At 39.2% G+C, this 288,358-nt stretch overlaps 2 pseudogenes; one reads left to right on the top strand and one right to left on the bottom strand.

Annotated features, from left to right (window-relative positions):
• Positions 1 to 90,503: 90,503 nt before the first annotated feature.
• Positions 90,504 to 223,666, bottom strand: LOC139735347 (uncharacterized; annotated as a pseudogene).
• Positions 223,667 to 243,496: 19,830 nt separating this feature from the next.
• Positions 243,497 to 272,825, top strand: LOC139734790 (quinone oxidoreductase-like; annotated as a pseudogene).
• Positions 272,826 to 288,358: the final 15,533 nt, after the last annotated feature.

Here is a 288,358-nt window from a genome sequence, read left to right as displayed (position 1 = left end):
GTTCGTTTATCAGCAGAGTATAGTTGGGCTTAGATTTTGCCACTGACGAAAATCTGAAATAGGGTAAAACCATCAATTGTCATCAATTTCTCATGGCGAGCATTTTGGCGGCTATCTTGAATATCTCCAAACTCTCAATGATGCAAGGTTTGCATCGTCCAGATTCGCATTCAGCACAGTGATTGAAATAGGGTAGAATCATCAATAAAATTGTTCTCAATTTCGAACTATTAAAATTGAAATACGTGGAAATTTCCAGTTTTGGCGGCCATTTCAAAATCGGAATAGGATAGAACACTGGCGTAGCCAGGCTTAGTACACTTTTTAGATTAACAAAAAGAAATATGAATAATTCTGAGTGCACAAGACTTATCACTTATATTCCGAAAAACTCAAGGTTCCCTCATGTATAAGGGGAATTTCCCCTTTAATCGACCCTTTCCTCCCTCAGTCCCCCCGCCCCATCAGTTTTTTTTTTTTTTGATTTCCCAAATGTTGGTTCCATCAAATATGCGTATACGAGATATCTCAATTTCAACCTAAGAAGGCAAAAGCTCCATCGGAAGAGAAGGGTGGAGATAACACTCGCCCATGCCTTCTCCCTGCTCGCCCGCCCCTCCCCCCCTTTCCGCCAATGCATAGAAAAAGACTGTGGCTATACCCAGATCGCTTTATTTCAATTCTAAAAACGCAAAAACTCCGCGAGCGGGAGGGGGAATCCCCCTTCCCCTAAGCTCTACCTCACTAGACTTTATACATACAGATGGTGTACATTCGGAATAAGAGCTAAATTCCGTGATTTCACTTCGATGAAAAAGTATTGCACCAAAAAATTTACACATGATCGCTGAATTTCAGGTCTGAAAACGCAAAATCACCTTCGTGTGGGAGGGGATATGCCCCTATCTACACCCTGTGCTTTTTCTGTTTGATTGCTGAACAGACAGCGTTCATGATATTCAGTGTAAGAATTGTTTAATACAAGAAGATTATTTAAATGATACCATTTTATAGGCAATTGTTCAATAATAATCTACACTAAAATATACTGCAACCTTAAACAAGTGGGACTGTTTCACGTCGATAAAACGCGCAAAAACATGCATCAAATTGCACCATTTGCAACATCAAAATGCAAAAAGTTCTCACTATGGGAGGGGGGAACCCCCCTCCCACACCCTCCCCTCCCCCTTCGCTCGCTCCGCTCGCTCGGGTTCAGTCGCGTTCCATGATATTCAGTGAAAAGAAGTTAATACAAGAAAGGGCTTTTTACACTTGTAAAATTTTGCTTAGCCCCGGACCAACGGTGGGGCTAAGGGGGGGGGGGGGGGGGGGGCTTAGCCCCACCGTTGGTACGGGACTATCCTTAGCCCACTTTCTGTTTACACTCGTTTTTGCCAAAGTGGGCTAGCCCCACCGATAGTACGGTACTATCTGGCCCTGCAAAATAGCAGGGGTTAGCACCGCAATTGCGGTGCCAAGCAAGTGAGTGTAAACAGAACGAAAAAATAATCCTGGGCTAAGCGACGGAGACGAAGTCCGACCCTCACTGACCAATCAGAAACGAGGCAATCAAGTGCTGCCGGTGCGTGCGTGTACGTGTACAGTACACAGCGTAATTATGAATATTCATGTGGTTTGGAAAGTCCGGGGCTAAGAAATACGAGTTTAAAAAGGTCAGTTTTCTCCTTAGCCCCGGACAAGAGATAGTACGGGACTAATTGGCGAGTGTAAAAAGCTGAAAAATTGGTACGGGACTAACGATAGTCCTGGGTCAGAGAAAGTCCGGGGTTAAGAAACACAAGTGTAAAAAGCCCTGAAGTGTATTTAAATCATACCATATTATAGGCAAATTGTTCAATGATAACCTACATCAAAATATACTGCAACCTTAAACAAGTGGGACTGTTTCAACTCGTTAAAACACGCAAAAAATGCATCAAATTGCACCATTTGCAACATCAAAATGCAAAAAGTTCTAACCGTGGGAGGGGGGACACCCCCCTCCCACACCCTCCCCTCCCCCCTCTCTCGCTCCGCTCGCTCGGGTTCAGTCGCGTTCATGATATTCAGTGAAGAGAATTAATACAAGAAGTTTATTTAAATTATACCATTTTATAGGCAAATTGTTCAATGATAATCTACATCAAAATAAGCTGCTACCTTAAACGAGTGGGACTTTCACGTCGATAAAACGCGCAAAAAATGCATCAAATTGCACCATTTGCAACATCAAAATGCAAAAAGTTCTTACCGTCGGAGGGGGGACACCCCCCTCCCACACCCTCCCCTCCCCCTAGCTCGCTCCGCTCGCTCGGGTTCAGTCGCGTTCATGATATTCAGTGAAAAGAATTAATACAAGAAGTGTATTTAAATTATACTATTTTATAGGCAAATTGTTCAATGATAATCTACATCAAAATAAACTGCTACCTTAAACAAGTGGAACTGTTTCACGTCGATAAAACGCGCAAAAACATGCATCAAATTGCACCATTTACAACATCAAAATGCAAAAAGTTCTCACCGTGGGAGGGGGGACACCCCCCTCCCACACCCTCCCCCCCCCCCCCTCGCTCGCTCCGCTCGCTCGGGCTCGGTCGCTTCGCTCCCTCGCACACTAACCGCCCCCCCCTAAGATGAAATCCTGGCTACGCCGTTGGGATAGAACCATCAATTGTTCTCAATTTTGAACCATTGAGAATGAAATACGTGGGAATTTCCGATTTGGCGGCCATTTTGGCGGCCATCTTCAATATCTCAAAATCCTCATGGACGCAGGAGTTGCATCATCCAGATTCGGATTCAGCACCCTCCAAACAGGGTAAAACCATCAATTGTTTTCAATTTCTCACTATTTAGCAGAAAAAACATCGGAATTTCTAGTTTTAATTGGCGGCCATCTTGAATATCTCAAACCCCTCAAGGATGCAAGAGTTGCATCATCCAGAATCGGATTCAGCACTCTTGAAATAGGTTAGGAGAATCAATTGCTTTCAATTGCTTTAGAAGGAAATACATGGGAATTTCCGGTCTTGGCGGCCATTTTGGCGGCCATCTTGAATATCTCAAAATCCTCAAGGATGCAAGAGTTGCACCATCCAGATTTGGATTCAGCACCGTCGAGATAGGATAAAACCATCAATTGTTTTCAATTTTTCACCATTTAGAAGGAAATACATGGGAATTTCCGGTTTTGGCGGCCGTTTTGGCGGCCATCTTGAATATCTCAAAACCCTCAAGGATGCAAGAGTTGCATCATCCAGATTCGGATTCAGCACCCCCGAAATAGGGTAACACCATCAAAAAACATTTGGTGGACGGTAAAACAAGGTTAGGCCCAAAAAGTGGCTTTGGCACCCAGACTAAATGCGCTTTCTTCAAAAATTTCCCATCAGTAACATTATACAGTGTATCGCAAAGCAGGATATAATTTATTTTCGACAAAAGTGGTTAACAAAATGGTGCAATAATTTGGGTGTTACTTAAAAGAGAGGAAATAAGTTTTGAATTTATTTATTTATTTATTTATTCATTTTCAATCTTTTGTCAGGGTAGCCCATTCACCAATAAAGAGTGGTCTTCCATGGAGCCCTGAATGATATTGATGAACATATGTAATAGCAAAACGTATATACATGAAGATGACATACACAGTGTAGATACATACCAGCATACTGTATATTGCAAAGTAACATAAAAAAGTACATGCCACAGCAAGAGTTCACCAGAATGCCGAAATAACAATTAAAACGCTATTATACAGGAATGATAAGCTAGCCCAAAATAAATTTCGTGTGTTACTTACAAATAACAACTTTTCTTAAACAATCTCTTAAATGAATATATGGAAGAAGCTGATCAGATTGAATAATCCAGCCTTTTCCATTCAAGTAGAGAAGATACGATTGGGCTGCACTTGTGACAATCAGAGCGAAATCTTGGCACACGTAGACTTCCACTGTCTATTAGCCTTGTATGATGTTCATGTACATCACTAGGCTTAACTAAGTGCACCTGAAGGTACGAAGGTGCTAAGTTATGGACGCATTTATATCATCATAACGCGACTGAACTCAAAACGTTTGTCTAGTGTCATCCATTTAAGACTTTTGAATAAATCAGCCGACGATGTGTCATATGTTTTGTCCAAAATTATTTGTGCTGCCCTCTTTTGAATTTTATCTAGCTTAGTTGTTTATGGGATTGAAATCTGTTTGACCAAACAACAAAACAGTAATCAAATTGTGGTAACACTAGACTATTATAAGGTAATTTTAGGGATTGTTGGGGCAAAAAGGCCTTCGCTCTCTTTATCATGCAGACACTTTTCTGGGCACGTTTACATACATTTTCGATTTGTTTAGACCATTTCAATTCTTCATCTATTAAAACATCTAAACATTTGTTGAACTGAAGTCTTTTAATCAGATTACCATCTAATGAAATACTGAAATTTTCAATTTTCCCAAGATTAGCAGAAGTTTTGTCAGTGTTAAGGACGAGACGATTCTCCTTAATCCACCCCATTACTTTGTTTAGTGCAACAGTTTTCTTTTCTTCTAAAACTGCTGCGTCATTAGCATTGACAGTGAGGGTCGTACACACTAAGAAAAAATGATTCATTCTTGCACCTTTTAAGGGTGCAAAGTGATGTCACACTGGTGGCTCCCTATGGGTGTTATCTTGCACCCTCAAGAAATTGGTGCAAAAGTAGCACCATGGTGCAATGGCATAATTTTGCACCCTGTGGGTGCACCTTTGCCCCTCCATAGAGGGTGCAACATTGCACACTTTATTGAGGGTGCGAAGTTCTTCCCTTGGGTGCATATTTCCACCCACACTAAGTGGTGCTAAGCTTCACCCTTTTCTTGAGGGTGCATCTTTCCACCCACACTAATTGGTGCCGAGTTGCACCTTTCTCGAGGGTGCGATCTTTCTCCCTTTAATTTTCGGCGCAACTTTGCACCCTCTCTTGCCTCTACTTTTGGTGCAACTTTATACCTTTCGTGAGGGTGCAAAGAAGCACCCTAAGTTCCAAGATTGTAGCCTCTCTTGAGGGTGCGATTTTGTGCCATATTATATAGGTATAATGTTGCACCTATGTGGTGCTTATTTGATCCATGACTGCAGCAAAATTGCTTCTTTAAAGGAGCCAGTCAGTGTCACTGTCTACGCCTTTAGAGGCGCAATGTTGCCCAGTATAACCTCAAGTGCACCTTGAGACTACTGGGCAATATTGCGTCTCTGGAGGAACAGGCAGTGACACTGATTGGCTCCTTTAAAGAAGCAATTTTGCAGCAGTTATGGATGAAATAAGCACCACATATTTGCAACATTATAGCTATAAGGTAAATATACTTAGCATCACATACAAACGTACAATTTGGTTACTTAACTACTTTAAACCTTGAATAGTGCGAACTAATGCAAGCCTGTTTGCTCAGTATATCAAACTTATGCTGTTGTTGCACTCTGCAAAGTAAATAAGATTGGTGTAATTTGGATCCTGTGAATCATGAAATGTGTGTGTGGAATTTGTGAGTTTTGAAATGTTAATGTAGAAGTTAACTTATAGTTGTGTTTGAATGACATACTAAAACCAAATATTTACCCAATTACCTTTCCAATGAGGTGAGCACTATCACTATCTATCAAACAAACCCTCTAGGCAAGAGTATACATCTGCATGAAGGAAGAGGTAAAAATATGATATACATTTGTCTGGATACGTTTTATTCAAAACGTACTTGAATACGTACTTATTTACATAATCTATAAGAATAAGATATGCTTTTCACCAGTACACAAAGCCTCAAAAAACAAGAGCATGCTACGTACATTTCTAAAGTATGCACCACATCTTTTAAAAAAAAATGTAAGAGGATTTAACAAGTTGTTTGTATGCATTTAAACGAATAGGCCTACATATTTCCATGCGTACAATATTCATGTAACAGTGACGTCATCATGAATCATCAAAAAGATATGTTTCCAGCGTAGACATGAATTTATCTAAAATTTAAAACATGCCTTACAATTAGGAGTTTGTTTTATAATGACGATGCCAATTGTCTTAAAGTCCTTATCACGACATGTCTTGGTGTTCACACTTATTCAAATCATGAGATTCTTGGCACTTAGATTACGACTACAATTTATTATGGTTTAGATACTTAAGTGACATACGCATACCATATACAGGTATACGGGCATTTCGATGAAAACATCTAAATACAAGGTATAATTATAATATGAAAATCGAACTTGATACCAGCCCTTATGGGCTACCAATGGAGACTAGGCAGAATCGCAGTTATCATGGTTATGTAGTCAGATTTTGTTTTGGGTGATACACGCATTCCGACTGATTTGGGATCAATTCGAGTCCCTCGAGCTGAGATTCCGGACTGCAATGAGCAAATCATCATAATGACTAAAAAAGTGACTGAGAATAATACATGCACCAGTTTCTGTTTCGTTGTTCTATACATAGAAAGTTGTTACGTTTTCCAATCCTCTGTATGCACACAGGGATTTGCAGATCACCTTTGGCTGTAACGCCATGGTCGCGTGCAAAATGATTGCAGCTTATCTAACTTGTAGTTTCCGAATAGGGGACTACCGTGCATATACATATTAATCGGATGATATGCCCCGTCAAAGAGTAAATTGCGGATATCGTATACCATTGTCAAATCCACTTTTTGTTCTGTACACAGTTTCACTGGACTCTTATGAACCACTTGAGCATTACCAAATCATGGAGTATGAGAATAATCTGATGTTATTTCCTTGAAACGGCTGCATTTGTATGAGCGGGAACAGTTTGGCATCATACATGACTAAATGCATGCATTATACAAGGTTTCAGGACACTTTGAACCGTGTCCCCCCCCCCCCCAAAAAAAAAAACAAACAAAACAACAACAACAACAACAACAAACAAACAAACAAACAAACAAACAAACAAACCACAAAACAAAACAAAACAAAACAAAACAACAAAAACTATTGAAATGTTGTATACCCTAGGCCCATTAATGTATGATCTTTGACCTTTGAATACATTGCCCATATTTTTCAACGAATAGGCATCTGGATGCAACGTAGGTATATATAAAATGATTTTCTTTAAAGGAAAATACATTTAACCACTTCAGAAATAACTATGGAACAAATAGCATAATATTGACACGTTCCCTTATTCCTAAATGACGTGACAGAAAACTTTCCTCACCGAAATCATTCTGTCGTTATTCAAGTACAAGACATTGATGATTATATACCTAGTTCGATTAAAAGTATACATGCATGGAGTCATTGCAAAAGTATCTAATGAATAGCATGCTTCAGAACTACATCATTGTCATTTATTCTATGACGCTAATAATAGAGTAATTGTTCCGCCATACTGCCTGGCAGATTGTAGTCCTCCTACGACGTTTGTTCAGCAAATAAGGCACAAAATAAAATTTTGCGAATTTTACACGTTGTTGCCAAAGTATCTTATCTTCTTTACCACTATTCTCAGACATAAGGTATGCTGGTGCTGTATGAATTAGAAACGGAAGCTTCACAAATATTCACCATCTAACAAGGTAAAAGCGAAGTGATGTCTTGCCCACATATCGAATTTGTGATTACACTGATTTTCAAATGTAAGCTCATTGACTTTTTGACTGTTGACGGAGTCGGACTTCACCAATATCAACACTTGACAGCCATCTTTAGATGATCTGAGGAGTGAATTTGGTGGTCATATAGCTCAAAAGTGTGGAAAGTTATTAAAAGAACACCATAATACTATGTCGACAGTGCTTACAAGGTGAGATGCAAAGAAAGAGCACGAAATGACATTGTAGAATTTGACAATGACCTACAATATTTGACCTTGAACGCTGGCACCCACAAGGTGGTAGAAGTAACTTCGTCCAATCGTACATACATATGCAAAGTTTCATTTGGATACCTCAAACAGTACTTAAAGGGGAATGAAACCCAAATGTACCTGTGGATTGGAGCAATATCATAAGAACACATAAGTGAACATGGAAAATCGTATGATCCAGTGGAAGTTATGCATTTTTTAAAGTTTCAGTGTCACTTTCATGTATGGAAACGTATATGAAGAAAATATGAAGGGAATTCCATAAAATCTGATTCTAAATGAAAAGTACAAATTGCCTCCACTTATTTGTCGTTGCCATAATGTTAAGGGTAATATTACCCCCCCCCCCCTTCTGGATGAAGGAAATCAAGTGCTCCTTTTGTAATGCTAGAAACGTGAAACTATGCCTATTTTCTTTACATTTCTTTATATAATTTTCCATGGTTGACGTCAAAGATGTAGCTTTCTCATCTCGTAATGGCGGCACTGAAACTCTAAATATATGTGTATATATAGCTCTTCAACGGATTTTCCGATATTCCTCAATTTGTGACGATGTGTTCAACTGCTAAAGTAATCTCCCTGCATTAACTTGTCCACTTGTACTTTTCGTTTCATTTCCCTTCGTGATACAACGTTGCCATAATCGATAACAGACTGATGTACGAACGGAGGGACAAGCTGAACAACATCATTTCTCTGGTGACAATTCCTTGTAAAAGTATACACCATGAAAACTTTAGGCTGGTAAACTATATCAAGACAATTATTGAACAATATTGTTAATGAAATGCCGTAGGTTTTTCTTCGTGATAGTTGCCTGTTCAGATCAAGGCTTGCAATGTACTGCTGAAGTATGCATCGGGTGTTTCTGCCTTGTCTGGGATACTGAAAGCCACAAAGCACAGAAGGCCGAAAACATTGTAGCGAAGGAAGACACGATTGTATACAGGAATTCGGGCAGATTTCACAACCATCCAGCCAAATAGTGATGTCACTAGTGCGCAGCATTCACGGTGAAGATTGTGGGATTTAGTCCTGTCAGGTTCTGAAAGAGATTTTGGCATGAATAAATAATGACTGAATAAAATTTCGAAGGAAATAGGTCGTTTACACTACGCAGTTGTGTTGCTTACATAAACTAACAGGTTGCAACTATGACCATTGACCAGAAAATGGAAAACTAAATTGATTGCATAGATCTACTTCAGGTTTCTAACGTCTTTTGCTGAAATAATGAGAAATGGTTTTGAAATAGCTGCGATATCCAAAACAGAGCAATAACAATATAATATAGGACTCACTTTTTATCACGATCGCTGCGTTTTATTTTGTTTTTGGATGGCTCATCCATTTCAAAACCAATTTTCATCAAATAATCTTTAGAATTCCTCTTAGGATGGCATACTCTCTATTATTTCATAAGTAGGTTCTTGGTATATCACAAAAAGTTAAAAGCCCAAATCCTCACCTCCACCAATACTATACCATCCCTTTAAGCTTTGATATTGGTTTCTAAACAAATCCGGTCGGATAGATTTATTTCAGCTCTTTGTCATATAAGTAAAACATGATAATGTTGCAAAGAAATATTCCTCTTTTATTTCTAGTCACAAAGCAGAATGAAATTCCCGTCTCCCATAAAAAATAAAAGTGCAGCATTTACTTTGTCACAGACATACAGCATGTCCTCTCTAGGCAGACGGGGAATTAGGAGACAGCATGCCGACATCACTAAGTTAGAGCTGAAAAAACAAGAAGAATAGATGTGGAATAGCCTGAATAAAGTCATGTTGAAAAGAAAAATGTGGCGATTTTGGACTGAGATGAAAATACACACCTTTTATGTAGGCTTGCATACATTTATGACATAGGGCATATTCAAATATTCTCACAGTTTTCCTGACCAACTCAAAGTCTTCATAACATAAAATAACAAAGTAAGACAACATCAAATTACATGCCAATTTAACATCAGTTTGCTGTATATTTTACACAGTTAGGAAAGGAGTAAGACTTATAGACCTCAGCCATTCAGCCGTTGCTGAGCTTGCCACAGATGATGGTCCGGGTGCTGGCCATGGCAATGGGTGTAATGATGCCCATTATGGTTGACACCTCTAATCCTGCTACCACACACACAAAAAGTGAAAATATAGCCCCCTCTACTTATTCATAACATTGATTTGATTTACTTTGATAATACTGGTTACAGAAAAGAAGATTACCCCCCCCCCCCCAAAAAAAAAAATAAATAAATAAATAATAAATAAATAAATAAATAAATAAAATAAAATAAAAATAAATAAATAAATAAATAAATAAATAAAAAAGAAAAAAAAATGAAGATTCTTGCGGGGTAGAGATGCTGCCTGTATGAGTTACAATCCATCATGGAGTTTTCAGGAAAAAGTCAAAAAAAAAAATGAAAAGACGTAGAACGGAAAAGGCAAGAATGAATGATCGCAATGGTCCACTTGAGTAACATATCTCTCGATTATAGATGGTATCAAAAATTGCACTATAGTCTTATCAAATTTTCTGCAACCCACTAAACGGTGGCTACGTTATAGTAACTGATAAAACTGCGTTCATGTGTAATAATAAGCTTTAATATAATATACTTCACGGATATCACATGCTGAAAATCTAGATGAATCAATAACCTGAAAATATATATACATGTATTACGGATTAATCCATTAATGAAACTTACATATTCTGTTGAGGAATCACTCAACCTTCAGAATTGCATATAAGTTTACGTGATCAGGAGAATGCGCGCAACTTCATCATATTGTATCTTGCTCGAATACCTGAAAAGGAAAATCAAGTGTCATGAGTTCAAGGCCACTGTTCATGCGTGTGTAATAATTTTGCAGAAGAGCTAACTTATGTAAATGTGACTACATAACTCTCTACATGGCAGCTTAATGTATAGTTCAATTCTTATGCACTGCCTTGCTGCATACAGGGTGAACTTAAGTCCACCACCAACACTACCTGACTACAGAGAATTATCCCAGCATAAAGATACGCGTGCAATGTTTGCCATTATAAGTTTAGTTAGTACACTGGTCTATTTATCCATAAGTTTATCAACAATTATTCATCAACTTCCGTTTCTTTTATTCGTCATTAATCAAATGTGGTATGGCACGACGCGATGAATTATCCTTGGGGATGTGTGTGTGTGTGGGGGGGGGGGGGGGAGCTGGCGTAAAGGTTATGTTAAGGATAAACACTTCCTATAGGAATATCCGATTCCACGTTTTCTTAACTATTTTGTTTTGTTGCTGATCGGTAAATATAAAGAATTACTTGAAATTTGTGATTATGTATGTGTTCACTGTATTGTGAGTATAAATTATGCTTGTATAATTGTGTATGTAGTGAAAATTGTATCATTTATAATGTGTACGTGTACATGAATATATGTCAGTTTATGCCTGTATGTAGATATTCCTATGTGCACGCCCATGTACCAACAAAAAGAATTTCCTAAATGAACAATAAATGAATCTGAAATCTGACATCGGAATGCCATGACGTCTTTAGCAAGACATTTTATCGCTAAAGCTGCTCTAATTCCACAGAATGGTTACGAAACAAAACAAAATAGAACAGAAAACAGCACGCATAAAACTAGCCAGTTTTAACAGAACTCTAAAATGAACATTTTAATATTACTGCCTGCAAGCCTACATTATAAGACATGGCTACACAACCAAAAACATAACAGATACAAGAAATTTGATGACGGGTAATATCGAGAGTAAGGCCTTGGTCGAGAACATTGTGGATATTTCAAATCATGCTTTACGATGATGTTTTAACTCACCATTTTCCACGTAGTAGGAATCTGCGGGGTCTTGATATTATGAAGTGGACAAAATAATTTTGAAGTCAGAGTTGCAGTAAGCCGCTACGAAAAGCCTCAGAAGAGCTGATCTGCTGTGGAAATGGAATATGCGCTAGATGCTCAGCTAAAACACGCATGAACGAGCTGTACAATGAGCCATCTGGGAGTCAACTTATGTGCACATAAGTTTGCACGACTCAGCAATTCATTGAATTCATAAATCATGTTCAAGAAAAGAATGAACATGCCCACACCAGGTGACCAAAGTACTGGGTTCGTGAATTGACGCTTTAGGAAACAGCCATGTCATTATTTTGCATCGAAAGTATTCTATGGATTAATAGGCGTTAAAAAAAAACATTTTCCACTTTTGATTCTTAATAATTCAGTAACTATATATCAGATAACACTATCATTGATATGGGAGATAGTTGTATAGCGTACAATTTCGTTGGAGGTGGTTTAAAACACAAATCAGTTTCATGAAATCCATGATCAATTTCACTGTTAGGTTACAGATTTTGCTCTATTTCCAACCCTCTGTACAAAATTTTCACTTTGCACAGGGGTCAATGGGTGTGTATGGGAGTATGTGGTTAACACCCTGACAATGGTGTTGAACAATGGCCAGGGTTTGAATGCTTTATTATTTATTCATGAGAAATTCCACTATCACAGCTAGTCTTTATTCATTCTAAAATGTGGTGTTTGCAAGCACACGGAAACATGTGCTTACATTTTTCATGTGCATGCATTTTACCCTTAGGCTTTACCGTGCATGAATCCATGAAAAAAAGGGGGAAAAATCAACCCTTACAAATAAATCGTGTAGTTTGCACCCTTATATATCCGCGAGTTTGCTCTCTAAATGACTTTAGTTTATCATTTCCTTTACTTTCACTTAATAAAATATGCATACATAAAATGTGACAATGGTATGAATAAAATGACAATGCGACAAACAAACAAACAAAGCAAACAAACAGCAAAAGATATCAAGTGAAGGGGTGAGTGAGAAGGCAATTGGCCTTATTTAAAACTAATCCCGGAAAAGTAAATACATTGTATATACAATACATACACACACATGCATACACAGATAAAAACATGGACCAGCGCATATTAGCAATACACAAGATGTCATTTTCACAAACACACCCTATCTTGCTAGTCTCTTATAAATTCGTAAAATGATATTGGTAACTTCCAGAAAACCTTTCAAGTAAAATACGTCTGAAAGCTTTCTTAAAACTTTGTACCGTTTTCTTACATTTCACATCAGAGTGGATGGAATTCCAGATTTGAGGGCCTTGAAAAAATATTGACTTTTTTTTCTGTCCCGAGATCGAGTCGCAACGAAAATCTTTAGCGTGTAGTAGGGTTTGACTCCATCATCGCACAGTAAGCATGCAGGGAATGCTGTGACATATTCCATTTCGATTGGTCAATACCAGACGAGCAGTCAAGTATTCTTCGTTAGCTTGTTCGCAGACCCTTTCATCAAAGACTCAACTTCATTAAAATGCTCCGATGAATGATTATGAAATTATAAGAGAACATCATGTTTTATGATGTCTTAAAAAAAAAACATGTACATAGTAGCACCACGACGGTATGCAATATTGTATTCAAGTGTCGATCAACACCATATGGGTCTTTCTTTGAGACTTGTTATGGGCTCAATATTGCACCTTAGCAAGAATGAACCACAAACAGGAATATATGTCTTTGTAATGGTAATTACGTTTCGACATCCCAACCAATAAGAGATAGGTTAGGTGAATGTTAAAGACACGGGGATACACGAATAGAAATTGCTCAAAAAAAATGAAATAAAACGAACATTATTCTAATAGGCATGCCTGGGCAGTAATCTGATGTTTCTATTGATAAAGAATTCTATTTGAAGATTCATATCAGTTTGCTTTGTCAGAATCATGAGGAAAAGTGATAAAATAAACCGGCTATCCAGGGTACAGTTTAAATACTTTCACATGAAACAGCTCTGATTAACACTTTTGCACAATAATATTTATGTTCAGAATTGACTTTTGTTTTATATGTTTTTATCTTAAAGTATAGGATTTCATTTGAAGCAAAATATAGCCAAAATTATGTAAACGTCCAAAATGAATCTTCAGATTGCTCAGCGAGACGGCGGCATCGAATCCCGATCAGCGAAGGCACAAATGCACCTGTGGAATTGTTTTGTACAGCAATAGAAATCTGACGACTATTTGAATAATTACATCCAGTTGGAACTTCATCTGTTAAACCTCCTAGGTTATGTGTACAATGTGATTGGTCAATACCAGACAAGCAATCAGGTATTCTACGTTTGTTTTTTTAGTAGACCCCTTTCATCATGGACTCAACTTAATTTGAAAATATACTCTCGATGAATGATTATAGAATATGAAAGAAACTTAAGTTTCCTGATATCAAAAAATATATGTTCATAATATCAGCACAAGGATATGTATTATTGCATTTTAGTGCCGAGCAACACCATAGGATGGCCTTTGTTTTGAGACTAGTTTGGGGCGTAATATTGCACCGTCAATGACCGTGGCAAGATCGAACCCAAAATGAACCATATAAGAAGCAAAGTTCCACCATTTTCTCAAATCGTGTAGTTTGCACCCATTTTCGCGACTTCGAACCATTCTAGCTCCCTTATTGAACCTTTTTTTTTCTTAGTGTGTATCGTCAGCGTACATATCTATAACACCTTCTGAAGTACACTCGGGTAGATTGTTGACATAAATTGAAAATAAAAGGGGACCAAGACTTGATCCTTGAGGTACACCTAATTTAATAGTTGTAGGGTGGGACTTGGCTCCTTTGAATTGCGTCACTTGCTGTCTGTCACTTAAATAGGATTTGAACCAATCTATACAGTCGTCTGGCTACATCCTATACACTTTAATTTATGTAAAAGTAGGTCATGATCTACAGTGTCAAATGCCTTCCGAAGATCTATGAAGGCAACTCCAGAAGTGTGATTATTATCTATATTCGAAGACCACTGATTCACAAGTTTTGCAAGAGCAGTTGATGTGGAATGAAATGGTCTAAAACTAGATTGATTAGGATTGATTGATTGATTGATTGAATCACTTCATTCGAGCATAAAGATTGCATATCGGAACAATCGCATTTCCCCCGACCATTGAAAAACCAGGTTAACAAAACCATTGTCACATAATTATATTGACATTTCCTCCATACAGACAACAATATCGACTCAATAATCTGCAAAACGGCAAGATTCCGTGAAGCAGCTCCCTGCGTTTATTTCGCACGTGGATGTTCGCAGATTCGATCCCGCAGTTATCACTGGCGCGGAGAAATTGCTGTTGGGCAAATCACCATCGGAGTACCTGATGTTCACCGTGCAGCAAGGGTAAAGGAAGAGAGCCCTCGGCATCGACAAATCGAGAAAGAGCGGCAAAAGCAGGGGCGGATCTAGCTCTTTGTCAAGGGGGGGGGGGGGGGTTTCAGGGGCCGAGCTGGGTATTGCGAGGGAGCGTAGCGACCGAGCCCGAGCGAACGAAGCGAGCGAGGGGGGGGGGGGGGGGGGGGGAAGAGAAGAGGGTGTGGGAGGGGGTATCCCCCTCCTACAGTAAGGAGATTTTTCATTTTTAGGGTTGCCAGCTTGCGATTTTAAGCATACTTACATGCTCTATTTTTCCCATATTACATTACACATATAGCCTACTATACACATTATATCGCACGAAAAGGTGAAATACTGTTTCCCCCAAAATATATTCCTTTTGAGCCCTCCAAATACTGCAATTTCTGTTTTAAAGTTGCCATCCCTCCGTACTGTTTATGCCTGACAAAGATTAAAAGCCATTTTTATTATGCTTTTCTTTCCCACTGATCAGTACATTAGCTAGGACACTTTCATTTCCGTTTGGCCCAGATGGAGACCAACTGTAGATGAGGGGGTTTCAGGGGCCGAGCTGGGTATTGCGAGGGAACGTAGCGACCGAGCCCGAGCGAGCGAAGCGAGCGAGAGGGGAGGGTGTGGGAGGGGGATATCCCCCCTCCTCCTCCCATAGTATGGAGATTTTCCATTATTAGGGTTGCAAGCTTGCGAGTTGAAGCATACTTACATGCTATAATGTAGCCCCTCCCCCGGCTCCGCGGTCCCTGGGTTTGACCCAACGACGACCCAATCGTCCACACTGAGAGCACCTCACATCCCTGGCATCGCCACGAATTTTGTTCAACGCAGCACCTCGTATACTCGAGCTGTTTCTACTGAGCGATGAAATACGAGGTGATGCAAAGGTGACGTGCAAATGCGGCGATTCCGGAAGTCAGGTATTTTTAAGTCACAGATTTGGGTCACGCGCGCACTGCCTGTTAATACGATCCGAACCCTGCCTGCTTTGCTACAACTGCGTCGGCTATTTTTTGATTAGCCATTTCTCTTCGTCTTCCCATCCAATATACCCCGAACTAACATACTGGTATCCTGCCACTGACTGATGAGAAATCTTTGGAGATCGAGGGTCCAGTTGAGATTTTCTCAAGGCTGCGACATACTAATGTGGTACTCTCGCGATTCGAGACAATATAAAATGAAATAACGCGGTGTGAAATCATTAGTAAGTGATGAGGGCTTAGTAATGTAATAAGTTAGGCTGTTAATCACGCGAACAATTGACGATGAATGCCACAATTCACATGTAACGTAACGTATAGGGCCTATAACACATATACAAGCGAGTTGGTACAAACAAAGCATGATGCGAACATGGTCGCTGTGTGTACACACGTATTTTGAACACATGTGTCGAAGGAGTGTGTGCGATGAACCAATTGAAAAGCGCGGGGAGAAATTCTAGACGTCCGATACACCACGAATTTCGCTACCCGGTGTGTTTCTACTGAGAATCGTCCTTCGCGTCACCACGCATCGACCACCTCAATAGATGGACGACGGAGCACCTCGCATCAGGCGGCATCGGCCACTACCCGATCTGTTTCTACTGAGGAAAAATTCGAGGTGTCACCACGCATCGGCCGGTATCGGCCGGCATCGGCCGGTATCACCACACATCGGCTGGCATCACCTCGAATTTTCGTCGCTCAGTAGAAACACGCTCATCTGTCAGTGAGCCGCGCAGCGGCGCGCCGATTTTTTTTTTTTTTTTTTTTTTGTGGCTATTCCAGACCATGAAAAGCAGTCCAGGATAACGTCGTTTTAGACAAAGTAACATTTTAATACACAGTTATATCAAGATTTATCATGTGTTTGGTTATTAACTTCATAAGTTTGTGAGTCTGGACATAATCATGATGGCGTTTGCCTATGCACAATATGCACATTACATTTTACTTGGTAGCCCAAGGTGTGTGTGTGTGTGTGTGTGTGTGGGGGGGGGGGGGGGGGTTAAACCCCCGACCCCCCCCCCCCCCCCCCCAGATCCGCCATTGAAAAGTATACATGGATCGGAAGCATTGTAGCAGCAGCGTTGTGACGACGGAGCAACAGCAGGAACTTTTCGCAGATCGGCAAGAAATGTTGAACATGTTCGAAACCAGAACGTGGGGAAAACTTACGACAACGATGATGTCCCGCTGCTGTGCCGAACTACCCTGATCTAAGGACGACTTTCCAGCTGGAACAACGCCCTCAACACTGTGCGTTCTAAAGATAATTACGCTGTTTCCGTTTCAATTACGTTGTTCCTCCGCTTACGCAGATTTAGACCCCGTTTACAGTTAGGGGCTGGGCCGAGCCGCGGCCGAGCCCGGCCTCAAATCCGGGCTTTTAATTCAAACCTTTCAATATTTTGTCGTAGTGGCGCTCTGCTTGTAAACATTGTTGTTGTTGTTGTTGTTTTGTGTTTAGTGGCGTTTTCCATTCTCTTTAGAATATTCACGCCAAAAACTGCTCAACGAATTTCTTTTTCTTTTATCATTTTTTTTCTTTCACAAAAAAAAGAGAAAATATTGTAATGAGAATCCTTGGTCAGCTGTCGGTACGTCTATTTGCCTGCTTAAAGTATTATATCTTCTGGCCAATCCGGCTCATTGTCTCGAGCAGACTTCTCAGTCGTTATTAACGGCCTAGGTCCCTCCGATATGCAGGCAGTAGAGTCCGATGCTTACCAACACAGGAACCTCAATTGGTCCGATTCAAAGCCAAACAGAACAAACAGACAATATTAATAAGATACAAATATTATATATAGTAATCACATATACATTCTTGAGTAAAGTAAGCAATCTCTGGGCTGTGGTGCGCATGAATTGCCTCTTCAGAATATCTCGAGGCAGAGTTAGTACAATCTATGTACACTCATAACATGCATAAAAGTCTATCTAAAATCTTTGTGATCTTTTAACATATAACACAAGAGCTCTTTAGTATACTGAGTTAGTTGAAATTAATAAGCTTTGAATGCTGTTCTCACGAATTTTTGTTTTAGCCAACATCGTAGATCTGGGTAATATATATCTGGGGCAGAACATGTTATAAGAAAATGATCAACTGTTTCTTGCACGTTACAGTATTCACACATACCCGAAACATGCTGGTTTATTTTAAACAAATTGTCATTTAAAGCTAGGTTCCCCATCCTGAGGCAATGTACAATTGCCTCAGCCCATCTGTCATTCAAAATGCATAAATAAGTCTGAGAAACCTTTCGTTGAACATAGTTGAGGGGGGAGTTTGTCTCCTCCCATTTAGTTTGCCATTTTGTAATATAATACATTTTCAACTGTTTATTAAATTCATATTTATTGAACTTGTTATTCACTTTTATAAAAACATTTTGTAGAGCCTTTTTTGCTGCTTTATCTGCCACTTCATTCCCTGTTATTCCAGTGTCCAGGAAGCCATTCCAAACTTACTAATATGCCCTTAAAATGTAGATTAGTGCAGAAACTTATTATTTCTGTCACAAAGCTTTCTTTTTTTAGAGATCGTATGGCTTGAAGGGCACTGAGTGAGTCGCTGAAAATAACTACATGTACTCCTGTTTGAAATGCTGGTAGTTGATCAATCCAATACAAAGCTAACATGATAGCTGCCAATTCAGCTCTATAAACAGATGTTTGGTTGTGCATTCTTTTACTCTGAACATATTTATACATTGGCACATAAAATGAAGGGGCTACCTTACCTTCGAGTGATTTGGAGCCATCTGTATATAATTATGTAAATAGTTTTGCCATTTGGTGTACATCACTTCTAAATAGAACTGTTTTTGGAAGGCTGTGTTGTCGGTCTTTGACACACATCCGGAATGGCATGTTAAGAGGTTTTACACACAATTCAACTTGTGGATCTAAAAATTCGAATAAGTTTTTAGTCCTTCGTCCGAAAGGTTCTTTTGAAGCACTGTTTTTACAAAATTCAAATTGCCAACAATTTCAATACGTGCTTTCAGTCTATCCGAGAGCATCTCTCGACGTAACTCAAGGGGTATTTCTCCGAATTCCACTTGGAGGGTCTTTAGGGATGTCCCTTTTTTGCGTTTGCACAATTAGTTAAAGCCTGATATTGTATGGAGTTTAAAACATTCTTAACACTCGTAGAAGCAGAATCATAAGCCTCGCAAGCATAATCTATTATGGAGCGTATTAAAGATCTGTATACGCCCAACACTTCTTTGTATGTTTTGACAAAAGTTTGTATGACCTAGAACTTTCAATATATTCAACCTTTTCTTACATCGCAGAACTACGTCTTGCAAGTGCGGTCTCCAAGTCATCCTCCTATCAAATATCACTCCTAAATATCTATACTGAGGAGCAAATTTCAGCTCATTTTTCTCCAATAATAGACGAACACGCTCATCTTTGTTTCCACGAGAGAAAAGAACTGGAGTGGTCTTCAACGGTGATATTTTGAGTCCCCGTGAAGTGAACCATTCATTCCAAACGTCTAAGTATATATTTGAGTTTGGACAGTCATTTCTCTAATATCATTTCCTGATGTCCAGATAACGCAATCATCCGCATATAACAAATTATGAACATTATTCGTCCTGCTTACAGGTACATCAGAAATCTTTAGATTAAACAATATTGGGCTCAAAATACTGTCCTGCGGGAGACCATTTTCGATATGAAAAATGTCAGATTTTCCATTTCCTATTTTGACCTGGCAAGTACGACGTAGTAGAAAGTTGTTTATAAGCTGTAAAATATTTCCTCTTAAGCCCAACCGACTGAGTTTTACTATGAGTCCTTTTGTCCAAAGTGTATCATACGCCTTCTCCAGGTCAACGAACACTGCCAGGGACTTCACACCAGTTTCCAGATTCTTCATTATTTCATTTTCCAAATGTACGATGTTATCAAGTGTACAACGGCCTTTTCTAAAGCCATGTTGAAAGTTTGCGAGCAAATCGTGCTTTTCTATAAGATATTGTAATCTGTTTTTCACCAGCGTTTCCATTATTTTCATGAAAGATGATGTCAAAGCTATCGGGCGGTAAGAGCACAAATGGTGGGGTACTTACCCTACTTGAGTAGAGGAATAAAAACCGAGTGTTTGCATGATTCCGGAATATCTCCAGTGTCCCATATTTGATTGTACAATTTCAGTAATATTTCCTTTTTTGACTCTGGTAAATGTTTATACACTTCATATCCTATCTTATCTTCTCCCGGTGTTGAGGCCTTTTTATCTTGCAGAACTCTTTCCAATTCACTCATCACAAACGGCTCGTTTAGTGCCAATTGCAAGCCTTCCTCATCCTGGACCTGGATCACATCAAATTCTTCCTCTATCTCTTTATAGATTTTACTTTCTGTATTCCCTTTCCCTATGAACTTCAAATATTCAACAAATTCATTAGCTTTGTGTTCATCATCAACAACAGTGGCGTAACTACGGGGGGCATGGGGGGGGGAAGTGCCCCCCCCCAATCCGCTGTTTAAAAAAAAAGAAAAAAAAGAAAAAGAAAAAAAAAGAAAAAGAAAAAGAAAAAAGAAAAAACTTTACCGAAATGGTAATTTAAGGGAGAGTAAACCGCTTTTGAAATCGACATGAAAGGGTGATCAAGAAATAAGATACATGTATTTTTCTAAAATTTCTTTTAGCTATAACTAAAGAGGAATATAGTGTGAAATATTATTAAAAAAGCCCGGAGCCGACAAAGGAATGTGATTCAGCGTGATTCCTGGTTGGTATTCTGAATATAAGCAGGATGTGCGCAGTGTACTCAGAACATCCGAACGGCGAAAAGAGTCGCTGCAATGTTGCATGCGCAATGTGATTTAGAATGTACCTTACGCTTCGTTATAACAAAGCTAGATCATTAATTTTACAGTGTTGCTTTGTACATACTAGTCTATATCAAAATGCCTTGCATTGCCAATAATAAGACTCGACCTGGGCTTTTTCTTAACTTTTCCATGTATCAACGGCGTAAATCCGTACTGAGGAGTGGGGGGGATGGTCACCATCACCACGATTACAAGCCCATAACCGGACCGGCGCAGCCTTTTTTTTTGGGGGGGGGGGGGGTGCGGGTGGGGAAGAAGCTTGGTGCCCCCCCCCTACACACACGCGCACACACTTTACAGGGATCGGATGTCCCACTCTTTTGCATGAAATTTAAAGTGGGAGGAAAGTGGCACAAAAATATGAAGACTTTTTGTTCTTGTTGCTTTTTTTGTGCTTGTCAGATGACTTTCGGCGGAAAATCAGACCTTAAAAGAGTATGAAAACATTTTTTTGGGGGAAATATCTGTGAGAGGAAGCGGAACGACCGAACGGGGGGAGGGTATGGGGGGGGGGGGGGGGTATCCCTCTCCCACACGTGGAAGATTTAGCATTTTCAGACCTGAAATTCAGCGATCTGGTGCACACTTTTGGTGAAAATTTTGTTTTCTTTTCTTTAAAAAAACAATAAGAAAATGAAATATTCCCAATATATTATTGAATGACTAAGTCGTGGTATTTCAGCTCTTGCTCCGCCTGTGCGACATCACTGTGAAGGCCTACTAAATAATGGCGCCTATCACCGGCGTAGACAGGATTTGATCTTGGGAGGAGCGGTTATGTGAGGGAGCGAAGCAAGCGAGGGGGGGGGGGGGGGGGGAGGGTATGGTAGGGGGATTTCCCCCTCCCACGGTGAAATCTTTTTGCATTGAAAATTTTGACATTTTACAGTCCCAAAACTGCCGTTTGTAACTATATTCTTCGCTTTGGAAATTAAGGGGGCGGGGGCGCACCGGGCGAAAACTGCTGGCAATTACTGGCAGCAACATCAGGAGAATGGCATAGCGATTAAATGCGAGCGAGCGAAGCGAGCGAGCTTGAAAATTTTGACATTTTACAGTCCCAAAACTGCCGTTTGTAGCTACTGTATATTTTTCGCTTTGGAAATTAAGGGGGGCGCACCGGGCGAAAACTGCTGGCAATTACTGGCAGCAACATCAGGAGAATGGAATAATGATTAAATGCGAGCGAGCGAAGCGAGTGAGCTTGAAAATGTTGACATTTTACAGTCCCAAAACTGCCGATTGAAGCTATATTTTTCGCTTTGGAAACTAAGAGGGGCGCACCGGGCGAAAACTGCTGGCAATTAATGGCAGCAACATCAGGAGAATGGAATAATGTTTAAATGCGAGCGAGCGAAGAGAGCGAGTTTGAAAATTTTGACATTTTACAGTCCCAAAACTGCCGTTTGTAGCTATATTTTTTCGCTTTGGAAATCAAGGGGGCGCATGGGCGAAAACTGCTGGCAATTACTGGCAGCAACATCAGGAGAATGGAATAATGATTAAATGCAAGCAAGCGAAGCGAGCGAGCTAGAAAATTTTGACATTTTACAGTCCAAAACTGCCGCTTGTAGCTTTATTTTTCGCTTTGGAAATTAAGGGGGGCGCACCGGGCTAAAACTGCTGGCAATTACTGGCAGCAACATCAGGAGAATGGAATAATGATTAAATGCGAGCGAGCGAGGCGAGCGACCTTGAAAATTTTGACATTTTACAGTCCCAAAACTGCCGTTTGTAGCTATATTTTTCGCTTTGGAAATTAAGGGGGCGCATCGGGCGAAAACTGCTGGCAATTACTGGCAGCAACATCAGGAGAATGGAATAATGATTAAATGCGAGCGAGCGAAGCGAGCGAGCTTGAAAATTTTGACATTTTACAGTCCAAAAACTGCCGTTTGTAGCTCTATTTTTCGCTTTGGAAATTAAGGGGGGCGCACCGGGCTAAAACTGCTGGCAATTACTGGCAGCAACATCAGGAGAATGGAATAATGATTAAATGCGAGCGAGCGAGGCGAGCGACCTTGAAAATTTTGACATTTTACAGTCCCAAAACTGCCGTTTGTAGCTATATTTTTCGCTTTGGAAATTAAGGGGGGCGCACCGGGCTAAAACTGCTGGCAATTACTGGCAGCAACATCAGGAGAATGGAATAATGATTAAATGCGACAGAGCGAGGAGAGCGAGCTTAAAAATTTTGACATTTTACAGTCCAAAACTGCCGTTTGTAGCTTTATTTTTCGCTTTGGAAATTAAGGGGGCGCACCGGGCTAAAACTGCTGGCAATTACTGGCAGCAACATCAGGAGAATGGAATAATGATTAAATGCGAGCGAGCGAAGAGAGCGAGCTTGAAAATTTTGACATTTTACAGTCCCAAAACTGCCGTTTGTAGCTTTATTTTTCGCTTTGGAAATTAAGGGGGGCGCACCGGGCGAAAACTGCTGGCAATTACTGGCAGCAACATCAGGAGAATGGAATAATGATTAAATGCGAGCGAGCGAAGCGAGCGAGCTTGAAAATTTTGACATTTTACAGTCCCAAAACTGCTGATTGACGCTCTATTTTTCGCTTTGGAAATTAAGGGGGGCGCACCGGGCGAAAACTGCTGGCAATTACTGGCAGCAACATCAGGAGAATGGAATAATGATTAAATGCGAGCGAGCGAAGCGAGCGAGCTTGAAAATGTTGACATTTTACAGTCCAAAAACTGCCGTTTGTAGCTCTATTTTTCGCTTTGGAAATTTAAGGGGGCGCACCGGGCGAAAACTGCTGGCAATTACTGGCAGCAACATCTGGAGAATGGAATAATGATTAAATGCGAGCGAGCGAGGCGAGCGAGCTTGAAAATTTTGACATTTTACAGTCCCAAAACTGCCGTTTGTAGCTATATTTTTCGCTTTGGAAATTAAGGGGGGCGCACCGGGCTAAAACTGCTGGCAATTACTGGCAGCAACATCAGGAGAATGGAATAATAATTAAATGCGACAGAGCGAGGAGAGCGAGCTTAAAAATTTTGACATTTTACAATCCCCAAACTGCCGTTTGTAGCTATATTTTTCGCTTTGGAAATTAAGGGGGCGCATCGGGCGAAAACTGCTGGCAATTACTGGCAGCAACATCAGGAGAATGGCATAGCGATTAAATGCGAGCGAGCGAAGCGAGCGAGCTTGAAAATGTTGACATTTTACAGTCCCAAAACTGCCGTTTGTAGCTCTATTTTTCGCTTTGGAAATTAAGGGGGGCGCACCGGGCGAAAACTGCTGGCAATTACTGGCAGCAACATCAGGAGAATGGAATAATGATTAAATGCGAGCGAGCGAAGAGAGCGAGCTTGAAAATGTTGACATTTTACAGTCCCAAAACTGCTGATTGAAGCTCTATTTTTCGCTTTGGAAATTAAGGGGGGCGCACCGGGCGAAAACTGCTGGCAATTACTGGCAGCAACATCAGGAGAATGGAATAATGATTAAATGCGAGCGAGCGAAGCGAGCGAGCTTGAAAATGTTGACATTTTACAGTCCCAAAACTGCTGATTGAAGCTATATTTTTCGCTTTGGAAATTAAGGGGGGCGCACCGGGCGAAAACTGCTGGCAATTACTGGCAGCAACATCAGGAGAATGGAATAATGTTTAAATGCGAGCGAGCGAAGAGAGCGAGCTTGAAAATTTTGACATTTTACAGTCCCAAAACTGCCGTTTGTAGCTATTTTTGTCGCTTTGGAAATTAAGGGGGGCGCACCGGGCGAAAACTGCTGGCAATTACTGGCAGCAACATCAGGAGAATGGAATAATGATTAAATGCGAGAGAGCGAAGCGAGCGAGCTAGAAAATTTTGACATTTTACAGTCCAAAACTGCCGTTTGTAGCTTTATTTTTCGCTTTGGAAATTAAGGGGGCGCACCGGGCTAAAACTGCTGGCAATTACTGGCAGCAACATCAGGAGAATGGAATAATGATTAAATGCGAGCGAGCGAAGAGAGCGAGCTTGAAAATTTTGACATTTTACAGTCCCAAAACTGCCGTTTGTAGCTCTATTTTTCGCTTTGGAAATTAAGGGGGGCGCACCGGGCGAAAACTGCTGGCAATTACTGGCAGCAACATCAGGAGAATGGAATAATGATTAAATGCGAGAGAGCGAAGCGATCGAGCTTGAAGATTTTGACATTTTACAGTCCAAAACTGCCGTTTGTAGCTATATTTTTCGCTTTGGAAATTAAGGGGGCGCATCGGGCGAAAACTGCTGGCAATTACTGGCAGCAACATCAGGAGAATGGCATACCGATTAAATGCGAGCGAGCAAAGAGAGCGAGCTTGAAAATGTTGACATTTTACAGTCCCAAAACTGCCGTTTGTAGCTCTATTTTTCGCTTTGGAAATTAAGGGGGGCGCACCGGGCGAAAACTGCTGGCAATTACTGGCAGCAACATCAGGAGAATGGAATAATGTTTAAATGCGAGCGAGCGAAGAGAGCGAGCTTGAAAATTTTGACATTTTACAGTCCCAAAACTGCCGTTTGTAGCTATTTTTGTCGCTTTGGAAATTAAGGGGGGCGCACCGGGCGAAAACTGCTGGCAATTACTGGCAGCAACATCAGGAGAATGGAATAATGATTAAATGCGAGAGAGCGAAGCGAGCGAGCTAGAAAATTTTGACATTTTACAGTCCAAAACTGCCGTTTGTAGCTTTATTTTTCGCTTTGGAAATTAAGGGGGCGCACCGGGCTAAAACTGCTGGCAATTACTGGCAGCAACATCAGGAGAATGGAATAATGATTAAATGCGAGCGAGCGAAGAGAGCGAGCTTGAAAATTTTGACACTTTACAGTCCCAAAACTGCCGTTTGTAGCTCTATTTTTCGCTTTGGAAATTAAGGGGGGCGCACCGGGCGAAAACTGCTGGCAATTACTGGCAGCAACATCAGGAGAATGGAATAATGTTTAAATGCGAGCGAGCGAAGAGAGCGAGCTTGAAAATTTTGACATTTTACAGTCCCAAAACTGCCGTTTGTAGCTATTTTTGTCGCTTTGGAAATTAAGGGGGGCGCACCGGGCGAAAACTGCTGGCAATTACTGGCAGCAACATCAGGAGAATGGAATAATGATTAAATGCGAGAGAGCGAAGCGAGCGAGCTAGAAAATTTTGACATTTTACAGTCCAAAACTGCCGTTTGTAGCTTTATTTTTCGCTTTGGAAATTAAGGGGGCGCACCGGGCTAAAACTGCTGGCAATTACTGGCAGCAACATCAGGAGAATGGAATAATGATTAAATGCGAGCGAGCGAAGAGAGCGAGCTTGAAAATTTTGACATTTTACAGTCCCAAAACTGCCGTTTGTAGCTATTTTTTTTCGCTTTGGAAATTAAGGGGGGCGCACCGGGCGAAAACTGCTGGCAATTACTGGCAGCAACCTCAGGAGAATGGAATAATGATTAAATGCGAGCGAGCGAAGCGAGCGAGCTTGAAAATTTTGACATTTTACAGTCCCAAAACTGCCGTTTGTAGCTATATTTTTCGCTTTGGAAATTAAGGGGGGGGGGGCACCGGGCGAAAACTGCTGGCAATTACTGGCAGCAACATCAGGAGAATGGAATAATGATTAAATGCGAGAGAGCGAGGAGAGCGAGCTTAAAAATTTTGACATTTTACAATCCCCAAACTGCCGTTTGTAGCTATATTTTTCGCTTTGGAAATTAAGGGGGCGCATCGGGCGAAAACTGCTGGCAATTACTGGCAGCAACATCAGGAGAATGGCATAGCGATTAAATGCGGGCGAGCGAAGCGAGCGAGCTTGAAAATTTTGACATTTTACAGTCCCAAAACTGCCGTTTGTAGCTTTATTTTTCGCTTTGGAAATTAAGGGGGGCGCACCGGGCGAAAACTGCTGGCAATTACTGGCAGCAACATCAGGAGAATGGAATAATGATTAAATGCGAGCGAGCGAAGCGAGCGAGCTTGAAAATGTTGACATTTTACAGTCCCAAAACTGCTGATTGAAGCTATATTTTTCGCTTTGGAAATTAAGGGGGGCGCACCGGGCTAAAACTGCTGGCAATTACTGGCAGCAACATCAGGAGAATGGAATAATGATTAAATGCGAGCGAGCGAAGCGAGCGAGCTTGAAAATGTTGACATTTGACAGTCCCAAAACTGCCGTTTGTAGCTATATTTTTCGCTTTGGAAATTAAGGGGGGCGCACCGGTCTAAAACTGCTGGCAATTACTGGCAGCAACATCAGGAGAATGGAATAATGTTTAAATGCGAGCGAGCGAAGAGAGCGAGCTTGAAAATGTTGACATTTTACAGTCCCAAAACTGCCGTTTGTAGCTCTATTTTTCGCTTTGGAAATTAAGGGGGGCGCACCGGGCGAAAACTGCTGGCAATTACTGGCAGCAACATCAGGAGAATGGAATAATGTTTAAATGCGAGCGAGCGAAGAGAGCGAGCTTGAAAATTTTGACATTTTACAGTCCCAAAACTGCCGTTTGTAGCTATTTTTGTCGCTTTGGAAATTAAGGGGGGCGCACCGGGCGAAAACTGCTGGCAATTACTGGCAGCAACATCAGGAGAATGGAATAATGATTAAATGCGAGAGAGCGAAGCGAGCGAGCTAGAAAATTTTGACATTTTACAGTCCAAAACTGCCGTTTGTAGCTATATTTTTCGCTTTGGAAATTAAGGGGGCGCATCGGGCGAAAACTGCTGGCAATTACTGGCAGCAACATCACGAGAATGGCATAGCGATTAAATGCGAGCGAGCGAAGAGAGCGAGCTTGAAAATGTTGACATTTTACAGTCCCAAAACTGCCGTTTGTAGCTCTATTTTTCGCTTTGGAAATTAAGGGGGGCGCACCGGGCGAAAACTGCTGGCAATTACTGGCAGCAACATCAGGAGAATGGAATAATGATTAAATGCGAGCGAGCGAAGAGAGCGAGCTTGAAAATTTTGACATTTTACAGTCCCAAAACTGCCGTTTGTAGCTATTTTTGTCGCTTTGGAAATTAAGGGGGGCGCACCGGGCGAAAACTGCTGGCAATTACTGGCAGCAACATCAGGAGAATGGAATAATGATTAAATGCGAGAGAGCGAAGCGAGCGAGCTAGAAAATTTTGACATTTTACAGTCCAAAACTGCCGTTTGTAGCTTTATTTTTCGCTTTGGAAATTAAGGGGGCGCACCGGGCTAAAACTGCTGGCAATTACTGGCAGCAACATCAGGAGAATGGAATAATGATTAAATGCGAGCGAGCGAAGAGAGCGAGCTTGAAAATTTTGACATTTTACAGTCCCAAAACTGCCGTTTGTAGCTATTTTTTTTCGCTTTGGAAATTAAGGGGGGCGCACCGGGCGAAAACTGCTGGCAATTACTGGCAGCAACCTCAGGAGAATGGAATAATGATTAAATGCGAGCGAGCGAAGCGAGCGAGCTTGAAAATTTTGACATTTTACAGTCCCAAAACTGCCGTTTGTAGCTATATTTTTCGCTTTGGAAATTAAGGGGGGGGGGGGCACCGGGCGAAAATTGCTGGCAATTACTGGCAGCAACATCAGGAGAATGGAATAATGATTAAATGCGAGAGAGCGAGGAGAGCGAGCTTAAAAATTTTGACATTTTACAATCCCCAAACTGCCGTTTGTAGCTATATTTTTCGCTTTGGAAATTAAGGGGGCGCATCGGGCGAAAACTGCTGGCAATTACTGGCAGCAACATCAGGAGAATGGCATAGCGATTAAATGCGGGCGAGCGAAGCGAGCGAGCTTGAAAATTTTGACATTTTACAGTCCCAAAACTGCCGTTTGTAGCTTTATTTTTCGCTTTGGAAATTAAGGGGGGCGCACCGGGCGAAAACTGCTGGCAATTACTGGCAGCAACATCAGGAGAATGGAATAATGATTAAATGCGAGCGAGCGAAGCGAGCGAGCTTGAAAATGTTGACATTTTACAGTCCCAAAACTGCTGATTGAAGCTATATTTTTCGCTTTGGAAATTAAGGGGGGCGCACCGGGCTAAAACTGCTGGCAATTACTGGCAGCAACATCAGGAGAATGGAATAATGATTAAATGCGAGCGAGCGAAGCGAGCGAGCTTGAAAATGTTGACATTTGACAGTCCCAAAACTGCCGTTTGTAGCTATATTTTTCGCTTTGGAAATTAAGGGGGGCGCACCGGTCTAAAACTGCTGGCAATTACTGGCAGCAACATCAGGAGAATGGAATAATGTTTAAATGCGAGCGAGCGAAGAGAGCGAGCTTGAAAATTTTGACATTTTACAGTCCCAAAACTGCCGTTTGTAGCTATATTTTTCGCTTTGGAAATTAAGGGGGCGCATCGGGCGAAAACTGCTGGCAATTACTGGCAGCAACATCAGGAGAATGGCATAGCGATTAAATGCGGGCGAGCGAAGCGAGCGAGCTTGAAAATTTTGACATTTTACAGTCCCAAAACTGCCGTTTGTAGCTTTATTTTTCGCTTTGGAAATTAAGGGGGGCGCACCGGGCGAAAACTGCTGGCAATTACTGGCAGCAACATCAGGAGAATGGAATAATGATTAAATGCGAGCGAGCGAAGCGAGCGAGCTTGAAAATGTTGACATTTTACAGTCCCAAAACTGCTGATTGAAGCTATATTTTTCGCTTTGGAAATTAAGGGGGGCGCACCGGGCTAAAACTGCTGGCAATTACTGGCAGCAACATCAGGAGAATGGAATAATGATTAAATGCGAGCGAGCGAAGCGAGCGAGCTTGAAAATGTTGACATTTGACAGTCCCAAAACTGCCGTTTGTAGCTATATTTTTCGCTTTGGAAATTAAGGGGGGCGCACCGGGCTAAAACTGCTGGCAATTACTGGCAGCAACATCAGGAGAATGGAATAATGATTAAATGCGAGCGAGCGAAGAGAGCGAGCTTGAAAATTTTGACATTTTACAGTCCCAAAACTGCCGTTTGTAGCTATTTTTGTCGCTTTGGAAATTAAGGGGGGCGCACCGGGCGAAAACTGCTGGCAATTACTGGCAGCAACCTCAGGAGAATGGAATAATGATTAAATGCGAGAGAGCGAAGCGAGCGAGCTAGAAAATTTTGACATTTTACTGTCCCAAAACTGCCGTTTGTAGATAAATTTTTCGCTTTGGAAATTAAGGGGGTCGCACTTGGCGCAACTGCTTTCAGTCACTATCAGCAACATCAGGAGAATGGCATAGCGGTTAAATGCGAGCGAGCGGAGCGAGCGAGCTTGAAAATTTTGACATTTTATACACTCCAAAAACTGCCGTTTGTAGCTATATTTTTCGCTTTTGTTCGTCCCACTTTATCGGGGAACCATCCCCCCCCCATCGACGCCTCTGCATAGAGGGTGCTTTTGTTAAGTGAAAGATCTGCTGCACACTCCTTGATAAATTAATCTTTGATAAATTTGGGAAATATACGTCAATGTCAAAATTGTACAAAGTTTATCGAAAGGGATCCTGTATAGCGGAGCTTTTGCATGTTTATGATTGCAATACAACGATCTGGTGCAGAGTTCTGGCAATTTTTCGACAATTTTCCATTAAGAAAGTTCGAGATTTGTCCTCATCTCGGGAATTGCTTGGGGGATAAATTATTTGTCTGCCTAAACACTTCCGCATTTGCCCCCCCCCCCCCCAATAGATTCGACGCCCCTGATCTTCCCTGGGTATGCCCATAGATGTATCCTGACTGAGTCATTAGTCACTGTCGTTTCTCAGGAATGATTCTGGAAATGGAGGGGGTTCAATATGGCGATATAGTTTTTGTTATTGTTTGTTTGTTTGTTTTCGTACATATTTTGCAGATGGTTCCCAGTTACTCGCGTCATAGCATGTTTAGGCCTATACATGTAGGCCTATATTGACGTTGTCAACGTCTGAGCCAGCAGTGTATGTCAATGTTACTTTCTTCGCAAGCGAGCGAAGCGAGCGAGCGCTTGAGAAAATTATGTATACATTTTCCTACAAGATAGAATACTGTTCAGCTCTGTTACCTGTCTGAAGGCCGGCGTACAAACGTCATGCAATATGCCAAAATGGATACAATCACATTTCTGCTTCCTCCATTTTTTCCCCTCAAAATTCAGGGGGGGGGATGATTGTACAGGCCATCCCCCCCTCCTCCATTTCAGGGGGGATATATCCCCCCATCCCCCCCCCGGGATTTACGCCCAAGCCATGTATATAAAACACACACACACACACACACACACACACACACACACACACAAATACAAACACAAACAATTAGGGGATGCTCTAAAGTGCAGATTTTGGACATCCTTCCCCCGCTTGGTCACTTCGACGCACCCTCGGTGGTCATACCTCCCCCAATCATGAAAATAAACCGACACCCTTGACTACTAGTGGCGGATCTGGAGGGGGGGGGGGCGCACCGGGCGCACCCCCTCCCCTTAATTTCCAAAGCGAAATAATAATTACAGCTACAAATGGCAGTTTTTTGGACTGTAAAATGTCAAAAATTTCAAGCTCGCTCGCATTTAATCGTTATGCCATTCTTCTGATGTAACTACCAGTAATTACCAGCAGTTGTACCCGGGGCGCCTCCCCCTTAAATTGCTTAAGGGAAAAAATATTGCTACAAACGGTAGTTTTTGGACTACCAAATGTCAAAATTTCAAGCTCGCTCGCTTCGCTCGCTCGCATTTCATTGTTATGCCATTCTCCTGATGTTGCTGCCAGTAATTGCCAGCAGTTGCGCCCGGTGCGCCCCCCCTTTATTTCCAAAGCGAAAAAATATAGCTACAAACGGCAGTTTGGGGACTGCAAAATGTCAAAATTTTCAAGCTCGTTCGCATTGAATCGTTACGCTATTCTCCTGATGTTGCTGCCAGTAATTGCCAGCAGTTGCGCCCGGTGCGCCCCCCCTTTATTTCCAAAGCGAAAAAATATAGCTACAAACGGCAGTTTGGGGACTGCAAAATGTCAAAATTTTCAAGCTCGTTCGCATTGAATCGTTACGCTATTCTCCTGATGTTGCTGCCAATCATTGCCAGCAGTTGCACCCGGTGCGCCCCCCTTTATTTCCAAAGCGAAAAAATATAGCTATAAACGGCAGTTTGGGGACTGTAAAATGTCAAAATTTTCAAGCTCGCTCGCTTCGCTCGCTCGCATTTAATCGTTATGCCATTCTCCTGATGTTGCTGCCAGTCATTGCCAGCAGTTGCGCCCGGTGCGCCCCCCTCCCCTTTATTTTCAAAGCGAAAAAATATAGCTACAAACGGCAGTTTGGGGACTGTAAAAAAAATTTCTGATATCACAAATTCAATTTTTGATATCACAAATACCCATTGGTTTATCACGTAAAACCAATTCTTTATATCACGAAGTGGAATTAGTGATATCACAAATTCAATTCGTGATATAACAAATTCAATTCGAGATATCACGAATTCACATTCTTGATATCAAGAAATACATTTTGTGATATCACTAATTCCAATTTGTGATATCATTAATTTACATGGAATTTCAGCACATATCATCTTTCGCAAAGAAATCATTTGATTTCGAGCATTAGTTTTGCGCTGAAATTCAACAGTAAATTCTAGCGTTAGTTGAGCGCAGAAATACACAGGGAATTCGAGCTTTAGTTCAGTGCAGAAAACCAACGGGAATTTGAGCGTTAGTTGAGCGCAGAAATACACACGGAATTCGAGCATTAGTTTTGCGCTGAAATTCAACTTTGAATTCGAGCGTTAGTTGAGCGCAGAAATACACAGGGAATTCGAGCATTAGTTTTGCGCTGAAATTCAGCTGTGAATTCGAGCGTCATTTGAGCGCAGAAATACACAGGGAATTCGAGCATTAGTTTTGCGCTGAAATTCAACTTTGAATTCGAGCGTTAGTTGAGCGCAGAAATACACAGGGAATTCGAGCATTAGTTTTGCGCTGAAATTCAACTGTGAATTCGAGCGTTAGTTGAGCGCAGAAATACACAGGGAATTCGAGCATTAGTTTTGCGCTGAAATTCAACAGTAAATTCTAGCGTTATTTGAGCGCAGAAATACACAGGGAATTCGAGCTTTAGTTCAGTGCAGAAAACCAACGGGAATTTGAGCGTTAGTTGAGCGCAGAAATACACACGGAATTCGAGCATTAGTTTTGCGCTGAAATTCAGCTGTGAATTCGAGCGTCAGTTGAGCGCAGAAATACACAGGGAATTCGAGCATTAGTTTTGCGCTGAAATTTAACTGTGAATTCGAGCGTTAGTTGAGCGCAGAAATACACAGGGAATTCGAGCATTAGTTTTGCGCTAAAATTAAGCTGTGAATTCGAGCGTCAGTTGAGCGCAGAAGTACACAGGGAATTCGAGCATTAGTTTTGCGCTGAAATTCAGCTGTGAATTCGAGCGTCAGTTGAGCGCAGAAATACACACGGAATTCGAGCATTAGTTTTGCGCTGAAATTCAACTGTGAATTCGAGCGTTAGTTGAGCGCAGAAATACACAGGGAATTCGAGCATTAGTTTTGCGCTGAAATTCAACAGTAAATTCTAGCGTTATTTGAGCGCAGAAATACACAGGGAATTCGAGCTTTAGTTCAGTGCAAGAAAACCAACGGGAATTTGAGCGTTAGTTGAGCGCAGAAATACACACGGAATTCGAGCATTAGTTTTGCGCTGAAATTCAAATCTGAATTCGAGCGTCAGTTGAGCGCAGAAATACACAGGGAATTCGAGCATTAGTTTTGCGCTGAAATTCAACTTTGAATTCGAGCGTTAGTTGAGCGCAGAAATACACAGGGAATTCGAGCATTAATTTTGCGCTGAAATTTGACTGTGAATTCGAGCGTTAGTTGAGCGCAGAAGTACACAGGGAATTCGAGCATTAGTTTTGCGCTGAAATTCAGCTGTGAATTCGAGCGTCAGTTGAGCGCAGAAATACACAGGGAATTCGAGCATTAGTTTTGCGCTGAAATTCAACTGTGAATTCGAGCGTTAGTTGAGCGCAGAAATACACAGGGAATTCGAGCATTAGTTTTGCGCTGAAATTCAACAGTAAATTCTAGCGTTATTTGAGCGCAGAAATACACAGGGAATTCGAGCTTTAGTTCAGTGCAAGAAAACCAACGGGAATTTGAGCGTTAGTTGAGCGCAGAAATACACACGGAATTCGAGCATTAGTTTTGCGCTGAAATTCAAATCTGAATTCGAGCGTCAGTTGAGCGCAGAAGTACACAGGGAATTCGAGCATTAGTTTTGCGCTGAAATTCAACTTTGAATTCGAGCGTTAGTTGAGCGCAGAAATACACAGGGAATTCGAGCATTAATTTTGCGCTGAAATTTGACTGTGAATTCGAGCGTTAGTTGAGCGCAGAAATACACAGGGAATTCGAGCATTAGTTTTGCGCTAAAATTAAGCTGTGAATTCGAGCGTCAGTTGAGCGCAGAAATACACAGGGAATTCGAGCATTAGTTTGGCGCTGAAATTCAACTGTGAATTCGAGAGCGTTTGTTGAGCGCAGAAATACACTGTGAATTCGAGCATTAGTTGAGCGAAGAAATTCCTATGGAATTTCAGGTGTTATCTTTGCATAGTATATAACGATAGTTACAAAAAAAAAACTAAATGAAGAGTTTTGGCAACTCGTCTTCATTTAAAGTGATTAGGAATTGGTTTTAAAAGAATCGATAAAAATAAATCGTTTAGCAACTTATCTAAAATGCCATTATTGTATGTTGTCAATGACGTGTACTGTGTACTTCAAAGTCACATATTATTATATTCTTATTTTTCTCCATATCTCGCCACTGATTTGGCAGAGACTGGTTGACTTACAACTTTTGTTTGCGTTTCTCTTTACTCTGTCACGTGAAAGATACTCTCTCCCGACCTCACCCTGTTACTCCTCCAAGTTAACAAGAGAAATTTCTCATTGCGCAGATTAACAAAATTGAAGTCCATCGTACCACTGCTTTTTTTCTTACTACAAATTCTAACTGTTTGTTTGCCATGCATATACTGCTGCATAAACTCCTCAGAAGATCTGGATATCTTCACTCTTCTTGCTCTGGTCTGAAGACTTTTGGGCTTGTGCATTCCAGCTTTGTTCTCCCCGGTTTTGGTTCTTGAATAAACTTGCCTATGATAGATTACACTTTAAATTATTTTACAAAATCATAAACATATTGGTGCAGGCAAACTGTACACCCAACACTATTGGTCTTAATGGATACACCCCTTTGTTCTGGAGGAGTGATTTTTGAGGAGTGAGAAAATGTCTTTAGGAGAAACACATTGCTTTATGTGACCACTGGCCGACACCATTGGTGGACATTTTGGCAGGTTTACGACTCCCTCTCCACACCCTACATGAGTCACAGTCTCTCTATCTCAATTCTCCGCTGCTGACATACACAAACCAAGAGGGGTGATTGCCCTCGGTCGGTCCTCCGCAATACAAACACGTGGTATGCTTTTATAACACACATACACATACAACCACACATAATTATCATCGATTTGGTGGAAGTGTCTTACTGTAAGGGGGATGGCCACATGAAAAATGTATCATAATTAACAATAACGTAGTAATAGATGACAATTTGAGGACCAAAACGATTAATTAAATGTAGGCCCTAAGTGAACATAGTATCATTGAATTCATGATAATGACATGTTGCAAAACAATATTATTTATTTGTATCAATAATTCATCGAATATACCTTGATGATCATTTAGGGAATGATGGATGTGTAAATCTCTCATGTATAGTTATTTGTATTTTTTTTATTTGTAAAAAAGTTAGCAGTAGTATACATTCCATCTGAATATCAGCTCAAAACTAATGTTCCAATTCCCTGTGTATTTCTGCGCAAAAAAAAAAAGCCGCTCGAATTCACAATTTAATTCCAGCGCAAAACTAACGCTCGAATTCCCTTTGTATTTCTGCGCTAAACTAATGCTCGAATTCACAGCGATTTTCTGCACTGAACTGACCTCGAACTCCCTGTGTATTTCAGCGCTCAACTAACGCTCGAATTCTCAGTTGAATTTCAGCGCAAAACTAACGCTCGAATTCACTTTGTATTTCTGCGCTAAACTAATGCTCGAATTCACAACGATTTTCTGCACTGAACTGACGCTCGAACTCCCTGTGTATTTCAGCGCTCAACTAACGCTCGAATTCACAGTTGAATTTCAGCGCAAAACTAACGCTCGAATTCACTTTGTATTTCTGCGCTAAACTAATGCTCGAATTCACAACGATTTTCTGCACTGAACTGACGCTCGAAATCCCTGTGTATTCCTGCGCTCAACTAAGGGTGGGATTTCACGGAGCACGCGAACGATTTGCGAAGGACGCGAATGGCAAAATCCAGCATTCGTATTTTAGTCTGCAAAAGTTCGCCAAACGAACGTGAGGGTTCGGAAGCGTCGTCAGTTGTTCGCGGATGTCGTTTTTACTACGGCGAGAATTTCAAAAAAGTTTGAAATTTTTTGCGAACCTTTTCCGCGCACTTGGTCGTGATTTGCTCGTGAATTGTTCTCGAAAGTGTCTTTAAAGCCTCGTCATATGCGCAAGACCTTCGCAAGACACGCGCGATGTTCGCAAAATGTTCGTGAAACCCCAAACAGACTCCGAAACTTTGGAGAATGTCTCGCGTATGTTATGCGAAATCTGCGAAGTTTTTGCGATCAGTTTTTGCGATCATTTTACAACGTAATCGCAAACTGTTCGCGTACCTTTTGAGACATTCTCGCCAACGTTTAGCGCACGTTTGGGGGATGTATGACTTATACGTTTTCTACAGATAAAAATCGTAGCATACATCTAAACATCAAAGAATTATTAACAACTATAGTAACAAAAGAAATTAAAGACTAGCAAAGAGAAAGAAATGTTTGATATACAAAAAACAAATCGCAGAATACACTTAGAATTAATCTTAAGTATGTAAAATTTCATTTGAACTATAGAGATTATGTGTCGGAGGAACTGAAAAAAAAAATCAGATGCTCGTTACCAGTGGAGACATTAGTGGAGGTATTAGGAAAAAGAATGTAGGCAAGCACACGATAGAGAAATGAGAGAAAAAGAAAGGAGAAATAGAGGAAAGAAAAAAAGAATCAACTCAAGACAGCTTCCACCTCTCCTTGGGTACATTTTCTCCCATGATTATTGGAAATGTTTCGTTGTTCGCATTTCCGTCGCGTGTTCTTCGTGTAGTGAACATGCTGTACTTTAGCAATGATACACACGACATTCGCACAAACGTCGTGGAAACTTCGCATAAAATGCGCAACAATAGTTTTCGGCTTCATTGTCGGAACACATTCGGAGAAAAACTTTTCCGAATGTTGAATTTTGTCATTCGCGTCCTTCGCAAATCGTTCGCGTGCTCCGTTAAATCCCACCCTAACGCTCGAATTCACAGGGATTTACTGCACTGAACTAACGCTCGAATTCCCTGAGTATTTCTGCGCTAACGCTCGAATTCACAGTTGAATTTCAGCGCAAAACTAACGTTCGAATTCCCTGTGAATTACTGATATCACATATTCGAATTTGTGATATCACAAAATGGAATTTGTGATATTAGAAATTCGCATTTTTGATATCACAAATAAGAATTCTTGATATCACAAATTCAAATTAGTGATATCACAAATTTATTTCGTGATATCACTAATTCGAATTTGTGATATCAAAAATTCATTTTGTGATATCACGAATTATACCATTGGTTTTTCACGTGAAACCTATTTTTGATATCAAGAATTCGAATTTCTGATATCACAAATTCATTCAGTGCATGGGCGTCACCAAGGGGGGTGCGTTGGGTGCGGACGCACCCCCCTTCAGACCAAAAAAACAAAAAAAAAACAAAAATAAAAACAAAAATCACAACTTCAGTCTGCGAGCGACCTCAACGCCGGACGCTTAACATTGTTTTTTTTTTTTCGCCAGGGGCAACAAAATCATGGGCAAAAACAATTCTCATCCTGGGCTCTGTCAGCACTGATATAAAAACATTGGAAGGGCAAGTATATTATAATTTTGCCCCCCCCCCATAATTAATAATTAGTGAGATGAGAATATTTTCTTGCTTTTTGAAGGAAAAAAAAAGTTGTACTGAGTTGTCTCCATAAAATGTTCGAGGGGCAGGCGCACCATGTCTGCCCCACCCCACATAATTATAATTCCCGAGATGAAAAGATTTTCTTGCTTTTTTTTGTGTTAGAAATCTGTCCAATTATTTTACCCAAAGAGTGCACCAGATGGCAGGTTGCTGAATTTCAATTCTGATAAAGCAGAGTCTCTCTCGTTTGGGAGAGGAATACCTCTTCCCACACCTTCCCCCGTTCGGTCTATTTTCCATGGACTTAATACAACTATCAGATTGACACATTTACAAATCTTTCATCGAAAGTGTGCGCCAAATCTGTCACTTTACTTGATAAAAGAAATGCAAAAGTTCCGTCGTGGGGGAGGGGATATCTCCTTTCAATTAACAATCAACCCTTTCCCAATGGCGTAGCCATGGGGGAGGGGGTGCGATGGGGCAGTCGCCCCCCCCCCCCCAAAAAAAAAAAAAAAAATTGACCGGGGATTTGGAAGGCGGAAAAAAATATAATCGAATATGGGAGAAGTATCTTACCACCCTCCCATTGCCTTGTCCCTTCTATATACACTTAGTACACTATATGGGGAATGACAATTTCCGGATTTTCCACAAAAAGTGTGCTTCAAATCGCTTTATTTCAATTCTAAAAACTCAAAACCTCCGTCGAGCGGGAGGATATCTTCCCCATAAGCTCTACCTCACTATACTTTGTACATACACAGAGAGGATGCACACTCGGAATAAGAGCCATTAACATTTCACCGAAAAAAAAACTATTTGTTTAAATTATTATTTTTTTGGAGGGGCTGCAAAAATTCATGTACAGTTGTATTGCACCAAAAGTTTGCACCAGATCGCTGAATTTCAGGTCTGAAAATACAAATTCATCTTCGTTTGGAAAGAGAAATGCCCCTTAGTACACCCTCGCTTGCATGCTTTTTTCTTTTTAATTGCTTAACAGACAGCGTTCAATTCAGTGTAAGAATTAATACGAGACGTTAATTTAAATTACACCATTTTATAGGCAAATTGTTTAATAATGATTTACAACAAAATGTACTGCTACCTTAAGCTACGGTCACAACCCCCAAAATCAGCCTGCTCGGCGACCGGTCGGCGAGTTTTTAGCCAATTTCGATCGGAGAACGACCGGTGATCAACCAGTGACCAAACAGGCACCACTGATTTTTAGGAGTTAAAATTTCAGCGGCGACCGATCAGTTTTCACTCGCTGCCCAAAATACGCTCGGTGTCCGAGCGGCAACCGCCCAGGCACTAACCTAATCGAGCTGTCGCTGCCGAGCGATTTAGGGAACAAAAGTGATAGAGACAAATGACAAACACACAGAAGAAAACCAAAGGAATAGATCGAGAGGTCGCCGTCAAGCGATTTGGGGACTAAAGATGATAAAGATAAAAATGACCGAAGAACTGAAGGAAAACAGGGACTACATGGGAAAGAGAATCCAGGGCAATGTAGAAGAAGCAGGGGGAGGGAAAGAGACTCAGCATCTCAACATCTCTGCAACCAACATGAGGGACATGGAAGATAGGGACAACCACTTTGGGGCAAACGAGATGAAAGCTAAAAGTTAGTGTAATACAGTTAGTAATATATGGTTTGGTTATCTTATTTAAAAACCATATTGAATGAAGAAGTCATGAATGACAAGAGATGTGGAAATGAAAACATGGCATTAAAATAAGAATGAAAAAATACTGTTAAGTATAGAAGCAAACAGAGAAATTTTGGGAAATTCTAATCTATTCTAATCTTTGTTCCATCTTTGGTTTCCTCCCTTTTGTAATTTGTTTGATTTCCTAATTTTTCTAGTTATCTGTGGCTTCACATAACCGAGGTTTGGTAGTTTATAATTTAACTCATAAATCTTTAGCCTCGAGTTTTATCTTAATTTATCAATTAATGGATTTTCTCAACACAAATCACATATATGGCTACATGAATAAAACCAGGTAGCTTGTGAGAAATTTCCGGCAGAGACCGGCGGGCGGCCGCCGGTACGCCTAAAGGGACACCGGTAGATGACCTATCGATCACCCGTCGGTCGCTGAGCGATTTCGTAAGAATCGGCCGGGGGTTGGTGGGAGATCGTTCAGTTGCCAGTTGAGCATCGCTCGGTGACTGCTCAGTCTCTGCGCGGAGAAGATCCCCATATTTCGCACATTTTTTACCTGAAATCGACCGGTGATCGATGGGAAATCGACAGGGCATCGCTCGGACACCGCTAAGGTTCTATGGCCTGCTCGACATCTCCAAAAACTGCTGGGCGGTACCAAGATTTCAGCGGAGATCAAGCAGGCTACACATCGGTCGGTCGCCGCTCTGAGTTGTGACCGTAGCCTTAGTGGGACTGTTTCAAGTCGATAAAACACGCAAAAACCTGTATCAAATTGCACCATTTACAACATCATAATGCCAAAAGTTCTCACCATGGGAGGGGGACAACCATCCCCCACACCTTAAACCCTCGCTCGCTCCGCTTGCTCGGCCTCGGTCGCGTTCATGACACCAGTGAGATACCATTCTATAGGCAAGTTGTGTTCATTAACAGTTTACATCAAAATATACTGCTACCTTAAACAAGTGGGACTGTTTCAAGTCGATAAAACACGCAAAAACCCGCATTAAATTTCACCATTTACAACACCAAAGTGCAGAAAGTTCTCACCGTGGGAGGGGGACACCGGCCCCCTCCAACCACTTCCCCCATCCTCCCCTTCGCTCAATCCAATGGGAGGGGGTGTGGGAGGGGGACACCCCGCCCACACTCTCCCAAATGCTCACTCCGCTTGCTCTTGCTTGGTCGCGTTCATGATATTCAGTGTAAATACTAAAACAGGAAGTTTATATTGATGATACAATTATAGGCAAATTGTTCAACAATAATCTACATCAAAATATACTGCTACCTTACACAAGTGGGACTGTTTCAAGTCGATGAAACAAGCAAAAACATGCATCAAATCGCACCAATTACAACATCAATATGCAAGAACTTCTCACCGTGGAAGGGGGACACCCCTCCCACACCCTCCCACTTGCTCACTCCCCTCGCTCTTGCTTGGTCGCGTTCATGATATTCAGTGTAAATATTAAACAGGAAGTTTATTTTGATGATACTATTTTATAGATAAATTGTTCAATAATAATCTACATCAAAATATACTGCTACCTTAAACAAGTGGGACTGTTTCAAGTCGATAAAACAAGCAAAATATCCATCAAATTGCACCATTTACAACACCAATATGCAAGAACTTCTCACCGTGGGAGGGGGACACACCCTCCCCCTTGCTCACTCCGCCCGCTCTTGCTTGGTCACGTTCATGACATTCAGTGTAAATTGCACCATTTACAACATCAAAATGCAAACATTTCTCACCGTGGGAAGGGGGAAACATCCCCCTCCCCCTCTCCCCCCCCCCTCCCTATTCACTCGCTCCGTTGTCTCGGGCTCGGTCGCTTCGCTCCCTCGCATACTAACACCCCCCCCCCCCCCCCCAAAAAAAAAAAAAAAAAAAAAAGATAAAATCCTAGCTACGCCGGTGTCCTTTCCCCAATTGGTTTACCTTAAAAAAAAAACACGTAAAAGTCTGGGGATTGAGAGCTTCCTGAATTCCAAATGTCTGTCCAAAAAATTTCGTTACATTTAGTGTCAAAACGCACCCCCCTTGGAAAAAAGCTGGTGACGCTCCTGCAGTGATATCACAAATTGAATTTTTGATATCACAAATTCGAATTTCTGATATCACAAGTTGAATTTGTGATATCAAGAATGGATTTTGTGATATCACAAATTCGATTTTTTGATATCTCAAATTAAGTTCATGTGCTACACTTACGGGAATTTGTGATATCATAAATTTAATTCTTGATATCACAAATTGAATTCTTGATATCAAAAATTTGATTTTTTGATATCACAAAATGGAATTCGTGACATCAGAAATTAACTTTAAATGTAAAAAAGGCTTGCCATACGCCCACCTTCAGACAGGTAACAGAGTTGAACAGTATTCTATATGTCTTGTAGGATAATGTATACATAATTTTCTCAAGCGCTCGCTCGCTTCGCTCTCTCGCGAAGAAAGTAATATCGACATAAGGTATGGTCCAGACGTTGACAACGTCAAATATCATAGGCTTACGTGTAAACATGCTATGACGCGAGCAACTCGGGCCCATCTCCAAATTATGTACGAAAACAACAAACAATAACAAAAACTATTCCGCCATAATTGAACCCATCTCCATTTTCTGAATCATTCCTGAAACAATGATGACTCTGATACACCTATGGGCATACCCAGGGATGATCAGGGGCGTCGAATCTATCTCGGGAGGCAAAGGGGCATTTGCCCCGCCCCTAGTACGGAAATGTTGCGCACAGCACGTGCCCCCCACCCTCCCCCATCCACCGGTAAAAAAAACCCGCCTAAATGGTAATTCAAGAGTTAGTAAACTGTTTTTAAAATCGACATGAAAGGGTGATCAAGAAATAAGATATTTTTCTAAGATTTCTTTTAACCTTATATAAGTTAAGAGGTATATAATGTGAAACATTGTTCAAAAAGCCCGGAGCCAACAAAAGATTGTGATTCAGCCTGATTCCTGGTTGGCATTCTGAATATAAGCAGGATGTGCGCAGTGTCAACAGAGTCGCTGCAATGTTGCGCAAAGTGTCGATGTAGAATGTACACCTTTGTACCTTACGCTTCATTTGGCCTATATCAAAGCTAGATCATTGATTTTTCAGTGTTGCTTCACATAGTAGTCTATATCAAAATGCCTTGCATTGCCAATAATAAGACTTGACCTGGGCTATTTCCTAACTTTTTGATGTATATAAAACACACACACAAACAAACACAAACAATTAGGGGATGTTCTAAAGAGCAGATTTTGGACATCCTTCCCCCGCTTCGCCGCTTGGTCACTTTGCGACACCCCCTCGCTGGTCATACCTCCCCCAATCATGAACATAAACCGACACCCTTGACTACCAGTGGCGGATTAGACCGGGGGCCCAGAGCATTTATTCAGCTGAAAAGGGTCACACTTTTTGATGGTCTCATCATATAAGGATGTGGCCAAGGGTCAAAAAAATGAACTGCTGGCAAGTCACATCCTGTACCGTAAGCCTAGGGGCCACAAAAAGGGACCCCGAAAATGGATTTATTCAGCCGAAGGGGGTCACGGACAAAAGTTGGTGGATATTGTTCCTTTAGGTATACTTATCATGAAAACAGCAGTGCCAGCTATTTCACCCTGTACGGGGCCCCAGACAGTAGCCCCAAAGGGCCCTACAAATATGGTGTTATTCAGCTGAAAAGGGTCACGGCTAATTTCTTTTGCAATGGAAGTAGTTCCCATCAGAGATATCCAAAACACCAATGCCAGCTATTTTATCCTGTACGGGGCCCCAGACAGTAGCCCCAAAGGGCCCCACCCCCCATAGGCCCTATGTACAAACACACACAAACATTGATTTTATTCAGTTGAAAAGAGTCACGGCTCATTTCTTTTGCCATGGAGGGAGTACCAATCAGAGATATCCAAAACACCAAAGCCAGCTATTTTATCCCGCACGGGGCCCCAGACAGTAGCCCCAAAGTGCCCCACCCCCTATAAGTCCTACGTACAAACACAGACACACACATTGACTTTATTCAGCTGATAAGAGTAACGGCTAATTTCTTTTGCAATGGAAGTAGTACCCATCGGATATCTAAAATACCAATGTCAGATATTTTATCCTGCACGGGTCCCCAGACAGTAGCTCCAAAGTGTTTTGCTTTATTCTCTTTATTGTTTGCATCTTTTTTTCTTGATATACAAAACACCAAAGCGAGCTATTTCATCCTGTACGGGGCCCCAGACAGTAGCCCCAAGTGTTCCCCCCCCCCCCCTACACGCATACTCACACAATAGTTTCATTCAGCTGAAAAGGGTCACGGCTAATTTCTTTTGCAATTGAAGTAGTACCCATCAGAGAAATCCAAAATACCAAAGCCAGTTATTTTATCCTGCACGGGGCCCAAGACAGTAGCCCCAAATTGCCCCCTTACCCCCCCCCCCCCCCACACACACACATTGATTTTATTCAGCTGAAAGGGTCACGGCTACTTTCTTTTGCAATCGGAAGTAGTACTCATCAGAGATATCCAAAGCAATAAAGCCAGTTATTTTATCCTGTACGGGGCCCAAGACAGTAGCCCCAAAGTGCCCCCTACACACACACGCACAGACACACACACACACACACAAACACACGCACACTCAAACACACACACACACACGTATTGGTTTTATTCAGCCGAAAAGAGTCACGGCTAATTTCTTTTGCAATGGAAGTAGTACCCATCGAATATCTAAAATACCAATGTCAGATATTTTATGCTGCACGGGTCCCCAGACAGTAGCTCCAAAGTGTTTTGCTTTATTCTCTTTATTGTTTGCAGGAGCGTCACCAGCTTTTTTCCAAGGGGGGTGCGTTTTGACACTAAATGTAACGAAATTTTTTGGACAGACATTTGGAATTCAGGAAGCTCTCAATCCCCAGACTTTTACGTGTTTTTTTTTAAGGTAAACCAATTGGGGAAAGGACACCGGCGTAGCTAGGATTTTATCTTTTTTTTTTTTTTTTTTTTTTTTTTTTTTGGGGGGGGGGGGGGGGGGGTGTTAGTATGCGAGGGAGCGAAGCGACCGAGCCCGAGACAACGGAGCGAGTGAATAGGGGGGGGGGGAGAGGGGGAGGGGGATGTTTCCCCCTTCCCACGGTGAGAAATGTTTGCATTTTGATGTTGTAAATGGTGCAATTTACACTGAATGTCATGAACGTGACCAAGCAAGAGCGGGCGGAGTGAGCAAGGGGGAGGGTGTGTCCCCCTCCCACGGTGAGAAGTTCTTGCATATTGGTGTTGTAAATGGTGCAATTTGATGGATATTTTTGCTTGTTTTATCGACTTGAAACAGTCCCACTTGTTTAAGGTAGCAGTATATTTTGATGTAGATTATTATTGAACAATTTATCTATAAAATAGTATCATCAAAATAAACTTCCTGTTTAATATTTACACTGAATATCATGAACGCGACCAAGCAAGAGCGAGGGGAGTGAGCAAGTGGGAGGGTGTGGGAGGGGTGTCCCCCTTCCACGGTGAGAAGTTCTTGCATATTGATGTTGTAATTGGTGCGATTTGATGCATGTTTTTGCTTGTTTCATCGACTTGAAACAGTCCCACTTGTGTAAGGTAGCAGTATATTTTGATGTAGATTATTGTTGAACAATTTGCCTATAATTGTATCATCAATATAAACTTCCTGTTTTAGTATTTACACTGAATATCATGAACGCGACCAAGCAAGAGCAAGCGGAGTGAGCATTTGGGAGAGTGTGGGCGGGGTGTCCCCCTCCCACACCCCCTCCCATTGGATTGAGCGAAGGGGAGGATGGGGGAAGTGGTTGGAGGGGGCCGGTGTCCCCCTCCCACGGTGAGAACTTTCTGCACTTTGGTGTTGTAAATGGTGAAATTTAATGCGGGTTTTTGCGTGTTTTATCGACTTGAAACAGTCCCACTTCTTTAAGGTAGCAGTATATTTTGATGTAAACTGTTAATGAACACAACTTGCCTATAGAATGGTATCTCACTGGTGTCATGAACGCGACCGAGGCCGAGCAAGCGGAGCGAGCGAGGGTTTAAGGTGTGGGGGATGGTTGTCCCCCTCCCATGGTGAGAACTTTTGGCATTATGATGTTGTAAATGGTGCAATTTGATACAGGTTTTTGCGTGTTTTATCGACTTGAAACAGTCCCACTAAGGCTACGGTCACAACTCAGAGCGGCGACCGACCGATGTGTAGCCTGCTTGATCTCCGCTGAAATCTTGGTACCGCCCAGCAGTTTTTGGAGATGTCGAGCAGGCCATAGAACCTTAGCGGTGTCCGAGCGATGCCCTGTCGATTTCCCATCGATCACCGGTCGATTTCAGGTAAAAAATGTGCGAAATATGGGGATCTTCTCCGCGCAGAGACTGAGCAGTCACCGAGCGATGCTCAACTGGCAACTGAACGATCTCCCACCAACCCCCGGCCGATTCTTACGAAATCGCTCAGCGACCGACGGGTGATCGATAGGTCATCTACCGGTGTCCCTTTAGGCGTACCGGCGGCCGCCCGCCGGTCTCTGCCGGAAATTTCTCACAAGCTACCTGGTTTTATTCATGTAGCCATATATGTGATTTGTGTTGAGAAAATCCATTAATTGATAAATTAAGATAAAACTCGAGGCTAAAGATTTATGAGTTAAATTATAAACTACCAAACCTCGGTTATGTGAAGCCACAGATAACTAGAAAAATTAGGAAATCAAACAAATTACAAAAGGGAGGAAACCAAAGATGGAACAAAGATTAGAATAGATTAGAATTTCCCAAAATTTCTCTGTTTGCTTCTATACTTAACAGTATTTTTTCATTCTTATTTTAATGCCATGTTTTCATTTCCACATCTCTTGTCATTCATGACTTCTTCATTCAATATGGTTTTTAAATAAGATAACCAAACCATATATTACTAACTGTATTACACTAACTTTTAGCTTTCATCTCGTTTGCCCCAAAGTGGTTGTCCCTATCTTCCATGTCCCTCATGTTGGTTGCAGAGATGTTGAGATGCTGAGTCTCTTTCCCTCCCCCTGCTTCTTCTACATTGCCCTGGATTCTCTTTCCCATGTAGTCCCTGTTTTCCTTCAGTTCTTCGGTCATTTTTATCTTTATCATCTTTAGTCCCCAAATCGCTTGACGGCGACCTCTCGATCTATTCCTTTGGTTTTCTTCTGTGTGTTTGTCATTTGTCTCTATCACTTTTGTTCCCTAAATCGCTCGGCAGCGACAGCTCGATTAGGTTAGTGCCTGGGCGGTTGCCGCTCGGACACCGAGCGTATTTTGGGCAGCGAGTGAAAACTGATCGGTCGCCGCTGAAATTTTAACTCCTAAAAATCAGTGGTGCCTGTTTGGTCACTGGTTGATCACCGGTCGTTCTCCGATCGAAATTGGCTAAAAACTCGCCGACCGGTCGCCGAGCAGGCTGATTTTGGGGGTTGTGACCGTAGCTTAAGGTAGCAGTACATTTTGTTGTAAATCATTATTAAACAATTTGCCTATAAAATGGTGTAATTTAAATTAACGTCTCGTATTAATTCTTACACTGAATTGAACGCTGTCTGTTAAGCAATTAAAAAGAAAAAAGCATGCAAGCGAGGGTGTACTAAGGGGCATTTCTCTTTCCAAACGAAGATGAATTTGTATTTTCAGACCTGAAATTCAGCGATCTGGTGCAAACTTTTGGTGCAATACAACTGTACATGAATTTTTGCAGCCCCTCCAAAAAAATAATAATTTAAACAAATAGTTTTTTTTTCGGTGAAATGTTAATGGCTCTTATTCCGAGTGTGCATCCTCTCTGTGTATGTACAAAGTATAGTGAGGTAGAGCTTATGGGGAAGATGTCCTCCCGCTCGACGGAGGTTTTGAGTTTTTAGAATTGAAATAAAGCGATTTGAAGCACACTTTTTGTGGAAAATCCGGAAATTGTCATTCCCCATATAGTGTACTAAGTGTATATAGAAGGGACAAGGCAATGGGAGGGTGGTAAGATACTTCTCCCATATTCGATTATATTTTTTTCCGCCTTCCAAATCCCCGGTCAATTTTTTTTTTTTGGGGGGGGGGGGGGCGACTGCCCCATCGCACCCCCTCCCCCATGGCTACGCCATTGGGAAAGGGTTGATTGTTAATTGAAAGGAGATATCCCCTCCCCCACGACGGAACTTTTGCATTTCTTTTATCAAGTAAAGTGACAGATTTGGCGCACACTTTCGATGAAAGATTTGTAAATGTGTCAATCTGATAGTTGTATTAAGTCCATGGAAAATAGACCGAACGGGGGAAGGTGTGGGAAGAGGTATTCCTCTCCCAAACGAGAGAGACTCTGCTTTATCAGAATTGAAATTCAGCAACCTGCCATCTGGTGCACTCTTTGGGTAAAATAATTGGACAGATTTCTAACACAAAAAAAAGCAAGAAAATCTTTTCATCTCGGGAATTATAATTATGTGGGGTGGGGCAGACATGGTGCGCCTGCCCCTCGAACATTTTATGGAGACAACTCAGTACAACTTTTTTTTTCCTTCAAAAAGCAAGAAAATATTCTCATCTCACTAATTATTAATTATGGGGGGGGGGGCAAAATTATAATATACTTGCCCTTCCAATGTTTTTATATCAGTGCTGACAGAGCCCAGGATGAGAATTGTTTTTGCCCATGATTTTGTTGCCCCTGGCGAAAAAAAAAAAACAATGTTAAGCGTCCGGCGTTGAGGTCGCTCGCAGACTGAAGTTGTGATTTTTGTTTTTATTTTTTTTTTTTTTTTGTTTTTTTGGTCTGAAGGGGGGTGCGTCCGCACCCAACGCACCCCCCTTGGTGACGCCCATGGTTTGCATCTTTTTTTCTTCTTAAATATGCGCTCCTTCGTCTTCATTTTCGCGACAACGACAACGTCCTCCTCCTCATCATCAGTTTTGCTGTTCTGGCAAACATTTTCCAGCGTATCGGCTACGTTCGATTTTAGAGCGGCGAGAGCGGAAGACATGCGTAATTGAGTCTGGGGAAAGCGTAGGAACAGCGTAGCTAAAGCGGCCAACAGCGTTATCGAAGCAGGAATGAAGCGTCGTAGGAACAGGCCTTGATTTTATACCAGAGTAGAGAACTTAGTGAGAGCGTCGTTAAAGCGGAAAGGTCGTGCTTTGATCAAGAAAGCGGCGCAGCAGCGGGACCATGTCATCGGTGTCTAGTTTAGACTACTTCCCGTTCTTGTGCCGCTGTTACTACGATCAGAAAAACCTGGAATTGTTACGCTCATCCCGCGGTATTTACACTGTCACTGCTCTCTCCCCGTTTGAGCTACGATTCAAAATAGGTCAATCTTGATGGGGAGATGGGGAAGAAATTTTGAACCAGTTCAAAATTTCTTCCCGATCTGTGGAATTACATGTGGGGACACTTTAGGAACAATCCGTGGGGCCCCGTACAGCTATATAACTGGTTTCGGTGTTTTTGATACCTCGTTGAGTAGACGTGTACTACTTCCATTGCAAAAGAAATTATAGCAGTGATTCTTTTCACTTAGAATAAAATAATACGGCAGCACTTTCCAGCTACTGGCTGGGGGCCCCTTAAAGAATAAAAATGACTGGATGGGTTTGTGTTTTACGTATCTCAGCTGTTAATTCCACTGCCAAGGAAAATAGGCATACATGACTCTTTTCACCTAAAAACACTTAATTCATATGGGGTGGGAATACCTTGGGGTTATACCTGTCAAGGGCCCTGCATCCGGGCCAATTTCGCACCTCTTTTAATCGAATTCTTTAATGTTGAATTAAATTTAGCAAAACTTTCTCCTAGATGACATGGTAGTTCAATGTCATTTCATTTCATTTCATTTCATTTTTATTTCATTTCCGGCCACATCATATGATATGACAATTTCATATAAACAAATTAAGGACAATGTAAATATTACATTTCCAAATGAAATTTAGATACACGTCATTTGTTTACATGAATCAATAAACATACTAGTTGAAGAAATACATGGGCAAAATGTGACTGAATCGTAAGAAAGAAAAGGTCGGAAATGGAGGGGACTGCTAAAGAGCCAAGCGTGTAGAATGCAGTCCCCTCGTGAGTCGTGAAAATTTATAGTAATAATGCAACAAGACAATTTGACATAGTCATAATCTCTTCTCTCAAATTCATTTTCAAACATTCACATTACCTCTAACCTTATTCTAAATCGACACATTTTCAACTGAAATCCATATATAGGACAAGCACCATTCCACTATCCTTTCATTCATAAATTCATAATGATATAGTCACGTGATCACATGCTGCGCTCGTTCATTCAAACTGATTTCTGGCCATCTAATTTAACATGTTCTGCAGTCAACTAAACAGATATTGATTTCTGGCCATCTAATTTAACATGTTCTGCAGTCAATTAAACAGATATGTTCATGCTTGACCTCTTTCCTTATTTTCTTTCATCGTAGTTATTGTTTTGTAAGCATCATAACATTTCATGTTTTCGTATTCGTTTAAGAAACTTTGACACCAGTTTTTGTTTTTTTTTTACGTGCTTTTTGAATCCAAAGAAGTAAGAAGCCACAAATTATCTGACCGCTACGAGCGCTTTATTACGAGCGGTCGGCCAGTTCCAAGAAGTCAAGGTTATGATCCTCAAATGTTTTTTTTTTTTAAATAATTCTTTCTATGTCTTCTAGAGATATAGGTCTGTATCTATTGTGCTGTCATGACTATAAAAAAATGAAGTTAATCTGCATTACTGGTGCACGTATAGGCATATAATGACATGTATATGAAAGAGAAGGAGCGTTACAGAACAACCAAATCCAGTTATACTAGATAAGAAATATGATACTTTTACTGCTTTATAACAGTATTTTATAGATTAAACGAAACACACAAAGACACGTTAAAATGATCTGAAACGAAGAAATAGCATGATTTGAATTTGAATGAACACGTTTGGAATTTGACTGTCTTTCGCGAAATTTAATGACTGAAATACCCTTTTCGGCATGTCAAGGCGAATTTGAATGAACGTAGGGTACCAGCCAATTTGAATACCCATTTTACGAATTCGAACCTTCTATCAAATGAACCGACAAAAGTGCAAAATTGGCTGGGAAAGCCTAACTGGCTTTGATGTTTTGGGTATCTATGATGTAAACTAAGGCCTACTTCGATTGTATAAGAAAAACAACTATGACTCTTTTCAGCTAAATGATGTCATAACTATTATGTGGGGGAGGGGCACTTTATGGCTACTGTGGGCCCAGTACAGGATGAAATGACTGGTTTTCGTAATATGGTCATCTCGGTTGTGCACTATGCAGAAGTATGCTTCCTTTACAAATTTCTTGGGTGTTTTGCTACTGTAACCTGAGGACCCCGTATACAGGATAAGATGACTTGCTTTGGTGTTTGTGATATCTCTGTTCAGTAGGCCCTGATATTTACGTTACAAAAGAATTTGTAAGACTATTTTCAGCTGATTCACAGTACATGTATAATGGATGGGACACTGTGGAGCTACTGTCTGGGGCTCTGTACAGGATAAAATAACTGGCCTTGGTGTGTTGAATATCTCTGATAGGTACTTCTTCCAGTGCAAAAGAAATTACCCATGTTTGGGGCTATGCTGTCTTGGGCCCCGTACAGGATAAAATAACTGGCTTTGGTATTTTGGATATCTCTGATGGGTACTACTTCCATTACAAAAGAAATTAGCCGTGACCCTTTTCAGCTGAATGAAACTAATGTGTGTGTGTGTGTGTGTGTGTGTGTGTGTGTGTGTGTGGAGAGAGAGAGGGGGCACTTTGGGGCTACTGTCTGGGGCCCTGTACAGGATAAAATAACTGGCTTTGGTGCTTTGGATATCTCTGATGGATACTATATACTTCCATTGCAAATGAAATTAGCCGTGACCCTTTTTGGCTGAATGAAACTAATGTGTGTGTGTGTGTGTGTGTGTAGGGGTGCACTTTGGGGCTACTGTCTGGGGCCCCGTAATAACTGGCTTTAGTGTTTTGGATATCTCTGATGAGTATGCCTACCACTTCCGATTGCAAAAGAAAGTAGCCATGACCCTTTTCAGCTGAATAAAATCAATGTGTGTGGTGTGTGTGTGTGTGGGGGGGGGGGGGAGCAATTTGGGGCTACTGACTGGGGCCCCGTGCAGGATAAAATAGCTGGCTTTGGTATTTTTGATGTCTCTGATGGGTACTACTTCCATTTCAAAAGAAATTAGCCGTGACTCTTTTCAGCTGAATGAAACTAATGTGTGTGTGTGGGGGGAGGGGGCACTTTTGGGCTACTGTCTGGGGCCCCGTAAAGGATAAAATAGCTGGCTTTGGTGTTTTGGATCTGATGAGCACTACTTAAATTGCAAAAGAAATTAGCCGTGACCCTTTTCAGCTGAATAAAATCAATGTGGGTGTGTGTGTGTGGGGGGGGGGGGGGGGGGGGGGGAGGGGGGAGGGGGTATTTTGGGCTACTGTCTGGGGCCCCGTCCAGGATGAAATAACTGGCTTTGGTATTTTGGATATCTCTGATGGGTACTACTTCCATTGCAAAAGAAATTAGACGTGACCCTTTTTAGCTGAATGAAACTAATGTGTGTGTGTGTGTGTGTGTGTGTGTGCCGAGGAAGGGAGGGGGGGGGGGGACTCCTTTTGGGCTACTGTCCGGGGCCCCGTACTGGATAGAATAGCTGGCTTTGGTGTTTTTGATATATCTCTGATGGGTACTCCTTCCATTGCAAAAGAAATTAGCCGTGACTCTTCTCAGCTGCACGAATAAAATCAATATTTGTGTGTGTTTGTACGTATGGCCTATGGGGTGGGGCACTTTGGGCTACTGTCTGGGGCCCCGTATAGGACAAAATAGCTGGCATTGGTGTTTTGGATATCTCTGATGGGAACTACTTCCATTGCAAAAGAAATTAGTCGTAACTCTTTTCAACTGAATAAAATCATTGTTTGTGTGTGTTTGTACGTAGGGCCTATGGGGGGTGGGGCCCTTTGGGGCTACTGTCTGGGGCCCCGTACAGGATAAAATAGCTGGCATTGGTGTTTTGGATATCTCTGATGGGAACTACTTCCATTGCAAAAGAAATTAGCCGTGACCCTTTTCAGCTGAATAACACTATATTTGTGGGGCCCTTTGGGGCTACTGTCTGGGGCCCCGTACAGGATAAAATAGCTTGCAGTGCTGTTTTCATGATAAGTATACCCAAAGGAACAATATCCACCAACTTTTGGCCGTGACCCCCTTCGGCTGAATAAATCCATTTTTCGGGGTCCCTTTTTGTGGTCCCTAGGCTTACGGTACAGGATGTGACTTGCCAGCAATTCATTTTATTGACCCTTGGCCACATCCTTATACGATGAGACCATTAAAAAGTGTGACCCTTTTCAGCTGAATAAATCTTCTGGGCCCCCGGCCTAGATCCCGGGCGCCCCCCCCTCTTAATTTCCAAAGCAAAAAAAATATAGCTATACAAACGGCAGTTTTTGGACTGTAAAATGTCAAAATTTTCAAGCTCGCTCTCCTTCGCTCTCTCGCATTTAATCATTATTCCATTCTCCTGATGTTGCTGCCAGTAATTGCCAGCAGTTTTCGCCCGGTGCGCCCCCCTTAATTTCCAAAGCGAAAAATATAGCTACAAACGGCAGTTTTGGGACTGTAAAATGTCAAAATTTTCAAGCTCGCTCGCTTCGCTCGCTCGCATTTAATCGTTATGCCATTCTCCTGATGTTGCTGCCAGTAATGAATTGCCAGCAGTTGCGCCCGGTGCGCCCCCTTAATTTCCAAAGCGAAAAAATATGGCTACAAACGGCAGTTTTTTGACTGTAAAATGTAAACATCTTCAAGCTCGCTCGCTCACATTTAATCGCTATGCCATTCTCCTGATGTTCCCGCCAGTATAATTGCCAGCAGTTACGCCCGGTGCGCCCCCTTAATTTCCAAAGCGAAAAATATATAGCTACAAACGACAGTTTTTACATTTTAGATTGTCAAAATTTTCAAGCTCGCTCGCATCTAATGGTTATGCTATTCTCCTGATGTTGCTGCCAGTAATTGTCAGCAGTTGCGCCCGGTGCGCCCCCCTTAATTTCCAAAGCGAAAAAATATAGCTACAAACGGCAGTTTGGGGACTGTAAAATGTCAAAGTTTTCAAGCTCGCTCGCTTCGCTCGCTCGCATCTAATCGTTATGCAATTCTCCTGATGTTGCTGTCAGTAATTGCCAGCAGTTGCGCCCGGTGCGCCCCCCTTAATTTCCAAAGCGAAAAAATATAGCTACAAACGGCAGTTTGGGGACTGTAAAATATCAAAATTTTCAAGCTCGCTCGCTCCACTCGCATTTAATCGTTATGCCATTCCCCTGATGTCGCTGCCAATAATTGCCAGCAGTTGCACCCGGTGCGCCACCATTTACAACATCAAAATGCAAAAAGTTCTCACCGTATAGGAAGGGGAACATCCCCCTCCCACACCCTCGTCCCCCCTCCCTCGCTTGGGTTAGGTCGCGTTCATGATATTCAGTGTAAGAATCAATACAAGAAGTTTATTTATATAATACCATTTTATAGCCAAATTAATAAATAATAATCGACATCAAAATATATTGCTACCTTAAACAAGTGGGACTGTTTCAAGTCGACAAAACGTGCAAAAACATGCACCGCTCCCTCGCACAGGTGCAAAAAACAAGAAAAGTCTTCGTACCTAAAGGTCTGATTTTCCGCCGAAAGTCGGCAGACACTGTGTGTGTGTGTGTGTGGGGGGGGGGGGGGGGGCACCAAGCTTCACCAAGCCCCCCCCCCCCCCCACCCCCCCCATCCACCCCCACCAAGGCTGCGCCGGTCCGCTTATGGGCTCGTTATCGTGGTGATGGTGACTATCCGATCACCCCCCCCCCCCACTCCTAAGTACGGATTTACGCTGTTGGAATCATGTACATAAAAACAACATCCTCCTCTTCATTTGTGTTGTTCTAATTCTTAACAAACAAATATAATTTGGAATCTGCAAAACATTATCATCATTAAACCATGTCTCCTGTACACATATCAAATGTACAATATCAGTCTTATTTTTGCTTAAAAATTGAATCAATTCTTGTCCGTGTCCACTCACCCCCTGAGCATTCCATTGGAGAACGAGGAAGACCGACATATAAAATCTAGCAAGTTTCCCCAACATCGTAGCTGTCTTGTCCAAGAAGTTTACCGGTTGCTGCATTGATCAGAACACGAATCTAATCCTCTGATTTGTCTTTCATGAGATTCATGATCAAAATAACAATGAAGTTGATCAGCTCATTGTCAGTAGCCTGAGCTGCAAAGTTTGCACCCAACCTGTTTTTGGCAGGTCCCTCTGCTTCTGGGGGTAAATTTTGCGTGTTTTGCAGGGGCTGAGCGGGTTTTTTTGCTTTGGTTGGGAATCAATGAAAAGGACCGTGTAACTTTTGATGGGAGGTTACTAGGTATTCACTTCAGCTGCATGCGGAGTATGACTTACGGGTTGGCTTGCCCGAGAGGTACTAATATGCTTCGTTTCTTCAGGGAGCTCTTTGGTTTCTTTCACTGCAGGCCGAGGTATGGGTTGTGTCTCTCCTGCAATATTCGGCCTTTGCTCATGTTCTCGCCATTTGCGAGTGGCCTGTGCGTAGGTTAAGTTGTTCATTACTTTCAATTTTTCTATCTCTTACTTTTTTAACCTCTCGGCCTCCGCTGTATGCGGCCGAGTGGTTCTCTCCGCAATTAATGCATATTTGGAGCGTCTTTCTGTGGACACTCCTCAAAGGTATGCGGGTCGCCACATCTTACACATATCTGTTTGGCTTTACAGTTTGCAACTGCGTGCCCAAACCTTTGGCAGTGGAAGCACCTGAGAACTGGGGGAATATATTGTTTGACCTGGAATTTCTGGAAGCACAAAACAATGTCTGGGGTAATGTGGTTGCTTCAAAAAATAGTATGACACTGCGTGTCGGGGTGAGCTTCGTTTGTTCGTTTCCCGAGTTGTTTGCTGTTCTTTTGTTCCTTTCTTATTGTTCTTTTCACATGAGATACCTTTTGCTTTTTCAATTCCATCTGAATTTCTGTCTCAGACATTTCCGTGGGGATCCCAGATATTACTCCTTTAACGGTGTACGTTTGATCTTGCACCTTTAATGGCATTGTACCAATGGACTGAGGTTCTATCACTCAGTTTTCTGTACTGTTTCTCATTTCTACATTTCACCATAACGCCATTTCGCGTAGACTTATAACAAACTCTGGTGGGGATCCACAGCAAGTATGGATGGCTTTTGCTACCGTAGCCATGCAGGCTTGTGTTTTTTACAGACCTTTTCTTGTCTATTGGGCATATATACAATCTCAGATCAGGTGGTTTAGATCGGGGGGGGGGGGGGGGTACCAAACTGTTCATTACCACTCATAGATTTATTGTGATGGTCATCCTCCGAAGAGGAGTCTACTCTTGTCGCGAGGTCCTCAACATCAACACTGCTTCCTTCGCGTATTTTCCTCTTTTTCCGACGGACTTGTCTACCAGACACAACAGTTTGAAATTCGTCATCAGGCGTCGCAGTAACCACTTCCGAATCCATAAATGGATCCAGGGAGTTTGCGGCGGCCATATTGGCGCTACACTCAATAGAAAGGGCGGTAGATTCAAAATCTATGTGTAAATCTAAATCGTTAGTTGTGCAAAATGGGGTGCAAATGAAGCCTAGAATGATTGCTTACCTCTGAGTGATTCTATCCAGTCATGAATCCATTTAACCACATAAATGGGAAAAACAACGAGATTCCAACAACCAGCAACCACCCTGTCGTAGGCATGCAGTTCCCTGTGATATTTGCAAAGCGCAATTTGGTATAGTCTGGTTTCCAGACCCTTTACCAACTGGATTCCGTGGCGACGAAGTCGCCGTTCGGCAAAGGCATTTGCCGAAGAAAAAATCCTTTGCAGGAAAAAACCACCTTATTAATCAAACTATACTAGTTTTCGACGTTGAGGGGGTTAATATCCTGAAAAGCGAAATAGTACGAGCAGAGGGTCTGGAAGCAAGACTAAATTTGGTACCGCATTTGGCCCAGTTTGTGTTTACAGTGAGAAAAGGCCGGGCCGATCGAGCCGCGGCCGAGACTACCTCCAGAGCTTGGCCAAATGCGCGGCCGATTTTGGCCCCGCATTTGGCCTTTTGCGCGTTTACAGTGAAATGAAGGCCGGGCTCGGCCGCGGCCGAGCCCGGCCTTTTCCCTCACTGTAAACAGGGTCTTATTTGCGCTTGAATCGTGCTCTCGCCACTATAAAACCAAGGAGGTTTGAGAAATGGAGTAACAACAGTCTCATTCCCTTTGATGCCATGTTTCATGCCGCCACTCAGAAATATTTGAAGTATGTGCTAAACTGGAGCTGCCTTTTCAGATAGGAAGACAATTGATTCACGTGGCATTGCATCATGACTCGTCACTTCAAAGGAAAATATGCCTTTATGATGGTAATTGCTTTTCGCCGTCCCTTCTTAAGGAAACAAGCGACACATTAATAGTACAGGCAAGGGGATGTGCGAATAAAAATTGTACAAAAATTGATGAAATGAAAATCAAAATTACTCGTTTTTACATGACTTTACACTAATCTAACATATAAATGAATAAAGAACTATACTCGAAAATTATACCATATCAGTTTCATTTGTCGGAAGCGATCGGAAAGATGATAAAATCGGCTTTGTAGTGAGAGTACAATTTCAAATATTTTCACGACATACAAGTCAAGTTTACATTTTTGCACATAATCTTGGACGGGATTTACTTTTGTTTCGTATGCTTTATCATTATAGTCAAGGCGCAGGGACCCTGAAAAAATGACTTCGTTCAACCCACCCCGCAGAAAAGGTTTGACTGCATGGGGTGGTCGGTTGGACCCTCTAAAACACCCCTATAGGTAGTATGTGATTCCAAATTGTGGTATCAATAAAATTTTACAGGCCACTTTAGTTGCGACAAGATCTTATTCTTCGAGAAGAAGTCTGTGCACGCTAAGACTACTACACGTACCACTAGCGCTGCTACACGCGCCAATACCAGTGGGGCGTGTACTAATTGGTATTGGCGCGTGTAGTAGTCTTAGCCCATACAGACTTTTTCTGCGACAAACAAGGGTTTTTGCCTGCAAACTAACTTTTCATACCAACCTGGGGTCGGTGTAGTGTAGTTTCTAGACGTTTTCATTTCGTCTTCATTTTTCCGACTTGAAGCAAGCCAAGTGAGCGCTCATACCCAGTGATTGCGACGCCCGAACTGTTTTTGTCGCAATCACTTTGTATACACCCTCACTCGGATTAGCGCAATACAGGGGCTTTTGCAGAATTCACAAGCTGCAACTCAGAGAAATAAAGACGAAATAAAAACGACTAGAAATGAAGACTAGGGTCGGTGACGCTTGTCGCTACTGGGGCACTGAAAATGACAAAATTATCACAGTTTTTGCATGTATTTCACCAAGAATTCATCAAAACGCCTTAACCCTAAAAAGACTGGGCTATTTTGGTAGCTCGAAAGACTGGGGGGGGGGGGCCTCAAGGGCCCCCCCTAAGATCTCGGCCGTGGATCGCGCGATCGCCGCGGAACTTTGCACAATGGTAGTGTGCGATGTGATCTACAAGATCGTGTTTTTAAATTTTCCAAAATAGACTTCTTTTATTTTATTTTGATTAATTATGATAATTTATGCAAGAAATCAGAATCTTTCATCTAAATCAGTAAATAAAGCTCCAAAAGTGCTCATTTTTGGTATAATTAATCTTTGTGGCATTCTTAGCAAATGTACTTGAAAAAAATTCAGTATCAAAATTAATTTCTTATTTATTTCATTGTTTCATGAATTTCTTATGTATTTCTTTGTTTTTTCGACCTTTTGTTTTTGTTGTTTTTTGTAACAAAATTTGTCACAGACACTTTTTGAAGCATAATACTCCTAAAACAAACTAATTTTAGCCATTGAGAGTAAAAATAAGCATATTTATGTGAACCATGTGAAAAAACTCAATTTGCATTGACTTTGTACACAAAATCACATTTTTTAGCCATTTTTGGCCTCATGTGCATGTACAAAAAGTCATGTAACTTCAGAACCGTACCCCCAGGCGTCACAAATTTGGTGTCAAAATGTGCGGGAAACTCAAAAGAAAAAAGTCATGGAGCATCGCGGCGAGAGCATTGCGTGTTGCAGAGTAATCGTGCGAAATGTCGAGGGGGGGGGGGGGCCTCGGAGGCCCCCCCCCCCCAGTGCAGTTAGGGTTAAAACTACATATGTGCATGTTGCGAGAGATGTCAGCAATACAATGGGATACATTGTAAGGTATGATATTGTGCATGGTTACCATGGTAACCGGATGCCTACAGGTGATTGGTAACCCCCCCTCCAAAAAAAATAGATTAAAATATCTGAAATTTAGACAGGTTGTTTGTTTGTTTGTTTGTTTGGGGTTTTTTGTCTTTCGTGCACATCACCCATTGTAGATCGGATCCTAGTACCTACCTTAACACTGTAAAATTAGCCTGGATAAAAGGGAAAAAACGTTCAAGATTTTTTTCCCCTTAATTCTCTCCTTAACATTAATTCATTACTGCACGTTTTGATACAAATTTACATATCATGATTTTTCATTTCATTCTTCTTTTTTTTTTTGCAATAGCTAACGAACACATAAAGTATGCTTAATTCTTTGATGGATAATCCAGTGCACGTGTATATTCCTTCTTTAGAAAGGAATTTTTCTGCATTCTTGGATAAACTTCCTTTAAGAACGTGAACAATCAAATGCTTTCCTCTGCTCTTTTCCAGAATTGTTTTGAATAACCATCACTCTGTAAATACTCAAAAGAGCTAACCTTAGAATATTGTCACGTGAGTGACTTTTTTTCTCTCTCTCTCTGCTACTCTGACACCAAAATAATGGAAATTCAAACTGTTCGTATACAGTTATGTTCGAGTTTAATCTTTCAAATCTTTGCAGCTTTCTCGTTCATAACAATACATTGAGCATGAAATATAATATGAAACAAATCACAAATACATAACTTAGGTTGTCTTGGATGACCTGAACTGGTGATCCCCTCAGCTTGGCTCAGTCGTCATCGATGTCCGATACCCTCGTCGTCGACCTCGGCACAGTCGCTTGGCTTGTCTCTTGGAAGCACCCCTTGACTTGGCCACTCAGCTAGACGCTACCCTATCGGCGGTCCTTTCAGCTCCTCGGCCTTCACTAGTCCCTGCTACCACGCAGACTCATGCCTTGATCTGCGATGCCCGAGCTCAAACGACGGCGAGCAGGCAAATGGAGATTGAGCTCCGTTCCAAAGTTCGGATCATAACTGTCCGAGTTCAGTTTTATCGGCAGCTGGAGCTCGCATCTCACCGACGTAGAAAACCCCCAGAAGAACGACTGCTGCCTAAGCGGAGATCTATGCTGGATGTCTGATCAAAGTATTTCTCCTCGATCCTCTACATTACTGAGCTTTTTATTAGCTTCCCTAACCACAGAGATTAACACTAAAGTCCCTTACACTCCCATACACTTACTTTTTCATGCCTTTTCTACACAAAAAGGATCATCCAATCATCATGCTTAAATATAGCCCTATTGAAACTCTACACAATATGTCTAGCCATCGTCTAGACTGCTGTTACATAACATCTTTACTCATGAACTTGTGAACAATAAACTACAACCAACATAGTCCATGGGCCAAGACCCGAAAAATGGGTTGTTGGTACCATCTGAGGTGGCACAACCTTTTTGGTGTCAGTTTGTTTGTCGGGCATAGATATGCTTATCAAGCTATGATAGCATTTCCAAATGAGTAGCTTAGTCATAATAAATGAATTTTTAACCAATTTGGTCTCATTTTTATATCCCTATACTTCTGAATCGAAACTAAACCGCTATACAAAGAAGAGCACTGCCTTCTGTATGTCCATAGGTGTTCTGTTGTAAACGCGGTGCGCTTAGTCTTTATTCAAGGCAGCGAAGGGAATATCCAAAGGGTTATGATGTCCACAGCTGTCACGCGGTGCGCTTAGTCTTTATCTAGACCAATGTACCGTTATCATTTCTAAAGTTCCTCATAAAAGGGATTATCTATACTGTTTTGATACTACCCTATCAACAAATACATCAGTTTTAAACAAAAATCACTCTGTTCATTTACAATATCATTCATTATAATGTATCGTAGTGTACCGGTACATTGTTTTTGCATTATCTTATATTGTTGGAGGGAAATAAAGCGACATTGGCGTGTTATCAGCGTTTTCACCGTAGCGTTTTCGCCGGAAAATGATAAATAATTAAAAGATACGGTAAAATTCACGAGGAATTGCTTTTGTTGTTGTTGTTGTTTTTAGATAAAAGGATATACACTGTATCATACGCTTTGGATATTCCCTTCACCGTCTAGAATAAAGACTAAGCGCTGTGGACATCATAACCTTTGGATATTCCCTTCGCTGCCTTGAATAAAGACTAAGCGCACCGCGTTTACAATAGAACACCTGTGAACATACCATAGAGCTGCATTTTACAGCTCTATGGAACATACAGAAGACAGTGCTCTTCTTTGTATAGCGGTTAGTTTCGATTCAGAAGTATAGGGATATAACAACGAGACCAAATTGGTTAAAAATTCATTTACTATGACTAAGCTACTCATTTGGAAATGCTATCATAGCTTGATAAGCATATCTATGCCCGACAAACAAAATGACACCAAAATGGTTTTGCCACCTCAGATGGTACCAATATCTGGCCTGGCCCATGGACTAACACCCTAGTGACACTGACATAGCTGAGTCTCGACTGAGCTAGAGAACATTCCTAGCCACCACCTGGATGGGAGCTATTACATAACACCTCTATTCACTCAATTTCTATAGTCTGAGTTAATACATAATATTGCAAACCGGGGATGCTGTTGCCATGCTATTTCTTTAACTTTTGCTTTGTCTCATTTCATGTGACTGCCCTGTCTGACTTTGACTGATCTAGACATGCTGTTGCTATGCCAGTTTATTCTTTAACTTTTACTTTGTCTCATTTAATATAAATTTCCAGACAGTCACTTTCTTGCAATTTGACCTAGTGGCTTTCTAGGACAGCTTTAAAGCTCTAAACCTTTTGCAAACTCAACCAGATTCGATTTCACTTCACCGGCAAAATCAAAGATAAATTTCTCTCCTGACAAATATAATTGGCTTTGCTCTTAGTCACCTATATTTTTAAGGGAAAGTTGTGTCCATACATTTAGTACGGTCTGCTATGTCGAAATATTGGATCCCGTGAGATTTTCGTGCCAAAATTGATTTTTTTAGCTAACTTTGACAATTTTGGGGTGCTGAATCCAAAAAACTTTGGTTCCATTTTTTTCGACCACGTCTTCAGCCGCCATTTCGAATTTCAAAATGGCCGCCATAGCAAACTGTATTTTGACCCAGTTCTCATAATGTGAGCATCAATGAAGGTTCAAATTTTATGCAAAAAGCATGTTTATGATATCAGACATTCTGATACACCATTTCCTGATATTGTAGAGTGTTTAATACAATTTGAGGGCTGCCATCTTGAAATTCAAAATGGCCGCCATAGCTAACTGTGTTTTTACCTGTATCTCAGGTTGTAAGCAATGTGGAAAGTATTAATTTGAGGCAAAAAGCATGCTTATGATGTCAGACATGCCAACATATACATTTTTGTTTTAAATGATGGATCATTTTGGTTAGCGGCCATCTTGAAATTCAAAATGGCCACCATAGCATAGCAGTGTGTAAGGTTCTAAGAAGGGGCAAAGAGCATGCGTATGCTATCAGACTTTCTGAAACATCTTTTTCTGTCCATTTTGATATTATACTAGTAGGTGGCCATCTTGAAATTCAAAATGGCCGCCATACCAGAATGCATATTTTGACCCATATTTCATGTTGTAAACAATACAGAAAGTTCACATTCCGGGCAAAAAACCGGGCTCATGATGTTGAACATTCAGATGCACTTTGATCCCCTCCCTAAAATTGCAGATCATTTTTGCGGCTGCCATTTTATCTTTCAAAATGGCTGCTTTTCAGCTAATATCTGTGGTTACAAGCAACTTTTAGGCATATCAAGTTTATGGAGGTGTACATTGTACATTCTTTTACAAACATACACACACATAATTATACATTCTGTAATAATGGATTATTCGCATTGGCTGCCACTCTTGAAATTCAAGATGGATTTCTACCCATATTTGGTGCTGTAAGATCTTTATCCTGCAAATTCAAGCATGCTGGAGCACTTTCATGTATAGTACCTACAAATATGTGGAAGTCAATCACTTCAATAAATAGTATTATCATTGCATAGGCAGGACTGTTTTCTGCAGGTACACTGCCACGTTGAAATGCAAAATGGCTGCCATGGGAAACAATCCTTCAAGAGCATTGCATTTGGGTAAAACTTGTGAATGGGAAATCATGTGATTATGGTGTCAAAGCAAATGACTTTCAAAAGTGAATCAATAACTGTGTCTGAGTGAACTAGATGCCCCATTTAGACGATTTGGTTGTGGAGTTTGAATAAACAATATTAGCCGTGTATCGGAAATTTACTTAGTTAATATCTTCTAGGCTCGTTCCCTGCATGTGTTTTTGAAGTCACAACACTTGTATAGGGCTGTACACAGTGGAGGATTGGTTCTAAATTCTTCCAGAAACAATGACTTTTGCATTTCTTGCCATATGAACATGATAATGAATTCTGTGGCTATATCGTTGGTGTATCGACCGGGAGCTCAAAGCATTTACTTGCACAGTTTATAAATGTATATCTGCTGGAAATAACGACAATGTACCATATCATATTCCCCTGAAGTAGAGGCACAAATTAGGTTGTGAAGGTTTACAAGTTTTGTTCTCTGGATGTGTTGTATCAAGATTCTACGAGAGCAAATTGTCCAGGTTGAAGTCATCTACGCCCAATTTCTAGAAGGCATGGACTGTTTCATTGCACATTCTGCATGATTCAAGGCTTAGAGAATTCTCGATCCATCTGCTCTTTGAGACATCCTCAAATTTTCAACTTCAGCCTGTGCCATGAAAGGCATGACCAAGCAGACCTTTGTTTTTCGCAACAATTTGCAGAACATAATCTCTCAACAGTGTCAATTGTACTATATCATCTCCTTTTCCAGTGATGGAGCAGACAACGTACGATGCAGTTTTAAAAGTAAAGCAAAGATCCATTAGGAGAATGAAAATGTCAGTGTCTAATACGTAATGATCATCAATATCTCTGAAATTCTATGTGTTGCTCTTGAAGTAGCATCTAATATATGCAATGGAATGAGGATATCAGCTTCCTCGTTGTGACGGGTGACAACTCCCATGGTATCTTTGATGAACCCTTTGTATTTTTTTCCCCCGTTCTGTGTCAGATGGAAGAGAAGGCCATGAAATTGTTAGATGAAGAGTCACTGTGGAATTACTTAGAACAGTAGAATTCATATAACTTCCGATAATTGTATCGTCCAGTAATGACTCGATAATGACAAGTCTATCAGATTGTTGTACCGGTAGAAGTGTTATAAGAAGGTAGTGGTCCTCTTAAGCTTAATGACTTTTTGATCCAATCGTACACAATGTATTTCAATTGCAAGAGCTGAATGTCTGGCCTTTCTCATATTATCCCAGACAGATCTTTTCTCATATTATCCCAGACAGGGTTTTTTTTTTTTTTTTTGGGGGGGGGGGGGGGGGTTTGTTTAATTCTTTCAGATACAAATTCTTAGTACAGAACATGAAAACTTCCCTTTTCATCGCTTTTCTAGAATATCCTCCTTGAATGTTTCCGATATCTGATTGCCAAGCACCATATTCATAAGTTTCAATGCAGTGAAAATGTTTGAGATTGCCCTCGTGCGATGATGTTCTAAATTGTTGAGGAATTCTGATGCATCCAAAGTGCCACAGAACTGAGCTATTGTTGCTCCTTTTTAGTTTTCGAATCATTGGCGGTACATCAGTAATCATCTTGGAAGTCTTGATAATTGAGGATGACCCACACAAGGGCAATCAGGTAAAATCTACTCATTGGCATTCCTTATTCATGCTGTGTTATTCCAGAAATACATCCAGCAATTATGAGCTCCCTGATGAGTTGTTTCATTTTGTGGTCAACAAACACGCTTGTGAGTGGGATGCCTGGTAGGGTGACTATGGCATTTTTTGCCATTGCGAGACTTTTCGTTGTTTGTCTTTATTCTCTCGAGGCGGTATCAAGTTTTTGAAGATCACCTTTAATCGTATCAATGCTTGCTTTTGTTCAACTATTTAATAACTGGGATTAAAAATAGATATCAACGAGGTTCCATGACAACAAATAATGTCTTGCCTGAGAGGCAAAACAAATCACGTGTACGCGAACCACATACCCGCTTGGCTATTATGGGACGTGGGATGTAACGCTTACACACTTGCCCACACTTATGGGAAGTGGTATGGGACCCTTCCCCTCCCCCCCCCCCCCTCCTTACGCAGTCTTTGCCCCTCAGGATGACTTGATGACGTCATTGGAACCTCGTCCTTACAGTCTGAATTTATGGTGGCCATTTTGAATTAAGAAATGGCTGTCGTTCTGCGTGACCTGAAAATGAATTCGGTCTAACTAGGACAATTTTGGCAAATTCATCTATGGCTCTTACCACAGTTATACAGTATTACATGTATTATGTTTTTCTTTGGCCACCATCTTGAATTTCAAGATGGTGGCCTATCTAATGATCTACAATAGGAAACAGCTGTACTGGAACGTTAGACACCACAATCATGTGCATTACTGAAAATTTGATGCTCCTACAGTAATTGCAACATGAGATATGCATAAAAACGCTACGGCGGCCATTTTGAAATTCAAGATGGCAGCCTAGTAATTGTATCAAAACAATCCACAATATCAGAAAATGATATATCGGAGTGTCTGACATCCCAACCATGCATTTTGCACCAAATATGAAGCTTCTACAATGCTCGTGTATGAGATGTGGTTCAAAATACTGTTTGCTATAGCGGCCATTTTGAAATTCAAGATGGCAGCCTACAAATTGTATCAAAACAATCCACAATATCAGAAAAAGATATACCAGAGTGTCTGACATCACAACCATGCATCTTGCACCAAATTTGAAGCTTCTACAATGCTCACTTAATGAGATATGGATAAAAATACAGTTTGCTATGGCGGCCATTTTGAAATTCAAAATGGCGGCTGAAGACGTGGTCAGAAAAAATGGAACCAAAGTTTTTTGGATTCAGCACCCCCAAATTGACAAAGTTGGCCAAAAAAATCAATTTTGGCACAAAAATCTCACGGGATTACATAGTAGCCCCTACTAATTACTAAAAACTACATTTGCCTGTACAAATTTGTGTTGAAAGTACGACGGATGCAACTTTTTCATGCATGTTACTATTCGAAAAAAAAATGATATCTTTCTTTCAGTGGCCTTTTATTATGCCTTTGTTTACAAATTTTGCTGTAACTTGAGAATGCTTCAAGGATATATTCTTCACATATGTGGTACACTTATGCAGAAGGAAGGAAATGCTTGAGCTTTTTGAAATCATGGGCATTAGTTTTTGAGTTATTGACAGCTGAATACTGATAGGATAATACTGGTTGCCATGGCAACAGGAAAATACTTCTTTTACAGTTTGATGAATTCTTTATGAAATAAATGCAAAAACTGTGATAATTTTGTCATTTTCAGTGCCCAATAGCGACAAGCGTCACCGACCCTAGTCTTAATTTCTAGCCGTTTTTATTTCGTCTTTATTTCTCTGAGTTGCAGCTTGTGTATTGTGGAGAGCCCGCTAAATTGCGCTAAGCCGAGTGAGTGCACATTCCCAGTGATTGCAATTCGGGCGTCACAATCACTGGGTATGCGCTCTCACTCGGCTAGCTTCAACTCGGAGAAATAAAGACGAAATAAAAACGGCTAGAAACATACACCGACCACAGCTTCGCGTGAAAAGTTAGTTTGCAGGCAAAACCCCTTGTTTGTCGAAGAAAAAGTATGTGTACGCTAAGACTACTACACGAAGCACTGGCACTGGCGCCTGTAACAGTGCCAGTGGTGCGTGTAATAGTCTTGTTGTGCGCAGACTCTATTACGTTTGTTCCAACAAATAATGGTGAAAAGTGGCCAGTAAAATTCTACTGACACCACAATTTGGAATCACATACTACCTGGGGATGTTCATGGAGGTCCCATCTACCACCCTGTCTGGTCAAACCTTTTCTGCGGGGTGGGTTGAACGAACTCCTTAATTAAGCCCCTTACAGGAATTAGCGCCTTGACTATTAAGAGAACATTCATTCTATTTGACAAATAAACCAGCAGAATATACACGATATAATTAATAGATTAAACGAGATTTAAATGAAATTTAACATTGAAGTTTAATCATAATTCTACGAAGTACTAAGCCTAATATGAGGAATCATGTCTGGGTTGTACACCTGTCACCGATCAGAGAACGCCACACATTCAAAGTATTGTGTCCTTATTCAGATGCAAATGAGTACCTGTTCATGTAGTGTGTATAAGTAGCCTGCTCACATCCGTACACGTCAGTATTTAAAGTCAGACTCATTCAACCACAGTAAGAAGGGGCGGGCAAGAAATTCATTCTCACAATCACAACTCAGTGCAATTCATGAATTACTTAGCACTCATTCACGTCAGGAGACGGGATGAACCGTATTATCGGGTGGGACATGATTCCTCATATTAGGCTTAGTACTTCGTAGAATTATGATTAAACTTCAATGTTAAATTTCATTTAAATCTCGTTTAATCTATTAATTCTACTTCGTACAGCCTAATTTATTCGGAATCATGTCTGGGATTTCAAAGACGATGGTTGAATGAGACTCAGCAGAGTAATTATTTTGTTCGGGCATGATCAAACTTTATTCATGCAGGGGCTCCATTGCCCGTCTTATGACTCATGAGATTGAGAAAGGCAAAAAATAACATGACTCTTACTCGAGAGATGAAATATCAAGTGACTTTTTCTTCAGTTCAATAGGCTTCTGATAAAATCTCGCGAAAGTGCTAGCAGAGCTCCATCCTGCTGTGGAAAGTATTGTGTCTATATCCGTCCCGCCTCTTAGAGCGGCACTCGTAGAGGCGGCGCGAGTACTGTGCCCTTTATATGTAGCTGTGTCGATACCGGCTGACTGGAGGACGCCTTTAAGCCATCGGCTAATCGTTTGTGGGGAAACGTTGCGATGAGGGCGATTGACAGAGAGAATGAGGTACCGATTCCCGCTTCGAAAACTTGCCGTCCTGCGAAGATATTCGCGTAACGTTTGGAGAACGCAGATACGGTCGTCCTCTGGGTATGCTGACAACTGTATCGCCGTAGCCGAGTTTCCCGGGCCTGCTAGTTTTAGTGATGTGGTTAACTGAAAAGGTGACTGATGAACTCGAGACCGATGAGTCATGTGGAACTATGTAGGCTATAGTATGTGCTCTCTAACTGGAGACGAGGGCAATGAGCATGACGAGTTTGTGAGACAACTGTTCGAGTGAAATCTTGTCGTTAGGACTGAGCGTGCGAAGGTAATTCAAAACCACGGCGACGTCCCAGGTAGAGTTGTATCGAGGTCGCGGTGGTCTAGAGTTGAAGACCCCTCTCATGAATCTCGTTACGAGTGGGTGTGATCCGACTGGATGGCCGTCACACGGGAGCAGAAACGAAGATAATGAGCTGCGTAAACTATTCAGAGTGCTGTATGCTGCGCCAGCGTGAAACTCCTCCGCCAGAAAATTAAGAACGATGCTTACATCCGAGCGAAGTGGATCGCTTTTCCACGTACAACAGAAACGGCGCCATCTCCTGTATGCCGAGTTATAGCACCTCTGAGTTGACTGTCTCCATGACCGCATGATGATCTCGGAAGCTGCATGTGAAAGGCCTCTGATGCGTAGGCGTTCCCGGACACATGACATGCCGCTAACGTCAGGTGATGTGATAGCGGATGTTGGCTGTCGGAGGAAGGGAGAGATAAAATTCGGTTAGCAGGAGGCAGAATCACTGGGTGGTCTACTAGCATGCTCATTAGCTTGGGATACCAACTTTGTGTCTTCCACAAAGGAAAAACTATGATGGCCTGAGCCTGATCATTAGACAATTTCCGTAGAATTTTACTCATTAGGCAGAAGGGAGGAAAGATGTAGCTGCGAAAGCGCCCCCAATCGAGGCAGAATGCGTCGGTTGCCATGGCTTCGGGATCAGGACGCCAAGAAACAAAGGGAGTCATGCGAAAGTTCAGGCGCGATGCACATAAATCTACCTCTGGTGTGAAAAATAGTTCAGAGAGTGAGTCGAAAATATGCGCTGCGAGCATCCATTCAGTATTCAAAGTGAATGTGCGCGAGTAGCCGTCTGCTATTGAATTCTCAACGCCGGGAATGTGTACGGCGGACGGCCAGATATTTCTGTCTAGACACCAGAGCCAGATTGTGCGCGAGATATTATGTAACTCGGGGGAATGGCAAGTCCCGAAGTGATTAATGCACGACACTACTGAGACATTGTCCGATTTAACACGAATGTTAATGCCAGATTCGTTTGAACATAGTGATTGGAGGGCAAAAAGAACTGCGAGCAATTCGAGATTGTTAATGTGGAGATTCCTTTCTCCGGAGCTCCATTGTCCGTGCGTGCTGCGCTTGTTAGTCGGGCAGTAGACGCCCCAGCCTTCGAGAGATGCATCTGTCTCGAATTCCAGGTCAATGCTCCGCATGATAGGCGAAAACGAGTTACTTGAATTTGATGCCCACCACTGGAGGGCATGACGTGCCTTATCTGACAGAGAAATGATAGCTTCAAAATCCCCTTGATTGCATTGCAAAGCAGTATTTTTCTCAATTTCAAGATCCCTCCGAAAAATAGCCCCATAAGGAACAGCGATTTCCGCTGCAAGGACGAGCCCAATAGCGCGAGATAGCGAGCGTATCTTCGTTGTCCGTTTATTTATCAAAGAAACGCATGTTTGGATAATAGTGTCGCTCCTTCTTTCTGGGAGGCTGATTGTCATAGTTACTGAATCTATAATGAAGCCCAGAAACTCAATATTAGTGCGGGGCTCGCACACGGACTTTTCCTTATTAATGACAAATCCAAGTGACTCAAAAAGTTCGATTCGGTTCTTAACATTCGCCGTACAGTCGTCATAGCTACGAGCGATTAATAGGGCGTCATCGATGTAGTTACATGATACATCTCCTAAATTGCGGAGGGCAGCTATTGGGGGTTTTAGTACTTTTGTGAACACCCGGGGGGCACTGCTCAGTCCAAAAGGCAGAACGCGCCCTAACAAAAAAGTCCTGTGGTACTCCCTGTGGTACTTGTCGGTACCACACAATGTACCACACACTTGTAATGTTACCACAGGAACTGTGTGGTACTGTACCACAGGCTTGTAGGGTACTCCCTGTAGTACTTGTCAGTACCACACAATGTACCACATAAATGAATGTTACCACAGGAACTGTGTGGTACTGTTTTACATGCTCATGTGGTACTCCCTGTGGTACTGGTTGGTACCACACAATGTACCACACAAATATATGTTAACACAGGAACTGTGTGGTACTCTGGGATGTACCACAGGGCAGTACCACAGGACATTACCACAGGAAAGTTCCACAGGACAGTACCACAAGACATTATACACACAAATTGTCCTGTGGTATTTTGGGATGTATACCACACAACAGTGCCACAGGACAGTACCACATGAATTGTCCTGTGGTATTTTGGGACGTACCACAGGAGAGTACAACAGGAAAGTACCACAGGATAGTACCATAGGACAGTACCACACGACTTGTTCTGTGGTATTTTAGGACGTACCACAGGACAGTACCACAGGGCAGTTCCACAGGAAATTACTACAGGATAGTACCACAGGACAGTACCACAGGAATTGTCCTGTGGTATTTTGGGACGTACCACAGGACAGTACCACAGGATAGTACCACAGGACAGTACCTCACGACTTGCCCTGTGGTATTTTGGGACGTACCACAGGACAGTACCACAGGGCAGTACCACAGGACAGTACCACAGGACAGTACCACAGGAAAGTACCACAGGATAGTACCACAGGACAGTACCACACGACTTGTCCTGTGGTATTTTGGGACGTACCACAGGAAAGTACCACAGGATAGTACCACAGGACAGTACCACACGACTCGTCCTGTGGTATTTTGGGACGTACCACAGGACAGTACCACAGGGCAGTACCACAGGAAAGTACCACAGGGCAGTACCACACGACTTGTCCTGTGGTATTTTGGGACATACCACAGGACAGTACCACAGGAATTGTCCTGTGGTATTTTGGGACATACCACAGGACAGTACCACAGGACAGTACCACAGGATATTACCACAGGACAGTACCTCACGACTTGTCCTGTGGTATTTTGGGACGTACCACAGGACAGTACCACAGGGCAGTACCACAGGACAGTACCACAGGAAAGTACCACAGGATAGTACCACAGGACAGTACCTCACGACTTGTCCTGTGGTATTTTGGGACGTACCACAGGACAGTACCACAGGACAATACCACAGGGCAGTACCACAGGACAGTACCACAGGAAAGTACCACAGGATAGTACCACAGGACAGTACCACACGACTTTTCCTGTGGTATTTTGGGACGTACCACACGGCAGTACCACAGGACAGTACCACAGGATAGTACCACAGGACAGTACCACACGACTTGTCCTGTGGTATTTTGGGACGTACCACAGGACAGTACCACAGGGCAGTATCACAGGGCAGTACCACAGGACAATACCACAGGAAAGTACCACAGAATAGTACCACAGGACAGTACCACACGAATTGTCCTGTGGAATTTTGGGACGTACCACAGGACAGTACGACAGGAATTCCTGTGGTAATTTTCGATGTATACCACAGGAGAGTACCACATGAACTGTCCAAAATCCCACAGGAAATTCATAATATGGTGCTATTCCACACAGAAGTACCAAACAGCAAATTAAATTCGTAAGTACCACAGAAAAATGCTACAGGATATTCTTTTTTTTTCTTAACATTTTATACCAGAGGACTATCACATCAGGAGAATATCAAACAGCAGTACCACACAGTAGTACCACACAGGAAAATTGTAAGGCAGAGTCAACTGAAATTTATAACAAAAATACAAACAAAAAAGCACATATTAATATTCCTCAATTAATTGATAGATGAGTTATGCTATGAATTATAACAATTGATTTGCCATTACTTATCCTGTCCTATACTCCTACAGTATTACCTATTTAGTGAAAGTGCTGATGTAAAGCATGAGAAATTTCATAAGGACTTCTGTGGTACTCCTGTGGTACTCCTGTGGTACTCCTGTGGTACAAATTTTTACATAGCTCATGAATATTCATAAAAAGCGCTCTAGATTTTAGAAAATACATATATGACTTAAAAAGTCAAAGTATTAATGATGGAACTTACTTTGAACTTTATGAAAGATTGTCTAATTATGTTATGTTATTCCCAATATCATAGATATTGTTATGAAAGTGTAATTTCATATCTTGATAATAAAGTATAATCGAGTTAGTAACCATGCCTTAATGCTTTGCGGATAGACGGCCATATATATATGTACTGAGAGGGTCGATGGCTACCTAGGAATAGAATATGACTATATAGATCTATTATAGGACTAGATTGGCACTTGGCCATTAGACTCTCGTTTGAGGTTATATGTTAGGAGTAGGACAGGTTATTAAGTAGGGCCATGTTTGTCCTAAAATCCATCACTCACCTATCAGAAATATTCCTTGAAATGTGGCTAAAAAGCTCCCAGATTTTTTTTTTTCGATCTATCCTGTGTGGTACTCTCCTGTGGTACCATGGAAATGCTGTGTGGTACTGCCCTGTGGTAATGCTGTGTGGTAATGATCGACCTGTGGTACTGTCCTGTGGTACTGTCCCAAAATACCACAGGACAGTTCCTGTGGTACTGTTCTGTGGTACTAGTCCTGTGGTACTGCCCTGTGGTACGTCCCAAAATACCACAGGAATTCCTGTGGTACTGCCCTGTGGTACGTCCCAAAATACCACAGGAATTCCTGTGGTACTGTTCTGTGGTACCGGTCCTGTGGTACTTTCCTGTGGTACTGCCCTGTGGTACGTCCCAAAATACCACAGGAATTCCTGTGGTACTGTCCTGTGGTATGTCCCAAAATACCACAGGACAATTCCTGTGGTACTGTCCTGTGGTACTGTCCTGTGGTACTTTCCTGTGGTACTGTCCTGTGGTAATTACCACAGGAGTACCACAGGACTTTTTCGTAAGGGCGAAACTGAAAGTTTGCCCTTCCAATGAAAGCGAAGAAATTTTCTGTGTTCTGGTGCTATCGGTATGCTAAAATACGCATCTTTCAAATCGATAGAAGCGAAAAAGCAATTTGGTTCTACAAGGAGGAGTGCCGATTCAAAAGTCTCCATTTTGAAATGATGATATGAAACAAACTTGTTCAGGCCTTTCAGATTAATGACGGGCCTAAAAGATCCATCTTTTTTAGGCGTTATGAAAATATTAGATACGAACTCCCCGTCTTGGTGGAGGCATGGCTCAATAGCGTTCTTATTGAGAAGCTTCGTAATTTCATGGTCGATAATGGTAGTTTCACGAGGTGAAAAACTTATTTCGTTTGGAACGAAGTTTTGAAAAGGCAATTGGTCAAATTCAATATGGTGGTGTTGTATAGCGTCTAAGAGCCACTGGTCAGACGTAAGCAGCTTCCAACTATCCGCAAATTGAGCCAGCCTACCTCCCACGACCGGGGTAGGCGAAGTTTTTGAAGGCAATTTACTCACTCCGTCCTGTGGACGAGTTACTTGTCCGGCCTCGGGTTGTCTCTGCCTGGACGGCCGCTATATGTCGGCGCCCGTCGGCCGCTGAAGTTTGGGTGCTGCCTGGGTGGAAACCTCGGAGAGGAGGGAACGTCGCTCCTCCGTTGCGGGTACGGATCGTGTCGTCCGGCGCGCCCGGGGTGTCTCCTCGGGTAGGCGCCCCTATTCGCCTGCCTGAAGCTCCTCTTAGGGAGACTGGTGTTGCGAACACTCAGTCCCAGCTTCTCGGTGTCACGAAGTTCTTTACACTTTTGTGGGAGGTCGTCCCCGAACAGAAACGTGGATGGTTTCTGCGCCATCTCTTCGGAACACTTGTAACACTGAACCTAATTCTTTACACTACCCCACTCCTGCCTGACATGCACCACCGCACACAAACCTTCCCCCAATATCACATGATCACTCACATCCCGCCACAAGACAGCCACAAGACATCCAGGCAACGCAAACGTCTGCTTAGCAGGTAATCATATTATTTAGTTTATTTATGATATATGTTTGATAATTTTTATTGTATGATATGTTTGTATGCTATATATACTCACTATACACTCATTTCCAGTTATACATTGTTGAATGTGTTGCAAAGTGCCAAAAAATATTGCCAAGTATGTCATGTAACTATTAACTCATGCTCAACTTATATTTAATATATTGTGTTTATGACTTCAGATTTGTTATGCTCAAAAACATATATTTCGTTTCACAAACAGACATTAAAGCTGAGGAAGACCACGGTCGAAAGCTTCACAACTCTGCCGGTTTCATGCGACATCTTCTGTTATCTACATTGTCTCAACTATAATTTCACTTAAGATGACAGAGGCGTGCGGTAGGAATATCAGCATCATCACACTATATATATATATATATATAGTCACTGTGAGATTGTACTGAATGACAACATAATTTGACCCCAATAAATACCAAACTTTTTCTTTGAAATTATCTTCAAATGATTATTAATATTTTATTTTACAAGAAGTCAACAATAGTGAACAAACTACAATGTACATATGATGTGGCAATAATCAAAGTTAAGTCTTCAGTAACACAGATATGTTAACAGCTTTAATGACATTACTTTTTGTCATTTGACTGTCACATCGTAACTACCACTTTACAATACTGTCTTATTCATTTCTAAGGGCACTAGATCACTAGCATGGTTGTTTATCAGTGAAAAGCATCAGGCAAGCAGTCCAGAAGGACCACTTATAAAATCTCGTAATAGAAAGCATACTTTTCTGTACTTGTCAAATGGCCACTTACGGATAGAAAGTATACTTAACTTGCCAAAATAAACAAATCAGCCTTGAAAGTCATGACGCATTTTGTCTTCCATCACTTAAAATCATTAATATATCTGCTTTGAATTTTCTCCAAAGTCACTGCCTTTCAGTGAAATTCTTCACCTTAACCTATGCCCTTTGACATTGAAAAGTGCAAGCTTAAGATGAAATTGTTATCTTTTTTACATGGCAACCTTAGATATCAATGGCCTTCAAAATATCGAGCTGGATTCTTCTGGTACAACATGCTCTTGTATAGAGTCCGAATGACTTAATTCCTCTTTCTTTGGCTTTAAAAAGTCTGCTGAGCTGGATTGTTGACTAAATCAATTTCCAGCAAATTAATCTGAGGTTAGAACACACAGGCAAAACAACTAGAAAAGAAAATCCCTCACAAACAATAATACTTCAAACCCAATACACACTAAGATGATGCTTGTCTGAGAGGTGGAATTTCAAGCAGTGGAGAATTGCTTACTTCACTATTACTGAGGTGTACTGTATTATATGTACATATTCCATACATTAATAAAACGTTCCACACAAATACACAAAGCCTCAGTGAACTCATAAAAAAAACCTTCACTCATGCACTGTGAAGATAACCCATTTCCAATACAAACCTTTCCCTTTATATAAATATTGCATTTCTGACAAGCCTCACAATAAAGTCTCTGCAAAGTTTCCATGACAAGAAACAAAATCCTGTCATTATCACACATTTGTTTTTCTAAGCATGAACAATCTGGCATTCTACATGAGATTCAGAAGTTGCATTTGTGTTATGACATAAGAATAGCTTTTGCCTCAAGGACAATCCAACCTTAAATGTGAAACATGACAAGTTTGAGCAACAGTATGACAATAAATTTGATACACAAGATGGCATACTCACTATTTCATACCCATTTCAACTGGTACTTATTTCATGGCACTAAAATGTAGGCATTCATTCCATCTTATCATATGTTACAAAATGCATTTTATTTGGTCAATATCAAACAAACCAATTAGTATCAATGTAATATACCAGTTTTCTCACATACTCAATTCTAAAACACTTGCATTTCAAGGTTGTCCCTGAGAAATGGGAAGCTTACTTGGAAGACCATTTAACATAGCAACAACGAATGCATGGAAACTCTTCCATGAATTCGAGGTATTGATAGAGCATTCAGAAGGAACATGCAACATGAATAGCTTGTTACTGGGTCCTCAGGGGAAATGTCCATGACTATGAATAGATCAGATAGCAAATAAGATTATTCTGGTTATGAAATGGAACACTGAATCTCAGCAATTTTTTTGGGGGGAACAATTTGGATGGCAATTACTGAAAGAAAGAAAAATCAAAAACATATTAGATTACCCTGAAAAGCAGTGTTGATAATATAAAAACAGAAAACAAGAATTAATCAGAAACATTATCAATATGCTTCACTTGAAAATCCTGTAATAGACTAATGTATAGAGGGAAAAGGCCATATAGCGATGAGGTCAGGTTAAGCCATATAACTATTCTTGTTATCTTAATACATCAATGAGTACAAAATATTGCAACTGATTGACAAATTGCGCAACATCAATGTTAATACGCACTGAATTGATCAGTGTTTTAGTAGTAGCCATGATAACAAATCATGGGTGTACATACTCGAGCAGGATTCAAACCCACAACATCCTGATCACCGGACAGGCGTTATCTCCACTAGACCACCGAGCTTTTGCCCGACAGCAAGTGTTGGTTCTAATCCTTATAACATGCAGCGGGTAATGCGCAATTATTCAAATTATTCAAATTGCCCTGCATCGATGAAGGGCAATTTGTCAATCAGTTGCAATGAATAACATCAGGACGGAAGAATTTCATGAATTTGAATAATTACGCAGCACCCGCTGCAAGCTATGAGGATTAGAACCAACAGTTGCTGTCGGGCGAAAGCTCGGTGGTCTAGTGGAGATGATGCCTGATCGGTGATGGGGAGGTCGTAGGTTCGAATCCTGCTCGAGTATGTACGCCCATGATTTTTCATCATGGCTACTACTAAAACCAGGGGCGAATCCAGGAATTCTGTAAAGGGGGGGGGGGGCGTGACTAATATTTCTGGTGCCACTTCCGGGTTTCATTTCATTTTTTTTCTTTTTATTTTCTGTTTTTAACGAAAATTAAAGGGTTGCGCCCCCCTCTGGATCCGCCACTGAAAACACTGATCAATTCAGTGCTTATTTACGTCGATGTAGGGCAATTTGTCAATCAGTTGCAATGAAAAACACCTTGATGGAAGAATGTCATGAATTTGAATGAGTACAAAATATATTACACAAACACCACAATGTTTGTGTATACACTGTAATTCGATATACATGTGCAGTGTATACTGTGATGTCAGATCAATCACGGCCATGTTTTTAGTGAATAAGAAGCCATTTAATTCTATTTCCCTTTCAACAGAGCAACACAGCAAAGTCTTACCCAGAGCAAGTTCTCACTGCCTGAATATACAACTGCTGACAAATACAGTATTCCTCCGAGAAGATTGTATACACATGTGGTGCAATGGTAGAAATGACTAACAATTGAGAGCACAATCCTTCATTTCTTTGTGGGTGTAGAGTAGTAAATTGTTATCATTAGTAGATTTCTTTTTGAGAGAATGGATGGTGGGTCATAACATAGATCTCCAAAAGTTCAATGGTTCATCTATAGATTAGCATCAGCGCTACATTGTTTATGACACTGATATCAACATTGGCAAAGGCATAGTATGCTGTCAGAGTATTTATGTGGGATATTGGTCTGTGTTATGGTTATTTATGTAGACAATGTGATTTTTTTTGTGTCACAGGTTCAGCTTGCTTTATCATTGGAAGTTACAAGTTTTAGCTTGTTGTAGCAGTAATTTTTATACAGCCACTGTCATCGTAAGAGTATAGTGTAATACACTGACATGTGTGGCAGAAATATTGGGACTGACAAAAAATTTTCATTGTAACTGATATCTTGTAATATTAGTGGGCATACATGTATATCAAGCTTTCCCTGTAGTTCAATGCAACAATAACGAAAGAATGTGCAAAATCTAATAGTAGAGGAAAATATCACATTTGGTACAAACCACTGGAGTAAAGTGACATCTTTGATACATCATTTGGTTTTTCAAGCATTATTTCCATCAAATTGACATCTCTGGGGAATATATTTTTCTCTCACAGAGGATGAGGGTTAGAAATGTATTACAAGAGTGGATGATACACAATAGCATGATTAAATACCTGTATCTATTTGATGCAATACTTCAACCTATGCAGAGGCCAAACACTGATCAATGTGTCTGTTCAGTTCTTGATTCATGGTTCCAGGTGGAAGCTCCTTGTTGCAAACTGGGCATACTTTCCTTTCCACCTTCTTCTCACTTGCACGCTGGAAGGAATGTAAGATTGAAGCCTGTTTAGTTTTCTTGGATGGTGGCAAGCTACCAGTCTTACCGACACTTTTTGCCTTCCCTTCCTGTGAATTCCTTTCTTGTAGTGTCTTTGCTTTTTTGTGCACAGCCGATTCTGTGTCACTGATTAGTACATCTAGTTCACTGCTATCATCTGATGTATCTGAGTATTTGCGTTTTAGAATGGGATCCTGCTCAAGTTCTGCTTCAGTCATTATTTCTTGCTCAGGTGCTCCTCGCTCCTTGACCTGGAAGTAGTTAATAAGCGTTGGTGGGTGTGTCATGGCCTTCGACATGCACTTCGCAACGATTGGGGTCTCATCTTCGATGAAAGCACCTTTCTGTGGGGAGCACGAGGAACTGCCATTTTGGGTGACTTGACTGGCTTGCAGATGGCTTGATGAGCCTGGTCCAATACCAAGAGTCTGTGTGTGGAGAAGGTGATAATGTATCTTGTGGGTAACAACAGCAGGTTGCTGTTCTGTTCCCTACTTTTCAACACCAATTTCAAGTCACTACCTAATTTAATAGAACACATATTCTGACGGAAGTATAAGTGCAAACAGGTGAAAAAAGATTTTTGTTTAAAGTGTACGAATTGTGCACTTTGACTTTATTTGTGCAATCATATGACATGTGCAAAACTTGAAGAAAAAAGATTGCTGCTTATGCATGAACAACTAGAATTATCACTGAAGGTGATTAATACCCCTGCCCCTAGTGTTGCTTTGCTTTATAGTATGTGATGTCATGAGGGTAATGACGTTAATACCAAGTTTGTGCACTTGTCGAATTGGAAACAGAATAATTTTAGTTTACTGTACAATTACAGAGTTGACACTGAGTATAAAACTTACAGCAAATGGAAACATGCTTTCCTCCAGCATCCCTACACTTAAAGACCATCATACACACCAAATTTGACCTTCATAGCTTGAATAGTTTATTTGATACAAAAATGAGTGGTTACCATGGCAACACATTTTCCTTAAACTAACACATTGGTGTCTTGCAAAACTACACTTCTAGATCATGATACATACTAAATTTGACTTTAATTGCTTGAATGATGGAAAAGTTATTCGATCTGCAAGGTTTTGGTAAAATTGTGGTTACCATGGCAACGGTTTGTGAGACAAACACAAAAATTATAAGTGTTCCACATCTATACCTCAGGGTCATAATGCCTACCAAATTTGGTTTCAATTGCTTGAAAACTGTGGAAGAAGTTCAGTCCACAGGATAAAAAAAAAAATTAAAATGCGGTTACCATGGCAATGCATTGTCAGATACAAATACAAAGGACATTTTGCAAAACTACACTTAAAGACCATCATACCCACCAAATTTCACCTTCATAGATTAAATGGTTCAATTTGACACAAAATATGAGTGGTTACCATGGCAACACATTTTTTCTTATATTAACACATTGGTGTCTTGCATAACTACACCTCCCGATCATCATACATACTAAATTTGACCTTAATTGCTTGAAGGATGTGGAAGTTATTCAATCCACAAGGTTTTGGTAAAATTATGGTTACCATGGCAACACTTTGTCCGACAAACACAAAAATTATGTGTTCCACATCTATGCCTCAAGGCCATAATGCCTACCAAATTTGATTTCAATTGCTTCAGAACTGTGGAAGTCGTTCACTCCACAAGATTTCGAAGAAAACATGCAGTTACCATGGCAACGCTTTGTCAAGTACAAACACAAAGAGTGTCTTGCATAACTACACCTATAGATCATCATAGATACCAATTTTGAAATTGATTGCTTAAATACTATTGAAGTTATTCAATCCACAAGGTTTTGGTAAAATTATGGTTACCATGGCAACGCATTGTCCGACAAACACAAAAAACATGTCTTGCACATCTATACCTCAATATCATCATTTACCCTAAGTTTCATTTAAATTGCTTCAAAACTGTAGGAGCAGTTGGCGACGCAAGATTTTGCAACAGACTGACCGACCGACCGCCCGACCAACATCACGGTGATTCCTATATACCCCCTTCACACACCGTGTGGCGGGGATATAATGATACAAAGAACTGTGCTGCCTGATAAAATGTATACATTTCCACCAACAGGCATTGAATTAAAATGAATCCACATTGTTCAATTCTTATTTCTTGTGTGTGTGTGTGTGTGTTGCTTCTGGAATGCGAGAAGGTTTTTGTTTATGTGTGTATATAACTGAGTATTTCATGAGAGTGTTGATAGGTAGTGTGATTGGAATGGGAATACTAAAAGTATCACTAAACATGATTAATACCCTCGCTCCCGCAGCCCAGATTCCTATGAAGAAGAATTGAACCAGGGTTTGATAAAAGGTTATGTGTGTGTGTGTGTGTGTCTGTGGGTATGTGTGTGGTACCTTGTGAGTACCTTGTGAGTTTGACTGCTTCACAATTGCGGAAGTAGTTCACTCCACAAGATTTTGAAGAAAATGTGTAGTAACCATGGCAATGCCTTGCTGGGTACAAACACATAGTGCGTCTTGCATAAATACACCTATAGATCATTTCACATAACAAATTTGAAATAAATTGCTTAAACACTGTGAAAATGGTTCGCTCAACAAGTTTTTGGGAAAATTGTTGTTACCATGGCAATGCTTTCTCAAACAAATAGAAAAACATGTCTTGCACATCTACACCTCAATGTCATTATGTACACCAAATTTGAGTTCAATTGCTTCAAAATTATCAGTCAGTCCGCAGCGCGAGCGAAAACGCACGTATTTATTCAAGTCGTATGCACGACTAAGCGGTGCTTGCATACGTAATGAGCAGATACATGGTCATGAATAAATCCGTGTAGAACGAGTATTTCTCGTCAGTTTTCGACACTTTTAGTATCGACTGAAAGAGAAAACATAAGCAAATATGCTCATGATCAAAATAAACAGAAAAGAAGAATATAGAATATCAAAATCTCTCTCGAAGTTCGGTATTGTATTAAAAAAAATTCCTTCACGTTTGACGCCAAAAAACTAACCTGAAATCTTTCATGCCCCTCTAAAATATGGTGAAGACTATGTCCGCTAAAGTATATAGTATCACAATAAGGGCACGTTTTCCCATCTTCATTTCAATACGGGTCAGGAACTAGCAAAATTCAGAGACATGTCTAGCGTCGAGTTTAAAAAGATTATCCTCGCATTCGCACCGGAATTCCGGGTCTGTGATTGGTCGAAATCTGTTGCAAGACGCGGCGTGTCGCATTGCGTAGTATCCATTGGCTGCTGACTCAATGCTGTGAGTTTTAAATGTTAGGTTCCAGATTGTGATCGAATTTTCACTCTCTATACAAAACTTGAACTTTACACAGGAACCAATGATGTGTATGTGAGTGTGCACTTACAATGACCCTTAACAATGGACCTGGCTGCCACCTTTCCCGAGCTCTGCTGCAAGGCACATGAATGCTTAATCAATTATTCATGTAAATTGCCCCGAGCACTGCTAGTCTGAATTCTTGACACAGGGTGAAATGTATGCACATGAAAGAAGTAAGCACATGTTTCCATGTGCTTGCACACACCACATTTCAGAATGAACAAAGACTAGCTGCGATAGTGGAATTCCTCATGAAACATTCCAATCCTGGCCATTGTCCACGACCATTGTCTGGGTATCAACAACACATTCCACGCGTGTTCATTCACTACCCCACTTCCAGTAAGAAAACATAATTTGCCTTGTTTTCAACAGGAAAATTCACAACCTTAAAAATGGTGCCCCTCTTCGTTTTTTAATTGATCATACTCGCTCAAGTTTCACGATTGTGAAATCGAAGAAATTACGGAGATCTATTTTCAATACCAGTCAGGAACTAGCAAAACATCAAACTATGATCTAAAAGCTTCTTGAACATTGGCAAAATAATCGTTTACTTTGATGCTAAAATGGACTACTATATTGACATCAAAAATAGGGAAATTAGGTATCAAATTAATGAGCATAATCAGCTCTATAACTTAACTAACCATCCTGGGTCAAACAATGCACTGCGAAAGCTATGAAAGCTGTTGTTGCGACCTCTGCAAAAACTCTCGCAAAGTATCGCGAAATCTCGTCAGTCTCAAGGGCACAAACTGCGTAAACGTGATTCTGAATAAAATTGTCGCTCATGCCTCATTATCGCACACGCTGCGGACTGACTGTTATGGAAGTAGTTCACTCCACAAGATTTTCAAGAAAATACATGTTTGCCTTAACCATGGCAACGTTTTGTCGGGCACAAACACAAAGTGTGTCTTGCATAACTACACCTATAGATCATTATACATGCAAAATTAGAAATAAATTAAGAAGTTCACTCCACAAGGTTTTGGGAAAAACTGTTTTGCCATGCAAACGCTTTCTCCGAAAAAAACAAACAAAAACTTGTCCTACCCATATACACCTAAATGTCATCATGAACACCAAATTTGAATTCAATTGCTTCAAAACTGGAAGTAGTTCACTCCACAAGATTTTCAAGAAAATATGCTGTTACCATGGCAACGCTTTGTCGGTACAAACACAAGGTGTGTCTTGCATAACTACACCTGTAGATCATTATACATACCACATTTGAAATAAATTGCTTAAATACTGTGGAAGTAGTTCTCTCCGCAAGGTTTTGGGAAGATTTTGGTTACCATGGCAATGCTTCCTCCGACAAACACAAAAACCATGTCTTGCATAATTATTTACACCTCAATGTCATCATGTACCCCAAGTTTCATTGACCGCCTGCTCAACTGCCTGACCGCCCGATCAACAACACGCTGATTCCTATATACCCCCTTATACACTTTGTGTATGCCGGGGTATAATGAAGGATGTAGAGGGGACGGCTATGCGACTATGGATGTGTTGGAGAACAAGATGGGGATGTTTGGACTTGAGATGGGAGGGATGGGAGAAATCCAGGAGTAGTTTTATCTAAGTTTACACATTCAGTAATCTCGAAGGTATGAAGAAAAAGTATAATTGCAGCATCAAATAGTGGAATTTTAGCATTTTAACCTGATCATTGACCTTTGAGCCCACGGCCCAAAGTATCCCAAGAAGAGAATCACTGTCAGACAGCACATGCATATGTATAAGTTTCATGATGATATGAGCCATTTCCGAGAAATGGAGAGAAAGTTTTATTTTAACATTTTCACTTGACCTTTGACCTCTTACCACAGGCCAAAAACTTCTCAAGAGAATTTTTGTCTGGTGATACTAAGTATGTATACACCAAGTTTTAGGACAGTACCTTGAGGCATTGCATAGATATGGGGGAAATAGTGAAATGCTTAGAATTTGACCTGACCTTTTGCCTTGAACATGTGCACAATTAAATCTAGTCATACATACATATGCCAGGTTTAATTAGGATACCTAAAACAGTTTTTAAGTTATGCTGTTCACAAAACTAACTAAAACTATCACTCAATGTGATCAATACCCCCACCTAGCACTGAGGAAGTTAGCTTTAATAACCAGCAATTACTTTGTATGCTTTTTATTGAAAAAAAAATGTTACTATGGCAACGTATTGTTGAATAGGACCCTTTTTACAGTGCAGGGCTGGGCCGAGCCCGGGCCGAGCCGCGGCAGAGCCTGGCCTCGATTGTGGTACTCGACCCCACAATTTGGCCATATACACTGCCGGGCTCGGCCCAGGCTTTTAATTCAAACCTTTCAATACTTTGTCGTAGTGGTGCTCTGCTAGTAAACAAATGACTATTATTGGGAACGCGCCGGTCGCAATTTGGTACTGCATTTGGCCCAGTTTGCGTTTACAGTGAGAAAAGGCCGGGCTCGACCGGCCGTGGCCGAGACTACCTCAAGAGCTTGACCAAATGCGCGGCCGATTTTGGTACCGCATTTGGCCTTTAGCGCATTTACAGTGAAATGAAGGCCAGGCTTGGCCGCGGCCGAACCCGGCCCTTTCACTCACTGTAAACAGGGTACATTATGCTCACTGATAGTCATATGTGCCAAAACTCAAGTGAAGTGTTCAAAACCTGAGTAAGATAAATGAATTGGCAATTTCTATGACATTCATTTAACAAGGCAAGTGCCATAATGTGTCTCGCCCATTCGCGTACAAGAAATTGTACGCGAATGGGATATAACAGATAAAAAAAAGGAGATAACAGATAAAAAGAGATATCAAAGGGTAAAAATTTACGGCTAAAAAGAAACGTGCCATAAAAACTTAACATTGGGCCCTTAAAATTCATTGACCCCTGCCTGTGACCTTTGACCTTGTGGTGACTATCCACTTCCTAAGGGACATCTACCATCCAAGTTTGGTCACAAACTGACCTATATGGATCATAAGTTATGACCCATAATAGAAATGCGCCATAAAAACTCAACATTGGGCTCTAAATGTTCATTGACCCATGCTTGTGATCATTGACCTTGTGGTGACCATGCACTCCCCAAGGGACATCTACCATCCAAGTTTTGTCACAAATGGAGTTATGGATCAAAAGTTATGACCCATGATAGAAACGCGCCATAAAAACTTAACATTGGGCTCTAAAAGTTTGTTGACCCCTGCTTGTGACCTTTGACCTTGTGGTGACCATCCACTCCCCAAGGGACATCTACCATCCAAGTTTAGTCACAAATGGAGTTATGGATCAAAAGTTATGACCCATAATAGAAATGCGCCATAAAAACTTAACATTGGGCTTTCAAAGTTTGTTGACCCATGCTTGTGACCATTGACCTTGTGGTGACCATCCACTCCCCAACGGACATCTACCATGATCCAAGTTTGGTCACAAATGGAGTTATGGATCAAAAGTTATGACCCATAATAGAAACCCGCCATAAAAACTTAACATTGGGCTCTAAAAGTTTGTTGACCCCTGCTTGTGACCTTTGACCTTGTGGTGACCATCCACTCCCCAAGGGACATCTACCATCCAAGTTTGGTCACAAATGGAGTTATGGATCAAAAGTTATGACCCATAATAGAAACGTGCCATAAAAACTAAACATTGGGCTCTAAAAGTTCATTGACCCCTGCCTGTGGGCCTTGACCTTGAGGTGACCTTCATATATACTAAAATGTGAAACTTTGTATGACCCCTCTTCCCTCGAAGTTTGATTGCAATTGAAGCCCAGAGTAAAAAGTTATTGAAGTTTTTGTAGCGTTACGGACAGACGACGGACGGACGGACGGACGCCGTAGGCGATCCCTTAGTCTTCCCTCACCTCTGGTGGGCTCGACAAAAATGCTGTTACCATGGCAACACAATGTTTGACATTTAAAACAAAAATTGACATTAAGATATTTTATGATTTTCATTCAAATTGTATGGTTACCATGGCAACATATTGTTCAACAATGATGAATGATGAAGTTTGCACATCTTTGTACTGTAGTGGTCAAACATGTCAAATTTCAAGCTAAATGCTCAAAGACTGGGGAGTTAGCTGAATCCAAAGTACAGTATGTCCCCACAAAAATCATGATCAGATTTTCGAATTGATAACACCCAATTTGATTGACCTGTCTAAACGCTACTTCAGGGTCTTAAAATATAACATTTTAGCTCTATTTTGCAGAAAACCGCATTCAATTTGGTCAAGCGGTCACAGAGAAATGTAGATTGTTGTATAGCATGTCATGAGTCTGATTCTTCCAATTTTAGCACTTCGATGCTCTTGTGTTGTTGTTGTTGTTGTTCATTTTCCATCTGTGAAGATGGCTGGATAGCCCATATTCAGCTACACTAAGCTTGAATGTGGGGTGGGACCACTTCACCGGGTTAGACACCCTGCTCTTTTAGATGAATGAATGAAGCGGGATCTTTTACGTGCATGAGCTGTGACCCTCTCATACATGGGACCTCCATTTTATGTCCTATCCGAGGGACAGAGTGTTTTGCCTCTTGCTAGAGGGGACGGTATGTTAACACACAACATTGCTCAGTCCAGACTCGGCTTCAAACCCGGGCCGCGTGATCGTGAGGCAGACGCGCTACCGACTGAGCCAACTCACCGCCCTGAATACAATAGACAGAACTTGGAGGGAAGAGATTCCTGACATCCTCTACAAAATTCCTCATTTCTCTTTGACCACCGAAGCAAATCGAATGGGGTTTTCTACAAGATGTGGGAAATGAGTTATAGTTTCATACCCTGAATTTGTATTTAGATTGATGCACTATTTTTAAAGATATCATTGCGGAGGGTCCCATAATTTTTTTTGGGACATACGGAATTTTTGTATGATTTTCATTCAATATATAGGCCATTCTCCGAAAAAGTGTGCAATTACCGTTGTACAAATGACAAAAATTCAACCAGAGAGATTTTATTCATTGGTTATCAATCCAGAAATCCCTTAGGAATACAAAACAATCAATGGGTGATTTTTGAGAGCCTATATATTTTCTAGAAACATTTCCAAACGTAGAGTCCTTTTTTGCATGTTAAAACCAAATATCAGATACGTTACCAGAGGTAACATCTTAGAAAACTGCTGATTGTCTGCAGTTTTCTTGCTTCAAAACGGCAATGCTGATGTAAAACTACAAGCTTAACCATCTACAAACATCATGGAAACATTCTGGAGTCAGCCTTGATCTAATCTGTAATAAAAATGATCGTAATTTATAAAATGAAGGCTAAATAAACATCAAGAACAATACATATTTCGGCTTTAAATATGTTACCCTAATCTAACTTTCTACTTACATTTAAATTATATCAATAATCTCATTGATTATGTATGAAACTTTATGAACAAGCATTATACTTCTCATAAATAGCAAATGCCAGGTAACATCTCTGCCAGATTAAATACATTTCGGATCGAAAGAAGAATGGTGTGTGGTAACGTATCTGACGCATCAGACGTTCCGTTAGTATATAATTTTCAACCAAACACCAATCATGCCAATATATTAATTCTAACTTGTAAGAACATCACAATATGATTGTTTTTGTTAAAACACTGCACTTCTAAAAGTAAAGAATGTTCTCGTCATACATAGAAGATTAATAGATAACTCTTCAATAAAACTTTGAGATGTACGTGAAATGAGAGAGCCAAGCAGGCACAATCCACAATAGTTCTTTTCTGATATAGTTCCGAAATTTTGATATTATGATACACGGAAGACGGCAAGAATGAAATTGGAAAAGATTTATGCAAATTATATGCATGAATTCAATTTTCCTTTGTTCCTGTCTGTAATAAATTAGGTCTCAAGAACCAATAAGTGATGGTAACGTATCTGACAAAGTATTTATGTTCATTGACAAAATAAACCACCGAAACATGTGATTCAAAAACCTGATGCAAAACATTTGACATCAAATCCTATTGTCATTTTCAGAATATAAACTTGCATCGAAGGCAGTGTTCCTGACTCTAACAATAATACTAACCCCATCTTATGTAGATAAGATGCAAAATTATAACTAGAGCACTCGCAATCGAGCACATGTATCCATCGAACCCATCCCATACCCAATCTGGATTACTTTTCAGGTCAGAATGTTGTATAATATGGCAACTGTCGCAGGATGCAATAAAATCCGACAAGAAATGAGGCTAGTATATATAGCACATACAAGGAATATGACATGTCATCCCATAAAAGTAAGAACAATGAGAGCGCTGGCAATGAAAGCTTTTGTTACCTAGAATAACTCCCCATAAATCTCCATAGCAAGTTTGAATTAAATCTGACAAGAAATGTGGCTTATACAGCTTGTACAAGAAATGTGACATGGCCTCGAAGTCAGAACACTGAGGGCACTGTCACCACAAACTGTGGTGTCCTTCATGAAGAATGACCACCCACACACCTCTTTAGCAAGTCTGAGTAAAATCCAGTAACAATGAAGTTATTGCCTATTAAAATAAGCATGCATTTTTGCAAATTTTGACATGATCAGGGTGACCTTTGACCCTGTAAAAGGTGGAACAGTGAGGGCAGCATTATCAATAGGTGTAGGTGTATACATTTGACTATGATACATTTACATACCAAATGTGAAAAAAATTGGTCAAAAAACAACGCCAGCGTCGCACACACAAGCAGACCCTATTAAATTTACCTTTTCATGTATAAAGACAGAACAAGCGAGGGCACCACCACCAAAAACAATATAGGCATCTTCATTTCACTGTGATACACCTTTTTGCCAAATTTGAAGAAAATCTGATAAGAAATGTGGCTGATAGAGCACACACAAGAAATGTGCATTGGCATCCAAGTCGGAACACTGAGGGCGCCGTCACCACAAACTGTTGTGTCCTTCATGTAGAATGACCACCCGTACATCTCCTCAGCAAGTCTGAATAAAATCCACGGAGTAACAATCAAGTTATTGTATAAATAAGCGCTTCTGCAAATTTTGACATGATCAGGGTGACCTTTGACCCTGTAAAAGGTGGAACAGTGAGGGCAGCATTATCAATAAGTATAGGTGTATAGATTTGACTATGATACATTTACATATCAAATTTGAAAACTAGAAATGTCGCTAAGGCGACTGGTATACCTCCGCATTTGATTCTCCTAATAGGTCTATAGCACATGTGGACAATGTGTGACTACATTTTCACAAAATTGGCAAAATATCAAAGGGTGTGTACAGTTCTGGTCACGGGATTTGCAAGATATTCAGAAACCACTCTATGATGTCAAAGAGCATGCAATTCTAAGGGGTATCAAAAGTTTATTTGATGAAAATCGGTTTTGAAGTGGCCGAGATATCCAAAAATAAGGTGAAACAAAGAGATCCTTATAAAGTTGTGGCCTGTAGTCTTTTATTATGATCACTTTTTGGGATATCTCAGCAATTTGAAAACCAATTTTCATCAAATAAACATTGAATCCTTCTTTATCACATGTCATTGCTCTTTCATATTTCATAAGAGGTTTCTCATTATCTCACTTAGGAATGTAAAAAACATGAATCCCCACCTCAACCTGTACTGTACAGCCCCTTTAAAATGACAAGTTTGTCGCAAATGTGTTGAATGTTCACCTTCCTTGACCTAGGTTTAAGTGGATGAATAGGAGAGCATGTATTTGGGGATTTAAGGACTTTAACTTGACTTCGACCCATTCATAAGTTTATGCATTGAGTAATTTTCAAGGTATGGAGAAAAAGTGCAATTTCTGTATTGAAAAGTACATTGTTACCATTTTCATCTGGCCTTTGACCCTAAAATTCATAGGATAATCACTGTCAGGCAGAACATGCATAAACATGTAGAAAGTTTCAAGATAACATGAGCCACTTGCGAGATATCGAGGAAAAAGTTAGTTCAGCACTTTCACTTGATCTTTGACCTTTTGAGGCAAAAAAAACCCAACAAACTTTCCAGAGAATCTCTATTAGGTTATACTTGCATACACCAAGTGTAAAAAAAATAATCCTGATGGCATTGCATAAACATGACGGAACATGACAATTTTGAAGTGTTGCCCTTGAACTTTGACCCCTGACCTTTGACCCCATGAACCCTAATTTGTCTAGATAATTACTGCCAGTCAGTACATGTATATATACTATGTTCCATGAAGACACCTTGAACAATTTCCAAGGTACGGAGAAAAAAAGTGAAGTTTTAATATTTTTACTTGACCCTTTGACCTTTGACCTCATGACTCCAAACTTTCACCAGAGAATTTTAATTGGGTAATACATGTATACACTAAGTTTCAAGAAAATATCTTCAGGCATTGCATAGATATGGTGGAAATAGTGAAATTTTACGTATTTGACCTTGACTTTTGACCTTTGACCTTGAGCATGTGCACCCAAAAGTTGATAGGCACAACTTCACCCCCTAATACACATTCATGCCAAGTTTCATTAGGATACCTCGAGAGGTTTTTTAGTTACGCTGTCCACAAAATTCATTACGGACGGACGGACGGACGGACAACCTGAAAACATAATGCCTCCGGCACCACTTCGTGGCGGAGGCATAAAAAAATAAATGGTTGTTATTAATGTAGTATCATATAGTATCAAAGACTCACTGCTTGGACCTTCTCCAGATTTTTCTTCTCCCGCAGAGCTGCTTCAGCAAGAGGGATGAGGACATGTGGATATCGGATACCAACAACCCGCTCCCCATCGCTCAGCTGCACCCTGACAACTTTCATACTGCTCTCAGCCTTACTGGAATGGGGAGAACAAAACAGTTACAAGATAATAAAGCAAGCCTTATATGAACAGCTGATACAAACAGAGAAGCAAACCGGGTGCACGTCACGAGACCGACACCCACGAGTCATACAGCCCACAAGTTATACAGCTCACAAGTCATACACCCCACGAGTCATACAGCTCACAAGTCATACAGCCCACCAGTTATACAGCCCACGAGTTCGACATTGAGTAAATAAAGCCCACGAGTTCGACATCTAGTAAAATAAGCCCAGGAATTATACGGCTCACGAGACCGACACTACGCACAAAAGGCTCATGAGACCGACAGTAAGCAAACAAAGCCCACGAGACAGACACTACACTTAAAAGGTCCACGAGACCGACGCTACGCATACAAGGCTCACGAGACCGACATTACGCAAAAGAGGTTCACGAGACCGACACTAAGCAAAGAAGGCCCACGAGACCGACAGGATGAACAGCGCCACCTATCGACCAATAAATTGTAAAGGGTGTCCTGATACCTGTAATAGCATAGGAAGGTATGAGAGATGGAAAAGAAGAGTTGCCATCTCTGGCAGGGTGTTACCCCATCAATTGCTCCCCCCCCCCCCCCCCCCCCCCGAAATGATCAGGATCTTTAATTGTGTTTGCATGGGTGTGTGTTTGTGCAAAAAAAAATGAACAAAGTACAGTAAAAGTATGTAACAGATCTTTCTACAATAAACCTGCGAGGGTGTTGATTTAGTATCAATTAAGAATTGAAAATAACGTAATCGTCTATTAAGGTAGCGTTAGGGATTCGGAAAAAACCAGATGCATCCATGAAAACAGCTATTATATTTCACGATAAAATGTACTGTTCGGAAGAGAATAACACAAGCCACAAAATTGAGGTAAATCCCTGCGACAGACATCATAGTTACAGAGAAAATTACAAATAGATCTTACTGCAAAACGTCAAAGCAGGAGAGTAGAATATCTAAAATTGAATAAGTAACTAGTGAATCGGGAAAGAGAAGAGGTAAAATTTATATCTTGTCCATTTTCTAGCTAAAAACTGGTAAAGCCTATTAAAAATAGCACGATGGCATTATCAATGCTCTAAATTAATCCATACATCGTTATTGTCCTCTTTTAAATTAATTTGTCTTATTTGTCTTTTGGGGGGATGAAGAATACTAATTCGTCTATTTTTTCTTTTCTTGGGTGGGGGGGGGGGGGGGGGGGAGGGGAGCGGGGGCATGAAGAATACAATCCAATTTGTCTACTTGATAACAATGTCGCTCCCTGACACTCTTGCCCCCCCCAAGAAGTATGTAGAAATACATATTTGATGACGTTCATAATTATTTAGATGGTCACCATCTTTCAATTGATAGCGTTACGAAATTACACCCGCCAGTATGTTATTTTTCCGTTCATGGAACACCCTGTACAGGTGATTGACATGTAGATGGCGCTGTTTATCCTGTCGGTCTCGTGGGCTTTCTTTGCCTACTGTCGGTCTTGTGGGCTTTCTTTGTTTAGTGTCGGTCTCGTGAGCCTTTTTAGCTTATTGTCGGTCTCGTGGGCCTTTTTTGCCTACTGTCGGTCTGGTGGGCTTTCTTTGCTTAGTGTCGGTCTCATGAGCCTTTATTGCTTAGTGTCGGTCTCGTGGGCTATGTTTGCTTAGTGTCGGTCTCATGAGCCTTTTGTGCGTAGTGTCGAACTCATGGGCTGTATGACTCCTGAGTCGTATAGCTCGTGGGCTGTATGACTCATGGACCTATTATTGATGTTGGTCTCGTGGACCGTATGACTCGTGGGTGTCGGTCTCGTGGGATGCCCCCAGCAAACCTGCATATTTGGTGAATTGGTGGAGGGTGAAGGAGAGAATAATATAATAGCCATAAATGCACACTTTTTAGTACACTAGTAGGACTTTGCAACTGATTGACAAATCGCCCTACATTTCACGTAAATAAATAATCACTGCATTGATCAGTATTTTAGTGGTAGCAATGATAAAAAAATCATAGGTGTACATACTCGAGCAGGATTCGAACCTACGACCTCCTGATCTCAGGACAGGCGTCATCTCCACTACACCTCCGAGCTTTTGCCCGACAGCAAGTGTTGGTTCTAATCCTTATAGCATGCAGCGGATACTGCGTAATTATTCAAATTCATGAAATTCTTCAGTCAAGATGTTTTCATTGCAACTGACTGACAAATTGCCCTACATTGCCGTAAATATCAATTCGAACTTAGGTTCGAGTCCTGCTTGAGTACAGTGTATGTACGCCCATGATTTTTAATCATGGCTACTACTTACACACTGATCAATTCAGTGCTTATTTATTTACGTCAATGTAGGGCAATTTGTCAATCAGTTGCAATGAAAACATCTTGACGTAAGAATTTCATTTTTTAGACTTCATGTTGGGGTGTATTTGGGAATAGAGTCATGCAAATATGTAAGGGAAAGAGAGTGAACTGAACTGATGTACTAATAACAGAATCTTAAAAATACTCCTTTTTTTTCCCTACTGGCTAAGGAACAAAGAATTTGTGGATGTACAGGTAGTGCATCAAGCTGCGATGTTGCCCAGAGTGAATCGCTATGAAGAGCACTATCCTGAGCGTCTCACATCCACACAATGCCAACTGTACCTAGAGGGGGTATCTCACCAGGCTTGAAACTAGTTTGTGTCCAGTTTGCGACTCAAGATTTTGCTAGTTGAACTGTTTTTTTCTCTGTATATGCAACCAATTAGAGAAGTATTTGGCTGGGTCATGGCTAATTTCTTTTGCAATGGGAGTAGTTCCCATCAGAGATATCCAAAACACCAATGCCAGCTATTTTATCCTGTACGGGGCCCCAGACAGTAGCCCCAAAGTGCCCCACCCCCCATAGGCCCTACGTACAAACACACACAAACGTTGATTTTATTCAGCTGAAAAGAGTCACGGCTTATTTCTTTTGCAATGGAAGGAGTACCAATCAGAGATATCCAAAACACCAAAGCCAGCTATTTTATCCTGCACGGGGCCCCAGACAGTAGCCCCAAAGTGCCCCACCCCCTATAGGCCCTACGTACAAACACACACACACACACACACATTGACTTTATTCAGCTGATAAGAGTAACAGCTAATTTCTTTTGCAATGGAAGTAGTACCCATCAGAGATATCCAAAACACTAAAGCCAGCTATTTCATCCCGTACGGGGCCCCAGACGGTAGCTCCAAAGTGCCCCCCTACACACACACACACACACACACACACACACACACACACACACACACAATAGTTTCATTCAGCTGAAAAGGGTCACGGCTAATTTCTTTTGCAATGGAAGTAGTACCCATCAGAGAAATCCAAAATACCAAAGCCAGTTATTTTATCCTGCAAGGGGCCCCAGACGGTAGCCCCAAATTGCCCCCTTACCCCCTCTCCCCTCCCCCCCCCCCCCACACACACATTGATTTTATTCAGCTGAAAAGGGTGGCGGCTACTTTCTTTTGCAATCGGAAGTAGTACTCATCAGAGATATCCAAAGCACTAAAGCCAGTTATTTTATCCTGTACGGGGGCCCAGACAGTAGCCCCAAAGTGCCCCCTACACAAACACACACACACACACACACATATTGGTTTCATGCAGCCGAAAAGGGTCACCGCTAATTTCTTTTGCAATGGAAGTAGTACCCATCGGATATCCAAAATACCAAAGTCAGATATTTTATCCTGCACGGGGCCCCAGACAGTAGCTCCAAAGTGTTTTGCTTTCTTCTCTTCTTTGTCTTCATCTCTTCTTCTTCTTAAATATTCGATCCCTCGTCTTCATGTTCGCGACAACGACAACATCCTTATCATCATCATCAGTTTTGCTGTTCTGGCAAACATTTTCCAGCGTTTCGGCTACGTTCGATTTTAGAGCGGCGAGAGCAGAAGACATGCGTAATTAAGTCTGGGAAAGTGTAGGAACAGCGTAGCTAAAGCGGCCAACAGCGTTATCGAAGCAGGAATGAAGCGTCGCAGGAACAGGCCTTGATTTTATACGAGAGTTGAGAGTAGAGAACTTAGTGAGAGCGTCGTTAAAGCGGGAAGGATGTGCTTTGATAAAGAAAGCGGCGCAGCAGCGGGACCACATCGGTGTCTGGTTTAGACTACTTCCCGTTCTTGTGCTGCTGTTACAGCGGTCAGAAAAACCTGGAATTGTTTAGCTCATCTCGCGGTATTTACACTGTCACTGCTCTCTCCCCGTTTGAGCTACGATTCAAAATAGGTCAATCTTGATGGGGAGATGGGGAAGAAATTTTGAACCAGTTCAAAATTTCTTCCCGATCTGTAAAATTGCCAGATCCAACCCCATCACCCAAACGCTGCTGCTACGATGCTCCCAGTCCCCGTACACTTTTGCTGCTCTCTCCCGATCTGACAGATTGAATAGATTGGGATGCAGGTCTTGATAGTGGAATTACATGTGGGGACACTTTAGGAACACTCCGTGGGGCCCCGTACAGCTATAACTAGTTTTGGTGTTTTTGATACCTCGTTGAGTACTACTTCCATTGGAAAAGAAATTATAGCAGTGATTCTTTTCACTTAGAATGAAATAATACGGGAGCACTTTCCAGCTACTGGCTAGGGGCCCCTTAAAGAATAAAAATAACTGGATGGGTTTGTGTTTTAGGTATCTCAGCTGTTAATTCCACTGCCAAGGAAAATAGGCATACATGACTCTTTTCACCTAAAAACGCTTAATTCATATGGGGTGGGAATACCTTGGGGCTATACCTGTCAAGGGCCCTGCATCTGGGCCAATTTCGCACCTCTTTTAATCCAATTCTTTAATGCTGAATTAAATTTAGCAAAAACTTCGCCTCGATAACATGGTAGTTCAATGTCATGATCTCTTCATTCAAATTCATTTTGAAACATTCACATTACCTCTAACCTTATTCTAAATAACACTTTTTCAACTGAAATCCATATATAAGACAAGCACCATTCCACTATCCGTTCATTCATAAATTCATAATGATACAGTCACCTGATCACATGCTGCGCTCGTTCATTCAAATTGATTTCTGGGCATCTAATTTAACATGTTCTGCAGTCAATTAAACAGATATATTCAGCTTCACCTCTTTCCTTATTTTCTTTCATCGTAATTATTGTTTTGTAAGCATCATAACATTTAATGTTTTTGTATTCGTTTAAGAGACTTTGACAACAGTTTTCTTTAACGTGCTTATTGAATTCGAAGAAGTAAGAAGCCACAAATTATCTGGCCGTTACGAGCGCTTTATTACGAGCGGTCGGCCAGTTCCAGGAAGTCATGGTTATGATCCTCAAATAAAAAAAAAAAAAAAAAAAGAATAATTCTTTCCATGTCTTCTAGAGATATACGTCTGTATCTATTGTGCTGTCATGACTATAAAAAATGAAGACAATCTGCATTACTGGTACATGTATAGGCCTATAATGACATGTATATGAAAGAGAAGGAGCGTTACAGAACAACCAAATCCAATTATACTAGATAAAAAATATGATACTTTTACTGATAACAGTAATTTATAGATGAAACAAAAACACATATAGAAAGACACGTTAAAATGATCTCACCATTAAAAACAAAGAAATAGCATGATGTAAATTTGAATTTGACTGTCTTTCGCGAAATTTAATGACTGAAATACCCTTTTCGGCAAGTCAAGGCGAATTTGAATGAACTAGGGTACCAGCCAATTTGAATACCCATTTTACGAATTCGAACCTTCTATCATATGAACCGACAAAAGTGTGAAATTGGCTGGGAAAACCTAACTGGCTTTGATGTTTTGGGTATCTATGATGTAAACTAAGGCCTACTTCGATTATAAAAGAAAAACAACTATGACTCTTTTCAGCTAAATGATGTCATACTGTATACGCTATATATTTTGCGGGGGTTTTATTTTCGCGAATTTCGCGAGTCGGGAGCTATTCGCCAAATTAACAACACGCGAAAATATTACCTTCCAAAATGAATCCCTTGCCTTGATGATACGAACATTTCAGTACTAGTATACCATGTCATGGCTTACCGAACAGACCATGCTGGCTAAGCTTGTTTACGTACATATAGCACGTCCACGTCTACTTACGAATACTGTAGAGAGCCAATCCATTATCCCAAGGGGACCACTCGTCAGAAATCTAGCGCGATGGACTTAACCACTTCAAAAATGTTGAATTCTAAATTACTAGTTCGCAGAGTTTGGTAAAGTATTTTTCATGCAGTGTATAACTAGTATCATTCTTATTTGCTAGTAAGTTGAAAATTCACACTTTCTTTGCCACTTCATATTTTCTCTGGTTCCCCAATCACGAATCTAACCACTCGCGAAAATGTGTGACAGCAGCAATTCGCGAAAATTTATGTACGCGAAAATTATAGCGTATACAGTAATAATTATGTGGGGGAGGGGCACTTTATGGCTACTGTACTGGGCCCAGTACAGGATGAAATGACTGGTTTTCGTATGGTCATCTCGGTTGTGCACTATACAGAAGTATGCTTCCTTTACAAATTTCTCGGGTGTTTTGCTACTGTAACCTATAGGACCCCGTATACAGGATAAGATGACTTGCTTTGGTGTTTGTAATATCTCTGTTGAGTAGGCCCTGATATTTACGTTACAAAAGAATTTGTACGACCATTTTCAGCTGATTCACAGTACATGTATAATGGATGGGACACTGTGGAGCTACTGTCTGGGGCTCCATACAGGATAAAATAACTGGCCTTGGTGTGTTGAATATCTCTGATAGGTACTTCTTCCAGTGCAAAAGAAATTACCCGTGTTTGGGGCTATACTGTCTGGGGCCCTGTACAGGATAAAGATAACTGGCTTTGGTATTTTGGATATCTCTGATGGGTACTACTTCCATTGCAAAAGAAATTAGCCATGACCCATTTCAGCTGAATGAAACTAATGTGTGTGTGTGTGTATGTGTAGAGGGGGGGGGGGGGGAGGGGGCACTTTGGGGCTGCTGTCTGGGGCCCCGTACAGGATAAAATAACTGGCTTTGGTGCTTTGGATATCTCTGATGGGTACTATACTTCCATTGCAAAAAAAATTAGCCATGACCCTTTTCGGCTGAATGAAACTAATGTGTGTGTGTGTGTGTGTAGGGGGGCACTTTGGGGCTGCTGTCTGGGGCCCCGTACAGGATAAAATAGCTGGCTTTAGTGTTTTGGATATCTCTGATGAGTATGCCTACTACTTCCGATTGCAAAAGAAAGTAGCCATGACCCTTTTCAGCTGAATAAAATCAATGTGTGTGTGGGGGGGGGGGGGGAGGGGGGAAGGGAGCAATTTGGGGCTACTGTCTGGGGCCCCGTGCAGGATAAGATAACTGGCTTTGGTATTTTGGATATATCTGATGGGTACTCCTTCCATTGCAAAAGAAATTAGCCGTGACTCTTTTCAGCTGAATAAAATCAATGTTTGTGTGTGTTTGTACGTAGGGCCTATGGGGGGTTGGGCACTTTGGGGCTACTGTCTGGGGCCCCGTACAGGATAAAATAGCTGGCATTGGTGTTTCGGATATCTCTGATGGGTACTACTTCCATTGCAAAAGAAATTAGCCGTGACCCTTTCCAGCTAAATAACACCATATTTGTGGGGCCCTTTGGGGCTACTGTCTGGGGCCCCGTACAGGATAAAATAGCTGGCATTGCTGTTTTCATGATAAGTACACCCAAAGGAACAATATCCACTAACTTTTGTCCGTGGCCCCCTCGGCTGAATAAATCCATTTTTCGTTGCCCCTTTTTGTGGCCCCTAGGCTTACGGTACAGGATGTGACTTGCCAGCAATTCATTTTATTGACCCTTGGCCACATCCTTATATAGTGTGACCCTTTTCAGCTGAATAAATCTTCTGGGACCCCGGTCTATTATTAATGCTTTGATTTCTTCTCGGTTGGATTTTTGAATTCATTGTTGTGTAATCTTCCAAAAAAAGATGTCACAAAACTTCAATGGTTGCAAAATTCTGCTGCCCCACTGTTAACTTTTACTAATAAGTTTGAGTCCATGTCACCAGTTCTCCGTTCCTTACATTGGTTACCTGTAGAAACAAGGCAATCGCCAAATTGTGTCTTGCCCATTCGCGCACAAGGAATTAATATTTGTTATAACTCCCAGAAGTTAATTGACCTGCTTATGACCTTTGACCTTGTGGTGACCTTCAACACCCTAAGGGACATTTACTATCCAAGTTTGGTCACAAACGGACGAAGGGATCAAAAGTTATGAGCCATAAATGAAATGTGCCCTAAAAACTTAACATTGGGCCCTAAAAGTTCGTTGACCCCTGTCTGTAACCTTTGACCTTGTGGTTACCTTCAATTTCCCAAGAGACATCTACCATCACCCAAGTTTGATTGCCATTGTAGCAACACGTGCTGAGTTACGTGTGATAAGAGAGTCTTGCAAGTAAACTTTAACGTATGACCTCAAATGACCTTTGACCTTATCATGTGACCTCTTACGCCACTATAACATGAAGGTACCCCCAGTGCATCCATCACCCAAGTTTGATTGCCATTGTAGCAACATGTGTCGAGTTACATGTGATAAGAGAGTCTTGCAAGTAAACTTTAACGTATGACCTCAAATGACCTTTGACCTTATCCTGTGACCTCCAACGGCACCATAACATGAAGGTACCCCCAGTGCTTCTATGACCCAAGTTAGGTTGTAATCCAAGCAACTTATGTGAAGTTATTTGTCAAAAGAGAGTCTTGCAGGTAAACTTTAACATAGAAAAGAGAGTCTTGCACATACTCTTTAATATATGACCTCAAATGACCTTTGACATCATCACATGACCTCTGACAACACTATAACATGAAGATACCCCTAGTGCTTCTATCACCCAAGTGTGGCTGCCATTACTGTAACAGTTGCCAAGTTATGCATCATAAGAGAGTCTTGCAGGTAAACTTTAACATTTGTGACGGACGACGGACGGAAGACGGACGGACGACGGACGGCGGACGGACGACGGACGACGGACGGACGACGGAACGCCATTTGGATCCCTTAGTCTCGCCTTCACCTCCGGTGGGCGAGACAAAAAGGATTATTTTCAAGATTCTGTTATTAGTACATCATTCAGTTCATTCGTTTTTCCCCATATACATAAGTAATTCTGTTAAAAAATACAATCTGACACGAAGGCTACGTTAATCATCAGATACATTCTCCCTCCAAACACCCAAAGTAAAACGTGGGTATGGTGATCGTGCTTTTTCCGTTATGGGACCAAAATTGTGGAATCAGTTACCTCTTCAGTTAAGGGAACTGTCATCTACAGAGTCATTCAAATCCAAACTTAAAACTTATCTGTTCCTTTCATACTGACGACTGTAATTGCTGTATGTCATTAATGTTTGATCAATATTGCATTTTTAATTGGTACATGTTGCATTCTTTATTTGGTATATATATATTTTTGTTTACCATTTTCTTCTTTGTTGAAATGTTTGAATATGTATATGCATATAAATATATGATATCTTTTCATTTTTGAATCGCCATGAGCACTAAAAAGTGGACCTATGCGCTATACAAGTAGCCACTATTATTATTATTATCATTATTATTATTAGTTGCAGAGATGTTTCCTGGAAATTACAGAGTTTCCGAGGAGTTGTAAGAAATGTACACATGTTCAATTTTTTTTGAGACTTTCTTCCAGTCTCTGCGACGTCTCCGAGACGTCTCCATCAGTTGCTGCGACATCGTGGAGACTAATTATATCCGCGACTGCTGAGATGCCTCCGCGATGTCTCCCTGATGTCTCCAAGACGTCTCAAAGACGTTGCTGAGACCTGCTGGAGACCAGAAAAATTGGTGAGAGGTCGCAGAGACGTCTCCACAACTCTATTTGACCTATATTTGACCTATTTACGAAACCACGTGACCCATCTGCGTGCTGACATCCTGCCTAGACACTCAAGTCAGTTGATCCTGCAACGGCTCCATCATATTTGAAACTTTTTGACACCTTTTTGACACCTGCCATTACTTCTACCAACATGCCACCCAAGGCCAGTGGGGGCCGCAAGAATCAAGAATCAAGTTGTTGTAGAAACTGTGGCTGCTGAGGACGCATGCCATGCCAACATGGCCAAAGAGGCCAAACAATATCTCTGGAAAGAGGAGCATCAGCAAATGTTGATGGACTTCTGGGAGGATACATTCATTTGCGTTACAATAAATAATTTGTGCGAAATATAGTATTCTTTAAAGAAAAGTATAGTTATATGCATTCAGATTGTGTGTTACTGTATATATTTCAATAAAATGTAAATTCAACAAAATCCATTTATATAATAAGGACAATAAATGTGAGCATGCATCTCAAAACCAACCAAAAAGCGCCAGACATAATATTTTTAGTTAATATCAAATTATAAAAGGAGATTTTTAGCTTTAAAATGTTTAGGTTCAACGAAAACGGGAAGAGAACCCAAGCTTTCTATTCGTTTCAAAGAACCTACTGCTTGAAGCATTGTGCTGGGAGCTGGTGTGCCAAAAATAGGACATAACCTCAGAGGTCTATAGAAACCATTGTGAAGGGTTTATCAGATTAACCTGAAATTTAGTTTTTATTTGCTATTTAAACACTCTCATAATGATTATCTAAAACTTTTGGGGTCATGGCTTTCTCTTTTCAAAAGCTAGTACGGTTCATAACAGGACAGTTACTAGAATCAGTCTATGTTGGCATGTTTTCCCACTCATTTAGAAAACTTACCACAGACTGAAAAATATGACTCTCGAAAATCTGCTTAAAACTTTACTTCCCATTTGTGTTATATCCCCAAATTTTGCAATGTACAAGAAGAAATGTAATTTCTTTCTGAAAATATCAAAAACTAAAAACCAGACACGTTGATCAAAACCGCTATTTCTAGTTGTACTGCAAAACGGATGTCTTCCCAGGCCCGCTGCCTCTAGAAACTGCTTTGCAAACAAATATGGCCCATGAAACGATACTGCTTGTGTTGAGAAACTGTCAACATGCTGCTCTAGACAGAGGGTGGAGAGTGCCACCCTGTATGGCTGGCCACAGGAGGTGAGAGTCTTGCTTGCCGGCACAGAGCGATGATTATAAAGGGCCAATGCATACACACACTGCTAACCTTAGAGCGTGCTGCGACACCTTTGAAGCAAGGCACCAGGTCTCTCACCAGTTTGACCAGTACCGAGACATAAGCCAGTTTGTAAGTCCACTTTGCGCATGAGCAGGAATGGTTCATTTGTTCAAACAGGCATGTTGGGTTTCAAACTTACTTTGATAAGCATCTGAGAATACCAAATATTCAAATAATTCTTACAATTAAAATTTACAAATAAAATTCAAATGGGTTCCAAACTTATTTCTATAAGCATCTGAGAATACCAAATATTCAAATAATCCCTACAAAAAGAACTTTCCAGAACATGCCTGTACACATGACAGCAAGCCTGGTATTGAGGAAAATCAATTGGAGGCTTGTTTAATGCCTTCAATGCAAAACAACAAAGGGATGCTTCAAGAGTCCGTTGATGGACCATTCCCTTACAGAATTCTAAGCTGTAATTCTGGTCATCTGGATGCTGGAAGTTCATTCACTGTTTGAACATGCATTCCATAAATTGTCCCACAGGACAAGATTTTGCATTAATACATATATACTTAATCCGTTGATGATGAATCCCGAGTATACTCGGGCAAGTGTTTATGGGAAATGTGTGTTGTAGCGAAATCAGCCGCCATCCTCAACAGGTTAAAGGACCAGTGAAGTGCTTAACCAACTGAAACGGAGAAAAGCAATTTGTACAAAAATGCACATGAGCTACCTCAAAACTGGTGTATATGCAAGGTACAAGTGCATTTGGTGTAAATCACAAATCTCCCAGGGTCACACATTTGGTGAGCGCTTCGCTAGTGCTTTGCTAGGGACCCCTGGACTAGGGCATGCACACAGTAGCTAGACCTCAACCTTACTTCACCTGTTAAGGTGAAGAAGGGATGACCATAGGGCTTTGATCCATATTTCATGAAGGCGAGTGAGGGAGTAAAAGCTGGGAGGGTGTGACCGGTGCTAGGACTGGGTATGACATAGGGAAGCAAGGCTACACAAGGGGCAGAGAAGGCTATGGTATAGAGAGCCAGAGGGGCCCCAATTGTTGCCAAAGCAGACGGAGCTCGTGAAGCCTCATACTATCTAAATACATAAGACAGTCCAGTCATGAATTCCTGGAAGTCAGGGCTGGAATCCTCACTCTGTCCCCCCGCTGCCGGCTGTGATAGGGAGGGGAACCAACACCCCCCCCCCCCTTACCAACCCTTGACTCATGGGAAGAAGAATTAACGCCTTCTGAGCCAAAGGAAGATGGTAGGAGGGGACACACAGTATGGGAGGTAGTGTCACTGAATACCTACCAGATCCAGCTTGGAATGGAGAAGTTTGGTCTGATGACTTGGGTTTGCTTGTTTGTTTGTTTGGGGGGTTTTTTTGGCCATAAAAAGAAACCAAAACAAGTTATCATTATATACCTAGAGGCTCCTGAAAGGTACAATAAAATGCCACTTTTGAACGGTGTTTGAAGGTCATGATACAGTTGTAGGTTGTGGCCACTCAAAGGCAGTAGAGATGCCAAGTTTATCAATTTAGCAAAGCAACTGAAGGGGGGGGGGGGGGTGCAGGGTAGGTGGAGCGAATGTGCCAACCCCCTTATTGGGCTTTTTCATTTTGGAATTAGAAATCATGCAATTTAGCACACATTTACAATACATTAATTGTGAAATAAGTTCATAAGGCTGGTTACTGAATCAGGATGGGGGACATATCTGTCAACTGTCTGACATTTAGGACAGTGATATCACTCTTGGTGACAAATTGGTGCCAAATCATCAGTTGCCAATTAGCCATCGTTTGAGAAAGATGACAGCTCATCGTCGAAACTGTCACAGGTAAATACAACCACTTACTATTGGATGTGTTTAAAGAACTCTTTATCTGAGGGCTTATATTTGGGGTTACTCAAGATAAGAAATCCAAAACACAAGACCAAAGGCCTAATAAAAAGTGTTGAAAAAAATTATGATGGCATCAGAAACTTGTGGCTACTCAGTGGCTGTAAGAAAAGTCCCTGAAAATTGCATACACAGAAATGCATACATGGGACTATGGAGTGGTCGTGGCCTAGAAAGGCTAAAATTGTAAATTGATCTGTTGATTACACTTATAATTTGGGAGACCCAGGGTACTCTAATCTAGTTCTGGGACTATCGCTAGACCCTAGAAGATTATAAAAAGGAACAATCTCTCCGAAAACAGTGAAAGGGCTAGGAAAAGGTGAAGGTACCAAAGAGCTCTACAGAACATGTATGGAGGGACAGTGGCAAAAGGAAAAAGAGGATGCAAGACCATTTGCAGGCAGCTTTTACAGGGCAGGGTGAGATCTGGGGTGATGTAGGATGTGTCAGCAGGGCTCCTTTGCTTTATGTCTTCATTTTGCAGGACAGAGGGTAGCATAAAAGGATATGATGCACTACAAAGGCACAGCAACATTATACCATAAGAATCTCTCATGAGGCAGATCATTTCTCTGTACTTAGTTGTAATTTTTGTGCATCTGTGCATCAGCATTTCAGCTAAAATATGCCATGATAAAGCGGATTGTGATTCTGATTAAGGGGTGAAAATAACATTCACAATTTGTCACGCTGAACTGTAGCACTTAAGCGGTGTTCCCATCACAGTCCTAAAGCATATATGTAAAGTTCCAACTTCCGTTTGAAATGTGAAAGAGTTTGAGGCATGAGGTCATGAGGTGTCGTCCCACACATGAGTGGCAAGAACTGGATGTAACAATTTTAACAGGTGCATTTAGTCTAGTGGGATTGGGCACATTATCCATGGAGGATTCAGAGGTAGTTTGAGTCTCACCTCAGCTGCATCCTTGCAGCATGATACTGAAGGGTTGTCTCTAGGGAAGTCATGAGTGTCAGGGTACCCCCACAGATTAGGTCCATCTGGTAGAGACGACTGCCAACTGAGGATTATAACATATACACACAGATCACATTTACAGGCATTAAGACCAGGATGGTTCTTAAAGGGATGGTACAGTACTGGTGGAGATGAGAACTGGGCATACAACTTTTTGCGAGATTCCAAGAAAACACTTATGAAATAGTACAGAGCATACCATTTTAAGAGGAATTCAAAGTTTATTTGATGAAAACCGGGTTTGGAATGACTGAAACATGCAAAAAGAAAGTAAAACAAAGCGATCGTAATATAAGCTGGGTCCCACACTTTATAAAAATCGCTCTATTTTGGATATCTCAGCCATTTCAAAGCCAATTCATTAAATAAACGTTGAATTCCTCAAAGAATTACATGCTCTTTCATATTTTTCATAAGAGGTTTCTCATTATCTCATCAAAAAATGTTAAAGACCTGAAATTAGGTCTCAACCAAAACTATACGATCCCTTTAAGGTGTATGCATAGCGTAAAATGAAAATGTTCATGCATTTCATGTGACCAGACATTAGCTGAAAATAAGAGCACATATTTTTGCTTGCTTTATGTACCTGGGGTCCAGTCAATGTCCTGCTTTCCATGGATCAACAAGGAAAAGTAGAAATTACGCGGTGCGTAATATATGTCCCCGCCGGAAGTAGCATTTAGTAGCAAAATGTACAATATAGGTAAAAAGATCAAGGTCAAAGGTCAAAGAAGTCAAAGGTCAAAATTCTGTGTAGAAGTTTTGAAGCCGTCACCTAGTGCCATCACATAAAGCAAACGGAATCGAAATCGGGTTAGAAATGGCGAAGGAGTAGCATTTTGTAGTCAATGTACAATATAGGTAAAAAATCAAGGTCAAAGGTCAAAGAAGTCAAAGATCAAAATTCTGTGTAGAAGTTTTGAAGCCCTCACCCAGTGCCATCACATAAAGCAAACGGAATCGAAATCGGGTTAGAAATGGCGAAGGAGTAGCATTTGGTAGCAAAATGTACAATACAGGTCAAAAATCAAGGTCAAAGGTCAAAGAAGTCAAAGGTCAAAATTCTGTGTAGAAGTTTTGAAGCCCTCACCTACAAGCGTGTAGTGCCATCACTTAAAGCAAACGGAATTGAAATCGGGTTACAAATGGCGAAGGAGTAGCATTTTGTAGCAAAATGTACAATATAGGTAAAAAAAATCAAGGTCAAAGGTCAAAGAAGTCAAAGGTCAAAATTCTGTGTAGAAGTTTTGAAGCCCTCACCTAGTGTCATTTGCATCTAGTGCAAACGGAATCGAAATCGGGTTAGAAATGGCGAAGGAGTAGCATTTTGTAGCCAATAATGTACAATATAGGTCAAAAATCAAGGTCAAAGAAGTCAAAGGTCAAAATTCTGAGTAGAAGTTTTGAAGCCCTCACATAGTGCCATCACATAAAGCAAACGGAATCAAAATCGGGTTAGAAATGGCGAAGGAGTAGCATCTTGAAGCAAAATGTACAATATAGGTCAAAGGTCAAGGTCAAAGGTCACAACTGAAATTCTGTGTAGAAGTTTCAAAGTTCCCATGTAGTGCTATCATATAAAGCAAACAGAATCAAAATTGGCTCATAAATGACAGTGAAGTAGCAAATTGAACATTTTGATCACACACGGACGCACAGACGGACGGACGGACGGACAGACGGACGGACACACAGACACACACACGTACGGAGCCCGTTTCATAGTCCCCTGCTCGAACTCGTTCGGCGGGGACAAAAAACATATAAAATTCATCTTACCCAACAGAGCGCAAATAAGAAATTACCAGGTACTCAAACAAAAATATCTACATGTACATTTACAGTACCGGTACATGAAGATGGTATCATTCTTCCTGTTCTCAACACATGCATTAATCACCTTACATATTATCTCCAACTGCAGTTTCCTCTCTGAAGCAATTCAAGTAAAAACTAACCAGTTGGGCGATAGAAAAATGGAGTCCCTCAGAGTTTGTCATGGCAAAACACTATTCAACATTTACATCAGTTATGTCCATCTACAAGCCCTTGTACCTCCTCATCAAAGTGCGCATATGCAGACAGACGACCTTGCACTTCCGCATTCAAACAGAAGTTGGCTGATGGCAAAGGAAAGGTACTGTCAATCATCAGACATGAATGTTCTTGCTGCATACCAAAGGACATGTAAACTAAAGCTGAGTACGACAAAAATCACTACAATGCCTTTTACCCTGAACACAAAGGAGGCTAATTGGCAACTTAGGGTAGAGCTTGACGGCTTTAATAGTGCTGCCTTGTATCACTACCCCAACTTTATCTTGGGGTGAAACTGGAAAGACAACTTACTTTCAAACTACACATTGATAGCACTTTGTGGCAAAGAACATCAAGGAAAGATCTTCTGCTGTGCCATCTTGCTGGTTCTTCCTGGGGAGCTCATACCAGAACCCTCCGAACAGGCAACTGCGCACCTGCTCTTTAATAGTGCCACAGAATATGCTGATCCAGCATGGAGCAGGAGCAGCCATGTTAGAAAACTGGATGCTACCCTTAAAGGCGCATAGTCCTGGTAGTGTAGAGGGCGCTGTTGATGATACTGCCGATCACCGTTAGCATTGATACAAAGATTGCCGAAGTTGAGCTGTCATCAAAGAGTTAAGCACGTAGGTGTTGCTAAGTAACGTTGCCTTCGTTGTCTTCTCTGTGCATCATGCAGTGTGTAGTATTGCCAGGGTGCGTCATATGTGCTTCTTATTATGACATCACAAAAGAAGTTTGCTAAAGCTGTCATCCCCCTCAGCCGAATCATGAGCTGAACTGTGATCAGACCACTGACTACAGTGAATCGGACTTCTTCGGACTTGGGGAAATGGGTCACAGCGTAAGCGCTAAAGAGGAGTCGATAGCGTAGATCTCTATAGGAAACTTGCGCCATGCGCCCGCGTACGCATTTGACTAAATCACTGGGACCATGTGCCTTTAAGGCCCTGTCACAACTCTCTAAGCAAGCAGTGTGTGTGACTTGTGGGGAACATTTTTTGCTACCTGGAGGTCCCTGCAGATGGCCTGAACCTGACAGTACCTACGTAGCACCATTTCTTACTCGTAGTTGCCTGAAGGTGTGCACGCAAGTTCAATTTATCCGCAGCCAAGTTTTGAGCATGTTCAAAACTTGTTTCGGGTGAGTCACGGGGAATTGCCCGCAGAGGTCCACATAGAAGACCAGTAGAAGGCCCGTATACGTAGTGGCTGCAAGTCACAGGCAGTTAATCTGCTTGAAGTATGTAGGTTGCCTGAGGATCTGTGGCTATGCGCAAAAAAAAACCCTGTGTCATCTGCAGTCATTCTATGAGCATAATACAGGTGTCTTACTGGCAAGGAACTGTGTCAATACTGCCAACAAACCTGCATAAATAACACTATGAGAATGATCGATGAATGCCTTTGCCCAACCCATGTGAAGTATCCGCCTGTTCTGTCTGAAATCGTTCAACTAACACTTTGTAGGGAACATCACATGTCTGAACTGGACAAGAAGTCACTACAGGACACATCTCATCTTCTGCATGCCTGCATTGCAACAGCTCAAAACTTTGGCCGCCAATGCCTACGCTCTTGTTGGCCTTCCAGTTACCAAGCAGCATTACTCCCAAACTCCAACTTCAATCTAATGGAGCAATGAAAACATGACTGGCAAGAGACGGTAAAGCCTGCACAGTTCCCAATCCAACCTGGTACAAACACACCACCGGGAGTTGATCTCTTCTCGCAGCGAATGGGTAACTCTAAACCGCCTGTGCATTGGAGGTTGACGTTTTGGCGCCAATATACCACCAATGGGGCCTTTGTCCATCAGCAACTTGCGCATTGGAGTTTGACATTTTGGCGCCATCATACACCAATGGGGCCTTTGTTGATCAGCAGCTTGCATGTGTGGTGCTCCAGAGCAGACTGTGGACCACATCCTGTCCAGTGCACCAGGCTTGGCCCTCTTGGGGGCCCTCCCATCCACTTGACCAACCCAAAATGTGATACCCTGGACTGGTTACGGAAGCTTTGTGACGCAGTGTACGTAGCAGCAGACCTTATCCCCATGAAGAAGACACCTTGCATAAATCAAATGGGAAATATTCCTTGTGTGGAATACCAGTAATTACTCTGCCAATTATGCATAATACATGTACATGCAATTTGTACTAATAATAATGGCATGCCTCTGCCACATCGCATTATTCTCACAACAGGTCTGTAGTATGTCTTGACATGATTGGTAAAAAACTGAAATCACATGTTTGAAAGTTCGATGGCACAACCCAATGCATTCATGTATGTGGAAAGTATCTATACATTCCTTGAACCAGATTTTATATAGATGGCTTATTTGCTTCAGAGAGCAAGTGTTTGGGAACTTGAGCATTTTCACTTGATCTTTGACCGATGCCTTAACCCATGGTCAACACCTCTCTTGAAATAAATGACTAATTGTCTAATTGACTAATAACAAAACAGTAACAATTCGAAATGATTACCTAACCTTTGACCCCCATAGTCTAAAACTTTACCTATGTAATTTTTTCCTAGTACATGTAAAAACTAAGTTTCACACACACACAAAAAAAATATATATATCTTCAGGCATTGCAGGGATAAGGGGAAAATAATACAATTTTAAGAGTTTGACCTTGACCTTTGACCTTGAGCGTGTGTGCCCAAAAGTTGATGGGTATACATTGTAGCTTTGTCCACTAATACATGGCTATGCCAAAATTCATTTGGATACCTCATGTGGTTCTTAAGTTACGCTGTACGCAAAATGATTACGGATGGATGGATAACCCGAAAACAAATTGCCTCCTGCGACACTTCATGGCAGAGGCAAACAAAGGGATGATTGATATACTATAGCGTTATAAACTGTAATGAACTTGCCATGTATTTACATGGAGAATGAACACATACAACATTGCATTTTACCTTTACATTTGGGAGACTGCTTACACCTTGGGCCATGGACGCAGTAGTCTTTGGACTTATCGTAATATTCTTTCCAAGAAGCCGCTGGAAAACAAGATACATCATGTAAACGAAAGGAAAGTTAAACCTGCCTTAGTGGCCACTGCCCCCGAGAGAAAAGCCATGTTAAAGTCCCTGTCTATACTGGCCACCTGACTATAATGGCCACTTTTTGTCTGCATTGAGTAGTCATTACAGACACGTTTGCCTGTACTGTCATTTCCTAAAAATATTATACCAATTTGTTAAATAACATTGAATAGTAATTGGACAAAGTTGGTTACATCAGATTAAACAAATTTTTCCATGGGAAGAATATTCTGGGATATTGCAAAAAATTTCTTAATTAAGGGGTTTGACCCTCCCCCTTGGGGCACAGGCCCCTTGGAGCCATAAGGTGGAGGAATGGTGCCCATTTGTACAAACACATTTTCAATTACCCTAGCTATAATACTTACTAAGTTTGATGAAAATTTTACTATGCGCTTTCAAGAATAAATTGAAAATGTGAAAATTGGGTCAAAATTTGGTCCCCCGAAGGGCCCATCCCAAGATCTGCCCTAAACAAACTTGATCTTGCAGTAACAAATCTACTTACTCAGAGTACTAACATAGTTTATATTCTTGGAATGAAGAAATGGGAAATTTTGACCTCAATATGACTTTAAGCTCACAGGGGCCCAGAGGGGCACCCCTGGATCTTCCATGAACAAACTTGAAACTACAGTCACAAATGTACTTATTCACAGCACAAACTTAGCTCTATTGCTTCTGGTTCTACAAAAGATTTTTAATAATTCTTTAAATTGAGGGGCTTCAGGGACCTCCAGGAGGGCATGGTGCCTGTTTGTATATTCTATCGTGAAAAATGTGACCATGCATGGAGGCGGAGGGGAGACATGGCACCCATTTGTTCAAATATTATGATATTTCATTCCCGCAACGATAATGCCTGCCAAGTTTGGTGGCATAATTGATTCCGCATTTTCAAGAAGAAAATGTAAAAATTTGTTTTAGTCCGCCCTCATAGCACTAACTTTGATAGCTCTACCACTTCTAGTTTTTCTGAAGGAGATTTTTAACCCTAACTAGGCCGGGGGGGGGGGGCCTCCGAGGTCTCCCCTCGACGTTCCGCGCGATGTATCGCAATCGCAAAAAGCTATCGCCGCGACATTTCATGACTTTTTTTCTTTCGAGTCTCCCGCATCTATTGACACCAAATTTGCGACGCCCAGGCACGCGGTTCCGAAGTTACACATAAATATGTACATGCATGTCAGACCAAAAATTGCTCAAAAACATGAATTCGTGTACAATTTCAATGTAAACTGTGCTTACAGGCAAATTTCATAAAAGCATGATTATTTGGGGGTTTTATTGATTAAAATCAATGAATAACATATTTTCTTGTTCGAAGCGATGTCACGGACAAATTTCATCGAGAAAACAATGAAAAACATAAAGTCGAAAAAACAGAGAAATACACAAGAAATTTAAAAAACAATAAAATACTGAAGAATTCTTTGTGATATCACAATTTTTGTTATTACATTTGCTAAGGACACCAAAATGAATATTTACACAAAAAATGTGCCTGTTTTTAGCTTTATTTTGTGATTTATACCAATTAGTCTGATTTCATGCATCATTATGCATAACTTAGCATAATTTAGCAAAAATGATAATTTTTTGATAAATTAACTTCATGGTATTTTAGATTACATCATAGGCAATGTGTGTGCCAATTTTTGTCGCGATCGCGCGGTCGACGGCCGAGATCTGGAGGGGGGGCCTGGGAGGCCCCCGGCTCTATCAACTACCTAAATAGCCCGGCCTAGTTAGGGTTAAAGATTCCTAAATTTTGGCTCCCTACTCCAATCAACTAGGGCATGGTACCCATCTGAGCAAATTGAGATCTTATCACCCTAGGGATGCTACCTGCCAAGTTCAGTGTCTATGTACAGCCACTGTACATGAATGGCACATGATGAATCGCATTAGCTCACCTCAAATCAAAACTCCTCTATGAGAAATCACATCCCATTTTTTCCAGCTGGCAAAAAATTTTGCACTTGTAGAGAATATGAGGAACCAATCAAAAAAATTCTAACATCCAACATTAAAAAAATAAATCTGATTTGATGAAAACCACTTGCATTGACTGGTTATAGTGAGATACTCCTACAGTTTAAATTCTGCTTTTCTACTTACTGTAAAACATAATGTTTTCGCGTCATGAAATTTTCATGAATTGGAGCTGACGGCCTCTTTCGTGGTATGAAATTTTCGCGAATTGCCTCTGACATTCAAAGCACATAGTGTAGACAAGAACTTCACATGCATTTTAATTTCGCGAATCTTGGCTCTCAATAAATTTGTGAAATTAAAATGCACACAAACATTTATTGTTTACAATATATTTTTTGAGTGTGGATATATATTAGAATAGAGACAGCTACCTCACCTGCCTCCTCAGGCTCAACAGGAGTGTACCGCATAAGAAGATCTGAGATGTCCTCATCAAATCCAGATATACCTGTATTAGGTCTGAAGTAATAAACACAAAATTATTGAATTCATATTACTAAACAATCAACTCACAGAAATGAAGTCTTTTTAATACATATGTAACTATTCAAACAATTTGCTAATTACTACATATTGAGCATAGACACTGTTATTGCATATAAGGATATAAATGTATCCAACAATTCATAAAGTTAAGAGTAAATACTGACAATGGAAATCATGACTAAAACAACTGCATCATCCAGAACTAAGATTTGAGGGTGAAATACTGTCCACAAACACTATGTATACCTTTGACAAGAAAATATCTTTTAATTTCTGTAAAGGCAAAAACTCCTCATCTTTGGGAAAGCTTCCTGCAAATGTTAAAGAAGATTCATAAACAAATCTTGCTTGCACAAGCTTCAGACCTTGCAATCTTGTAGAGAGAAGAGTTTTGTTTCTGCGTGGCCAGGATGTACATGTGTCTTCCAAATTGGGGCCGTTTGGAGCGATAGAAACCGTCATGCTTTCCACGGAAGTTCTCTGCTCGCTGCAGTGCAGCTTTCCAGCTCATGCCTCTGTCTACTTCTAGGGAGATGTGCCTTGTTGATGTCAAAAGAACAACATTTTGGTAACCATTCACTGCTCATAGAAAAAACAAAAACAAGACAGGGACAAGCACGAGCTACAGGGTGGTGGTGTCAAAAGAACAACATTTTGGTAACATCTCTGCTAAAGGGGTATCTCACTGAGCGGTACACGTTTGCAAACGTAGCAAATTCGAGATTCGCCAACTTTTCTGACGAATGTCTGCGAAAAATCAGGGTTCGCTTCTGCCATTAGCGACAGTTAGCAACTTTTAGCGATGCTTAAAAACTGTTTGCGAACTTTTTTGCAACTGTTAACGAACTTGTTGTGGTTCACTCAGCAAACTTCCAGGCTTACACGTTGTTGTAATAAAGAGATGTAGGACGAGCGTTTACCATAAAAGACCTTTGTAGCTTCCTTTATTCTCTCTTGCATATGACGTACAATACTTGATGCAATACAACGCAATGCAGTACAGTGAGGTATGATATCGTAAAACAGGTACGTGCGGTGGTATGCGGTACATGGTACGATATGCAGTAGCAGTAGTAGCTGTAGATACTGTAGCTAGTTGTAGTATATGCAGTAGTAAAATTCAACAACTGTGTCTGTTACACCTGAAATAATGACCAAACACACATAATATAAACACAGTTAACTCAACTTTCTGTTATGTGTACAAGTTATGCCAATCAATACAACTGTATGTGCATTCACCTTTCCCTGAATGCTATAACAAATACACTTGAAGTGTATGTTTCAACTTCTATTAAATTTTGGCACCAAAATTCCTTCACATGTGCATGTGCCACCAAAGGAAGGAAGATTCACACACTCATGTTCATGTACATGTCTAAACTGTCTTGCAAGTCATGACATAATCTACAACAGCTGTTGCTGTTATATCTTTGTGTCATATTGTCCCAAGGTATCAATGAAATATCTTTTTTGCTCATACAGGGTTTTGTTCTTTGTTTTTACATAAACAGTCCTTGCTCATCATCAATACATCACTGGTTAGAAATCTGTTGCATCCAACATACATGTATTATCCAACCTTTACTAATAGGTAAACCAGTTGCAAGTTTAACAAGTGAATGATTCTTTGATTGCATCTCACAGGACTGCCTAACTACCATGAATCAGCCACTTGAGGAGTTTGTTCATGTGAAACAGGCTGAAATAATAAACTGTGCCACTACTTTGTTTAATTATTCCCAATATAAACGTCTGCAATGACATTATACAATAATAAAAAAATGTGACCCATCAGGTCAAAGGTTAAGATTGAAAAGTAAGTCAAAACTTTACTAATCCATTGAATTGCACTCAAATATTAACCCACTTCTTCTTCTAGTGGCAAATCATGATGTACAATCTTATTCATACACTCTAAATTCAGTGTAACTTGACTCTTATGATGTCGGGGATATTTTGGGAGTTCTTACAGCAATTATAAGCTGGCACCTATAGTATGGGTCTGACCCAAACAGATGTGTTATTGGCATTAAAACATGCAGAAGACAGAGAAAAGGGTCATGAAATACAAGTGGAAAAGTCCTAGCCTGTCTTAGGCAGTGAAAAAAATTCCCAAGAGGGTGGGTGGGGCCGGGGTTCCCAGACCCTTCCTCCCCAAGTTAGGGTTAAGACAGCAAAGTTCACTCTCATCTATGTACATACGAAAGTGAAGCCACATATCCAAAGATCTTATTGCTCTCTTGTCAAGAGATTTAGAATAAAAATTCACACTTTTGGAAATAACTGGACATAACAAACATTTCAGAGCAATTTATGACATTGTAATAGTTAATCACACAAAAGATTTAAAGGGCCAATCAAACGACACCATGGTGTCCCTATTCACCCCAGTCAAACTGATTTTTTGCCCAAGAGAAGAAAAAATGTGCTGTCACAAATTCCTGTAGGAATAATTATTTCATATTTAAAGGTGTGTTGTAGGACCTAATAGGCTAGATTCATGAACATTTTCAGCAAATTTCATTAATCAATGGCCACAGGAGCAGAAAAGTTTTGACCGCCCTGATTTTTTTGTGATTTTTTGAAACTTTTTATTTGGACCTCCTGTACCCTTTAAAAAATTTTTCACATCAGGAGGACCACTTTCTGGACACTGTTGGATGGTCCTTCCATCCTGTGATAAAAGTAAGAAAAAAAGTTTAAGCAAATATGAAACATGCACATTCAAAAAACTTTTCTCGGTTTTGTCCCTATTCACTTCGCCGTCCCTATCATATGATTATTACCAAAGGGCGCCTAATTTGAGACTATGCGAAAGGCGTATCACCTTATATCTACCCCAAAATATCACTCCGCCTCTTTTATTGGCGTGAACCGGTTACCAAGGAACACCAAGCCAGCTAATTACTAATAAAATAGTTCCTGAACAGACCGAATTCACATTATTTTTACTGCAACTGCGAATTCACCTCAAACACAATTATCAATCCTTACAACTGTTCTTCAAACAATCAATAACACTCCATATCGCTTTCTCAAACCCCAATCAGACACCAAATGTCTTTTAAACTTGCACTAGTTACAGCTCGCTCAAGGGCCGTGAATCAAACTTTCAATATGCAAATGCACACAATGTCAATGTCATGAACGATCGAAGCTAAGAATGCTAACTGATCGAGCAAACCACAAATCTAACAATCACCCTTTGCACTATCAAATTGATCCACAAGGGTCACAAAACTATAGATTTTTAAGGTCTAACAATCCCACCTTCTTAACTGGCATAAATCTTACAAAAGGACACTCGGTTCTGGAAGTTGCGAATGAGTGCTTCATCTTGAATACTCGCTGTGGTGATGCATCATATGAACACGCCAGATGCACGCTAGTTTCTTCACCAGCCGTGCTTAACTATCCAAACAAATTATATGATAGCACAGTTAACACTGTATCAAGAAGTGTACAAATGGCAAGATATGGGTATAAACTTATAAGGATTGCTTCCAGTCAGCAATATCTCAAACACACCTTGCCTTTGGAGAGGCAGCTAAAATAAGTGTACAAATGTATGCCACCTTCACTATTAACATGTCATATTATGACAGAACTCTTTGCAACCCTTTACGAACTCTGGCGAATCCCATATTCTCTATGTTCACAAACGTTCGCCGCTCAGTGAGATAGCCCAATAAAAAAGGGACAAACATGAGCTATGTCTGTCACCTAGCTACATGTACATAAAAAAGCATTTACCTTGCTCATTCAACTATATTGCAATTACCTCGGGTCATTTTTTACTAGCCACTTCAAAAAGACCTGATCCTTTTTAACCCATTCCAAGCTTAATTCTGTGGTCTGCATTTATAGATTCAAATGACCCAAATTCAGCAGAGATCCTCACAGACCTACATTGTACAACTACATCATGCAGCTGTAAATGACTGCATTCCAGGAGTATCCAAACAAAAGTTGAAATTTTCCCCTTGGATTGCTAAAGAGCTGAGAAAACTTGTTCATAAGGAGTATGTGTTATTTAAGACAGATCACAGGTCAGGCCTGAAAACTGATTGGGAAACATACTGTAAAGTATGAAATGATGTCAAAAAACAATGCAGAAGTAATGGTGCATACTGGTTCTACGTAGACCACATGGTTATGTCTAATGACAATACACATAGGTCCTGGTCAGATCATGATAAGCAGTCATCTGCTCCTCATATGTTTGTTCATGATGATACTACTCTCAATGATCCTGACAGTATATCGCAAGCTTTTAATAATTACTGCACAAGTTATCCTAGATGAACCTCTAGACAGCTCGAGCCTAGTCCCTAAACTGAGTCAATTGTCTGTTTCTGCAGGTGAGATTATTCCAATGTTGCTCTCTCTTCCAGCAAATAAGTTTCACAAAAATACCTTCAGGCATTGCATAGATTCGTTGTATGGGGGAAATAGTGACATTTTAAGCATTTGACCTTGAGCATGTGCACCCAAAAGTTGATAGGCACAACTTCGCCCACTCATACATATATATGCCAAGTTTCATTAGGATTCCTCCAATGGTTTTTTAGTAACGCTGTCCACAAACTGATTTATGAAATGTTGAAGAGCATACATTCTAAGAGGACTTCAAAGTTCATTTGATGAAAATTGGTTTTAAAATGGCTGAGATACTGTAAAACGAGAAATGTTCGTGTACATTTGAATTTCACGAATTTTGCAAGCGCCATGATTCACAAAATTAAAATGCACACAAAAGTTCTTGTCTACACTAGATGCATTGAATGAAAGTGGAAATTTGCAAAAATTTCATGCCGCAAAAAAGGCCGTTGGCTCCAATACGCAAAAAAATTCATGCTGCGAACATATGTTTTACAGTATTCAAATACAAAATGATTCTAGTAAAAGGTGGGTGCCACCTTTTATTAGGATCACTTATTTGGGATAACTCAGCCATTTTAAAACCAATTTTCAAACTTTAAATTCCTCTTAGAATTATACACTTATTATCAAGTAACCCGTCACACTAATTCGGAATCAGCACGAATCAAGCAGAACCAGCCGGAATTAAGGATTTTCAAAATTCGTGCCACATTCGGGAGAAAAATTCAAATTCTAACAGCTTGGTAGGGAATGCTGTTCGAATACTTGGAATGCACTTCGAACCCTTCTCGAATCATTCTTGCACATTCTGAATGAATTAGCTCTTGAATGCTACTCGAATGTACTTGGAACGCTGTAGGAATATTCAGAATGCTGTTAGAATGCAGTCAGAATTTTTGAAAGCACTTCGAATGCCGCATGAGCGCGGTTCGATTGCTGCGCGAAGTCTGTTGGTCGGAAAGTGCCTCGAATGCAGTACAAACTCATTTTGAATGCGGTCAGAACGTTCCCGGAATGGCTACCAAATATACTTTGAATGTTCACGAATTCAAACAGAATGCAGCCCGAAAAATTAGAATACACTTAGAATGTACTTAGAATGCAACACGAATGTCCCGTGTGTGTCAAGAATGCCACCGGAATGGTCTCCGATAGCGTATAAAATGGTGATTTTCACCAGTCTCAACCCGATCATCCTTGGACCATCCTGACCATGTTGCTTTGATACAGCAAGACCTCCTTGAAAGAGAGTGTCTACGCCAATTACCCCCTGGGCAATTACCCCAGGCCCTTCCCGTGACCCTAACCCTACTCCTAATCCTGACCCTAATCCTAACCCTAACCCAAACTCTAACTCCAAACCTAACCCTAACTCTAATCTTTACTCTAACATTTTCACTAACCAGTATTTAACTGGGGGTAATTGTATGAGCATTTGAGTATTTGAGATATTTTGGCAGAATTTGAGGTGCAACACAATTCCAATTCTCCTCAAATGAGGTCAGATTGTTTCAAATGGTGTTAGAATGCCGTAGGAACATTTAGAATGCAATCAGAGTCCAATTAGAATACCCTTCAAATGAAGATCGATATTTCTCCACTTCGAATGCTCCTCAAATGTTTTAAGCATGGGTAAAACATTCGGGCTGGCCACAAGAATGGGCCCAAATATTTGGGACGCACTCAGAATATCGTCAGAATTTCTAGAATGCACTTCGAATATGCAGGAATGCAGGAAGAATTTTCATTCTAACGGCATTCCGGCTCGTTCCGCCTCTAGTGTGACGGGGGTATAAGCAAAAAAAAAATCATTATCAAACAAGAGACCCTGGGATTTTGCACTCACCTGAGTATTGCAGGTTCACCTTCTACGCAGTCGCTATGATATAGTCTGGTAGCTAAAGTCAGATTTTGGGCCTAACCTTGTTTTACCATCTGCATGATGTTTTTTTATAGTTTTACCCTATTTTGAGGTGCTGAATCCGAATTTGGATGATGCAACTCTTTCATCTTTGCGGGTTTTGAGATATTCAAAATGGCCACCAAAATCTGAAATTGCCTGATATTTCCTTATAAAGGGTGAAAAATTGGATGCAAAAATGCAGTCTAACCGCATTTCCAGGGTGCTGAATCCAAATCTGGATAATGCAACTATTGCATTTTTTAGGATTTTACAATATTCAAGATGGCCGCCAAAAATGGAAAAAAAGGGGAAAATTCGATGTTCTTTATCCATTTTGAGGGTGCTGCATCTGAAACTGAACAAAAAAACTCTTGCATGCCACAAGTTTTTTTGAGATATCCAAAATAGCCGCCAAAACCTGAAATTCTTTTATTAAGTATTTCATTATAAATTGTGAAAAACTGAAAATAATTTGATGGTTTTACCCCATTTCAAGGGTGCTGAATCACAATCTGGTTGATGCAACTCCTGTATCAATGAGGAATTTTTCATATCCAAGATGGCCGCCAAAAATGTAAATTCCAATTCAAATATTTTCTTATAAATGGTGAATTAATCACTACAAAAAAAATAGTATTACCCTATTTTGAGGGTGCTGAATCCGAATCTGGTTGATGCAACTCTTGAATTCTGGAAATTTTTGAAATATCAAAAAATTGTTATATTCATTTTGGCCGCTATCTTGGATATTTCAAAAACTTCAATGATGCAAGACTTGCATCAACCAGATTCGGATTCAGCACCTTCGAAATAGGGTACAATCATCGAATTATTCTCAATTTTGTACAATTTATAATGAAATACTTAATAGTAGAATTTCAATTTTTGGCGGCCATTTTGGATATCTCAAAATCGTGTGGGATGCAAGAGTTCTTTTGTCCAGATTCAGATTCAGCATCCTTGAAATAGGGTGAGAACATGACTTTTTCCAAATTTTTCACTGTTTCAAAGGATATATATTTATGGGAATTTTCATTTTAGGCGGCCATCTTGAATATTTTATAACCCTCAAGAATGCAATTATTGCATCATCCAGATTCCGATTCAACACCCTGAAAATGCGGTAAAACTGCATTTTTGTGTTCAAATTTTCACCCTTTACAAGGAAATATATTGCAATTTCAGATTTTGGCGACCATTTTGGCTGCTATTTTGAATATCTCAAAAATCTCCAGAGTCAGATACAGTTCCATCGATATAGGGTATAACCATCAAAAAACATTGGGCGGATGGGAAAACAAGGTTCAACCTCTGGCACCCAGACTACAGCACTTACAATATGAGAAAAGAAGATATGAAAAAATTCCTTAATTTGGAGGTTTGGCTGTCTCCCTCATCCAACTACTGTAAACGTGGAAATTTTCGCGGTACATTAATTTTCGCGGATTTCGCGCTACGTTCGGCTAGCGCGAATTCAAAAACGCGCGAATATATCTTTGCAATTTTCTATGCACATTTTGAATGGGCTGAATTGTGTGCGCTTCGTCGATGATACTGCTACGTAGTGCGTAGTACAGACATGTTTACGCATATATAGCAGTATCATCGCACGCACCGAGCCCACGGCCGATTGGTGTGCTACATCCCCGCGACTACAATACTAGTACTACAGTACATGTATCGAGTAAAATACATGTACAGTACGAACTATGTAGTTGAGCGCTTGTACTCGCACTCGCGCCGCTCGCTACGTCGCTTATCGTATGCTGGTAGCAAGCTGATAGCAGAGGCTCTGGATGAAAACAGCGACTGTGTATTAACCTGCTGCGGAGCGCGAATTTAAGAACCCGCGAATATGTTTTCGAGCTGCGCAGCGCGAAAAATTAATCGCGCGAAAATATTGACATTTACAGTATGGGCATTGTGCTCCAGTCCCCCCCACCCCCCAATTTGTACAAATACATATGTATATTCTATCCCTCATACGATAATACAATGTACCTGCCAAGTTTGGTGAAAATTTGGCTTTTATCCTCAGAAGAAGATGAATATACCGTACACAATTAAGACCCCAATTTAGATCCCCCCCCCCCCCCCCCCCCCCCCCCCGGCTCCATGCGAGGCATCCTTGGATCTGCCATAAAGAAATTTGAAAAAAAAATTAACAAATTTGAAACTACAATCATCAATGTACTAACTCATAGTACATAACAACTGAAGCTCTATCACTGCTGGTTCTAGAGGAGAAGATTTTTGAATATTCTTTAATTTGGGGAAGTTTGGATCCTCAGGGGGCTCTCAAGGGGGAGCATAGTGCCCATTTGAACAAACTGAGATCCTATCCCTCTAGGCATGCTACCTGCCAAGTTTGGTGAAAATCCACAATGGGGCTTTCAAGAAGAAGATGAAAATGTACAATTTAGGCCCCATTTGGACCTTCCCTGGGCATCAAGGGTGACACCCCTGGCTCTGCCATGAACAAACTTTTGGACCTTCCCATTCCTTTTCCTGTGGGTGCTAAGGGGGGCACCCCTGGATCTGCCATGAACAAACTTGAAACTACATTCATCAATGTACTCACTCATAGAATTAACTTTATAGCTGTATCACTTCTGGTTCTGGAGAAGAAGATTTTGAAAGATTCCTTAATTTTTTTTTTTTTAATTTTTTTTTTTTTTGAGGGGGGGGATTGGGCTCCTCTAGGGGGCCCCAGGTGGGGCATGGTGCCCATTTGAACAAATACTATGGGATGTTACCTGCCAAGTTTGGTGAAAATCTATCATGGGGATTTAAAGAAGATGAAAATTTAAAGACGCATAACAAAAGCCAGACAAAGAGCGATTGCAATAGAGCTCACTTGAGCTGAGCCTGGGTTGACCACTGAGAATGTTCACCTGTGTTGCTAGGGGTAACAAGAACTTTAACAACCGTACAACATTCAATTTGGAGCACCTTTTTCAAACACTTTTAAGGCTCATGTGCCATACCTGATTGGTGTACTTGTGACGGCTTCCTTGAAGATCTGCTGTGGTGTTCCTAACAACTTAATGGAGGATGCCATGATATCCACAAGACCTTCACTATATCTGTATAATGAAATAAAGGCAAAAAATGAAGAAATTTTGTTTTGCAATAGCAGCAACCTCACCCCTGTACAAAAGCAATGCAAATGATCTTTGTTCTATGAATATGCCTTTAAAAGAGTGAACAATTGCAATCATTAAGGTTTAATATAGTACACCTAAAATCTGTACTGTTTCATTTGCAAAGTTAATCGAAGTACTAAAATTGAAAATGTCAAAGTAAAACACATTGTAATCAAGGGTTGCCAATGTCACAGTATACCGGTACATTATTTTGTAGTGATGAGTGACCTGCCATCACATCACCCTAAAAAGAATTGCAAACCTTGCAAATCTTAAAATGGTAACACACTAGTAAGCTCAAAATATGACAAGACACTTAATGGGTCTAGCCCTCATCTGATTACAATATGTTCACCTCTCACATATTCTTGCAGACCTAAGAGGAAGGTATTTCTCATGCGGAACATAAACTTGGGAGACTTTAGGGGAATACTGTCCACTTCTATATTCCATTACACTAGTGATAACATCTACATGAAACAAGCTTGTGGAAAATTGTTTTTCAAAAAGAAAATCAATATATCGAAAACTAACCCCCAATTTGTTCCTGGCCCAAGGGGGCCACTACTTGATCTGCCACAAGAAAACCTGAAAGTGATTCATAGCACTGACTCATCATTTCTGATTTTTACAAAGTGATAAAACAAACTCCTCTAGTTTGAGCTTTGAGGTGCCCTGACGATCCCCTGGGGCCATGGTGTCCATTTAGTCTATCACCCACAAAGTTTGGTGAAAATTTGACCATGCATATTTACAAAGATGAATGTGTAAAAATTGGGACTGGCCCCACCAAAGTGGTCAACAATGGATCTGTCATAAACAAACCTGAAAATACACTTACTGTATTTACTTCAAGGATTTGTGCTTTTATGGAATAAGAGTTTTTAAAAGATTCTCTAATTTGGGGGTTCTGTGCCCCTCGTGACCCCCCAAGGGTCATGGTGCCCATTTGTACACATATATATCGCAAGTAGAAATTTGACAGTGTGTCTTCACGAAGAACATGAACGTGTGGAAAAAATACTGGAAAGCTTAGAGTCTGAAAACCCCCTAGATCGAGGAAGCAGTGTTTGGCAATTTAACAGGCTGTTGATGTCACTTCCTATAGAATGCTTGTGTTAAGGGAAACATCTTCTCTGGGGATAACTCTCTGAAAATGGAAGACAAAATTTGATCTGCTCAAGAGCATGTGAAACAGTTATGACTTTTAACATTTCAGCATACAAAAGATTTATAGAAGAAGGTTATATGCAGTTGTACTGAGCAGTCCTACAGAGACAGGAAACTTGTGTGTATTGTGAACACCAACTGATATTTTAAATATGGACAATGTGATGTTTACCTTCCTTCCTTTTTTGCAGCGGCAACAACTGATTGAAGACACCCTAGGAAGTATGTGAAGATCTAGAATATGACATGATAACATGTTAGAAAGGGACACAAAGGGAAAGAGTACACAAAAAGAACTTTCTACAGCTTGCAGCACAAACTGTGCATCATAAATAGAGTACACTGATGAGTGACAGGAACATTTTCACACATCAACCAATAACAAGGTGACGCAATATACATAATGTATACTGCACATCATGAGCAGTTACCATTCTAATAGTGGTGACATACTGGTCACATTTGACTGGACACAATTCTGACTACCTGGGCTTTTAAAGCACTAGTTGACTAGAATTCATGGAGTGAAATCAGATGACTACAATGTAGAAGTTGCATAATATTATATATATATATATATATATATAGTGTGAAAAGAAGAGCCAGGTGGACGTAGCTAGGTCAACGTGTCTGTTTATTGCCGCCGAGCTTTCGGTCCCAAACGGACCTTCATCAGGGCTGTAACGATACAAAAATGACTCACTCGTATGGCTACACTAATAAATATATATTCATATATGTATACTAATATTTCAGTGAAAATGATCGACCCCAAGATGAATCGGCTCTTGACCCCACGGCCTCATTAGCAGCCACCACTGAAAATGTTGACAATTCCATTGTGTCAGAGACACAACGACGGTTCCGCCCCCAAAGCAAGTGGAACCCACCTGTTCACAATGCACATTTAGAGGTCTTTTTGGAAAACGTCAAGTGTGACATCGACAATATGGTGCAGAGGTACAATAACCGCACTGACAACCTCTCCCAACCAGAGAGACAGGCACTACAAAGCCTATGCAAAAATAGGGACATTGTAATCAAACCGGCGGACAAAGGCTCATCAACTGTCATAATGTCAACCACTGACTATATCGCTGAAGGCGAACGACAACTATCAGATAACAACACCTACACACTACTAGACAAAGACCCCACACAAACTTATCTAGAACAAGTAAAGGAAGCCATTGAACCACTAGAAATTGATCCCAAGGTCAAGAGGGTACTGACCCCACCACACCCAACCTGCCCTAACATTTATTTCCTACCCAAGATTCATGAAGAGAACAACCCTGGGAGACCGATCGTATCCGGATGCGCATGCCCAACTGTAGAAATTTCCAGACTCATCGATGTACACTTACGACCGCTTGTTCAAAAATTGCCCTCTTTCATTCAAGACACAACACACTTCTTACAACACATACAGGAAATAAACACCAAGCATGCCCCATTTTCACCACGTAGCATCCTAGTATCAGCCGACGTGTGTAGTTTGTACACAAACATACCTCACAATGAGGGTATCCTAGCAACAAAACGCGCACTGGACAACCGCATCAATCCACATCCCCCGACTGACCAACTCTTGCGCCTTTTAGAGCTTGTACTTAACCTCAACTACTTTCAGTTTCAAGGCAAAGTATACAAGCAAACTCATGGGACTGCCATGGGGACCCCCTGCGCTCCTTCATATGCAAATCTGTTCATGGGTGACTTAGAGCAGAAACTGATCTTCTCGAAAACCAACACCACAAGCATCTTGTCAGGCAGTTGGAAACGCTTCATTGACGACATCCAATTCATATGGCTAGGATCACCACGCACACTGTCAAACTTTCAACTGTCCTTAAATGAAGCGCACCCCACTATCAAATTCACATTTCAGTCATCCGACACTGAAATCACCTTCCTTGACACATACCTCCTACTCTACAATGGCACCCTAAACACAGAAATCTTCACTAAACCCACGGACACACATGCATACCTTCTACCCACATCATGCCATCCCAAACACACATTCCACAGTATACCATACAGCCAGGCCCTCAGAGTGAGACGCATCTGCTCTAACCCAGAAGACGAATCGCATCATCTCGAAGAACTTCGCAGCCATTTCGTAAGACGCAAATACGACCCACAAACCGTAGATGATGCCATAACAAGAGCAAAACAAAAACCCAGACCTGAACTCCTCACCTACCACAAACGTAGAAAAACACAAAGACCAATCTTCACAGTCACGTACAACAGAGCCACGGAAAAAATTCCAGGCATCATCCAACAGCACCTCTCAACACTACAGTCGTCATCATCACTTCAGAAAACTTTCCCCGAACACCCTCTCATCTCATACCGCCGACCGAGATCACTCCGTGATATCTTAGTTAATGCAAAAGACCCGAAAACACAAACACACCACCAACACACAGACATCCACCCTCGCTCTGGCTTCTACAAATGCAAATCAAACAAATGCATCCTACACAAACACATTACAGAAACAAACTCATTCACAAGTACCACCACAAATCGCACATACCCCATCACAGACTACATCGATTGCAAATCAACCTGGGTCATCTATCTACTGACATGTACACTCTGCAAGAAGCAATACATTGGCAAAACAGAAACCACACTCTACACACGACTCAACAACACTCGCTCAGAAATACGAACATTCAACACACAATCAAAACACCTCCCATACACAAGGCACTTCAACCTCCCAGAACACAGCCTGAACTGCTTACAAATCACTGCCATTGAACTAATCAAGAAGAAGACCCGCCCTGTGATTCTAAATCGTGAATCCTACTGGATAGCCACACTAAAAACATTACAGCCAAATGGCATCAATGTTGATCCTTAACCAGCAGACCATTAACTGCACATGCGCAACAATGTGATGCGCATATGCAACCATACGCCAACCCACACATACACACACACACGAACAGACACACTCAACCCACACAGACACCGCCGCAAGCCTTTATATCCGCCATTAATAAGGTAAATCCTTTTTTTTATTATGTGAACCGTTCATATTCTGTACCTTATGTAATATTCTGTTATATGTTATAATACAACTGTATGTATTATGAATGGTTGTGGTATATCAGTATTATTTACCTCATTATACGATAGCCAGAAGATGACGCGTGGCTGTTGTACTGTATTATACAGCCACTTACGTCTTGCAATGCTGCCACATTGCTGTACTGTATTATCGTCGACAACATAAAAATGTCTAGTTTGATATTATTACAGTCGTCTGTCACACAACACATAAGATGAGGATACTGAATTGGTGTTTTTGTTATATACCTTCACCTCAATTAATAACACGAGTGTGATATGAAATGTATTCAATAATATGCAATTGATTATGTATATGATTATTGGAATATGTTATATACAGCTGTAATTACGGATTGATTGATTACACAGTCATTACAGACTCACGCCAGTTAGATTTATATTAGTATACATATATGAATATATATTTATTAGTGTAGCCATACGAGTGAGTCATTTTTGTATCGTTACAGCCCTGATGAAGGTCCGTTTGGGACCGAAAGCTCGGCGGCAATAAACAGACACGTTGACCTAGCTACGTCCACCTGGCTCTTCTTTTCACACTGAATGCAAATAATGAAGGCCACACACTGGTACTGTAAATGGTCGATACCCCTTCTCACACTCTATATATATATATATATATATATATACCGGGTGTCCCCAAAAAAGCGGAACGGTGGATTTTCAGTACCTTGCGTTCTAAAAATGATATATATTTTGACATCATTAGAAAGAGCATCTTCCGCAAAAGACAATGACACCGTAATCATTAAATTTGGTTCAGTACTTTTTATTCTATGCCAATTTCTGTAAATGCAGTCATTTTCTTATTTCGCTGGATTTTTGTGACGTATGAGATAACAATTTGAGTGCGACACGCGTTCCATATGGTGACTTGTGTAAGCTCAATGATCCATGTCAACAAAAGATACAGCTTTCACATTTGGCGAGCGCACACACAGACACAAAGACACACAGACACACACACACTTTTTTTTTTCCTGGCCCGCGCCCAATGTGAAAGCTGTATCTTTTGTTGATAAGGATCACTGAGCTTACACAATATTCACCGTATGGATCGCGTGTAGCACCCAAATTATTATCTCATAAGTCTCAAAAATCCGGCGAAATTTTAAAATGACTGCATTTACAGAAGTTGAGGTGAAATAAAAAGTACTGAACCAAATTTAATGATTATGGTATCATTGTCTACTACGGAAGATGCTCTTTCTAATGATGTCAAGAATCACTTTTATCACTTTTAGAATGCAAGGTACTGAAAATCCACTGTTATGCTTTTTTTGGGACACCCAGTATATATATACAATTTAACACAGTTTCCAAACTTTACATGTTTACTCTAAAATACACACAAATTGTAAGAGGTGAAGATGTCATCACCTCACAATTATCCCATTGGTTTGTACATTAGATTACAATTAACATTTTGGGTTGATTATTACCTCCGCCAAGGAAGGAGGAGGTTATGTGCTCTTTGGCATCGGTTTGTATGTTTGCAAAATAACTCAAAACGTTGTGCACGGATCAAAATGAAACTTGCATAAAAAGTCAATACTGACACAAGGAACACCTCATTCAGTTTTGGTAGTGATCCAGGAATTTTCATGGATTTTTGAAGGATTTTTAATCTTTTGGCATATAAGTTCAACAAACTTGGGGTTCAAGCTGCGCATACTGGAGGTTTACATATGTGCACTAAAGCGCATGCTCTGCTTGGGCAAGGCGCCATGCAATGGCTATTCCCTCTATATCAAAACTAGTAAAAGTACACTACAATTTATGCAAAGGAAATATTGACTTGTTGACATAATGAATAATAACCATGCTAAGCACACCCATAATCAAAACCAGAACTTGGTCTCTCTTTTTTTTTCTTATTTTGTCCTTTGCCATCAATGATCGCTCATGGCTGCAACCCACGAATTACTGTAAAACATGATATTTTTGCGGCATGAAATTTTCCCAAATTGGAGTCGACGGCCTTATTTCGGCCGTAATCTGGCAGAATTGCAAATCTCCTTTAACCCATTATTATGCCAGAAATCGGGTTTAAAGATTCAATGTTACACCTTTCTAAACTGGGATACAATGAGTTGCATTTTTCTTCTTTTCTTGGTCATAATTGGTGTAAAGAATTCATTTCCAGCAAAAAAATGACAGTTTGACCTTTTTAAGTAGTAATAATCACCAATTTAAAAAACTTACGCAGTTCTGCCAGATTAATCGTCGCCAAATTTTTGCTATCGTAATCTGGCAGAACTGCGTATCTCTGGTCACGTGCCCTGGTTGATCAGCCAGAACTGCGTAAGTCTTTGGCCATGCCGGGGGGTTTTCAGGCGGAACTGCGTATCTCTAGGAGATACGCAGTTCTGCCTGATAAGCACGTGTTTCATCAGGCAGAACTACGTACATTTATCTCTTTTCGTCGTTAACCACCTGCTTATCAGCCAGAACTGCGTATCTCCTAGAGATACGCAGTTCTGGCTGATAAACACATGGTTTATCAGCGAGAACTACATGTACGTATCTCGGTTTGTTTTCTACGGGTTGTCTATCGGATTTTACCATCCACCCCCCTTACTATTCAGCGGATGCAGTGTCATAACAATGAATATTTTAGATTGAGTACAAATTTTTAAAATATTTGTTCACATTGTATAAAGTCATCATTATTGATTCACATTCAATTTCATTTTATCCATTAATTCGTATGTGGAAAATAACTTGCTTTCCCCAAATGTTGTCAGTCTGAGTTCATGTTTCAGTATTATTTAACGGCACGAGAAGTACTGCTACATCAAAAGCCTGGATGCTGCTTGGGTTATTGTCGATCTCATGAAGCAATGCATTTGGATTAGGAATAATATTAGACTAGATGATAAGCTATATGTTCATCAAGACTACAGGTACTCTACATTGTAGACCGTCTAGACCGTAGTCTATTCAGGCCTATTCACTCTTTATGTGCCACGTTCGCATGTCCGGCTCAGTCGACGGCGTGCCAACTTCGCACATTTTGCTCAACAAACAAAGCCACCAAAACCGATCAATAAATCGCTAATCCCGCGGTACAATCAAAGCGTCTCTTGCGCTTTTGTTCCTCTCACATACGGCTTGCATTCTATGTGGTGATTGACTATCAAGCGGTGTTCCCAATTAGATTTGCGTGTACATTCTAAGTTTCTGTTACTATTTTATGTGTAAAAGTCGTGCCTTTACAGTAATGTAGCAACTGGTAATTCAAAAGAAAAATTGAAAATAGAATTGTTATACATTGTATATAGAAGCAAAGTTTGGCATTCCTCTTTAACTTTGCTCCCTATTATGTCCAGCTTAACAGAAATTTGTAGAAGTTATACAAATTGGAAAAACAGAATTCTTTCTCAAAGCATGACTACCTTCGTGTCTCAGAATAACGTGGCACACAGGGGGTTTCCACCATGGCACATAAAGAGTTAATAGACATCTAGAGACTAGTAGAGCAGTACTTAGGGATCTGCATACGATAAGCCTACTGATCTCATCATTCCTACTCTATGCCCAAAGTAAGAGTATGCCTAGACCCTTTTGACTGAAGGCCTAAACTCTAAGAAGAATAGAAAGAATACTAGGAGCTAGGCCTGACTAAAAGTTTATTTACAGCTTTATTAGAAATAGAAAATAGACCCTAGGTCTTGTTTGTACCGACTCCTACAGTACTACAGTAGTGCCTACGTTGTACTAGGGTAGTAGTGTTCTAACCGTTACTGTCTACGCAGGCCTAAAACGTACTAGAACTCTCGAACTCTTTCTACTCGATCGTCTAGGTCTATGTAGCATCCAGACGTCTATTTTGGGGCGTCATTAACAGACTAGTAGTATCAGTGAAAATTGAGTATATGAATATAAGAACGACCCAAGTCCAATTTTTGGCCAAATTCAGTTTTTCATGGGAAATTGTAGCTTATGCATGGACTCATCTTGTGTGTAAATGATAAATCCTAATTACCCCCGGAAGTGCCTGAAATGAATGAGTTAAATCTTATATTAATGTAAGAATGAAGGACTTGGGTCATTCTTACATTCATATAATAGCGCCCTCTCTCATCCTTCTCCCATCTCTATAGCAGAATATCATGTATATGAATCAAAGAACGACCCGAGTCCATATGAATCAAAGAACGACCCAAGTCCACCACAAAAAATGGCCTCTCCACAATTAATGTAAATGTTAATTGTCATAATAATATATGTTCTAGTTTGTATATACAATGTTGCCTTCCCATCACAGTTAAATAGAATATTATTGGACAAATAAAAAATATATGAAGTTTTTTTTAGTTTACTCGAAATGATCCTCCATGGACTTGGGTCGTTCTTATATTCATATACTCAATTAGTTTCTAGTCTAGACTCTAGATCTAGACTCTATATCCAGGTAGGGGCTAAATCTAGAGCTAGACTGTCTATTGGGGATCTAGTACTAATGTTACTACTGTTAGGCCCTATAGTAGATCTAAGAACAGTGTAAAGCCTAACCTGCCTATCTAATGACTAACGTTACGTCTCTATAAAATCTATAGCCTATAATGTCTAACGTTAGTAGGCCTAATAGTAGTATAGATCACAGATCTAGACTTAAGTTTCAAAACTATTTCTAGGGCTGAATGGTTATAATTTAGCTTTTAACCTGTAGATTTTAGATTCTTCATATTACAGACTTAAAGAATGTCTATGCCGAATCAAATCTAGAAAAATAGAAAAATGAGTAAAGACAGAATAACCGGCGATTCGACCTATAAAGTTAAGTAACGGTAGTACTGTACATCTCTACCGGGAGTAGGCTACCAGTACGGTACCGGTATTAAAAAGTAAACTTGTAAAAGTGTTAGTATTGGCCAATTTCTGACGTCTGTAGGATTGGATCGAAAATGCCATCGTTATGGACGGGATCCTAGATATTCATTAAACTTCTCAAGATCAATCCCATAGATCCAAGCCAACTAACCGCTTATTACAATGAAAAATAAGATAAGAAGCTATGATGAATTACAGATATTGTTGTTCACGTGACCTAGGCCTACCGCACAGTACATTGATTTCACGTACACTACAATGGACAAGTGCTGCAGTACCAAGTAGACCCTAGGCCTAAAGTTGACTGGAGCGTGATGTCAGACAAGATGCAAACTATACGTTTGTTAGATCTAGAAATGCTCTAGGCTTAAAAGACCCTAGATTGTAGCAAAACTTAATAGTAAGGCATACCGCATATTGACCTGTTTTGAAGCCAGCCAGTCTATGAAGAGAAAGAAAGTGGCAATTTCCCTCAAGAGTTGAGGGTCATTGCTTTTGGATCCATTGCTTTAGCGTGACTGTCGTCGTGCGTGTGAACTCCGTAGCTAGTCATACAACGTGTCTAGCTAGGCACTGCTAGCTTGAACGCCCAGCGCGTTCGTCACTACCAAGGCCGCACACGCGCGTGTTAAGATATACCATGTCCGTGCGGGATGCAGGAACACCTTGGTCCAAGCGTTGTCGTAAGTCGACTTACGCAGTTCTGCCTGATTAACATCGGAACATTCATTTCATATCTCGCCTTACGCAGTTCTGCCCGATTAATCGCCCTCTCTCCTCAGGAATTTTGCCAAAATTACTTTCTGAAAATAACTTTCTGTACCGAATCACAACTTATTTTTTTGCCCACTCGAAAGAGCATGAGAAAAAACACACAAAACACTCAAAACCTGAAAATTGACCAAAATCGACTTAGGGAATTCTGCCAGATAACGGCCGATTTGCGGCATGAAATTTTCGCGAGTTGCTTCTAAGATTTGATGCATGCCGTGCAGACAAGATCTTCAGCATGTATTTAATTTCACAAAAGTTTGCTCTCATGAAATTTGCAAAATTAAAATGCACATGAACATTTGTTTTAAAGTACCCTAGAGAAATATTGTAAAGCTATTAAAGCCAAGGCAATAAATTTGGCAGAATTTTGAACGTTTTCCGGGTCTGCTACATGTACATATGGCTGGGCTGTGATGTTGAGATTGAGTGAAGGATATGAATTAATGATCCCGAGATGAGACTGAGTCATGAGTGATATTACACAATTGTGTCTCGCATATATTTCAGCTCAACAGCCGAAATAATGACATGGGCTGGTATTCTGATAGCACAGACTTACATGTAGTCTGAGACTAAAAGTCCAGATTAGTGGTGGATTATTTGCAAAATTTAGGTGAGGCCTTACTTTTGGTATTCCGATACCAGTTTTCACCTGGACCCCCAACGAAAGTGTGAACTAAATCATACATTTCTTAGTCTCCCGCAGGGGGCAGTTTCAAGTCTGAACTAACTCAACAGCACGTACCGTACCGTTCGTACAGCATTGTTTGTACCATGGCTTGACTAATGGCTCATCTATTGAGACAGCTTGCCATGCGATGGTGACTAGAAAAATCTGCCCTAGTTTCACAGATTTGAACAGTGTGAACTGTGTACACATTTACACCAGCGTACAAATCTTTGAAATGCAATTGTCAACGTCAAATAATACTCTGATGACAGTAGGATGTGGTAAATTTTCCCTAGAGAATCTTTATCTGGTAATACATATATACCCTATTAAGAAGTTTAATGAAAATACAATGTAGGCATTATAATCATATGGGGGAAACAGGAAAAATTCAGCATTAGACCTTGACTTATGACCCTTGACCTTGATCGCATGCACCCAAAAATTGGTAAGCACAGCTTCATCCACTAAGACATGCATACAAAAAGTTTAACTTGGATGTCTCAAACAGTTCTTAAGTTATGCTATCCACAAAATTGATTACGGACAGCCAGAAGTAGTGTATGAATTAACAGACAGCCCCAAGAAACATAATTCCTCTGCGACACTTTGTGGTGGAGGCATGAAAAGATATTCATATGACACAAAACATGTGGAAAGATTATATTTACAATGCTGCACAGTCAGATTGATGTTGAGGCATTTACAATGTGCACAGGACATTGGCAAGACTTTTACAAATACCAAATTACACAGATTACCATGTTTGTATCATGCAAAACTAGTATCATTATAGTATCTGTCAATATTAATAGAAAAAATGACTCATGTCCATCTAAAAGATATACATTTTCCAGGTAAGGATACCTGTATTATGAGAACAGTACTGCTATTCATCGCTCACCATGTTTTGTTGTTCAACAGTAAGGCCCAGGATCCTGTTGAGGAATTTCCCCACCTCACCCTGGTCCTTTTCACCAATCACCAGACTGTCATCTACCAACGAGGCCACACCCATCTGGACCAAGCAGTCCTGTCATAAGGAAAGTAAAAGAGATGCACTAGCCTACACACAAAGATATGAAGTGTCATGCACTAGCAAATATTTTTAATGAAGCACTAAGAGTTTTATCCACATATAAGAAGAAGCATGTGAAACGAGAAATGTCACTTTTTGGTTATACAATACACAATAATATTTTGAGCCATTTTCAAAATAGGGGAAAAACTGTGAAATTACAGAATTTTCACTTGACTTTGATCCCAAGGCCCAAATCTTCCTCTACGGAATCATTGTGCAGTAACTCAAGTATATGTATATACTAAGTAATTGCCAATAAAAGTATAATCATATTGAGATCAACCTATAATACAAAACAAAAATAGATAATGTATTACAACTACAATATCTAATATCACTATTCTCAATAATTATTGAAAAATAAATTGAGTTAATGTTAAATGTGTATGCTGGTCATTTATACTTATTAATACAGATGTGTTACACAGCTCAACTCAACACATTTACACAGCAAAAATAATCAGTTTGATTCAAAAAATATGTTCTCACAATCTTCTCTTCCTAAACATGAACTCTCATACCAAAATACATTCAATCTACACACAGCACATTAGATCAAATCAATTCAAATCAAATCAATAAATAGATAAATACTATATTCAAATTATTATAATACATGTATATATGAAAATAGTGTATGATATTTGCACATCTTTCTCCTTCTCTCCCTATCTTATACGTGTACTCTTCTAACTCTCATTCCACTAATACACATACTCTCTCATATATCTAACCAGCAAATATGTGACCCTGCATCACATAACCAACAAAAAGTCGCCAGACATGGATTTTTAGTTAAGGGCAGAGTCTGAAAGAGCAGACTCTAAGCTTCAAATTATGTAAAACTCAATTCAAATGGACTTCCCTAACCTATCTCAATACTGGAAAGAAAGCACACACTCTGAAAAAGTGTGAACTGAGAAAAGAGGCTCTGAAGTACAGGGTCTATTCAAGCACTTAATCTTTACCAAGCCGTGCTAGCAGTGAGATGAGAGGGACAAAACACAGGATGTAAACAACCGGAGCAACAACAATGAAGAGATTATCAGATTAAGCTGAAATTAAGCATGCTCTATTAACACATTCTGTCCATAATTAATGCCAACTTTCAAATTAGTAGCATCATCCTTTTAAAAGTTAGTAGACTTGAAAGTGAAGAGTATGCAAAGGATTTCAAGAAATGAAAGGGGGCCTCTAAGATATAGCTGATCATTCTACTCTCCCCCTAAAAAAGGTTGTAGAAAAAACTGCTCAAAACACACTTTCCCATTCATTTTATGACCCCAAACTTAAGAATAACGGAGAAAAAAGATAGCTCTTTTAGAAAATATGAAAAGCTCAAGATTGACTCGGTTGACCCATTTCACATTTTTTTGAGTCCTCATGTAAAATCAAGGGGTGCGACTTTTTGTTCGTTTTGTGATGCAGGGTCACATATACACTATTGTATCTAACCCACACTCTGTGTTATATTATTGCAAATTTTTGCACCAAAATTTAATCTCACATAACAAACAACAATAAAACGCTGAAACGTAACATTATGAAATACTTTGAAACGTTTCGAAGAATAATGATATAAGGAAAACACAATTATACTATTTCAACTGGTCGTTAAACCCTTGACCCTGTGGTCCACGACCTTTCCTATAATGATAATAGACTCTCTGGCAACGCATACTGTGCACACCATAGTTTAAAAAAAAAAATACTTGCAGGCATTACATCTTCACTATGTATATGAGGGAAATAGTGAATGCTCTGTGGCACTTAATCGAGGAGGCATAAAACAACTAGAAATGGCGCTATGGCGACTGGTATGCCTCCGCCATAATGCATGATTCTCCTAATAGGTCTAAATAGTACATGTGGACAATGTGTGATTACATTTTCACAAAATTGGCAAAATACTAAAATGACAAGTTTGTCACAAATGTGTTGAATGTTCACCTTCCTTGACCTAGGTTTAATTGGATGAATAGGAGAGCATGTACTTGTGATTTACGGACTTTAACTTGACTTTGACCCATTCATACGTTTATGCATTGAGTAATTTTCAAGGTATGGGGAAAAAGTGCAATTTCTGTATTGAGTAGTAAATTGTTACCATTTTCATCTGGCCTTTGACCCTAAAATTCATAAGATAATCACTGTCAGGCAGAACATGCGTAACGTATACGTTTCAAGATAACTTGAGCCACTTCTGAGATATGGAGGAAAAACTTATTTCAGCACTTTCACTTGATCTTTGACCTTTGAGGCAAAAACAAAAGAAAAAAAAAACTTTCCAGAGAATCTCTATTAGGTTATACATGCATATACCTAGTGTAACAAAAAAAAAACATAATCGTGCTGGCATTGCATAAACATGAAGGAAATAGTAAAATTTTGAAGTGTTGCCCTTGACCTTTGACCCCTGACCTTTGACCCCATGAACCCTAAATTGTCTAGATAATCACTACCAGTCAGTTCATGTATATACTATGTTCCATGGAGATACCTTGAACAATTTCCAAGGTACAGAGAAAAAAGGTGAAGTTTTGATATTCTTACTTGACCTTTTGACCTTTGACCTTTGACCTCATAACCCAAACTTTCACCAGAGAATCTTAATCGGGTAATACATCTATACACTAAGTTTCTAGAAAATATCTTCTGGCATTGCATAGATATGATGGAAATAGTGAAATTTTATGTATTTGACCTTGACCTTTTGACCTTTGACCTCGAGCATGTGCACCCAAAAGTTGATAGGCACAACTTCACCCCCTAATACACATACATGCCAAGTTTCATTAGGATACCTCAAAAGGTTTTGATAGTTACCCTGTCCACAAAATTTATTATGGACGGACGGAAGGACGGACAGAAGGACGGACGGACGGACGGACGGAAGGGCGGACGGACGGACGGACGGAAGGGCGGACGGACGGAAGGACGGACGGAAGGACGGACGGACGGACGGACAATCCGAAAACATAATGCCTCCGGCACCACTTCGTGGCGGAGGCATAAAAAACAAACAAACAAAACTATGCTATTCATTTCATAAGTGTATGAGATAGGGAAGGGCACTACTTTGAAACCGTTTTGTTTTGCAGTTAATGTCTTTTACGTAGACTGTAGTTGACATTTTGGGTAGTAAGAAGCCAATCACTACACAATGGGTTTCTGGCCATTTTAGTGGCAAAATTCAGGCAAAGCTTGTTTCGCCTGTTTCTGAGGGTATCCAAGGAACAGATTTCAAGTGCTTCATTATACATGGTATAATTATCGCCTAGAGGCCTAGTATTATCCTGCAAGACCGTTTTTGAATGGCTTCAAAGAGATCACTACCTTCTTTTGTTAAGCTGCCACTGAAAACAGGTGCTCCATACTCAAGTAAGGTTGGACGTGTCCACAATAGATTGTGATCATGTCATGCAATGGCAATCTGTGTCTTTTTTCAGACACCTCAGTATGTAAAGTTTTTTGTTACATTGTTTCAGTAGGTCAGATACATGGGAATCCCAATTCAGGTTTGATTGAATGGTGATGCCCAATATTTTGGTTTTGTAAACTGTATTGAGAATCTTGTCGCCTATTGAAAGAGGGATTGCAATTGCCTGGTTTTTGGAGAAACACATTGTCATAACTTCACATATTTAGTAAAATATTAGTATTCATCCTGGCCTTTGACCCTTGACCTGTGACCTTAAAGTTCCAAAGAGAATCACTGTCAGGTTAAAGTAGAACATGCATAAATATGCAATAAGTTTCCTGATGATACCTTGAGTTACTTTCGAGATATGGAGGAAGATGTGAAATTTAGCACTTTCACTTGACCTTTGGGCAAGAAACTTCCCACAGAATATCTATTGGGTAATACATGTATACATTAAGTTTAAAGGAAAAACCTGCAGGCATTGCGTAAATATGAGGGAAGTATGTAGTGACATTTTGAGGAGGTGACTTTGACCTTCAACCCCCTGACCTTTGACCCATGACCCCCAAATTCCCTCAATAATCACTGCCAGTCAGTACATGAATATATACTAAGTTCAATGAAGATACCTTGAACCATTTGCGAGATTTGGAGAAAAACATTAAATTTCAACATTTTGACTTGACGTTTGACCCTTGGCCCTCTCTCTGGAGAATCTTTATTTGGTACAAATTTGTAGTACATACATACACCAAGTTTCAAGAAAATACCTTCAGGCATTGCATATGTATGGGGGAAATTGTGAAATTTTGAGCATTTGACCTTTACCTTTTGATCTTGACCTTTTGACCTTTGACCTTGAGCATGTGCACCTACAGGTTGATAGGCACAACTTCACCCACTCATACATATACATGGAAGGTGTCATTTGGACACCTCAAATGGTTTTTTAGTTACGCTGTCCACAAAATTGATTACGGACAGACGGATGGACAACCCGATAACATTATACCACTTCGTGGCGGAGGCATAAAAATATTATGAGAATTCTGATAAAATTAGATTTTTTTTTTAACATGAAAAGTACAAATTCTCTGGATATGCTAAGAGTAATATCATGTCTGCCTTCTGAAGGAGATAGTAAGTAACAAGCTCTTTCATTATGCTGGAAAAGTGAAATTATGAGGAATTCTCATGTTTTGAACCAATATAATACAGTCAAACCTGCCTTAGCGGCCACCTGTCTATAGCGACCACCTGTTTACAGCGGCCACTGAAAAATCCCCCCAAGAGAAAAGCCCTGTTAAAGACCCTGTGTATAGCGGCCACCTGTCTAACGCGGCCAGCGGCCACAAATTTTGTTTTCCCGCGGTGGATTTTAACCCGTCTATAGCGGCCAAAAACCCAAAGGAGCCGTAGCCGAGCCGATAATTCAGCGTGTTTTTTCTGCTTTGTAGCCGTGCGGGCAACGTTTGGTAATCGCCAACGCGGCATTCATCCCTCATTAAGTCATAATAATGCACTTGTGTTAAGCTTTCTTCATGACAATACACATACTATACTGTGCAATAAATGCATGAAACACACGGTGTGTGCATACGTACACACATACACGTACATGTAAGGATACAACGATGATACATGTACATGTAAGCAATGCACACAAAGTTGGATTACCTGTCTATAGCGGCCACCTGTCTATAACGGCCACTTTTTTCCGTCGTACGTAGTTGGGATAAATTCCCCATTAACAGCATAAAAATTCTGCCCTACAGAAATGAAGGATCGCATGGCAACATCTGTAAGCATGATTCATATTTTCAAATCAACCAACCCTCATGTGACTGTTGAATGTTGCAAAGTCCATCGACCCCTTGGTCATGTCAGTCAGTACCACCCCTGAGACCAGCTGCCTCTGGTAGATTTAAAAAAAATAAAAGAAACACACGATGAGTCGAGGTAAAATTATATGACAACTAACAACTATAGTGATGAATAAAAGAACAACAGATATATCACAATACCAGTTTGAAAGATTGACTTATGACAAACTTGTCAAGTACGTACATGTTGCATGAAATAAAGTTAGCTGGAGAATGTATAAAGTGGATATGCAACAATGAAACTGGTCAATACAATGAGAATATGAACAAATATGGGCTTGTTTGTCTGTTTGTTTTTTTCTTTTGTAATGGATGACAAACGTTCACAGCACTCAACAGAACAAAAATACCCAGCATTAAAAGAAAGACTAGAAATGTCACTACACTATGGCCACTGATATGCCTTTGTTACATCACATTATTCTTCCAATAGGTCTACACTTGCACTATCTTGCATTATTCTTTTGGAGAGACCTTGAAATCGAGAAATGTTGCTTTACAATGCAATCAAGTTGACTTTGAAATGATCCTATCCCCATCAGACAAAGCACAGTAATCTTGCCTCTTATTAACTGAATTTTATCTCTTCCTTCCTCTTACAGCCAATATCTGTTACCACATCACCAGACGATAGTGGCATGTCACATGTCCGGTAATGCCTACGCATCAGAGGCCTTTTGCATGCAGCTTCCAAAATCATCATCCGGTCATGGAGAGAGTCAACTCAGAAGTGCTACAATTCAGCCTTTAGGAGATAGCAATGTTTCTGTTGTAGTGGAAAAGCGATCCACTTTGCTCAGGTGCAAGCAATGTTCACATTTTTTCAGTGGAGTTTCAAGCCAGAGCAGCATACAGCACCCTGAATAGTTTATGCACTCATCACTACCTTCATTCCTACTCCTGTGCGACGGCCACCAAGTTGGATCACACCCACTCGTAATACAATTCATGAGACGAGTTTTCAACTCTAGACTGCCGCGACCTTGATACACCTCTATCTGGAAAGTCACTGAGGTTTTGAACTACCTTTGTACGCTCAGTCCCAATGCCAAGATCTTGCTGGAACAGTTGTCTCACAAACTCGTCATGCTTATTGCCCTCGTCTCCAGTCAGAGGGCCCATTTATTGTCAGTATTACATTTACATAGTTCCACACAATTCACTGGTGTCAAAGTCATCAGTTACCTTCTCGCTCTACGACATCACAAAAACTAGCAAGCCCGGGAAACTTGCTACAGCAATTCAACTGTCAGCATACCCAGATGATGGCCAAATTTGTGTCCTTCAAATGCTATGCGAATATCTTTGCAGGGCGGTAAGCTTTTGAAGCGGGAAATGGTACCTCATCCTTTACGTTAATTGCCCTTGTCGCAACATTTCCCACAAATGATCAGGAGATGGCTTAAAAGTAATCTCCAGGTATCTGGTATCAACACAGCTATATGTACAAAGTGCACATTACTTGTACAGCCTCTACATCATACTTTCTACAGCGGGACGGGGCTCCCCTAGGACTTTCCCAACATTTATCAGAAGCCTATATTGAACTGAAGAAAAAGTCACTTGACATTTCATCGCTCGAGCGAGCATAACATTACTTTTGCTTTTCTCGATTTTGTGAGTCATAAGAAGGGCAGTGCAGCCCTTCCATGAACAAAGTTTGATCATGCCCAAACAAATTACTTCGCATTTCTAGTCTCATTCAACCAACTGTCTTCAAAATCCCAGAGATGATTCTGAATAAATCAAGCTATACGAGGTAGAATTAACAGATCAAATGAGATTCAAATGATATTCAACATTAAAGTTTAACCACAATTCTACAAAGCCTAGTATGAGGAATCATGTCCCATCTGACAGCACATCCTGTCTCTCGATGGAAATAAGTGTACATTTATTTAAAGCGAATTTGATTTGAGTCATGTATGTGATGGATGATTTCATGCCCGCCCTTAGCGTGGTTGAATGAGTCTGGCTTTCAATACTGACATGTATGGATGTGAGCAGGCTACTTATACATTGCCAGAGCAGGTACACATTTGCATCTGAATGAAGGACATTATACTTTAAATGTGTGGCAATTTTCGATCGGTGGCAGATGTGCAACCCAGACATGATTCCTTATATTAGGCTTTATAGTACTTCGCAGAATTGTGATTAAACTTCAATGTTAAATTTCAATTTAGATCTTTAATTCAAATTTGAATTTCATTTAAATTTCATTTAAATCTCATTTAATCTGTTAATTAGTACCAAAAGATTTGTTGCATATGAGTTCGTTCTCGGATATCGACGTACAGAACTGTATATGCTGCGACATTAATTACGACAAATTGGATGCGTGTTTTTGGACATTACCAAGACCTACGATGTGTTATCTCAGCCGGCGCTACATTACCAAGACCACTTTTGCATTGTGACATCAAACAACTTGATATTATAGGTTTATTTCTGAATGTTTATGGCTTTTTTTTTTGGGTGGGGGGGAAATGAAACATCAAAACTGTCCAAATTCATTACACAAGTGGCAGTTGTTGTTTTTTTTGTGGAAAAAAAAATGAATATGCTAATATCCAATGTCTGGTACTACCGTAGTTAGTGGGACAGATATGTGAAAAAGATGCTCACATCCGGCGGAAAGTATGAAATTTTGCATATTGGGGTATTTTGGGGCGCTGATTAAAAAAAAAAAGAAATCTGGCCACGGGGGTCGGCTGTCATTTTGAATTCCAATATGGCCGCCGTCAAAAATCCCTATCTTCAGTTCTGAATGACATAAGCCATTGAAATTTGATACATAAAAGCGTGGTGATATGATGACTTCAATAACAGACTTATTTGATATGTCTGACAAGCTGCGAGGCAGCCAATTTGAATTTTCCTACATAGTTACCATGTTGGAGTTTACCGTGTCGGGTTTGTAAATTAGGCTACCTGATTGAGCATGCGTTTGTAACTGATTGAGTGTGCGCTGCTGTATTTACATTGTGACGTCAGTCAAAGGTGCAATATGCTTCATTTTTGCTGCACTTTTTGGCATGCCCGTGAATGTTAGTCGTGATGTTTGTCTTCGCAGCCATATTGGAATTCAAAATAGCGGGCATTGCGTTTGTCAGACACATCACATTAGTCCATTTTTTAACTCAGTATGTTAAAATACTTGTTTGCACCTAATTTCAGCGCAACTCACCACTTAGAACTCGAGATAGGGATTTTGAACATTTCGTTGAAGCAGCCATATTTGGATTCAAAATGGCGGCCATTCGATGTTTGTCAGACACTTCAAATTGATCTGTCATCATATTCAATATGTCAGAACGCTCTTGTGTACCAAATTTTGGTGCCACAATTCATTCAGAACTGAAGATAGGCATCTTTAAAGGGTGTGTACAGTTCTGCTTGAGGTGAGGATTTAGCTTCTAACGTTTGGTTAGATATTCAGAAACCACTTTATGAGATGTCAAAGAGCATGCAATTCTAAGGGGTATCAAAAGTTTATTTGATGAAAATCGGTTTTGAAGTGGCCGAAATATCAAAAAACAAGGTGAAACAAAGAGATCCTAATAAGGTTGTGGTCTGTAGTCTTTTATTATTATCACTTTTTTGAATATCTCAGCCATTTCAAAATCAATTTTCATCAAATAAACGTTGAATCCTTCTTAAAATTACACATGTACATGCTCTTTCATATTTCGTAAGAGGTTTCTCATTATCTCACTTAGGAATGTGAAAAACATGAATCCCCACCTCAACCAGTACTGTACAGCCCCTTTAAATTTGTTTTTTGATGACGGCCATATTGGAATTCAAAATGGCGGCCGACCCCATGGTCAGATCTCTTGGATCCGGCAATTTTTGAAATCAGCACCCCAAAATACCCCTATATGCAAAATTATACTTTCCGCCGGATGTGAGCATCTCGACCAATTTTTGCTACATATCTGCCCTACTAAATCTCTTCATGAGCTCTACATTAGGACTACATTCATACCTTGCTGATTGCAAAGTACATGATGCGCAAGGCTGAACGTCCATAAGGTGTGTCCAGGTTGAACTGAGTGAGGTCAGCCCCAGTAGCTGCCCGCCTATCCCCTTGGGTGAGGGCACCTGGTCAACAGTACCAAATAAAATGACATCTGACAACAATAGCGCTATGTTTCAAAGATATCTTATCATCATATTTGACTAGAAGGTAATTCCTTTGGATATAGTTGATATATATTGCCGACTTTGGTATTACAAAAAGCTAAAATACTTTATGAAATGAAGCTACTCATTTACCATAAAGACTGGTTTATGGAACTGATTAGATATTAATGAAAGTGAAAGGCTCACATTTCCAGGTTCTTGGGGCAGAGCAAAGTGGCACATATGATATGACAGAAATCCATCTCATCATGATACTAAACATGTTGACTTAAAGTCAACATGTAAAGTATCAAGATAGGATGGATTTACACAATTTGTATGGGGAATACCTAGTGACTGTAGTCTTCTTGCCACAGCAGATGCAAACCTCCTCTCTCCACCCAGGTTGGTTGTCAAGAGTTTGTACAGTGGGCCACTGAAATGAAATACACAAAAAGCATGTGTTAAGGCAGAATACAGGCAGTGCTAGCTCATTCATGTTTGAGACAAGTGGGTGCAAAGGTTGCTAACTGGCTAGCAGGTACATGGTAAACAAATGTGCTGTAAAATAGCCAGGATCAATGGATTACAGGAATATAGTGTATGTCCCTGGAGTTGACATCAGTAACTTACAGCTTATAAGCCAAGTAGTTTGAGCCACTTGACTAAAATGTCATGGTCCATGAAGAAAATGAAAAAACAAAAACAAAACTAAGCTATGTTTACGTGCTACTTAACTATGCAATACTACACACCAAATGGACAAAGAATCCTGTAAAAGTGAAAACAATTTAACACTTTCAGGAACTGTTTGACACATGTTTAAGAATAAGGTTTCAGAATTTCATCTTCCACATGGCAATATCTAGATTTAGTTATGGTAAATTAACAACAAAAACTATTTTAATTTCTTAATACAATCAAACCATGGGAGGCGAAAAGTGGCTTTCATAAGACATTTGGCCATTACAGACAAGTTCTCAGTTTGTGTGTATCACTTATATGTACATGTTTTAACCCGTTGAGGACGAGTCCCGAGTATACTCTGGCAGGTGTCTATGGGAAATGTGTGTTGTAGCAAAATCAAACCGTCCTCAACGGGTTAACATTTATACATGTATAAGAGCTTACATGTACATGTATATGACTGTATATTAAAGGGACTGTACAGTACTGGTTGAGGTGGGGATTCAGGTATATAACATGCCTAAGTGAGATAGGGAGAAACCTCTTATGAAATATGAAAGAGCATGTAATTTTAAGAAGGATTCAACATTTATTTGATGAAAATTGGTTTTCAAATGGCTGAGATATCCAAAAAAGTGATAACAATAAAAGGCGACAGGCCACGTCTTTTAATAGGATCTCTTCGTTTCACCTTGTTTTTGGATATCTCAGCCATTTCAAAACCGATTTTCATCACACAAAATTTTGATGCCACTTAGAATTGCATGCTCTTTGACATCTCATACAGTGGTTTCTGAATATCTTGTAAAACGTTAAAAGCTAAATCCTCACCTCAACCAGAAGTGTACACACCCTTTAAGTATCTACAATGTATGTGTTTCATACATTGAACACTGCTATCATTCATAGCATTGCTGCACACTACCATTCATACAGCCAGCAAGCTTTTCTTGAGTGCATTACTATGCCTGAACAGTGGCTAAATGCAATAATGGCTGCAAAGCAGAAAAAAACAACAACTTATTATCGGCTCAACTGCGGCTCTGTATGAGTCTGTGGCAGTTACATGCAGTTGAAAATCTGAGGGATAAAAATTGGTGGCTGCTGTCTTCATTAGACATGCCACCGCAAAGCACAGGCCCTTTAAAATGGGGAGGGGTTCTTAGAATAATGACATCTGAGTACTGCAAGTTTACCTTCCATGCATTCTTGAAGACTCTTACCTGAGAACATTGGAAAGAAACTTGGAGCGGAAAGTTGAACTATGCAGTTTTGAAAAAAAAAAGACTTAAAGCTCTATCAATTCTGATTCTAGAGAAGAATATCATTGAATCTTCCTTATTTTAGGAGGTTTGGGCCCCAAGGGGCCCAAAGGAAAACATGGTGTCCATTCAAATCCTATCTCCCTAGGGATGCTACCTGCCAAGTTTGGTGAAAATTCATTATGGGGTTTTCAAGAACAAGATGAAAATGTAAAAAGTTTATGCACAACAGACAACCCACGACTGACGTCAGATGAAGAGCGATTGCAATAACTCACTTGAGCCTTCGGCTCAGGTGAGCTAACAGACTTGAGTGGATAATTTGCTCCGTCACCCAGTTTTCATATTTCATGGGAAAATCTTCACAGCAGAGAGTGCATTTCAAATTACCTCTGTGTGTTATAAACACTTCCAATAAAAACATACTTTTTCTCCACTGTACTGATTACATCACACCTGCTTTGATTTGACCGGTGAGACCTTCCCATCTGCTGGACAGCCTTGTCAGCTGACCAGGGCAATTCAACAGTCAAGTGGACACGGCGTCGCTGATTGCACACCCTGTTGTCTGCATGAAGTGAAATCCCAGTACTGGCTGCATCAGATATAATGGCAACCAGCTTGCTGCCACGCATGAATTGATTGCGCTGCAATAAACAATTGTTAAAGATCTTTACGTCAATGAGACATTGGTCTTTTTTATTCTACTAGGTAGTAGTCATTATTTGCAGTGTTTTGAGCATGATTTAAATGAAAACCTAGGTAGCCTGGAACGATTACTTATTTCTAAATATATGTGACCCTGCACTACAATATCAACAAAATGTCGCCAGACATGGATTTTTAGTAACGGGCAGATTCTGAAAGGGGAGACTCTAAGCTGTAAAATGATGTGTAACTCTACACAAATGGACTTTCCTAACTCATCTATACAATGGACAGAGAGTGCACACTCTGGAAAAGTGTGTACTGAGAAAAGAGGCCCTGAAGTACAGGATCTATTCAAGCACTTAAATCTGTCAATACAAAGCCCAGCTCTGTGCAATGAACTGGACAAAAAACAGGATGTAAAACTACAGGGCAACAATGAAGGGATTATCAGATTTAGCTGCTACTGACCATGCTCGATTAGCACATTCTATACATGACTACTACCAACTTTCAAAGCAGTGGCATCATTCTCCCAAAAGCTGTGAGAGTTTAAAGTGAAGAGTGTGCAAAGGGTTTTTAAGAAAAGGGGCCTCTAAGACATACCTAATCACACTATTGTATTCTAGAAGAAAGTGTTCTAGAAAAACTGCTAAAAACACAATTTCCCATTCGCTTTGTGATCCCAAACTTTAGAATGACAGAAGAATTGCTCTAAAGTACAGAAAATAAGAAAAACTCAAAAGATTGACTAGGTTTGCCTGTCTCACCTATTTCGAGTCCTCATCAATCATATAAAATCAGGACATGTGACTTTTTGTTGGATTTGTGATGCACAGTCACATACCGGTATACTCAAAGGGAATCATGTTCAGCTATTGAACTTTATTTGAGAGAAGGTCATCTGATGTCAATGGTATCTGAAAAGATTATGAGATATCTGGTATCCTTGAATAAAAACTGACACAACTACAATACCATCTCAATCCACTGACAGCTTTGGCTATACCAATAATTGTTAGTATTATCAATGAGCATTGAATTTGATTTAACGATTCTGAATACGAACAGTTACAATTAGACATTTTACATGCCCTCTTTTGATGACTTAATGGACAGATCTGCAACAACATACAAAAACTAGAAATGTTACTATGGCAACTGGTATGCTTTCACTAAAATGCATTGTTCTCCCAATAGGTCTAGAGTACATGTATGTCTTGATAATGTGAGATGACAGTTTCACATTACTGGCAAAAAATCATAATGACATGTTTGTCACAAATGCGTTGAGTGTTTACTCTCCTTGAAATAGGTTTCATTTATTGACATTTGACGTCATGGTCCAAAACTTTCCCTGGAAAATTTTTATTGGGTAATACATGAATATACTAAATTTCAAAAAAATATATTCAGGAATTGCATAGATATGGGCGAAATAGAAAAATTTTGAGAATTTGACCTTGACCATTGCCCTTTCATCTTGAGCATGTGCACCCAAAAGTTGACAGGCACAAACTTCGTCCACTCATACATACATATGCCAAGCTTCATTAGGTTACCTCAGACGGATTTTATGTTATGCAGTCCACAAAATTGATTACGGATGGACAGATCACTGGTTAACCCCAAAATATAATGCCTAGCTGACACTTTGTGGCAGACGCATAAAAAATGACATGGAATGTCATCAGGATGATGCTGTGTCTCTGATTTAAAGTAGAAATTCAAAGAGCACGAAACACAAAATTGATAAGAAAATATTGAATTTGAACATCTGTCCTAGGTGTACACAAAATATGGAGAGAAAAAAACAATCCCAACTATTTTTTATTAATTATTGAAATCGGGCGAAAAAGTAAACCCGAAATGCCCCGATGAACGGTCTGCCGATACCCCTTCCAGATGACGTCACGCACTGGATTCGTACTCTGAAAGTACACGTTCATTCCATAGACTACTACCGTGAACTGTTTTCAGTGTTGTGTTTAGGAGCCTAGCAAGTCCAATTATTTAGTTTATTAGCAGTTTTCTTGCATGTCTCCTTGTAGTTCAGAGTTTTTCCTTACATTTCATCCTCATAAAGTATGAAATTTGTGAATGCTAGCGGCGCATAAAAGAGATTTCTTTCAGACGTTTTTGTCCGCATTTCGGTTCCTTGCCTTCAAAAAGTAGATCCGGTCACAGCAAGCTGGATGGTACGTCTCGCTCTCAGCTGGTCTCAGCCGTTCATGCACTGTGCTGGCGTGTGGTTCGCACTGCGTTGTGTGTGTTTGCGTGTGTGTGAATATATTAGTGTTCGTGCTGTGATTTGTTCCTCGGTCTAGTGAGAGCTGTGCGTAAACACGTGTGTGTATGGGAACATGTACTTTTGTACGTACTTCGAACATGTGCGCCAGCTCCATGCCCCCTCGACGTTCTACGCAAGACACCCTGATCACTCGCTCTCTATGCATGTTTTTGTTTGTAACAATAATGGATGAACAAATACTCAATACTGTACGAGTAATGTTCGCCACACGTAATCTGTGTATTTCGTATACTGTTCTACGAAGCGAATTGCTACTGACAGGGTGGAAGAATGAGCCGTGAGGAAGTACAAATGATCTCTTCTTTTTCCACATTTTTTTTTTTGTCTAAACCGCCGCCGTCATTAATCGTACATCGAGACTCTAAATCGTACGGAGCCGAATATTATACTACTTTTTCATTTTTTTTTTTAACGTCAAGGCAGACATCAGACATTTACTTTACCATCAAACGCAGCTGAATGTTACTGTTATTCATTTCGAAATGTTATAGCAAATATCCGACATTTATTTTAACATCATATGGAGCAGAAGGTTGCTACTATTCACTTCCAAACGTAAAAGCTATCATCTGACATTTATTTTGGCATCTTCTGGAGCCGAATGTTATTCCTATTTACTTTCGAAAGTTAAAGCAAACATCCGACATTTATTTAATCATCGTATGGAGTTGAAAATTATTGTTATTCATTTTCGAACGTCAAAGGGATCATTCGACATTTATTTTAGCATCTTCCGGAGCTGAATGTTATTGCTATTTACTTTCGAATGTAAAAGCAAAATTCCGGAATTTATTTTATCATTGTACGGAGTTGAATACTATTGTTATTCATTTCCAAACGTCAAGGCAAACATCAAACATTAATAACTATTTTACCATCGAACGCAGCTAAATATTACTGTTATTCATTTCGAAATCTTAAAGCAATAAACATCCGACAGTTATTTCAGCATCGTATGGAGCAGAATATTACTGCTATTCACTTCCGAACGTAAAAGCAATAATCTAACATTTATTTTAGCATCTTCCGGAGCCGAATGTTATTGCTATTTACTTTCGAAAGTAAAGACAAACATCCGACATTTATCTAATCATCGTACGGAGTTGAATATTATTGTTATTCAATTCCGAACGTTACAAGGGATCATTCGACATTTACTTTAGCATCTTCCTGAGCCGAATGTTATCCTTATTCATTTCCGAACGCAAAATCAAATATCTGACATTCATTTTAGCACCGTACGGGGCTGAATCTTACCGTTATTCATTTCCAATTATTTTAGCATCTTACGGAGCCGATTGTTACCGCTGTTCATTTCCAACAGTAAAGGCAAACATCCGACTTTTTTGGTGGCCCGATCGGGACACCAAAATCTTCATTTCTGAAATATTGTCGGCCCGACGTGCGTTTTTTGGTGAACTCGGGCCACCGGGCCACAGTTAGTGTCGAGCCCTGCCTAATGAATATAGATGATCGCAAGTGTAAAAATGAAATATGATTCGTCCCCCCCCAGAAAAAAAAAAAAAAAAAAAAAAAAAACCCAAAAAAACATGCAAGAATTTTTGTGCCTAGCTGCGTTTATCCGGACATGAATCTAAAAAAGGAATTACAAAACCTCTTTATTATTATCATTATTATTATTAACGAACCATCAGAAAATCAAAGCTAATCTTACGTCCAGATTAACATCTTTTTTTTCTTTTTTCATTGTCGAATTAGCAAACCTTCAGAGTATCGACTCTCGAGCTAGCTTGTTTCATTTTCGGATAAACGAACTTTCACAGTAACGTGCAAACATTATTTTTTTTTAGTCGGGCATTAGGAAATGTTCAGAAAACGTGTATAGACGGGTGGTAAAAAAAGGAGAAAATGATAGGTTTGAATTTTAGTTTGGCATCGCGTATCTCTTTGCATGGTGCTCGTTATTCCGAAAAAGAATAAGATTCACTATCCTGATGGGTAGTTATTTCGAAACACGCATATTGCATGTGCGGATGTTTGTTAATCTGACAAATTTAATTATGGTTTGTTTAACTTGATTTGTGGTTCGAAAAAAATCGTTTATCTGAAATTGAATTACGCGGCAAGAAATTACTTATTTCGTTTTCGGATAAACGAACATTCAAGAATATGGAACGTTTTGAGCGAACAGGACTTCGAAATAACGAAACTTAATTTTAATCTTTTTCTCTTTTCGATTTACGAACCCTTTTTTTTTCAGTTTTTGGATAATTGAACCCTCGGGAGAGACGATCTTTTACAGTAACGACCAGTAACTTTTTTTCCCCTCTCTCTCTCTCTCTCATAAGTTTATGTCGTAGTTTGACATCTTTAATTTTTTGTTTGTCCGGTATTCATTATTCCTAAAATAATGAAAAAAGAAGAAGACATGATATATATTTGTACGTATTCTATGATAATTCGTAATTTCAAATCTGAAACACGCAAAATCCCTGTGCCAATGTTTTTCTTCCGAAAATATAAGAGGGTTTGTTAATCCAAACATTTGTAGCATTATTCTGAAGTTTGGGTAATGTGAAAATGGGGAAAAGGCTTGTTAATCTTAAAACGAATTGAATTTGTTCCCAGATTAAATTTCTTATTTCTTAAGTTTTAGATTAGCGAACCTTCGGAATAAACAACTTTTAGAGTAACAATCAGCAACATGTTTTCTCTTCTTTTTTTCATAAATCAGAATAGAAATAATGTACAAAATGGAGAAGTATTTTAAAGCAGGAAAATAAGGCATTTCAAGTTTATCACTGTTTATTTTATTTTTCTATATCAGTAAGCACAAATAATTCTTACAAGAAATAGAAAAGGAAAGAGAGAGAAAGAGAGAGAGAGAGAGAGATAGCCCTATTTTAGGCAAATTAAATGAGAGACTCGAAATAAAGAATCATTACGTTTATAATCCTGGCTGGGTCTTCGACTTGTCAAACATTTTCCCTGTTCATTCCTCCAGGCCCCAGACTGTTCATGACCGCCAAGAATGCGCCAGTACGCGCGGTTTCTTTTTTGTCAAATGGTCTTTCTCCTCTACCCCCCCCCCCCACCCCCCCCCCTCCCCATCCCAAAGTCAGGCACCTTGCCATCGTGGAATTTTTATTGTTTCTTGGTAAACTTGGTGTTCACGTTTGACCGCGCGTTATTGATTTGTGTTATTTGTATATTGAATCACGCACTGTGCTCGGTATCCACATGGAGCACGCACAACCAGTGACTACCCGACTCACCTGTAGGTAGCTAACGGCGAGCAGAAAATGGCACAGTTTTTCTGCTACCGCTATTTTTTACTTCCAAAATAGGCTAATACATCGTATTGGAATAAAAACGAACTTTGTTCGATATCGATGAGCGTTGATGTGGCATCGCAATGCAATACCCGGGCTTCTTCAAGTAAGTCAGTGTTCGACAGTTGTTGAAATCGTGACATCGTGAAACAGTTGTTAGTTTTGGGCTTGCATGTGCATGATTTCATGGGTTTGTTGAAGGGAAAATGTGGAGAAAGAAGGTGGCTTCAAAATTATTTGTCTGCCCGATTCGGGCAAGCATTTTTGTCCTTGTTCAGAACACTTTTACGACTTTGATTTTCACTTGCCCGAGCAATCGGGAAGTGCTTATGTCCGCCCTGCTATTAGACCTTACCATAGTCACAGCATTCAAAGCTATGTACCTCCTTGGTCTGACCGGTTTGAGGTCAGCAACTAGGCAGGCGCAGTGGCGTGATAGCTATCTTAGCAGATGTCATTTACGGAAGTTTTACGAGCGAGTGCACACTGGTGAAGCAGTGAAATAATTACTTGCGAAAACACCGAATCTTGTCGATGTCGAAGATTCCACCACTCCTTCTCTTCCCACCTCCCTGGTTAGACCCTATCGGGCGCAAACGTAAACAAACACATGTGGTTATGCAAAGCATGGCAAGTACGAGTAGTTCACGTCTAAATTCCTACGCCAGTGAAAGTACTTCCATGACTTGGCTAATCACGTAACAGGCCAGGCACGCAGGCAGTGAGGATGGTGGTGCGGCGAGCGGCTACCAATGCGGGTCGCAGCAGTAGAGCCACTTCACCGCGGATTAATACAAATAGAGTATTGCATGCGAGCGATCGCGAGCTACGAGACTGGGCTGCACACGTTATCTCGACCCTCGTTTTAAAATCTCTCCTATTTAGATATTTTGCCATTTTTCGTAAGTCTGCTTGCTATTGTCAACATCACCATGTCTTAGATTATCAACCCTGTCACGGACATCCTCATGATTTCCAATTAAACGCTTTATATGACCAGCGAAACTTGAACGCGGTAACATTACAAACGTAAGAAAAATAAGATTACCTAAGTAGCTTGAATTCCTGAATATTGACGAAAATATCTGTAAGAATTACAAAAAAATCGAGAGAGAAATGTTTCTTCATTACTATTAAACCATGAAAAGTTATATTTCATTCAATTCGACTTTTACATAAGGAAATAAAATGCAAAGGAATCAGGTTGTACCTCCGTTAACATTGTACACACATTCACCGGGCAGAGTCCGCAAATCCAGTGCGTGACGTCAGGCGAAACGGGCATCTTTCCTGACGAATTGGCCCTTCTCAGGCTCCAGAAAACCGCAGTTTTTCGTGAGCGTTTACTTCTTTCTAGCAACGCGAAAGCGAGGTAACAAAATTCCATTGCCTTCTATGTCTTCTGAGCTTTCTAATGATGCCTAAATTGCAGAATTTAATGATCTCTTTGAATGTCTACTTTAAACATTCACAAATCAAACGTGGGTTGTTACAACAGAGGGCTGTATGTGTGAGACTCAGAAAGTCTTTCATACATTCCCATGTGTTCCTTGCATGTAAGAGTCACAACCAATGTACACTGTAGCAATACAATCCTTCCTAATTTCCTGCTATGTACCTATATGAGCAAGGTAAAAAATGAATAGTATGGAAAGGTTTACCTTGACACACAATGCATATGGATGAGTGAATCCACTCCTTGTAAGTTAAGCTGTACAAAGCCACTAGCAATACATGGGACACTGGGACAGGTACAATATGTGTATATATTATGATGTACAAAGAAATGTATATAGTATTCATTGCCACTCATTGATTTGGAAATTCCATAGACATTGTGTCATACGTTGTAGTACCTCTTGGACGTTAAGACTGTCTACATCTCCCGAGTCTCCCACTCTCAACTGGTACTGAACAGCATCCTGACCTTGTCTGACTCTAATGACACGACCTCTCCTGCCAGTCATTTCAGCAACGCTACTGGACCCACCCAGCTGATCAATGATATCATCAATGGGACTGGAATGAAAAAAAAAATGCAGTTTTGAAAAATTTTGTCATTATAAACTTGGGCACAGGCTTCATATGTGTAATGACTTTTATGACTTTCAGTCAGTCATTACATTGGGGTCAGTTCAACTTCCATACATTCTTGCAGACTATTACCTAAAGAACATAGCAAACTTGGGGGTGAAGGCAGCTTTGAGGGCATATGGGGGGGGGGCATGGAGTACATTTGTACATGCTACCACACTTGCAAAAACACCTGCTGTCTGCTGGGTATGTAGAAAGGACCTTGAAAGGACATTCATGAATGAATTTACTCAAAATATTTCTGGTTTTGCAGAATTGTTTATGATCTGCTATGAACAAATTTGAAACTGCAGTCACTGATCTTACAATACACCTATACACTAACTTCATAGCTCCTCACTTCAGGTTCAACACAAGATTTGTATTAAAGATTCCATAATTTAGTTTTGTCCCCCCTCCCCCCCCCCCCCACACACACACACAGGTAACTGTGTGCTCCAGGGGGTCTCCAAGTGTGACATAAATGTAGTGCCCATTTGCACAAATTTGTATTGTATAACTAGTGATAATACTTAAATCTATTCAATACTATAATCTAACTACACCTTTTCAAGGAGAAGATGAAAATGTGAAAATTGGGTCCTACTTTGGTTCCCTAGGCATATCCCCCGATCTGTTATGACCAAACTCTAAACTAGAGGACCTCCACAAAGCAGCCATGATTAAAATATCGGCATTTCATTGGCAGTATCTTCAACACAAACATAAGAGAATAGGATCATCTACACAATATATTTGGTGAAAATTTGATCATGCACTGTTGAGTCGGCAGATTAACCCGTTCCTTTTGCAATTCTCTGAGTGCCTTTAATACCCCCAAACGAGATTCTTTTTGCCCGTCGACAGAGAGGTAGACAGGTTGGTAATCCACCTGTGTGAAGGCAGTAAAGCGGTACATTGTATCCCCCTTTCCCACAGTCAACTACATGTGCCAGTGAACAATGGAAATATCGATTGGGTGCGAGGTATGAAGAGCGTGCGCCGATGAGCTCACAGAATCTTTTGTTCTACACAAAACCAGGCACCTGACTAGGATGACTGGGGTCAGCGAATGCAGAAATCTAAACTGATCTCAGCCTTGATCGCTATGTACATGTTCGTACGAGTTTACAGCAGAACAAGCGAAAACTAAATCAGGAAAAAGGTAGATAAGACTGTGAAATACACATTTTTCAAACAGGAGAACAAATGCTGATAGCATAAACTCTGATCTTTTTATCAAACTCACTTTTATTGGCACTTTAACACAAAGAAACATGAATTTAGGCCACGAAAGCAGGCACTCTTGTCTTCATTTTGGGAACCTGGTATACCAGGTTCCCGTAAGGAACGGGTTAAGCTAAATTTCAATCTATGTCCTTTATGACCCCTACAGTATGACTTTTGACCTCATTACTCCCAAACTGAATTGTTTCTTTCTTACTTCATCATTAACACACCCTGCAAGTTTGGTGCAAATCTGATCATCTGTTCATGAGTTACTGGGAGATTAAGCTTATCTTATGCCCTTTATGACCCCCCTTTGACCTCATGACTCCCAAAATGAAATAATTTCTTTCTTACTCAGTACTTTGTTATAAACACATCCTGCAAGTTTGGTGAAAATCTTATCATCCTTTGTTGAGTTATTGGAGATTAAGCTTATTTTATGTCTCTACGACCCATATGACATTTGACCTTTGACTTAATGACCCTCAAATTTAACTGTTTCTTTCTTTCCTCGTTATGAACACACCCTGTTCATCTGTTCTGGAATTATCTTATGTACAACAGATAAATAGGCAGATTGACAGACAGACAAATATAGAAAAGTCTGAAGTAGAACCGAAAACATAACCTCTGCTGGCAGTAGGTAAAAATAGATGGGATGACTGCATATACTGTACGTTGTACGCTCTGCATGTGCCTGCTGAATTACCAGAAGTGCACAATTAAGCACTGAAAATGTGACCCTGCTTGTCCTTCTGCATTTTGTCTGTCGGTTTATAAGATCACCTCCTTCCCTTTTACATAGCATATGGCCAGTGTACGGACCCGACCGCTGGCAACGAAATGCTTACATTTATATGTGATAGGGAGAATTTGAGTGCGTGACGGTGAATAGATTGCTTCGCTCCATGGCCCACATCAGGGCGTGATTCTTAGTTTTTCAACTTTTTCCTTCCCTCTCGCATTTGTGGAATATCTTGACAAAAACTCATAAGAAACAATAAGGCATTCCTATAATTCATCTTGCAGAAAGTTTGTGTCTTGTAGGAGGTGTTTTACATGGCAGATCAGTACTTTAATGTAAGTTTAGTTAACCCTAAAAAGACTGGGCTATTTTGGTAGCTCGAAAGACTTTAAGATCTCGGCCGTGGATCGCGCGATCGCCGCGAAAATTTGCACAGTGGTAGTGTGCGATGTAATCTACAAGATCGTATATTCAAATTTTCCAAAATAGTCTTCTTTTATTTTATTTTGATTAAATATGCTAATTTATGCGAGAAATCAGACTCTTTGATCTAAATCAGTAAATAAAGCTCCAAAAGTGCTCATTTTTGGTCTAATTATTCTTTGTGGCATTCTTAGCAAATGCACTTGAAAAAAAATTCGGTATCAAAATTAATTTCTTATCTATTTTATTGTTTCATGAATTTCTTATGTATTTCGTTGTTTTTTCGACCTTTTGTTTTTGTTGTTTTTTTTTAACAAAATTTGTGGCGGACACTTTTTGAAGCATAATACTCCTAAAACAAATTAATTTTAGCCATTGAGAGTAAAAATAAGCATATTTATATGAACCATGTGAAAAAACTCAATTTGCATTGACTTTGTGCACAAAATCGCATTTTTGAGCCACTTTCGGCCTCACATGCATGTACAAAATGTTATGTAACTTCAGAACCGTACCCCCTGGCGTCACAAATTTGGTGTCAAAATGTGCGGGAAACTTGAAAGAAAAAAGTCATAAAGCATCGCGGCGAGAGCATTGCGTGTTGCAGAGTAATCGCGCGAAATGTCGAGGGGGGGGCCTTTTAGGCCCCCCCCCCCAGTCTTTTTAGGGTTAAAGGTAAATTGTATTTCTGGCATAAGACGGCTGAAAGTATCTCAACACATACATGTACATGCAACTTTATGACTAGGATCAAGGTTCTATCTCCCTTACCTGTTGGGCAAATCTATCTTATTGGTAAATCCCATCAGGAGCTCCTTGGCCTGCATACACCACTCATCCTCCTCTTGGTCCAGGCCAGTCTGACAGAGAGCAAAGACAGTAAATCTAAATTACAAAGCTATAAATCTCAACTTAAGAGGTCACAGTCATACAATTGCTAGTTGGACTACAGTGCATACATGTATTTCTGTCAAACAAGTCAGTCATGAGTTTTTCATAATTTAAGTTTGGGATCATAGAATGAATGGGAAAGTGTGGTTTCAGCAGTTTTTTCTAAACCCCCCCTTTTTTTAAGTAATGAGATCAGATATGTCTTTGCTATAGGGGACTCTTTTTATTTTTTGAAAATCCTTTGCATGCTCTTCACTTTCACCTCTGATAACTTTTAAAAGGAAAATGCCACTGCTATGAAAGTTGGTATCAATCATGGACAGAATGTGTTAAAAGCGCATGCTCAATTTCAGTTTTAGTTGATAATCCCTTGATTGTTGTTCCCTGTGGCTTACATCCTGTTTTTTGTTTTTGTCCCATTCATTGCACAGCTAGCAGAGTTTGGTAAAGATTAAGCGGCTGAATAGACTGTACTTCAGAGCCTCTTATCTCAGATCACACTTTTCCAGAGTGTGTGCTTTCTTTCCAATATTTAGATAGGTCAGGAGAGTCCATTTCATTTGAGTTATACATCATCTTAAAGCTTATAGTCTGCTCCTTTAGAATCTGCCCTTAACTAAAAATCCATGTCTGGTGACTTTTTGTTGGTCTTGTGATGTCGGGTCACAAATGATGGATGTCTTTCCTCTCACTTTTAAAACAAATATGGAAATAAAAATCCAAACATATCACATGCACATCACCGAGCAATGATTCAGTAGCATCTACCATCATGCATTGCATTGTGGGCTGGGTTACTGTCTCACCAGTTTGTGTTCATTGCAACAAGCTGTGAGAAACAAGGAACACAGATTACCGATATTCGAAAGCATGTAAAACCAAATAGCTGTGACTAACAGTTAAACACTGCAAGGTTGCTTCTTCTCCATTGACAACAGAAATTTAGAAACTTGTTAATGCCGTGGTTACCGGATGAATGATCTTTGTTGGAAAATGCTGCTGGATGAAGCGAGACAAAATTTCTCTGGCCACTGAGACAAAGTTTGGGAGGTTGGCTCCATTCCTTGTCATTTCCCAGTCAAGGCTGGCCTATAGTGAGAGGGACAATAGTATCCGTGTTGTTAAAACACATTCCTAACATTGCACAAACAGATATTAATGTAACAAAAGTTAAGCAAGTACAGGTAGGTAGATGTACGGGTAAACCTTACACAAGTCAGCAGATATTAGTGTACTGTAACAAAAATTAAGCAAGTACACATATGTGTAGGTATACGTATGGGAAACCTTACACAAGTTTGCATAATTTGAACAAGGATTATGAAATGGGTTAAAGGATGTAGTCAACCAGAAGTGCTGAAATGAGTAATGTGTGTGCTCTTTAATTTTTTACTAACATGCAAGGGCGTGCAGAAAGTGTGCATGCCCTTGTGTGAAGGTTTGCATGGTGAAGTAAATGAGGGAGAGAGGTTTGCAGTAACACCATGTGTACATAGTCCTTGCTTTGCAGAAGAAGAGCCTACATAGAAAGATGAGTGTTGAGGAGGGAAGCGACAAAGGCAAATAGTGACAATTCTTGGTATCACCAATACAGTTAAACTCGCCTAAGTCGACATCGCATATGTCGAATAATCGCGCAAGTCGATGATTTTAAAAAGTCCCGATTTTTCCCCAATGACTTACGTGTATTAATTCACTCACAAGTCGAATTTTGTAAGTCGAATACTCGCCTAAGTCGATGAAATTCCAAGAACACTTTCACGGAAAAACCATTAAATTCACTGTGCCTAAGTCGAATAAGATTTTATTGTGCAATAAATCACTGTCAAAATCACGAGACGCCAGTTTTTGTTTACATAAGGACTAGCCCGACCAGACAGGTGACAAAAAAAAAATGATCTAAAGTATCAAAATTCAAAGCGATCGCATGCGATTGTTGAACTCTCTTCGTGTTTGGAGGTCCGCTGGTACAGCCCTGTCGCGCTACGTACGTACAGCGACTGGGCTGTGTGTAGTTGTGCGTACAGCGACTGGGCTGTGTGTATAGTCTGTGTATGTTTGCAGTCTGCGCTGTGCAGTGGATGGATGAAGCTGCTGAGTTTTCAAAGCGGAAAGTAGGGGGAAAGTTACGGGCACGGGTAAATCAGATTTACACCTCTACACGCATTTCAAGCCACGGTATGGTAAACTGGAATCAATCACTGCTCAAATATCGTTCATATTCACTTCCCCAAGGTTTAACAAGGATGTAAAGTAATCGGACCTGTGCCAATACTAATGCACTGTCCATGCAAAGTTAGCCGCGGCCCTGCCGGGCGACCCGTGCTGCGGCATACCTCTCCAGCTCTCGGCTCCAGAGTAGACAACATACATGTACATACATAATGTACGTGCGGTGTAACTGTTGTTAAATCGATTTTTTTTCGATTTACGCACAAGTCGAAAATCGCCTAAGTCGATGTGTTTTGCTCAGTCCCGAGAAGATCGACTTACGCGAGTTTAACTGTACTTGGGTGCCGCGTGGCGAGCAGCTTTAGATGCATTATGGGATAACTCAGGGGACAAACTTGCATTCGGTTTTTGCTGCATATTCACTCAAGTCACATTCTGTCTTTATCCAGGGGAATTAAATAAAAAAGAGAAGAAAAGATTTCTTTGCTCAGCCCAAGATCAGTCTCAATATGGTAGGCAGTGGCAATATTTTTTTTTTCTTCAAATCTTCACTTAAATTCTTTACTTTACCCTACAGCTGCAAATGTACCTGGATGTCTGACCATGAGAATTATTGCCGGCAATTCCATTCAGATATACATGTGTAGAGCAAGGCTGCCAACTCTCATGCAATTAGCATGAGACTCACACAATTCACTAAATTTCAACTGTCTCACTCTGATAAAAAAATTCTCATGCTGAACTCCAAAAACAGAAAGCCAAAGAAGAAGAGGAAAGATTTCTTTGCCTTTCATCATGTGACCAGCACAATGAAGCCTTGCAGTCATGAACCGTGACTCTAGAGACTACAAATCAGTAAAATTTAGAAGTTATAAACTTTTTTTTTAAAGCTTAATTCTAACCAAAGAAAAAGCAGCAAGTAAGGAAAATCAGATGAATATTGCTTTGAATTGCACGGGAACTGAGAAACGTGCAAGACAACAGGAAGCGACAATGCTCCCGAGGAATCGTACAGTGCATCTGTAATGGGGCTCTGCAGCATGTGCAGATGTTTTTAGCGCATTGGTGATACAAAAATTGTGGGGCAGCAGTTAGCTGGAAGTTGAAGTTGCTCTAGTGGACAAAAGGAGACAGAGAGAATTGTAAGGAATAGAATGAAAATCCGCTGAAAGGTTTTTTGGAAAATGTTGGGAGTAGAAAGATGAGACAGAAAGGAGGGGAAAGAGGGAGAAGCCGAAGGTTGGAAAATCATGGAGATAAGAGAGAGAAGTGAAGTTTGACAAAAGCATGGGAGAGAAACAAAGCTGGTGAAGACGTGGACTATGGAATGCGGAATCAATGAAAAAAAAAAATGCAAATATCAAATAACATTTACTTGTATCTATCAGAAATGTTTATATGAACCATATCTGACAGTTTCATGGAATTTCAAAGCCAATCATGGAAGGAAAGTAGATAATTTCATCTAAAAAATACGCTGATCATGGGTTGGTTTTACTCCAACATCCACATATGCACTTGGAGGTCTGACCATGAGAATTATTGCTGCCAATTCCATTCAGATATACATGTGTAGAGCAAGGCTGCCAATTCTCATTCATATAGCACGAGACTCACACAATTCACTAAATTTCAACTGTCTCACTCTGATGAAAGAATTCTCATGCGGAACCAAAAAAAAAGAAAGAAGAAAAAAGCAGAAGGTAAAAAAAAAGAAAGAAGAAGAAGAAGAAGAAGAAATGTCCCCCAAATCCCTGATAATCTGGACATTCAATATGCCCAAGCCCAAACTTTCAAGATTTTCCCACAGGCACATCTCTCTACGCATATGTTGAAACCTTTACAGACGTATGCAACAGAGTGCACCATTTCAAATGTAAAATTGTCAAAGCTCCCTCTAGTGGAAAGGGGGCTGGGGGTGGGTGTGGAGACATTCCCTTCCGCATCATCCCCAACACCCCCTCCACCATTGTCATTTCGATTGATCAGGTTTGGTCACTTGCTCCCCAACAGTGTCTCACTCCAAACTCTCACTTGAGGTTGGCAGTCCAGTATAGACACATGTAGGATATGTAGAGTAGCAATTTCATTCATCAATGTATGTACACGTTGTATATTATACTTCTATATTTTTACCTGTTCTTACCACCAGTATGTATATACATTCTATGTACTAGTTGTAGTTCAAAAACTATATCAGATAACACTGACATTGATATGAGCAATAGTTGAATAGTGTACAATTTGTTGGATGTAATTTGAAAATGATAGCATAAATCAGCTTCATTAGATTTGAGATTCTTTTTAAGTCAGGTTTCAGATCTTGCCGTTTTTCAACGCTCTGTACAAAATTTAATTTTGCACAATGGTTAATTGATGTTTATGGGAGTGTGTGTGTAGTTAACACCTGACAATGGTCCTGAACAATGGCCATATATACGGCCTAATATTCATGAGAAATTCCCCTATCACAGCTAGTCTTGTTTACTCTTTATTCATTCTGAAATGCAGTGTATGCAAGCACATGAAAACATAAGCTTATTTTCTTTTTCATGTGCAATTTACCTTTTACCATGAATTCAGACTAGCAGTGCCCAGGGCAATCCATCATGACATATTAATAAAGCATTCATGTGCCTTGCAGCAAGAGTCCAGAAGCCTAGTCAGCAGAGCTCTAAAAAGGTGATATTCGTGGTATTCATGTCTATTGTTCAGGGTCATTGTAAGCACACACTCACATACATATCATTGGTTTCTAGTGTAAAGTTCAATTTCGTATAGTGGGTTCAAATTTGACCAAAATCTGGAACTTAACTTATAATCAATCATTGGATTTAACGAAACTGATTCATGCTCTCATACTTCAAAGCACCTCCAACTAAATTGTACACTATTCAGCTACTACTCATATCAATGACAGTGTTATCTGATGTATAGTTTTCAAACTTTTAAGGATCAAAAGTGGGACTTTATGTTGTTGTAATATCTAGTATGTATGTCTGTTGTTATGTATGTGTGTATGTATGTACATACATATGTATGTAAGAGACTTTCACTCTATTTACTCTTCTATTCAGCCATGAATGTATCAATCCATCAATAAATTCGTTTTTATAGACATGAAGTGTGTGGTCTCAAATAACTTTTTGCACATCTGCCACACATAACTTCCGACACAAGTAGGGAGTACTCTATTATGACCATCTGATCTGAGGTACAACAATCATGTGTACTCTACAGTGCTCAATGATTTCAGTATATCTATTAGGTCAAATTGAATCAAATTGCGTTTCAGGACTTCATTTGTCAATAGGCCATCATTTCATACCTACAGCTATTATGGTCATTCTGACCATATTGGCTCACCTCTCTCAGTGCTCTGTAGACCAATTACAACACACTTCCCTTCTGCCAGTGATGCCCTGACGCCTCTTTCACAATGCTGGGAACTTTGACACCAAGACTGCAAGAATGATCACAAGCATTAATCAATAGTTACAAGTCTGTATATTTGTGCTCCATTAAGGGATCGTATAGTTTTGGTTGAGACCTAATTTCAGGTTTCTGACATTTTTTTGGCGAGATAATTGAGCAAACCTCTTATGAAATATGAAAGAGCATGAAATTCCATGAGGAATTCAACATTTAATTGATGAAAATTGGTTTGAAATGGCTGAGATATCCAAAACAGAGCAATTCTAATAAAGTGTGGGACCCACACTTTTATTACGATTTGCTTTGTTTTACTTTGTTTTTGGATGTTTCTGTTATTCCAAACCCGATTTTCATCAAATTAAGTTTGAATTCCTCTAAAAATGGTATGCTCTGTACTATTTCATAAGTGTTTTCTTGGTATCTCACAAAAAGTTAAAAGCCTAATTCTCATCTCCACCAATACTGTACCATCCCTTTAACATTACAGAGAAATAAAAGCAGTTAACAGAAGCATTCAGGTACAGCAGATGAACACACACCATACATGACCAGTCATGGTCAACAGGAGCCACAAGCTTGCTGGCATAATTACCAAAACATAATAATGTGAAATTTTGATTCTTTGGCTCCTCGGGAATCTTTAAAACTTTTGTCTATTATTAGCTGAAATTTCAAGATGGAGTATTTACTGAAAGAGTATAACACACAATCAACAAAAGCATTTTTTGACATGTTCATCTTGACTACAGCCTGAACGAGGGCTTTGCATTTTGAGTTCAAAATCCTTACCCCATTGCAACTGCTTGAAGCTGATTCATTGTTGATGATGTACACATACATGTACAGAAATATATTACTATTCCAAGTCAAAGATATGATGGCTCCTATGCTTAAATGATAAATCTTTCTATTGAAACAATTCATGGATTTAAGCACTGTTGACTTTAACACTAAATAACAGCCGTCATGGTGGCTGGCCAAATGTAATCTCTATACAACAGTTGGGAATGTGTAATGGCACAATACATACTCTTACTAACAGCTAAAACGACCTTCAATATTCATAGAGTAATAGGCATTGCGTCACATTCATAATAGATCTTTCTTGCTCATTTCAAGTCAAGATCAATGTTACATCTTTTTTTCCTCCTTAATTTGTACGAACCGGCATTTAAAATATGGAAAACCTTGCACTTATCATGTTTGCATAATACCGCACCATAAGCCTACGTACTTTGTTGTTGTTGAAAGAGTAATCTTTCTATTATCTAAATCCACATTTTTTTTTTTTTTTTTTGGGGGGGGGGGGGGGGGTGGCCCCTGGGGCCAACAGGGGGGAGCATTGTGCTTATTTGAACAAATTGAAATCTAATCATACCCCTGGGAATCTAATACCCCTGGGGATGCTAGCTGCCAAGATTGGAGAAAATCCATGAAGAAGTGAAGTGAGTGAAGCGCTTAAGCAGCTCCTCTGTCACCTGTGTGTCAAAATCTGTGATTTTTTAGTGTCTTTATTGAAATGTGATTTTCTACTATGGCAATAGGATGAAATACATAACCCATGGATTACAGATCATGGGTTTCTTCAAGAAGAAGATGAAAATGCACAAATTAGGCCACCATTCCCCTCCCCCTCCCCATGGCACCAAAGGGGGGGGGGGGCACCCCTTGATCTGCCATAAACAAACATGACACAAACTCTCAATGTACTATCTCTCATAGTATTAACTTAGTCTTATCACTTATGGTTCTAGAGAAGAGTTCTTAATTTATTTATTTATTTTTTTTTGGGGGGGCGGGGGTGGGTCCCCGAGGTGTTCCCCTTAGGGGTGAGCATGGTGCCCATTTGAATGATTATGGATTAAAAGAGCTTAATCATTTTTTACATCCATTGTATATAATTACATTACTCACCAAAGTTGCTTAAAGAAGCGTTGATGGCAGGACCAAAAGGTGGACCAGATGCGACCTGTTGATGTGTGTTTGTGCGGCCAAGGGCAATATTCAAAGACCTCTGAAGCTCTTTCCTTGATACAACAATGAAAAGAAAATACTTTTGACATATACAATATGCACCCTGTGCACTTTCTGATGGTAATGGAGTACATGGAGGTATAAGAACTTTTCAATTTTTCAGGAGGTAGAGTCTTATACTCATGTATATGCCATCAACAGTCCAAGTATAGCATGATAAATGTATACTGTACCTGGAAAAGTAGAGTTATCTTTAACTAGAAATGTCGCTATGGCTACTGGTACGCCTCTGCCATAATACATGGTTCTCCTACTAGGTCTAAATACAATGTCTTGACAATGTGTGATGACAGTTTCACATGATTGCGCATAATATTAAAATTACAGGTTGGTCACAAATGTGTTGAAATGTTCACTTTCTTTGAATGAATGGCTATACAGTCTAAGAGTGCAGGTATTTGAGGATTTTGACTTGACTTTTGACCCTTTTATAAGTTTAAGCATTGAGCAATTTTCAGAGGTATGGAGAAAAAATATCATTTCAGTATTACACAGTAAAGTTTCAGCATTCAACCCAGCCTTTGACCCTTGATCTTTGACCCTATGACACTGAAATTCCCAAGAGGATCACTGTCACAGGTTGAACATGCATAAATATGTACTAAGTTTATCATGGCGCCTTGAGTCACTTTGATAGAGATATGGAGGAAGGAAGAAGGGAAATTTAGTACTTTCACTTGACCTTTGACCTTTTAACCTTTGATCTTTTGCCAGAAAACTTCTAAGAGAATCTCCATTGGGTGATACATGTATACATGTATAAAGTTTCAAGAAAAATCCTGCAGGCATTGCATAAATATGAGGGAAATAGTGAAATTTGAGAGGTGACCTTGACCTTTGACCCCATGACCTTTGGCCCATAACACCCCCCCCCCCCCTCTCAAAAAACAAAAAAAAAAAAAAAAAAAAATTCCCTGGAAAATCACTGCCAGTTAGGACATGTGGGGAGCTGCAGCCCCCCTGGTTCTGCGGTCACTGTATCTTACAGTCCATAACTTTATAATATCTTGACGTTAACACATGTACCTCTTATCTTTCCTTTTTCTATTTCTACTTTCCAAAACAACTCATGCCTTCCCAGTGGTTAACAGGGACGATTTTGAAGTTTTTCTCTCACCATTTCTGGACTACATTTTGTATTCTATTAGCTTCTCTTCAACATTCCTTCATTTATAGAAGGCCTAAGCTTTTCAGGACTACACTTTTATTTATCATTTGTCTCTCCCACAGCTTCTTCCCATTGGAGTCTTTTTTTTTAATGATCCAATTCCCCCTTCCTTTTTCTTAAATTTTTTATTTTTGATTTCGCATCTCCAGTCTCCATTCTCAAGTGCTACTGCTATTGTTTTCTCTTGCTTTTTGTTAACCATCTTTTGGAAGTTCTTATCTTCGTCACTTCTCTCTCTCCATGATTATCTGACCTCCTTCCCCTCCTCCTCCCTCTCTGGTTCATTTTCCTCCTCCCACTGAACTTCTGAACCCTTACCTGATTCAAATTGTCACTCTATTCTTCCTTACAACCTTCCCTGTCTCCATTAGAGGAACCTTAACTTCAGGCTCAATGCTGCCCTTTGCCTTCCTTACACTCTCCTTATGTCGCATCCCATCATCAATCTCCTCTTTCGTGGGTCTTTTGCTAAATAAACAGTGCATTGTATGTTCAAGGGCTACATACACATGGTGACACCACGAACCTCTTTTCCTTATCTACATCCATGCAAACTTTTAAACACAACGATTATTGGAGTCTGCCATCAAAATCTGTGACACTCACCAAATGTGAGTGGCAGTGTCATACATTTTGACTTGGTCTGGAGTCAACGTGGCCTCTACGGTGATGAACTTGGCCTGTTGAAAAGCTGAGTTGCACGAGAGACATACATGCCAGATGCTTTCATCTCCATTGCAAGCATTTCAGCAGCACCTGCAGCAGGAAAGATAATGTACAACTCAATTTTGTAGGCATCCATGGCATTAGCAATACAATGTTTTAACCTGAAAATATGGGGGGGGGGGGCTTTTAGGCCCCCTTCATATAATTCCGATCACATTGTAATACAAAAAATGTTACACTACTGTTTCATGACTTGCCCCCTCCACATAAACTTTGATCATGCTGTATTAAATGCAAGAAACAGTTTATACTGCTGTTTCATGACTTTTTCATATCAGGCCAAGTAAAACTAGAACTATCACTCAATGTGATTAATACGCCCCCCCCCCTCCCCCCCCAACACGGAGGGAGTCTACATGTACCTCAACTAGCAATGAATACTTTGTATGCTTTTTATTGAAAAAAACAAACAATTACCATGACAATGTATTGTTCAACATTGAATTAATAAATTTTGCTCACTGATAGTCACATGTGCCATATCTCAAGTCAAATGCTCAAAAACCTAACTGAGTAAAGTAAATAAATCAGCAATTTCTATGATTTTCATAAAAAGTATGCTGTTACCCAAGGTAACACACATGTTTGGCATTAAGAAAAAAAATGAAGTTTGCACAACTATGTATCATAGGCATAGCTTGTCACATGTGCCAAATTTCAAGTCAAATGCTCAAAAGTTGAGGGAGTTGGCTGAATTCATATTATCGCATAATTTTCATTCAAAATATGCTTTTACCATGGCAACACATTTTTCAACAACGACGAAAGATAAATTTTGCACATCTAGGTAATACGGTGGTCACATGTGCCAAATTTGAGCCAAATGCTCGAAAACTGATAGAGTTAGTGGAACCAAAATTTTTGAATGATTTTCATTCAAACTAGAACTATCACTCAATGTGATTAATACCCCCACCTTACACTAAGGGAGTTAGCTCAACCAGGAAATACTGAAATTATTGAAAAAAGATGTTGTTAGCATGGCAAAGTATTGTTCAACAATGAATAAATGTATATTTTGCTCACTGATAGTCACATGTGCCACATCTTAAGTCAAGTGCTCAAAACCTGAGTGAGTAAGATAAATAAATGGGCAATTTCTATGATTGCTACTAAAATATGCTATAACCATGGCAACACAATGTCTGACATTAACAAGAAATGAAGTTTGCGCAACTATATATCATAGCTGTCACATGTCCCAAACTTCAAGCCAAATGTTCAAAGACTGAGGGAGAGTTAACTAAATTCACAGTATTTTTGTATGATTTTCATTCAAAATATGCTGTTACCATGGCAATGCATTGTTCAACAATGACATAAGAATAAATTTACACATGTATGTTCTATGGCAGTCACATGTGCCAAATTGCAAGCCAAATGCTCAAAGACTCAGGGAGTGTTAAATCCACTGTTTTTTGTATGATTTTTCATTCAAAATATGCTGCTACCATGGCAATGCATTGTTCAACAATGATGACTGATTAAGTTTGCATATCTACATACCATAGCGGTCACATGTGCCAAATTTCAAGCCAAATGCTCAGACTGAGGGAGTCAGCTGAATCCACAATATTTTTGTATGATTTTTTATTCAAAATATGCTGTTACCATGGCAACCATCCACTACCAACAACCGACAAATGCAAACTACAATCAACGCTATCATGTCAAGATCTTTTTTTTTTTTCCTTTGGAGGACAGACTGATGTCAAAACTCCCCTTTCCTCACTTTTCTTCCTCCAGTATCACTTTCTGCAGTGGCAGCAAGAAAGGGAAACAAAAACAAAAACATTAAGGATGGGATTTTCCACACTTGCATTCACATATGGATGGGCTGTGCAAGGGAAATTTTAAAAAATGAAAAAAATGCACAAGGACCTTCCTTTCTGAATATTTTCATACCCTATCAGAGCAATTTTGACAAGATTATTTTTTTGAAAAAAAAAGGGTTTGAGTGTACATCATGAGATTCATGTATGACACCACCCAATCAGGGCATCCCTGCGATATTCCCGACTACATTGTCTTGCGATGACTTCTGTACCATGGGGGCGCTGCTAGCACAAAAATGAGCACACCAAAACATGTATATGTACTACTTTAACCCTAATCAGGCTGGGGGGGGGGGGCAGAATCCGCCCCCCCTCGACGTTTCGCGCAATATCTTCGCAGCGCGATAAGCTCCTGCCGCGATGTTTCATGACTTTTTTCTTTCAAGTATCGCGCAACTCTTGAGACCAAAATTGTTGCGCCCGCGCGTACCGTTTTGACGTGACGCCCGTTCGAAAAAAATTTGTCAACCCCAAAATTGCTCCAAAACGTGATTTTGTGTACAAATCCAATGCAAATTGTGTTTTTTCAATTAATTCACATAAAAATTCATATCTTGACTTAGAATGGACGAAATTAATTTATTTTAGCATAATAAAGCGTCGAAAAATGTCTGTGACAAATTTTGGCCAAAGAACAAACAAAAACAAAAGGTCAAAAAACAAACAAAAACAAAAGGTCGAAAAACAAAGAAATACATAAGAAATTCAAAAAAACAATCAAATACATAAGAAATTAATTTCGATACAGATTTTTTTTTTATCCTATGTCTCAGGAGAATGATACAAGAAACATTTTTAAAAAGAAATTAGCTTAATTAGAGCATTAATAAGTGATTTAGAGCCAAAAACTGATTTTATGCATAAATTACAATAATTAATTAATATAAGATATAAGAAAAATTTTTCGGAGAAAGCAACCAAAGATTTTGATAGTATACGTCGCGGGCGTCGCGTGTGCCGATTTTCTGCGCGATCACGCGTTCCATAGGTGAGATCTGAAGGGGGGGCGGAATCCGCCCCCCCAGATATAGCATAGCCAAAAAAGCCCAGCCTGATTAGGGTTAAAGCTTCATGATGATATCTTGAGCCAATTCTGAGATATGATGGAAAAAGGGTAATCTTAGCATTTTTACTTAACCTTTGACCTCATGCCCCCCTCCCCCCCCCCCCAAAAAAAAAAAAAGAAGAAAAAAGCTGGAGAACATCTTCAGGCATAGATGTGAGGGGGGGGGGGGGAGGAGTGAAATTTTGAGAAATTGACCTACACATGACTACATGACCCAAAAAGTCCCAAATAGAATCAGTCAGGCAGTACATGCTCCTGTACTAAGTTTCATGAAGATATTTTCAACCACTTTAGAGATATGGGAAAAAAGTGCAAGTTTTTAATTTTACTTGACCTTTGACCCCACGGCCCAAAATTTTCCCTAGAGAACCTTTATCTGGTATAAAAACATATGTATACACCAAGTTTTAAGAAAATCCGTTCAGGCTTTGCATATGTATGGTGGAAATATAGTAAAATTTTGAAAATTTGACCATGACCTTTGACCTTGAGCATGTGCACCCAAAAGTTAATAGGCACAACTTTGTCCACTCTCTTTTCACTGAAGAAAAGAATCCACTCAAGAAGTAAAAAAAAAAAATAATGTTTTTTTTTTAATTTCAGTATGCACCTGCCTTAAAGTTTAAACACTAATTATAGAGCACCTTTAAATTGACAAAATATAAGAGTAAAACTTTGTAATATTTGCAATATCTAAATAACTAATAACATCTCACACCATACCTAGACCTCGCTTGGTGATTGTGTCCAGGAAGTGCTCAAATGTCCTGAAGGTTGCACCATCACCCCACAGGCCTAGTCTCTCCATAAAGGCCTACAAAGCAGAAGTCAAAGATACAGTATAAACTGATATTCCACAATGCTTTTCTTCATGGCACTCTCGTATCACACAACACTATGATATGGAAGAAGCTGCATTAAACACCAATATCATCTATTTATGAGCAAGATTTGTCGAACAATGTAGCACATCAAAAAGATGACAAAAACAAAAATTTTGGTTGTATATGAGAACGTTAGTCACTCACTACTGATTACATATAATTGTAGCTCATAAGACAACATGTAACAGATTGAGGAGTTAGAATGCACACATAAAAAGCTGGACTACATTCTGAGTTCTGGCAAGGATTCCTTGAGCTGCTTTGTCAATACAATGGCATACTCTCCCTATTCTCTCTGACCTCTCTCTCTCAGCTTACATTAATGTTGTGATCTCTTTCGAGTCAAAATATACCTGTCACAATATACATAAAATAATGTAAGAATCAAAGCTGACTGACTAGATTAACTTTAAAAGCTTACAACTACTTTGCATGCACCTAATTGTCAATCAAGATACAATATCATGCCTGTCTTACCATATTTTTCACATCAGTCACTCCAGTTGCACTGCAATAAACCACCCTTGCAAGTGGCAGCATTCTACCAAGATAAGAATGATGTACAATCATAGATACATTGTACTGATGCTTCATGTATGCTTTGATATGAAAAAAGAGATTCAATTTTATACTGCTTAGGTGTGTTAGAGTAGTCCTGCACACGCATCTGAATAAGCACATAATGTTTGATTATGCATGAGAACTATGTAATTTTTATCTAATTTTCCAAGAGAAAGTCACATGCATGAAATTATAGTGTGAACAAGGAAGTAGCAGTTCAATATACCATTAACATGATACACGTAGTATGCAATCTTTCATTGCTGGAAAGAGTCCATTTTGCTTGGCAAAGTGAATACCTAAGGACATCACTATTTCTGTGCAAGCCTTTCATTATATTACACTATACAACTTGGCTGTGAGATGATAAAACAATGTATCTATTTGGTGCTTCTTTTCCAGTAGATTGAGTTTAAAATTTTGCAAAAGTATAGCTCATTTTGTGTTTTGCTTTGACATTTTATATCTTGCCTTAAAAGGACCAACATTATCAATAATTCCTGACTGCAAATTGATTTTCACTAGGCCTTTATTTTTGGAATAAAATCAAATTGTATGTTGTTTTACCGCATGAAATAAAATGGGATCACCTTTCATTTGACATATCACGGTGGCTTCATTTTTGGGGTAAGACAGATAGGATTTGGACAGGACATTACTTAAATGATTATGTCATAATTTATAAAAGAACTAATTTTCACCAAAATGTGAGATACACGATCATGTCACCCCCATGGACGATATGGTAAATCAACGTACTGCATGTATATGTGTTGTTTTGGCAAAATTTATGACGGACTAGTGTCCAGAAGGGGGGCTAGCATATTGCTGCTCACATTTGCTTTGCAAACAAAATTCTGGCATTCCCATTGGGTGAAGGTATCGTAGCTCAGGAACTGGGTGTATTCTGATTTCAAGATTTGATAAAGTGTTAGATTACACTAAAACATATTGAAATTTGTGCTTATTTCAATTTTCCAAACCTATCAACATAATTTGTTTTGCCATCTAAAGGTTGAACTTGAAAAAGAGTAACAGCATAATATATGACTTGCAATCCAAACAATGGTTAAAACAATTACCTTTGTATAGATGTCACTGCCATTGCTACTTTGGTGCTGTTTTTCTCTTTCCCCTATGAAATACAAGTGTTTTGAAATCATTAACAATCTTGTCATGTATATTTGTTAGACTGCGATTTACAAGCAGTTTCATAGCATTGCATGATTTTCTTCTCTTTAACAAAACCTCTAACTGTCCCCTTGGAAGATGTGTCGATCACGGACGATTATCATGATTTCTCGTTCACGTATAAGCTTATGTTCCACACTCTTGGTTCGAGGACACCTATTGCTACAACTACTACATGGTTAAAGGCGCAGTCTCTTTCGCCGGAGCCATACGTTTGGACGGTAAAGTTTTGAAGCCCACAAGATGCAAAACAAAAATAGTTCTTCTTTTAATTGTTTTCTTCAATTGAGGTAATGCCACTTTCGTTCAGGTATAAATCACATTGTCATGTAAACACACACACACACGCTATTTTCCTTTGTTTTGTATTGCACTCTTCATTGCTTTTACTGCTGGAAAATTTTACAGTCTTGTAGCTGTAGGAGCTCTCCCAACTGATCATGTTATCTAATGACAACAAGATTAGACATAGCAATCTTGGTTATGCAAATAAGGGTCAAAGTTTATATTTGAAAAAGCCAATATCAAAGTCAAGATGATCTTTAAAACACTTTATTGTCATGTTTCAATGTGTCAAGGACCACTTGGTAAATACAGTGTATACTCAGAAAGCCTCAGGCTGTTAATCGACTTAGGCCTACTCGCACATGCAGACACATGCACAAGATCTCCAAATGGTTTGCATGATAGAAACATATTTGATCTAAATTATGAAGGTACGAAAAAGAATTCGACTTCACAAACATCATCTCAATATAACTTCAAGTCGCTATATCACATTGTTTTCGTTGTCGATCATGGGTGACCAATATCTCCCAGGCATATTACCTACAAACTCATCTACGTGATGAGTTTCATATCTCTTATTTTTATGGCAAGTCAGGTGCTATTCACAAATTCAAAGACACACAAAAATATTGACTCTGATCATAACATGAACGTGATGCTCATGTAAATATTTCTCCATTTAGTAATGTGCTCCAAGATCATGAATTTAACCACTCGCAAAATCGTCGAGAAGTCCTGATTCACGAAAAAATTAGACTTGCTAAATATATGGCATATATAGTAGCTTAAATTCGTTTCTCCCCTTCTTTTTTTTTTTCCTTTGGGTTTTTTTTCCTTTGGTTTTTTTATTTTCCTTTGGATTTTTTTTTCCGCTTGTGATATTTTTATTGTTATGCTAAGATGTTATGAATCTTGAAAATCAATAAAAAACATAAATAGATAACAAAACTTAATGCACTTGAGTAATTTTCAAGGTATGGATAAAACAAAAAATGTAATTTCATCATGAAGCAACAAGAATATTAGAATTTTTTGCCTAACCTTAGACCCTTGACTTTTGATCCAAATCAGTACAAGCATTATATATAAACTATAAAGTTTCATGAAGATAACTTGAGCCATTTCTGAGATATGGAAAAAGTGAAATTTTAGCATTTTTCCTTGACCTTTTTATCTATGATTTTTGATCCCATGACCCAAAACATTTCCTCGTGAATCTCTACATGGTAATACATGTATACACTATTAAAGTTTAATGAAAATAAATTCAGGCATTACAGAGACATGGGGAAATATTGACAATTTAAGAACTTGAATTTGACCTTTGACCTTGAGTGTGTACACCCGAAAGTTGATAGGCATAGCTTCATCCACTCATACATACGCCTAGTTGCATTTGGATACCTCTGCGTTTAAGTTATGCTATCCACAAAATCAATTACAGATAAAAGGATGAACAGACAACCTGAAAACATAAGGCCTATGGCAACAGTCCGTAGTGGAGGCATAAACTGAAACGCAAAGAGATTTCATCTTGAATTACTTAAACCTGTACTGAGAGTAAAACGATAGGAATAAGGTTAAAAGAAAGATATTATTCAGAGGGGTGAAGGTTCAGGTGCGAGTTTCTTCACTATGGAATAGAGAATAAGGTTGTCCTAAAAAATGCTACAAGGTTATAAGCAAAGACTGTTATGCCCTGAATTCATGTGTTGCTATGGCGACTGGAATGCCTCCGCCATATTGCAGGGTTCTCCCAGTAGGTCTAGTAAGAGTACATCATTTGTAGAGGGAGACAAAGTGAAGAAACTCGCACCTGAACCTTAACCCCTCTAAATAATACATTTCTATCATTTAATATGCCTTGTCCGCCTTGGACTACTTAACATAACAATGTCAGAATTTCGGAGCTTGAGTATTTGTTCCATGTTAATCGTGTCACTGTCGGCAACCAGGGACAGCCCAGTGGTAGTGTCGCTGCCCAGAAAGTAGTAGATGACAGGTTCGAGTCCCACTGGTTCCTTTTTTTTTGACATGTTTGTTTCATTTACAGATCAGCAGTCGCAATCTCAACAAATTTCATTTGTAGAGGGAGACAAAGTGAAGAAACTCGCACCTGAACCTCAACCCCTCTGAATAATATCTTTCTTTCATTTGGTATTCCTTGTCCGCCTTGGACTACTTAACATAACAATGTCAGAATTTCGGAGCTTGGGTATTTGTTCCATGTTAATTGTGTCACTGCCTGCCAACCAGGGACAGCCTGGTAGTAGTGTCGCTGCCCAGAAAGCAGTAGATGACAGGTTCGAGTCCCACTGGTTCCTTTTTTTTCCCCAACATGTTTGTTAATTTACAGATCAGCAGTTGTGATCTTAACAAATTTCATTTGTAGAGGGAGACAAAGTGAAGAAACTCGCATCTGAACCTTCACCCCTCTGAATAATATCTTTCTTTCAAGAGTACATCTTGACAATGCTAGATACAATTTCAAGTAATTGGCAAAAACTTGAAATGCCACGTTTGTCATGACTCTGTAGAGGATTACTTTCCTTGACTAGCTTTCATTTAGATGGATTCAGACCAAATTGTTTAAGAGAGCAAGTTTGGGAATTTGAGCATTTTTACCTGACCTTTGACCCTTGCCCTTTGACCCCATGGCACACAATTCTTCAAGGATAATCACTAACTGGTTACATTGATTCTCATGACAATGCTTAGAGCTATTTTCGAAATAACAGAAAAAATTGAGATCATTCTAAACGTTTTCACTTGACCTTTTACCCCATGCCAAAATCTTTCCAAACAGAATCATTGTGCAGAAATGCATGTATTACCTAGTTTGATTAAGTTTATGCATTGAGTAATCTCCAAGGTATGGCAAAAAAGTTTAATTTCAGTATTAGATAGTATTATTTTAACATTTTGATCTGACCTTTGACCCTTTACCTTTGACTCTAAAATTCTTGAGAGAATCATTGTCAGGCAGTACATGCATATGTACCGAGTTTCATGAAGAAACCTTGAGCATTTTCAAGGTATGAAAAATGAGTAAAATTTTAGCATTTTCACTCGATCTAAGACCTTTGATCCCATGGCCCAGAACTATCCCTACAGAACTTTTTCTAGAGAAATTCCCTTTCAGGACCAAGGTTTAATACAACATGTAGATTTCAAGTTATCTTGAGATATATTTGTATGGCCAAGTTCTACATGTATATAGATGCACATCATTTTTGAGCACATTTGCCGAAACAGTTCCCGAGATTAAACCAAGGGAAAATTGTGTGTGCGAGTGTGTGAGTGTTTGTTGGTGTAGCAAGATCACTTGCTGTATAATTAAAGAGACGACTTTGACAAGAGCAAAATCAAACCATGGGAACTAGGTGTCTTAAGAGCCATCTTTACCTTTATATTTTAGTTTGTATAATATCAACTTTGAAACAAATTCGCAATATCAAGATGGCCATGTCTCAGCTTGCTGTTATTATGAATATGTGATTAGTTGGTATATAAATACTGACTGCTTGTAAGGATGGTGGTGGAAATTATCACTCCCAAGGTGCTTTTCATACCGACCCTTCCATCATTCTGAGGCCTTGGCCAAGAGGTGATAGAAGGGGCAGTATGAAAACATCAAGGGAGTGATAATTTCCACCATTATCTGAATACAGAGCAGTCTATATTGGTTTTAAAAACCTCATTGTAATTGACTACATCTAATAAGCTATCTATACCTCTAGGAGTAGACTCTAGATCTAGTACAAGTAGAACTAAACCTTACAGGAAATGAGATTAAGAGAAAAGCGAATTGTGTAGGCTGCGGACGCCGCCCACAAGTATATTGTGCACAAATGTTGCGGAGAGGTTACGTATTCTATCGGATGGTTTTGACTTTCTTTGATTTGACCTTAGGTCAAGTTATAGAAATTTAAAACCCTGAGGCAATGGTAGGGAGAAATTTGCCATGTCACATGATATAATTTTGACAAATCAGAGATACGAATCTTCATATGAGGTCGACACAATGTCATTCTGAGGAATGCTATGTCAGATACACAATATGCTGATAGTAAATCACTGAAAAGAGTTCAAAGGGCATATGGTCTCTTCTGAAGTCAGGTTAAACTCAATCTATAAAGCAATACTCACAGGTATGAAATGCTTGGCTTTGTGGCATTCATCAAAGATCAGACATCCATCAAATCTGTCTCCACCACACCAATCAATCAGCTGCTGTAAGCGACTCTGACGTCCACCAACTACAAAGACACATATCATAATACTTTGCTCTGTGTGATAGTTTTCTTTCTTAAAGACCTAGTCATGAAATATCAGCATGTCAAAATACAAAACAAAATGCCAAGTGGGTCTAATTCTCACATGAGAAATTGAGAAGAACATAGCAAACTTTGTAGGCTTTGAGGGCCACCAGAAGGCATCAGGTCCATTTGTATGCATTTTCCAAAAAAAAAAAAAAAATAAATAAATAAATGTAAAAACTAGCCTCTGCTTTGATCCCAGCCCACCCATGGATCTGCCATAAACAAACTTGAAAGTACACTCACAATGTACTCAAAGAATTTCTGGATGTTTGCAGAAGATTTTTGAAAATTTCTCTAATTTTGGGCTCTGGGCCTCCTTGGGCATGGTGCACAAATGTGCTTATTCAATCATCCTAGCAATAATACTGTACCTTGAAAGTTTGGTGAGAAATTTTATCACATGTTTTAAGAAGAAGATGAAAATGTGTAAATTGGCCCCCACTTGGGTCCCTCTGACGTAAACAAACTGGAAACTGCACCCACAAACATACTTACAGCACTTTAGGGGTTCGCGTGCCAACTAGGGGCCTTAAAAGTCGGTGATGCATGATGCCCATTTGTGGCACAAATGTAACAAAAAGCCACAAGCCCTCATATCATGTGTGGACTGAAATGAGTTCCACTCACAGGGTCCTCAACTTGAAGCCTTTTGGGCACTGCTGTCTTTGAATGTAGCTAGCTAAAAGCCAGTCAACAGCTGATTGCTTCCTTTACACATGGCCAGAAACAGAATTTGAGTAAAAGTGCTTTACTGATATCTTACAAAACTGTTCTGATTTGTGAGAAACCTTCACTTCCATATGATCAATGAAGAAAGGCAAAGCATCCTCTGATTTGACTTACCTCCTTTTTGCACTGAGGACACCAGAGTTGCATATGTGCTGAAAACTATTCCATCTTTCATGCTGGATGAAAGTCCAAATGCCCTACAACAAAGGCAATGCAAAATGGCACAGGCTCATTTAAGTCCAATCTGTAATTCAATTTTTGTCAACAGTGTCTGGTCATCTTATGTAGACATTACCTATTCCTGACATTTTACAATGTAATAAGTTTATCACCTCACCTGTCAGCCAAACATTGGTGTGTACAGATCTGGAGTCTAGCATCAGTAGTTTCAGCTTTTTACAGAAAAATACGACAGTACAAACGCATTTACACTCAACAAAAATGAGAGCAATCTACGGGAGCAATCTACAAACAACGTTTAGCTTTACAACTAACCAAATATACGTAATATTCTGTATCTGCATAATGTACATGTACATATATGATAGGAACTACGACAATAGAAAATGTGAAGGCACCATCGTTCAAAATCATAATAGTTCAGTGCACTTCATGAACAATATATCAAAATGTACAATGACTCATTTCTAACAGATATATTTCTGTGGAAGAAATCAAAAGGCACTCTTGCCTGCATTTTGCACATATTATGTAAAACTTTAAGAGAACTTGATGCCATGAATGCTCTTTTCAGATACTACATGTAGTTCCTTTTCACTTTTTTGTTTTAATACTTTGTACACATTTCTAGGTGTCAAATATGGACACACCTGCTAAACAAAATAAATAAAAGAAACAAACCAAACACCTTATCGGTCATCATGAAACTGATCTGAAGACCATCCTCCTTCCTCTCTCTTACAGCAAAGAAAAAGACATGCACGCACACACAGCTTATAATTTTTTTTCCTTTTTACATGAAGTACCTGGTACTAAATATCAAGATGATCATGTCTTTTGTTATAATAATGAGTATCTTCATTTGGGAGTCCTTATAGTACAACTCCCAGTAAGTATTTTTTTGTTTTTGTTTTTTAAAGGAAGTAAGTTGAATTACTGCTACAATTGTGCAAAGCTATGGTGAAGGTCTAACGATGCATAAAAAAGGATTACTTACCTGGTTTCCTTGTCCAAGTGTTGACAACCTTCAATAACTTTGATGTGACAGCCAAGATCATTCACATCTCTACATAAAGAAAGATTTTATTCTGTTTTATTTTTGGTGAAAAACACTTGAGATAGTTTTATCTAAGGGAAGCCATTTTGTTTACATACTGTATCTCCAACCTAAAAAAACCAACAATTGTTCTTTCTAACTATGAGTTCGACAGATACATTTCAGAACCGACTGTCATAATATAATCACTCTAAAAAAGCTGATATTCAACATTACCTCTGAGCATCAACCTTCAGGTCAGCAGAGATACTGAACCACACATGCTTTGTGCGTCCTCTCACAAAATTGTCCAGCACAATACCAGAAATCTAGCAAACAGAATACCAAAAATCAGTATATGTCAGCAAAACAAAATTTGGGGAGGTGTCGCTGTCAGACATAAGTGCAACCCCCCAGCCTCCAATCAAATTTGCACGGCTTAATGGCGTTACACCTGCAAAACATACAATAACAATGAAGTGTTCTGTACTTTTAGAAACCCTTTTGTACTGAACAAGCAAAGACATTCATGTGGCATGCAGTCCGTGTCTTGAGTTTAGAACAATCCAGAAAAGTGATAACTGAGGTCAGACTTTACTACAGATCTGTATTAAAAACAAAAGAGGCTAGCGCATGGAGTATGAAATTTCTGAAAAGAAAAGAATCCATCAAAATTGCTTTGAGTGCAGCAAAGGAGAGCCATTCTTAGCACAGAATTAAGACACAGCATTAGACCCTCTCCCACAATGAACCAACAACAAGCAACAACAACAACATAACACTTTCTAGCTTCAAGCCGATGTGAAAGCAAACAAACCATATTTTGTATAGACTTTAAATACAGTCAACTTCGGATACCTCGACGTTGGATAAGCCGAATATCACTTACCTCGGGGGCAAAATGAAAGTCCCGATTGTTCCTATGGAGTTTCCGTGTATTAAAATCCGCGTAGCTCGAAGAAAATAACTCGAAGTTCGGTTACCTCGAAGTGAAATCTACTGTCCCGATCTTAATTAACTTATTGTTTTTCCCAGCATGTAGATCGAATCGAAATTGCAAGCACCACTCAGCATCTTCGATTAAGCGCGCGTGGACAGTGAAGAAGACATGTCACAAATCTTTTCACACTCGACTGTAAATATTCCTGATCAGAACAATCGCGCGCCCAAAGAAATACCCGGTACACAGCTGACAAGAAAAATCCCCAACACCTACCTACATACGCACATGGTACGCACATAGCACCCTTGCCAATGGAGTGCTTACGATAGCACTACGCTCTGCCCCATCATCTTCTTTTCTTCAACCACTGTGTTTTAATTCTTGATCATGATAGTCATACCGTGCGCGTAGATTTCTTAACCGTCATGGCGCACCTGCGTAGGTGTTCACAGTTATATCTTTGGCATTAATCATGGTCCACTGTCCAAACATCAATCTCCTGCGTAGTGCCTTTTTTCAACTTTTTTTTTTTTTTTGCCTTTCACAAAGTATGTTTCATTTATTCTTCCCCGAGAACGCAAGCACTGATTTTTTTTTTTTTTCAGCAATGCGATTATGAAAATATTGTGGAATATGAAGTGGAAGTATAGGCCAAGCATAATAAAGAAAAGAATAGACAGGGCTCCACACTAACTTTTATCGGGCCACCAGTATCACTGATTTCTATTTTTGATGGTCGAATTTACTCGAAATTAAAATCTGGCGACACAAAAAAAATGGAGAAAAACATTAGAAAAACTAAACCGGTCCTACTAAACATAGAAAAATGAATATTAAGCATTATCAAAGTGATACAGATGCCCATGTCTAAAACAAATGAATAGAAAATCCAGTCATCTTATTCTGTGTTTTAAGATTTAGCAAATAGGCGTATACTTGTAGATTATTATAAAAGCTGATGCCTATATATTTAGGAGGTCAAAACCTACGTTTGAAATGAAAACGTGGGAGCATTTGCAGACATTTGTTAGCATCCAACATTTGTTTTAGCATTGTAAAGAGCCGAAAGTTACTGTTATTCATTTCTTATTGTAAAAGAAATCATCCAACATTTATTAGTCTGTTAGCACCTTACGGAGCCGAATATTACCGTTAATCATTTTTAAATGTAAAAGCAAACAACCAACATTCATTTTAGCATCTTACGGAGCTGAATGCTATATTTATCCATTTCCAAACGTGAAAGCAAACATCAGCTATTTGTTTCAGCATCTAACTGAGCGGATTAATACCGTTAATCATTTCTAATGTAAAAGCAACAATCTGTCATTTATTTTTGCATCGTACGAAGCAGAATATTACCGTTATTCATATCAAACATACGACATTTATTTTATCATCGTACGGAGCCGAATGTGACTGCTGTCCACTTCCGAAAGTGAAATGAATCATCTGACAATTTTTTTTATCATCGTACGGAGCCGAATGTTACTGTTTTTCATTTTTGAACGTCGAAGCTGACATCAGACGTTTATTTTACCATCAAACGTAGCTGAATGTTTCTGTTATTCATTTCGAAATGTAATAGCAAATATCCAATATTTTTTTTTAGCATCATATGGGGCAGAATGTTACTGCTATTCACTTCCAAACATGCCAAATGTAAAAGCAATCATTCGAGATGTATTTTAGCATCTTCTGGAGCTGAATGTTATTGCCATTTACTTTCGAACGTAAAAGCAAACATCCAGCATTTATTTTATCATTGTAAGGAGTTGAATGTTATTGTTACTCATTTCCGAACGTCAAAGCAAACATCAAACATTAATTTTACCATTGAACGCAGCTGAATGTTACTGTTATTCATTTCGAAATTTAAAAGCAAACATCAGACAGTTATTTTAGCATCGTATGGAGCAGAATATTACTGCAACTTCCGAACATAAAAGCGATCATCTGACATTTATTTTAGCATCTTCCGGAGCCGAATGTTATTGCTATTTCCTTTCGAAAGTATAAGGAAACATCCGACACTTATCTAACCATCATACGGAGTTGAATATTGTTTTTCATTTCCGAACGTCAAAGCAAATATTCGACATATATTTCAGCGTCTTCCGGAGCCAAATGTTATCCTTATTCATTTCCGTACGCAAAATCAAATATCTGACATTAGTTTTAGCATCATGCGGAGCTGAATCTTATCGTTTTTCATTTCCAAAAGTATGAGCAAACATCCGACAATCATTTTGGTATCTTACGGAGCCGATTGTTACCGCTGTTCATTTTCAAAAGTAAAGGCAAACATCCGACTTTTTTTGGTGGCGCGATAGGGCCACCAAAATCTTCATTTCTGATATTTTGATTTCAATTCCAATTTTCATTCAATTCATTCATATAAAAGTCGATTCAATTCCAATTGCCAAGGATGCAAACAATCGGTAGGCACTATAACAGATACCATGTTGAACATCGATAAACGTCGGATAAGTCGAAGAAAATTCGACGTATGTACGCGTACCTCGAACCATTTTCTTCAGTCCCGACGAATTCGAGGTATCCGAAGTTGACTGTCGACTTTTCTTACCCTAGAAAGGATTGTGTATAGTGTACAAAATGTATATACAGCAAATTATAGAAGAAATAAAGTAAAACAAATCCTTCATACTGCAAAAATACATACTGAGCATTTGTTGAAGTTTTACAATGTATGCAATAGGTTTTATTAGAATAGAAATTGTTTATTAGTGCAGAGTTACCATATACATAATGCCAAAAAATCACATTGTTGAGGTAATTGTGGAATTTTTGCACTTCTCGTGTCACTCATGTTTTGGATGTTGTGTGACTCACGGCATGTAGGGGTGAACCATTTACCAGAGAGAAAGAGTGATTGATTGTGACTACCATATAATATGTGAGATAGGTAATTTGTACACTATTTACAAACATGTGCTAGTACTAATGATACTCTTGGGATGCATTCAAGCGCTCTCCTAAAGTGAACCATACCGTACCATACCCACGCCAGAGGAGCACTCGAATGCCCCTAAAGTGTACCGTATCGTACTGCACTGAGCCAAAAGTGGACCACTTCCTGATGCTTGACCTCTTCTAAAAGTAGCTCATGAGGTATGCTTTCTCAACAGAGTGCTTGAACGCTCCAAAACTGGCATGATACGGTATGGTACGCTTTAGTTCAGTTCGCTTTGGTTCGCTTTAGAGCGCTGGAATGCACCCTTGGAGAACTACTTTGGCACGAATCCAGTTGTAACTGTTAATGGTCAGAAACCCATGTCCAAAATTTGTCGTGTCAGTCACTCACCATTTTTTAATCATAATTTACTTGTTAATTGTAGAATTCAAATCCAACTGGTAATGGTACATGCCAGTCCTACACATGGTAGTCATGATCCATTCATAACCTCCAGGTGGGAAAATATGTGCACATCTCAGATTGTCGTGTCACTCACGTTTGAAAATGACCACATGCACTTATCTGCACCACATACACAGTATGTATGCTATGTCACTACAGCCATGGCATGTCTGAAGTCACATAATATATCCTTTCAGAAACTCTATTAATTTCTCTCTAAATGTTTCAAGGAAAACAGCAAATAACCAAACAGAATTATTATGCTTTACTGTACATTGCTGAAGTTCTGTAAAGGATACCGATAAATGGGTAAAGGTGCCGAGGCACTGGTTGCATGAGTGCAGACTTGGACAAGCCATATTAACAGGACAATGTAAAAAATAACTTGAAATCGTAAACTTTGCATGCAGCCGGTAATCATGCTGTCCCCATAATGGTGTTCATAAGTTCACTTTTTCACAAACATTTTGAAGAAAGGCTAGAGTGTCAGTGGAGCTGGCCTTTTCTTTTTTAATTTTTTTTATTGAGAGCTGGCTAGACACATCTAGTGATTAGTGTGTCATTGTGTGTGTAGTTAGGGTAGAGGGTGTGGGGCTGTGTGTGGTGTCATGGTTTGTACACAGCACATATAAAGGCATGTACATTGTACACGTGGTGATGTGGCGATTTGATCATTCACTTTGACATTTTAATATGTTAAAACGTTAAACCATAGCGCTCTATTGCTTCTCAGCACCTCACAATTTCTTCAGAATTACATACATTTCAAAGACTTTCTGCAGGAAACAATGAGAATAGATGAGGCTTGTCTGGAAAATTCATACCTGCATGTTTAACCAAAATGGCTACCTGATTATCCGGTAAATATAACATGCATCGGCTCTGTCTTTTCACTTTAATGTCAATTAAGCGGAGTACCCAATTAAAGCCCAAACAAAGTTCTGGTACGCCTGCAAAAGTTGTCAAATTTCGCACCAAAATGTGAACGTATGCCTAGGAAATGTGCGGAATAACGCTGTAATAACAAGATATTTGATGGGTAACAACGAAAATGCGAAATATCAACCAAAAAGGTTCAGTCTCAGAACTTACCCGAACGGGGTCAGGCTAGACTCGGACTCGGGGATAACTCGGCCTCGCTTTGCTTGACGGCGGGATGAGTTGTATTGGTTGTCCCTCTGGATTGTACAGTGTTGTACTATGGGAGCGGCCTGTATAAACTACATTGTAGCGTTCTGGCTACTCGCAGTAATGGTCCGAGTTGTTACAACGCGCGCATCAAAAACCTCTTTGGCGCGCATGCAAAATTAGTGTGCGCCTCTCAAGCACCTCTAAAAACAATCAAAGACGCTCTATAAACAACAACAAAAACTTCAAAGACCGCGCGTCTCAGCAACTGAGGTGATGTGCATATATACTAGTAGGCTTGAGCACCGCGCGCTGTCCATTTGTTTTGTACAGGATTAGCACGCACTTTCCTGTCTGCTCAGTAAGGCCTCGTTTGGTACCCGTAGTGTTATAGAGTAGAATATGGCGATCACGAACTGTGTGTAAATTGTCTGAAATAGGGTCGAGTTTTCCCTGAGACCAAGTTAGTCTGGAGCCTTCTGGAATAAAAATTGGTTTTCCTACTTTTATTATTTTCTCAAAATACTCCAAAACGACTCATCATTCCGGCAAACCGCGTCAGCCAGGTAAGTTTCTTTGTAGACTCTTTCGATATATTGCAAGCAAATACGAAATGGTGCCAGACTGGTTCTCAAGCCCTTACCAGAACTTTGTTTTCACTTTAAGCACTACCTGATTTTGCGGAGACTACTGTACTTGTATTACATTGATTCACCATCAGCCAGCTGGGCATGCACCATGTGAATATTACACGTATGTGACATTTTTAACCAGTAAGAAGCAAGTGAAGTTGTCTATTTACTTGTCTACAATAAGTGCACTTAAAGCGTGCATGAACATATGACACACTATTCATACCCACGCACAAAAGGACATGTGCAACATCCGATGTATACAACAGGGGAAAACTTTTTTGGTGGAAATCCACTTTTTGATCCCGCAACCTGATAGCAAATCTACTGGATCCAGCTAGCCAATAGGTGTCTCTCTACAGTGAGTGCATGAACACTTGCTTAGTGGGCAAACTCTTGCTACAAGTTTGCTGTAATTATTTGAATTTAACAAGAGACCAGGGGGTCTCGTGCTCACCTGAGTATCGCAAGTTCACTTTCCACACAGTCACTTATCTAAATTGCACATAGCATTAATGTAGCTTATCACTTACATCAATTTGGGAGAAGATTTGAAAATAGTCCTAAATTTGGGGATTTTGTCTGAATTCCCCATCACCCCCCCCCCCCCCCCCACTTTGGTGGGGATTTTTCCCCATTTATACAAATGTATATTCTATCATACAAGCAATATCTGCCAAGTTAGGTGAAAATTTGACCATGCATTCTCAAGAAGATGAAAATGTACAATTCAGGTCCCCAAAGGGTAAGCATGTTGCAAATTTGAACAAAGTGAGATCATGGGGTTCTCAAGAAAAAGATGAAAATACACAATTTGGGCTCCCATTTGGACCCCCACCCCTGGGCACCAAGAGGGGCACCCCAGACTACACCATGAGCAAACTTGGAACTACAGTCATAAATGCACTAACTCTTAGTACGAACTTATCACATCTGGTTCTAGAGAAGAAGATTTTAAAATATTCGCTTTATTTATTCATTCATTCATTCATTCATTCATTCATTATCTTTTTTTTTTTTTTTGGGGGGGGGGGGGGGGGGTTGGCCCCCGGGGGCTCTCCATGAAGGAGCATGGTGCCCATTTGAACAAACTGAGATCCCATCCCCTAGGGATGCTACCTGCAAAGTTTGGTGAAAATCCATCATGGAGTTTTCAAGAAGATGAAAATGTAAAAAGTTTATGCAAGACAGACGACACACAACAAATGTGGGTTGCTAAATGCTGGACGAAAAGCGATCGCAATAGCTCACTAACCCTCGGCTTGGTGAGCTACAAACTGGAAATGAAATCACTTGTTATGATGTTTCACCAATTATCAATTTGCCCACTGATGGAACAGCCCTTACACTATATACTGCGAGATTGTGCAGAGCCAGCAAACAAAAGACAGCCAATGGCCTGGTCCCACGTGTGTCCCAAATTGAAGCAAAGGCCTCCTTTCTTGTTGAGTGGAGGTCTGTCCACATGTTCCCTGATGGCTTCTGTAATGCCCTTTTTAAAACCATTTGGATTCTTTGTCCAAGATGATCACATCCTTAGTGTTAAACAAATATTTGTATAAGTACACAATTGTATATGCATGTTATCACACAAGTGGGACAGGGCCATTCACAGGATTGGAAGCCATCTTTCAGCTTTCAATGTGCGCTGGCTCTGCACAATGGCTGTGCCATCAATGGAAGCTTCACTAGCCAGAAGAAGCCAATTGATAACTGTGAAATGTCGCTACAAGTGAGTTCATTTCCAGTTGTTTCACTCATATAATTATAATGATCTATGTCCTTGGAGGGGATAAATGAGAAGAATTTCTATCAGTCTCTCACTACATGCGAGCGACAACATGTTTACAGTCACTGTGGCTATCGTCAGTGAGGCAACATGCAGCCAGTATATATCAATACACAGCTCTTGACCAGCGAGACTGCAAAATTTTCAGACCTGTTCCATAATTGATACATATTCCTTTACAAATCTTTGTATGAAACCATGATCAAAAGCTCAACCTGGAGTGATGTCTCACCTGTCTCCCCTTTCCTACCCCAGCAGCATCACCAATGAAGAACCCTGCCCTGCAGCCATTAGGCAGAATCTGTTGGTGCCGCTGACACTATATGAAGTTAAGTAAAAAAAAAAAAAGCAAAACAATACATGAACAGTAATTCAAAAGGGAATGAACAGTCAAGATATTGTTTAGTAACATTCCATGAGCATTGAACAACCATTATAATCTGAACCGAGCATTTTGTCAATAGACTAGAGTAACACTGCATTTCAATAGAATGAGATAGGCCTGTACAGATGTATCTATTGCCAAGCAAGAATGTATCTACCAGGTTGTTCAGACCATAGGGGTTAAAGGGGAATGGGACAAAATGAGACCAAAAAAAAGATATTTTCTAAGATTTCTTAATGGAAGGGGGGGGGGGGGGGGGGGGCTCCCCTGGGGGCCCCCAGAAGGAATTTGGTGCCCATTTGAAAAATTTGAGATCTTATCCCCCTATATATTTGCGGCATGAAATTTTCACGAATTGCCACTGGCATTCAATGTTCTAGTGTAGACAAGACCTTTTGTGTTCATCTTAATTTTGTGAGTCTTGGCTCTCGCGAAATTGGCAAAATTAAAATGCACATGAACATTCCTCGTTTTTAAAGTATATTGGAGGTGAGGATATTCCATCCATATTTGATGCCCCTGTCAAGAGCTTAGGGTTCACCAAAGAGCTGTCTGACAGAGAGCCAGGTGAGAGAGGTATGCTTGATGGTGAAGGATGGTTTAAGCATGGTGACAGATGTATCCTCCCTTGTAAACTGGAGCTGTGGGGTTGGCAGTTTGGGCTACTGCCAAGGATCATGCTTTATGAAATAGCAATGACACATTTTGAAAGGATGGAACAAAGAATTTCTGAACATAATTGAAAGTGACTTGGCATTCCTCCATGTACAACAAATATCAGCTTCTAAGCCTACCCCTGAGTGTACTCACAGAGGAGTTCAAAGTGAAGAAGGTGCATTCATGTTCTTGACTATTAGGGGTTGATGAGTGACTGCAATGCTTAACTTGCTGAGTTAAAAAGGCTTTACAGAAAGTGAAGTCGATGCACTTTTATTGCTTGTATGAACTCTTTAATAGAGATGAGAACAATATAAGGAAAATATGGAACCATCTTACAGAAATATCAGATAAAGATCGTGGCAACAAAGATACAATGCATAACAATATTCTTTCTCGAGTATGTATGTGGTCCTGAAAAGGGTCTACCCACTCCCGACGTTTTGGCAAAGCATGTTCTTGTTGTTTTCAAGAGAATGTTCGATTCATTTTCATTCTCTTGAGAATGACAAGAACATGCTTGCCAAAACTTCAGGAGTGGGTAGGCTTTTTTAGGGCTACATATACTGCACATACACACCCAAGAGAGAATATGTGGTGCATCATCAAGCCTTTTATCAGCCAATGTTCCAAAAGAAAGCTTCGCAGATTTCAAGATACACGGTATGTGAAGAAACTTCAGGTGAATCAGAATGATGTTAGTATGGAATTTTAAACATCCTGAGAAATAAGTGAAGTGTGCAATAATGCTTTGTTTCTTTTTGTTTGGTTCAAACTGAAGCAGTTTGTATGGCAAAAAAAGGAGAAAATAGTACATATGATTCTGACACATTTATGAAACAGGAAGTTGATAAATCAGTTTAGATGCTTCCTGTAACAGTTGTTGAAGTGGAAAGAATTATTCTCTTTTTGAATGCAATGAAGTGATGTGGTTGAATTAATATCCCAGTAAGAGTTTTTATTGATCTAATAATCATCTTCCGGTATATTTGTTGATGCTCTTAAGATTGCGAAAGTCATACACTACTTATAAAAAAGGAGTTATTTTCTTTCAAACCAATAGTTCAGTAAAGTAGTTGAATAACTTGTAAACAGCTGTTTGATTAAATTGTCCCCCCCCCCCCAGATGGGACATGATGCCCATTTGATGGAAATGAGATCTATCCCCCTAGGGATACTACCTGCCAAGTTTGGTGAAAATTCATCATGGGGTTTTCAAGAAAAAGAGGGAAAGTTACAACTTAGGCCCCAATTTAGGTCCCCTGGGGCCCCCAGGTGGGCACGGTGCCCACTTGATGGGAATGAGATTCAATCCCCCTAGGGATGCTACATATACATATACCTGCCAAGTATGGTGAAAATTCATCTTGGCATTTTCAAGAAAAAAATGAAAATGTATAATTTGGGCCCCATAAGGACCCCTCCCCTGGGTCCCAAGGGGGGCACCCCTGATCCTGCCATGAACAAACTTGAAACTACAGTTATCAATGTACTAACTCATAGTATTAACTTAGCTCTATCACTTCTGGTTCTAGAGAAGAAGATTTCTTAAGATTCCTTAAATTATTTAATTATTTTATTTTATTTTATTATTATTATTATTATTATTATTATTATTATTATTATTATTATTTTTTTTTTTTTTTTGGGGGGGGGGGGGGGGGTTTGGGCCCCTGTGGGGCATGGTTCCCATTTGAACAAATGGAGATTCTATCCCCCTAGGGATGCTACCTGCCAAGTTTGGTAAAAATCAGTCAAGGGGTTCTCAAGAAGAAGATGAAAATGTAAAAAGTTTACGCACAACGCACAACGGACGCCGGACGCCGGACGAAGAGCGATCGCAATAGCTCACTTGAGCCTTCGGGCTCAGGTGAGCTAAAAACCCAAAGGTATATTCTACCTCTTTCACATTGTATGCATGCACAGCCAATGCACAAGGGAGACCAAGGGAAATACAAAGAATATATCCTTTCTGTTCCTACTGCTAATGAAAACTACGGCAATAAAGTTTGGATGTCTTGGTAAGACATGGCAAGACATGTGCTTTACTGTTGTAAAGTTATGAATATGACTGTAAGGTCAAAGTGATAATTTGCCATTTACATTTACTCTTCTTGCCATTTACATTTACTCTTCTTTGTATATACCACATGTCATTTTTTCACTATATCACTTGAAAGGATATTGTAGAAAGAAACACTATCTTTGCATATGACAAGCAACCAATTGGAATGGCACAATTGGAATAGGACAAGTGTTGTACAGTTTGAATGGCATTTCATCAACAATTCCTTGATGAGAATCAAAGTGCTTATAGACACCACATGCTTTTATCCAATTCTCATTATATCTAACAGTAACAGCATTCTTCAGGAATATCTATAAATGGGATTGAGGTAAATTTGCCCATGATCAGGAACTTACTGCATACATAATTCCTTCCAGCTGTAGGTCGCTCAGTTTACCTCCCTGGATGATGGTGTCTGGGACAGATGCTGCCAAATTGTAAGTTGCCTTGGGGAGGGGAACAGCCTACACGTAATTATCACAGAGACAGCATAGAAAATGTTAACTATAAATGTCGCTATGGTGACTGGTATGCCTCCGCCATAATGCATGATTCTCCTTATAGGTCTATAATACATGTGGACAATGTGTGATTACATTTTCACAAAATTGGCAAAATATTAAAATGACATTTTGGTCACAAATGTATTGAATGTTCACCTTCCTTGGCCTATGTTTAATTGGATGAATAGGAGAGCATGAATTTGGGGATTTAAGAACTTTAACTTGACTTTGACCTTTTCATAAGTTTATGCACTGAGTAATTTTCAAGGTATGGAGAAAATGTGCAATTTCTGAATTGAACAGTAAATTGTTATCATTTTCATCTGGCCTTTGATTTATAAGAGAATCACTGTCAGGCAGAACATTCATAAATATGTACTAAGTTTCAATAACTTGAGCCACTTCCGAGATATGGAGAAAGAAGTAAGTTCAGCACTTTCACTTGATCTTTGACCTTTGACCTTCTTGGCAAAAAAAAAAAATCCCAGAGAATCTCTATTGGGTTATACATGCATACATCAAGTTTAAAAAAAATAATCCTGCTGGCATTGCATAAATATAAGGAAAATAGTAAAATTTTGAAGTATTGCCCTTGACCTTTGACCCCATGAACCCCAAATTCCCTAGATAACCACTGCCAGTCAGTACATGCATATATACCATGTTCCATGAAGATATCTTGAACAATTTCCAAGATACAGAGAAAAAAGTAAAATTCCAACATTTTACTTGACCTTTTGACCTTTGACCTTTTGACCTCATGACCCCAAACTTTCACCAGAGAATCTTGATTGGGTAATACATGTATACACTAAGTTTCAAGAAAAAATCTTCAGGCATTGCATAGATATGGGGGAAATAGTGAAATTTTAAGCATTTGACCTTGACCTTTTGACCTTTGACCTTGAGCATATGCACCCAAAAGTTGATAGGCACAACTTCACCCCCTAATACACATACATGCCAAGTTTCATTACGATACCTCAAAAGGTTTTTTAGTTATGCTGTCCACAAAATTCGTTACGGACGGACGGACGGACGGACAGATGGACGTACGGACGGACAGACGGAAGGACGGACGGACGGACGGACAACCCGAAAACATAATGCCTCCGGCACCACTTCGTGGCGGAGGCATAAAAATACATGTGCCCATCTTTGGCATTTATGTATTTCTTGCCTTCATTTTAAACATTTTAATGGTAGTAAAAGTCCTCTAATTTATTAATATGACCAAGGAGGTCCTACCTCCTTGATATGACCATACTTGTAGGTCGCACATACCAACTTTTCCAAAGCACGGTTACAAAGGAAACAAATTGTATTTTATATTCACAATTCATGATGATGATGATACACTTTTAACTATGACAAAGTTGACATTTGTACTGGAATTACATTATCACAATGTCATGATTTTTCCCCTTCTGTTTTCACAATCCATTCTATTTTTTTTTTTCTGTTGAGGGAGAGGGAGTGTAAGAAAGGAAGTCTCGTGAAATACAGTGGCATAATGCTGATCTATGTGTACTGCAGGCTTTTGTCATCTTGAGAACGGATCAACAGGCATGATAAGGGATGCTGGAGCCTGGAGGATGCCAGATTTGTATGGATGCACCTCCATACACAGTCCGACCTCTCCTTTCAGGCCTCCCTTTGCCTGGATCTCACTACTATCTGGATGCAATCTTCTGTGATATATTTTAATCTGATAATTGTGGTGAAAAGGAGGCTTTGAAACTAAAACAAAATGCCATTGGAGGATCAGACTATCTGAAAATAAAATGTGGAAAACATGAAAATAAAAAACAATGACAATTACTTACAGAGAGTGTGGCTGCTTCCACAATGTCTCCAGGGTGCTTGATAACGCCAGGAATGAGAGTTGTTGCCTTGTACAGAGAAAACACCTCTTCACTGTCAGAAGATACAACCAAAAATCAGTCGATACTGGTATTGGCACTGTAATTCTCTTTAAAGCATTTGCCATTATCCTGTTATGATACTTCCTGGAATTTTACGGCATACATGTCGTTTTCTTGCACAAGTCTATCACTTTACCTCAACTTTAGAATTTGAAGGCTGACTGCTGTCCTGGTAAATAATAGAAAAATACAAGTATTTGTCATTTTGTTATCTTAATGTCATCTGATTATGAATTATTCAATGCTAAACTTTCATAGGTATGTATTCAAGTTCTGGACACTGCAACTCCGTAAAGACAATTTCAATAATGAAATCACCGACAAAATACATTTGCTGTAGCAAAAACAAAAAGCAAAAAAAAAAAAAAAACAGGAAAAGAAAATGCATGTATCATTTTGCATTCAATGCAATTTTTGAATAGATTTTATTGAAAATGACAGATTGAAGAGTGCAAAGATTAAAAAACTCACTCTGGTAAAATTTACACATACATTGCTTAATCAAAATGCTACAATATTTTAAACAACAATAAACATAATTATAGCTAAAAAAAAATCAGCACCTGTACTAATTTCCTTAGAATAGAATATAAAACGAGTCCAATACATCCATACATGAGGGCACCATGTTTATAAACCTCAGCCTCATAGCAGATTTGACATTTGCACTTTGATGTTGTGTCATGATTACACTCTTAAATGTCACTAGCTCTTCACATGGTTAAGTTTATTAATGGGGCCATCCATACAACTGCTATGAAAACCATGTTCTTTCTTCTCTGCATGTACAGACTGTATCTATGGACAATATACTACAAGAGTGCTTTGCTTGATATGGAGTACATCTAATCTAACATCACCAATTTGTCATCTTTGGGGCAGTACAGTGGCCAATGAACAATTCAAATACTGTTTTAAATTTGTCATACAGTGAAACCCCGTTATAACGAGATCTGAAGGACCGCCGATACTACCTTGTTATAACCGGTACCTCGTTATAACCGTACGCATTAAAAACAAAGAAAAACACAAGCACGAAGCCATATATACCAATCAATCAAACTTAAGAGCAGTCTTTGTCTTGTTATTATACCAGTATGGATCATTATTCTTGAGAAAGAGAATAAAAAGGAATTATTTGTGAATTGATGCAAAAAAAGAGGGAAAAAAGTGGGGGTTGAAATGCGTTCTTTGTTTTTCTTCCAAAACTCTCTTGTACGTCTCATATGTACATACATCGTACGAGCAATCGAGAAGTTCTTGGCAGGCAACAGTTGGCATGCAGGGTGATATTTGTGATGCTTTCTACACCTATATATCTCACTGCCTAGGATCTCTTCCTCGTGTATCAAACTACTCTGAAAGAATGAAATTTTTTGTTTGTGTGATACAGTGTAAAATGACAATGAACAAAATCATGTTGTATAAAATGTGTTAGTTAAGGTTTTTCTAAACACCGGTGCAAGTAGTGTAACATGCATGCATTGTTTACCGTGTTGCTGGGTAATTATGCCAAGCAAGACTGCGATGCCACGCATTAATACTCCTTCATTGCTAGGGGCGGAGTCTATCTGCGGCACTAAATCCAAATCTTCTGACACATTTCTGTTCCGTTTGAAGGCAGAAAATCATGGCTCAGAAAAAAGCTAATTTCTTGCCTATTCTTCTTCATTTAACTTCAAAATTTCAGCACATGGTAAATGAAACATCAGACTACAAAATTAAATTTAAATCTATTGCATTGCTAGACGGAAAAGCGGCCTTGTAACGACTGAGGTCGCTATGCCATTTCTGGCAACTTGGGAAAAAAATACGTCCCGCAGACATAAAACCTATAATCGGCTGGTTTTCATACCTTGCCTTTAATCACAATTTTCAGTGTAATGACGTCATCAAATTACAAAACGATGACATCGTCTTGAAAGACAATTGTTCAAAGTACAACACCTCAGTCGTCGTCATTACATACTATGATCGGTTTGACAAAGTCAACCTGCAAAATGTTGCTGCAGTCGAAGCAATGTGGTCTCCAACACACAAAAAGAGGGATATGGCGTGTGTGTGTGTCTGTGTGTGTGTATAGGTGCGTTTATATACGAACGTGATTTCTACATGGACGAATATAGAATACAAATTGAAGAAAAAAAAGTAAAATAAAAAAAATTGTTTCGAGATCTTGTGGGGTTCGAACCCGCAATCTCACGTCTCTGAGACGGCGCCTTTAACCACTCGGCCATACGTCTCGACGAGAAAATATGGGGAACGTAAACTTATGTATGTGAAAGATACATGTGAAATCGTTTTGTCTACATTCCATTTTCATTTTCAGTTTTGAACTGCAAAATTGTCAATCAGATGAGGAGATTTCAAAGAATAAAATGCATGATTACTGCAGCTTATTGTCTCAGCTACAACATACTAAAGTTTCAGAGGAAATGAAGCAAAATCAGCTGAGATAAAGGTGCTTAAACGTTGTTAAGTCAATGCATGGTTTAAAAAAAAATCACCTCCCATAGACAATACACGTAAACTTGTCCGATTTTGCGTCTTTACCTTTAATCACAATTTAAGGTATGATGACGTCATCAAATATCAAAAGCATGACATGGACTTAAAAGGCAAATGTTCAAAGTACAACATATCTGAATTTGGGATAATATTGAGCTTAAACAACAGAGATACGAGCAAATGAATGTCAGAAACAGTACCTTAACAAAATTAATTCCACTTTTTTGATTTCAGATGACGATATGATGACGTCATAATGTAATTATGGAAATAATGATACTTGAAACGTTATGTCCAATTTATATGCTTTTGTAATATGCAATAAAAACATAGGGTAACCTGACGTTTTAAAGAGCTATGGCGAAATAAACAAAGACATGTTTTTTCACTATATTTGCACATAGACGCGCAGGCGAAATTTGAACTTTGACGCAAGTGCATTCCTTTGTTATTTGTCAGAATCGATCAGAAATCAATGGATATTGTTACTCAAAGTATCAGGAATCCAAATCAGTCAAAAAAAGTGCATTTTCATGTTACTGACGCGCTGTGCGCGCGAAAACGCGCGGACGGACGCGCACGCGCAAAATCGTTTGAAACGCTTAAAATTGTCTGAAACTTCGAGATTTCCCATTGGAAAGTTGTTTTGAGCCTTTTAAAAGTTTGACGCGCGCTTACGTGTCCTAGATGACGTCCTAGGTAATTAGCATCAGAGAAAGAAAGAGCCTAGATGACGTCATAGAGACGTTAATGTCATGAAAACCTTATTGTGGCTAGATATTGTTATGAGACATGTTCCCTGAAAATGTCATGTTATTCCGTAATGTCATTCTTGAGATATTGATGACACAAAATTGTCCAGAAAGAAAGAAGAATAAAAAGAAATAAAGAGAGATTTTGACAATCACAATAGGTGATACGCTGATAGCGTATCACCTAAAAAGACATTTGAGGGTTTTGACCAATTTTGATGATCTGACTTTAAACTCCATTTCTTCAGCTCAGCCGTCAGTGACTTTCGGATCCTTTTGTTGTGGTGGATCTCAAATTGTTTCTAGAATAAACTGTCTACAGTTATGGTTTATTGAGGAAAATATTATCTTCTGATATTTTAGGCTTTATAATCTTTTATATGGTAGGATGTTTTGTGATACAACTAGACCTACACATATGCATCAAATGTGATAATTCGAACATTTTTTTGAAATCACTGCTCCAATACCTTGAACAGATAATGTCATGAGTAGATGCATTCATGCATATCATTTGGTACAAACCCTTGCACCAGCATGTCACACACCACCACCGAGCTACAGTATACACACACAGTGACACACTTATCACTCTCAGTGTCTACCACAATCTCCCATAAAAGCAGACTTTGACTGCAACATAGGACAGTATGCCAAGCACAGAAGTCCAGCTTTAAATGACACACATTTAGTAGTATGCAAGTGGCTTAATGAAGGTTTTGTTTACGAGATGTTGGGGCTACATGCTGATTGATAACAAAATTATGCTGCAGGCACGAACTATTGCACATGGATTAGACAGAAAAAGAAAGACCATGGGAGAGATGAAAAATCTTATTGACAAGTCATATAACTATTTCCCGCTGCATAACAACCCAACTTGCGCTCATCCACCCAGCAAATCATTTTCTCATGCTTCTCAGGAGGTTGGGTAGAGGATACCTACATGGCTGTTCCTTTCACATATTACATGTATTCATAACAGTGATTATGTGAACAATCCAGAGGGTCCTTAAAACTTTATCTACTATTAAGCCATGTTAGCTATACATGCTACAAATGAAGACTCATATTCACTATTGATGAAAATTTGAGAAAAAAAATGCTCAAAATGTCTTTCAGAATAATCTTAAAACAGATGAAAATATTCATTGCACTATTATTAATTCCTACAATGGGAGGGTGACATGCCCTCTTGCATTTCTTCTCCCCTGCTCGTTTTGAACTCTTGCAGTTACTCACTCCCTGCCAGTTGAGAAACTTGGCATTTCTGTATGGTGTAGGGTGCATTATATGTGGTAGCTATGACATTTGAAATGAAACATGCTTTATGGTTAATCAGAAACTATGCTTACTTGCATAACAAATGCATTGTCAGACATTACTTGATCCAAGCAGAGACTAATGTACACCTCTGTCACAAACAACTATATCTTCACTTTGAGAGCTTCTAAATGTGTGACTTGGTTGTACAAGTACACTGTACTTCTACCAACTGTACTTCTGGATTTGGAAAGACAGAGTATTGAAATTCACTCACTCTTCAAATATGCATTTTGGGGCTACCTGAATCACATGCATAACTTTGCATACCCTAGTCCTAAAAAATATTTCATTAAAGTCTGGTTAATTCATACCATTGGCTAGTTTTAAGGCAAGATTTCTATGGATTAGTTGTACGATGCACAGCAAACAAGGATTAACAGTGCACTCCCATTATAACGAAAAACGGTTAAAATTCTGATTACAGCAAAGTAAAAATTCAGGCCGCAATATTATCCACTCTATTTTTTTCATTGTTTATTTGTTTGGTTTTAACAAAATTTCGATATAACGAAAGAAAACTGCCGGTCCAAAAGGACTTTGTTACAACGGGAGTCCACTGTACGCACATGACATGACACGATTGACAGTGAATGAACAAAGTCTTGGCTAAGGTGAGCTAAAAGCAAAAGTGATAAAGGCACAACAAATCACTGAATGAATCAAAGATTTATTTGTTGGAAGTCATCATACAGAGCATTATAATAATTAGGGAAGAGAATCAAACTGTTTAATCAGTAACTTGCTGGAAAAGATCCCACTTTACAAATTTTCAGTAGACATCTACTTTCATATGCTATAGACTTTATTGTATTTAATATTCCAAACAATTAGTCCATAACACTGTCCAAAATTAAACTGTGGGCCACATAGTAGATACCTATGCTTTTGCAGCAGTCAAATTTTGGCGTGGGAGGCCAAATGTTAGTGCAGGCTTTTACCTTACTAATTCTTGGACAGTTTCTTCTGACAAACGTTTCATTTCATCGTCAGCACCATCTGAATGTTTTCCAGGCATGACACTGGGATTGCTGAACTCCGCCATGGTGGTGACTGTCTCATTTCTGTACAATGAATGAATAAATTCAATTAATGAAATAGGCTATGCATGGCAATACTTCCATAGGTCCCCCTTTATCATGCGTAGACATACTGCACCACTTGCAAAATGTGCGTGTGTGTAAAAATACATCAGTGCGTAGCAGGGTGCAAGATGTACACTGGCTGAGTCAAGTGGGGTGGATTGTGGTGTAAGCTACACTGTATACAAATTGTAGATCTAGATCTAAATGTAGATCTAGACAAGAACAACTAGATTTCTACATTGAAGTAAACAGGGGTAGAGTACTGATAACAAAATATTGCAAAATACAGTATAAGTGAGAAGTAGAGTCTTTCCCTTCAGGACGTCTCGAGGAATTGTGAAAAATATGAACACTTCAGGTGCTAAATGTACTGTCGTATCAACGTATCCATTTTAAGTAGACATAAGCCCTAACATGATCTAGTTTTTTAGCCTACATAGATAGACCTATTCCCCAAGTGGTCCATCACATATGGTATAGAGATATGATATTACCGGATGGCACAGTGACTGTAATTCAAGACATGCACATATCTGCGCAATAAAGACATTCACTACGCGCTCGACTTCGTAGACTAGCCTTACAGAGCATTTTATGTGCCAAAATCACCAAAAACGTGACACAAAAATGTAGAAATGCTAAGAAATTCACATTTCACCTCAGATTTTATAGCAGAAGGTGTTGATTATCACAAGATTTTATTGCGCAAATTGTTTGAAATGTTCATTTTAGACCTGGGAATTTTTTTTTTTTTTTGTCCTACCTAGTATTCACACAAATAAAATGCAGATGGCAAAACAATATATATTATCAACTTGCACTCTAGATGGACTAGACCTAGATCTATAAAGATCTAATCAAAATCACAAGATACAAATTTAGTGCTATACTATATAGCTCCAGTCGCTAAAGAAAACTCAAACCAAATCGTTGAAAGAGAAACTTGTGTTTATATCAATGGTGCAGTGCAGGTGTACTTTAACTCTTTATGTGCCATGGTGGAAACCTCCTTTGTGCCACATTATTCTGAGACACTAACGATTTCATGCCTCGAGAAAACATTCTGTTTTAAGTCTATGTAACTTCCATAGATTTCTGTTGATCTGGTCAAATAGTGAGTAAAGATGTAGAAAAAATGCCAAACTTTGCTTTGATGTATTATTGTACGACAGATCTATGATTCTTTTTCTTTCACATGACCAGTAGCTACATTACTGCAAAGGCATGACTTTTGCACACAAAACAGTGACAGAAACTTTGAAATTACTCGTAAATCCAGCACAGAACACCTCTTGATATATTAATGATCAATCACTACATGAAATGCAAGCTATATGTGAGAGGAACGGAAGCGTGAGAAACGCTTCTATTGTACTGCAGCATTTGGCAATTTATGGATTGGATTGGGTGGATTGGTGCGTTTGAGCAGAATATGCGAAGTTGGCACGCCATCAACCGAGTTGGACGTGCGAACGTAGCACATAGAGAGTTAGTAGGCCTATGTAGTGATTCTTGCAGCTCTAACATTACAGAGTCCAACATGATCGAGTGATGATTGCTAGTCCTACCTACCTCATCATATGATGATTGTATGGCTTGACATTTATGTGTAGAGTGTACTGTACATGGTGTAGATTACAGTGTCTAACCCCCAAGTAACTAGACCCTTTGACCGAAGGATCGGTTTGTATCTTGTCTTCGGGGATATGTTCCGTGGAGACTACGTCTGGAATCCCTTCCAACAGTGCTGGGGAGAGGTGTAAAAGTAAAAAATGTAAAAATAATAAAAGCTCCTCCAGACGGACATATTTTTCTGTTCAACATTAGAATCTACCTGTTAGATTGTCTTAGCCAGCTCTGACACATCGAGCAAGCAGCGTGCGAGCAAGTATCTACCTAACTGCGACCACCCCGAGTGCGAAGCATGGCATAATAAAAGGAAACAAAAACCCACATATAAATGTGGATTGAGTGAAAGCAGCAATATTAGTTGAACATATCAGTGAGAGTTTGAGGAAAATTAAACATCTGTTCACAAGCTATGAATTTTTAAAGTTTCGGTGCTGCTATTGCTGGACAAGGAGACTAAACTACAGTTCATGACATCAGTATGGACAACAATATATTGTAGCAACTATAAAATAAACAAACAAGAACTATCACTCAAAGTGATTATACCCCCACCAAACACTGAGGGAGATAGCTCAACCAGCAATAACTGTGTATGCATTTTATTGGGGAAAAAAAAGAAACCGTGGCAATGTATTGTTCAACATCAAATAAATGTATATTTTGCTCGCTGATAGTCACATGTGCCATATCTCAAGTCACGTGCTCAAAACCTGAGAGAGTAAGATAAGTAAATCAGCAATTCTATGATTTTCATTAAAAAAAAATGTTGTTACCATGGCAACACAAAGCTTGAAATAAAACTAGAAATGTCGCTATGGTGACTGGTATGCCACCGCCATAATGCATGAATCTCCTAATAATAGGTCTAGAAAGTACATGTGGACAATGTGTGATTACATTTTCACAAAAATTGGCAAAATATTAAAATGACAAGTTTGTCACAAATGCGTTGAATGTTCACCTTCCTTGACCTAGGTTTAATTGGATGAATAGGAGAGCATGTATTTGGGATTTAAGGACTTTAACTTGACTTTGACCCATTCATAAGTTTATGCATTGAGTAATTTTCAATTACAAGGTATGGAGAAAAAGTGCAATTTCTGTATTGAATAGTAAATTGTTACCATTTTCATCTGGCCTTTCACCCTAAAATTCATAAGATAATCACTGTCAGGCAGAACATGCATAAATATGTAGTACGTTTCAAGATAACCTGAGCCACTTCAGAGATATGGAGGAAAAACTTAGTTCAGTACTTTCACTTGATCTTTGACCTTTTGACCTTTGAGGCAAAAACCAAAGGAAAAAAAAAAACTTTCCAGAGAATCTCTATTAGGTTATACATGCATACACCAAGTATTAAAACAATAATCCTGCTGGCATTGCATAAACATGAGGGAAATAGTAAAATTTTGAAGTATTGCCCTTGACCTTTGACCCCTGACCTTTGACCCCATGAACCCTAAATTCTCTAGATAATCACTGCCAGTCAGTACATGTATATATACTATGTTCCATGAAGATACCTTGAACAATTTCCAAGGTACAGAAAAAAAAGGTGAAGTTTTAATATTTTTACTTGACCTTTTGACCTTTGACCTTTGACCTCATGACCCAAACTTTCCCCAGAGAATCTTAATCAGGTTGTATACACTAAGTTTCAAGAAAACATCTTCAGGCATTGCATAGATATGATGGAAATAGTAAAATTTTATGTATTTGATCTTGACCTTTTGACCTTTGACCTTGAGCATGTGCACCCAAAAGTTGATAGGCACAACTTCACCCCCTAATACACATACATGCCAAGTTTCATTGGGATAACTCAAAAGGTTTTGATAGTCACCCTGTCCATAAAATCCATCACGGACGGACGCAAGGACGGACGGATGCAAGAACAACCCGAAAACATAATGCCTCCGCCACCACTTTGTGGCGGAGGCATAAAAAAAAATGTTTGCAGAAGTGTATCTCACAGCCTTCACATGCGCCAAATTTCAAGTCAAATGCTCAAAAGTTGAGGGAGTAAGCTGAAGTCATATCATGGCATAATTTCATTCAAAATACGCTGTTGCCATGGCGACACATTGTTAAACAATGATAAAATATTAAGTTTGCACATCTTCATACTATAATGGTCACATGTGCCAAATTTCAAGCCAAATGCTCTAAGACTGAGGGAGTTAATTGATTCCACACTATTTTTTTAATGATTTTCATTCAAAATATGCTGTTACCATGACAATTTAAACATATTGTTCAACAATGCACATCTATGTACCATTGTGGTCACATGTGCCAAAATTCAAGATAAATGCTCTAAGACTGAGGGAGTTAACTGAATCCACATTTTTTTTCTATTTTCATTCAAAATACACCAAAAACATGTATGCTGTTACCATGACAACGTTTTGTTCAACAATGACGAAAGATTAAGTTTGCACATCTATGTACCATTGTGGTCACATGTGCCAAAATTCAAGGTAAATGCTAAACTAGAAATATCACTTAAGGTGATTAATACCCCCGCCCCGTGACGACAGTCTTACCCAAGGAATGATCTTTCCTTGATCTTCTGCCATTTAAATGACGTTACCATGGCAACACAGCTTCCGACACGTCCGAAAAATATGTCTTGCACATCTTCCCACCAAGACTATTGTGTGTGCCACATTTCATAAGCTTTTGTCAAAAACTGAGGAAGTAGTTCAATCCACAAGATCTTTCCTTGATCTTCCGCCATTAATATGCCGTTACCATGGCAACGCAGCTTCCGACACGTCCAAAAAATATGTCTTGCACATCTTCCCACCAAGACTATTGTGTGTGCCACATTTCATAAGCTTTTGTCAAAAACTGAGGAAGTAGTTCAATCCACAAGATCTTTCCTTGATCTTCCGCCATTAATATGCCGTTACCATGGCAACGCAGCTTCCGACACGTCCAAAAAATATGTCTTGCACATCTTCCCACCAAGACCAATGTGTGTGCCACATTTCATGAGCTTCAGTCAAATACAGAGGAAGTAGTTAAATCCGCAAGATCTTTCCTTGATCTTCTGCCATTTATATGCCGTTACCATGGCAACGCAGCTTCCGACACGTCCGAAAAATATGTCTTCCACATCTTCCCACCAAGATCAAGGTGTGTGCCACATTTCATAAGCTTTGGTCAAAAAACTGAGGAAGTAGTTAAATCCGCAAGATCTTTCCTTGATCTTCTGCCATTTATATGCCGTTACCATGGCAACGCAGCTTCCGACATGTCCAAAAAATATGTCTTGCACATCTTCCCACCAAGACCAATGTGTGTGCCACATTTCATGAGCTTCAGTCAAATACAGAGGAAGTAGTTCAATCCGCAAGATCTTTCCTTGATCTTCTGCCATTTATATGCCGTTACCATGGCAACGCAGCTTCCGACACGTCCGAAAAATATGTCTTCCACATCTTCCCACCCAGATCAAGGTGTGTGCCACATTTCATAAGCTTTGGTCAAAAAACTGAGGAAGTAGTTAAATCCGCAAGATCTTTCCTTGATCTTCTGCCATTAATATGCCGTTACCATGGCAACGTACTTTCGGGTACTGTCGAAAAATGCGTCTTGCACATCTACAACCAAAGGCACACATCTGTACCAAGTTTCATAGAAATTGGGCAAAAACTGAGGAAGTAGTTTGCAACACAAAATTTTCCATCATTTTGGCTCATAATATGTGAGCTGTTACCCATGTGGCAACATACTTTTTGTCACTGTCAAGAAATGTGTCATGCTGACCTATATCCTAAGACAAACATTCAATATGAATTCCATGAGAATTGGAAGAACACTGATGAAGCAGTTTTGCCATGAAGCATTTTGCCCTATATTTTATCAATAACATGCCGTTACCATGGCAACGCACTTTTTGCCACTGCGGAAATATGTGTCTTGCACATTAACATATTCAGATGAACATCTGTACCTAATTTCATAAAAATTGATCAAAAACTGTGGGAGGAGTTCGCGACGCAAGATTTGTACCCATTTTTGCCCATAATATGCCGTTACCATGGCAATATACTTTTGGGTACTGTCAAAAAATACGTCTTGCACATCTACAACCCAAGGCACACATCTGTGCCAAGTTTTATGGGAATCGGTTGAAAACTGAGGAAGTAGTTCGCGACGCAAGATTTGCAACGGACCGACCGCCCGCCCGACCGCCCGACCGCCCGACCATCCGCTCATTCCTATATACCCCCTTCAAACTTCGTTTGGCGGGGGTATAAAAGACTGAGGGAATAAGCTGAATCCACAATATTTTTGTATGCTTTTTAGTGAAAAAACACATTGTTCAACATTGACAAAAAATTAGTTTGCAAATCTACGTACAATAGCGGCCACATGTACCAAATTTCAAACCAAGTGCCCAAAGGATGAGGGAGATAACTTAATCCACACTATTTTTGTACAATTTTCATTCAGGATATGCAGTTACCTTGGCAGCGTATTGTTCAACATTGACAAAAGTTTAAATTTGCACATGATCTACGTACCATAGCCGTCACATGTGCCAAATTTCAAGCAATACCCTCAAAGACTGCTCAGGGAATTAACTGAATCCACAATATATTTGTTTTCTTTTTAGTGAAAAAAAAATGTTGTTCCCATGGCAATGCATCGTTCAACAATGACGTAAGATTAAGTTTGCTTTGTTTTACTTTGTTTTTGGATGTTTCAGTCTTTCCAAACCCGATTTTCATCAAATAAACTTTGAATTCCTCTTAAAATGGTATGTTCTGTACTATATTATAAGTGTTTTGTTGGTATCTCGCAAAAAGTCCAATTCTCATCTCTACCAATACTTTACCATCCCTTCAAGTTTGCACATCTACGTACTATAGTGGTCACATGTACCAAATTTCGAGCCAAGTGCTCAAAGACTGAGGGAAATAACTGCATCCACAATATTTTTATATGATTTTCATTCAGACTATGCTGTTACCATGGCAATGCATTATTCAACAATGACAAAAGATTTTAAGTTTGCACATCTACATTTACCTATCATAGTGGTCACTGTGCCAAATTTCAAGTGATATGTTCAAAGACTGAGGGAGTTAGCTGAAATCCACAATACTCTTGCATTCTTTTTAGTGAAAAAATGCTGTTACCATGGCACCGTATTGTTCAACATCGACAAAAGATGTGTTCTGCACATCTACATACTGTAGTAGTCACATGTGCCAAAATTCAAGTCGAATACTCAAAATCTCAGGGAGTTACAGACTGTAGGTCAATCTACATATTTCTGTATGACTGGAATGAAAAACTGCTGTTGCCATGGCAACAGATTTATTCACAAACAAAAAAGGTGTCTTGCACAACTACACATTACGTTGATCATATATCCCAAATTTCAACTGAATTGCTATAAAACTGACAGGATAGTTCGATCAACATCATTTTGTAAGATTTCTTTTAAAAATTTGCCATTGCCATGGCAATGCCATGTGACTGTGCACCTCAAAACGAACATAAAGTCGCACACACTGATTTTGCGTGAGGACTGAAAATAAGTGAAATGGGTCAACCTAGCCAAACTTGACTTTTTCATATTTTCTGAAAGAGCGGGTCTTCTTTTACATTATGCTGAAATTTGGTATCATAAAACGGACAGGAAAGTGTGTTTCTTTTAGCAGTTTATCTCGAACATTTTTGGTAGAATAGTGTGATTAGGTGTGTCTTTAGAATCCTTTTTTCATTTCTGAAAAACCTTGTCCACGCTCTTCACTTTCGACTCTAATAACTTTTGAAAGAATAGTGCTACTGCTTTGAAAGTTAGCATTAATTATGGACAGAATGTGTTAATGAGGCATGCTTAATTTCAGTTTAATCTGATAATCCCTTCATTGTTGTTACTCTGGTGGTTTACTTCCTGTTTTTTGTCCCATTCATCGCACAGCCAGCACGGTTTGGTAAAGATTAAGTGCTTGAATAGACACTGTATTTCAGAGCCTCATTTCTCGGCGCCAGGTAAAAATGGCAGGGGTAAAAATGGCAGGGGTAAAAATGGCAGAGGTAAAAATGGCAGAGGTAAAAATGGCAGAGGTAAAAATGGCAGGGGTAAAAATGGCAGGGGTAAAAATGGCAGAGGTAAAAATGGCAGAGGTAAAAATGGCAGGGGTAAAAATGGCAGGGGTAAAAATGGCAGTGGTAAAAATGGCAGGGGTAAAAATGGCAGGGGTAAAAATGGCAGGGGTAAAAATGGCAGAGGTAAAAATGGCAGAGGTAAAAATGGCAGGGGTAAAAATGGCAGAGGTAAAAATGGCAGAGGTAAAATGGCAGAGGTAAAATGTCAGAAGTAATGAGAGCGATTTCGTCAGATATAAACGTATGAAGAGGTCTTGAATGATATCCTAGTCAGAGCAAAATGTATTTCTCGAATTAACAAGTCCAAATTGCAGATTTGAAGAATATTGATTTAATTATGTTTTAAAAAGATTAGAGCACTCTCATTATTCTGAGTTTGATTCAAGTGCAGTGGCGTAATCTGTCTGTGTGCAGAGAAATAATAAACCAGCTAAGAGCCTAGTAGGCCTATGGGAAATTATTTTCATTATTCAGTAATATTGTTATTATTATTGTTATTATCATTATTATTATTATTATTATTATTATTATTATTATTATTATCATTTATCATTATAAGGGCGTTCCAACAATGATGCAAAACCCTTAAACAGTATAATCCTACGTTGTTTCGCCCAATGAAGTTATCACACACACACACACACACACACACACACACACACACGAACCCACTTTTGGTATAAACATATACGCAGATATACATACTCTCACATACACACTCTTACACAAACGAATTCCGCTCACGTCCAGGCTAGTATATTGTCATTACTTTTCATTTTTTGAACTGTTTAGTGTAAAGAAGTGAAGGAGACATAGTTGAAGCAAACCACTAATTTTTCACCTATCTTCTCACATTCAGGTTTCGTAGGAGCCTGTTTATCTCACAAGGCCTGATCACGACATAATGTAGAAGTAAAAATACAAAACGCAAAAAATAAACTACAGCAGATGTATCGGCAGACATAAGTGAACTCTTGCAAAATATTCTATTACATTGTTCAAGTATCACATGGCGCAAAAATAAATAAGCTCTTGCAAAATATTTTATTACATTGTTCAAGCATCACATGGCGCAAAAACAAATATCTCGAAGTTTAATGAACACTTTGTAGTCACTTTACAAACTTATGCCTATTAAAACTGGAGACGAACTTTAGCAATAAACTGTTCTAGTGAGAGTAAAAACTGATAGTTTGCCACGGGATTTCTTTCAATCATTGTTGAATGAATCCGCAGGCGAAAAAAATGTAAATGTTTGATGCCTTTCAAACTTAGCTGTTGCTCCAAAGTCAGATTCCATTATGTTATCAACATGGTGTGTTGCTAAAGATTGGTAGATTCAGCCACCGAAAATGACGTTGTTCCCTCCTTATGCAACAACAGTAAGAAAATCCAATCCAACCCCATCCAGGTAAAGATTGAAATCACCGCCTATGACACTATGATCGCGATTCAATTTACACAGGCATCGCTGAAGCTCTGCAAGACTCTCTTTACATGTGCCGCGGGGAGAAATGTAACACTGCCCTTTTAAATTTCTCCCAGTGGTAACAGAAACAGTAAAAGATCCCTGCCAATTTTTCATACCTGCATGTCTGTTATCAAGCAATTTTATTTTCAGAAGTTTGCACACTTTTTAAAATACTTATTAACCTAGTATAGGACCTACCAGATCTAAAGTAAGTTTGATATTTTACGGACAAGATACCTATAGAGCTGTATAATATTTTAATATGTCCATTTTAGGTGTATACCGAGGCTCATCTTTTACTGATATAATTGGATTGTTGCCTGGCCGAGCATTTTTCAAGTTACATGAGTGTCCCATATTTCTCCCCGTGTCCCATTTCTCCCCGGTATCCCTGTGCTTTATTTCAGAAGGCACGAAAAGCGCGTATTGCGAGAAAGGTGTCAGAAACATGAAGAAAAAAAATTTCTCTGTCACTTTTACCTCGTCCTCTTGCATTTCAACGACTAAATTTTTATCAATGGCATGTTTTATCTCTAGCATTTTGACCACTGACATTTCGACCACTGACAACTCTACCTCTGACATTTTTACCACATAATTATTTACCTCTGCCATTTTTACCGCTGCCATTTTTACCTCTGCCATTTTTACCTCTGCCATTTTTACCTCTGCCATTTTTACCCCTGCCATTTTTACCCCTGCCATTTTTACCCCTGCCATTTTTACCTCTGCCATTTTTACCTCTGCCATTTTTACCTCTGCCATTTTTACCCCTGCCATTTTTACCCCTGCCATTTTTACCTCTGCCATTTTTACCTCTGCCATTTTTACCCCTGCCATTTTTACCCCTGCCATTTTTACCTCTGCCATTTTTACACCGAACCCATTTCTCAGTTCACACTTTTCCTGAGTTTGTGCTTTCTTTCCAGTATTTAGATAGGTTAGGAGAGTTCATTTGATTTGAGTTATACATCATTTTAAAACTTAAAGTCTGCTCTTTCAGAATATGGTCTTAACTAAAAATTCTACTTTTTGTTTGTTTTGAGGTGCAGGGTCACATATGCAATACTAACAAAAAGGTGTCTTCCACATCTTCATTTGATAGTGGTTACACATGCAAAATTTGGGGTTAATTGCTCAAAAAATGAGAGAGTAGTTTGATCCACAAGTGTTTGTGAAAATATGCCATTGCCATGGCAACTCATTATGTGATAACAAAAAAGTTGTCTTGCACATCTACCTTTGATAGCAGTCACATATGCCAAATCCAGGGTCAATTGCTGAAAAAATGAGAGTAGTTTGATCTACAACATTTTGCAAGATTTCAAAAAAATTTGCCTTTGCCATGGCAACGCATCATGCAACACAAAGATGTTTTGCCCATGTTCCTTTGATAGTGGTCACACATGCCAAATTTGTGGATAATTGCTCAAAAAATGAAAGAGTAGTTTGATCCACAAGTTTTAAGAAAATATGCCATTGCCATGGCAACCCATTAGGCAATTCTAACAAAAAAGGTGTCTTGCACATCTACCTCTGATAGTGGTCACATGCCAAATTTGGGTCTATTACTCAATAAAAGAGAGAGTAGTTTGATCCACAACATTTTGCAAGATTCTTTTAAAATTTGCCGTTGCCATGGCAATGCATTATGCAATACTAACAAAAAAGGTGTCTTGCACATCTTCCTTTGATAGCGGTCACACATATGCCAAATTTGGGATTAATTACTCAAAAAATGGGAGATTAATTCAATCCACAATTTTTATGAAAGTATGCTGTTACCTTGGCAACGCAGTATGCGATTACTAAACAAAACAGGTGTCTTGCACATATACATTTTAGTGGTCACACATGCCAAATATGGGGTCAATTGCTCAAAAAATGAGGAGTTTGCTCCACAAGGTTTTGCAACGGACTGACTGACCGACTGACCGACTGACCGGCCATCCCATCTCAGAGTGATTCTTAATACTCCCATACACACTATGTGTGGGTGGGGGTAAAAACATATTTTCACTTTTCAAGCATTATGAAATAGCACTTTGCTTACCTCTTTCAGAAAGCAGAGGGAATGATATTAGCTTTAACATGTGTCTGTAGTATGTTGATGGAATGTGTACTTTTCATGAAAAATTTTGTGAATTTCTCCATACATTTTCTTTATATTGTTGTACAGAATGTCATGTTGTTGTTGTTGTTGTTTTGGTATCGGTGGCATGCATCACTCAGGGGTGACTAACTACGCCAGGTTCCTTTTAAAGGCACATGGTCCCGGTGGTTTATTCGAATACGTACAAGGGCGCACGGCGCAAGTTTCCTATAGAGAACTACGCTATCGACTCCTCTTTAGCGCTTACGCTTTGGCCCATTTCCCCGACTCCGAAGAAGTCCGATCCACTGTAGTCAGTGTTCAGATCACAGTTCGGCTCATGATTCGGCTGAGGGGGATGACAGCTTTAGCAAACTTCTTTTGTGATGTCATACTAAGAAGCACATATTATGCACACACCCTGGCATTACTACAGACTGCATGATGCGCAGAGAAGACAACGAAGGCAACGTTACTTAGCAACACCTACGCACTTTACTCCTGATGACGGTTCAACTTCGGCAATCTTCGTATCAATGCGAACTGTGATTGGCACTTTCATTCAACAGCGCCCTCTACACTACCAGTACTATGCTGCTTTCATTTCTTTTTAAATTATTTTTTCATCTTTTGGTCGAATTGGAGTGTTTCCTCACTTCCCTCATAAAATTTAATAAAGATTTGATGGCCTTTGTTTGGTCGGCTATTTGGTCCCTTGATTGCTTGCTGACAAGATACCTTCTGGCCAGACCGGCTCAGTACATCGAGCTGTCTTCTCAGCAGAAAACTAGAAATATCACTGAAGGTGATTAATACCCCCGCCCCATGACGACAGTCTTACCCAAGGAAATTACAGCACTTGGTGAAAACACGCATTGAAGACAGTTTATGACATGGCATAACACACACTGAGATAACTTATTTCAAAAACAGAATACATGCAATAACAGAGGTTAATGTGTATTGGTAGCCTGCTACGCAAGATTTTTCCAAGATTTACTGCAATAATTTGATGTCACGATGGAAGTAGTTCAATCTGCAAGGGTTTTTCCAGATTTATTGCTATTAAAATGTTGTCACCATTGCAACACAGTTTCTGACATGTCGAAAAATATGCGTTGCATTTCTTCGCTCCAAGACCAATGTGTGTGCCACATTTCATGAGCTTCAGTTGAATACAGAGGAAGTAGTTCAATCCGCAAGATCTTTCCCTGATCTTCTGCCATTTAAATGCCGTTATCATGGCAACGCAGCTTCCGACACGTCCAAAAAATATGTCTTGCACATCTTCCCACCAAGACTATTGTGTGTGCCACATTTCATAAGCTTTTGTCAAAAACTGAGGAAGTAGTTCAATCCACAAGATCTTTCCTTGATCTTCTGCCATTTATATGCCGTTACCATGGCAACGCAGCTTCCGACATGTCCAAAAAATATGTCTTGCACATCTTCCCACCAAGACTATTGTGTGTGCCACATTTCATAAGCTTTTGTCAAAAACTGAGGAAGTAGTTCAATCCACAAGATCTTTCCTTGATCTTCCGCCATTAATATGCCGTTACCATGGCAACGCAGCTTCCGACACGTCCAAAAAATATGTCTTGCACATCTTCCCACCAAGACCAATGTGTGTGCCACATTTCATGAGCTTCAGTCGAATACAGAGGAAGTAGTTCAATCCACAAGATCTTTCCTTGATCTTCTGCCATTTATATGCCGTTACCATGGCAACGCAGCTTCCGACACGTCCGAAAAATATGTCTTGCACATCTTCCCACCAAGATCAAGGTGTGTGCCACATTTCATAAGCTTTGGTCAAAAAACTGAGGAAGTAGTTAAATCCGCAAGATCTTTCCTTGATCTTCTGCCATTAATATGCCGTTACCATGGCAACGTACTTTCGGGTACTGTCGAAAAATGCGTCTTGCACATCTACAACCAAAGGCACACTTCTGTACCAAGTTTCATGGAAATTGGGCAAAATCTGAGGAAGTAGTTTGCAACACAAAATTTTCCATCATTTTGGCTCATAATATGTGAGCTGTTACCATGGCAACATACTTTTTGTCACTGTCAAGAAATGTGTCATGCTGACCTATATCCTAAGACAAACATTCAATATGAATTCCATTAGAATTGGAAGAACACTGATGAAGCAGTTTTGCCATGAAGCATTTTGCCCTATATTTTACCAATAACATGCCGTTACCATGGCAACGCACTTTTTGCCACTGCGGAAATATGTGTCTTGCACATTAACATATTCAGATGAACATCTGTACCTAATTTCATAAAAATTGATCAAAAACTGTGGGAGGAGTTCGCGATGCAAGATTTGTACCCATTTTTGCCCATAATATGCCGTTACCATGGCAACGTACTTTTGGGTACTGTCAAAAAATATGCCTTGCACATCTACAACCCAAGGCACACATCTGTGCCAAGTTTTATGGGAATCGGTTGAAAACTGAGGAAGTAGTTCGCGACGCAAGATTTGCAACGGACCGACCGCCCGACCAACCGCCCGACCGTCCGCCGATTCCTATATACCCCCTTCAAACTTCGTTTGGCGGGGGTATAAAAAAAGAGAAAAGACTTGCCTACCCCCCCCCCCCTCCAAAATAAAATTTGTAAAATATACAAAGACATGTTAACATGGAAACTTTCTGGGCTATTAACCATGCTCGTTATAGGAAAAGTTGTAAAGTGGTACCGTAAAACGGGGTGAATAGGGACGGCGAGGTGAATAGGGACAAAACCGAGAAAAATTTTTTGAATGTGCATGTTTCATATTTGCTTAAACTTTTTTTCTTACTTTTATCACAGGATGGAAGGACCATCCAACAGTGTCCAGAAAGTGGTCCTCCTGATGTGAAAAATTTTTAAAAGGGTACAGGAGGTCCAAATAAAAAGTTTTCAAAAAATCACAAAAAAATCAGGGCGGTCAAAACTTTTCTGCTCCTGTGGCCATTGATTAATGAAATTTGCTGAAAATGTTCATGAATCCAGCCTATTAGGTCCTACAACACACCTTTAAATATGAAATAATTATTCCTACAGGAATTTGTGACAGCACATTTTTTCTTCTCTTGGGCAAAAAATCAGTTTGACTGGGGTGAATAGGGACACCATGGTGTCGTTTGATTGGCCCTTTAAATTTTTTGTGTGATTAGCTATTACAATGTCATAAATTGCTCTGAAATGTTTGTTATGTCCAGTTATTTCCAAAAGTGTGAATTTTTATTCTAAATCTCTTGACAAGAGAGCAATAAGATCTTTGGATATGTGGCTTCACTTTCGTATGTACATAGATGAGAGTGAACTTTGCTGTCTTAACCCTAACTTGGGGAGGAAGGGTCTGGGAACCCCGGCCCCACCCACCCTCTTGGGAATTTTTTTCACTGCCTAAGACAGGCTAGGACTTTTCCACTTGTATTTCATGACCCTTTTCTCTGTCTTCTGCATGTTTTAATGCCAATAACACATCTGTTTGGGTCAGACCCATACTATAGGTGCCAGCTTATAATTGCTGTAAGAACTCCCAAAATATCCCCGACATCATAAGAGTCAAGTTACACTGAATTTAGAGTGTATGAATAAGATTGTACATCATGATTTGCCACTAGAAGAAGAAGTGGGTGAATATTTGAGTGCAATTCAATGGATTAGTAAAGTTTTGACTTACTTCTCAATCTTAACCTTTGACCTGATTGGTCACATTTTTTTATATCAGCTCATTTTGTTGGGCTGTTGCAATTTTTGTTAAAGATTGATTTATCAATGGAATAGATTGCTCTTAAATGTTTGTATATCATTTTAAACTCTGTAGTTGTTCCCTTAATCCAATTCATTGGATGGATTGGAAGAAAAAAATGCCTCCAAACAGCTTTTTTTGGATAAAAAATAGTGTTGTCCCTGTTGACCTCAAATTTGGGGTCAATAGGGACAGCGTCATTTTATAAAAAAACATACTTTTCCCCCAAATATTTATTTTTTTTCACAATACCAAATTAAAGGTATTTTAGGTGGACATAAAATCCCCACATAAGATTGAGTCTCTGGGCTGCATGAAAAAAAATACAATCATAAGAACTTTAAATTTGTCCCTATTCACCCCGTTTTACGGTACCGGTAGTGTGCATAAGAACTTTAGTTTCATATCACACTTCTTTCATACATGATGTATTCCTGAGTCTTGGGTTGTAGGCATGTACGGAAACAGACAGAAACACACAAACACACACACATACATACACACACACACTCACGTTCAAAGGGTGCAAAAATCTTTGTGATCTTATGACAAAATTCACCAGTCGGGTACTTTTTGTTGAGATGGATCTGTTGACTTCAAGGTAAAACATAGTTTTTGGTACACCTGCAGAACAGTCAAATTTCACTCCAAAATGTACACATATGCCTAAGAAATATGTGGAATAATGCTGCAAAAACAAGATATTCCTTCAAAGGTAACGATGAAAATGCGAAATATTTACCAAAAAGGTTTTTTTGGAGCCACAATCTCAGAACGGAGTCAGGCTAACTCAGACCTGGGAACAACTTGGCCTCGCTTTGATGGTACAATTTATTGTAGCTGTGCATTGTTGTACTATGGGAGCGCTCTGCGTTCTGGCTGTTGGCATTTATAGGTTGACTTGATACAACTAGCGCATCAAAGAACCTCCTTGGCGCGCATACAACGTGAACGTGCGCCTATGAATAGAATAAGGTGATCACGAACTGCATGTAAGTTGTCTGAAACAGGGCCAAGTTGTCCCTGTGAGAGAGAGAGAGTTAGCCTGGATCTTTCTTGAATAAAAGTTGGTATACTGACTACTATTTTTAATCTCAAAGTACTCCAAAACAACTCATCATCCCAGCAACTCGAGTCAGCCATGTAAGTTTCTTGGTAGATTTCTTTTGATACATTGCAAGCAAATCCAAAATTCCAATGATACATATTCCAACTTTATTACTACTACGACTTTCATTCAATCCCTGTCACTGTACACAAGTGTTGCACTGGCGCACAGAGATGCTATGCGAAGCACAGCGTCTGGTCAAGCTAGGTTTCCTTCAACTAATTGTATACTGTAGGCCTACTCGCGCCACCGATAAGGCCGCACAATTTTGAACAAAAATAAAGCAATAAAGTCGGGGTGAGGCCTATACGCCAGCACAAGCAAAAATAAAATCGCTACTGTAGGTCTATTGTCTTTCCAACTCAAGACACTCACCTGCCTAACCAACACACATAATCATGTATGGGACTATGCAATGTGCCAATAGTTATTGTTATCGTTATCATTATATAGGAAATGTGTGGAAACGTGTAGGAATAACAAAGTTTCTCTTTTCAAAAAGATAACGTAGAAAAGTAGAATCAGTCATTCTAAACAAAACAAAAATACTGCATTGCTGTAGTCTATCTAAATCTTCCAGGTATTCTAAGTACAGGTATTCTCTGTCTATCAAAGAGTCTCACAATGTTACAGGTGGTAAAGAAAGTGGGAAGGGCTGAGGGGAGAGGGGTTGAAAGTAAGAGAGAGAGGGGTAGTCAGGTCGCTTAATTAATGTCAAAATTTGGGCTTACCGTTACAGGGTGGATAAAAGCACCAAATTTGCAGAGGTGATTCCCTAGGACCTACTCATTGATATTAGAGTAGGAGCCCTCTGAACTTTTTTTTTTTTAATTTTTAGGGTGAAAATGCTGAATTTTAATATTTCTCTATGCTTATGATAAGGGAATATGATAACATACAGGTTCATATCTGTTGTGAATTGATTTATTTTTCATGGACTGAAAATGTAAACCTAAACATGAGACCATGATTAACATCAAAACATTTGAAACATGGAGTTAATGGAATTAATTACCAATCAAATATAATATACACGTACAAATATACATTGTATTAAATGCCGATCAAATATATGTACCATATACAGTTTAAATAGACAGAAAATAGTTTCCGAAATAAGCGGTTTTCCTACTAAGTGGCGGATCCAGGTGGGGGCGCACCGGGGTGCGCCCCCTTCTATTTTTTGTTAAAACAAAAGAAATAAAAAGAAAACTAGAAATGTCGCTTTGGCGACTGGTATGCCTCCGCCATAATGCATGATTCTCCTAATAGGTCTAGATAGTACATGTGGACAATGTGTGATTACATTTTCACAAAACTGGCAAAATATTGAAATGACAAGTTTGTCACAAATGTGTTGAATGTTCACCTTCCTTGACCTTGGTTTAATTGGATGAATAGGAGAGCATGTATTTGGGGATTTAGGGATTTTAACTTGACTTTGACCCATTCATACATTTATGCATTGAGTAATTTTCATGGTACCGGTATGGAGAAAAAGTGCAATTTCTGTACTGAATAGTAAATTGTTACCATGTTCATCTGGCCTTTGACCCTAAAATTCATAAGATAATCACTTTCAGGTAGAACATGCATAAATATGCAGTAAGTTTCACGATAAATTGAGCCACTTCCGAGATATGGAGGAAAAAGTTAGTTCAGCACTTTCACTTGATCTTTGACCTCTTGACCTTTGAGGCAAAAAAAGGAAGAAAAAAAAACTCTCCAGAGAATTTCTATTAGGTTACACATGCATACACCAAGTGTAAAAAAAAAATAATAATCCTGCTGGCATTGCATGAACATGAGGGAAATATATAGTAAAATTTTGAAGTGTTGCACTTGACCTTGGACCCCTGACCTTTGACCCCATGAACCCTACATTCTCTAGATAATCACTGCCAGTCAGTACATGTATATACTATGTTCCACGAAGATACCTTGCACAATTTTCCAATTTACAGAGAAAAAAGAAGTTTTAATACTTTTACTCGACCTTTTGACCTTTGACCTTTGACCTCATGACCCAAACTTTCACCAGGCAATCTATATTGGGTAATACATGTATGCACTAAGTTTCAAGAAAATATCTTCAGGCACCTTTTGACCTTTGACCTTTGACCTCATGACCCAAACTTTCACCAGGCAATCTATATTGGGTAATACATGTATGCACTAAGTTTCAAGAAAATATCTTCAGGCATTGCATAGATATGGTGGAAATAGTGAAATTTTATGTATTTGACCTTGACCTTTTGACCTTTGACCTTGAGCATGTGCACCCAAAAGTTGATAGGCACAACTTCACCCCCTAATACACATACATGCCAAGTTTCATTAGGATACCTCAACAGCTTTTGATAGTTACCTTGTCCACAAAATTCATTACGGACGGACGGAAAGACGGACGGACGGACGGACGGAAAGACGGACGGACGGACGGACGGACGGACGGACGGACGGACAACCCGAAAACATAATGCCTCCGGCATCACTTCGTGGCGGAGGCATAAAAAGCACCCCTGTTTTAACGAACGCAGTAATAATTTTCGTTACAACGAAGTAAAAAACAAAACAAAACAAAACAAAAAAACAGGTCCCAAAGCTATCATCTACACCTTTCTATAACTTCAGTTATAATGAAATTTCGATATAACGGGAGAAAACAAAAAATGCCGGTCTGGACAATGTTTGTTATGATTGGGGTGCATTGTACTGTAGTCTTTTGGAAACATTATTTTGACTCCCATCATAAATCTAGCAAGTTCTACAATTCCATGAAATTGGATTTCTTCGAATAATTACTTCAACCACTAACAACTTCCTGATGTGGTATGGAAAGTCAGACTAAGATAAGCTATGTTCCTCCAGAAACAGACACATTGTAAAGACAGACATCTAAGAAACCTCTGGTGAGGATGTTACACTACATTCAGCTACTGCTTTCTTTCCAAAGTCTGTTTGGTCCCCAAAGTCTGTTTTCTCCTATCTTAGGCCGTGTTTATGCTTCCCTTTTTCGGGCCAGAATCAGCATTTTGAAACGTGATTAGTGCAAAACGCTGTTGCGTTCATGCTTACTTCGACAGAAACGCTGATTCAAAACGCCGATCCAAAACGCACAAAAAGGTGCATTTACGATCAGCGTTTCTGACTAATCACATTTGACGGGGAAGCATAAACGCAACAGCGTTTCTAAACGCGTTAAGAGTGACACCATCTAAACGCCTTTCCAGTTCACGTGAAAAAGCGCGCGCCTGGCCAGCCAGCTACCCTGGCCTTTGCAGTTTTCCCATGTACTGTGAACGCATGTCTTTCCCAGCTGCTCTCTCAGGCCAGGCCACCGATCGCAGCGCGCGCCCCAATTTGACCTGCCTCTGCTGAGGTCAGCGAAGCAATCGCAAACGCTCTTTCCAAGGCTCGAAGAAAGTGAGCATAAACAGTGCTCCCGTGAACGGCGTTTTGAATCAGCGTTTTGAATCAGCGTTTCAAAATGCTGATTCTGCCTTCGCAAATTGAACACACCCTTACTTAAGATACAATTGAGTATCGGCGGTTTGATTGACATCAAGGAGGAGACTGCCCCCGGTAGTGGATACATGTTGCCTCTATGCTTTAAGCAATATGCAATATGTGATACGAGGGGGAGACCGACTTGTGAGTTGACGGGTAATAACGTCCTGGTTTACCTTCCTGCGGTGGGGACTGTTGGGTCTGCTGGCTATACCAGTAGGAGACAAACAAACCAGGGCGACAAACTTCAAACTTCACGAGGTGATGACCCTTCTTCAGCCTTACTAATCAACCGAAAGAGGTTCGGCAGCAGGCCAACGACCTGCTCTGGGAAAACTTCTATCTTTGCTACTAAAACGGATCACCATATTTCGGCGGATCCTCGGCGGCTAGGCCTACAGTCGTCCCCAACAGTGGGCTCCATGACGGGTAGCAGTGAAAGCCTCTCATCGGAGGAAGCTGCTGGGCTTGAAGACTCGAATCCTGACTGCAAAGAGTGCGACCCGCATCGGCTACTGGAATGTTAGATCTCTCTATGAGTCTACAAAATTAGATGAACTATGTGAAGAAATGGACAATTATGAAATAAGTATCCTTGGCCTAAGTGAGGTACGTTGGTTAAATTCCGGGGAATTGAAACATGAGAATAAGACAATACTTTTCTCAGGACGGCACGATGGCATTCATCGTGACGGAGTTGCCATTCTCCTGAACAAGGCAAGCAAGGCTGCTCTAGCTGAGTGGGAACCAGTTAATGAACGTCTGATGAGAGCACGTTTTGTCACCCAACATGCAAGAGTCTCAATTATACAATGCTATGCCTCTACAAACCAACATGAAGAGGACAAGAAGGACAAATTTTACCTTCAATTACAAGACTTGGTTAACAAGATACCGCGCCATGACATCAAGATCATCATGGGTAACTTAAATGCCCAGATAGAGGGCGTCAGGACAGGCTTTGAAACTATACTAGGACCCCATGCCCTGGGCAGAAGAAGTGATAATGGCGACCGTTTCATAGAATTCTGTTCCATGAATGATATGAAAATTGGATCTACTATGTTTGAACATTAAGACATCCACAAGATTACTTGGATTTCTAATGACCATGTGACAAAAAATCAGATTGATCATTTTGCTTTAGGACCATCTTGGAGAGCAAAATGCATTCATGATGTGCACTGCTACAGAGGAGCTGATATAGGCAGTGACCACATTCTTGCAATTGCCAAGTTGAAGATAAAACTGAAAAAAGCAAAAGAAATCAAAGACATCTAAGAAATTTGATGTTACTAAGCTTAAATATGTTAATGTAAGGGACCCATTCGAATTATCTCTTCAGAATCGATTCAATGCCCTTGCTGAACCCTAACCTGGCTCAGAGGAGTGGTGGGATACAAAGTAGCTTGAAGGATGCCATGGATTCAGCAGGCAAGGAGATCCTACGCTATCGAAAATCACTGAAGGAAGACTGGATAAGCAATAATACCTGGAATCTAATTGAAGAAAGGAAACAGATCCACCTAAGACATCTAAGCCGGGCGCAACAGAATAACACTGACCCAGCTCGAGAGGATTACTGGCGAAAAGACAGGGAGGTGAAAAGAAGAGCTCAACGTGACAAGAGAGTATGGCTGGATGCTCAAGCTGATGCAGCTGAGGCAGCAGCGAGAAATGACATGAGAACAGTGTATCGCATAGCAAAGAAGATAACTCACACAGATTCTTCTACTTCGAGAGCTGGCCCAATTGAAGCAAAAGATGGAACACTTCTTTCTGAAGGGGAAGAGAAACTTGAAAGATGGGCTGAACATTTCAAAGATGTACTCAATAGACCTGCACCACAATCACCTGCTGAGCCAGTTCAACCTAATGAGACCTTACCAATTAACACTGATGACTTCACCCGTGCAGAAATTAGAGCAGCCATCAAGAAGATGAAAAACAAGAAGGCACCAGGTATGGATGCGATCTCAGCAGAGATGCTAAAGGCTGGTGGAGAGACTGTCGTTGCATGGCTACTTGAAATTTGCAACAGTGCATGGAATGGTGGGAAGGTGCCCCAGGACTAGAAATATGGGGCTGTTGTCTGCATTCCAAAGAAAGGAAATTTAGCCGATTGTGACAACTGGAGAGGAGTAGCTCTTTTATCCATCCCTGGAAAAGTGTACTGTCAGATGATTCTGAACAGATTGAGAGAGGTGGTTGATGGGAAACTTTGCCAACAACAGGCTGGCTTCAGACCCAAGCGCTCCTGTTCAGAGCAGATTTTCACTCTCAGGCGTATCATTGAAAGAGCTATGAGTATCAAGTCCCATTGGCAGTCAGTTTCATAGACTTTAGTAAGGCTTTTGACAGTATTCATAGACCATCGTTATGGAAGGTTCTTCTTTTGTATGGAATCCCAATAAAAGTTGTTGATGCAATTCAGCAGATCTACCAAGATTCTAGATGCTGTATTAGAACAGATGATGGGATCAGTGACTGGTTTCAAGTCCTCACTGGTGTCAGACAAGGATGTATTTTATCACCAATCCTGTTTGCAATTTAGCAATTGACTGGGTGATGAAACAAGCAACAGTAGGGCGGGGGATTACTTGGATGGAGGACCAAGTCCTATCTGATCTTGACTTTGCTGATGATATAGCAGCCATAGCTGACAACCCATCTGACCTTCAACAGCTAGTCAGAAGTATAAGTGATGAAGCAGGGAAACTGGGCCTGGTCATTAGCACCAAAAAGACAAAAAACATGTTATCAGGCGACCACCAACCTCCACTTGATGTCTTTATTGGCCAAGAAAAGATTAACATTGTGGATGACTTCACATATCTTGGGAGTTCTATAAACAAGGAGGGTGTGACTGCAAAGGAACTTTAATAACTGTCGTATTGGGAAGGCTTCTGCTGCCTTCAAGAAGCTGAACACAATCTGGTCAAGCAAGAAATTTTGCCTGAAAAACAAACTTCGATTCTACAACTCAAATGTCCTATCAACACTCCTTTATGGTTGTGAAACTTGGAACTTGAAAACATCTGAAGAATCCAAGCTTGATGGATTTGACTCAAAATACCTCCGAAGAATACTGCACATTAAGTGGAATGACTTCATTACCAACAAGGAAGTCAGAGAGAGAACTAATCAACTTCCAGTATCCTCCATCATTTGTAAAAGGCGGCTTAAGTGGCTTGGGCATGCTGCACGACTTCCACCTGATCGTATACTGTAGCTAACCAATCCCTCTGCTGGGTTCCTCCAGGCAGAAGGAGAAGAGGCAGACCACGAATGAACTGGCAACAGACTGTCCGCAGAGATGTTAAAGACCTAAAAGAGTGGGAGGATATCAAGGCCCTAGCCGCCGATAGACGAAGCTGGAAGAAGATGACCGCCTCATGCATCGGATGACGCAGGAGCTACTAAGTCTAAGTCTAAGTTTCTTCTTGTGCCACCGATACGTGTCTCAGCAATCGAAAACTTCCCTTCTGAGATTATGGGTGAGCTTTATCTTTTAACAGGAATTTCACTGATAATTATACCAAATGATGACAGTAAGATGTCTTGTCATAGTTGTGCTGGCCATAATCTATATTTGTGTTTAAAGATGTTTATTGTGGGCTGAGGGAGATTTGTTTTGCAGAATGTTTCATTAGACAAAAGAATCTAGCTGACTGACATAGTCGCTTTACAAGAAACTGTATAATGTCCTTTTTTTTTTCTCTAGAGGATTACCTTTATCATGTACATGTGCTTTCTGCTGTACCATCCCAAGGCAACATATGTGTACATACTTGAACATCAGTTTTCACCAGAAAATGTCTTTGCTGCCAAATACATGACACATTACTCCAATCCACCATAAGTGAAATGATGTGATGGAATTCAAAGGTTTACACGATAATTGGATTAAATTCCAATACTTAAATACTGGTATTTAAGTGGGATCATTGTGTGTTTGCCAGCAAGACACCGCTGAACCCTTTAAGTGTCCCTTGACGAGTTCAATGGCTAGTGGTGACAAGACAGATTCCTACAAGTCATTCCTGTCCAATGCCGAACAGTTCCGAGTCATTAATGCTGTTCCAGTTGAACTCCGTTTAGGGAGTGAAGAAATTGTTGAAAGCTTTGTTACACACAGCTCGATGGCACAGATCTCGCCATTTGAAATTCAGTAATTCTAAATAGGAGAAGGCCAAGAAAAAGAGTTCATGCCCCAAATGAAGATCAGAAAAGGCCCACTAAGTGCAGAGCATAAGATGTTCAAAAATGTTTCTGGGTGGATAATGTCCTCTATGAAGTGTCAACACTCGACACTGATAAAAATATCCGGGACATGATCACAGAGCTCGATGACACCTTACTAATGGCCAGAATAGTTGGAAGAGATATATTGCAATGGAAGCAAGATTTCATTTGACATGTCTCCTCAAGCTCAGAAATCGCTATCGCAGTCACACTTGCAAGGCAGGCCAGACGCCAGAAAACATAGATGAGAGGGCGCCTACTCTAATATTGTTTTATGATCCTCAAGGAATCCGTGTGGAGAATTTGAACCTTCAATCAGCAGTGTTAGAGCAAAACGAAAAAGAGAGCACTCAAAAGAAAAAACAAGCAACACTTTTTAAGATAGTCCCGGCCCTTTTGCCCACCCCCCCCCCCCCCCCCCCCCCGAGTTCAGACACTTATATTCCACATAAATTGTACACAATGCTTCGACCAAAAATGTCCAAATTTAGGTTCTTAGCCAAACCAAAAATAAAAAGTATACAAATATATATTGTCATCAAATCACCCATAAAAGCGGGGAGATTGCAATTAGTGTCAACCATTTTGAAATTTGATTTGTGTGTGTGTCTTTTCATTAAAGATTCCAGGAGAGCTCCTACTCTAATATTGATTACCGGTAATAGTCCTCGCCTCAAGGAATCCGTGCACCAAATTTGATGCTTTTATCAGCCTTTGTATACAAGCAAAAAAAAAAAAACCACAAAAAACAAACAAAAAAACAAACAAACAAGACATTTTTTATGGGGGTTCCCGCCCCTTTTGCCCTACCCCCTCCCCCAGCCTTTCTGAGACTTTACATTACGCAAGAATACAAACAATGCTCCTACCGCAATGTCCAACTTAACTCAAGTTCTAAACCACACCAAGACTAAAATATACTGTCATCGTATCACCCATATGACATGAAAAGTGAGGGGTTGGCCATAAGTGTCGGCCATTTTGAAATTTGAACTTTGTGTTTGTGATGGTGTGTGTGTGTGTGTGTGTGTTTTCCTTAGAAATTCCAAGAGGGCTCCAAAATTGTTCACTAGTCCTCAAGTAATCTGTGCGCCAAATCTGATGCTTTTATCTGCGGTGCATAGAGCAACACGAAAAAACAAAAACAAAAACAAAAACACACGCAAAAGAACAAACGAACAACCAGTTTTTAAGGGGGGGGGGGGGGGGGGGGTGTCCCGTCCCTTTTGCCCATACTAAGGCTCTAAACCAAACCAAAAGTAAAAAAAATATGTAATATATTGTCATCATATACCACTCACCAATAAGACATGAAAAGTGAGGGGTTTGCCAGTTAGTTAAGTGTCGGCCATTTTAAAACTTCATCTTTTTAGTGTTTTCTCAAAAATTCCAGGAGGGCTCCTACTGTAGTGTAATATTGTTTAATAGTCCTCCAGGAATCCGTGTGGCAAATTTGATGCTTTTATCCGCCATGTACCAGTAATTTCACTAAGCGACCTGACTAGCCTAGGGGGAAGAGAGAGAGAGAGAGAGAAGAGGTGAGAGGAGAGAGATCAGAGAGGGAGAAGGAAGGAGAGATGGCCCACGGAGAGGAAGCTGCTTATTTTTAATGTAAGACTAGACTAGTGTAAGAGAAAATTCATGACGTGATATTAACGTTAAACAGCTTTAAAACTGCTAACGTTAAGTGTTGATCTCCAGTTATGTCACCCGGCCGTAAGCCGTACCGTAAATCAAACTTAAAATTACTGCAGGTTAGATGCCTCCCTCCGTCTGTAGCTGTACGAAGTAGGGTTCTCGAAGTCTAGTTTTTCTAATCACTTTTTCGACATTTACATCTCTCCTCGCCATAGAAGATCATTAATAGGAGACGTTGTCTCCGCGCCCGAGGTACATTTTTTAGACGGCGCAGATTGGGGACCCTAAAAAATCTATTGGGGACCCTATCCCTAAACCTAACCCTAATCCTAACCTTAACCATCAAACCCTATTAAACCCTTACCGCAGCAGCGACCCCATACGGACAAATACGTACCGTAAAGTTACTGTGTTACAGCGCCCCGCGACGGGGTTACCCTAACCCTTGACCGAAAGATCGGTCTGTATCTGTCCGTCGGGGAATGTTCCGCGGAGACTGCGTCTGGCTTCACGGATCCCCTCCGTATACACTAGGACAGCGTTAATGGCAAAATATAAAAGAGTCCTCCAGACAGACGGATCTTTCTGTCTACCCTAACCCTAACCCTAACCCCAACCCCAACCCCAACCCCAACCCTAACCCTAACCCTAACCAAAAACCCTAACCCAACGTTTTTCCCATAGGTTTAACACGCGCCATGCCCCAATCTGTGCCGTCTTAAAAAAAAAAAAAAAAAAAAACGCTCCCCCGGTCCCCACAAGATACAGACCGATCTTTCGGTCAACCGCACTGTGTCCATGCAAGGCACCCACTTACAGCATAATGAGGGTATGGGACTAACCTGACTCATGAACTAGACAGAACGAACGCAGAGATCTAGAACAGCGTTAGACCGGTGTCCTAGCATTCTAGTATCTACAGACAATTTCAAAGTGGCTTCAAAGTTATTTTTCTATTCAGCAATGATGATTTTAAAATAAGGCTTCGTACAAGGATTCCTCCAACAAAAACACAAACGAGTTCTCCATACTCACAGTACGCACAGAAGCGCGGCGGGCGGCGTGTTTTTTTTAGACGGCACAGATTGGGGAAACTAAAAATCTATCGGGGACCCTATCCCTAAACCTAACCCTAATCCTAATCCTAACCCTAACCATCAAACCCTAACCCTAACCCTAACCCTAACCCCAACCCTAACCCTAACCCTAACCATAACCATAACCAAAATACCCTAACCCAACGTTTTTCCCATAGGTTTAAAACGCGCCATGCCCCAATCTGTGCCGTCTTAAAAAAAAACGCCGGCGGGCGGCGAATTTTCTTTTCCGAAACTCTAACGTTGCGTTAAACTAGCTACAGTTATGTAGGCCTACTAGAGTAAAACGGAGTAAAACGCGTCGATTGAGTAAAGGCTATCAGTAGTGTACTAGTAGGTTTTTGTACGCATGCGCGTGGACTCTGTGACCAGTACTTGTGTTGCTTTCTTATGGTCGTCTTGAACTTGAACTTGAACTTGAACTTTATTCTATTCAGGGGCGGATCCAGGAAGGACCGCAACCGACGCACGCCCCCCTTTAATTTTTGCTGAAACAAGAAATAAAAAGAAAAAAATGGGGGAGGGGTGCGTGCGCCCCCTTCAATTTTGTAAACGCGTCCCCTCTTTACGGAATTCCTGGATCCGCCCCTGCCCTTTCGACCCCTTTCGGAGTATGAGAACATACATTGTATATACATGTCTATTATACATACATACAAGCATAAATACATGAAATAAAAGAGAAAGGAATATGAGTACACGTATATTATAACAAGCTAACAGTTACAACAAGATGGCAAAAAGTATCGGAAAGATGGAACTATTTGTATATTAAATACTGCAACTATATCAATTCGCTTTTTCATCACACTTGCAAATCTGAACAGATATAACTTGAATAATATATATGATAATAAGTATGTTAAACGACTTGAAAAGAAAAGAGAAATATATATTTATATATATATGTATATTCATATATACATATGAACTTATCTATTAAACTTTGACATAATGATATGAGCAAACTTGGCAAGTTTTGACAGTAATTTGGCATTTGAAGTATTGAATAAACTATTCATTTTTAAGGCATTTGGACGTTTGGCAAACTGAGAGGGAATATATTTGCTTCAGTCTAACGTACAATAAGAACACTCAAATAAATAGTGAAATTCGTCACCAATCTTACCCAGGTTACAAAGATTACGTAATCTATTCTGTCTAGGAATACCTTCATAACGACCCTTGGTACAGGGTAAATAATGATTGCCACATCTGAACTTACAGAGATTCATTCGATCTTTATCATTAAGTTGTCTAAGATAAGGCTCTAAAGTAAGGTTGTCTTTAAAAATCCTGTAAATTACACATTGGTTATTTGCAAAAATCTCGCTGTGCCAGTCTTGAATGATCATATCATTTTGGCGTAGCTCTAGAGGGGAATTAGCCATTTAGAATTTATTACGTGCTGTTGTGACCAAATGTTCCCCAACCCACAGTTGTCTAAAATGCTTCTAATTTTCGTGATCCATTTAGAATGGAAAGAGTTGTTTAAATCATGATGTAAACTGTTAATCAATTCATACAACATACATGATAATTTTGTTTGTTTCCCAATTAAAATTCTACACCAAAAACTTATCATTCTACTTTCTACCAGTTTTGATAGTTTATAACGACCAGTCTCACCATAAACAATACAACTCGCTGTGGATTTATGAACTCTCAAAATATTCCGTAAAAATTTCCTATAGAATACCTCTATGTGCATTATGTTCTCAAATCCCCATACCTCGCTCCGAAAGCAATGGACTACTGGTTTATCAAATAGATCGCAAGCAATATCAACTGGCAAATATAATCTCTTGACCTTACTCAGTACGCTGAACATCGCTCTCTTTGCCTGGCTCACTTGTTTTGAGATGGCTTTTTTAAAGCTGCCATTGTAATTGAAATTTACCCCAAGGTACGCGTAATCATCTACAATATCTAAAACATTTTCTCCAAACTTAAAGGTAGGTTTATTTCTAATTTTACCACTAGAAAAGACAACAATTTTAGTTTTGCTTGTATTGACAGTAAGGTGCCATAATTCGCAATAACAGAATAAAGCATCTACGGATTTTTGGAGGTCAGACGGACTTTCTGCCATTACGATCGTATCATCAGCATAGAGTAATACAAACAATCTCAAATAAATCTCTATATCATCCCCTAGAACTCCAGCCCTTTCGAGAAAGGCTGTGAGGCGAGAGTCAATAGCTGACGTAAAAAGTTTCCCAAGGCAGCTCAGAAGGGTGATACCACGATAATTATCTGGGCCGTTCACCGAACCTTTATTTTTATACAATGGAACAATGATACCAATACACCAATCCGTAGGGACGATGCCAGTATTCAATACTAAATTAAACAGTTTAACCACCGCAGCCAAAACATATGGTGGACAGTTCTTTAAAAATTCATTGATTATATTATCAGATCCATGTGCTTTACTGTTTTTAAGCTTTCTCACAAGTGACATTATTTCTTCTAATGTAAACAAACTATTAATCTCAACGTTCAATGAATGTGTTACCTCCCTTGGGCACTGGCGTAGCCGGGGGGGGGGGGGGGGCGATGGGGGCGGTCGCCCCCCCCCCCCCCCCCTAAGATTTGGACCGGGGATTTGGGAGGCGAAAAAAATATGCGTGTATACTGTATGCATGCACATGAAGCGGGTCTCCTTTGCAACCTTTCATCAAATAAGTTTTTTTTTTGAATATTTCACTCAAAGTGTGCACCAGATCGTTGAATTTCAATTCAAAATACGCAAAATCTCTCGTGCTTGTATCCCCCTCCCAAACCCTCCCCTCTGTGCCTCTTTCCCTAGCTAAGTACACTTTTCAGATTTACAAAAAATTCTGAATAATTCTGAGTGCACAAGACTTATATTCAGAAAACTGAAGGTTCCCTCATGTATAAGGGGAATTTCCCCTTTTAATCGACCCTTTCCTCCCTCAGCCCCCCCCCCCCCATCAGTTTTTTTTTTTTTGGTGATTTCCCAAATGTTGATTCCATCAAATATGCGTAAACGAGATATCTCAATTTCAACCTTAAAAAGATAAAAGCTCCATCGGAAGGGAAGGGTGGAGATAACACTCGCCCACGCCTTCTCCCTTCTCGCCCCCCCCCCCCCCCCCGCCATGCAAAGAAGTAGACTGTGGCTATACCCAGATCGCTTTATTTCAATTCTAAAAACGCAAAATCCCCCTTCCCCTAAGCTCTACCTCACTAGACTTTATACATAGGCACAGATGGTGCACATTCGGAATAAGAGCTAAATTCCGTGATTTTAACACTTCGATGAAAAAGTATTGCACAAAAAATTTGCACCAGATCGCTGAATTTCAGGTCTGAAAACGCAAAATCACCTTCGTGTGGGAGGGGATATGCCCCTATCTACACCCTCGGTGCATGCTTTTTCTGTTTGATTGCTGAACAGACAGCGTTCATGATATTCAGTGTAAGAATTAATACAAGAAGACTAGTGTATTTAGATTATACCATTTTAAATTGTTCAATAATAATAATCTACACTAAAATATACTGCTACCTTCAACAAGTGGGACTGTTTCACGTCGATAAAACGCGCAAAAACATGCATCAAATTGCACCATTTGCAAAATCAAAATGCAAAAAGTTCTTACCGTGGGAGGGGGGACACCCCCTCCCACACCCTCCCCCCCCCTCGCTCACTCCGCTCGCTCGGGTTCAGTCGCGTTCATGATATTCAGTGAAAAGAATTAATACAAGAAGTGTATTGGAATTATACCATTTTATAGGCAAATTGGTCAATAATAATCTACACTAAAATATACTGCAACTTTCAACAAGTGGGACTGTTTCACGTCGATAAAACGCGCAAAAGCAGGCATCAAATTGCACCATTTGCAACATCAAAATGCAAAAAGTTCTTACTGTGGGAGGGGGGACACCCCCCCCCTCCCACACCCTCCCCTCCCCCTCGCTCGCTCCGCTCGCTCGGGTTCAGTCGCGTTCATGATATTCAGTGAAAAGAATTAATACAAGAAGTGTATTGGAATTATACCATTTTATAGGCAAATTGGTCAATAATAATCTACACTAAAATATACTGCAACCTTCAACAAGTGGGACTGTTTCACGTCGATAAAACGCGCAAAAACATGCATCAAATTGCGCCACTTGCAACATCAAAATGCAAAAAGTTCTTACTGTGGGAGGGGGGACACTCCCCTCCCCCACGCTCGCTCCGCTCGCTCGGGTTCAGTCGCGTTCATAATATTCAGTAAAAAGAATACAAGAAGTGCATTTAAATTATGCCATTTTATAGGCAAATTGTTCAATAATAATCTACATCAAAATAAACTGCTACCATAAACAAGTAGGACTGTTTCACGTTGATAAAACGCGCAAAAACATGCATCAAATTGCACCATTTGCAACATCAAAACGCAAAAAGTTCTTACTGTGGGAGGGGGGACACCCCCTCCACACCCTCCCCTACCCCCTCGCTCGCTCCGCTCGCTCGGGTTCAGCTCCCTCGCAGACTAACCGCCCCCCCCCAAGATGAAATCCTGGCTACGCCGTTGCCTGGGTATGCCCATAGATGTATCCTGACTGAGTCATCACTCACTGTCGTTTCTCAGGAATGATTCAGGATATGGAGGGGGTTCAATTATGGCGATATATTTTTTGTTATTGTTTGTTTGTTTGTTTTCGTACATATTTTGTAGATTGTCCCCAGTTACTCGCGTCATAGCATGTTTACATCTAGGCCTATACTATTTGACGTTGTCAACGTCTGAGCCATACCTTACAGTGTATGTCGATGATACGTTCTTCGCGAGCGAGCGCTTGAGAAAATTATGTATACATTTTCGTACAAGATAGAATACTGTTCAGCTCTGTCACTCTGTTACCTGTCTGAAGGACGGCGTACAAACGTCATGCAATATGCCAAAATTGATACAATCGGATTTTTGCTTCCTCCATTTTTTTTTTCAAAATTCAGGGGGGGGGGAATGATTGTACAGGCCATCCCCCCCCCCTCCTCCATTTCAGGGGGGGGGATATACCCCCCCATCCCCCCCCCCCCCGGATTTACGCCCATGACCTATACACACATACGTACTGGTTTTCATCATTTCCCCGACTGCTGCTAGAGCCCGGATCTGCCCGGTCGCACGTTGAGAGAGGTCTCCTGCTCTCCACAGATGTCAGACATCATACCTGTTTCTTATTTTGCGTGCTAACCACTGGAAATTCCCCTTGCTGAAACGAAAAAGTTTCCAATGCATCTCAGCAATGAACATGAAAAATTTCTTGTTGATTTATACCAGTCTTCCACAACTTTGTGGAAGACTAAAGAAAAATCAGTAAGTCATCTCGAACAACGCAACTGCTAGATTCTACCTCTGGCCATCAGTGCAAAATGAGTATCAATATTCATATCGATTTTCCCAACCTGACACTGGTAGGAAAATTGAGAATTTGGGAAATTTGATGTCTCCAAAGCATCTCTTGAAAAGGCTTGCCTGACTATTCCTGCGGGGTTGAGATCATAACCCAACACCACCATTTCGTGTCATCATTTAATATCGTGTTGCAATGTAAATGTGATGTTGTTGTTTTCATCACAAAAACACGTGACAATTAGCTAAAAAAAAAGTTTAATGTTGGAAAGTCATGACACTTACATACGTCAAGAAAGTTAAGCAAACAATGTATCCATACAAAAGAGGTAAAGTGCAGTTTTTAAGTAGAGAGTGCCAATCGTATAGTTAGCGAATCACAATTTGGAATGTACATGGTGAAGGAGTAATAGAGACGGAGGAAGAGGGGCAAAAGATATACACATTGTATCATGTCAATCATGTTTAATGGTAAGAGGCATTCCCTTTTTTCGGTACTGGGGGAAACTAGGAAATTAGGAAAAACGTTTACCTCTTTTACAATGTCCTTCACAAAAGTGATATAAGATAATCAGAGAAAAATGAGGAGAAAATGGAGCTGAATAACTTATGCCAATCAATACAGAACCAGAGCTCTCGACATCCACTCCTGCCATCGTTGGTGGGAATGGCAAAGACATTATAATTCGAAGCTACCTTTTCCCCTTTTCATATGAATTTGATTTTATTATAGTCATGTAGCGAAGAAGAAAAAACAGTTCAAATAAATAAGTGTTGCTTTGCTGTGTATAACATCCACTTCGTCTCGAAAATTCAATGGAAAAGAAGTATTCAATGTTGATACATTATTATCATATGTTTTGTTAAAATGTGTTCTTCGTACAAACTTGCATGCAATGTCCAAGAACGTATGATTTTTTTTTTTTTTTTAGAGCAAATTCATGTACATGCATGTGTTTGCCCGCAGTACAGTGAATTTTTCTGTATCCATGCTGTTAACACTTTGTCTATTGGAGAAAATTACTGGCACCATGCCTCGTGATATGCCTGCACATCGTACCAGCATTTCTACGTGAGAACTAGTCCTCACCTGAAATTCTATACCGGAAGACATTAAAAGGCTGGTATTTGGTATTATCACTTAAATTAGAATAACATCAGCGTGTTACCAATTTTATCTCCCCGTATCGTTGTATTTCGAGTCCGAGTACAAGTTACCAATAGAGCAGTTTAATGTCACTGATTCGATTCTCTTTAAAATATCTCTTTTACAAATGCTATTGCATGGATTTTACAGTGTATAGGGCCTAGCAAGGTTAATTCTACATACCTGTGTTGAAAATTAGCTTTAATGGAAGTGTCATGGGGGTCTATTAATCATATTTACAAATTATATTGCATAATATAGGTGTAACGAATAGATTGAAATATCACCTTTCTTCGTGTGCATTGATAACACTTTATTCAGGTTTAGTATTGTCGTATTTGAATTATACAATCCTTGCTTGGGGTAATACATATCAGACATTAATACAAAAACATTTTCTCTTGGAAAAGATGGCGCTCAGAATTATCTAATCACAAATCTCCATATGCGATCACATACTAACGCTTGTTGTCTAAAGTACAATTTTGAAAATAAATCATTTGTATTCATTTCAGCTTGGTCAGTTCATGTTTGATTATGACTGCAATCAGTTACCTAAAACATTTCAAGAATGATTTCATCGAAATAATACAAACTTAAAACAAATTTATTTATCCTGGATCCAGATTTTGGAATACTAAGTAACAGCTCACAAGAATCCTGTTAGCTTATTACATTTCGATATAAAGTTTTCTACATGCAGTGTATTAGATAATTAGATTGCTTATGCAATAAGATTTGTGCTTTCATCTGTCCTGGCGATGGAATGGCGTATTCACAGATCCCTCTTCCTTTCTTCTCTTCTTGTTCTTTTTCTCTTCCTCCCCCTTTCTCCTCGTTCATTGTTTTGCTGTAATATCATTCCATTCTCGTTCTTGTTACAATACTTCGCCTTTTCTTCATGCGTGCATTTTTTTTTCTTTGCATGACAGCCTGTGTGTCCTTGTATGTACTGTTGTTTGGTCGTCATATTTTCTTGGTACACGTGACTTAATGAATAGAGTCTACTGTAACATTGTTATGTTAGTATAAGTTTATATATATATATTTGTAAATTAAAGCAAATACTGTTTACGATGTACTTTATCTCAATAGCATCATATACGCGTATATCAATTTCAAATACTTTCACGGTACATACTTAGAATAATTTTGAATATTATGCTATCGGGTTTTTTTTTTTAATAGCGATCTACGTTTTACAAGCGTCGTTTCTCCCCAGTATCATTATCCGCACGTATATTTTGTATTTTATTTCATGACTTGTATTTTTTTTTGTTCTAATCGCTCAATTAGATGAATTGAAAATTGTATACTCCGTATTATGCATTTTAGTTTGATGAAAGTAAATTGAATTGAACTGAATTGAATTGAATTCTTTTGCATTCTATCAAGTTCGATCTCCTCAGTGCATTAGTGACAGGGGTTTCGAGCATTCTCTGGAAGTGATTAAAACTAATAGAGCTAAACATTAAGATAATAGTGAAATAGGAGCGGAAGAGCGATATGTGAAGACAAAAGAACTATGAACACAGTGTGGAGATGTGTAATCAGTATATTGTAAAAGAAAGCTAAAATTTGGAGCCTTAATCACGGAGTCAACACCAAAAAAAAAGTTCAACAACAACATACGCGTACCGAGGATATATCTAACAATATAGTTGAGATTAATTGACCTCAGTGCACCTTTGCAACTTAGGTCTCCAAAAGAGATCTTAACAAAACTAATAATGCATAATGAAAAAAAAAAAGGTGGCATTTGAGGGAACTCAAACCCAAAGAGCAATGTGGATTGAGTGAAAGCAGCAACATTAGTAGAACACATCGGTGAAAGTTTGAGAAATATCGGACAATCGATGCAAAAGTTACGATTCTTTTTAAGTTTTGGTGTTGGAACCGCTGGATGAGGAGACTACCAGAGATTATGACGTATGTGTGGACAACAATAAAGAAGATATATAAACGGAATTCCACAAAAATTCATTTTTCATTAAAATTACACATTCCATCAACGTGATACTGACATGTGTTAAGGGTAGCAATTATTCCCCCTGCTTTCTCAAAGCGGTTCATTTCATTTTTTCATTTCATTTATTTCATTCCTTCTTTCTTTTTCGTCAAACATAACACGAAATGAATCAGAAGATATAACATAGGCATGTATTCGACTTTACATGGTAGATAATGTTTAACAAATATGAAATTATACATGCATATCGGCAAAATACAAAGTTATGTTTGGAGGGAAAAAAAAGAAAGAAAGAACTGAGAGGTTCACTGAAAAGCATGCTTGTAAATTGTGAACCACTCAAAGGATTCTTATGAATACATTGAACTTTTTTTTTTACAAAGACAGGACAGAACAAGACAGGACAGAACAAGACAGTAGAAACACAACGACTTTACATGACTTTACAGTAGGGTATACCATGACAGTAATAAAACACAAAAGAACAATGGAAAGAAAGGAGAGAAAGAAAAAGGAAGTGAAAGGAAAAGCCAACACGCTGAACATCGGGATCAGAAGATGGAATTGAGGTGCTGTACATCTGGATCAGAAGAGGGAATTGAGGTGTTTCAGCTCGATCAGCCGAACAAAGTTTATACAAATAAGATAATGTAAAAAATACACAATGATGAAATCAATGATTGACGATGAACCCTTAGGCTGTAAAGACCAGCTAGGTAATGAATCATATATAGCTTAATATGAGTTCAACAAAAAAAATTTTAACTTACGCTTAAACGAATTCAAGGATAAAGAATTTTTTATATCACAACTTAAAGAATTCCAAAATCTAGGGCCACTGTATATAAATGTATTTTGAGCCAATAACGTTCTCAGAAGGGGTAAATGAAACTCATTTGATCGCCTGGTGGGATAATTATGAAAAGATTGATTTCGTGGAAACATTGAATCAAAAATGCTAGGAAGTGCATTTGTGTTATAATTAAACATAAACTGACCCAGCTGAAAGAAAAACAAGTCTTTGATTTTTAAAATCTTATATCTAACAAATAATGGATCTGCATGGGAACATGGAGAAACGCCACAAATAATACGAAGTGCCTTTTTTTGTAATAACAATAATCTATCTAATAAAGTTTGATGGGCACTGCCCCATGCTAAAATTCCATAATTTAAATAAGGTAATATCAATGAAAAATACAACGTCAGCAAAGAAGACAACGGGATATGAGATTTAAGTCTATTAATAATACCAATATTACGCGAAATTATTTTACTAATATTAATAATATGAGGCTTCCACGAAAGTTTATCGTCTACTGTAATACCGAGAAACTTTGTATGTGATACACGCTCTAAATGAACGTCATCAAAGATGATATCTGTGCGTAAAACTTCTATAGACTTACTGAATAACATGTAGTTAGTTTTCTGGAGATTCAGTGATAATTTATTGGCTCTTATCCATTGAGTCACTTTTTTTAATTCAGAATTAACAGTATCGACAAGAGTGATTGGATTTTGGTGGGAGAAGAAAATATTTGAATCATCGGCAAAAAGTATAAAAGAAAGTATATCGGATGATCTACAAAAATCATTTATGTAAATGATGAAAAGTAAAGGTCCTAATATACTTCCCTGAGGGACGCCACATTTAATAACTTCAAGACTAGAGCTGTGCTCGTTCAAAGATACATATTGTTTTCGGTTTTGCAGGTAACTCCTGAACCACTCCAAGGCCTTCCCTCGTATACCATAATGAGACAATTTATGAAGTAAAATTTCGTGATTAATTGTGTCGAAGGCCTTGGAGAAGTCCAGGAAGATACCAACAAGATGAGAATGGTCATCTATAGTATGTGCGGCGTTATCAATAAACTTCAAAAGAGCATGAATGGTGCTGTGTTTCTGACGAAACCCAAATTGAGAATTCGTAAAAACATTATAATAATTGAGAAATTTAATCGTTCTTGTAAATATCAATTTTTCCAAAACCTTAGATAGGGATGAAAGTAGAGAAATAGGTCTATAATTACTTATATCAAAACTGTCTCCTTTTTTAAATAAAGGACACACCTTAGCAATTTTCATACAATCAGGAAAAACACCATGTAATATGGATTTATTGAAAATATGAGAAAGTGGGTCAGCAATAGAATATATAATTCCCTTTATAATAAAATTACTTATATCATCATAACCGGCACTTCGTTTATCATTCATTGCAGTAACAATGTCTATTATTTCATATTTCGTAGTTGGAGCTAAGAAAATAGAACTGGGATTGGATTGACCTAAAAATTTTGCAAAATGCGTATCGGACTGCGGTACTTCTTTTGCCAGATTCTCTCCAATCATTGAAAAATAAGAATTAAAAATATTTGCTATATTACCAGGATCTTCTACAACTTTATTATCAAATATTATTTTTGTAATATTCAATTTCTTTTTTGATATATTCATGGCCTGCTTTAATATCTTCCATGTATTCTTCACATCATGTTTATATTTTTCTATCTGAATGGTATAATATTTCCGCTTTTCAGATCGTATGACCTTAATCAAAATATTCTTATATGATGTATATTTATTTTTTGACTCCTCAGTTTTTTTCATTTTAAATTTATAATACAACCTATTTTTTCTGTTAATTGAACGGAGGAGAGATTTCGAAATCCATGGAAGTTTAGGTGTTGTTTTATAATTTACTGACTTATCTTTTAGTTTAGGAATATAATCATCTAAATGCTTATTGATTATCTCCATAAAATTATCAAATGATACATTAACATCATCAGTATCACAAACACTTGACCAATCAACCCTGTCTAAACAAGCGTCAAGACTAGCTAAATTTTCTGGTGTGGCTCTACGTTTAAATAAAGGAAAATAAGACTTATTAACCGAATGTTTAAGGTCACAGCATGTTATAATTGGAAAGTGATCGGTCATATCGGATAAAATTATAGAAGAATTCAAAACTTGTAAAGAATTAGTGAAAATATTATCAAGGAGGGTGGCAGAATGATTTGTAACACGTGTAGGTTCGGAAATTAATGGCAAAAAAGAGGATGACAAAAATAATTCAAGAAATTCTTGTGACGTATTATCATCACTCTTAATCAAATCAATATTAAAATCACCCATTATATAAATACATTTATTAACAAAACGAGGGCTTTTTAATAAATTCGTCATACTATCTAAAAAATCTTTAGAACTGGAGTTTGGGGGTCTATAAACAACACCAACTATAATATTTTTACTTTGAGGGATGGAAATTTCAACAAACAAAGACTCTATTATATCATTCATTATATTCAAATCATCACAAGTATCAAACTCAAGGTCATTGGATAAATAAATCGCAACCCCGCCGCCGGTCCTATTCACTCTATTGTTTACAATCAAATCATAACCATTCAATGCATACGGTAAATTGATATCAGATGATAACCATGTTTCAGTTAAACCTATTACAGATATTTGTTGTTTATTTTGATTATCTAACAATACCTGTAATTCATCAAAATGCTTATTCATACTCCTAATATTCAAATGTACTATAGAAAATATACTTTCTGAAAAATCTTTCACAAAATCTTTAAATTGATCAACCGTAACATATTTGGAGGAGATTAAAGTGGAATCATGTTCAAAGTCAAAATCATCAAACAAATCATTAGAAAAAAAAATTAACATTATTGGCAACGAGGTTTTCATAAAGTGCAGAAGAACGTGAATTGAATTGACTTGTTGATTCTGTAGGCGAGCGTCTAAACAAATCAAAGAGTTCATCGTCATCAAGGGAGTCAAATGCTGCGTTAAGTCGATTAGCCATAACGCAGAACATAAAGTATATGAAGGCATGTCAACTGGCAAGGTTGCAAAAGAATAATATGTGTGAACGTAAATGAATCACAAACAATATCGAGTTCGGGGATAGTACAGCGTGTAGGCAAAAACATATTAACATAGAGTTCAAGCGACACAATCAAAGAACACAGAAGAACAAGATAAACAACACAAGTAGAAAGCGTACACACTAAATGACAAGGTCTGCAAACGGAATTCAGCAGAATCAGTACAGGGCATATGAACAGAGGGAAAAAAAAACGGTAGAAGCTCCCTACGTTTTGTCTTGGCGAAAAGTATGTGAGGAAATATAAGATAATCAAGAATGACCGAAGTGAACGATGAAAATATAGCAGCACTAAAAAGAGCGACTTAAAGAAAATGCAGACATAAATCATGCTGCAATCAATAAGAAGCGTAAGATTAATCATACTTTTTTTTAACGATATGAATGAGATATACATTATTACACAGTATCAGATTATAAAAGGGATGTTATATTATTCTTGTGAAAACTGACAAAGTTTGATGCAATATTGAAGGGAAAAATCCTATGCAAAACAAATATTATGGATCTTTATACTGAGATTGGGGGCATCAAAATACCGCAAAGGTTTATCTATCAAAACAAAACAGAACAAAATAAAATTCAGAGTGAGGTTGACTGACACCATGGCGAGACTTGACAACGTGATAAAAACCAGGTTTTAGTGAGCTTCGGGTAGCCTGAGACCCCTCAACTCAATGGCACGAAATCATGGTGAAACAAAAAAAAAAAAAATTAAAAGGAACATTGCATGTGACCACGGTGACTTGAGATCCTCGCCAAAATTTCCATCATGAAGGACTTTATACTGGGATGCTGGGGTAAGTCAAACCCTTGTCTATACAGACTTCGGCATGCATTATTATGCGTTAAATGTATAATGGGGAAAATGCAGTCTGGTTGGATAACGTTTTAAATGCGGTCAACTATTCACATTCTTATAAAAATCACGACTACAGGATAATGATAATGGTACGCTATTGCCACTGCACGTACAAGTGCAGTGTGTCATTGCTCTTACGTAATCAAAACAAATTCTCTCAGTTGCCTATATAAATTGGGTTAAACCGAAATCTTTTTACATAAAGAAATCAGCCAAGCAGGGTTGGAACCCTGAACAAACAATGTATTATACAATGAATGGAAAAATAACAGAAGAAGGCATGAACATGGTTCCCGCGTAGAAATCAGGCAAGCAGGGTTGATACCCTAAGCAAACAATGTACAATGAATGGAAAAATAACAGAAGAAGGCATGAACATGGTTCCCGCGTAGAGCCTAAGTTATTTCCATCTGTTTCCACCACAGAAACTATGTCAGGCTACCCCCCCCCCCCATCCTCATCCTATAGAACATTGTATTACAATAGTATACTAGCTCACAGCTAGCAAAAGCAACAACAGCAATAGGGCAATTGCTTCATAATGATTGTAATACCAGTTTCGCTCAGTTTTTCAAACACAACACACAAGAATATTCGAAATGTCTGTAAATGACATAATATCTATGATAGGCTCTAAAAAATAAAGTTGGTCTATTTAAGCAAAAGGATTACAAAATCATCCTGTAATCATTATGGACAGAGCAATGATGCGAATTAACTTTGCACCGTGACAGACAAAATCAAAATCAGGGTTTGGACAATTTAGTATGAAACTATAGGTGCAAGGTGTATAAAATGAGTACAATATTCGCATCCGTGAGAAAACAACAAGAAAAAGAACAACAAAATTTTCGTGTGCTTCAAACTCAGAAAGTTATTGCATTCAGGGCTGAGATTATGCATACTAGAATAAGCCGTATCATTGCGGCATAATATGAGGATTATTGTTCGATCTCATCGAAAAATAAAAATGAAGTGGTACCTTTGGACATTAAGCCCATTGAAATTATCTAAAGAAATCACGCTGTGGGATAAGCGCATCACATAAATGAGTCTGTTTGGCAATACGGATATTTGAATAGAACAACTTGTGTCAACAAGCTTTTGACTGGAATAAATATGATTTTGCAACAACTTTTTATCATGCTTTAAGAAGTCGAATCAGACCAAATTACAATTATACAACAACACTTCCTAATCAAAATAAGGGAGCTTGTTTCATAATATCAAAACAGCTGAATTGGAGAGTCCCTAGAGCCTCGATAAAACTGAGTCAATGATTCTGTTTGAGCCAAATAAACACAAATCGTCTTATAAATTGTCAAGAGTATTACCACCTATCAAGGTGCCTAACTTGTATATAGTTAACATTAGAGTATTTCATTGAATCTCACTTATAAAGTAGAAATCAAAACAAAATTAAAATCCAGAGATTGAGTGACTAGCGAGACTTGCCAACATCTCGACATCTTAAGAACCAAATCTAGTAAACTTCGAGCAGCCCAAGACTGCCAAACCAATGGTGCAAACTCGTGATGAAACAAAAATAAGAACAAAAGGAGCAACACATGTGACCATAGTGCTGGCGTTCCTCACCCAATTTCCATCATGAAGGACGCTACAAGGATGACATCTATAGGGTAAGTCATGAACTCTCACCTACAGACTTCTGCAATACGTATTCTGCATTTGAAGTGGACAATGCCGCAGCCAGTTAACGTGGCATTTGGAATGCGTACAACTACTCTCATTCTTATGAAAATTATGTCTATAAAATGATAACGATACGCTAATGCTATTGAACGCACGAGCGCAGTGAGTCACTGCTCTTACGTAATCGATAGGTTTGTATTTTTTTTCCTGCGGGTTGACTATGTACAATTGCGTTGTACAGAAATCTTCTTACGTAACGAAATCAGGTAAGTGAGGTTGATAACCTGAGCCAAGCATGAAAAAAGGACATGAATGTGGGTCCGCACAGGGTCAAAACTATTTCCATCTGTCTCCTCCATGCAATCTATGTCGGACCATCTATGTTCGTCAAGTGCTCTTTCATATTGCTAGAAATTTGATTTTTGTGGAATTTTCTTTATAATATTTTCTTTATGTTGTTGTTCACATATACGTCATAACCTCTAGTAGTCTCCTCATCCAACAGTTCCAACACCAGAACTTTAAAAGTTCATAACTTTTGCATCGATTGTCCGATTTTCCTCAAACTTTCACTGATGTGTTCTACTAATGTTGCTGCTTTCACTCAATCCACACTGCTCTTTGGGTTTGGGTTCCCTTTAACTTTGTGACTAAATGCAGACTATAGGAGGCACTGTTTGTAAGTATATTAGGCAGAAGAAAAAAATACAACTGGGACAATACATGAAATTAAACAAAATGGAGGAAGGACGGAAGGTATGTAAAACATTGAGCAGTCAACATCGTGTACTGTTATAAAATGTCAATACATGGTACATAAGATAATTATTAATACCAATCTTTGTTTCCAGGTAATAACAATTCTGTCATTATCTCGTGCAATTTGATATACTTTGCGTCTCCTTTAAGCTGAGTTCAAGCAAATTGCTGCAAGTTGCATGTAAAAATTATCAAGCAGGTACGCCATTACAGTTGTACTAGTTACAAATGGATATAACTGAACACGGGTTTTTATGTACCCTTAACATGTAAGCGCATAAACAGCAGGCAATACATGTACCCGTATCTTTTATATCTTTACTTAAGTAGGCATATGATAATGAAGGCTCTATCTGCACCACTACCAACTTGAAAATGACATCATCAATTACATGTACGTCAAGACCTGTTTAGATACCTCAATGTCACAGAGGATTTCATTCCACATGATCTCGTTTAACCTGCTCAAAACACTAGTAACTTTCCACGTTTCTTTTCGACCTTTTCAGTCCAATTGTTCAGCTTCAGAAATGTCATTTCATTCTCGATTTTCATGGCTTATGTAAGCTTTATGTACAATCTCACATCAAACGATATCAGTGTAATAGAGCAAAATAAGAAGAATTATTATACCCCCGCCAAACGAAGTTTGAAGGGGGTATATAGGAATCAGCGGACGGTCGGGCGGTCGGGCGGTCGGGCGGTCGGGCGGTCGGTCGGGCGGTCGGTCGGGCGGTCGGTCGGGCGGTCGGGCGGTCGGTCCGTTGCAAATCTTGCGTCGCGAACTACTTCCTCAGTTTTCAACCGATTCCCATAAAACTTGGCACAGATGTGTGCCTTGGGTTGTAGATGTGCAAGACGTATTTTTTGACAGTACCCAAAAGTACGTTGCCATGGTAACGGCATATTATGGGCAAAAATGGGTACAAATCTTGCGTCGCGAACTCCTCCCACAGTTTTTGATCAATTTTTATGAAATTAGGTACAGATGTTCATCTGAATATGTTAATGTGCAAGACACATATTTCCGCAGTGGCAAAAAGTGCGTTGCCATGGTAACGGCATGTTATTGGTAAAATATAGGGCAAAATGCTTCATGGCAAAACTGCTTCATCAGTGTTCTTCCAATTCTCATGGAATTCATATTGAATGTTTGTCTTAGGATATAGGTCAGCATGACACATTTCTTGACAGTGACAAAAAGTATGTTGCCATGGTAACAGCTCACATATTATGAGCCAAAATGATGGAAAATTTTGTGTTGCAAACTACTTCCTCAGTTTTTGCCCAATTTCCATGAAACTTGGTACAGATGTGTGCCTTTGGTTGTAGATGTGCAAGACGCATTTTTTGACAGTACCCGAAAGTACGTTGCCATGGTAACGGCATATTAATGGCAGAAGATCAAGGAAAGATCTTGCGGATTTAACTACTTCCTCAGTTTTTTGACCAAAGCTTATGAAATGTGGCACACACCTTGATCTTGGTGGGAAGATGTGGAAGACATATTTTTCGGACGTGTCGGAAGCTGCGTTGCCATGGTAACGGCATATAAATGGCAGAAGATCAAGGAAAGATCTTGCGGATTGAACTACTTCCTCTGTATTCGACTGAAGCTCATGAAATGTGGCACACACATTGGTCTTGGTGGGAAGATGTGCAAGACATATTTTTTGGACGTGTCGGAAGCTGCGTTGCCATGGTAACGGCATATTAATGGTGGAAGATCAAGGAAAAGATCTTGTGGATTGAATTACTTCCTCAGTTTTTGACAAAAGCTTATGAAATGTGGCACACACAATAGTCTTGGTGGGAAGATGTGCAAGACATATTTTTCGGACGTGTTGGAAGCTGCGTTGCCATGGTAACGGCATTTAAATGGCAGAAGATCAAGGAAAGATCATTCCTTGGGTAAGACTGTCGTCACGGGGCGGGGGTATTAATCACCTTAAGTGATATTTCTAGTTTTCTTTCGATATTCAGTGTACTATTAAAACTCGCTTAACGGAAGGGACAGGGTGTATTTTGTACCGTACCGTGCATGTTCGTAAAGTGTTATTCTTGTTTAGTACCAGTCCATGTGAAATCCCGCTTCCTAGGCCTTATCATTAGTTTATATACGCCATGTCAATTCACTTGTTTCCCTTCATTGGCGTTACCCCTCCAGTGATGCCAGCTTTATATGTAACAACCAATACTTGTACATACAGTGTTACTTTTCTGGCTTCTTCAAATATGTTTGAATCTCACTGTAAATGCGCGTGTCAGAATTGCTCTCAATTGACCAACTAATATTGCTAAATGAGGAAAGAAATCATATGGCTATTTGTATACCCTTTGCAAAACCTCCAACAACTCGTGTATCTTCAAGTTCCCGTGACGGACTGATCCAAATTATCAGGCATTATCATTTCGCCACCATGATAATCAAGCGCGCCGTTTGTTTGTTTGTTTGTTTTTTGGTTTGTTTGTTTGTTCGTTTGTGTTTTTTTTTTGTTTTTTTGTTTGTTTTGTTTTGTTTGTTTGTTTGGTTTGTTTTTTTTTTGGGGGGGGGGCAAAATCTCGATGGGGGCACATTAATGTGATGGAGTGAGATCCTCGGCGAGGGTGTGGGAGGAGGGCTACCCCCCCCCCCCCCCCCCACGGTAGGGACTTTTTGTAAAAACAGAGTGCAAAAGTCGCGTTTATAGAGCATTAAAAAGCAAATTTCTAGGAAGTTACACATAGTGAAAAAAATCACTGCGAAGGACTATGATTCCTATAACATACGGGGGCACATTAATGTGACGGTGTGAGATCCTCGGCGAGGGAGCGAAGCGACCGAGCGGGGGAGGGTGTAGGAGGGGATACCCCCCCCCCCCCCCTCCCACGGTAAGGAGTTTTTGTGAAAACAAAGTATAAAAGTCGCGTTTATAGAGCATTTGAAATTCAATTTCTAAGGGAATAAAAAAAAATCACTGCGAAGGACTATGATCATAACTTATGAAAACTATTCATTTTACTATAAGTACGGGAAGAGCGGGCGAGCCGCTTTCACTTTGCCATCTGTCTTAAACGTGATCGCAATGTTCAAGCAATGAAAATTATTCTTATATTGCTAGAAAGCATAGAAGAAGAGGAAAATGAAAGGTTTACTGAAGGTATGTTTCAGGGGGCACACCCGAGGACGCGAGGCTACCATCTATACACTAAATTTATTCATACGTCATATATAATAATGTATATATCATTAGTGTATTATAATTTGATTACAATATAATTATATGTATTTTTTTGGTCTTTAAATAACTGATTAATTATTTGTATCAGGGGGCGGGGGGGGGGGGGCAAAACTCGTTTTGCCTCCCAAAATTTTATTGGGGGGGGGGGGGGGCAAGTGCCCCCTCTGTCCCCGCCCCACCCCCACCCCCCCCCCCCCCCCCCCCCGCTTCCAACGCCCTTGATGATAACTTTTATGTATAGGGAATGACATTGCAATCTCATACGAGCCAATACCCGATCAAGACTCTTGCCTATTCTGGAAACTATATCTTTTATACCTTCGAATAAAGGCTTTGATATGAATTTAAAAAAGTTTCCTCGCACTCTCCGCGCTCAAAAACATCACAAACGCAGAACATGCTTTCAGGTACTACAACAACGTAGTGTCATTAAATGTCATTACATGCTTGCATATGTCAGTATCGGTTAAGTGATATTTGCTGGTATGCTGTAATCGTTTAAAGGAATTTCTTGGAGCATGCCAGTCATTATTGCAACGACCCACTGTTGCAGGCACTTGTGTTCCTCACACGACACGCATCACTCTTCAGTTATTTCGCTCTTTACTTGTTGATCATATATTGCAGGAGGTAAGTTGCTTAGCATCGACAATTTTGATAGTGAAGCTAAGGAGGTTTAGTGGGGAAACAAAAAGAGATAGAAGTGATTGACCGATAGAATCACACAAGGAAAGGAATCCGAAAATGGCCGGCCGGACGATGAAAGCTGTCATAATTGAGGAGTACGGAGACGCGGACACAATGAAAATAAAAGAAGATATTCCTGTCCCCAAGGTCGTCGCCGGAAAGGTAAGGAAAATCAAGTTTAATGTCAAAGTATTCGTTGTTTTCTTACTTTCCTAGCAACTTAGCTCTATCCCTTCTTGTTCTAGAGAAGAAGATTTTGCCCCAGGTGGGGCATGGTGCCCATTTGTGCAAATTGAGATTCTATCCCCCAAGGGATGCTATCTACCAAGTTTGGTGAAAATCGGTCGTGGGGTTCTTAAGAAGAAGATGAAAATGTAAGAAGTTTATGCACGACACACAACGGACGAAGAGCGATCGCAATAGCTCACCTGAGCCGAATAATATCCAGGAACAAAGTTAATGGCTAAAACTTAAAACAATCGGTATTTGTCACTGCTTGACTCGCGTGTGCTTGGGCGTGTTTGAAGTAGAGCGGAGAGGGAGAGTGTATCCCCCTCTCCCACACGAGTGAACTTTTAAAAATTAAGAACTGAAATTCCCTTTTACAAATCACAATCCGAATCCAGTGATCTATTGCATATTTGGACAGTTTCCAATACAAAAAAGCTAGAAAAATTAATATTCCGGGCAACGAAAGGGAGGGTGTGGGAGGAGTGTCCTCCCTTCAAATGAAATTCAAAGATTTGGTGCATGCTTTGTGTGGAATATTCGAGAAAAAAATAATAATGATCTTCCGGGGAAGATGCGAATGGCTAATTGGTTAAATCTTGACTTTTCTCCTGCGTGTACATCTTTCCACTGTGCATGAAGTATACTGATGAGGATCAAAGGGGAGGGAATGTATCATACTCCCATGGGAATGGAGAGACTTTTTATTTCTAGGACTGAAACTTGTAACACAGCTCACAAGCAGTGACAAAATAATGGCTGTAAAAGCACGGAGTGGCAACAGATGTCACGATAGTGTCATTTGTATTCTCCAAAGAGCTTATAATGAGAGGAGAAAATTTCTTGGTATTCTCGCACTAAATAGGATAACGAGAAATGTATTTAGCAGAGACAAACACAAGACAACCCCCCTAAATTCTTGTTGCGTAATATTTTTTTTTGAAACGCAACTTTTCAATTAATTTAAGAAAATTCCTTCGAGTGTACCGCACCTTATACTAGGGCTATGTTATAAATTGTCCTCACGCAGATTTCTTGTTTTTGAGAGACTGTGTATACTGAGTATCTATGAAAGTGGACTTAGCCAATGGGCTAAGTCTTTCATAATTAATAATAGAAAATAAAAGTGACAACCAAAATGTACAACTAATTCCAGCACAACATAATTTTCATAGCCTTTATGAAAACAGCTGTGTGCTCTCCAAATCAGCAGAAGACCGCTTATGATATCTTATGATAGCAACGAAGACCTTCAACATATCAACATAACATTTTTTTTTTTTTTGGGGGGGGGGGTCGAGGACCTTTCAAAACTTTTCATATAAACATCTCTATAATCAAAGATTGATGACAAAATATAAAGAGACAAACACTATTTGTTTGCAATCCACAGGCTGGCTGATACTGGCAGGGGTGCAGCGTCAAATAGGCTATAGTGTATGTCAATACCATCGTACTCATTATACTGGTTGGATAGGGCTACCCTTAACCTAACCATGCTCGTGTCAAACCAGGAATTGTGCATAAAAGGATAGGTGTTGTAACAGGGCATGCTCCAGCATAACAGGCACACACACGGAGACTTATAAGAATAATGTGCACGAAAAGAAAGTGACTCACTCACACACACACATCATTTTCAATGGGCTCAGTCAAAGTTCTAGATCTTCTTGTCATTGTATTTGACACAATATGTAGGCCAAATTTTCACTGAAATGACTTTTTTTTTTCTCCAGAGACAACAATGGACACTGTATAATGAACACACGTTATAATATAGGGGTTTTTTTTTGCAGGTATTTTTGTGCGTTTCTCGTTTAATTTGATAACGAGATCATTCAAAAGAGAGTGCCATATGAATATCGTCATTCAAGTTTGAATTGTAAACAGGTGGAGGCTATACTGCTATTAATTAACTGATGTTGCAAACTGCACGCCTCTACTTCTTGCGAACTGGTACAGACCGAATTCAAACTGGAACGCTCTTTCACAGTATGAAGATAAGTTTGCTTTTAATGAAGGGTTTGGAGCGCCTATGATTTTGACGGGGGACATTGATTTTAACATTATGCAGCATTAGCATTATGCGTATATCTCCTGATTCACAATCTCTCATGTATAGATCATAATTGTGTAGTTAACCTGTTAAGGTAATCTCTTGGGGTGTTCATGACGTGGGGTTCACTGATCATCCGCTAAGCTACCTTTTATGGAAATTAAAGCAGATGAACAGATTTGAAAAAAACTACTGGTATTGATGTAGATGCATTTAAAGATATGATTCGGTCACAAAATTGGTCTAAATAGAAGAATGTGGTTGCTTAGATGAGGCAGTGCCTCAATGGGAAAAAAAACTGGTAATGGAAGTTGTAGATAAGCATATGCCAATCAGAGTCAAAAGTGTAAAGAGAAAGCACTTTCCATGCTCTATGGATTAATGATTCTTCAGAATTGATCATATTACCGGAGACAGAAAAAATATAGCCAAGGAATTCAATAACCATTTTTAAAATGTTGCCAACTCAATTGCCTATGAGGAAAATGAGTCGCAAGATATAATATAATGATAATAATATATAAGTTTATAAAGCCAAAACCTATAGACATATTCTTCTGCGCTGCAAAAGTTTCTGATGTACTTGATAAATAAACAGTAATAAATGAAAAGGTGTGTGTTGAGTCGTAATTTAAAGATATCCCATTAAATTATATATTTTAAGACTGAAAACTCATTTGTGTTATCACCAGCGAGGGAAACATGTATTTAAAGAAATTTCTGTCTCTTAAAACAAAAAGTCTTAGGCATTGATGGTATAAGTTTGTATGTTTTGAAGTTATGCGGACTTGAGTTAGTTAAAGGTATAACGCACATTATTGATATGTGGATTTGTGAGGGGCTGGTTCCGAAGAGATGGAAAATAGCAAAGCACTGTTCAAAAGGGCGATAAAGCCGATCCCGATAATCATAGACCTATTTCTTTGTAACCATGCGTCTCGAAACTTTCAGAAAAAAATCGTTCAACGTCAACTAATCCGATTTGTGTTAAACAATGATATTATCACTCCGCATAAATCTGGATTTCGAAAATTGCACTCAACAAGTACTGAGATCATTAAGGTAACGGATGATTGGCTTATTTTTAATGTAACTTGACCATGGCATGCACACTGGATCTTTTAGGTCGATTTTCAAAAGGTTTTTGGCCCTGTTGACACTGACATTCTACTGGAAAAGCTTGCTTCTACCTCAGGACTTAATTCCTCAGACTGGTTTCATAGCTATCTAAAAGATTTTTTTTTTCTTAATCCTCCTTCGAGGGACGTTATTTCATTTCAAATATCTAAAAAAATTCACAAAGACATATAGAGAGCAGGATGTACGAACATAGAAAATAAGTGTGCGAACAATTAATTGTCAAAATCATATCATCACATAAATTTCGATTCCTCTGGTGAAAGTATACTTCAAATAAATTATATCCAAAATATTCCCTGAATGTAACATTACCTCAGCATATTAATTTGTGCATCCACAGGTAATCAAATATAATCTTTATGATTCAACTTCTGCTCTAATTCATAAAGGTGCCTTTTCGTGAAATCAAGTAGCTTTTTTTTTTTAACCAAAAATTTCTAATTCAAAATGAGCTCCGTTCTAAAATCTGTCAATAGTGCGTAAACATTCGTTGCTTTTGTTGTATAATTGATAAGTACATACAAACGAAAAATCGTATATTGGGCAAAAACTAATATCAAATTCAACAACATCAAAGATTTATCTCTTACATTAAATCCTGTTAATATCATTCGCTCATTAACAGTGATATCAATATGAAAATAAGCGCATGTAAAATTTGATATTTTTCCCCAATATAACTTTGTATCTGGGCAATATAACATAACATGCCAAATAGATTCAGCTTCGCTGCATTTCTTACAAATCATATCAAACGTAATTTTTCATTTTACTGAATTTTCTTTAAATGGTAATATTCTATGTAATAACTTAAAACTGTATTGCTTCACCTTATTATTGAATAACTTTCCAAACTTGAAATCAAACAACACTTTCCAATCAATTCTGGAGGTATATGCAATGTTTTTGTCCAAAAATATATCACACTTAACTCAGATTTCTTTTCATCCAGCAACAACAAATAAAACTGTTTTGTTTTTAAAACTATCAATTCAATTATATCCCCAGTATTTATCTGAAACAATTCTTTATTAAACGAAACATCTCGGGTACATTGCCTTTTACACAAATAATCAAACCACACCTGTGGCAATGCTTTTTTAATTCTTACATATTGAAACGATATTAAAGGGATGGTACAGTATTGGTGGAGATGAAAATTGGGCTTTAACTTTTTAGTGAGATACCAAGAAAACACTTATGAAATAGTACAGAGCATACCATTTTAAGAGGAATTCAAAGTTTATTTGATAACAACGGGTTTGGAATAGCTGAAACATCCAAAAAACAAAGTAAAACAAAACGATCGTAATAAAATGTGGTTCCCACACTTTATTAGGATCGCTCTGTTTTTTATATCTCGGCCATTTCAAAACAAATTTTCATCAAATTCAAATAAATATTGAATCCCTCTTGGAATTGCATGCTCTTTCATATTTCATAAGAGGTTTCTCACTATCTCACAAGAAAATGATAAAAACCTGTGAAAACCTGAAGTTAAGTCTCAACCAAAACTATACGATCCCTTTAATAAAGAATTCAAATTCATTATTTCAATTTTGTTCATGATTTTTCCATGATTCATTTCTTATCAACTGTTTAACATGAATAATACCTTTTTCAACCCAATCTTTATTAAATAAAATTTCATTCATATACTTGATGTTCGTATTATTCCAAATAATTTCATTTGATATATCATTTACCTGCAATATATTTGTATAATGCATTTTTGCCCATGTAGAAAGAAGATCAAAATAAAATAACGGTAATTTATATCTTTTACACAATAACACCATATCTGCAGCTGAACAATTATTATGATGTAAACATAGATAAAACCCTCTAATCTTATATAACCAAAATTTACATATATATTTCCAAGAGTTATCACTAGCATCTAATAATTTCGGCAACCAAGAAAGCCTAAGTGACTTCATTTTTGCATCTAAATCAATCATTCCTAAACCACCTTGTAAAACACAATTCATTACAACCGCTCTTTTAACCTTTTCTCTTTTAGAATTCCACAAAAATGAAAATAATATCTTATTCAACTCTTTTACTTATTTCTGAGGAATTTTATAACAAGTTGAAAGATAAATTAACTGAGTACAAGTAAAGATTTAATAATAACTACTTTCCCATAATAAGTTAAATTTCTCATCCTCCACATTCTTATTATTCGCTAAATTTTCTCAATTTTAACTAACCAATTTAAACAATTAAATTCATTTTCTGACTGACACAAAACAACACCAAGATGTGTAACCGGCTCTTCTGTCCATTCTAAACTTTTAAAACAATTTACTTCATTGATATCAATATTCAATGGTAATATTTTTGTTTTTTGAAAATTCAACTGTAACCCAGCATGTTCACCAAACACTAATACCTCTTGCATTGCAATATTACCTGACTCTACCGAGTCAACAATTAAAGTAGCATCATCAGCTAACTGTGAAACACGTATATCATAAACATCACTGGACGGATCGTTACAAACCGGTATGCTAATGCCGTGTACATTCATGTTAGAGCGTATACGTGTTGCCATTACTTCAACTACTAAAACAAATAATAACGCTGATAGGGGGCAACCCTGTCTAATACCCCTTGTAATCTTGAATACATTTGTAACCCATCCATTATTAATAACCTTTGCCATTACATCCGTATATAAAACATTTATCCATTTACTAAATGATTCCTTAAAATTCAATCTTTTTAAAACCTGCAAAAGAAACATGACTCACACAATCAAACGCTTTTTGAAAATCCAAAAAAATAAGTATACCTTCCTTTTTTAATACATGACAATAATCAATAATATCTTGAATCAATCTCAAATTATCTACAGCTGAACGCCCTTTTATATAACCAGTCTGATCACATGAAACTATTTTATGAATAACTCTTTGCAATCGCTGAGACATAACTCGAGCAATTATCTTATAGTCTGTGTTTAATAATGATATCGGTCTCCAATTATCTAAAATTCGTTTATCTCCCTTTTTATATATAAGTGTAAGAACCCCTTGCTTTTGACTTTCAGATAACTCACCTTTAACATAAGCTTCATTTAAACTCTCAACCAATAAATCTTTTATATCCCTCCAAAAACATTTATAAAATTCAATGCCTAACCCATCACACCTAAAAGATAGATATACAGAAGACGTACAGTTAACGGTAAGCTATCATCAGAATTACCAGTAATTCATGGGGTAACACATATCTATACTTGTCCGATACATTTTTGTTGTATTTAAACTGTTTTAATGTTCAAAAAGAATTATGCAGACGACACTGTCATATACTTCTCGAATAGAGATCCCAAAATGATCGAAAATGTACTTTATGAAGAATTACAGAAATCAAACATGTGGATGAATCATAATAAATCAAAAATAAACTGCTCAAAAACATGGTATACTGAACCTGAGAGTATATCATATATCTCAAGTTGGAAGCTTCAAATATCTACGCATCATCATTGATTCACTCCGTAGTTAAAATGGAACTTACATATTGTGTAAATAGGTTATCAAGGCGTTTGAGCAGAGTGAGGGGATTCGTCAACGTGTCAACTATGATACTACTGTATAATTTTTTATTATGGTGATTATATGATCTGGCACTCAGCAGCCAAAGCCAATGTAGAAACGTTACAGAAACTGCAGACCAGATCGCACAGGATAATACTAAAAATAAAGTAATATGAACATAAATCAATAAGTGAACATTCATGATAATTCAGTTGGAAAACTGTAGAAAATCGCAGCACATGGCATGTTTACTCGATGATGTACAAATGAAATGGCACCTACTAATTTACATGATATATTTATTTACAAAGAAATCGGTTACTCTTAAAGACAACGTGAGAAATTAATTTTACCGAAACCTAATTCGCAAAATTGTAAACATACATTTTTTTTTTATCGTGGCAGCAAATTATATGATGATCTGCCTTTGTCTGTTAGACAGTTCAGCAGCGAACAAAACTAACAAATAAAAAACGTATTTTTTAATGTGGATTTTGAACTGTTAACTGCATTTGTATGATGAACATAGTAGAATTATTCAAAATGAATTTATGAATGTCTGTGTGTGTGTGTGTGTGTGTGTGTGTGTGTGTGTGTATTACCCCGTATCATCAGAGGCCTCGGACGAACACCCTGGAGGGAAAAGGGGTTGTTTTGAGGGATTGTTTTGTGATAATTAATATGGTAAATGATGTTTGTATGAATTAAAGACATGCAGTTATCATATACATTTATAAATCTCGGACCCCATGAAAGAACAGATTTATCATATAGATAGATCTGAAATGGGCTATCCATCTTTACATAAAATATTACTATCATTGTCACTTGTCTATTTGTTTTCATTGTGTTTTGTTTTACCCTTGATTCATGTTTCAAGTATGTCTTGTTCATCACTATTGATTTTGTATATGATTGTACCGTTTCGGAAATAAAAAGAAAATCAATAATGATCTTAGTGTGCTTAGCAATCGTTCCCCAAGTAAAAAAAAAAGAAAAAAAAAGAGGAAAATCTATAGAAATATGTACTTTTCCCAAGAAGACATACGGTCTATATGTAATGCATATTATAGGAAGAACACATATCACAACATGATGTACTAAGTATTCAAATCAATGGAAATGAGCATTTCTTGTAACTGTGAGTAACAATGAAAATGATAGAAAGGGATTTCATGAAGTTTGTAAAATTGATTCATGTACCCATGCAAAAATACAAATAAAAATAAAAAAGACATGGACAGGTCTCCTGGAAAGAACACAGTGTCTCACAGTGTGAAACAGAATGTGAAACACAGTGTGAAATCTCGTCATATTGTTGAATTTGAGTGTTTCAACATTGTGAACATACTGTGAATCATCAATTTACAGTGTGAAACAGAACATTACTATATGACAACTCTCTGAAAAACCACACCACAGTGTGAAATCATCCTCATCATGTAGCCGACTATGTGAACACTCTGTGGAACACTGTGTTCTTTCCAGCGGGGACAATAAGTTAATGGATGAAGACACACGAATGTCTAATGATTATAAGCTGAGACCAGAATACTATCGTGCTAATTTGATTGCTCGAAGTGTTAAATATATTGCTCCGAAGCGAATTTGAATGTTGGAATAGCTGCACTGCGCAATCACATTCCCGTCTCGCGAGAAATTGAATGACCGCTTTGCGCATAGTTGGATTACTTTCTATGAATTTACATGATAACATTTTAGATTTGATTGACATGAATACAAATTTGACTGATCGAAAATGAATTTGAACGACAAGATAGTATGGCCAAGACCCCCGAAATTGAACGATCGCTGTATCAATTTGACTGGCGAATTATACGAAAGACCACAAAAACATATAGTCAATTACATGGACAAGCAACTATTGTGATGCATCCCCCGATTTTACTTTTCACATGCATTGGGTACTATGCCTCCCCACCCCAAGCCAAAACGTCAGGGACTCTGCAGCACCCGGAACTACAAATGTTTTGCCAACAAAATGTTTGACAGTTGTGATTGTGTGTCTGATTACCGTTCAGGTCCTGGTCCGCCTTAAGGCAGCTGGTGTCAACGAGTTAGAGATTCGTATCAGAGCGAAGGGATGGCGTGGATTCATGACGCCATTCATCCTTGGAATGGACGGGGCAGGTGTCGTCGACGAGGTTGGCGATGGAGTCATCAATGTCAAGGTAGTATTTTAAAACGTTTCCTCTGACAGGATATTCCAAATTTCTACGAAAAAGCGATCCAAGAGTGCATGTGTATGGTTTTATGACAACGAAAGTTAGCAGATATTCATCATTGCGAGCGAATAGTGCAAGCTCAGGAATTGTTTATTGTCACTCGGTCTTTGCCGACTATGGGGGGGGGGGGGATGTTGCAGTCTGTATCTCTCTTTTTTTTTGTCAACATAAATATACGCTGTCAGGTGTCATGTCGACAAAGTGTTTCAAATGTATTCCAAACAGCGTAGTGTACGACCTCATGTCTGAACATAACATCTATTATTTCCGTTGCAAATGTGACCATTTTAGTTCTTCTATCAAAGCTCTTTGGCAAATGATGATTGAGAAGATGACATTTCGGCCGTATGTTACGATAATCATGTATTTCAATAATGCTCCCATAATACATTGTATTCGTATTTGAACAAAAATAGCCATAATGTCCTATATGTTCTGCCACATTAAAGATAGGGTGACTGCAGGGATGATAATAAAGCTTTTCCAACCAATTTCATAAGATTTGCATTCGAATTAATCAAACGTTCAATTCAAGCGATTTTCGTTACAACTCTACTGTCATAGTTCATTTTAATTCTTTGAGTATTCAATTTTACGCGCCTGTTTTTTGCTGTTATATTGGATTACATACTTCATTTTCATTTTAAAGTTCCATGTAATCAATTAATTTCAATAGTATTTTACGTATTTCCTTCCTGTTAACCTGTCGTATTCCACTTTTAATCTATCCCATAACATTATGAATGCAACATTTAGGGAATGGCTACATCTTAGAATTTGTTAGATGTCCACATCCATATTTACATTCTTGATTACATTCCTACCTTGCCCTTGTCCGTACCATAAGTTGTCACAATCAGCTCAGCTGTATAGACCCCTTTCATTCAAGAGTATCGCCAGTGATCTTAGTCTTGCTGATTGTCAAATGTTTTACCCACTAATTCTATCCCTATTCGAAATATTCATGTACACTCTGCTCTAGCAGCCGCTAAAGTTGTGTATCAATAAAATGTACATGTATGTGTACGAAAGTTGAGTTATACGGGCTATATGCTAGTACTGGGTGTTACAAAAAACATTTCCCACTTTGTTCCTTAAAAACAAATGATTAGATAACACTGACATTGACATGAGCAATAACTGAAAAGTGAACTATTTTGTTGGAGGTAATTTGATAATGAAACATAACTTAGTTTCATCAAATTCAAGATTAATTTTTAAGTCAAGGTTCAGATTTTGCTCTATTTTCAACCCTCTGTACAAAACTTTCACTTTGCACAGGGGTCAATTGCTGTGTACGAGAGTGTGTGATTAATACCCAGACAATGGTTCTGGACAATGGACAGGGATAGAATGCTTTATAATTTATTCATGAGGAATTCCCTTTCACAGCTAGTCTTAATTCATACGGAAATGTAGTGTATGCAAGAACATGGAAACATGTGCTTACAATGTGCATGCATTTTACCCTTTACCATGAATTAAAAATAGCAGTGCCCAGGGCAATCTATCATGAATTAATGATAAAGCATTCATGTGCCTTGGAGCAAGAGACCAGAGGCCTAGTCAGCAAAGCTCTGAACAGGTGGGTTTCATGTTTATTGTTCAGAGTCATTGTAAGCAATTGGTAAGCACACACTCATTACACATCATTGGTTCCTGTTAAAAATTCAAGTTTTGTACAGAGGATTAAAATTTGACCAAAATTTGGAATAATTTGGAATTATTCTGTAATGTAATTTGAACAGCACTTGCATTTTCCCTTCCACAAAAATGGCCGTAATACTATCATCTGTGTATAAGGATACTTTAAATTGATTATAATCAATGTTGCACAAGTCATTCATATGAAAAAAAAAAAACAGAAGCGGTCCAAGTATTGATCCTTGTGGTACACCTGATTTAACCTTGAGAAAACTGCTCAGTGCTCCATCATAAAATACACATTGAGTTCTGTCAGTCAGGAATGATGTAAACCATTCTAACTCCATTCTAACATAAGCAACAATGACAAACACTGCCCATATATGTTGGAAATGTTTGCCTTATCGTGAATTTGAATTCCTAGCGTTCTTCACGGCAGTGCTGATGCGAATTTAAATGTGTAATACATGCGTGTTTTGAACGCCCTTTTACACGTAAGCTTGAGAAACTCGTGGAATCGCGTGCTGCTTAAATTAAACAGAATGGACTAGTTACCTTTTTGAATGCTGATCTCATTGATCATTCAAATTTAATTGAACTTGAATGATCTTATCGTTAAATCAAATGCAAATCTTATGAAATTGGGCCGAAAAACCTATATTGGGGCATATTAGGCAGATGGGGGGGGGGGGGGACTCACTGAAAAGCAAAGCTTATAAATTGTGCCCCCCCCCCCCGTTGCAATATACAATATACTTACGAAAAAAAAAAGAAGATATTCATGGTCACCAAATCCAATTAATGTTGCTTGGACAATTAACCAACTTAAACATGAGTACATACATAAATCTGTATTGTTTCATAGGGGTGATACACTAAATGAAACGGAAAAACCCGGTAGAGACGAGACTAACAGCACAAACAAGCAAGATGCAAGACAAGTACATGAACTAAAATACACCGAAGTACAAACAGAACACTACAAAGGTAGCAATACAACGAAAATCGGGACGGGTGTTGAGAAAGGAGAAAAGAAAAAAAAAAGGGAGAGAGGAAAGGCATGCGGTAGGGGCATTCAAATGCACGGAGCAGGCTATAGGTTGATATAAATCTTTTATCTTTAGCAATTTATTCTAAAAATCAATGGATCTGCGTGAGATTTTAGAGTTGAAAATGACACGGAGTGCTTTTGTTTTGCGGAAGCAGCAACCTGTTTGAGAGATTTTGATGAGCGTTGCCCCAAGCCAACAAACCGTAATGTAAATAGGGTGATATCTGAGAGGAATACAGCATAAGTAGCGGAGTAATTGGGAGGTGAAATTTTACTCTGTGGATAACACCAATATTCCGAGAATATTCCGAGAGCAAGAATGACTTTTATTTTCAAAACCCAGTTGATACATTCAGGGCACTTAGACAAGATTAACGATTAGCAAATACTCGGTAACGTAATCTATATTATTTTACTCCATATCTCGTTTCATGCTGAAATCTTTTACTTATTTCACATTCTTAATAAAGTCAACGTGCACTTGTGATGAATAAAATCTAATGCTAAGTCTGTGATATGTGGTTGTAAATCTACCCCATTGGTAAGGAATAATGACACAATCTGGTGTACGCTAATGTGCGACCAAGAAGAGATCGGGCGAAAAGAACCTGGCTAATTTTAATTTCAATTCGTTCTGCTTGAAAATATTGTTTTCGTTATCACTTTGCACATTATTCTGTACATTCCATTCGATTCCAAAACATGGGGGAGATGGTTGCATACATCGTTTCTCCAACCGGAATACATCAGGGTTGCACTTCGCTTCTCCCATCCCTACCAAAGTGATTCTTAAAAAAATTGATATTAGGAGCTTGCACAGAGAGGAACAGAATGTTGTAGTTCTTTTTTCTGCTGCCATATACCACTCCAAGCTATTTTCCTACCAAGTCACTTGAAATTATGATGTGCTTTTCCCTCTTACTAGCCTGGAGACCGTGTTTATGTGTGCCAACCGATAACGGGAACGTACGCTCAGTATTGCCTAGCAGATGCAGACCGAGTCTACAAACTTCATGAGGATCTGACTTTCGAAGAGGGTGCCCTTCTACCAATTCCTTATTTCAGTGCGTTAAGAGCATTGACGAGGTGGGTTAAAGTGGATCCCCGTATCCATGTACGCTTTGGGAAGACGAATCATATCTATTTGAAAACGTTTGGTGCCAAATTAATGCTTGTGGTACTATTAAAGATATTGTAAGAACGGAATTCATGAAATGCCAATTTTCTTCTGAGATATGGAAAATTAGAATTATCAAACATCAACATAAATTATCAAAAATCAGATCTAAGAGCACATTGCAGTAGGGATTGATTTTACTGTTTGAAGAAAATAAACATTGATCCTCAAGAAAAAAAAAACACACCTAATAATGCGTATTTGCATGTCGGATCGCGGATGTTCAGAAGTACTGTAACTAATAGTAAGCTTGAGTTTTACACGTGTGTGAGTGGTGTCTTTGTTTTGTTTACCATACTTACTGATTTCCATGCTTTGGCAATTCAATTGCAGAGCTAATTTTAAGAATGGTGACAGCGTGCTGGTCCAAGGAGCTAGTGGTGCGGTAAGTAAAGCATTTTGTTCACGTACGGTTCGATTGCACACTATTTCTATCCGAATAATGTATATAATTAAAGAACTCTAAAAGAAGCTATTCTTGTTCGATATATTTTACAAGTGGAATGTTTCAGCAAGGAAAACCCTTTATACAAATTCTACTCATTGATACAAATAATTCAACGTTCAACAAACGTCAAAGTTATGATGCTATCACAGTCGCCAGCAGCAACCATTATCAGTTTGGTGTTCACTGTGTTCTCATACAGTATGCCTAATTATTCTCGTATCTTCTCTAGATGTGGTGACACAAGATCATGGACCACTGGTTTATAATAGTACGAATTCTGAATAGGTGATAGGGTACAGAGATGCATGAACACCACTGCAGGGGCCGAGAAACGTTTACGTTTTTGTTTTGTTTTTTAGTGTGTGTGTGTGTGTGTGTGTGTGTGTGTGTGTGTGTGTGTTCGTGTCCGTGTATGGCACCCCCTCCCCCTTATTTGACAGCAATAATCTCCGGGGAAACTCTCGAATTTTTTTTTTCTTTTGAGACTTAAGTTATTGATCAGATGATTGACATGTCCATCAAAACAACACTGATCAATAATCTGGTCTTCCACTCTTTTTTTCAGAGTGCACAATTGCCATATAATTCTGATAATGACTGTTTGGTACATCACTTCCATTCCTGAAATCAAACTGGATAATTTCTCCATTGTCATCAAACAATTGGTAGACAGACATAACACAATCCAGCCTCATGTAATGATTTACAATATAGACCTAATAATCTTTTCCCTACGACAATGAATTGGTGGTTCCACACTCACTGTTTCAGAATAGCAACATGACTTTGATCATCAACAGCCACTTGGTAGTGGATATCTGTTTTTGACCATGCTTTCAATAGATCAACATACAATGATGGGATATCTTCAAGTCCGGGTAATTTCTTAGTAATGAAATTACTGATAAAAATTGTTTTACCACAATATGGCCTGAAAAAATTTCAAAAGGGAGAATCCAATTATGGTCTGATATAAAAAAAATATCTATGAACCCATTTTACTAACTGAGTATTAATCATACACAGAATGTTTGGAAACTTGAGTCCACCTTCCGCTTAATCAGCAAACATTGTTGTCTTGATGTTTGTCCGGACCATTCCATCGAAAGGAAAACATCGGCTTCTCAAATTCTTTAGCAAAATCAGTGGGTAATGGAATAGTGATAACAAATATACTATTTTAGACATTACAAACTTTTTTTAAATTTGTACCTTGCCAATCACAATTAAACCTCTGTTTTCCATTTAGCAAGTGTATTTCTCATCTAAATAAGATGAACATCAAAATTCTTCCTTTTTATTTCTTCTAAATCGTATGAAAAATTAATACCTTGCACCTTTATTCCTTCTCTGGCCAGGTAATACCTCTTTTCTGTTATTACCAATCCACATGCCTTCAGTTTTGGATTTGTTAATGCAAAGGCCAGACATTTCTGAGAATTCCTCAAAGTCTGTAAAAACCTTCTCCAGATATTCATTATTTTTGCAAAAACAGGTTATGTCATTGGCATAAGTCGTGTACTTTATTTCCTTTCCTCCTACTTCCAGGCCTATGATAGGGTCATTATTTTTCATCCTATTAAAAAAAAAAGAGTCTAATCCCAAAATGAACAAAAGGATCTCTTGACGAACTCCTCTGCTAATTTGGAAATAACCTGTAATGTATCCATTTACAAGCACGCAGCTTTGTATGTCATTTTAAAGGGTTTTTACCCACTGTATTATTGAGGGCCCAAAGTTATAGGCTTCCAATCATTGAAAAATGAATGCATGACTGAATGAGTCTAATGACTTTGTGAGATCCTATCCTAATATGATACCTAATACATCTTTTTCGGCATAAAAAATAAGATCTGATCTTTTCTTCAGTATATCTTCCTTTTACAAAAACACAAAAGCAGTCTGTTGACTATCTATTAACTTTTTATTACTTTGAAAATCCATTTGGCCAAACATTTTGAAAGAACTTTTGCATCAACATTAATCAGAGTGATTCGCCTCCATTTTCAAGTATAATTTATCCTTATTGGGTTTGGATATTGATTTTTGACCCTTATTTTTTGTGAAAATAACATGAATTGATCATTATAGGCAGAATTAAAAGAGCCAACTTTGAATTTACAGACTACATGCCAGAATGTTTCATAAACCTCTGCTGTGAGCCTATCATTTCCTGGAGTTTTGTTTCTTGCCATTTAAGTAATTCCTCTTTGACTTCACCACATGTTAAAGTTCTTTCGCATATGAGGTCTTTCCCGAATCTGCTCATTGGTGTTTTATTTTACTTTGATTAATATAGTCCATACAGCTTCCTGCGTAATCGTCATTGTTCCTTGAAAAATTCGTGGAATGAATCTTGATAAACTTTATGAATATTTGCTTGTTTTCTTATTTTCCTTCATTTGTATTCAAAACATTGATAACGACTCGTACTTTCAGCCTGACTTTTCTCTAATAATTATGATAATAATAATAATGAAATAACACTTATAGAGCGCTTAATACTGACGTTTCTAAGGACATTAATACGGAAACATTAATATAATAAGAAATAATTATTACTTTTCTGCCTGAATTGTTCCTTTTCACATTTTCTTTACCGTCTCTATCTTCATATTCATCAACCCACACTGGAAACTTAGCGCGAAGAGTTTTCAACATATTCTAGATTGTCTAGTAAGCTATCATTAAATTTCCAATGTGACGGTCCAATTCTCTGTTTATTTAAACATGAAGGTGTAATGTGACATAATCATGATAAGATAATACACATGGTATTATATCATTTTTCATCACATCGTTCCATAAACAATCTTTATCAACCAAATGTCTAATCTCGATTGCTCATATGGGTTGTACCGTCTGCAAGTAAACCTTTTCGTTGTTTTGTTTTTAACTCTACATATCAACGAGACTAAAATTATCTTTCAGTCTATCTATCAGGGCACATGCATGCTTCCAAATTGACTTCATAGCACCCCCTTGTCTATGAAGGACCAAGTCTTGAATAAGATTAAAATCTCCTCCAATCAAACTCATGCGCCCTTCATCATTAAACTCTTGCAATGGTGAATAAACATTTGTCCAAACCTCTACCTGATCTTTTTCATTATTCGGTGCATAAATATTGGCTATAAAAATGTTCTCATAAATTTCAACTTTGATCTGTACAAATCATCAGGTGTTACCTTTACAGGAGTCAATAAGCTTAATATCAGATGATCTTTTCATATTATAAAAATTTTTTTTGCTTGTGAACGTCCCATGACTAAATATTATGTTTGCTCTAATCTGACTACTCCAACAGATTTCCGCCTTCTCAGTTGAATGAGTTTGTTGCAATAGTATGATGTCCCTTTTAGGCTTAAAAAGAAAATTAAGATATCGCTTCCTGGTTTGAAGTTCTCTAAACCTCTAACATTATGAGTCATCAATTCTAACTCCATTATCCAAAATGGAAAATCTCATTCTTTGTCCCACTATATGTAACAAGAATCATAACAGTAACAATGATCTAAAGAAAAAGAAAGAAATATCTAATTTGCACGAGGTTATTCCCTCAACATCTTTCACTGTGTTCATGTGGTGCTTTGCACAGTGGGAGTGAGTTTGATTCCCATCATAACAATATTTTTTCTCTGTGCCTGATTATTCAAGAGTTTCACGTACAATATTTTTTTTTTAAATCTTGATCTAATATTTAACTGTACATTCATTTTTTTTTCTCTTCTGGTTTGTCCGAATTTGTTACTACACATCTCTTTTCAGTTGCCAGGTCCTGTAAGTGTCACTTCTTGTATTCGACTCCTTCTTTGTCTCCTTGTCCCGGTAGAACAGCCTCACTGGTACTTGAAATAGTCCTTTCCAGGTTGCTCCTTCAGTTTCTGTCTCGTGTTTTGCTAGCTTCTTCCGCTCATTCCTGATCTCTATCGGCAACATTTCATCGATGAAGATGCGGCTCTCCTTCTCCTCGTAGCTGTACGGTCTGTCTTTCAAAAATTTTCTGGCATTAGAAGTATGGCGCTTCTGTTGATTGGACGTGGAGCCCCTCGTCGTGAAACTTGGCCTGGGGAGCGGTGTGCTCTCTCAATTCTAAATCGTGTCCCTCAAAATTTAGATGTGACGTTGCAAAGTTCTGGATCAGACCTTCACAATTTACCTTCTCGCACCCCCATGGAAGCCAAAGAATACAGCTGCACATCTCATTTCTCTGGCTGCAGGATCAACAAAGCGCTCTTCATTTGTCATTTTCATTTTCTAGCTCCTTCATTCTCTCAGTCAATTCGCTTACCTCGTTATGCCTCCGCCACGAAGTGGTGCCGGAGGCATTATGTTTTCGGGTTGTCCGTCCGTCCGTCCGTCCGTCCTTCCGTCCGTCCGTCCGTCCGTCCTTCCGTCCGTCCGTAATGAATTTTGTGGACAGGGTAACTACCAAAACCTTTTGAGGTATCCTAATGAAACTTGGCATGTATGTGTATTAGGGGGTGAAGTTGTGCCTATCAACTTTGGGTGCACATGCTCAAGGTCAAAGGTCAAAAGGTCAAGGTCAAATGCTTAAAATTGTACTATTTCCCCCATATCTATGCAATGCCTGAAGATATTTTCTTGAAACTTAGTGTATACATGTACTACCTAATTAAGATTCTCTGGTGAAAGTTTGGGGTCATGAGGTCAAAAGGTCAAAGGTCAAAGGTCAAGTAAAATGTTAAAATTTCACTTTTTTCTCTGTATCTTGGAAATTGTTCAAGTATCTTCATGGAACATAGTGTATATGCATCTACTGACTGGCAGTGGTTATCTAGGGAATTTAGGGTCATGGGGTCAAAGGTCAAGGGCAATACTTCAAAATCTTACTATTTTCCTTATATTTGCAATGCCAGCAGGATATTTTTTTTTAAACTTGATGTATGCATGTCTAACCCAATAGAGATTCTCTAGGATTTTTTTTTGCCAAGAAGGTCAAAGGTCAAAAGGTCAAAGATCAAGTGAAAGTGCTGAACTTACTTTTTTCTCCATATCTCGGAAGTGCTCAAGTTATCTTGAAACTTAGTACATGCTGAATTCATGTATGTTCTGCCTGACAGTGCTTCTCTTATAAATCAAAGGCCAGATGAAAATGATAACAATTACTGTTCAATACAGAAATTGCGCTTCTTCTCCATACCTTGAAAATTACTCAGTGCATAAACTAATATGAAATGGTCAAAGTCAAGTTAAAGTTCTTAAATCCCCAAATACATGATCTCCTATTCATCCAATAAACATAGGTCAAGGAAGGTAACATTCAATACATTTGTGACAAACATGTCATTTTAATATTTTGCCAATTTTGTGAAAATGTAATCACACATTGTCCACATGTACTATAGACCTATTAGGAGAATCATGCATTATGGCGGAGGCATACCAGTCGCCATAGCGACATTTCTAGTACTCATTCTCTTGTTTGTCTTTGAGCATGTCACTGTTTTCCTGTTCTCACTTAACTATTTCCTTGAGGGCCATGTCCAATCTAGATGTTAGATTGCTATTGATATCATTGACTTTTTTGTTGGTATCATCTAATTTGCTGATGATAGTAACTAGCAAGTCATTGGTGTTTGTATAAGTGGTACTTGCTTTGTCCCCGTTGCCGTTGGTTCATCTTCTTTTCTGTGTGCTCCATCGGTTGTTGTCTATGTTTGCGCCCAGAGCCTCGGTAGACCTATACTTGGGATCGCCGCCTGGCGTTTCAAGGGTTGCTCACTACAGTAGGGATAGCACTTCGGATTCCGACGTGTCTATATTGCCTTTAGATCAGATAAAAATCGCCAAACTAATTGCTCATACTATTGTAACAAGAAGTCTGGGTACACGACAGATATTTATCAGTTTGCGATATCTTTAAATAACAGGCATTTCCGAGTCAATTATAGCAGTACATGTGTAGCTCAAAGTAACGAATGTGCTAAATAGACATGTTTTTGACCATGTATCAGAACCAAGCATTGTTAAATTCAGTGTATCCCAATATTACGTCATGTACTCACACAGCAATATACTCAGGTTCTCGATCTCTGAGTTTTAATATCTCATGTCAATGCCAGAAGTCTAAACCAAAAACTTAGTTCCACAATTTTCACTTTTTAATATCATGAATGTCCAAAAACCTGTCTCCATGAAAACTCCTCTCTATTCTTTACCTTAGAAATTATAACGTACAGTTCTGATCGTTTTCAAAGAAGTGGGTAGTCCTGTACATTTAAAAATACGATCAAAATCATTAAGACCGGATCTATGCATTGATAGCACTGAGACCCCTTTATTGACATAAACAGCAAAACCACAAATACTGTATATAGATATAATATAGGCCTTATCTTTATCAACCGTCTAATCAACACCACAGATTTAATCTGATATAAAAAAGAATGGTTAATATTTAAACACTGTTCCCAATGAAGAAAAAGATGAGCATTTCAGTAGTAGGTGACAGCAATATAGATTTACTACAACGCTGTACTATATGTGGTAATGCTTTCATTTTTCTTTTAATAGTTTATATTCGGGCGGTGAGTTAGCTCAGTGGGCGGTGATTTAGCTCAGTCAGTAGCGCGTCTGCTTCACGATCCAAAGGACCCAGGTTCGATTTTCGGGTCTCACTGAGAATGTTGTGTGTAATCATACCCTCCCGTCTAACAGAGGCAAAACACTGTGTGAAGTGGTCCCTCCTTACATCCATACGGAAGACCAGCTCTTGTAGCAGAATATAGGCTACTCATGTAACATATTCTACTGATCTTCAGTAATAATACAAGCACATGCTAAATTGCACCTATATATACTTTATGTAACTTAATTCACTAATCTTTACGCTCAGTCTTTCACCTTGCTTCATTCCTTCTTTCAGTCGTTGTCCTTTGTTGATTCCGTTCAGTTACCACAGGACAAGTTTGAACAAAAATTTAGTTTCCCATTTGTGTTTGTGTGTTCATTAAGTGTATTTTTTTTTTTCAGGCTGCCATCAACTATCAAGTACCTGCTTCAGATGGCAGATTTCCTGATCATGTTTTCTCTTAAGATGGAAATAACTTATCTTTGAATTCTTTGATCTAATTGTAATTTGTTTAATATTTTATACTCTGTCTTTTTTTCGGGAGGGGGGGGGGGGCTCGGAAGGTTTTTTTCGGTCCGTTTCTCCCACCCCACCTTCCCAATCATTCCGCTGATGAACACCAACACCCTTTGCTCTGTAGTTAGCTGCATGGTCAGGCAAGCTCATGATCATGTGTAACAATCTCTTTTACCCCCTCCCTTCATGTTTATGTAAATTCATTGAAGCATGAAGGCCATTGTTATCTGCCAAGTTGGGCATATCGGGAAAGCTAACTGGCTCCTTATTTATTATCTATCCATCTGGGTAAGATGGAAGCATATTTTCAAATTCAGTTTTCTAGAGCAGGCGTTGATCATTTTTGACGCATGGGATATCATATGAAAAGAAAAAAAAATGGATAATAAGGCTATGATTTTATTTTTTTTTTGCAAAAGATTGCTGAAAAAGTCTGAAAAACTCATTCAAAGTCGACATTTGCTCGTGCAAATGAAAATTTAGTAGCACTACTGTCTATTGTTCTAACTCAGTCATGCAGGAATTTTGAACAATGAGTTGTGCATCAAATGAAAGAAGAGAAGTGTATCTTTCAATCCATGTACAACTCATAAAGCAAATATGTAATTATGATCGCAAAGAATTGCAATGAAACTCGGTTTCGTTTTTTCTGGGACACGCTGTATATGGATCTCTGTTCAAATACATGTACTCTTTGTTTATGTATGATTTTTACTAAATGGGAAATCAAACAAATAAAAACTGAAGCCGTCATTCAAAATTTCACCCAATTTTTTGTGAGATAGAATGTGTCTCATCTTTGATAAAAAATTAATAAGCATGTCTTAATTTCCGAGTACAACAAACTTCTCATATTTTTGGGTCTTTAAACTTATATATACAGATGAATACACACGATTGACACCCCATGAGATTTTACATCTTAAAAAAAAAATCGATGATCTTGAATACGTGTTCGATAACTCAATCTTTCGATACAGCCATAGTTATTGAGTCTTATGCATACACACACCCAATCTTATCTTTTTAAATGAATCTAAACTGCAATAGCATGATTGCAACCTAGTCACTTACGAATATAGCAAATTATCACTGTATCAATTATAACTGTTTATCTTATCTGATAGGAAAGAAATATCATTCTGTTTCGTTTGATTTTATTCTTGCTAATGTCAAATAGGGCTCGAGCTTCTTTTTCAAAGGGGACGTCCATGCTAAAAGGCAGTCAAATGGCATGTTTAATTGCACGGGCCCTTGTGTTGACATGGGGATATGAAGTTGAAGTTTATTTTCCATATTCAACAATGAATATCTCTAGTTTGAAAATACATGAAATATGAATATATTCGCATCTATATTCACATCATAATATATTTGAGTTGAAAACTTGATATGATAATACATGTTCGAGTATAAGTGTAATTACATGATTATGTTGGTCTAAAATAATGTACTAGTAACTATAATACAATAAGCAATGACATCCATTGAGGTCTTCAAGCACCGCCTCTCGTCAGTCATCCTCCATTAAAATATCAAGACATTTGGTTTTTATTTGCACTTTTACTTTGCTCTTCTCTTTTAATTTGTGTGTGTTCACACTGTATTCTGCACTACAATTGTTCCCGTGACCGCGCACGTCACACACCCAGTATGACTACACTCTACTATTAAAAAGAGATAATACTTAAATGGAAGAATATATGAATATATATATATATATATATATATATATATATATATATACCTATATAAACATAATTTCACATATTCAGCCGTAAAATTGGCGTTATCACCTGAAATCACTTTGGGTACTACACAGCCAACAAATGTGATTTTAGAGATCTATATGATACGGAATGAGTATGTTAAGCTGCACTCCCATATGGGTAACGGCATGTCATTCCGTAAAGATGCACCAACAAATGACAAAGAAAACTTTCTGTAATTAGTCTTAATTTTAGGCAAATTTATTTTTTTGTGTGTATTACTTCTAGTATTATATCAATGGGATACAAATGAGAAATGTCTAGAAGCTGAATGAGGCAGATTACCAGTTAAAAATTTATATCATATAAAAGAACAGACACATATTGCAGCTTATGTTATTGAAAAATATTGAGAAACCATAGATTTTGAAATATTGGCATTGATGCTCTCATAATAAAGTTGAAAGAAGTTGCTGTTACTGCTCTCTTTTGGGTAACATACAGACACTTTAAACTTGATTCATAAGTACTCCCCCAAACTTCTACTCCATATTCAAGATGAGGTTGCAGTAGTGTCTTACTATGTTACATCAGTATCAAAATACACCTTGGCACATAATTCCTCGGTCAAAATAATACATCAACCCTTTTCATGTTTTTTTTTTTTGTTTACCTTTTCCATTTGAGTTTTCCAATTCAAATGTGAATATGCAGGCCAACAATACAACATCTACTTCTGTAATCACATCATTTGCTATATTGTAATTCCCCTTCGAACTTGACCAATCTATGCCTTCCCCTAGCAATGATATAGTTCGGGGTTTTTTTTCAGTTTTGATAAGTTAATCGTCAATTCAGTATATAAACCAGTTAACTACCTCACAAAGATTCACACTGACTTGAGACATATCTACTCTGCTGTATTTGAATGGGAAAGTATGAAAAAAATTAGTGTCATCTGCAAAAGTCCAGAATTTAAAGAAATCAGTTGAATCGAGGAAATTATTAATATAGTTAAGAAACAGCGTTGAGCCTAAAACAGATTCCTGAGGAACACCACAAATAATAACTTGTCTGGGAGACATTTTCCCATCATAACTAAGATATTTATATCTATTACTCAAATAGCCTCGCAGCCACTGGAAAAGTACGCCCCTGACTCCATCATGTTTTGATTTACTGCACAATGTATCATGATTTATAGTATGAAATGCTTTCCGGAAATCAATAAACATAATTTCTGTGTTATTCTACCTTCATCCACAAATTGCGACATCTCATTAACTAAACTAACAGGAGATAATTCTGTACTATTTGTTTTTCTTATGAAACCATACTGTTCATCATAATATACGTAGAACAAATCATTAGTTTCAAAGAAATTTAGCAACCTTTGATTGGCTTATCTCTTAATATTGGCTGATAATTACAAGAACATCCTTTTCACCTTATTTTCTATGATTAGGCTTAACTTCTGCAATCTCCATAGCATCAGGGAAATTCCTACAATCCAAGACATATTAAAGATATATGACAATGGAAGGGCAATTATGTCTGCGCCGTCTTTTAACAATTGGGCCAGAATATTATCAAAGCCGAATGCTTTTCTCGTGTCTGAATTAACAAAGTGATTTCTAACTACTTACTGTATTACTGATTTTTTTTTTTAAAGCCATATTCCTCTCCTGAAAAGATTTTGTGTTATTTGTATGAATAATCTTCCCAAATAAATCTTGTCCAACATTTACAAAAAAGCTATTAAAAGCTTTACATATTTCCGTCTGAGACATCAGAACCTTTTCACCGCCATCATCTTCTACACGCAACTTCTCCACATACTGGGACTTACATCTATGTCTACCATATAACAATTAATTGATTGAGTTTTAAGTTTGGTTTTTATTCTTCTTTAATTTGACTTTCAAACAGATGACTATAATAATTTCTTGCAGCATTTCTCAGGACAGTTGCAAGAACGTTTCTATAACGCTTCCTTTTGTAACACATTTGTCTTTATATTTAGATACACTCATTTTCTTTAGCAACCCTATGTTTAACTTTGATTGAGTACCTTTGAATTTTCAAATATATAGTTCCTTCGGAAAGAAAGTTTGATGAGTAATTTGTCATGACTTTATGAAAATTGATGTGTTAAGAGTACTGAGAACTAGAAAATGGAACAAATACGCCTATTTTTGTTTATCTCCCACAGGTGGGTCTGGCTGGAATTCAGCTCGCGCGTGGACTTGGTGCGTCGAAAATATTCGGCACAGCCGGCACCGAGAGAGGGCGCCAGATTGTTAAAGAGATGGGAGCAGATGAAGTTTTCGACTATAAGGCTGTTGATTTCAGAAAAGAAATAAAGGTATACATTTTAGTTATTTGACTTCGTTTTATTATATATAACTGCCTTTTCCGCATCAAGTCAAGAAAAAATGATAGATAAATGAAAGAACCTCTATCTTGCAGCTTGACTTTCCGTAATGTTCTCCTTTCCAAATTTAGTATTTTGTAATTTTGATATCTTTCGATATGATATTTTAACAATATTCTCCACGTCTTTAAACCTACAAGAGTAACAATACAAAATTTCCTCGATGACGAGTACTGATGAAAAATGAGATTCATTTCATATAGTAAACAGATAAATCTCATGTAGCATACAGATAATTAAGTTATTTGGTTGATGTGAATTCATTTCCCATGTCCACGAAAGAACCAATTGCATGACACGACAAATCAGTCTTCGACTAGAGTCTCAATTTTGTTTCTCTTGATTGTAAATCACATTGAGGGGAACAAGGGTGAGCAGCAAGATAAATTAAAATTTAGCCTATGTCCAAAGAAAACAGCGTTAAATGTTACCTTGTGAAGAAACTCTGAGATTTAGATGGTTTTTTAACATAACAGAAATATCTCGCGACGGATGCAAGAGCTAAGAATATGTGTATTTTTTCCTTCCAAGATTAATTCAGACGTTATCCGTTTATTTTTGTTTTGTTTTGAATCCTCTCGTTCAAATAAATTCTCAATCGAGGCATGTTTTTACAAAATATTACTCGAAGATTTTGAAAAGTAATTATTTTAAGATCAAGTTTAGATCAATTTCGTATCAGAGGACAAACTAGATTATTTGCAAAGATGTAAAGTTGAGCAGAAGACAAAAGAGGTCTGTATGATGCACGAATTATCGTATTTAACCATTCAATACACCACAATAAGATAAATCATTAGCTTTGCTTTTCACAATTTAATGCAAATGTACAATTGTTAAACTCGAAGACTCCCATAAAGAGTAGCGATTGTATGATGTGGGGTACCCTTTAAAGGTCATTGCAATAGAACTCCATTGTTGCCTTTTGGTCTGTACATAAACTACTTATTCAATACTTTATGAAAATATGCATCATATTCTGCACCCTGTAAGGCCCTACTTCTAAAACAATCCTCTTGATCATCTTAATACATTTTCAAGCTTTAACATCATCCTCCTGTAACACTTGAGATGAACAATAGACACAGTTACATCCTTCATTGCTAATTAAAAAGAAAATGTCAGAAACATTTGCATAAAAAAGAACGTGACGCTGTTGTAAGTGCAGGTAATAATAGCAATGAATGGTGATGCACATAAAGATACAGACACTAAAGAGATATTTTCACCGGTAATCTTCAGTTGAGGTTCAGAACTGAGATATAATCAACAAACACGGCAAATAAATTAGATAAATCATAGGACTCAAACAAAGGGGTATTACTGCAAGTCTTGGAGGACCAGAGCAGATGAATTAAAATGAATCAATATGAATAATTGATATGAATCTGATTTAACAGATTCATATGACAGCATAATTTTATGGAAAGAAGTAAATCATTCGAACAATTACGACAGCACAAGGCATGGCCATTACAACTTTTATTAGAAGTGTATCAATGACACATGCATATGTCTGTTACTTCTCTCTGTTTGGGAATGAATAAAGAACACTACACATCAGGTGATACTGTATCACTGTATAGTTAGAAAACTCGAGGACACGAACTAGAATATGCATAGGCTACATAATGTACAATAGAATACTTTATTATAAGGACGGCCGAAGTAAAATCTCGGTTGTCATCTTTGGAGAACCTTTGCCAAGTAATGCAAATGATTATACTAGTAGCTGCTGGTCGTTCAAAGGACTGTTTTACCTTATTAATTGCATGTATAACATTCCAATAACTGAAAAATCAAGATATTCGGATTTTATTTGGCATTTTCAAAATATCATTTTCTTGAAATTTCTCCACTGGATTTGGGCCTTTCTTTTCCTCAGGTATTCTATGTGTGCGTGTGTATGTAATGTGGTGCGTAATACGTGGTACCATTACATAGGTAGAACTTCAAAATTGTAACATATATAGTTAGCATTGCTATGTGGATCTAGACAATGGATTCTCTCATAAACCCTTCCTAAACGACCTCTCTTAATACTGTTATGATTGTTTGTTGAACTATATATATACAGTACATCCGATATATCATTATAGAAGAATGTCAGTATAGTCAGCAAAATAGTCCCAAACATGTCTGAAAATTTAGTAGGCCTACATGTAGAAAGCCTATGCAAAACACAGCCTTGAAAGTTTGTGGAATATCAGGCAATCCCTTCAAGAGTTTTGAATAGCTAAAGTTATGGTTGATAGTCATCTGCCAACCGATCATGAAGAGAACTCAACAATTTCTTTACAACTTCCAATCACAAGAATAAGTCAGCGCTTCCGGATGACATTGAGGGCAACACACATTAATAAGTGGATATCGAAAGCAATGTGGACCACCCACCCCAATTTAACTTTGTGAAATTCTCCTTTTATATACTTGATATGGTTTGGTGTGACAATGAATCTAAAATTTTACCAAATGTTAACTCATGATATGATTTTGCAGTGACTTTTGTTGGTTTGATATAGTTTACATTTTTGAACTCATACTCAAGCCTTTGAAAGTCTATTCTAATTTTGATTTCGCAAAATGATTTTATTATACCATTTGCCATTCTCTTTTTTTTCATGGCGAAAATACTAACGAAGGAAGACATAGTGTCTGAACTCTGTGCATTTTTAATACCGGTAATGCTCGACACATACAGTTTTTGCAAAGTTTTAACCTGATTCCCTAAATTCTCTGTCAAGACTAAAATTATACACAATATCTCAGAATTTTCTACTGGATATGCCAGAAATCTTATTCGCGGTTGTCACAAGAAAAGAAAAATGTGCGATTCATCACAAAATGAAACAGTGAAACACAGCGTTGAACGTCAGTCAGAAAGAATCACGCATTTTGAGACTGTCATTGATCTTTATCAACGCATAATTTGCCATCCATAATAAATTCTAAAGTATTACTTTAAGTTTCCCTGAGTTGAATGAGCTTTGACAGATTCTGAATACTGCAACGATTTTGTTTATACCCGTTCTTTTACAGAATGCCATCGGTCCAATGGGTGTTAATGTAATCCTTGAAACTAATGTCGACGTTAACTTTGATATGGATCTGGAGCTCATCAGCAAGCATGGTCACATCGTGGTACGTTGTCATGGTTACGAAAAAGTGAAAGTAATTAGTGGTAAAACAGCAGAAGCAAAATCAAATGAATAGTCTCACCTAGAGCATGATTTGAGGAGTTGTTATGGGTCAATTTGAAGTCTGTATTTTGAGTCCCCTGGTTGCAGCGCTAACCCTTGAGCACGGCAGGTTTATCCCCATCGCTTGGGCATTTAGAGAGAAATTACAATCGTCTGTCCCGTGGTTGCTTTCTTAATACTTTCTTAGCATCCACGTAATACATGTCTAAATCGTGATACTTATGTAAATAGAAACGAGATAGTGACAATGATTACCACATCCATAATTTCTAACTTGATGTAGTTGCCTATTACGAATAGCTCTGAGATAACTTTGAATAACCATGTCATGTTTCTTTATGGACACTACTTTGGCAATTAATATTATTGATTTGACATTCTCCTTTCCTATGATGCTTTATTTCCCGGACAGATTGTGGGCAAAAGAGGAAAAGCGACTTGTACCACCGCAGGACATGGTCACAAAAGAAAGCACAGTAACCGGAAGTGCTCTCTTCTTTTGTGACACGGTAAAGCTTTCGTAATTTTGCTCATGCCTGGAGGTGCATTTTGTTAAAGGTCTGCGGATTTTAAGTAATGTAATTTCTGCGAACATTCTTGTCTGAAAATATTGGACGACGTTTGTGGCCCAAAGACAAATCTGAACTTCTAGAGAAATCTAACTTGATTCACTTAAAGGGACTATGCAGTACAGATGTATGTTGACTTGTATTGTTTCATGATACCCTGATCACCAGTTTATGTGGCTATAGAAGACTATATGTAAATGTGTGCCATATATTTCATAGTACTTTTTTACCATTTTTTTTTTTCAGGTTACTTGTATACGCTGATAATCAGGTGATAATATACAGGAGTAGCAGTTAAGGCTGATTGACGGATGGGAATTACATTATCTAGTCTTAATAACGAGTGAGATAACAAAAAACGAAAATACTCTTTTTTGCCTTCAGATGCTAGAAAATGGCCATTTTGCCAACTCTATATAATTGGAATCATGGGACTGTTTAACAATTATATAGTAGTTGGGTATATCTCCCAATTCTCAAGGTGAGGTATACGTATTATCATATACATACAAACATAATGTTATACAAAAGTGTACCCACTGAGACCATCCTTTACACTTACACAACATACACACAAGACTAGCTGCTACGTAGCTAATGAAATTCCGAGCCTATAACAAAACATGGCTATTAGCCTGGTTATTTGCGTGGATTTCTCTTCATTCCCTTGACAGGAAGCAAGAAGCACCATGCATGAAGTGCTCTATCGGGGGTACAGAGGATGGCTGGTTGAAGCCTTACATTGGTGGGACGTTCAAGTTGGATGAAGTCATTGCCAGTCACCAGGACATCGAGAATCGCAAAGGATCAACGGGCAAAACAATACTGCTAGTTGATTGAAATTAGCATCACAGTTTATATGATGGGTAGACGTTTTGTAATGTGCAGTACAAGGTAATTGCAAAATATGTACCATCGCCAAATCCCGGGGTTATCAGTTTTCCTCCACCAATAAGGCTCTCCATAGCACTTGACGTTACGGGAAATTGGTGTCTGCTGCTTCCATTACTCAACTGTAGTAAATGAAGCTTGGAAATAGAGAAATAGAGTTCACTAATAATTGATCGATTCTTGTGTCATATTTAGTTGCAATTAGTTAATGCTGAATGTCTTATACTTTTTGTTTCCTAGGAAATATCTCACTGAAAACCTTTAAACCAGAGTGAAAATCTCTTGAAAATGTCTAGTCGTACGTATTAGTTATGACGAAAAAAAGACGGTTTATATAGAGCTGCTTGAATATTGGTGTACAAATTCGAGACTAAAAGCCCTGTCGTTTGTTGTAGTGTTTTGAGAGAGAAAAACAGAGGCGTCAATGTATAGTGATTAAAGGAAAACAGAATATATTTTTATTTTATATACATAGATATTCTTCTTTCTTCAGAGTAAGTGTGTGACGTGATACTAGCAGCTGTATTGGGTGCAACTTCACACTAAGCATCTTCAAGTATCTTCTTAAATGGCTGTCTTATGCATCTAAGTTGATGACATATACATACATGAATTTACATCAATACGTCACATTACACCAAGATTTTTGAGTAACGAACGCCGAACGAACCATACAGTTTAGTTGAGCCAAAATTCTAAATTGTAATCATGCATTTCTTTCTTTTTGCATCTCATATGATTTAAACGTTTTGGAACATAGACCACTGATTATCTATGACAAATTCTTGGTATCGTACATATTTATTTCAAAGTGCACGACGCAAATCAAATCGAATCAAATTAAATCATACAATGATGTGGTCATACGTGGTGTATGCGGGTATCAATGTCACAGTAATACGATGTAAAAATGTAACGTTTTGAAACATCTGTTCACTTGATGTCTTAACTTTTCATGGAGCAGTAAATGTTCTTATATTAAGGGTTTTGCAGCAACTTGAGCAAGAAAATGAAAACATCGGCTGAAGGAAATTAATCGGACAGTTATTTGTACGAGTGGTACTACCCTTTCATTAAGTTTCTGCTTGCGGAACCTTATTCCATAAGTGAATTTGATATTTGTGTAAAGGAAATAACTTATATCATGTTTGAAAATTTGTAACGTAAGATTGTATATATTCATATACATGTATATACGTATATATATACGTATATATATATATATATATATATATATATATATACTATAGGGGCTAACACTTTTGGGCGTTTACAAAATTAAAAACGATGGAGGACATAAAAGACAAAAAAAAACCGTTGTTGGCGTATGCGAACATATCATATAATGGAAGAATTAAGTAATGGCAAGCAGAAATGAATAAATAAAACTATAGTTGAGTAAAGTTACCTGTTTGGCAGAGCCGTGTGTTGCTTGGGTTGTGTTGGGGCTGTCTGTGGCGGGATTAGCAGATAATATCACGTATTTTGCCAGGTGTGGATTGTGGCAGGGTGCGTATCTATCTGGGTTTGGGTCTGGTGGCGGCTTTCAGAGGTGGGTTGCCCATGTGTCACATGAAGGATTGTTTTTGGAATGCATGATAACAGGCATTCTGGTGGTCATTATCTGTCTTTCACTCATCTCGCTGGTGCATAATGGCAGGCGCTGGTGAGTGGTGGCACCAGGGTACAGCGGGGGATAAGATGATGTGTTGGCACGAGTGCTTGGGCACATAGTACGAATTATGCACACCCATTATGCAAAATTACTTGCTTCTGGCAAAGTTGCACAGTTTCTACGTAATATGGCAGAAAGATGGCTGCGCAGTTTAATGTGCTTCTTTCCGTATAATTATACATATTTATTTACATATCTATGTACATATACATACACCCCTTATAAAAAAAAAAAAGTCATGCATATATCATTACATAAGAAACATGCAACATTCACATGCCTATGAAAATATATACTTATATGCTCATTCTATACAGTGCGTCCTAGAAATAAAAGACTCCTAAAACAAAGGTTTATTGTGCTGAAGTTATGGAGCGTACGAGTGAAACACATGGTGAAATTCAAAATAAACTCTCTCAAAATGATACAGTAAGCAAATTCATTTATTCATGCCTGCGTGTTTGGTACCATGACTTTAGAAATGTAATGCCAAAAACCATTTGCTACTCTTTTTTGGCTTTTTGGCTTTTTGGCGTATGATTGGAACACAATGTTTAAAATAAACCTGAGTTAAAAATGAACTTTCAATATTGATGCTCTTTCAAATAATTATATTAAACAAGCTTATCTATTCACTCATCTCTGCGTATTGTGATTTTGAAAATCTAATGTGAAAAACCATTTGCAACAGTTTCTTCTTCTGTTTTTTGTTTTGTTTTGTTTTGTTTTGTTTTTGTTTTTGTTTTTTTTTTTTGGGGGGGGGGGCTTAGACCCTCGGTGCATTAGAGAAAGAAAGAGATGGACAGCTCTTAGTCCCCATAATGAAAATAACACCAAAACAAAGGCTTAATGTGTGGAAACAATGGAGTGTGTGATTGAATGCACGTGTTAAGACAAACTTTGACTTATGCTCTCTCAAATGATATATTGAGCACACATATTTTAATATTCATGAGTCTTTGAGTACCCTGACTTACAATTTTTGTATTTACAGATATATCGCAAACCAGGAAAACAAAGAGGTGGACTAGTCCAGGTGCAAAAGTCAGACTTTGGGCCTAACCAAGTTTTCCCGTCTGCGCGATGTGTTTTGATGGTTTCCCCCTATTTCGAGGATGCTGAATCCGAATCTAGATGATGCAACTCTGGCATCTTTGAGGGTTTGGAGATATTCAAAATGGCCGTCAAAATGGCCGCCAAAATCAGATATTCCTATACATTTCCTGATAAATGGTGAAAAATTGGACGCAGAAATGAAGCTTTACTGCATTTCGAGGGTATTGAATCTGAATCTGAATGATGCAACTTTTGCATTCTTGATCAGGGGGAAAAATCTGAAATGGATTGTAATGGTAATGGTAATGGTAATGGTTTATTCAAAAATTCATTTGCAGCCATGAAGATGGCTGAATTGCAGAATTTTGTACAATGTGATATTTCATTTTATGGTAACATACATAGTCATAAAATCAGTTTACGATTAAAATATAAAACTACACAATTATATATACATGTATATACAAAACCACCTGATAACCAAAATAGCAGAATTAACCAAACACACTTATACATACACATTGAGAAATCTGCCAGAAAAATTATACATAATCTTCATGTCACCATCACATATACATACACAAACGTATAGACTAAAATATATCAAAAATACACAAATCATTATACTTCTCCAATAACTTTCAAATTTTGTTTATACATGTACTGAAAAAAGAATTAGGCGGGCAGTGATAACATAAGAGATATCAAACACTTGTGTATGGAAACGGAGATATATATATATATATATATATATATATATATATAAACACACAAAATCATTTACTTCTCCAACAACTTTCAAATTTTGTTTATACATGTACTGAAAAAAAAAATTAAGCGGGCAGTGATAAGCCTCATAGATAATGCAAACGAACAATAAGATATAAATTATGTAACATACAAACAATCTGCAACTTAGTTTTTACAATATACCATACAAATAATATAACATTATCAACCTGATTAAAAAGAATTCAACAAATCAATGGGATACGGTACTGAACTGTTGCGGAATCACTGGGTTTTGCATATTAATTGTTCTCTGACATTTGATTTGCGTAAATGTTTAATGTTCTTACATAGGGGTATGAGGCAGGGAATCTTATCATTTGAAAACAATTTCTCAAATCTCAAATGATAACCAATGTACTCTGAACACCACTGAGAACTATATTTGTATGGTGATTACAAAGCTTTGCACTATGTCACATAAAAGTAGTTTGAAGAGGGGAGATAGAGATAGATAGAGAGAGAGAGAGAGAGAGAGAGATGGGAAGAGAGAAGCGAGAACGAGAGGGAGAGGAGAGAGCGAGATAGGTATAAAGGTCTATAGAGATAATGCCTCGTAGATAGTGCAACCGAACAATAAAATATAAATTATGTAACATACAACCAATGTGCAACTTAATTTTACTATATATAATCATCAGCCTGATTAAAGTGAATTCAACAAATCGATGAAATACGGTACTGAACTGTTACGGAATCGCTTTGTTTTGCATCTTAATTGTTCTCTGACATTTGATTTGCGTAGATTTCTAATGTTCTTACAAGGGGGTATGAGGTAGGAGACCTTATCATTTGAGACCATTTTCTCAGCAAAAGTCAGACATAATTGTTTCCTTCTGTCAGCCAAGGATGACAAGTTCAGGAGAGTCAGAGCTGTCTCGTATGATGAATTGAATTCATGCCTAAGATTATTTTCAGACTTCTTTTCTACACCCTTTCCAAACAGTATACTTGTTCTTTAGTTAAGCCACCATTCCAGACAGGGCAGGCATACTCCACAAGGGGTCTAATGAAGTCAATGTATATGGTGCAGAAATCCTCAATTGACAATCCGTATCCTTTCAAAATCCTAATGAGATATATCCGTCCGTTAGCTCGCTTAATCATAAAATCACCATGATCATTCCACTTTAGATCATGACGAATGTGGACTCCCAGCAATTTCACAGACGTGGATTGTATGAGGGGTTCTTGGTCAATTTGCAGTGGCCATGGGTTGGGGGGATTTTTCATGAAACAGACTCTCACATTTAGCGGGGTTAATAGACATTCCATTCGACGTAGACCATTCGGCTAAACGCTGGAGAGTCGCTTCCAATAAAAGGGGTTGCTCTCCGGCGAATCTTGAGTCAACAATGGAAAGGTCATTGACATACTTCCAATATGCTATATCACTATCACGTAGCGCATCGTTGATGACGATTAAAAACACAATTGGTCCAAGTTTGGTCCCCTGAGGTACTCCGGCCTTTAGAGTCGCCCACTTGGATGTGACACCACGGTAGCGCACGCATTGGCTCCTGTCCGTAAGGAAGTGTACTATCCAGCGAAGCAATGTAGGTTTCACTCCCAGAGAGATCATCTTTTGGACGGCAACAGTGTGGTTGATTCGATCGAAAGCCTTGTGGAAGTCGGTCATGACAAGTGTAGATACAGCTTTACTGGTCTCTGCGTGCTGATAAAGGTGATGCAATAAGTCAACTAGGTAATATGCGTAGTGGATAATCCTTTTATATTACCAAACTGTTTGTTGTCAAGCTGCGATCCAATGGACTTCATCAGCCACTTAGAGACTAAACCCCTAAAGACCTTGGCGAAAGTATCAGTCAGAGAGATTGGACGGAGTTTATCAATACTCGCAGGAGTGGTTTTAGGGACAGGGACAACTACAGCTCTCTTCCACATCGTCGGGACGGCACCTTCAGCAAGTGAAGTACTGTATATATGGGCCAATGGGATACTAAGTTCAAGTGCAAATTCTCTAATGATTCGGCAAGGTATCATGTCAGGACCAACAGCTTTCCCAACCTTCACCTTCCTAAGTTGCTGATAGACGTCCCATGGTTCAACGCGGGGAGGAGGAGAAGGATCAGGTAAGTATGCAGGTAAGTCTTTAGTGTCCATAGCAGGTACATCTTCAGCGACCGAGGTGAAGAAGGCATCATTGATCATATTCGCTATGACGGCGGTGTCATCTCTGTCAATTCCAGGAACAGTTATGTGTGAGTTGACATTTAGTTCTCATGTTGGTCATAATTTTTATTTGTTTATACCATTCTGCAGGATTGGCCTTTTTATGTTTCTTCACTCGGTCGTTGTAATAACTGCGCTTGGCTTTACGTATCTCTTTTTGAACACGATTAGCAAGTTTCCTGGCAAGTTTCTTGTCACCACTATTGAAAGCAGCTTGTCTATTTCCTTGATCATAGATTTGATGACAGGAGTAACCCATTGCTTGTCACGACAGTGTATTCTGGTCATTTTTGTTGGCAGAAATCGGTCAATCTGGGAGTTAAGAGTGGCATAAAAAGATTCCGTCTGCTCGTCTGATGAGATGCTGTCCAAAACAGAACTCCAATCATAGCTTGTGATCCAGGACCCGAATCGCCTCAATTCTGAATCTCTAAGTGGTCTTGTTATTCGTTTTGAGGTAGAGTTTTGATAATGAGGAGGGGTACTCGGTGACCATACCACCATGTTGTGATCACTAGCTCCTAATGGGCAACAGACGAGTGGTTGGTCATAGAAGTTAGGGAAGTTTGTCACTATCTTGTCCAAGATCCTATTATCTCTCGTTGGCGTCTTGACAACTTGTGTGAAGTTTGCATTAGCAAGCAAGGTAGTTAAGTCAAGCTGATTGAAATCTCCCATAATCGCTATGCCAGTATCTGGATGTTGGCTTAAGATCTGGTCCATGGTATCCTGTAAGTGATCGATGAGTCTGTCTGTCAGTACACTGTCTGGCGGATGGTATACTACTGTTACGATCAGTTGCGAAATTGCTCGCGGAAGCCGTTGAGGTCGCATTTTCACCCAAAGAACCTCCAGTTCTGTGGGCACTTCAATTTTCATTTGTTTTGGGTTACATGTTTCCAGCACGTAAAGCGCAACACCACCACCTTGTCTATGCTGTCGCGACTTTGTGAACAAGTTGTAATTAGCTATTTCTGCGACGTGCGTTGGCATATTGGATTTGAACCATGTTTCCGTTACTGCTGCTATAGCGGTTTTGTTTTCTCTCAGAACTATTTCCATTTCATCTAATTTGTTATTGAGTGACCTCGCGTTGCATAGAAGAAACGATGGGAGATTCAAATATCTTTTTTGATGAGATGTTACAGAGTTATGGCAGCGTTTTGTCGTCTTTATCTGCACAAGGTTTTCATACCGGTTCATTATTTTCTTGTGTCGGTACTGGCGATACGGGTAATAATTTATTACGACGTTTATTCCTGAACAGTTTTCAGTTGCTCGGAGTGTACTTTCTCTCACCTCTGATTGTCTTGCTGGTGTGCCTGTAAGAGGACGGAGGTTATTCAGGTTGTTCAAAGCTTTCTCAATGGAAGAAGTCAGAGGGTCGTTTTGGATGGTATCAAATTTTCTCCAATAGCGGTAGGATCTGGCGTGCCTCAAGGGTCGGTTCTTGGGCCTTGCCTCTTTCTGCTTTACATTAATGACTTGCCTGACGGTCTAGCGTCAAAGGCTCGCCTTTTTGCCGATGATGCAATTTCCTATGACCATTGACAATCAACATCATAATTATTGCGCAAAATCTTCAAGAGGACCTAAACAAAATTGGTGACTGGGCGAAAAAATGGATGATGGTTTTGAACACAGATAAGTGAAAGGTTTTGACAATATCCAAGAAAAGAAGAAAGGTGCAGCACGTGTATCATCTAAATAACGTTCCTCTTGAGTCTGTTGAATCCGTGAAGTACCGGTACTTGGGTGTAACCATCACTTCTGATTTGAAGTGGACCCAACATATCAATAATACTGTCAATAAAGCCTATAACGTCCTTGCATTTCTAAGACGCAATCTTCGCATAAAATCTTCTGATGTTAAAGCCACAGCCTACAAAACGTTGGTTCGACCAATTGTAGAGTATGCTTCCACAGTTTGGGACCCATCTTCCAAGAACCTCATCCACAAAGTGGAAATGGTCCAGAGAAGAGCTGGAACAGCGCAGAGAAAAATATGACAGGCTAGTTATGATGTACAAAATACACAATAATCTTACTCATCTTTCAGCACAGGACTATAGCGTCTAACAGGTTACTCAGTTGACGAGAGCCACGCAACCACATTCTTATTAGGTACCATACTCGAGAACTGAATCGCATCGTCATTCGTTCTTTCCAAGAACTGTAAGGAGCTGGAATTCTCTCGTCAGAAATTGTTTCAGCGCCATCTGTAGGATCATTCCGTAAACGACTAACGATTGATCACAGTGGCTAGTTATTCTCTTCAAATTTATTATGTACTTGTTGGTATCTGTAAATAAACTTTATCATAAAGTAAATAGCACAGTCTGCAAGAATCTTCAGCCTATTGAAGGAGGCAGACCTAATCAGAAGAAGAAGAAGAAGAAGAAGAAGAAGAAGATTCTAAGGTATTTAAGATGGCTGCAAAAAATTAATAATTCCTGTACATTTCTTTTTAGATGATGAAAACTTGAAAAGATACGATGATGTTAAGCTATTTCGAGGGTGCTGAATCCGAATATGGATTATGGTCATTTTGTATCCCTGAGGTTTTTGACGTATCCAAAATGACCGCCGAAATTTGAAATTGCAATTCAATTCAGTTGTAATTCAAATTTATTTTTTTTTTGGACAAAAACATATACATTTCACTTTCTTTGGTAACAAAGAATAAGGTAAGCAAAACAATTTAAAATGAAAAGAACATAAAATAACTGTGGAACCATATAGTAATCATAATTACATTGTCATGAAAACTGAAGTGATCTAGATGAAGTAAACCATACGCAAAGTGCGAAAAAGGCATGGAGGGATCCACTAAAATCAGAGCTTGTAGAATGTGGGCCCCTCTGGTAAAGGACATTGATATAAAAAGATAAGTAGAAGCACAGAGAAAAAGGTTAGGAAGCCCATTGATAAGAAAGAGTACCAAACAAACACAGATACTGTACACAGACGTGAATGAACATGAAACGAGACTTGGACAACAATAAATCTACTATAGGAAAGATTGTGTATGGGAAAAGACAGAATGAGACAAGACTAACAGGCGGTAAGACAACACAACAAACAAGAACACACCACAGAGACAGAAGTCTTCGACAGATGTATATCGAAAAAAAAAATGTGACGCGTGAAAAGGAACACGGAAATGGAAATATTTGCGGAAACAAGATGAAGAGAGTCAACTCCTAGCTCAATAAGTGTGTTAGGACAATAGGAGCAAAAATATAGGAGGCATTATATCAAAACAAAAATTACCACAAATTCCTCGAAAGGGTAACAAAATAAGCCAGCAAGCTAGTTCAATATTGTAAAATCATAAAATTGCAATAGAGAGACCTTCAATCTCCATTTGAATGAATATATACAACGAACAGGTTTGTTTCTTATCTCATAATCAAAGGAATTTCAATGATTTGGGGCCATTATAAATAAAATGTGTTCTTACCAAAAATCGTCCGTAAAAGAGGTAAATGAAATTCATTGGAACGCCGAGTGGGATATTCATGGAATGACTCATTTTTGAGGGACATAGAATCGAAGATGGGCGGAAGTGAGTTGTTGCTATAAACTGCCCTAAATTGAATAAAAAACAAATCTGTCATTTTTAACAGCAGATCGCGGAGAGCTTTCTTTTGCAAAAGGGACACTCTATCCAACAGGTTCTGGTGAATGTTGTCCCAAACTAGGACTCCATAATTGAGATAAGTCAATAAATGACGATCGAATATATTATAAGTAATGATTTTTGAGGGATATGCAATTTCAGTCTTTTTTGAACAACTAAATTTGTATTACACGAGACTGTGTTACAAACATAATCAATGTGTAATTTCCAAGAAAGTTTATCACCTACAAAGACACCAAAGAAATAGAAATGTGATACTCTTTGTAAATGAGAATCATCCAAAACTATATGTTCAGTGTCAGTTAAAAGATCATATACTTCGTTGTTGAACATTCAGCGATAACTTAATATCTCTGAACAGATTTGTCACTTTTTGCAATTCAATATCAACTTTTTTGAACAAGATAATCAATATCATTAAGGGTAGATTGGATTTAACAACATGTATGTGAGGAAATTACTTAAGATACCTGACAAAATCATTGCTATAGATATTGAATAATAACGGTCATAAAAGACTTCCTCGTGGAACGCCACACTTAACTTCTCTAATTGATGGGTTATCCTTGATTGGAACAAATTGTTTTCTATGAGATAAACAACTCTTGAACCACTCCAAGGCCTTCACACGTTTTTCATAGTGCGATAATGCGAATGCGATAATGCGGTAGAGTTAATATCATGATTGATCGTGTTGAAGGCTGTGGAGAAGTTCAAGAAAATACAATTATATGAGAATGATCATCAAAATGGTGAGGCATCCTATCAACGAAATTTAAAAGAGCATGAGTAGTACTATATTTATTTCGAAAGCGAAACTGAGAATTACCCCCCCCCCCCCCAAAAAAAAAAAATGTGCAGCTTAAAGAAATTAATAATTCTCTTGCAAATGAGTTTTTCTAAGACTTTGGACAGAGAGGATAACAATGAACTTGGATGATAACTATACTGATTCAAATTTGTCACCCATCTTAAATATCGGAATCACTTCAGCCAATATCACTTTGTCAGGGAACACGCCATTAAAAATCGATAACAGCATGAGCAAGTGGATCAGCAACTGATTGTAGAACACCTTTAAGAACGAAATTATTTCTCTCATTATAAAAAGAACTACAATATAAGTCCTCTCATATCTATAGCTTCAAAAATATGGAATTAGATTAGGGCAACGCTGACCTAGAAATTCAGTGAAATGATTTTCTGTGACAGAGACATTTTGGGCATAATTTTCACCTATTTTTGAAATATGAGAATGAAAAACTTTTTAATCACTGCTAAAATCGTGGGGTATTTCAATTGCTGATGAATTCAAATTATCAGCAACAGACTTATCAAAATGGGTTATTCGGGTACAGTTACCCCACTGCCAGGGTTTGATTCTGAAATTGTGTGCATGAGCACTTAAAAAAATCATCATTTGATACGGAATGAAATTGTGCATTCAGAAAATCAGTCATTGAAAATACTGGACATATCTATGAGAGTCTGCGTTGCCAACGAAACTAGAGTGCCATGAATATGCACATAATACGAGAAAGCAACCAGGTATGCGATATAATATTGGAGAAATTGAAGAACTTGGATGGTGTCGAACTCAAGATGAGTAGAAATTGCTGCCAAACATTGCAACGGGAAGAAATGATAAAAAAAGAGCAGAATAGGTTGTTGTTGTTGTTATTTTAAAGATCGAAAGAAGAGAGAGAGAGAGAAATGGGGCCCTATACAAATAATTTGCCCTAGACAGCACTTATAACATAAAACAAACATTATAGATCTTAAAGAGTTATAAACAAGAATATTAAATGCATACCAAGTCTCCTCGAGGGAGCTCATAACGTCTCCACGAGGGAGATCATGTTGTCTCCACAAAGGAGCTCATAAAGTCTCCACGAGGGAGCTCATATTGTCTCCATAAAGGAGCTCATTACGTCTCCACGAGGGAGCTCATATGATATTGATGAATACCTCATATTCTTCAGACAAACTCAAATAACTACACAATACACGCGCGCGTGTACCGCACACTAACTTATCCACGTGCACACACTCAACCACATACACACACCTCCAACCACGCACAGACACACCCATATCATGGTTCAACCCAAAATAATGTACAGTATTTAAATAGAGCACACACACAATGATATGTTTTTTACGAAATAGATAAAATTACTATAACTGTATCATTGTTTCGAAAGAGAGAAGAAAAAAAATTTATATACAGTGTTTATATCAAGGAGCTCTAAGGCGATGATACAGAAAAATATTTGCATTTACAGAAAAATACTTGCAGTGTTTATATCAAGGAGCTCTAAGGCGTTGATACAGAAAAATATTTGCAGCAAACAACGGAGAAATATGATACAGATATTATCCTGGAATCAAAGAAGTATGAGTATACCTGCGGGCTTCAAGCCCCAAAAAATAAAAAGTACAATTTAGTGCCAGAAAGTGGGAGTCATAACAATCTTCAAAATAAATTCAAACCACAGATTTAAAGTATTAATTAGGTGCAGGCGACTCATACGAAAGAGGGTTAACAAACATTTTAAGTTGTTCTCACCACAAAAATAATGAAAAATGTATCATTTATAAAATTACACTATAGGTATATGAACGAAAAGATCCCCTGTTCTTGCTAGGGAAACGCCCGCAAGGAACGTAAGACAATATACATGTATATATTTTATATAATAGAGACCCATTGAGGGAGATGCCGGGATCTGCAGCAGCGAGTGACTCCCCAAACCCGCTTGCTGCAGATTCCGGCACCTAGAGGCGAGGTGGACGGATGGAGGCCTCGACGTGACGGCTGACCAAGGTCGGCTTGTTGTCGGAGGGGACCGGAGAGCGATGTCCGCTGCGAATGTCGTGAAGGTCTATTACGCTGAGGATAGGAGAGATTGAAAGTCCTTCCCCTGAGTACTGGGAAGGGGAAAACGAGACTAAATAAAACATAAGTGAGATTTATCACAATCAAGCATGAGAAAAAAAAAACGACACAAACACAAAAACCCACATATCATTGATAAGCAGATATGTGCCAACATGACGTGTATATAGGTAACTCGCAATTATATATGAAGATGTATGATACATGTACATACATCTTCAAATGCATTCCACAGCAACGTGGGAGACATTATTAATAAACAAGTAATTGATAATAACAATAATGCATAATAACATATGATACGACGACTCACAAAATATCTTGAAATCTACGTTTGCAAAATGATAAAGTACTAGTACATGTACATTCTGCAAGACTTTGCAAAGTCCATGCTACAGCAAAGTTATGCAATCTTAAATACTGTGATATTTGTTGGTTTCCTTGACATAGGCAATAACTGCGTCCAGAGCTTTGTGATTTGCGAGTAAATCAGAGATGTTTAGTGATTGCTTATGGATAGCACGCATGAGATTTGTACGTTGATTTGTGTGTTGTTTGCAGTGTAATAGATAATGTTCCACGGTTTCCAGTGCATTGCATATTGAGCAAAGACCAGTGGGATGCTTACGGATAATATGATAAAAAGTTGCTAATCTGGCTCTGCCCATGCGGAGTCGGTGAGTTATTATTTCATCACGTCTATTCAGACTTTCAAAGGTGAAGGTGTTTGAGGCACAGGGTTGGATGTTGAAAAGATGGCGTCCTTTCTTGGACGAGCGCCATAACGCGTTCCAAGCGTCAAGACACCTATGTTTAATTACACGTCGTATATTATCAACACTTAGAGGAACACTGATTGTAATGTTCTTACGTAAACTTTGTTTGGCAAGATAATCGGCTTTTTCGTTGCCCGCTAGACCACAGTGAGCTGGTACCCATGCTAAAGTGATGTCACACCCATTCATTACAAGATTTGAGCATTTAAGAAGGACTTCATTGGGAAGGTCAAGGATATTTGAGGTGTGGTTATTCAAAAGTGTCAAGGCACTGAGAGAATCTGAGAAAATAACAGCTCTGAGAGGGGGAGAGGATTCCAGCCATGATAGGGCAAGAAGAATTGCTACCAGTTCTGTACGACAAATTGAGATGGGTGAAACCCTTTCACTTATTTCATGACGATAGTGAGGTACGTAAATTCCAATGCCAGAACAGTTAGTGGAGGGATCATGGGAACCGTCAGTGTAAATTGTCAGGTGGTTTGAATATGTGGTCTTTATGGTTTGAAGAGCAGTTTGATATTGCGCTGAAGGGAGGGCGGTCTTGGGACATGAGCTGTGAAGAGAGAAGTCAATATTGGGATGTTCAATGGACCAAGGGGGACTGGGATAAACATGCATTGGTTGCAGCTTTAGGAAAGTGTCCGTAAGCGGCTTGACTCGGAGAGCGAAAGGAAGTTTGTTTTGTGGCCATTTATTCGAAGAGTATTGCCAGCAGTTGACAATGGCTTTTCGGACGGGGTGAAGTGGGGACAGTGTGTATATGACGTAGGCGCAGTAATTGAAGGCGGCCCTTTCACGGCGTATATGGAGTGGTGGTTCGTTACATTCTACTTGAAGTGCATGCAGGGCAGTGGATGGTAGCGCGCCGGTGCATATTCGAAGGGCATGGCCCTGTACTGTATCTAGTTTGCTTGAAAAGAGCGGGGATAAAGAACCATAGATTTCACAGGCGTAGTCGAGATGAGGGCGGACTAGAGACCGGTAGAGTAAGAGGAGGATTTGTGTATCGGCGCCCCAGTTTGAACCGGTTAGCGAACGGAGGAGGTTTAACCGTTTGTTGCATTTCATTAAGATGTCTTGAACATGAGGGGACCATGACAAGGAGTAATCAAGGGTAACCCCTAGGTATTTATGAGAAGGGACGACTTCAAGCGGAGCGTTCTGGAGACGAATGCAGAAACCTGTGGGAGAAACTGGGCGAGAGTGAAATATAACCACTTTAGACTTATTAGTAGACAGAGAGAGTCCATACTGTGTCATCCAATCAGAGATGCTATTCACATCGGACTGGAGTTTTGTATTGATGTGACGAAGACTGGTAGAAGAATGCCATAAAGCGATGTCGTCAGCATACATAGACACGTTTGATGCACAATAATGTATAATTTCATCAATAAACAAATTGAATAATAGAGGACTAATGACGCTACCTTGCGGGAGGCCAGCTTGGCATGTACGATTGTCTGAAAGTGTGGAGTTTATTTGCACCTGAAAAGTTCGTGAGTCCAGAAAACTTTGTACCCAGCTTAGAAATCGGCCTCGAAGTCCCACTGAGTAAAGTCTGGAAAGCAGTGCCTGATGATTAATAGAGTCGAAGGCTTGACAAATGTCAAGAAAGATAGCGACCGTATATCCTTTACTGAATAGGGATTTCCTTACTTCGGATTCTAAGCAAAGGAGATTATTGAGAATTCTACGATGTCGGAGGAAAGCAGACTGATGGGAAGAAATTAAATCATATTTATCAATAATGTACGAGAGTCTACGGACAATCATACGTTCCATGAGTTTACATACAATAGGTGTGAGAGAAATTGGGCGGTAGGAGCTGATGGAGTGTTTGTCCTTGCCAGGCTTTAGTATGGGCTTGATAATGGAGTGTTTCCATTGGGGCGGGATCACAGACGTTTCCCAACTCATGTTAATAATCTCTAACAGAGAGCAAAACATATTGTCATTTAAATGGCTTAACAACTGTTTGTTGATTCCATCGCCCCCAGGGGCTGAGTTCTTGGAAGCTTTGATCGCCATTTCGAGCTCTTTGGGAGTGAAAGGAGCGTTGAGAGGAGAATCATTGTCATGTATATAGGATGGGGGTTGGGAAGTAGGGAGAGGGAGAGTGGGAGTTAAAGAAGGCTTTTGAGAGAAAGCAACTGCCATAGCATTGGCGATACAGTGGGCGTCATGAGTATAAGTATTGTTTATAAGTATGGGTGGGAAGGTACTCCTGGTGTTATTGTTAGACAATAGTTTTACTTTGCACCATACATCTGAGAGTGGGGAAAAACGGTTCAAAGAGTTGCAAAAAGTAGTGAAATGAGAACGTTTGGCTGATATAATGGTGCGCCTGGCTGCAGCATTGAATTGTAGATAAGTGATTAAGTCATCGTAAAGATATGACTTATCAAGCTTGCGTTTGGCACGATGACGGTCGCGGACAGCTCTCGA

This window comes from Diadema antillarum, unplaced genomic scaffold (assembly GCF_040938485.1).
Source record: "Diadema antillarum isolate AM-2024a unplaced genomic scaffold, OU_Dant_1.0 scf00000027, whole genome shotgun sequence".
Taxonomy (NCBI): domain Eukaryota; kingdom Metazoa; phylum Echinodermata; class Echinoidea; order Diadematoida; family Diadematidae; genus Diadema; species Diadema antillarum.
Note: the sequence above shows the minus strand (reverse complement) of the source record. Positions and strands in the feature narration are given on the sequence as shown.